This window comes from Elgaria multicarinata, chromosome 3 (assembly GCF_023053635.1).
Source record: "Elgaria multicarinata webbii isolate HBS135686 ecotype San Diego chromosome 3, rElgMul1.1.pri, whole genome shotgun sequence".
Taxonomy (NCBI): domain Eukaryota; kingdom Metazoa; phylum Chordata; class Lepidosauria; order Squamata; family Anguidae; genus Elgaria; species Elgaria multicarinata.
In genome coordinates, this window is record NC_086173.1 from 167,375,890 (window position 1) to 167,633,672 (window position 257,783).

The 257,783-nt window shown below is 45.5% G+C and overlaps 2 protein-coding genes across 2 annotated transcripts; one reads left to right on the forward strand and one right to left on the reverse strand.

Annotated features, from left to right (window-relative positions):
* Nucleotides 1-15,530: 15,530 nt before the first annotated feature.
* Nucleotides 15,531-238,591, reverse strand: LOC134395761 (zinc finger protein 721-like). Its single transcript, XM_063121925.1, has 4 exons — nt 238,585-238,591; nt 236,778-238,175; nt 67,627-68,544; nt 15,531-15,565 (listed from the first exon to the last, which is right to left on the reverse strand). The coding sequence occupies exons 1-4, from the start codon at nt 238,589-238,591 to the stop codon at nt 15,531-15,533; spliced, it is 2,358 nt and encodes a 785-aa protein (XP_062977995.1).
* LOC134396440 (H-2 class I histocompatibility antigen, Q9 alpha chain-like) lies at nt 108,134-127,537 on the forward strand. Its single transcript, XM_063122943.1, has 6 exons — nt 108,134-108,186; nt 113,954-114,238; nt 119,692-119,967; nt 124,699-124,986; nt 125,985-126,071; nt 127,497-127,537. Exons 1-6 carry the CDS (start codon nt 108,135-108,137, stop codon nt 127,535-127,537), a joined length of 1,029 nt encoding a protein of 342 aa, XP_062979013.1. The 5' UTR covers nt 108,134.
* Nucleotides 238,592-257,783: the final 19,192 nt, after the last annotated feature.

Below are 257,783 nucleotides of genomic sequence, written 5' to 3' on the forward strand. Positions count from 1 at the left end.
TTCCCACTGGTGATTGATATGAGTGAATAGAGAGGCAAGGACTGGGGACCACCAGCCAGGATTTAATATGAACAATTCTCCCGGGAGCATATCTTCTCCAGGAGCTTTTTTGGTGGATAGAGAATTAATCAAGGTGTTGATTTCATCAGCAGTTACTGGGTCCCATTCAGTGCAATAAGACAGCACAGAAATATCCATGCTATAATGGGAATTCAAGGTGATTCCTGAGCTAGAGTGGCCAAAAAGGGAAGAAAAGTGGATGTACCATTCCATGGATGTGATTTGATTGCCAATACGGCCTTTCTAGTCCCTTTTGCAATAAGGGACCAGAATCTAGTTGAATCCCTTTCCATGGTTGCCCGGCCTAACTCCATCCAAGTGAGGCGAATATACTCTGCCTTTTTCCCCCTAAGTAATTTTTTATACTCTCTTCGGAGTTGTATACAGCGCCTATAATTTTCTAGTGAATCTTTCCATTTCAACTTTCTTATGGCTCTTGCTAAGATGTGCTTCTGAGTGGAACATTGCACATCAAACCACCTGTAGGTGGATTGTTTAGCTGGATTCTTTGGTTTGGAATTTACCACAAAAGGTCTAATTTCTTAGACTAATTTGTCAAAAATTCCCAAAGGCTCTCTGTGAGTCAGAAGTTGGTCTCTTACCAAAAGAGTCTTAGGAGACATAAGGAAGGAATTTATAGTGGCTTGTACCTTCCCATTCCAAGGGACCCTTTTGTCTCCTTAGGATAACAAATTTTCAGGTAAAGCCATCACATTTTCTGAGGATGGTGTTAGGCTAAACTGAGAGAGGAGAGATAGTTGAATTGGCATATGGTCACTCTCAGGTCTGGCCAGAACTTTAAAATCAACAAACAATGGGGTAGCTGCCTGTGAGAGAATCAGATAGTCTATCACACTTTTCCCCTTTGGGCCTATGTATGTGTATAGGTCTGAGTTATACACTTTTCATAAGTGAAACTATTTCTAACAGCTAGCAATACATAATATTGTGACAACTAGGCCCTGTTTATGTAACTTACTGTACCAGATAAGCCCCCCATGCAAGGGTGGGCGAAGCTGACTTTGTTGACCAATGGTGTGTTTTTTCTTCCCCATGATAACAAGGAGCAGTGCACTGAAGTGTCTGGGAAAATGGCATCTTGGATACTGGCAGTTTAATTTTCAATTAATTTTCAAATAATGGTAACATAGAGTTTGCATCTTTTACAGAGGACGCACACTGGGTTGACATTTTCATCAAACTGTCCACCCTTACCAAGATCTCTTTCTTGATCGGTAACCACGAGCTCAGATCCCAGCAGGTTGAAGTTGGTTTTTTTTGCCCTTATGTGCCTCACCTTACACTTGCTGATATTGAACCGCATCTGCCATTTAGACGCCCACTCTCCCAGCTTGGAGAGATCCCTTTGGAGCTCCTCATACTCCTTTTTTATTTTTAAACACCTTAAATAGTATGATGCCATCAGCAATTTCTTGGCCTCTTCACTGCTCAGTCCTAATTCCAGCTCATAAGAACAAGTTGAAAAGAATTGGTCCCAATACCAATCCCCCACTATTTACTTCCCTCCATTGGGAGAATTTACCTTTAATTCCTACTCTCTAATTTCTGTTCTTTTATCAGTTATTTATCCCTTTTATTCCATAACAAGATTGCCCTGGAATCTTTGGTGAGGGACTTCGTCAAAATCTTTTTGGAAGTCCAAGTAAATAATGTCCATCAGATCACCACTGTCTAGTTGTCTATTGACATTCTCAAAGAACTCTAAAAGATTAGTGAGACAGGACTCACCTATGCGGAAGAAATGCTGATTCTTTGTCTTTCTATAATCTTACTTATATTGTCTTCGATAATGCTTTCAACCAATTTATCTGGAACAGATGTCAAGTTACAGTCCTGTAATTTCCAGGATCTCCCCTGGATCCCTTTTGAAAAATTGGTGTTATATTGGCCATCCTCCAGTCCTACGGTACATAAGCTGACCTTAGGGACATGTTGCATATTAGGTCAGAAGATCAGCAATTTCATATTTGAGTACTTTGGTGATTTATTTGCTTTTAATTTGTTAATAAGGTTGAGAACTTCAACTTTGGAAACTTTTATCTCAAACTGTCATTGAACCCAGCTATAAAGAAGACACCTGCCTTTCACCAAAGAAGAACAATGGTATGAAGGGAGACTGAAAGAACTGGACATGTTTAGCTTAGAGAAGTGAAGACTGAGGGGAGACATGATAGCACTCTTCAAATACTTACAATCATTGAATAGCAGAGTTGGAAGGGGCCTACAAGGCCATCGCGTCCAACCCTCTACTCAATGCAGGAATCCACCCTAAAGCATCCCTGACAGATGCTTGTCCAGCTGCCTCTTGAAGGCTTCTAGTGTGGGAGACCCCACAACCTCCCTAGGTAACTAGTTCCATTGTCGTACTGCTCTAACAGACAGGAAGTTTTTCTGATATCCAGCCGGAATCTGGCTTCCTGTCACTTGAGCCCATTATTCCGCATCCTGCACTCTGGGAGGATCGAGAAGAGATCCTGGCCCTCCTCTGTGTGACAACCTTTCAAGTATTTGAAGAGTGCTATCATGTCTACCCTCAATGTTCTCTTCTCCAGGCTAAAAATGCCCAGTTGTTTCAGTCTCTCTTCATAGGGCTTTGTTTCCAGACCCCTAATCATCCTGGTTGCCCTCCTCTGAACACGCTCCAGCTTGTCTGCGTCCTTCTTGAATTGTGGAGCTCAGAACTGGACGCAATACTCTAGATGAGGCCTAACCAGGGCCAAATAGAGAGGAACCAGTACCTCACCTGATTTGGAAGCTATACTTCTATTAATGCAGCCCAAAATAGCATTTGCCTTTCTTGCAGTCATATCGCACTGTTGGCTCATATTCAGCTTGTGATCTGCAACAATTCCAAGGCCCTTCTCATTTGTAGTATTGCTGAGCCAAGTATCCCCCATCATGTAACTCTGCATTTCGTTTCTATTTCCTTGATGTAGAACTTGGCATTTATCCCTATTAAATTTCATTCTGTTGTTTACTGCCCAGCACTCCAGCCTATCAAGACCACTTTGAAGTTTGTTTCTGTCTTCCAGGGTATTAGCTATCCCATCCAATTTTGTGTCATCTGCAAATTTGTTCAGCGTTCCCTGCACCTCCTCATCCAAATCATTAATAAAAATGTTGAAGCGCACTGGGCCCAGGATTGAAAGGTTGAAAGGATGTCCCAAAGAGGAGGGCTAGGATCTCTTCTCGATCCTCCCAGAGTGCAGGATACGGAACAATGGGCTCAAGTTACAGGAAGCCAGATTCCGGCTGGATATCAAAAAAAACTTCTTGACTGTTAGAGCAGTATAACAATGGAACCAGTTACCTAGGGAGGTTGTGGGCTCTCCCACCTTAGAGGCCTTCAAGAGGCAGCTGAACAGCCATCCGTCAGGGATGGTTTTAGGTGGATTCCTGCATTGAACAGGGGGTTAGACTCAATGACTTTATAGGCCCCTTCCAACTCTATGATTCTAGGATTTGGGATATTAAAAAAAAATTCACGCCCTTCAAAATATCAGGGAAAAATCATTGAAAATAATTCTCCAGTTCTTGTTTCAAGGAAACCTTCCTGACAATTTATCCTGCCTTTCCTCAATCCCTGAATGTTCAATTGCACAAGGAATTGGGTTGCATTTATTATAGAACAGCTGCAAGTCAAATACACGGAACTACATTTACTACGTTACCATAGGCATTCATGACGGGGATGGAGGGGGACGACGTGTGGTGGCATTCGGATTTAGACCACCCCAAAGAAAGAACCACCTTACTTCTGCCATGTATCTTAGCACTGGGTTTAAAGAAAATTTGCAAAGAAACTCTAATTATCCAACCTTATATGATTATACTGAACTAAGTATGACTAATTAATCAAAGCAGAGAAAGTCATTTACCAGCGATGACCAGGGGTGTAGAAAATATGGGTGGTCTACAGGGAATGGGAACAATTGCGATGCATGCTGGGTAGCATGAAATTATGATTACTTACCGATTAGTCAAGGGACGAGGGGACATGGAGAATTTTTCTGATGTTACGAAGTAATTCAGGTTTGAAGACGTGATTGCAGTAATGAGGAAGTCTCCTGGCCGGGAGTAATGTGATGCTCCCTGTCGATTTCTGGGGCATTCGTGCCTCTCCGTCTGACAGGCTACATGAAGCAGCAGCGACAGCAGCAACAGTGATACCATTCTAGATTTCATTGCTACATCTGCGTTGGAACTGCTCTGCCCAGCTCCTTATCTGGTTTTTCACAAGAAGCCAGAAAACAACTGCAAGGCAAGGACTGCAGTGTCTTTCAAATGCAAGGTGTTCTGAGCCAAAGGGAGTTGGTGGCTCTACTAAACTGTATCACCAGCATGGTCCTCTCAACCTGCACCAGATGTCAGCCCAAGCCTTTATTTGGACAGGAGCACTTTTAGGTAGCAAACATTTCCATCATAGAGCAAAAAATTGCATCATGTTGCCCTCAGTTCTGTTGTTTAGGTCAAGTGGTCTCAAAGAAAATCTATAGTAAAAAAATATCTCTTGTAGCTTTGACAAAAATCAGAATAAATCATAATGTTCTTGATAATTACTAGGGGAAGAATCACATCTGCAACTTCACGGACTCTCCGAGACACTCAAGGGGCAAGGGCAGAGCTGGAGAAAAACATGTTTGCAAGACGGCACAGATGAGGCTCCATCTTCTTGAGATGGTCAGAAAGTGTGTTTGGCCTGACCTGTCTTGCAGAAACACAAACTAAAGAGCCCAGAAAAAGAAAAGTTTTTGGAATGTGCCCCCAGGGGTGGTGGTGGCATATTGCTCTTTATATATTCCTGGCTTTGAAGTCCATTCAGCCTTGGTTAGACAGTAAAGCCATTGGTGAGTGCTGATGGCAGATATCTACACCAGTTTATTGGGAACACGGGTGGGAGAGTTGTTTTTCACCATGTATACAATATAAAACCATAAATACGCACAGCTAAAAACAAATTAAACCATTAATCAAGCTAAAACCAGTATAGAATTTAAAAACAATTAAACCAGTTAAGACTATGAGTGAGCTTGGTAATTTAACCGTTGAAGGCTTTGTGAAAAAGCCATGTTTTCACTTGGAATAAAATCAACGTTGGCGGCAGTCGGGCCTTCAAGGAGAGGGCATTCCACAGTCGGGGTGCCACCGCAGAGAAAGCTGTCTCCCTTGTCCCACAACAGCGTATGTGTTGCGTTGGTGGGATGCGGAGAAGGGCTCCTCCAACAGATCTCAAGTCTTGGGCAAGCATACATGAGGAGAAGCACTCACTCAAGTATTGAGGTCCCAAGCCTTTTAGGGCTTGAATTCCGAGCAGAAGCGTGTAGGCACCCAAGTGCAATTCCTTGAAGACCGGTGTTACTTGGTCTCTATAAAATGTACCCACCAGCAGTCTAGCTGCTGCATTTTGCACTAGCTGCAACTTCTGAGTTGTCTTCAAGGGAAGCCCCACATAGAGAGCATTGCAGTAGTCTAATCGGGGATTGATGGAGTTCCAGCATGGGACTTGAATTGGGGTGAGTCAAATGGTTAACACCCCGCCAAAAATCAGGGGATGATGGGATTTGCTTGAAACTTGCCATGAATGTGGATCTAGATGGCATTATTATTATTATTATTTATTTATATAGCACCATCAATGTACATGGTGCTGTACAGAGTAAAACAGTAAATAGCAAGACCCTGCCGCATAGGCTTACAATCTAATAAAATCATAGTAAAACAATAAGGAGGGGAAGAGAATGCAAACAGGTACAGGGTAGGATAAGCAGGCACAGGGTAGGGAAAAACTAACAGTAGAAAGTAACAGTAGAAGTCTGCACAACATCAAGTTTTAAAAGCTTTAGGAAAAAGAAAAGTTTTTAGTTGAGCTTTAAAAGCTGTGGTTGAACTTGTAGTTCTCAAATGTTCTGGAAGAGCGTTCCAGGCGTAAGGGGCAGCAGACGAAAATGGACGAAGCCGAGCAAGGGAAGTAGAGGCCCTTGGGCAGGCGAGAAACATGGCATCAGAGGAGCGAAGAGCACGAGCGGGGCAATAGTGTGAGATGAGAGAGGAGAGATAGGAAGGAGCTAGACCGTGAAAAGCTTTGAAGTTTAACAGGAGAAGTTTATATTGGATTCTGAAGTGAATTGGAAGCCAATGAAGAGATTTCAGAAGCGGAGTAACATGGTCGGAGCGGCGTGCTAAGAAGATGATCTTTGCGGCAGAGTGGTGAACAGAAACCAACGGGCTGATGTGAGAAGAAGGTGTGAAGGTGCCCACTTCAAAGTTTTTTATCTGTCAAAATGTTGGAGTGAATCCCATGTCTGAAAATGGGGTGTCCGATTTTCAAAAATTCCCTGAAAATCAGGGGATACTTGGATTTGCTTGAGGCTTGGCATGCATATGTATATCTGGATCAGGTGTCATGTAGTCTAATTTGACATTTCTAACATGAAAATTGACGGAGATATCAAAAGGGGTGTGAATTGGGGTTAGGGGTGATGCTTTAAAGGTTAAACCCCTGCCAAAAATCAGGGGATGATGGGATTGCTTGAAACTTGCCATAAATGTGGATCTAGATGGCACCTGTGAGGGTGCCCACTTCAAAGTTTTTATCTGTCAAAATGTCGGAGTAAATCGCGTGTCTGAAAATGGGGTGTCCAATATTCAAAAATTCCCCGAAAATCAGGGGATTCTTGGATTTGCTTGAGGCTTGGCATGCATGTATATACATGGATAAGCTATCACAGTGCCAAGAATGAGGTTTCTAATGTTAACAGAAAAAACGTTGTAGTCTTTTTTGGATTTCAATGCAAGCCTATGGGGGGGAAAGCAGAGCTCCGATCCGGATCCGGAGCTTCGTAGCAAAGCAGAGTGGACTATAGGCGGAGCGGAGCAGAGTGGACCCATTCCAGAAGTTGCAAATCTGGAAGAGAAGTGGATTGGGGGGTCCGTGCACACCCCTACCAAAAACCCGGACAAATCCGGTCATATGGTCACCCTAGTTTTAGATAACTATTGCCCTGTATTTAATTTACCATTCTTGGGCAAGGTGCTGGAACATGCTTTAAGGTAGATTCCTACAATGAGCAGAGGGTTGGACTCGATAGCCTTGTAAGCCCCTTCCAACTCTACTATTCTGTGATTCTATGTGGTGGCCTCCCAACTCCAAGCAATTGCAGATAAAACTGATTACCTAGATCCATTCCAATCAGGTTTCAGGCCTGGTTATGGGATGAAAACAGCCTTGGTTGATGACTTACGCTGGGGAATGGATGGAGGAAGTGCAACCCCGTTGGTTTTTCTGGACCTCTCAGCACTTTCAATACCGTTGACCATGGTATCCTTCTGGATTGTTTATCTGGACTTGGTTCCAGTCCTTTCCGGAGGAGCAGTCTTAGAAGTTGGTGCTGGGGGGACCGGTGGGCAAAGGCTGAGAGAGATTAACTCCCCTGCTTACCCTACCCTGTACCTGTTTGCATTCTCTTCCCCTCCTTATTGTTTTACTATGATTTTATTAGATTGTAAGCCTATGCGGCAGGGTCTTGCTATTTACTGTTTTACTCTGTACAGCACCATGTACATTGATGGTGCTATATAAATAAATAATAATAATAATAATAATAACCAGGTCTCTGTCATACAGGTCAGGTCGGTAATGCTCATCCAGGATCAAGTCGTGGATAGCCATTCACCGACCTGGCATTCCCCAGCAACAATTTCAACCCAGTAGGTCTGTTGCCAAGGCCATCCAGGTTATTTGAATTGGGGGGAAGTTTGGGGACACCCAACACCCTGTTAAAGATTCAATTGTAATAAATGAATAATTTGTTTATCAGTCCTGTCTTATCCTAAGCTGTGTTTTGGACTTAAAACATTGGTGACATCATATCTGAAACAAAGCCCTATGAAGAGAGACTGAAAGAACTGGGCATGTTTAGCCTGGAGAAGAGAAGATTGAGGGGAGACATGATAGCACTCTTCAAATACTTAAAAGGTTGTCACACAGAAGAGGGCCAGGATCTCTTTTCGATCCTTCCAGAGTGCAGGACACGGAATAATGGATTCAAGTTAAAGGAAGCCAGATTCCAGCTGGACATCAAGAAAAACTTCCTGACTGTTAGAGCAGTACGACAATGGAACCAGTGACCTAGGGAGGTTTTGGGCTCTCCCACACTAGAGGCCTTCAAGAGGCAGCTGGACAACCATCTGTCAGGGATGCTTCAGGGGGCATTCCTACATTGAGCAGGGGGTTGGACTCAATGGCCTTGTAGACCCCTTCCAACTCTGCTATTCTATGATTCTATGATTCTATCACATAGGAAGTTGCCTGTATTAGGCATGTGCTCCGCTCCGATTAGAAGCGTAGAAGCAGGAGCGAATTGGCCTGCTCTGCCTTGCCCAGAGGTGGAGTAGAAGTGGACCGTGGACCCCTAGAAGCAAGGCGAAGAGAAGCGCCCATTTTCGGTCCGGTCCAATCGCCATCTTGAAACATTTCACCCATAGGATTGCATTGTGGAAAAGAAAGAGGGATAACTGTGTTGTTTTTGAAGCTATCTTTCTGAAAATTCTTGTGCTTAGAGAGTCGTGGATGGGGGTCATTTTGAGCCTACTCTCAGCTCTCTGTGTGGTGCGGTTCGCGTGCTAGAATTTTTTAAAACGTAGGTTAAGGCAGGAAAAAGGTTACCTCTTTTGATTTCTGAGGGGCAGAGTCAACTCCCGGTCATGATCACATGATCCCAAAGTTGGAGGAGGGGATAGGCAAAATGGGTAACTTAGGATTCTGGGAACTTCTCTTTCTTAGTCTGAACGGTCTTTTCCCAGTGTTTTTTAAAACAGTAGCCCCACCAAATGCACAAACACAACCTGAAATCATATACTAAGCCAATAATAAGAGAGCACTGCTACCCACCCTAACTTTGGGGAACAACTGAAAAGATGTGGTGCAAGGGGATGAGCTCCCTAGGGAATCCCATGTGGACGTGCCCCCACTCTCTCCTGTACTTGGAGGGCTATCAGAGCCCTCCAAAGAGAGTTACCCGGTGAAGCAATGCCTATCATGAGTTGAAGTGAGAACTTTACTTCTTAGTAGAGCTCTCGTGGTGGAGCAATGGCTTTCATGAGTTGAACTGAAAGCGTTGCTTTTTAAAAGACTGGCCACTAGGACCAGTCAAATTGGCAGATCCTTCCCCCTCCCCTGGGCACGTCCCCCTATTACTGGTAAAAGACAGATATAGCCTTTTTTTTAAAGTTCTTCTTGTTGTTTATTCAGCAACACTGCTGCTTTTAATTCCACCCCTCCTTTGTTTATTTATTTATTTATTCCATTTTATATGCATTACTGGCTTATCCTTGGCTCACTTCCTTATGCCCCCAGAAATGTCTGCTGCCTGCCTGCCTTCCCTCCCTCCTCCCCTGCCCGCCTCGCAGGGATGGTTTGTGTCTGGCTTTGACTCAGGGGAGAAGTCCTTCCTGCGCTCAATTAGACTTTGGAAGTTCCAAATCCATTTTTCAAGTGTGGAAGAAGATTAATATTTAGGTTGATCTCTACTCCCCAATTCATGGCATCTTGGGATTTCCTTTGAAATGGCCCCATTGAGATGTCTGCAAGTTTAAGCCCCGCCAAAAATCAGGGGATGATGGGATTGCCTTGTACCTCGGCATGATTGTGGGTCTAGATGGCATCTGTGAGTGTGCTCACTTCCCTTTTTTTATCTGTCCAAATGTCAGAGAACAGTCCACGTCTGCAAATGGCGTGCCCGATTTTCATAAATTCCTCAAAAATCAGGGGATGATGGGACTGCCTTGAGTCTCGGCGTGCGTGTGTATCCCTGGATAAGCTATCATGGTGGTGAGTTTGAGGTTTTTAACATGCACATTGACATAGCTATCGAAAGGGGTGTGAATGGGGTGCCCGATTTTCATAAATTCCCCCCAAATCAGGGGATAATGGGACTGCCTTGAGTCTCGACATGCATGTGTATCCCTGGATAAGCTTTCATGGTGGTGAGTCTGAGGTTTTTAACGTGCACATTGACAGAGCTATCGAAAGGGGTGTGAATGGGGTGCCCAATTTTCATAAATTCCTCAAAAATCAGGGGATGATGGGATTGCCTTGAGTCTGGGCGTGCATGTGTATCCCTGGATAAGCTGTCATGGTGGTGAGTTTGAGGTTTCTAACATGCAAATTGACGGAGCTATTGAAAGAGGTGTGAATGGGGTGCCCGATTTTCATAAATTCCCCAAAAATCAGGGGATGATGGGATTGCCTTGAGTCTTGGCATGCGTGTGTATACCTCCATGAGGTGTCATGGTGCCAAACATGAGGTTTCTAACTTTAACAGAAAAAAAGTTGTATACTTTTTTAGCTTAATGCAAGCCTATGGGGGGGAAATGGAGCTCTGATCCGGATCCGGAGCTCCACAGCGGAGTGGAGCGGACATGGGCGGAGCGGGGGCAGAGCGAAGCGGCCCGATCCACAAATTGCGGATCTGGAAGAGAAGCGGAGCGGGAGGTCAGTGCACACCCCTAGCCTGTATATCCATCTTGGGATGACTTCTTCCTTGAAAGGCAAGCCATAAATATTTACTATAAATAAGATGAATCAAATATCGAGTCAACCCAACAATCCATCTCACTGGGTATTGTCTCCTTTGACTAGCAGCAGCTCTGGAAGGTCTCACAGAGGCAGCTTTTCCTTCCTGATGGAAGCTCTGGGGTGTAGCTCAGTGGTAGAACACAAGCTAGGCATGCAGAAGGTCCCAGTTCAATCCCCTCACCAGGTAACCACAGGAAAGAGTCCTGCCTGATACACTAGAGAACCACTTCCAGTCAGCATCAGCCATACTGGGCTAGATGGACCAATGGGCTGACTCAGTATCAGGCAGCTTCCGATGTTCCAATGACCCTATAGCTGAAGTCCTTCCCTTCATGACGAGGCTACAGATTAAACCTTGATAAGACTTTGCATTAAGAACACCTGGCTCCCAGGCCCGCTAGAGGCAGATTTGTCGTTCCCCACTCACCCTTCCTTGAGGGCAGCCCTCCACAATCCAAGCCCAACACGCTTCACCAGTCTAGTTAGTCATAAAGGTCCTCATAGGGGAAACAGAAATCCTCTCCCAACCCCCCAGCATTTCCACCTTGATTCCATATTGAGAGCATCACTTAGAGCTCCATCACACCAGCGATTCATTGCACACTCACCATTCCTGGCATGTGGTTTTGAAGCCTGGTACTCACATGTCGCCGTCCCTGTCCTGCACTCATCTTGCCCCTTCCCCCACTTCTTGCATTTTACTTCGGTGCGGGGAAAGTCTGAATTATTTTCCCCTCTTGTTTTTTCCTTTTGGGGGGCATGTGCCAATGGAGTCTTGTTAATAAAAGGGGAGGGTGGGGCAGTTCTCCTCCTCCAGCACGTCATTGTAGGGATTTGTTATGTCAGTTGAATGGGCTTTTTAGTGCTCCAACTGCCTCCCATTGCCTTCAGAAAGGGACCCCAGATGAATCCTTAAAAGTGTTGTGTTTCCCAGAAAACTCCTGCTTTCGATGGGAGGCAAATGAAGAGGCTTGCTAAGTAATCTACAAAGCTTTTATTAAGCTACAAATGTCTCTTCTACCTGAATAGAGTCTAACCTCTTGGAAACATCCCCCTAGGCAAAACTATGTAAACTAAGCAAGACAATTGTCTGCTCAAGAAGAATAGGAAGCCACTTCTCAAAATGCCTGTAACTTCAGAGAGCCTGGTGTGGAGACAGGTTCTGGTGTAATCGAACTGACTTTCTCACGCCTTCCTTCTGCCCTGTGCATTTGAGCTTCCGGCGGACCCTAGCATCAGCTAGCTTGTCGGGACGCTCACCTCCAGAAGAAACATCACTTCCCACTGAGTGTGTAGGATTTGGCCTTGAGGAGATAAGCTCTAGAGAGGGCTGACTCCCAGCTGGAGAATCGCCCCTGAGAGCTTCCTCCCCCACTGGTACAGGCTGGCTGGTGTCCGGCGCTGCCTCCTCTAGGTCTGAAACTGATTGATTACCTGAAACTCCTTCACCCAAAACAGGGGCAGCAGGGTTAGACATGACACCGTGTTTCCTGATGACTCCTCCTAACATCCAAGCCTTTCGGGCCTGTTCAACTGAGAGGCTTAGGAGTTATTTAATTCCTTGCAAGGGGTGAGCAAGTACACTGGCTGCTGACATGTTCAGTGGAGTGCCAGAGGCCTTCCTCACCAGTTGCTTCTCCCAAGCTGACCCAGGCCCCTTCTCCGGCATAGGGGGACAGAAGTGGTTTTGTGGCCCCAAAGGGATGTGAGCAGCACTGTCTGGACTACTAGCGAGCAAGGAAATATGTGAGGGCATAGCATGGCCTGGCTTGTTTGAGTGCGTCTGGATCTCCTAGGCTCTGAAAGCATCTTTCTGGAGTGCACCGGCTGGTTCCATGACTCAACCTCATCTAGAGGCCGTAAGCTGAAGGCCTTAAAAAAAACCTTATTATGCCTGCTCAATTTCATCCTAAAAATGCTGCCCAGCAGAACTATTCCGAGTGGTGAAGAGCCTGATGGGAAGAGGCTCAGGCTCAGAGAAACCACAATTGGAAACCTTGGTCATCTGCGGTAATAAATTTGCTAGGCGCTTCGAGGAGAAAGTTCCTCGTATTCGCTCAGAACTTGATGCCACAGTTATGGCAGAGATTGAGGAGGTGTCCGGAGCTCCATCTGGTCATGTTTCCTGGGACCAGTTCCAGTTGTTGCAGCCTGATCATGTGGACCAGACGCTTGAATCAGTCCGTCCCACCACATGTAAGCTTGACCCTTGCCCATCCTGGCAAATTCGATCCAGCAGAGGTGGATTGATTGGGTGGGTCCAGGGGGTGGTGAATGCCTTGCTCTGCCAGGGGGTGGTGCCTGCTGCCTTGAAAGAGGCTGTGGTGCACCTTCTCCTGAAGAGGCCCTCCCTGGACCCAGAGGTATGTGAGAACTACCGCCCCATCACCAATATCCCCTTTTGGGGCAATGTGCTTGAGCGGGTGGTAGCCGGGCAGCTTCAGACGTTCTTGGAAGAAATGGATTATCTGGACCCATTTCAGTCTTGTTTCAGGCCAGGGCACAGCACTGAAACAGCCTTGGTGGCTTATGACCTACTCCGGGTGAACGACTGGGGGAGGGCTACCCTGTTGATCTTCCTGGATCTCTCGGCGGCTTACCTATGATCATGGTATCTTCCTGGATGGGCTCTGTGAGATGGGAATAGGAGGCACTGTGTTACAGTGGTTCCGCTCCTACTTGCCGGGCTGATTCCAGAGAGTGGTATTGGGAGATTCCTGTTCTACCCCCTGGCTATTAAGCTGTGGGGTGCCACAGGGCTCTATTCTATCCCCCATACTGTTCAACATCTATAGGAAGCTGCTGGGTGAGGTCATTAGGGGTGTTGGGTTTGGGTGTCCTCAGTATGCTCAGCTCTGCTTCTCCTTGTTGTCGGAGTCAGCTGGGGCGGTGAAGGTGCTGGACCAGTGCCTGGAGGCTATAATGGGCTGGATGAGGGCCAATAAACTGAAGCTGAATCCTGATAAGATGGGAGCTCTGTGGATTGGTAGTTCCTGAGTCCGGGAATTGGGTAAGCGACCTGTTCTGGATGGGGTTGCACTCCCTCTGAAGGAGCAGGTGCATAGCTTTGGGGTACTCCTAGATCCATCCTTGTCACTGGAAGCCCAGGGGACTCCCGCAGCACTTGGGGCCTGCTTCGGCTGATCCGCCAGCTACGGCCTTTATTGGACAGGGACAACCTAGCCACAGTAGTGCAGGCACTGGTGACTTCCCGATTAGACTACTGCAATGCTCTCTATGTGGGGCTTCCCTTGAAGACAACTCAGAAGTTGCAGCTAGTGCAAAATGCAGCAGCTAAACTGCTGGTGGGTACATCTTATAGAGACCAAGTAACACCGGTCTTCAAGGAATTGCAGTTGGGTGCCTGCACGCTTCTGCTCGGAATTCAAGCCCTAAAAGGCTTGGGACCTCAATACTTGAGTGAGTGCTTCTCCTCATATATGCCTGGCCAAGACTTGAGATCTGTTGGAGGAGCCCTTCTCCGCATCCCACCAACGCAACACATACGCTGTTGTGGGACAAGGGAGAGGGCTTCCTCTGCGGTGGCACCCCGACTGTGGAATGCCCTCTCCTTGAAGCCGCCAACGTTGATTTTATTCCAAGTGAAAACATGGCTTTTTCACAAAGCCTTCAACAGTTAAATTCACCAAGCTCGCTCATTGTTTTAACTGTTTTAATTGTTTTTAAATGCTATACTGGTTTTAGCTTGATTAATGGTTTAATTTGTTTTTAGCTGTGCGTATTTATGGTTTTATATTGTATACTTTTATCTGTATGCCGCCCTGAGTTCCTAGTGATATAGGGCATGATACAAATGTTTTAAATAAAAAAATAGTGTACGGAAATATTGATTACATTAAAAGAATGAAAAACAAATAACAAGGAGGCCTAATGTGTTTTGACCATTTTGTCTTCCTCAGTCCTCCCTTTTTGTTTGAGCCTTGATTAAATGGAGGACGGGTACAGTGTTTTTTCCCTTTTCCCTTGGTTATTCTCTGTGAATGAAATACATTTAAGATATCCATGTTGGGAAATCACTCCCACAAAGAGTAGCAGATACTTCATCCAGGGTTCATCCAGCAATCTATTCACACAGTGGACAACCAGCTGTTGACCACCAGGACATGGTGAAAAACAACTCTCCCACCCGTGTTCCCAAGAAACTGGTGTAGATATCTGCCATCAGCACTCACCATTGGCTTTACTGTCTAACCAAGGCTGAATGGACTTCAAAGCCAGGAATATATAAAGAGCAATATGCCACCACTACCCCTGGGGGCACATTCCAAAAACTTTTCTTTTTCTGGGCTCTTTAGTTTGTGTTTCTGTAAGACAGGTCAGGCCAAACACACTTTCTGACCATCTCAAGAAGATGGAGCCTCATCTGTGCAGTCTTGCAAACATGTTTTTCTCCAGCTCTGCCCTTACCCCTTGAGTGTCTCGGAGAGTCCGTGAAGTTGCAGATGTGATTCTTCCCCTAGTAATTATCAAGAACATTATGATTTATTCTGATTTTTGTCAAAGCTACAAGAGATTTTTTTTTACTATAGATTTTCTTTGAGACCACTTGACCTAAACAACAGAACTGAGGGCAACATGATGCAATTTTTTGCTCTATGACGGAAATGTTTGCTACCTAAAAGTGCTCCTGTCCAAATAAAGGCTTGGGCTGACATCTGGTGCAGGTTGAGAGGACCATGCTGGTGATACAGTTTCGTAGAGCCACCAACTCCCTTTGGCTCAGAACACCTTGCATTTGAAAGACACTGCAGCCCTTGCCTTGAAAGTGTTTTCTGGCTTCTTCTGAAAAACCGGCTAAGGAGCTGGGCAGAGCAGTCCCAACGCAGATGTAGCAATGAAATCTAGAATTGTATCACTGTTGCTGCTGTTGCTGCTGCTTCATGTAGCCTGTCAGATGGAGAGGCACGAATGCCCCAGAAATCGACAGGGAGCATCACATTACTCCCGGCAAGGGGACTACCTCATTACTGCAATCACGTCTTCAAACCTGAATTACTTCGTAACATCAGAAAAATTCTCCAAGCCCCCTCGTCCCTTGACTAATCGGTAAGTAATCATGATTTCATGCTACCCAGCATGCATCGCAATTGTTCCCATTCCCTGTAGACCACCCATATTTTCTACACCCCTGGTCATCGCTGGTAAATGACTTTCTCTGCTTTGATCAATTAGTCATACTTAGTTCAGTATAATCATATAGGGTTGGGTAATTAGAGTTTCTTTGCAAAGTTTCAACAAAAAGAAGAAAAACCTTCTTTGCCTTTAAACCCAGTGCTAAGACACATGGTAGAAGTAAGGTGGTCCTTTCTTTGGGGTGGTCTAAATCCGAATGCCACCACACGTCGTCCCCCTCCATCCCCGTCATGAATGCCTATGGTAACGTAGTAAATGTAGTTCCGTGTATTTGACTTGCAGCTGTTCTATAATAAATGCAACCCAATTCCTTGTGCAATTGAACATTCAGGGATTGAGGAAAGGCAGGATAAATTGTCAGGAAGGTTTCCTTGAAACAAGAACTGGAGAATTATTTTCAATGATTTTTCCCTGATATTTTGAAGGGCGTGTAATTTTTAGTATCCCAAATCCTAGAATCATAGAGTTGGAAGGGGCCTATAAGGTCACTGAGTCTAACCCCCTGCTCAATGCAGGAATCCACCTTAAACCATCCCTGACAGATGGTTGTCCAGCTGCCTCTTGAAGGCCTCTAGGGTGGGAGAGCCCACAACCTCCCTAGGTAACTGGTTCCATTGTCGTACTGCTCTAACAGTCAGGAAGTTTTTTCTGATGTCCAGCCGGAATCTGGCTTCCTGTAACTTGAGCCCATTGTTCCGTGTCCTGCACTCTGGGAGGATCGAGAAGCGATTTCTGGGTGGTTTTATGTGCAATGTGCCACTCAGAAGCACATCTTAGCAAGAGCCATAAGAAAATTGAAATGGAAAGATTCACTAGAAAATTATAGGCGCTGTATACAACTCTGAAGAGAGTATAAAAAATTGCCTAGGGGGAAAAAGGCAGAGTATATTCGCCTCACTTGGATGGAGTTAGGCCGGGCAACCATGGAAAGGGATTCAACTAGATTCTGGGCCCTGGTGGCAAAAGGGACTAGAAAGGCACATGGCCCTATTGAAAATCAAATCACATCCACGCAATGGTACATCCACTTTTCTTCCCTTTTTGGCCACTCTAGCTCAGGAATCACCTTGAATTCCCATTATAGCATGGATATTTCTGTGCTGTCTTATTGCACTGAATGGGACCCAGTAACTGCTGATGAAATCAACACCTTGATTAATTCTCTATCCACCAAAAAAAGCTCCTGGAGAAGATATGCTCCCGGGAGAATTGCTCATATTAAATCCTGGCTGGTGGTCCCCAGTCCTTGCCTCTCTATTCACTCATATCAATCACCAGTGGGAAAATTCCACAAAGATGGGAGGGGGGGGAAGCATAGTTGTCCCTATTCATAAAAAAGGTTCCAAGGATGATCCAAAGAATTTTAGACAGATCAGCTTATTGAGTATCGTATCAAAACCATACTCAAAGTACTTGTTGGCCAAGTTGGAGTCTTGGGCAACTGAAAATGCAGTAATTGCCAATTAGGGTTTATGAAGGGTAAGTCCACAATAGATCAATGTTTTGTCCTCCACCATGTGATCCAAAAATATTCACAAAATGGCAGAAAAGAGCTATTCATGGCCTTGGTGGACCTCACCTCTGCCTTCGACCAAATAGACACGAGACGCCTTTGCCAAAAGTTAGTTTCCACTAATATTGACAGAAGGCTGCTCTTTTTAATTCAATTGTTGCACACCAATATTTATTTATTTTATTTATTTATTACATTTTTATACTGCCCAATGGCCAAAGCTCTGGGTTAGACTTGGGGCAAATGGGTTGTTATCAGATAATATCCCTACTGGTAGAGGAGTCCGACAGGAATGCCTCTTAGCACAATTTCTATTTAATTTTTATATAAATGCTATTGTTCAAGAACTGAGAGGCTTAGAATATTTCCCAGTTTTTATTCAAGATGTTAAACTCTCAGTTCTTTTGTGTGCTGATGATATTGTTCTGATTTCTGCTACCTTAATTGGGATGCGGAGACTTTTGAAGAAGTTGAATGTTTTTTGGTCAAAAGAGAAGCTTACAGTCAACCACTCTAAAACGAAAGTGGTGGTTTTTGGGAAGAAGGGTAAACCTCACAGCTGGAGATTGGATAACAAACCCATTGAACAACAACACTATTTTAAATAGGGATGTGCTCGGCTCCGATTAGAAGCAGGAGCGAATTGGCCTGCTCCTCCTTGCCCAGAGGCGAAGTAGAAGTGGACCACGGACCCCTAGAAGCAAGGCGAAGAGAAGCGCCCATTTTTGGAGCGATCCTCTTTCCGCGGATCGATCCGATCGCCATTTTGAAACATTTAGCCCATAGGATTGCATTGCAGAAAAGAAAAGGGGATAACTGTGTTGTTTTTGAAGCTATCTTTCTGAAACTTCTTGTGCTTAGAGAGTCATGGCTGGGGGTCATTTTGAGCCTACTCTCAGCTCTCTGTGTGGTGCGGTTCGCTTGCTAGAATTTTTTAAAAAACCGGCGGGAAAAATACCTTTTCCGAAGGGCTGAGGGGCAGAGTCAACTCCCGGTCATGATCACATGATCCCAAAGTTGGAGGAGGGGATAGGCAAAATGGGTAACTTGGAATTCTGGGAACTTCTCTTTCTTATTCTGAATGGACTTTTCCCAGTGTTTTTTAAAACAGTAGCCCCACCAAATGCACAAACACAACCTGAAATCATATACTAAGCCAATAATAAGAGAGCACTGCTACCCACCCTAACTTTGGGGAACAACTGAAAAGATGTGGTGCAAGGGGATGAGCTCCTCTAGGGCATGCCATGTGGACGTGCCCTCACTCTCTCCTCTATTTGGAGGGCCATCAGAGCCCTCCAAAGAGAGTAACCCGGTGGAGCAATGCCTATCATGAGTTGAAGTGAGAGCTTTGCTTCTTAAGACTGGGTCTCAGAGTCCTCGTGGTGGAGCAATGCCTTTCATGAGTTGAACTGAGAGCGTTGCTTCTTAAAAGACTGGTCACTACTAGGACCAGTCAAATTGGCAGCTGCTTCCCCCTCCCCTGGGCACATCCCCCTATTACTGGTAAAAGACAGATACAGCCTTTTAAAAAAAGTTCTTCTTGTTGTTTATTCAGCAACACTGCTGCTTTTAATTCCACCCCTCCTTTGTTTATTTATTTATTTATTTATTTATTCCATTTTATATGCATTACTGGCTTATCCTTGGCTCACTTCCTTATGACCCCAGAAATGTCTGCTGCCTGCCTGCCTTCCCTCCCTCCTCCCCTGCCCACCTCACAGGGATGGTTTGTGTCTGGCTTTGACTCAGGGGAGAAGTCTTTCCTGCGCTCACTTGGAGTTTTGGAAGTTCCAAATCCATTTTTCAAGTGTGGAAGAAGATTCATATTAGGTTGATGATCTCTACTCCCCAATTCATGGAATCTTGGGATTTCCTTTGAAATGGCCCCATTGAGCTGTCTGCAGGTTTAAGCCCCGCCAAAAATCAGGGGATGATGGGATTGCCTTGTACCTTGGCATGATTGTGGGTCTAGATGGCATCTGTGAGTGTGCCCACTTCCCTTTTTTTTATCTGTCCAAATGTCAGAGAACAGTCCACGTCTGCAAATGGGCTGCCCGATTATCAAAAATTCCCCAAAAATCAGGGGATGATGCGACTGCCTTGAGTCTTGGCGTGCATGTGTATCGCTGGATAAGCTGTCATGGTGGTGAGTTAATGTGCAAATTGATGGAGCTATCGAAAGGGGTGTGAATGGGGTGCCCGATTTTCATAAATTCCCCAAAAATCAGGGGATGATGGGACTGCCTTGAGTCTTGGTGTGCGTGTGTATCCCTGGATAAGCTTTCATGGTGGTGAGTTTGAGGTTTCTAACGTGCAAATTGACGGAGCTATTGAAAGGGGTGTGAATGGGGTGCCCGATTTTCATAAATTCCCCCAAAATCAGGGGATGATGGGACTGCCTTGAGTCTTGGCATGCATGTGTATCCCTGGATAAGCTGTCATGGTGGTGAGTTAACATGCAAATTGATGGAGCTATCGAAAGGGGTGTGAATGGGGTGCCCGATTTTCATAAATTCCCCAAAAATCAGGGGATGATGGGACTGCCTTGAGTCATGGTGTGCATGTGTATCCCTGGATAAGCTGTCATGGTGGTGAGTTTGAGGTTTCTAACGTGCGAATTGACGGAGCTATCGAAAGGGGTGTGAATGGGGTGTTGGATTTTCATAAATTCCCCAAAAATCAGGGGATGATGGGACTGCCTTGAGTCTTGGCGTGCGTGTGTATCCCTGGATAAACTGTCATGGTGGTGAGTTTGAGGTTTCTAACATGCAAATTGACAGAGCTATTGAAAGGGGTGTGAATGGGGTGTTAGATTTTCATAAATTCCCCAAAAATCAGGGGATGATGGGACTGCCTTGAGTCTTGGCATGTGTGTGTATCCCTGGATAAGTTGTCATGGTGGGATGATTTATGGGTGGTGCGTTAGAGGTTAAAGTCCTGCCAAAAATCAGGGGATGATGGGATTTGCTTGAAACTTGGCATGAATGTGGATCTAGATGGCATCTGTGAGAGAGCTTACTTCAAAAAAATTTATCTGTCAAAATGTCGGAGAACAGTCCATGTCTGAAAATGGGGTGTCCGATTTTCATAAATTCCCCCAAAATCAGGGGACGCTTGGATTGGCTTGAGTTTTGGCATGCGTGTGTTTACGTCCATGAGGTGTCATGGTGCCAAACTTGAGGTTTCTAACTTTAACAGAAAAAAAGTTGTATACTTTTTCAGCTTTCAATGCAAGCCTATGGGGAGGGAAACGGAGCTCCGATCCAGATCCGGAGCTCCGCATCAGAGCGGAGCGAACTATAGGCGGAGCGGGGGAGGAGTGAAGCGGCCCGATCAGCAAGTTGCAGATCTGGAAGAGAAGCGGATCGGGCGGGTCCGTGCACACCCCTACTATATATGCATCCCGTAGACAAAAATTTCTTTCTTACATTCTTCGTTATCTTTCTGACTGATCTTCCCTTGAGCAAATCTGCATATTGCTGGCTGGCAATAATGTATTTATTACTAGGGATGTGCTCCGCTCCGATTAGGAGCGTAGAAGCAGTAGCGGATTGGCCTGCTCCGCCTTACCCAGAGGCGGAGTAGGAGCGGACCGTGGACCCCTAGAAGCAAGGCGAAGAGAAGCGACCATTTTTCGGAGCTCCGAGTTCAGGCGGAGCGCTCCGGTCGCCATCTTGAAAACATTTCGCCATAGGATTGCATTGCGGCATAACTAGGTTGTTTTTGAAGCTATCTTTCTGGAAATTCTTGTGCTCAGAGAGTCGTGGATGGGGGTCATTTTGAGACCACTCTCACCTCTCTGCGTTGTTCGGGTCGCGTGCTATATTTTTTTGAAAATCGGGTCAACCGCGCGGCTCAAACGGCGTTTTCGGCTTTTCGCCCATAGGATTGCATTGCGGAAAAGAATCGGGGATAACTGGGGGGGGTTTAAGCTATCGTTCTGAAAATTCTTGTGCACAGAGAGTCGTGGATGGGGGTCATTTTGAGACTACTCTCAACTTTCTGCGTGCTGTGGTTCATGTGCAATATTTTGTTAAAAATCGGGGTTTGGGGTTTTTTTTATTTATTTTTTTATTTTTTTTGGAAGCGATGACAGGCACATTCAACTCCCAATCCTGATGAGAATTGATCTCCTCAGAAAGCATCCTCCTCCAATCCCAGCGTTGGAGGGGGGACTAAGGCAGACCCACCCTGAGGACTTTCTGTTTTGTGTCTCTTTGTGGGTTGGCGTTCGTGGAGGGAACACTTACTTAGTTAGTGCTCCTGCTTTGGACTTTGGAGATAGATTAGGATAGGTTTAGTTTGGCGTGTGTGTGTGTTTGTTTGCTTCTTTCTGACTTATAGCTTAGTTTGCCCTGTGTTTTCCCCTTACTTTGATTTAATATAAACTTTATTTTTGAATTTTGGAGTGTGTGTTTGGGTTGGTTTGTTGGTTGCCCCCCCCTTCCCTGTATTAAAGCCTGACTGTTCTGCTTTTGTGAAAGCTTTCTTTTGAAAGCATACACACACTTTTTGTCCCATTTCCCTACATTTATATTCTTAAACATATTTTATTATATTCTTTTACATAGTCTATTATTATATATTCTCATACATATTATATTAGTAGTATTCATATTTTGTTCTTCTTATAGTAGTGGTTGGTTCTTTTCCCCCCTCCCCTCTCTTAAATCCTGATTGTGTTTCCTTCTATCTTCTATATACCAAAATATACCAAAAAAATTTGATTCTCTTTTTCTTCTCTGTGTAACTTGGACGGAGTGGGCTGCTTTTGTCAAGTTCAACAGGCAGCCACAGATTGAGCGTTTTGGGGAAAGCATACGCACACCATTTCCCTATTCTTAAACATATTATTATTATATTCTTTTACATAGTCTTAGTAGTCTATTAGTATACATTCTCATACATATTATTAGTAGTATTCATATTTTGTTCTTCTTATAGTAGTGGTTGGTTCTTTTCCCCCCTCCCCTCTCTTAAATCCTGATTGTGTTTCCTTCTATCTTCTATATACCAAAATATACCAAAAAAAAATTATTCTCTTTTTCTTCTCTGTGTAACTTGGACGGAGTGGGCTGCTTTTGTGCAGCCACAGATTGAGCATTTTGGGGAAAGCATACACACACCATTTCCCTATTCTTAAACATATTATTATTATATTCTTTTACATAATCTTAGTAGTCTATTAGTATATATTCTCATACATATTATTAGTAGTATTCATATTTTGTTCTTCTTATAGTAGTGGTTGGTTCTTTTCCCCCCTCCCCTCTCTTAAATCCTGATTGTGTTTCCTTCTATCTTCTATATACCAAAATATACCAAAAAAAATTTATTCTCTTTTTCTTCTCTGTGTAACTTGGACGGAGTGGGCTGCTTTTGTCAAGTTCAACAGGCAGCCACAGATTGAGCATTTTGGGGAAAGCATACACACACCATTTCCCTATTCTTAAACATATTGTTATTATATTCTTTTACATAGTCTTAGTAGTCTATTAGTATATATTCTCATACATATTATTAGTAGTATTCATATTTTGTTCTTCTTATAGTAGTGGTTGTCCCATTTCTTGTCCCATTTCCCTACATTTATTAGTAATATTCTTAAACATATTATTATATTCTTTTAGATATTCTTAGTAGTATATATATATATATATATATATTAGTATATTCTCATACATATTAGTAGTAGTATATTTTATTCTTCTTGTCCCATTTCCCTACATTTAAACATATTATATTCTTCTTATACATATTCTTAGTAGTACCTTATACATAGTATTAGTAGTATTAATATTTTATTAGTCATCATGAAAAGAGGAAGCAGGCGTGCTGAAAGCAGCAAGGCTCAGTCTGCCAGCAGTAAGCAGGCTGCCTCTCCTCCTGTGAAACTCAAACGGGCAACTCCTTGGCTGACTGCTCCAAAACAGAAGCAGGACAAGCAGCAGGCAGAGCCACTCTCTTCTGCAACTTGTGCCCGGCGTTCTCTTTTTGAGGGTGGGAATGGGAAAAGTGCCCGTTTGCAAGAGGCACGTGGCAGCAGTGCCATTAGAGGAGGAGGAGTATCCCCAACTCCTTCATTCTCCTTTCAGCCCACGAGCCCGCTGATGGACCTAGACGAGGTCCTCAGCACAGTGGAGGGGGGGAGGAGGAGGAGGCGGTGGGCCTCCAGGATGTGGGGGCTGAGGAGGAGCAGCAGCAGGCCGAGGCTCTCTCCCCAGTCTCATCCCACACCCCTGTTTCTGTGGCAACACCAGAGAGCTCAGGCGGGCAATTGGTGGTGTCACCACGGAAACGAAAGACAAGCATCGTGTGGGACCACTTTGAGTTGGGAGAGGATCCCCGCTTTGCTGTCTGTCGCCACTGCAAACTCAGCCTAAGCAGGGGTTCATCGACAGGGCATTATGGAACCAGCAGCATGAAGATGCATCTTCATAGGCAGCACCAGGCGATCTTGCTGGGGAAAGAGGAGGGCAAGGCGACTGGTTCCAGGGGAAAGCCGAAGGCTGCTGCTGGCACTGCCACTCTAAGCTCTCCATCTCCCATCCCCACAAGGGTTAGGCAGGCAACCCTGCAGGACATGGGGTGGGGGAAGTATTGACCCACAAGATGGCGTTTTCCAATGCCCACCCAGGGTGCTACTGTGTTGGGGCATCTGCCGGGACTGACTCCTCCCCAATACTAGATCTATGACATGTCACTCTGCCTGCCCCTCTGCTAGCCTGTCCTCCTCGGTGACCGACTCGCTGGGATGGTTTGCGTTTGCAATGCGTGACTAACTGCAATGCTGGCTTAGAAACCAGCCATCACTTCCTTGTGCCCCCAGAAATGCCCGCAGCCTGCCTGCCTGCCTGCCCGCCTGCCCGCCTGCCCACCTCCCCCGGGGTGCTGCTGTGGTGGGGCATCTGCCAGGACTGACTCCTCGCCTACTCTGCCTGCCTCTCTGCCCGCCTGGTGCCTGGTTTGCTCCCAATCGTCCTCCTCTGTGCCCCTCAAGGCGTAACTGCTGGCTTAGAAAGAAACAACCAGCCATCTTTGCCTCACTTGCTCCTTGCGCCCGCTTACGGGTTGGTTTGCTATGCGTTAGTGCTCAAGCCATCCTTGCGGCACTACAATGCATGCTGCCTGCCTGCCTGCCTGCCTGCTTTCCCTCCCTTCTCCCCTTCCCGCCTTGCAGGGATGGTGGATGTGTCTTGCTTTGACTCAGGGGAGAAGTCCTTCCTGCGCTCACTTAGACTTTATCAAGTTCAATAATCCCTTTTTCAAATGTGCCAGAAGATTTAGGGTTATCTCGTGGCATGTTGGGATTGCCTTGGAACTGGCCCCATTGAGCTGTCTGCAATTGCAACTTTAAATCCCTGACATACTGGAGTGTCCGAATTTCAAAAGTTCCCCTAACATCAGGGGATGATGGGATTGCCTTGAAACTTGGTGTCCATGGGGACACATGGGTAAGCTGTCATGGGACCAAAGGATAGGTTTCTAACTTGCAAATTGACGTAGTTGTAGAATGGGACTTGATTTGGGGTGAGTTAAAAAGTTTAAGCCGCGCCAAAAATCAGGGGATGATGGGATTGCCTTGAGTCTGGGCGTCCATGTGGACACATGGATAAGCTATCATGGTGCCGAGTTTGAGGTTTCTAACATGCAAATTGACGGAGCTATCCCAAGGGGTGTGAATGGGGTGCCCGATTTTCATAAATTCCCCAAAAATCAGGGGATGATGGGATTGCCTTGAAACTTGGCGTCCATGTGGACACGTGGATAAGCTATCATGGTGCCGACTTTGAGGTTTCAAACATGCAAATTGACGTAGTTGTAGAATGGGACAATTTGGGGTGAGTTAAGCCATGCCAAAAATCAGGGGATGATGGGATTTGCTTGCAACTTGGCGTGCATGTGGACACATGGATAAGCTATCATGGTGGTGAGTTTGAGGTTTCTAACATGCAAATTGACGGAGCTATCCCAAGGGGTGTGAATGGGGTGCCCGATTTTCAAAAATTCGCCAAAAATCAGGGGATGATGGGATTGCCTTGAAACTTGGCGTGCATGTGGACACGTGGATAAGCTATCATGGTGCCGAGTTTGAGGTTTCTAATGTGCAAATTGACGGAGCTAACTAAAGGGGTGTGAATTAGGGTTATGGGTGGTGCGTTAGAGGGTAGAGCCGCGCCAAAAATCAGGGGATGATGGGACTGCCTTGAGTCTGGGCGTCCATGTGTACACATGGATAAGCTGCCCTGGTGCCGAGTTTGAGGTTTCTAACATGCAAATTGACGGAGCTATCCCAAGGGGTGTGAATGGGGTGCCCGATTTTCAAAAATTTGCCAAAAATCAGGGGATGATGGGATTGCCTTGAAACTTGGCGTGTGTGTGTATACGCCCATGAGGTGTCATGGTGCCAAACGTGAGGTTTCTAACTTCAACGGAAAAAAAGTTGTTTACTTTTTTAGCTTTCAATGCAACCCTATGGGGGGGAAAACGGAGCTCCGGATCCGGAGCTCCGAGCGGAGCGGAGCGGAAGTGGGCGGAGCGGGGGCGGAGCGGAGCGACCCGCTCCGGAAAATGGCGGATCTGCAAGTGAAGCGGAGCGGGGGGTCCGTGCACACCGCTATTTATTACAGATCTGGTTGCGAAATTCACCTTAGCTGCAAGTAATTTGAGAGGCAGGCACCAAGACTCCAAACAAGTTTCATAATGAAGAGCTGGAGATTTTGCTCTGATATACTGTATGTACTGATCTAGCTCCAAACTCACGAGTTCTTAATGTATGTTAATATGATTTTTATCATAGAATCATAGAATAGCAGAGTTGGAAGGGGCCTACAAGGCCATCGAGTCCAACCCCCTGCTCAATGCAGGAATCCACCCTAAAGCATCCCTGACAGATGGTTGTCCATCTGCCTCTTGAAGGCCTCTAGTGTGGGAGAGCCCACAACCTCACCAGGCAACTGATTCCATTGTTGTACTGCTCTATTATTATTATTATTATTATTATTATTATTATTATTATTATTATTATTATTATTATTTATATAGCGCCATCAATGTACATGGTGCTGTACAGTCAGGAAGTTTTTCCTGATGTCCAGCTGGAATCTGGCTTCCTTTAACTTGAGCCCGTTATTCCGTGTCCTGAACTCTGGGAGGATCGAGAAGAGATCCTGGCCCTCCTCTGTGTGACAACTCTTTAAGTATTTGAAGAGTGCTATCATGTCTCCCCTCAATCTTCTCTTCTCCAGGCTAAACATGCCCAGTTCTTTCAGTCTCTCTTCATAGGGCTTTGTTTTCAGACCCCTGATCATCCTGGTTGCCCTCCTCTGAACACGCTCCAGCTTGTCTGCGTCCTTCTTGAATTGTGGAGCCCAGAACTGGATGCAATACTCTAGATGAGGCCTAACCAGGGCTGAATAGAGAGGAACCAGTACCTCACGTGATTTGGAAGCTATACTTCTATTAATAAAGCCCAAAATAGCATTTGGTCTTTTTGCAGCAAAATCACACTGTTGGCTCCTATTCAGCTTGTGATCTACAACAATTCCAAGATCCTTCTTGTTTGTAGTATTGCTGAGCCAAGTAGCCCCCATCTTGTAACTGTGCCTTTGGTTTCTATTTCCTAAATGTAGAACTTGGCATTTATCCCTATTAAATTTCATTCGGTTGTTTTCAGCCCAGCACTCCAGCCTATCAAGATCACTTTGAAGTTTGTTTCTGTCTTCCAGGGTATTAGCTATCCCACCCAATTTTGTGTCATCTGCAAATTTGATAAGCGTTCCCAATCTTTATATTCCAATTGTGTTCATTATTTTAATCTTACTTAATATTATCCATTTTAACCTATTTAACTTATTTATTTTAGCTTACCATTTTACTTGTTTTTATTATGTCAAATTGTGATGGCTTATCGCTTTTAGCAATAAAGATTTCATTCATTCATAACTCTGCAATCAATAAGGGATGGGAGGAGGGAGGAGCCATGAGCTCATCAGGAGGGAAATGAAATGTCATAAAAGATCTTGGTTTTGGACGATGGGTAGAGAAGCTCGTCTTTGACCCATCGAGGGAGAGTTATTCCTCTTCTACACGTGTAGTTTAATAAAGAAGTAGTCACTGCATCTGGACTTGTCTGGTTTTCCTGTTCCCTCCCTCCTGGTTGGGGGTTTTACCCTAACATAGGGAAAGAGGAACCATTGAGTCCTGCAACAGTGATGCTGTGTGTCCACGCTAGGAGCTGGGGAAGAAATGAGTAGAAAAACAAGCCAGATTTTCTGATGTTTTTAAGCAACAGATGAATATTTATTTACCTTGCAATTAGGTATTTATTTATTTATTTATTTATTACATTTATTTATTAGATTTTTGTACCGCCCAATAGCCGAAGCTCTCTGGGCGGTTCACAAAAATTAAAACCATCATAAAACAACCAACAGGTTAAAAGCACAAATACAAAATACAGTATAAAAAGCACAACCAGGATAAAACCACGCAGCAAAATTGATATAAGATTAAAATACAAAGTTTAAAACAGTAAAATTTAAATTTAAGTTAAAATTAAGTGTTAAAATACTGAGAGAATAAAAAGGTCTTCAGCTGGCGACAAAAGCAGTACAGTGTAGGTGCCAGGCGGATCTCTCTGGGGAGCTCATTCCACAACCGGGGTGCCACAGCGGAGAAAGCCCTGCTCCTGGTAGCCACCTGCCTCACTTCCTTTGGCAGGGGTTCACGGAGAAGGGCCCCTGTGGATGATCTTAAGGTCTGGGCAGGTACATATGGGAGGAGGCGTTCCTTCAAATAACCTGGCCCCAAACCGTTTAGGGCTTTAAATGTCAATATCAGCACTTTGAATCAGGCCCGGACCTGGACTGGCAGCCAACAAACATACAAACATTATGGGAAGATCAGGTCTTCTGGCATTCATGTTGTATTGATTTATAAAACACAGAGAGATGGTTTGTTTTCCTTGAATGAAGGAAGACAGTGTGACAGGTCTATTTTCATTCATATTTATCCTTTTGCAGAAAAGTATCTTTCAGGTACATCCGCATCTTGGCCTTCCTGTTTGCCATTCAAGAGATCAATCAGAATCCCGGGCTCTTACCTAACGTCACTCTGGGCTACGACATCTATGAGGCCAGTTTTTCTGAAAGAATAACTTCTTATGCCCTGTTACAGCTGCTTGCTGGTGGGGAAAGCAACCTTCCAAATTACAACTGTGGTAAAGAGATAAAGAATAATTGCCTGGCCATTCTTGAAGGGCTTGAATCTGAACTTTCTGTCCTTATTTCAGGCATGTCAGGCATCTACAAAATCCCACAGGTAGGAATTGGGGAGGAAGCCCTGGCCCCTGTGTGTGTGTGTTCACATACCCTTTTATATTATACCCAACTGAAGACCTATGGCTAAAATGCCCTTGGTTATTTTGGGTACTAAATTATATTTTACAACTTGATTTTATTTTCTTTTGTCACTTAATGATGTTCTGTTTGTCACCCTGTGTGACAACCTTAGAAGCTCTGAGTGCACACAACTCTGTTCTTCAATGATTCTATTGGTTTAGAAGCAGCCAATCCCTGCTCTGGAAGAACAAATACACCACAGATGTTTGCAGTTTTCAGATAAATCCAGGGCGGAGCGTACACCCCTAGTTTATAGCACTGGCTGGCTGTTAGCTACCGAGCCACATACAATTTTATGTTGTTATCCTACAAAGCCCAAAACAACTTGGGGCCAGCATACCTAGCAAACCACCTTATTTATTTATTTATTTATTTATTTATTTATTTATTTATTTATTACATTTCTATACCTTTCCTTACATACACCCAGACAACATTTACAATCATCAGAGGAGGCCCTGCTTGTCATTCCAAGATGAACAGAATGTCACCATGAAGAATCGTGGTGATGGGCCTTCTCTAGCGGCACCCACCCTCTAGAAAGCCCTCCTTCATGAGGTTCAGGAGGCGGAAAACATAACATCTTTTAAACACCACAGGCATTTTGTTTAGGGTGACCATATGAAAAGGAGGACAGGGCTCCTGTATCTTTAACAGTAATGTAGAAAAGGGAATTTCAGCAGGTATGAATTGAAGAGAGTGAAATTTCCTTTTCATCACAACAGTTAAAGCTACACTAGCTATAGTAGAGTGGCCAGATACAAAAGAGGGCAGGGCTTCTGCCGCTTTAACTGTTGTGATGAAGAAGGAATTTCACCCTCTTCAATTGACACCTGCTGAAATTCCCTTTTCTACGTTACTGTTAAAGATACAGGAGCCCTGTCCTCCTTTTCATATGGTCACCCTAATTTTGTTAGACATTTATACTTTCAAGTTAATAGCCATCTGCCTTTATCCTGGAAAGAAAACAGTTAAAATCTCCATTCTTCTTCTTCCCACACTAGATCAGTTTTGACATTGTTTCTTATGGTCATAAAGATAAAACTCAGTTCCCGTTTATCTACCGGATGGCCCCAAAGGAGGAAACCCAGTACCTGGGGATTATCAAACTGCTCCTGCATTTTGGATGGACCTGGATTGGGCTCATTGCTCCAAGCAATGAAAGTGGAGAGAGATTCACGAGTGCCGTGACACCTTTAATGACCAACAGTGGAATTTGTGTAGCCTTCACCAAAAGAATAAGGAACCATCCTCTGAATGTACCATCTGGTGTGTGGGGAAAGGTCAATATAGCTGTACTCTATGTAAGTCATCACACTAGATTTGTTCCAGTAATCTCTTCACAAAGGGACCTTGAAAATAAAAAAATGAAGGGGAAACTCTGGATCACAATGATGTTTCCTGATATTGATTTCATTACGACTTATCAACCCAATGAATTCAAGTTCATCCATGGTTCTTGGACCTTCAAGGGGAAAACATACAAAAAGACTAAATATGACTACTACCATCCTTATTCCGCTGCTCTGCGTCGCTTTTGGGACCGAGCCTTTGATTGCTTCTGTTCGAAGCATGAGTTATCCAAGAGAATCTGGAAAAGATGCCTAGAGGAAGAGAGTCTGGCAACGCTGTCCCAGGAGGACCTTGAGAGGGCTCTTTCTCAAGACAGCTACAGGACTTACAACGGTGTCCAAGCAGTGGCCAATGCTTTAAGTGCTGCATATTCATCCAATTCAAAGCGGATGTTGATGGTGGGTGGAGGAAACAGGCTGGATCCTCAAAGGCTGCAACCATGGCAGGTATTTCGTTTTCCTTTTTTGCAACTCCACCAGAAATAGTGAAGGACGGTGTGAAGAACACTAAAAGAAATGTGTTATCAGCACACAATTGTTCCTACTACATGGCAGCATATTTGGATTTCTCCCTAGTATCTTCAAAGAGCCCCAATGCAGTGATTACTAGAAGCCAACATGGATTTGTCATGGATAATAAAATCTAGAAAGGATGGGAAGAGAAGTGAATGATTGGAAGGCTCCAGAGTTGTTGGGTATATTACAACCTTTTCTACAAGTTAGAGGAAAGTAGTAGTATTGCATTTAGTTGGTTAACCCATGGGCATAGCTAGGTTTAGGAATTCTGCAGCATAGAGTGTGGCTCCTCCTAGGGCTGTGCATGGACCCCCCGATCTGCTTCGGATCCCTATCCGCAACTTCTGGATCGGGTCCGCTCTGCGCCGATTAGCCAGCAGTTCACTTCGCTGTGGAACTCCGGATCCGAATCGAAGCTCTGCAGTGGCGGCAGCTAAGGCCCCCTCCCTCCTCCCCCCTTACCTGTGTCCATCCGCGGTCCAGTGGCAGCTTCAACTGAGCCCGAAGACTCAAACAGGAAGACCAGGCTGCAGCCTTACGGGTGAGTCGTCAGGCTCAGTTGAAGCCGCTGCCAGACCGCAGATGGACGCAGGTAAGACCCTTCCCCCATGCCCCCTTACCAAGCTCCACCGCCGTCACCGCATGGGTGGTGGCAGCGACGGCAGGGCCAGGTAAAAACCCCCCTCACACACACCACTTACCTGGTCCATCGCGGCCCAACACCGGCTTCACTAGAGCCCTTGGCTCAACCCGGAACTGTAGGTGAAGCCGGCAACGGGCCGCAACGGACCAGGTAAGACCCCCCTCCCCCTGCCCCCTTACCTGGCTCTGCCGCAGTCGGAGCACGGGTGGCGGCAGTGCCAGGTAAGGCCCCCTTACCTTTTTTTCGGAGCTCCGGATCATGGTGAAGGATCCGCTTTCATCTCGATCTGCTCCACGATGCTCCACTGCCCCCCGATCCCCTTTGCCTCCGCCTTAAGGGGAGACGTAGCACCCTGATCCACTTCTGCTTCTCCGACCCGAAGAGAAGTGGAGCACAGCCCTAGTTCCTCCTTCCTGCTTTTCCACTCCCCTATCTCTTCCTTTCTCTCTGCCTTCCTCCATTGCTGGGAGCACATGGTTTGCTTTCTCTTGGTCCTGCCGAGCTTGTAGAGCACAACGAAATGGATGGAACCAACCTTTTTTTGAAATCCTATGCTTTGCCTGCATGCACCACAATGCTTTTGAGTAGAGCTGTTTTATTTCTTCACTCAAGAAAGGTGTGGTCTCTTTTTTTAGCTTTTTGTGTGCATGTGGGACTGATAAATGTTCATTAACTTCTGCCTTTTGCTTTTGCCTTCTTAATGGGAGAGCGCAATAATGGGTAACCCCATCAACAGTGTCTTAAACTCATCCTTACATGAGGGGATAGTTCCTGCGACTCTTAAAGAAGCAGTAGTATGACCACCTTGGATCCTATTCTTTTGTGAAACTACCACTAAACTTCCAATAACCCCACCATTGGCTAACGTTTTCGAGAGGGTGGAGTCTGGGAGTTTGCAGGCAGGCTTAGAGGACACTGGTTATCTTCACCTGTTTCAACTGGGCTGTCTGTCTGATTGTTGAATTCAACCAGCTTTGGTCTCCCTGATGGACGGCACACACACACACACACACACACACACACACACACACAGAGGGAGAGAGAGAGAGAGAGAGAGAGAGAGAGAGAGAATGTACCTGTGTTGATTCTACTTAATCACTCTTTTGGTGGGTTGTTGTTGTTGTTTGTTTGTTTGTTTGTTTGTTTTGGCCCTGGTATTCTTCTAGATATTCTTGTCTTCTCAGCAGTTTGTATTCTCAGCAAACCTGACACAGTTCTTGTAGAATATCATGTTGAGTTGTCTGATGCTTCCAACTGCCCAGGCTTATAGATGCATTTCAGCAATGGTAGCGTGATGAGGTTGGACAAGGTGTTTGCCGGAAAGCACTGCAGCTAACGCAGAAATCAGGGGAAATGGAAAAGATTGGGTGGCTCCAGACTGCGATAATCATATTCTTACATTAGGGGGTGGTGCCTGCTGCTTTTATGGGAGCTGTAGTATGACCACTCCTGAAAAAACCTACTTTGGACCCTATGGTTTTGGATAACTACCACCTGGTTTCAAATACTCCCTTTTCTTGGCTAAGGTTTTCAAGATTGTGTTTGGCCCTTTGAAGACAAGCTTTTCTCCTAGGTTTTCTTCTAGGTTTCTCCTTCTAAATTGATCCTTGAACAGGGAGAGGCTCTGTAAGGTCACTTTCTCCACAATCTAGTGTCATAGAATCATAGAATAGCAGAGTTGGAAGGGGCCTACAAGGCCATCGAGTCCAGCCCCCTGCTCAATGCAGGAGTCCACCCTAAAGCATCCCTGACAGATGACTGTCCAGCTGCCTCTTGAAGGCCTCTAGTGTGGGAGAGCCCACAACCTCCCTAGGTCACTGGTTCCATTGTCGTACTGCTCTATTATTCATGATGTTTTGTGTCCCTTGCTTCATTGCATTTTTTTTAAGATACCAAAATTAAGTGTGTTGCAAAAATCTTGAGCCAAAAAGGGTGGTGCTAGGCTTGATCCAAGAAAGAGGGCTAAGGTATTCAATATGCTTTCATGTTTTCTAAATGCTGTTTCTTTTCTTTCTATTCTAGTTTCACACTTTCTTAAGGGAAGGACGGCTTTCTAATATTTCCTTCGACGGACTGTACTTGGATGAGAATGGGGAGCTGGAACCCGACTTGGATGTTGTGAACTGGGTGCTGTTTCCCAACCGTTCTTGTGGAAGAGTGACTATTGCGAGTGTGAGCAGACAGGGAAACGCAGACATAAAGCTCACGATGAACCCAGAAGCCATTGTGTGGCCCAAGCATTTCAATGGGGTAGGGGAAATTATTTGTATCACATCATTTGTTTGTGGAATTATTTAAGCTGTAATAATATCTGGAATAATAGACATGAGACTTGCACAGCGTCCCACCATATCACCCTGCTATGGATGTGGTGAAAAGGAAAAAGAAAGAGAGGTATCACAAAAGGAACCTTCTCACAGCCGCACATGCTGGGGGGTATTTGGATCCTCAAAGCCACCCTGAGTCAGGTAACCTTAGATCCCAGTTCACACAGTCTTTAAAATTATGACTAGCACAACTTGAAGTTCAAACAACTCATACATGCAAAGGACCAAATACAGAAGGAAGATGAATGGCATAGTAAATCAGGCTGATGTAAGAGAGATAATATGGGTGAGGTGCGAAGTCATTGTAACACAAAGGCCTTCCGGGCTGCAACTCAACAGGGCAGAGAACGAAGGCCAGGGAGGAAACTTTTTCATTTAGCAAGAACAGCTGGTCTGAGCAGGAATATTTTTTTTGTTCAGCAAAAGCCTGATCCCTTCCTGATTGATCTGTACAGGGTGGTTCTAAATGCAGAGGTAAGGGAAGATATATGAGAAGCATTGCATCCAGTTCTGGGCTCCACAGTTCAAGAAGGATGCAGACAAGCTGGAGCATGAGGTTCCAAATCGTGTGAGGTCCTGGTTCCTCTCTATTTGGCCCTGGTTAGGCCTCAACTAGGCCATAGCTAGACCTAAGGTTTATCCCTGGATCATCCAGGGGTCAAACCTGTTCATCCAGGTGACACACAGGGGATCCAGTGCTCAGGCAGAGGCGACCCCTGGATGATCCCAGGATAAACCTTTGGTCTAGCTGTGGCCTTTGTCTCTATAACTGTTCTGCTGCATCAATTGGACATTGTCTTACTTCATAGAATCATAGAATAGTAGAGTTGGAAGGGCCTACAAGGCTATTGAGTCCAACCCCCTGCTCAATGCAGGAATCCACCCTAAAGCATACCTGACAGATGCTTGTCCAGCTGCCTCTTGAAGGCCTCTCATGTGGGAGGAAACACAACCTCCCTAGGTAACTGGTTCCTTGGGGACACATTGAACCCGGGCCTTGTTTGGATGCTGATCATCTGGACACTTGTTGCAATGGTCTGCGTCTGAAAAGAAGGAGAGTGGCTTCATCATGACTCACATCAATTGTACATCAAGAACAGTCTGTGCTCTTTCATTCGGAAGAGGGATGGGCATGAGGGAGAATTCAGAAAACATCCATGTGTAGCAGGGCACAGAGGGGGACAAACATTTCCTAATGAGGACCTGCTTTTTGAATCAAAGAATCATAGAATAGTAGAGTTGGAAGGGGCCTACAAGGCCATCGAGTCCAGCCCCCTGCTCAGTGCAGGAATCCACCCTAAAGCATCCCTATTAGATGGCTGTCCAGCTGCCTCTTGAAGGCCTCTAGTGTGGGAGAGCCCACCACCTCCCTAGGTCACTGGTTCCATTGTCATACTGCTCTAATAGTCAGGAAGTTTTTCCTGATATCCAGCCTGAATCTGGCTTCCTTTAAGTTGAGCCCATGATTCTGTGTCCTGCACTCTGAGATGATCGAGAAGAGATCCTGGCCCTCCTCTGTGGGACAACTTTTCAAGTATTTGAAGAGTGCTAGCTATCGTGTCTCCCCTCAATCTTCTCTTCTCCAGGTTAAACATGCCCAGTTCTTTCAGTCTCTCTTCATAGGGCTTTGTTTCCAGACCCCTGATCATCCTGGTTGCCCTCCTCTGAACACGCTCCAGATTGTCTGTGTCCTTGTTGAATTGTGGAGGCCAGAATTGGATGCAATACTCAAGGGCCACAGCTAGACCTAAAGTTCTAGGTTTATGCCCTGCATGTCACCTAGATGAACTGGTTTGACCCCTGGATGATCCAGGGATAAACCATAGGTCTAGCTATGGCCAGAGTCTAGGTAAAATTTCCTATGGAGATCTCCATCCATTCTCTAGAGCAAGCTGAGCATCATGGAGGAATTTTGTTTCAGGGCAGCCTGTGGCGTTTTCTATGTTGACAGCCAGGAATCTTCCTACATTATTTATTTATTTATTTTATTACATTTATATACCGCCTCACAGCCGAAGCTCTCTGGGTGGTTTACAACATTAAGGGCGGTTTACAACATTACTACATGTGCAAGGGTTGGAGCACTGAACCCACCCAACCATCCGATGCAGTTGTAGGAAGAGAGGGATGAGTTTCCAATCCCGAACTGTTCATTTTAAAGCTATTGTGCAGGGGGCATGTTGTTGGAGTAACAGGAATCATTCTGCAGTCCCCCTGTGGATTGGAAATATCTTGGGATGGGGGGGGAGAAAGAATCAACTGTTCAGAGAATATAGATGAGAGCCGGCCATCTCCTCAGCTGAATCTTCCCTTATCCCAGAGGTACTTGGTGGCATGGCTATTTAGGTCTTCTTCCCCAGTGAAGTACTGAAAACTGTCTAGGTGAACTGGGGGCCTTGCTAGACAAGGCCTTAGCGCGCCTTGAGAGCCGGTTCCCCTGCTGTGCATCCACATGGCGCACAGGGGAATCCAGCCCCAGGCCGCACTGAAGCCTCCTTTAACGTGCCATAAGCGAAGTCGCTTATGGCGCGCCTTTTCTGCAGATCTGGCCTGAGGCCGGGCCTGCAGAACGTCTAGAGACTTCCATGGCTTTTTGCGGCTACTTGCTTACTCGCGAGTAGCTGCAAAAGACCGTGGACTGGGCACAGCACTCAGCGCTGTGCCCATTGGCCGGTGGGGGAGGACACACGGAGGGAGAAGGGAGCACAGACGACACAGGACACACGGAGGGAGAAGGCATGGGAAGGGATCACGACTGGATGGGGGGAGTTAAGTAAAAAAAAGCGGCTTACCTTCTCTGGAGTCTTCGGGCTGCAAGTGGCCCCTTTAAACTTAAAAAAAATGGCAGACGCTGCAGGGATTCCAACGTCCCTGCGCATCCCGCATCTGGAAGCCGGGGCGGCGCGCGCTAACGTCAGCGCGCTGTCGCCTCGCCTCCCTGCCGGCTTATCCCGGCAGGTCTAGCAACGCCCTGGGTGAAGTCAATCCAACATAGTTCTGCCCGTATGGAGCATTGGTGAAATCACAACTGAAGTTTGAGGGTAGCAAGGGAATCACTGTGGCCATTAAAAATGTTATCTTTCTCACCAGAAAAGCACCCCAAACCAGGGCAGTTGATAAGGTCCTATACTTCACATTGGGCAGGTAAGATAGTTTGGTGATATGGTTGATGGACCACCCACCGTGGTGCACAATGGTATCCCTGACTCAGCTGGCTGAGCACAGCACTAGCGAAACCAAAGAAAATGGTCCTAGGAGACTTCAACATGGACACGGAGGCAGAGCTCATGGGTTCCAGGGCAATCATGAAGCTATCTTGATTTGTAACAGGTCAGGGAATACCCTCGATTTAGTCTTTGCCTTTGGACATGATGAGTGTTGTCCCTTGCTGGGGAGACTGAAGTCATCCCTGGTCCCCCGGAGAGTGCTGTGGAACGAAACCGTCTTGCAGATGGCTAAAGACCCACACTTAACCCACTCATAAGAACATAAAAAGAGCTGTGATGGATCAGACCAAGGTCCGTTTAGTTCAGCATTCTGTTCCCACGGTGGCCATCACCATGGGGAACCAGAAGCAGATCATGAGCACAACAGCACCCTTGACCCACATTCTCCATCAACTGGTGTACATAGCCATACATCCTCTGATACTGGAGGTAGCATATAGCCAATGGCCTGGTTCAGACAACACGCTAAACCATGCTGCTTTACCACAAAATGGTTAATGGAATCCTACCTTAACCATTGTGTGGTTAAGCAGCTTGGTTTAGCATGTTGTCTGAACCAGGCCATTGGTAGTTTCAACCATTGATAGTTTTATCCCCTAGGAATTTGTCCCATGAAATTTTGAAGCCATCCAAATTGGTGAACATCACTACGCCATACCTATGTTCTGTGGGTTATGCATCACAAGAGCAACTGGCCATGGGTGAGAGGTCATAATCATGCCTCCTGCTCATTCACTCTTACTTTGACATTACATTGAATATATGGCAAATACCCATTATAAACAACACAGCTTGAAACGCCATTTGAAGACAGAACATAAAACAAGAGAAGTCAAGTTAAGTTACCTCCTGCAAAGTCAACTGCAATTGCATTCAGACTGACTACACAAATACGTTTTGAAGCTCTAGCAAAGAGATCTACTTTATAGGCCTGTTCACATGGTGGCACCATTTTTGGCCACTCTTGCCAAGCGGTTCTGTAGCCAGAATCTGTCATCCATGCTGGCGTGACAGATGACATGCTAACCCACTATATATAAAATAACCCAGACAGTGGACCATGAGTTCTCATGGTGGCTTATATGGGAGAAATAACCCACACTGGGTTGGAGACAAGCTCACAGATGACACGCTAACCCATCATGGATTAAACAAACCATCTTGGATAAAATAAATCCCCGTGGGCTAACATGTCATTCGAACCCAGTCTGTACGTAACAAAAGGATTACAGTTTGACAGTAATAACTGATATATTTGCTGATCTTTATAATTACTGTTCTTCTACCATTTAATTCAGTTTATTTCATTATTTCATATTGTATCGTTTAGTTTCGTTACATGGCCTTGAGTACATGTGTAGAAGAGATGGCATGTAAGCATTGAAACAATCCAACAGACCACAGAGGTTTCCTTGCCATGCTGAGGACCATAACTGGTGCTTCCCTGAAACAACAGTGTGGTGTCACTTGTGGTCACCAGGTCTAGAGATCTCATTCGGTCCTTTCCAAATTATATTATTCATTTCCATAAACACAAAGATGCCGAATCATTTTCCTTGATGCTCCTTCTCTTTATCGCTAGACCGTGCCTCGTTCTAGATGCGTCAATAGCTGCCGCCCTGGCTATGCCAAGGAGGTCCAGGAAGGAGAGCCACCTTGCTGCTACGCTTGCGCTCCATGTGCAGAAGGGACCATCTCCACTCAGGAAGGTGGGTGACTTCAGCCAACAGGATTTTCTCTTGGGAAACAGGAAACATTTGTGTCTTCCCAATTGTCTCACCAGCCCTATCTTGATCCTCTCTTCTCTTTTTTAAAACCATTTGGCAAAACCGTTCATGATTATGATTATGATTTATTGTATTTGTATAATAATAATAATAAATAATAATAATAATAATAATAATTTATTTATTTATTTATTTATTTATTACCCACCTCTCCCTTTGGATCGAGGCAGGGAACAACATTAGTGCAGGAACCAACACATTTTTAAAATTCTTGATTTTGCATTAATCTGGGTAGGCCTGCCGGAAAAGGCTAGTCTTCAAAGCTGCCTTAAAATCACAAAGGGAGTTAATATTACGAATCTCCTCCAGTAGGCTGTTCCATAATCCAGGGGTGACAGAAGAAAAGGTCCTTTGGGAAACTGATGTCAGCCTAGTCTTGGCTGACTGAATAAGTTCTACCCAGAGGACCTGAGTGTGCGGGACGGACTGTACAGGAAAAGGCGATCCCACAGGTAGCCTTGACCCAAACCATGTTGGGCTTTAAATGTAATAACCAACACTTTGTACTTTGCCCAGAAACTAATGTTGGGTTTAATATGCTCACCCCTAGATGTACCGGTGACCAACCTGGCTTCCATATTTTGAACTTTGTTTCCAGGGGTCTGGAAACAAAGCCCTATGAAGAGAGACTGAAAGAACTGGGCATGTTTAGCCTGGAGAAGAGAAGATTGAGGGGAGACATGATAGCACTCTTCAAATACTTCAAAGGTTGTCACACAGAGGAGGGCCAGGTTCCCTTCTCGATCCTCCCAGAGTGCAGGACACAGAATCATGGGCTCAACTTAAAGGAAGCCAGATTCAGGCTGGATATCAGGAAAAACTTCCTGACTATTAGAGCAGTATGACAATGGAACCAGTGACCTAGGGAGGTGGTGGGCTCTCCCACACTAGAGGCCTTCAAGAGGCAGCTGAACAGCCATCTAATAGGGATGCTTTAGGGTGGATTCCTGCACTGAGCAGGGGGCTGGACTCGATGGCCTTATAGGCCCCTTCCAACTCTACTATTCTATGATTCTTTGATTCAAAAAGCAGGTCCTCATTAGGAAATGTTTGTCCCCCTCTGTGCCCTGCTACACATGGATGTTTTCTGAATTCTCCTTCATGCCCATCCCTCTTCCGAATGGAAGAGCACAGACTGTTCTTGATGTACAATTGATGTGAGTCATGATGAAGTCTCTCTCCTTCTTTTCAGACGCAGACCATTGCAACAAGTGTCCAGATGATCAGCATCCAAACAAGGCCCGGGTTCAATGTGTCCCCAAGGATATAATTGTTCTTTCTTATGAGGAACTTTTAGGATTCAGCCTGGCGTCTTTTGCACTATTCTTCTCCTTAACCACGGGATTTGTGATAGGAATCTTCATTAAATTCCAAGAAACACCAATAGTCAAGGCCAATAACCAGGACCTCTCCTACATTCTCCTCATCTCCCTCCTGCTTTCCTTTTCATCGTCATTCCTGTTCATTGGCCCTCCGAGCAAAGCAACTTGCCTTCTGCAACAAACAGCCTTCAGCATCATCTTCTCAGTGGCCGTCTCTTCTGTGTTGGCCAAAACTATCACTGTGGTGCTGGCCTTCCTGGCCACCAAGCCAGGGAGCAAGGTCAAGAGGTGGCTGGGGAAGAGTTTGGCCAACTCTATTGTAATCTTTTCTTCCAGTGTCCAAGTTGTCATCTGCACCATCTGGCTGGGCGTCTCCCCACCCTTCCCTGACTCTGACCTGCACTCCCAGCCTGGAGTGATCCTACTGCAATGCAATGAAGGTTCTGCCACCATGTTTTATACTGCCCTTGGCTACATGGGCTTCCTGGCTGCTATCTGTCTGACAATTGCGTTCCAAGCCAGGAAGCTGCCTGGGTCCTTCAATGAAGCCAAGCTGATCACCTTCAGCATGCTGGTCTTCTGCAGCGTTTGGGTGTCCTTTGTGCCCACCTACCTGAGTACCAAGGGGAAATACATGGTAGCCGTGCAGATCTTCTCTATCTTGGCCTCCAGTGCTGGGTTATTGGGCTGCATCTTTATTCCCAAATGCTACATTATTGTACGGAGGCCTGATCTGAACACAAGGGATCACCTTATGATGAAAACCAAAGATGGCAGCTAAAATTGGAGCTAGAGATGGAGAATAATTCCACCCCCACCACAATCTGAGTAAGAATCCCAAGTTGTGATGGAGGCAAATAATTATGAAAGAGGTCCAGAGCCTGTTTCCTTCCCATAGACTACAGCTAGATCCAGAAATAAAGGGAGGACTTCAAAGAGAAGAGGGGTTAGCTATGGAGAGAAAGGAAAGAAAAAACCTTCTCCTCATGGCATCACACCACTGCAGGAATGGGTCTCTTACTTTTGAACCTACAAGAACAGATCGAGGCACTGTTGTGACTGGTTGGTACCATTAAAACAAATAAATAAAAGCCATGGATGAAGACGTGAGTGGGCCACTTGTGACTTTCCAGAGGGTTTGGCTTCCAACTCCCATCTTCCCTCACCAGTGGTGATGCTGCGCATGCTGGTGACTTTGGAGGCCAAAATATCTGAAGGGCCATCCATTGCTCACCTCTGCATTTTCAAGTTGTGGAAGGCACCCGGGGTGCAAATGGAACAGGTACCCAGGTGACACCATACAAGCACCTTCCTTCTTTTATTTATTTATTACATTTATGTACCGCCCCATAGACAAAGCTCTCTGGGCGGTTTACAAAAGTTTAAAACAGTGAACATTAAAAAGAAATATACAGAAAATTCAAAGCATCAACAGTATAAAAACAGCAATATCCACTTATAAATAACTATTCTGGTGTCAATAACAAAAAACTCAGCATATGTTGTTAACTGCCTGGGAGAAGAGAAAAAGTCTTAACCTGGCACCAAAAAGATAACAATTTTGGTGCCAAGCAAGCCTCATTGGGGAGATCATTCCCTAATTGGGGGCCACCACTGAAAAGGCCCTCTCCCTTGTTGCCATCCTCCGAGCTTCCCTCGGAGTAGGCACTCGGAGGAGGACCTCAGATGTTGAGCGCAGTGTATGGGTAGGTTCATGTCGGGAGAGGCGTTCCATCAGGTATTGTGGTCCCAAGCCATGGTAGGCTTTATAGGTTAAAACCAGCACCTTGAATTGGGCTCAGAAACGTATAGGCAGCGAATGCAAGTGGGCCCGTTATTACTCTGGCTACTGCAGTTTGCACAAGCTGCAGCTTCTGAACCATCTTCAAAGATGAATAAGAGAAATAGAGCTGTGTGTCATATTGTGTGTCATGTTGTTTCTGTTTTGAGGGCATGCATCTCTCTAAAAACTGGGAAACTAAGAGCATAAACCCACGGGGGACGGGTGGACTTTCAGAGAATATTAGTAACACTTAGGAACTAAGTCTGTAGCCCAGGGTGTGTGTTGTAGGCCTTAGCTAGACCTAAGGATTATCCCAGTCAAATGGAGGGGTCATCCCTGCCTGCTCCTGGGATCCCCTGTGTGTCATTTGGATGTACAGGGATGATCCAGGACAATCCTGGGATATAGGCCTGGTCTAGCCATGGCCAAAGACTCTGAGAATAGTTGTGAATGTTGCCTTTGTTTAATACTTATTAAGTGCTATTTTCCTTCCATTTCCCAAATAAATTCTTTTCTTTCTTTAAAAACTGGTTGTGTTTTTGACTCCTCATAACACCCAATCATTTCAGAGGATGGCAACAAGGATGATCAGGGGAGAGACTGAAAGGACTGGGCACGTTTAGCCTGGAGAATAGAAGATTGAGGGGAGACATGAGAGCACTCTTCAAATACTTGAAAAGTTGTCACACAGAGGAGAGCCAGGATCTCTTCTTGATTCTCCCAGAGTGCAGGACACGGAATAACGGGCTCAAGTTACAGGAAGCCAGATTCCAGACGGACATCAGAAAAAAAATTCTCACTGTTAGAGCAATAGGACATTGGAACCAATTACATAGGGAGGTTGTGGGTTCTTCCACACTAGAGGAATTCAACAGCCAACTGGACAACCATCTGTCAGGGATGCTTTGAGGTAGATTCCTGCATTAAGCATGCAGTTGGACTTGATGGCCTTATAGGCCTCTTCCAACTCATCTGGTCTATGATTCTATGATTCATTTAAAAGGATGTTTTGATTGGAGAAGGCCATGGCTAAATTAGAGATGGCAAAGACAGAAAGGTCTAAAGAAAGGCCCAGAGTAGGCATCAGCAGTAGGCCCAAACAGTGCACAGAATCCCAACTCTGAAGCGGATCAGGGTGATTCGGACCTCTCTAAAACTGATCCGAAGCTGATCGGGGGAGGTCCGAACTGATCCAAGGCAGATCAGATCGGTGCAAATTGATTCGGATTTATTGGGAAATTCAGACATTTTTTTCATGGACTACACATGGGAATTTACAAAAATGCATTCCTCTCCATCGTTTTTAAAGGTAAAGGCATGGAATTTGGCACCATAATAGTACTTAAGTAGGGCTTTAGGCTTGCCATGTTTGAAGCACATAGGTTCTACCAGTGAGTTTTAGGAATTAAAGTTTAAGGTTTTAAAATATTTTTTAAAAAATATGGCATCATTTTTAAAAGATGAAGACATGCAACTTGGCAGCATGATAACACCCATGTAGGGCTTTAGGCATGCCATGTTTGAAGGACATTGGTTCATCTCCTGATTTTTAGGGATTTTTAAAAGATTTTCTCCTAAACATTCCTCTTGCTATATTGCTCCCAGCCAGGTAATGTATGTGTATTGCAGGCAGCCTGTCCCTGCTTCTTATCTGAATGGGAAGGAATGGATGAGTTAACTTCAAAAGACTCAAGTAGGAGAGATTTGCACTTCAAAAGACACAGACATTAGGGAAGGCACAGTGAGTGCTGACTCTTGATTCGATAAGACACCTTCTGAAATTGCTCTTTGTAAGTGGCTGCTTGATTCCTCGAAAAATCACATTTAAAAAAATTCCTTGTGAGAAATCCGCTGAACATAAATACATAAAAATTTACACATATGAGTAGGTCGATGACATCTGTTACTTCAACAACTTCCATGTTTCCATCTTAAAAATTATAACACTTATAGGTGTTTATTCCTCCCAATGGAAGGCTATGGGCGAAATCACATTTTTTAAAAATTCCTTGTGAGTAATCCGCTGAACATAAATATATGAAAATTTACTCATATGAGTAGGTTGATGACATCTGTAAGGACACCAATTTTCATATTACTATCTTAAAAAATAAAAAAAATTATAGGTGTTTATTCCTCCCAATGGAAGACTATAGGGAAAAATCTCATTTTTAAAATTTCTTGCGAGAAATCTGCTTAACATAAATGTATGAAAACTTACCCATATGAGTAGGTCAATGACATCTGTAAGGACACCAAGTTTCATATTTGTATCTTGAAAAATAAAAAATTTATAGGCGTTTATTCCTCCCAATGGAAGGCTATGAGGGGAAATCACATTTTTTAAAAATTCCTTGCGAGAAATCCGCTGAACATAAATGTATAAAAATTTACATATATGAGTAGGTGGATGACATCTGTAAGGACACCAATGTTCATATTACTATCTTAAAAAATAAAAAAGTTATAGGTGTTTATTCCTCCCAATGGAAGACTATAGGGAAAAATCTCATTTTTAAAATTTCTTGCAAGAAATCTGCTGAACATAACTGTATGAAAACTTACCCATATGAGTAGGTCGATGACATCTGTAAGGACACCAAGTTTCATATTTGTATCTTGAAAAATAAAAAATTTATAGGCGTTTATTCCTTCCAGTGGAAGGCTATGGGGAAAATCACATTTAGAGCTGTGCACGAACCCCCCCCCCCCCCGATCCGCTTCTCATGCAGATCTGTGACTTCCAGATCAGGTCCACTCCTCTCCACAGTGATCTGCCTATGGTCCACTCTGCTTTGCAGCAGAGCTCCGAATCAGAGCTCCATTTCCCCCCCTAGACTTGCATTGAAATTCACATGCCTATAACTTTTTTCTGTTAAAGTTAGAAACCTCAAAATCTGCACCATGAGAGCTTATCCATGCATCCACATTCCTGCCCAGTTGGAAGCAAATCCAAGCATCCCCTAATTTTTTGGGAATTTTTGAAAACCCTACACCCCATTTTCAGAAATGGGATTTACTCTGACATCTGTAGAGATACAAACTTGAAAGTGGGCACCCTCACAGATGCCATCTAGATCCACATTCATGGCAAGCTTCAAGCAAATCCCATCATCCCCTGATTTTTGGCATTTTTTCCCTTTTAACTCACCCCAATTCAAGTCCCATTCTAGAGCTCCATCAGTTTTCATGTTAGAAACCTCAAAATTGGCACCATGAGAACTTATCCATGTATCCACATTCATTCCCAGTTGGAAGGAAATCCGAGCATCCCCTGATTTTGGGGGAATATATGAATAATCCCCCACAAAAAAAGGACAGTATACCCATAAGGAAACCATACCTGCCCATAGGGATCCATTGCAAAGTTCTTGCCCATAGCAATCAATAGCACAGATGATTTGGGGGAATCAAGATTTTTTCTAAATAAGGACCTTCATCTCAGGTGAGACACTTCCAAAAATGCACAAACACCCCAAGAAATCTTAAACAGGGTGAGCGCGCAATGCAGCTGTCTTTTATCACATGCAAGGATACCCTGAGTCAAAGCAAGACATGCACAAACCATCCCTGCGAGGCGGGCACAGAGGAGGACAGGCAGCATGCCCCTTTAGCACTGGGAGCAAGCATGCCAGAGGCTTGTGGGGTTGAACCACAAAACCCATCATCTAGTACACCTCTCAGGCACCAGGAGGGCAGAGAGGCAGGCAGAGATATGCCATAGATCTATGAGGAAGTAAGTCCCAGCAGATACCCCACCACAGCAGCACCCAGGCGGAGGTGGGAAGGCAGGCATGCAGCAGACATTTCTGGGGGCACAACAAAGTGAGCCAAGGATTGTTTCAAAGCCAGTAATGCAAACCGTCTCTGTGAGGTGAGAACAGCACAGAGAGATGACTTTTCTTTTGCATCCCATAACTAGGGGACTAGGAGAATAAGAGTAAAGCTTTGTGATCCTTCCTTCAGAGTTGATTGACTGCACTGTGATCACACAGCCATTAGTAAACAATAATAATAATGTTAATAGCAGTACTAGTAATATTAATATTATTATTAATAATAATAATAATCAACAACAATTAGAAGTTGAACCACAATGAAAGCCTGCCTGACTTCACTGAAGAGGGAAAGCCAGGAGAGCTTGGGCTATGGGGGTGGTATATAAATTTAATAAATAAATAAATAAACACAGCAGTGGTGGAATTAAAAGCACTGCAGCAGTGTTGCTGAATCACAACAACAAAAAGATTTTTTTTCTTTTAAAAAAAAGGCTATGTCTGTCTTTTACCAGTAAGAGGAAAGTGGATGTGCCCGGGGGAGGAGTAACTGTGCCAATTTGACTGCTCCTGTCTAGGTACCAGTCTTTTAGAAGCTACCACACACTTCAACTCATGACAGACATAGTAGCTTCACTGGCTAACCTTTGGAGGGTTCTGATGACCCTCCAAGGGCAGGAGTGTGCACTGGGCACATCCACATGCCCTAGGGGACCTCATCCCCTTGCACCACATCTATTCAGTTGTTCACCAAGGTTAGGGTGGGTAGCAGTGCTGTGTTTCCTATCTGTTATTTATTTGCTTTGTATATGATTTAAGGCTGTGTTTGTGCGTTTGGTGGGGCTACTGTTTCAAAAAACACCGGGAAAAGTCCGTTCAGAGACTAAGGGCGTTACTAGACGAGGCTCTAGCGCGCGTTACCTTCCACAGTCACGCCGAGGCTTCCAGATGACGTTCACGAGGATAAGCCGTTATCCTGCGGTGAAGCCTCTTTCTCCCGACTTTAAAAAAGTGAGTTCTAGTGCGCCTTTTCCTGCCGTCCCGCGGTAATTCGGAGTACGTGTGGGAGGATGTGAGGTCACTGCGGTCCGCACTGGGCAGGAAAAGGCGTGCTAAGGGGGAGTGGTCAGCGGCTTCAGTCAAGCCGCCTCCGCCATTTGCGTGCAGTCCGCCAGCTGGGGCAGCGCAGCGGAGCAGCTTTTTTTTTTTTACTCCCCCAGTGACAGTTTGCGCAGGAATGGAGGAACGGAAAAGTGGCTAGTGTGCTGCTGGGGTGTGTGGGGGATGGGTGGGGGATGTGCGCCTGTTCTAGTGGTTTTTATTTTTATTTCCCCAGTGACAGTTTGCGCAGGAACGGAGGAACGGAAAAGTGGCTGGTGACTCCTTGCAGTGGGCAGCTACCGTGGCCGCATAATGGCGGTGCTGTACGCTGCCTGTTAGTGTGGGGACCAGGCTGGCAGAGGGCAGAGCTGTTTGTGGGCTGCTGCCATGGCTACGGCCAGATGTGGGTTGGCTCCTTGGGATGGGGCACAGGGCACAGAGGCGATCATCACCGCCGACACCTCAGAGGCATGATGGGAGATGTAGGCACAGAGTGGCCATGCAGACGATTGACCTCGGGTCATATGACACCCGCCACGACCCCCATCAGGAAGTGAGCGCATCAATGTTGACCCTCAACAGCACCAGCAGCACTTCAGCTGGCACTGGCACTGCCGCCGCTGCTGCTGCCGCTGCCGCCGCCGGGGCCGGCGGCAGCATCGCTGACGGCTGCGCAAGTTTGCGGTCTTTCGGACATACGCAAACCGTGCAGCGAGCGAAAAAAAAGCTGTGGCAATCAGGCCGGTGTGGCTGCGCAACCGTGCTCGCGGCGGCAGCAGCACAACTGGCGCAAACTTCCGCCACAAATCGAAGGCAGGTGTGGAGCATGAGGCGTCACGGCTGAATGGGAAAATCCGCTTTCACCGCTCCTCAACAACGGAACACCTGGTAGGTCTAGCAAAGCCCTAAGAAAGAAAAGTTTCCCAGTATCCCAAGTTACTAAGTATCCTGTTTCGCTTATCCCCCCACTCCAACTTTGGGATTGGAGGATGCTTCATCAGGTGATCATGATTGTGAGTTGAATCTGCCTCTCATCAGTTCAAAGAAAGGTACCCCCCTCGCTTTTTTTACCCTACTTTTTAAAAAATTATAGCAAACAAACCACAGCACAAAAACTGCTGAAAATAGGCACAAATGACTCCCACCCAGGACTCTCTAAGCACATTCAGTTTCAAATATGTAGCTTGAAAAACAAAAAAGTTATATGCTAATCTTTTCCACAATGCAATCCTATGTGGAAAATATCCAAAATGGTGGGCGGAGCGCTCTGCGTAAAAGCGAATTATTCGCTTTTGGTTGCTTCTCTTCACCATGCTTTGCTAGCCACCCGATCCACTTCTCCTCCACCTGTAATGGAGGCAAATCAGGCCGCTCCGCTATCGCTTCTAAGAACCGAAAAGAAGCGGGGCACAGCCCTAATCACATTTTTAAAATTCCTTGCGAGAAATCTGTTGAACATAAATGTATGAAAATTTACACATATGAGTAGGTCCATGACATCTGTAAGGACACCAACTTTCATGTTTGTATCTTGAAAAATAAAAAGTTATCGGCATTTATTTTTTTGGGAAACTACCCTGAATTGAGTGTGCCAAGATGAGGAAGTTTTGGTGCTCCAGATGTTCTTAGACTGCATCTCATCAGAACATAAGATGAGCCCTGCTGGATCAGACCAAGGCTTCATCGAGTCCAGAAATCTGTTCACACGAAGATCGAGCCTCAACTGTGACTTCTTGCAAACGTGTTTTTCTCCAGCTCTGCTCTTGCCCCTTGAGTGTCCGGAGAGTCCATAAAGTTGCAGGTGTGATGCTTCCCCTTGTAATTATCAAGAACATTATGATTTATTCTGATTTTTATCAAAGCTCCAAAAGATTATTATTATTTTTTACTATAGATTTCCTTTGAAGCCAATGATCCTTTGAGGCCAATAACGGGCTCAAGTTAAAGGAAGCCAGATTCCGGCTGGACATCAGGAAAAACTTCCTGACTGTTAGAGCAGTGCGACAGTGGAATCAGCTACCTAGGGAGGTTGTGGGCTCTCCCACACTAGAGGCCTTCAAGAGGCAGCTGGACAACCATCTGTCAGGGATGCTTTAGGGTGGATTCCTGCATTGAGCAGGGGGTTGGACTCAATGGCCTTGTAGGCCCCTTCCAACTCTGCTATTCTATGATTCTATGATTCTATGATCTAAACAACAGAGTGGAGGAAAACCTGATGCAACTTCTTGCACTGTGCCTGAAACGTTGGCTACCTAAAGGAGCTCCTGTCCAAACAAAAGCTTGGGCTGAGAAATGGTGCAGGTTGAGATGGCCGTGCTTCTAGTGCCGTTCAGGAGCACCACGAACCTCCTTTGGCTCAGAACTCACTGCAGCCTCTGCCTTGCAAGAGTTTTCTGGCTTCTGCTGACAAACTGGCTATCGAACTGAGAGGAACACTCTCAATGCCCGTGTAGCAGTGAAACCCAGAATGGTTTTACTGCTGCTGCTGCTGCTGCTGCCTCATGCAGTATGTCAGATGGAGAGGCAGGAATGCCCCCAAAATCAAAAGAGACCATCACATTACTCCCGGCCAGGAGACTACCTCATTACTGCAATTGCATCTTCGGTGTTGAGTTATGTTGCAAGACCGCAAGACTTCTCCATATCCCCTCGTCCCATGACTAATCCGTAAGTAATTCTGACTTCAGGCTTCCCAACTTGCACTCCAATTGTCCCCATTCCCTGTAGACCACCCATATTTACTGGACCACTGGTCATCCCTGGTAGATAACTTTCCCTGCTTTGATCTTGTTACGTCTTTTGATAGAGAATTGGGAGCTTCATTATCATGAAGGCAAAATCTAGTTCAGTCGAATCACATATGGTTGGATAATTAGAGTTTCTTTGTAAAGGTTCAGCCAAAACAAGGAAGTCTGTCTGTGCTTTTAAAGCCAGTGACAAGACACAGGATGCTCATCTATTATTATTATTATTATTATTATTATTATTATTATTATTATTATTATTATTATTATTATTATTTATTTATTTATTTATATAGCACCATCAATGTACATGGTGCTGTACAGAGTAAAACAGTAAATAGCAAGACCCTGCCGCATAGGCTTACAATCTAATAAAATCATAGTAAAACAATAAGGAGGGGAGCAGATATTCCACTATGGAAGTGGTATGAAAGCGGTATATAAAATGCAGGAGCCACACTACTGCTTTATAGTGGTATTGAAGTGCACTGACAACTGTTGGTGGCCATTGACACACACCATATACCGCTTTCATACCACTTCCATAGTGTTATATCCTGTAGACGTGTCATGTATCCATGTAGACGTGTCATGCGCCCCAACAGTTGTCAGTGCACTTAATTGCCACTTTAAAGCAGTAGTGTAGATTTTGCAGTGCACTTCAATATCACTATAAAGCAGTAGTGTGGCTCCTGCCTTTTATATACTGCTTTCATAGTGGAATATCCTGCTTGGTGGAGATGAGCCCAGGGTGGAAGCAAGGTGGCTCCTTCTTTAGGGTGGTCTAAAGGCAAATGCCACCACATGGCTTCCCCCTCCATCCCCATCTTCTTTTGGAGAAGTATGGATCCACATTCATCGCCTTACATTCTGGGTGAATCCGTGAAATCACATCCCTTCGTTATAATGAGAAATTGGTGTGTGTGTCTTTGTAGGTTCTATAGTCTATCTTGAGAAAATAGATGATCAGACCGAAGTGAAACTTGGCAGGTGTTCACTTGCAAGGCAAGCTCCGATGTGGAGGTTGAAATTAACGAAAACATTGACAAGAGGAAGAGCGGAGGCCTTCAAGAGGCAGATATTGTTATGTTTGACTAAATAGCCTGCACACATTTTGCACACTTGTGCAGGATCCCCAACACACACACACACACACACACACACACACACACACACACACTGAAGGCTGAGAATGCATACATAAAGGCTAAGATCACATAATTGTAAGAACACAATTATGCTGTGTGTCCATGCTAGATGGTGGGAGAAATGAGGACAAAATCAAGCCACATCTTCTGTTGTTTCAATGCAAAAAAATGGATATTTATTTACCTTTATTTATCTTTGTGGTCTCCAACAAACATACGAACCAGCCTGTGAAGATCAGCTCTTCTGACATTCATGTTACCTGAAAATGACTATAGATTTATGAAATCAAGAGAGAGATTTTGTTTTCCTTAATATGTCTTTTTGACATTTATCCTTTTGCAGAAATGTACCTTTGAGGTACTTCCACATCTTGTCCTTCATGTTTGCCATTCAAGAGATCAATCAGAATCCCAGGCTGTTACCTAACATCACTCTGGGCTACAACATCTATGAGGCCCATTATCTTGCAAGACCAACTTCCTATGCCTTGTTACGGCTGCTTGCTGGTGGGGAAAGCAACCTTCCAAATTACCACTATGGTAGAGAAATAAAGAACAATGTCCTGGCCATTCTTGAAGGGCTTCAATCTGACCTCTCCATCCTTATTTCAGTCATGTCAGGCATCTACAAAATCCCACAGGTAGGAATTGGGGAGGTAGCGGAGTCCTCTCTCTCTCTCTCCCTCTCCCCTTTTATATACTAGACAACTGAGGAAGACCTATGGTTAAAATGCCTTTTTTAAGTTAATGGATTATAATGTACTACTTGATTTTACTCTCTTCTCCTGCTTAACAACTGTCCATTCGTCACTTGTCTAGATAGAGTAATATTACCAGACTTTCTGGATACTGACTATCTTCATTTCATCTATCCAACTTGGTTTATTGCATCAGGGATCAGGAAGTAATACCATCTAGTCGTGTCCTCAAGTGTACCGTTTTCCTCTATGGAGAATAAGAAAAAGGTTAGCATGAATGCCTGTGAGGGATGGTGTTGATCCAAACTGTCAAATTGTCACTTATCTAGATAAAGTAATATTATCAGACTTTCTGGACACTCATAGAATCATAGAATCATAGAATAGCAGAGTTGGAAGGGGCCTACAAGGCCATCGAGTCTTACCCCCTGCTCAATGCAGGAATCCACCCTAAAGCATCCCTGACAGATGCTTGTCCAGATGCCTCTTGAAGGCCTCTAGTGTGGGAGAGCCCACAACCTCTCCAGGCAACTGATTCCATTGTCATACTGCTCTCACAGTCAAGAAGTTTTTCCTGATGTCCAGCTGGAATCTGGCTTCCTTTAACTTGAGCCCGTTATTCCATGTCCTGCACTCTGGGAGGATCAAGAAGAGATCCTGGCCCTCCTCTGTGTGACAACCTTTCAAGTCTTTGAAGAGTGCTATCATGTCTCCCCTCCATCTTCTCTTCTCCAGGCTAAACAAGCCCAGTTCTTTCAGTTTCTCCTCATAGGGCTTTGTTTCCAGACCCCTGATCATCCTGGTTGCCCTCCTCTGAACATGCTCCAGCTTGTCTGAGTCCTTCTTGAATTGTGGAGCCCAGAACTGGACGCAATACTCTAGATGAGGCCTAACCAGGGCCGAATAGAGAGGAACCAGTTCCTCACGTGATTTGGAAGCTATACTTCTATTAATGCAGCCCAAACTAGCATTTGCCTTTCTTGCAGCCATATCACACTGTTGCCTCATATTCAGCTTGCGATCTATAACAATTGCAAGAAAAACTGTCTATCTTCAGTTTTTCTATCCAACTTGGTGTATTGTGTGAAGGATCAGGAATTAATAACAGTACTGTCCTCAAGAATACCACTTACCTGTATTTGGAATAAGTGAAAGTTTAGCAACGAGGCTTATGAGGGATGCTCTTGGTTTCACACTGGGTGGAGTGGTTTAGGTTCTCTGCCACCCCTGGCAAATATGCCATGGCAGATCTTTCAAGAAACCACAGAAGAATGGCTGCACCACAAAGAACCCTTGAGAAATTGTGGCTCTGTACCTCAACATATTTTCACACCTTTCCTAGTGACAGGCATTTTGTTATACATTTATTATTTCAAGTTAATTAACCATCTGCCTTTATCCTGAAAAGAAAACAGTTAAAAATTCCATTCTCTTTCTTTCCACTCTAGATCTCATGGCCATAATTATAAAACTCAGTTCCCTTTTGTCTACCGGATAGCCCCAAAGGAGGAAACCCAGTACCTGGGGATTATCAAACTTCTCCTGCGTTTTGGATGGACCTGGATTGGCCTCATTGCTCCTGGCAATGAAAGTGGAGAGAGATTCATTAGTGCCGTGACACCTTTGATGACCAGCAGTGGAATTTGTGTAGCCTTCACAAAAAGAATCAGGAACCATCCTCTGAATGTACCATCTGGTGTGTGGGGAAAGGTCAATGTAGCTATATTCTATGTAAGTCCACACTCCAGTTTTCATCCAATTATCTTTACCCAAAGGGACCTTGAAAATAAAAAAAATGGGGGGCAAACTCTGGATCACAATGACGTTTCCTGATATTGATTTCATCATGATTTATCAACCTAATGAATTCAAGTCCATCCATGGTTCTTGGACGTTCAAGGGGAAGACACACAAAAAGACCAAGTATGACTACTACCATCCTTATTCCGCTGTTCTGGATCAGTTTTGGGACAGAGCCTTTGATTGCTTCTGCTCGAAGCATGAGTTATCCAAGAGAATCTGGAAAAGATGCCTAGAGGAAGAGACTCTGGCAACGCTGTCCCAGGAGGACCTTGAGAGGGCTCTTTCTCAAGACAGCTACAGGACTTACAACGGTGTCCAAGTCATGGCCCATGCTTTAAATGCTGCATGTTCATCCAGTTCAAAGCAGGTGTTGACGGTGCGTGGAGGAAACAGTCTGGATCCTCAAAGGCTGCAACCATGGCAGGTATTTCGTTTTCCTTTTGCTGTTTCAATTCCTCCATTGTATCCTCAAGGAGCCTCCAACACAATTTATTTGAAGTAGTGCAATGATTATTGACACACTCTGCTGCAAGTAGGCCCCCCTCTACCACTTGACAACCCATTGTGATCCCCCCCCGCGAAAAAAGACCTTGAATATAACATTGTTTGGCTTCCACTGGTTGTGGAACCCAATCAGCTTTGGGGCCTTGCTAGACCTGCCAGATAAGCCGGCAGGGAGGAGGGGCGGCGGCACGCTAGAGTTAGCGTGCGCCGTTGCTGGCTTCTAGACGCACAACGCGACGGGGCAACAGGAAGCCCCGTAGCGTCAGCCATTTTTTTTTAAAAGGGACCATGTGCGCCGGGGAGCCGCCGGAGAAGGTAAGTGCTTTTTTAAAAAAACAATAAAGTCCCCCCCCGCTCTCCCTGCCCCTGATTCCCCAATGCCTGATGACCCCCTCCCCCCTCGCTCGCCCGTCCTCCCTCCATGCCCCGTGCCTTCCCTCGCCCGATGCCTTCTTCCCTCCCTCCATGCCCCGTGTCTTCTTCCCCCCCCCCTCTCCTGCCGGGTCCAGCCTTCCCCCGCGGCCCCTATCTCCCCCCCGATCCCCCCCGGCCTGATGGGCACAGCGCTCCTATGAGCGCTGTGCCCAGTCAGTGGCTTTTCTCAGCTACTTGCGAGTAAGCGAGCAGCCGCAAAAAGCCATGGACCCTGCTAGACGTTCCGCAGCCCCGGTCTTATGCCGGCTTGAGGCAGGTTTCAGCGTGGCCTGACCCCGAATTCCCCTGTGCGTCATCTGGATGTACAGGAGGGAAACCGGGCCTCACACCGCGCTAATGCCTGGTCTAGCAAGGCCCTTGGTCTCCCTGATCGATGACCTTCATTGAGAGAGAGAGGCAGAGTGCGTGTAACTCTGTTGATTCTACTTGATATCCCTTTTGTTTGCTTCACTTGCTTAATTCATTTCTTTTAAGATATCAAAATATTAAGATGCAAAAATATTGAGTCAAAGAGGATGCCGATAAAGAAAAATCGGTGTGTGTACAATATATACCGGTCCAGTAGGTATGATGATTTATTTATTTATTTATATAGCACCATCAGTGTACATGGTGCTGTACAGAGTAAAACAATAAAATAGCAAGACCCTGCCTCATAAGCTTACATTCTAATAGAATCAAAATAAAGCAATAAGAAGGGGAAGAGAATGCACCAAACAGGCACAGGGTAGAGTAAAACGAACAGTATAAAAGTCAGATCAAAATCAAGTTTTAAAAGCTTTAGAAAAAAGAAAAGGTTTTAGCTGAGCTTTAAAAACTGCGATTGAACTTACGATGTGGTCCAAAACAGCTGCAGGACACCAGCAAATTCAGATTATAAAGGTAACTACTGAAGCAAAATGGGGCAACTCTAGGGTGACCAACTGTCAGGATTTCCCCTGATTTGTCCTGGTTTTTGTTCTTTCCATGGTGTCAGGAGGGATTTTCTATAATTTTCTATAATGTCCTGGAATGACACACCTTCCCCTTTATGGCTGCCATTAGCATGGCAGGAGGGAATGACATGCTTTCTTGAGGCACATCATTCCCCCACCCCGAGCTCCAATTGAGGTCTTAAAGGGGAAAGTGGGTCATTCGTGGACATTATAGAAAAGGCCCCCATTGGAGTGGATGGTGGTGGTGCAGAATGAAATCCTTTCCCCTCCTCCACTCCAATCGGGTTCTTTAAGGTGGCGGGGGAATAACGTACTTTCTGCAGGACTCAGAAAGCTGCTTCCCCCCCACACACACTAGGTGTCCTCTTTTTTGGTTTCCCAAATATGGTCACCCTAGGCAACTCAAGAGGATATCCCAGGTATGACTGAAAAATCAATGGCTGACAGCCACTTGGAGTCAAGCTAGGGTGTCCCCAGTTCATAGAGGATTAGAGCTTTAATCCAAGATGGAGGGATAAGATACTCAATATGTTTTCATGATTTCTAAATGCTGTTTCTTTACTCTGCTGTCATTCTAGTTCCACCCTTTCTTAAGAGAAGGACGGCTTTCTAATATTTCCTTTGATGGACTGTACTTGGATGAGAATGGGGAGCTGGAACCTGACTTGGATGTTGTGAATTGGGTGCTGTTCCCCAACCGTTCTCGTGGTAGAGTGACTATTGCGAGTGTGACAAGACAGGGAAACGCAGACATAAAGCTCACGATTAACCCAGAAGCCATTGTGTGGCCCAAGCATTTTAATGGGGTAGGAGAAGTTATTTGCATCACATGAATTATTTGGATAAAGTGTAATGGCTCGGGTCCAGGTTATTTGAAAGAACGTATTCTCCCTTATGAGCCTGCCCGTGCTTTGAGATCTTCTGGGGAAGCCCTTCTTTCAGTCCCACCATCTTCACAGGCACGCTTGGTGGGAACATGGGAGAGGGCCTCCTCGGTGGCTGTGCCGGTGCTCTGGAACTCTCTTCCCGGGGAAGCTAGGCTGGCTCCCTCCTTGATGGGTTTTCGGAAGCAGGCTAAAACTTTTTTGTTCCAGCAGGCCTTTGGAGAATAATCTGGCCCTCCATCTATGTTAATGTCTTAAAATTTTGTTGTGTATTTTAAACGTTTATGGTTTTGTTTCCCTCCCCCATGTATGTTTTAAACGTTGTAATGGCGCCTTGAGGCCCAGCATTGGGCAAAAGGCGGGATACAAAGAAGAAGAAGAAGAAGAAGAAGAAGAAGAAGAAGAAGAAGAAGAAGAAGAAGAAGAAGAAGAAGAAGAAGAAGAAAAACAGACATGAGACTTTGGGAGTGTTCCTATATTAAGTGGTTATTGCATTGCCTTAATGGAATCTCTGTGCTTCTAGCTTCTTTTGAATGGGACAGTGCCCTCTCGTGGGTGCACTGAAGTGCAACGTCTGCTGCAAATCCTCTGATATTTCAGAAGAATCTGGAGAAGGAAGAGTAATGAGATTCAATTCGAGATAGAATAGTTGCTATGGATGTGGAGGAACAAAATGGAAAGAGAGGTTTTATAAAAGGAACCTTCTAACAGCAGCACAGGCTGGGGAATGTTTAGCTCCTCAAAGCCATCCTGGTTTGCGATTATTATTCTGGCTGCTGAATCCACTCAGCTAAACTGAGATGCCAGTTCATACTTTCACATAAATTAGTCTTTAACATTACGAACTTGAACTTCAAACAACTCATAAATTGAAACGACTGAATAAGGAGGAAGATGAATGAAATGGTGAATCAGACTAATGTTAAAGGGATGATATGGGGGGCGGAGCTTGGCAGCCTGAGCGATGGCGGGTTTCTTCTGAGGCTCTGAACGGCGCTTGCCGGAAAAGGCAATTATCTCTCTTTTAATGGGCATGAATCTTTGAGCAACTGACAGAAAATGATTATAAAACCAACAGGAGCCGGGAAAGTGGAGAGATTTGGAGAAGGGAGGTGAGATGAACTATGATTAATGCAATGTCTGTCTAAACGGCAACTCTATGAAAAGTGAAAGTAAACGCTGACTGACGCAGTTTAAAAAGAAGGAATTTATGTTTGCTGGACATTGATCTGTGATATAACCTCTCATCTTTATCTCACATGGGAACGATTGGAATGCTGGCTTTCTAAGGTTAAAGTGGTTGACTGGATTTATTGGCGTGGCGAGAAGGGGGGTGAAGGGGTGAAAAAAGCTGCATTTGGCATTCGGTGAGGGAGATGTGGGATGTGAGAGACTTTGAGTGATTAAATCTGATCCCCTCTAGTGAATGCTGTTGTGAACTGGATTTTTCCCCCCTCCTCGTGAAGAAGGAGCTGTGAGTGCTATATAATAGAGAAGCCAGCATAAGTTGCTAAGGAAGAGAGTTGGACTCTAAGATTTATGCCCTACCCAGAAGGGACCCATGCCCAACGTTAAAAAAAAAGATCAAAAGTTGGGAAAAGCTTAATAAACAAAAAAAGAAACCTTCAAATCATAATTTGGCTTACCTCTCCTTCCTGGGAAGTACAGCCCCTGGAGTTGAACAGGAAGAGGAAGATATAGACCCAGTCTCTTTGGATACAATACCAAATAAAGAAGGAAACATGGCAGAAGGGGGGAAAGAAAGTGGTAGTAACCCTCCCTCTTTAATGGAAATCAAGGCTATTATAGCAGAAAATAACATGATTATTTTTAAAAAAATGGATCAGCAAATGAGTGAATTCAGAAAACAAATGCGTACTATTATGGATAAAACGATGGAAAATTCGGATAAGATCAAAAAGATAGAGGCTAAAGTGGATCTGGACCAGAAGAAACAAGAGGCTTTCGAAAAATCAACTAATATACAATTTAAAGAATGGGAATTGCGTTTGATCGCCTTGGAAGATCAATCTCGTAGATCTTCGCTTCGAATAAAGCAGTTGAAGGAGACGCAAGGAGAAGATCTTAGAGAAATTATCGTGAACTGGTTCAAGGAGCTGACGCCTGACATTCCAATAGATGGATCGGATCTGGACCGAGTCCACCGTGTGGGGGGGGAAAACTACAAAGGGACTAGAGACATATTGGTGAAATTTGGCAACTATTACAAAAAAGAGCAAATTATGAAAGAATTGAGATCTAAGGTTCAGATACAGTGTAAAGGCAAACCAGTGCAAATTTACAATGATCTTTCTCAACGCACATTAAATTGGAGACGTAGTCTTAAACCAATAACGGAAACATTAATGAAGAATAAAATTCCTTATGCATGGGGTTACCCGGTTTTCTTAAGATTTACATATGGGAGGAGGGAATACAGAGTAACCTCATTGGATCAAGGTAAAGATTTGCTGAAGAGGCTGGGTCTGGATGGGGAAGCAGATGGGGCTGGAGTGGGTGGGGGAGGGAATGAGGCTGGGACATCTGGAGAGTAAGAGAATTGTTAATTATGTTGGAGATAATTGCAAATAAAAATGCTAATATAGAGACCTGCCGGCCAGGCACAGCACTGCCTCCCCCCTCCCCCTTTAAAGTAGATGGCTGGAGTATTAGACTCACGGGGATATGGGGGGGGGATTAGAGTGGGGGGGTGGGGAGGGGGGGAAGGTAGGGGAGGAGGGATCGGGGTAGGAGGGTGTGGGTTTTATGTATGGAGTTTGTGTTTTTATGTAAGCAAGTTTGAATTGCTGAGCACAAGGGATCGGAAGAGATTTCAAAAGGGTGATTATGGATAAAAAGATAAAGGTATCAACACTCAATGTTAAAGGTTTAGGGGCAGTCGTGAAAAGGAAGAGAATAGAACAAATGTTAAATAAAGAGGGATCAGATATTATAATGATCCAAGAGACACACCAAGGCTCCGAGAATTCGAATATGATAAAATTAAAGTGGTTAGCCTATTATGAAAAATCATTAGGGACATCAAAAAAAAATGGAGTGGCCACTTTGATTTCAAAAAAAAGTGGGTTTATATTAGAAGAGGTAAAAAAGGATGATAAGGGTAGATATCTTATGTTAAAAGGTAAAATTGAGGGAAAGGTTTATACTTTGATTAATGTTTATGCCCCAAATGAGAGGCATAGAGAATTTTTTATAAAGCTGTTCAAAGAAATAGAAGAATTTAAGGAGGGGTATGCATTATTAGCTGGGGATTTTAATATGGTTATGGATAATAAAAGGGACAGGTCAAATCCCACTAATGCTGAAAAGAGGAACAATATGACTATATTGAATAAATTAGTAAAAGAAAATGATTATTTAGATTCGTGGCGCTTACTTTACGGGAATAGGCCTGGATTTTCATACTTTTCCCCAGTTCATCATACATACTCCAGGATAGATTATATATTTGTTTCAAAAGACTTTGCAACGAGGATTTGTAAAATGGAAATGGGGGTAATAAAAGTAACCGATCATGCCTTGTTAAGTTTAGAATTTACAGTTAAGAAAGATTATAAAGAGGCATATAGATGGAAGTTGAACACAAAGATATTGAAATACAATAAAATAGTAGATAAAATTCGGAAGGAACTGTCGGAGGCATGGGAAATTAATGAAAAAGGAGGAACAGCTGGGTCAGTCATTTGGGACACCATGAAGGCTGTAGCAAGAGGAATCTGTATTAGAGAAACATGTAGTTTAAAAAGACAACAACGTGCAGAACAGGAAAAGTTAGAGATAGAAATTAAAAACTTGGAGGAAAGATATTGGCGAAGTAAAGATAAATATAAATTAGTGGAAATACAAGCTAAGAAGAAACAATTAGAAAACTTAAATATAGAAGAGATTCAAAAGAATTTAATGTATATGAAAAGGGAATATTTTGAAAACAGTGATAAGAACTCGAGGTTGCTTGCCAAGCTCACACAAAAAGAAAAAGGGAGGAATGGGATAGAAACGTTGAAAGATAGTCGAGGGAATTATTGTCATGCAATGAAAGCTAAAATAAAAATTTTTCAGGAATTTTATCAGGAATTGTACAAGGGTAAAGAAATTCAACAAGAAAAGGTGGAGGAGTATATTGGAAGGTTTATAAAGAAGGAAATAAAATCAGAATATAAGGAGTTAATGGAGTCAGTAATAACTCAAAGAGAAGTTGAAGAAGTTATTGATAAGTTAAAAGTGGGTAAATCACCAGGAGCAGATGGTTTGGGTCCAGAATATTATAAGGTCTTCAAAGATTGTTTAGTTCCAAAATTAATGGAACTTTATAATAGGATATTATCAGGAGAGAAGATACCTGAATCATGGGAACATTCAGTGATAATTCTGATCCCAAAACCAGATAAAGATTTGACTAATCCTGATTCTTATAGACCTATTTCTTTAATAAATCAGGATGCTAAAATTTTTACATCTATTATGGCCAAACGATTAAATAAATTTTTGGCAGAATATATAGGAGCAGATCAATGTGGGTTTGTGGTAGGAAGACATATGCATAATTTAGTGGGTAGAGTTTTAAATGTAATAAATGTAATAAAAAAAGCAAATATTAAGGCAGGTATTATGGCATTAGATATTTTTAAAGCTTTTGATTGTGTGAGCTGGCAGGCACTAAAGAGTATTATAGATAAATTGGGATTTGGAAATAAATTTAAAAATGTAATAGAACAGTTATATTCCCAAAATACGGCGGTAGTGGTGGTAAATGACGGACTTACTGAAAAGATACGACTAGCCAGAGGAACAAGACAAGGATGTCCGCTCTCGCCGGTCCTTTTTGTAATGGTTATGGAAGTTTTGGCGAAGGCACTAAGGGAGGATAAAGAATTAGAAGGAATTGGAGAGGTAAGGGAGATAAAGCTAAACATGTTTGCGGATGATACTTTATTGACCATTAAGAATCCATTAAGAAAATTAGAAAGAATTAAATATCAGTTGAGGGAATTTGAGGAAATTACAGGGTTAAAAATAAATTGGTCTAAATCAGAGATGATGTTGTTTAACTATACTAAGAAGGAAGAAAAGGATTGGGAATTTAAGGGGATGGAATTGAAAGTTAAGAATGAGATTAAATACTTGGGAATTAAAATTACAAAAAATCTAGAGAATTTAGAAAGGGAAAATTTAACGAGGTTAAAGAAGGAGGTATTAGAGAAATTGGAGAAATATAAAAGATTAAATTTATCTTGGTTTGGGAGAATAGCTTTGATAAAAATGAAGATACTAGCTAAAATTAATTTCGTATTTAGGATGCTACCTATAAAAATATCAGAAACCGAGATAAAAAGTTGGCAAAATATTATTAATAAATATTGTAATGGAGAAAAGAGAGCAAGAGTGAATAAAAATAATTGGTACCTAAGCCAAAAAAAGGGGGGAATGGGTCTCCCAAACATAAAATTATACTACGTAGCAAATAGATTAAGACATGTTGTAGAAGCAATTATGGGAGTAGGAGATTTATACTGGATGGAAGAAAAAATCATAAGTAAGGTAGAGATGAATCTGGAGAATGTTTTTTTTAAAGATGGAGGAAGAAAATGGGTTGGAAGTATAGATAATCCACTCCTGAGGACTCAATGGGAAATTTGGAGCAAATTTAAAGGGAAGCTGCTTCCGAGCAACTCTCCCTTAGCACCGATAATAATGTTAAAGAATTTCCCAGAGGATCTAAAGGGTAGATTATGTAAAATATTAAAAGAGAAAAATAAAATAAAATTAAAGGATTGGGTAAGAGATATTAAAACAAGAGAAGATATGGAAAATTTGTTAAAGGAGAAGAAGCTATCTTGGCTAGAATATGGTCAATTAGAACAATGGAATAAAAAGTGGATTAAAGATAATAGAATGTGCAGAAAGATGACGAGGTTTGAAGAATTAGTAGTAAGTAAGGAGAAAGGAAAAGGAGGTAGTATAGTTTCAAAAGGATTAATGAGTGAAATATATAAAATATTGTTAGAGAAGGAGTTTAGAGAGAATACAGAGAAAGTGATTTGGGAATCAGATTTGAAGATACAAATAGGGCGACAGAGCTGGGAGGGACTATGGAAACAAAGAGTGTTGAGAAGTTTATCAGTAAGAATAAAGGAGAATTATTTTAAAATTTTATGGAGGTGGTACCTAACCCCGGTTAGATTGAACAAGATAAGTGATCAACATTCAGCAAATTGTTGGAGAGGATGTGGGGAAAAAGGAACGTATTTACATATGTGGTGGCAATGCAAATATGTACAAAGATTATGGAAGATGGTGTTCTCAGAAATTGAAGAAATAGTGGGAATGAAAATAGAACAAACACCAAAAATAGCATTGCTGTCACTATTTGAAGATATAAAGTGTGGAAAAGGAACTATAGAGCTGATATCGAGTTTGTTGGTTGCAGCACGATTGATGATAGCTAGGAACTGGAAGATCCAAGGGGAATATTCTATTGAGGAGTGGTATAAAGTAGTATGGGATATAGCCATTAATGATAAACTGACATGTAATATTAAGTGGAGAAAAGGCGTAACTAAAATAAATGAGTTCGAAGGAATTTGGAAACAGTTCCTAGTGTTCGTGTTTACTAAGGGAAATGGGAAACCACCATCAGAAGAAACGATTAGATTTTGGACTCAAGAATGATCCCGAGGTGGGGGGTGCACTTTTATGTTAAGAATGAAAATGTTGTAGTGTGATAAGGCATATGTAATAGTTTTTGATATTTGTACTCAACAATTATTCAATATGTATGAAGCAGATATTTGATGTATTTCTTTTTCTTATTGTGTTTGTTTCAATTATATTTTGGAAATGTTCATTTATGTTTATATAGTGTTGAAAATGAATAAAAATTATTAAAAAAAAAAAAAAAAAAAAAAAAAGGGATGATATGGATGAGGTGCACAGTCAATGTAGCACAAAGGCCAGGGAAGAAACCTTTTTCATTTAGTAAGAAAAACTGGTCTGAGCAGGAATAAAATTTTGCTTACAAATGAACAGTCAGCAAGGCCTGATCAGTTCCGGATTGATAGGGACAGGGGAAATTAAAGTGGTTCTAAATACAGAAGAAAGGAAAGTAATATGAGAAGTAAAAAATGCCCAGTTGGTTGAGCAGAACAGATATAGGGACAGTCTAGGTAAGGTTTTGTACAGAAACTCCAATCCAGAGGGGATCTACACAGCATCGTGAAGGCGCTTGCGTGCGCCTACAGTGCGCCCCAAAACTCATTGTGTAGATCCTTGCCCTACCTGGCCAGAAGAGATGGAGGAGGAGGCAGCGGCGGCGGCCCCGCATCGCCCCTTGCGGGGACGGGGCAAAAAGTTTCCGGGCTCGGCGGCTTCGCTGGGGAATCCGGCCGTGTCCTTGCTGCCGCCGCCGCCGCCGCCCACCTCCCCGCCAGCCTCCTGCTGCCGGCGAAAGAGCCATCCGGGGCGGAGAGCTCGGCAGAAGAAGGCGGGGGCTTCTTCCGCCGAGCTCTCCGACCCGGGTGGCAATGTAAGCATTGAAACTATCCAACAGGCCAAAGAGGTTTCCTGGCCATGCTATGGTGCATAAATAGTGCTTACTTAAAACAATGGCCTGGTGTCACTTATGGTCACTAGGACTAGTGGTCTCATTGGGTCTTTTCCCAACTCTGTTATTCATTTCCATAAACACAAATATGCCAAATAATTTTCCTTGATACGCCTTATTAGCTTCAGCTATTGGGCAGTATAAAAAGGAAGTCATGGAACCCACAGGGATCAGGTTGCCTATACAAGTCACAGCTGTGGCTTCTTGTCTCATACAAAACTGGCTTGTTTTAGGATTATGGGAGACTTCAACAAGACATATTGCCTGGGTTCAGATAAGACCATGAGTGATGCATCTCTGTGGTGCTGCTGGAGAAGAGAAGATTGAGGGGAGACATGAGAGCACTCTTCAAATACTTAAAAGGTTGTCACACAGAGGAGGGCCAGGATCTCTTCCCGATCCTCCCAGAGTGCAGGACACGGAATAACGGGCTCAAGTTAAAGGAAGCCAGATTCCGGCTGGACATCAGGAAAAACTTCCTGTTAGAGCAGGACGACAATGCAACCAGTTACCTAGGGAGGTTGTGGGCTCTCCCACACTAGAGGCCTTCAAGAGGCAGCTGGACAACCATCTGTCAGGGATGCTTTAGGGTGGATTCCTGCATTGAGCAGGGGGTTGGACTCGATGGCCTTGTAGGTCTCTTCCAACTCTGCTATTCTATGATTCTATGAAAATGCAATAAATAAATAAATAAATTCCAGATGGTGCCTCGTTCAAGATGTGTCGAAAGCTGCCCTCCAGGATATACCAAGGAGGTCCAGGAAGGAGAGCCACCTTGCTGCTACACTTGCGCTCCATGTGCAGAAGGGACCATCTCCACTCAGGAAGGTGGGTGACCTCAGCGGAAAGGATTTTCTCTTGGGAAACAGGAAATATTTGTGTCTTCCCAGCCCTACCTTGATTCTCTCTTCTCCTCTTTAAAATACTTTAGCAAAAACTTTCATGAATACATAAGACAAGATGGCTTTATGGAGGATTTCTCTTCTGGATGTGAAACAATAGGAGTCCTTTGGAATTAGGAATTAGCCACTTGCTTCCACCTAGGTCATAGCTAGACCTAAGGTCTATCCCTGGATCAACCAGGGGTCAAACATGTTCATCTCAGTGACACACAGGGGATCCAGTGCTCAGGCAGAGGCGAACCCTGGATGATCCCAGGATAAACCTTCGGTCTAGCTGTGGCCTTAGTGAACGGACCTCACACAGTTTTGGGGGAGAAAAAGAGGATAACCACATAGTGACCTCATTTGCACAATCACCACAAAACACCATGGCTTATTTACACCACAGGAAGTCACGGCACCCACAGAGATCAGGTTGCCTATACAAGTCACAGCTGTGGCTTCTTGTCTCATACAAACCTGGCTTGTTGTAGGATTATGGGAGACTTCAAGAAGACATGTTGCCTGGGTTCAGATAAGACCATGAGTGATGCATCTCTGTGGTGATGCTTTCTCACCTCTCCCAGAAGTCTGGGAGGACATCTAGGAGAGGCAACATGGAGGACTTCTAGGAGAGGCAGACAAGCCACCGAGCGATGCATCTACCTGGCACTGCATCCAACTGATTCCTGAGCCTCTTCAGGGGCAGCGGGTTGGAGCTCCAGGCAGATGTCTCACTCAGGGTCTTCCAGGAGAGGTGGGGAGCTCAAAAAGGCTTCCCCATCTCTTCCGGAAGTCTCGTGAGATGGGAGACCCTAGGGAGAGGCAGGGAAGCAAGACAGTGAGAAACGCTTTCACCGCCTCTGCAGTAAGCCTCATGAGATGGAGCCTAACTTCCAGGAGAAGCAGGGAAGCCACCGAGAGACGTGTCTGCCTGATGCTGTGTCCCACTGACTCCTGAGCCAGAGGTGCCATGAGACTTCTGGGATGCAATGCCTTACATCTCACGAGATGTCAGACACCTCATCCCAGAACTCTTATTAAATGTACGATTTCTGGTGCAGGTGGTACATCGGGATTTGCCAGGCATTTTTTAAAAAAACGGATGTCCCAGGAGGGAGCAAAAACACAGACATTGTCCTTCTACATGCTGGTGTTTTCTGACTTTTCCTTCATGCCCATCTCTGTTCCAAATGGAATAGAACGCAGACTGGTCTTGAAATAGCATTGATGTCTGTCATGTTGGAGTCGCTCTCCTTCTTTTCAGACGCAGACCATTGCAACAAGTGTCCAGAAGATCAGCAACCAAACAAGGCCCGAGATCAATGCGTCCCCAAGGATAGAATTGTTCTGTCTTATGAGGAACCATTGGGATTCATCCTCGCATCTTTTGCACTATTCTTCTCCTTAACCACAAGCTTTGTGTTGGGAATCTTCATGAAATACATAGAAACACCAATAGTCAAGGCCAATAACCGGGACCTCTCCTACATTCTCCTCATCTCCCTCCTGCTTTCCTTTTCATCGTCTTTCCTGTTCATTGGCCCTCCGAGCAAAGCAACTTGCCTTCTCCAACAAACAGCCTTCAGCACCATCTTCTCAGTGGCCGTCTCTTCTGTGTTGGCCAAAACGATCACTGTGGTGCTGGCCTTCCTGGCCACCAAGCCAGGGAACAAGTTCAAGAGATGGCTGGGGAAGAGTTTGGCCAACTCTATTGTAATCTTTTCTTCCAGTGTCCAAGTTGTCATCTGCACCATCTGGCTGGGAGTCTCCCCACCCTTCCCTGACTCTGACCTGCACTCCCAGCCTGGAGTGATCCTACTGCAATGCAATGAAGGCTCTGTCACCATGTTTTATACTGCCCTTGGCTACATGGGCTTCCTGGCTGCTATCTGTCTGACAGTGGCTTTCCCAGCCAGGAAGTTGCCTGGGTCCTTCAGTGAAGCCAAGCTGATCACCTTCAGCATGCTGGTCTTCTGCAGCGTTTGGGTGTCCTTTGTGCCCACCTACCTGAGCATGAAGGGGAAATACATGGTAGCCGTGCAGGTCTTCTCCATCTTGGCCTCCAGTGCCGGGTTATTGGGCTGCATCTTCATTCCCAAATGCTACATTATTGTCCTGAGACCTGATCTGAACACAAAGGAACACCTCATGATAAAAGCCAAATATGGCAGCTAATCAGAGTTAGAGACTGAGAACAATTCCAGCCCCAACCACAGTCTGAATAAGAACCCCAAGTTCTGATGGAGGCAAATAATTATGAAACAGGTCTAGAGCCTGTCTCCTTCCCAAGGGTTACAGCTAAATCCACTAAGAAAGGGAGGCCTTCAACGCCAAGGAGGTGAACAATGGGACGGAAATTCTTTAAACCTTCTCCTCGTCATGTCACATCAGTATGGGAATAGGTCTCTTACCTTGTTTGACAAGAACTGATTGAGTCACTCTTGTGACTGGTTGGTGATACCTTTAAAGGAATTAAACGAAAGCCATGGATCGTGACATGGGTGGACCTGTTGTGACTTTCCAGATTGTCTTGCTTCCAACTTCCACCACCCCCTCACCAAGAGTGATGCTGCCCATGCTGATGACTTTGTCGGCCAAAATATCTAAAGGAGCATCCGTTGCTCCCTGGGTGGTCATGGAACAGGGACCCAGGTGACAGCGTACAAGCACCTTCCTGCTCCTGCCAGCCCAAAGCTATAAAAAGGGATGGGAACTGATCCCTCAGACTCACCTGTGTTTCACCACCACCACCACCAGTGCAGAGGACCAGAGAGCATCACTCTAGTCTCCAGCCATCCGGGTTCAGGAGGCAGAAGAAGGCATCAGAAGCATGGCTCAAATGTGAAACCCCAAATTAGATTACTGCAATGCACTCTACGTGAAGCAGCCTTTGAAGACGGTCCGGAAGCTGCAGCTTGTGCAAAATGCGGCGGCCAGATTGATAGCTGGAACAGAGAGATTTGAGCATATAACACCGATTCTGCCCTGCTTGCATTGGCTGCCTGTATGTTTCCGAGCCCAATTCAAGGTGCTGGTTTTAACCTATAAAGCCTTACACAGCTTGGGACCACAATACTGTCGTGGAATTGAATATTGCAGAGTGCGTAGCACACACGATAGCTGGCTCACTAAGCTGCTGGCTTCTGAGGCTTAGTGAGGAAAAACCAATACTCACAGACTTGTCAGTAAGAATAACTTTACTGAACAAACTTTCCTTTCACATATGGTCATCAATATATACAGCACACTTCACCAACAGCAGCAAACAGTACAGAGACGATAACAGTGACAACAAGACGCCTTTAAACAGGAACATATTAAATACTTTCCCCCCCTTTGGTTCAATTAACCAATTAACCAATTGTCTCTACTCCAGGTCTTGCATGTAGGCCGCTTAAGATGTATACCCTGAGCAAAGCTCTTCCTGCACTCAAAGCATTTATAGGGCTTCTCCCCAGTGTGAATTCTTTGATGTTGCTTAAGGTTTGTGTTCGGAGCAAAGCTCTTCCCACACTCAAAGCATTTATAGATTTTCTCCCCAGTGTGAATTTGTTGATGCCGATTAAGCTGTGTGCTCTGAGCAAAGGTCTTCCCACATTCGAAGCATTTATAGGGCTTCTCCCCAGTGTGAATTCCTTGATGCTGCTTAAGCTGTGTGTTCTGAGCAAAGTTCTTCCCACACTCAAAGCATTTATAGGTTTTCTCCCCAGTGTGAATTCTTTGATGCTGCTTTAGCTGTGTGTTCTGTGCAAAGTTCTTCCCACACTCAAAGCATTTATAGATTTTCTCCCCAGTGTGAATTTGTTGATGCTGCTTTAGCTGTGTGTTCTGTGCAAAGTTCTTCCCACACTCAAAGCATTTATAGATTTTCTCCCCAGTGTGAATTTGTTGATGCCGATTAAGCTGTGTGCTCTGAGCAAAGGTCTTCCCACATTCGAAGCATTTATAGGGCTTCTCCCCAGTGTGAATTCCTTGATGCTGCTTAAGCTGTGTGTTCTGAGCAAAGTTCTTCCCACACTCAAAGCATTTATAGGTTTTCTCCCCAGTGTGAATTTGTTGATGCCGATTAAGCTGTGTGCTCTGAGCAAAGCTCTTCCCACATTCGAAGCATTTATAGGGCTTCTCCCCAGTGTGAATTCTTTGATGCTGCTTAAGCTGTGTGTTCTGAGCAAAGCTCTTCCCACACTCAAAGCATTTATAGGGCTTCTCCCCAGTGTGAATTCTTTGATGCAGCTTAAGGTAGCTGCTCTGAGCAAAGCTCTTCCCGCACTCAAAGCATTTATAGGGCTTCTCCCCAGTGTGAATTCTTTGATGCAAGTTAAGTTGTGAGTTGAAAGTGAATTGTTTTTCACACACTAAGCATTGAAACCTTTGATATTTGTTAGAATGAATCTTCTGAGTTTCACTCTGTTTCTTCCTTTTACGAATGTTCTTTTTACTTGGTGCTTCTAGTATTGGAGTTTCACAGACCTCTGATCCTTCAAAAGAAATAGATTCCTTTTCCCTCTTCTCTTCAGTTTCCCTTCTCTGCTGTGGGCCATTTTTCTTGCTCTCCCTGTGATCACCTGCAAGTATAAACACAGAAATCATCTTGAAATCTTGGAACAAAACAAATGGTTGCTGATTTGATTCACATGATAAAAAAAAAATCGTTGGTGAGGCAGATCTTTCTAAACATATTAAATATCCCGATGATGAATAGACCTGAGAACTAAACTGCCATACAATGCTTTCCTTTATACAGAGTAACTCATATAAAGTAGTTGAGAGAATAAATGAACAACATAAAATTCTGTAAAAATAAAATACACTTAAAATCTGCCATTTTCTCCTAGCTGATCATTTAACTGGGAACTGGAAAGTGGGAATTCAACCCTAATGGTTATTTTCAATGTCCAGTTATATCTTAAAATGAAAAGCAAGCTGTCCAGAGCTGTCTTCTGAAAAGGCTGAACTCTCCTCCATGGAGACTATTAAGATAATATCTGTCTTCAATATTACGCAGATGCAATTATAGCAGCAAAGTAAGATGGGTTGGCAGCCATCTCTGCCACAGAGTAAGTCCATCAATGGGCTTTTCTCAATGTTTTGTCAGGTCTTCGGAGTCAATGACATTTGTATTCTACACTAGAACAAAGAAAGAAGAGCTGAAATTCCACCTTCCAGGATCTGGCAAGAAGGCAGAGAGCGAGCCTTACCCAGAGAAATCCCATTCCTTACCCAGAGAGGCCAGGATCCCACGATTCTCCTCCATGACTTCTTTGTGCAGAGTCCTCTGGCCTGGGTCCAGCAGAGCCCACTCCTCCTCCGAGAAATGCACGGCCACCTCCTCAAAGGTCACCAGACCCTGAAAGAAGAAGAAGAAATGATGTTCTCTTTAAGCATTATGTAGCAATCCATGAAGACAAGGATGGTGAGGTCCTCTTTCTGAATGCCAAAGCATTGTGAGTGACCTTCAAGGCCTTCCTAGCAGCCATCATGGAGAAGAGCAAAGGCTAAAGGGGCAGGTTCTTCCAGGACCAAAGAGATGTGCAGGAGGCGGAGGCCCCCAGGACTCCCCTACCTGCCCAGGCTGTGCAGAAACCGCTTCCACTCCACCACCAAGCGAACGAGGCCCAGAAGGACCCCCCGGGATCAGTTCACTTCCTCTGCAGGTTGTTTTGCTCCCTGTGAGGAAGGTAAAGAAGGTGGGGAGGTGAGAAGGTAAGTTCACATTCTTAACTATTCCCATTTTCATTGTTTATTTTCAGTGTTTATTTATTGCATTTGTTTACCGTAGCATACCCAAAGCACTTAAACAATATCCAAATATTTAAAACTGCGAAAACATACAATATACACATACATATAAAACTACTATAACAAGTTTTAAAACTATGACCCTAAAAAAACAGACCCAGGTTAATTAATTACATATTGCTTGACTTGGCACTGAAAAGATAACAATGTCGGTGCCATGTGAACCACATTGGGGAGATTGTTCCACAGCTGGGGGGCCACCACAGAGAAGGCCTCTCCCTTGTTGTCGTCCTCCGATCTTCCCTCTGATTAGGCGCCTGGAGGAGGACCTTAGTTGCTGAGTGTGTAAGACCGGGCCAGAGTGGGTCTGATACCCTCGAACCACATTACTAAACAACATTTCCTTTCTGAGTATCTCCCCCAGCAAAATCAGGCTCAAGTAGAACATTAAGACAGCTCATGCACCTCAGGCGTAATTGAGGGAGGGGAACCATGGGGAAATACGTCCACGAATCCTTACCCAGTGAGGAGGGTCCTCCGTCCCCCTCCTGCAAGATCCGCCCGTCCAGCGGCCTCTGTGTGGTTCCCGGTGGAGCCTTCTCTGCCTCAGGGAAATCTGTGGGTGCTCTGGCCAACATCCCCTGGACCTGGAGCAGGAGGGAGGATTCCAGGCAGAGAAGAGGGATTAGAGAAGGAAAGAAACGGCTCAGGTCAAGGCCAAGGGCAGCATTTCCCAATCGCTTTACCTTTCAGGTCTCATTCTAAAGTTGATCTACCATCCAAGCCACACAGCACAGGAACTTGTGTCTTTGTCAGGGGGCTAAGAGTTCAACCCTGACATCCAGCATTTTCCACTGTAAACACAGGAGCTTGGGTGTCTACAAATGCTATTCCTATTGTGTTGGGAGGACTCTGACACTTGTTGAAGAAGGATCCCCTCCTTCCCCAGAACTTCACAAACCCATTCATTTCTCCTGTGATCATAAGAACGTAAGAAGAGCACAAGCAGGACATGAGTGCAACAGCAACCTCCTGCCCACGTTCCCCAGAATATAATCATAGAGTTGGAAGGGGCCTACGAGGCCATAGAGTCCAACCTCCTGCTCAGTGCAGGAATCCACCCTAAAGAATACCTGACAGATGGTTGTCCAGCTGCCTCTTGAAGGCCTCTAGTGTGGGAGAGCCCACAACCTCCCTAGGTAACTGATTCCATTGTCGTACTGCTCTAACAGTCAGGAAGTTTTTCCTGTTGTCTAGCCAGAATCTGGCTTCCTTTAACTTGAGCCCTTTTTCTGTGTCCTGCACTCAGGGATGATTGAGAAGAGATCCTGGCCCTCCTCATGTGGCAACATTTTAAATATTTGAAGAGTTCTATCATGTCTCCCCTAAATCGTCCCTTCTCCAGGCTAAACATGCCCAATTCTTTCAATCTCTCCTCGTAGAGCTTTGTCTCCAGACCCCTGAACATCCTAATGGCCCTCCTTTGAACACACTCCAGCTTGTCTGCATCCTTCTTGAAGTGTGGTGCCCAGAACAGAACACAATACTCAAGATGTGGCGTAACCAGTGCTGAATAGAGGGGAACCAGTTCTTCACACAATTTGGAAGCTATACCTCTATTAATGCATCCCAGAATAGCATTTGGTCTTTTTGCAGCCACATCACACTGTTGGCTCATATTCAGCTTGTGATCTACAACAATTCCAAGATCCTTCTCGTTTGTAGTATTGCTGAGCCAAGTATCCCCCATCTTGCAACTGCATTTGGTTTCTATTTCCTAAATGGAGAACTTGGCATTTATCCCTATTAAATTTCATTCTGTTGTTCTCAGCCCAGCACTCCAGCCTATCAAAATCACTTTGAAGTTTGTTTCTGTCTTCCAGGGTATTAGCTATCCCACCCAATTTTGTGTCATCCGTAAATTTGATAAGCGTTCCCTGCACCTCCTCAACTAATTGAGGAGTAAGTAATCTCTGAAATTTGCTCCTGATTAGGCTGCTTTTCAAATCCTAAAACGTGTAGCAACCATACTCACGGACTGTATGCTCCCTTAAAGGGCACTGAGTAGACTGATATGATGCTTAAAACATAGTTAGTACAAACCTAATAATACTACATATAAGAATGAAAATATATATCAAAACAACGACAAGAAATTACAGAAAAGGAATACAATAGAGCTGTACTTTAAAATAGAAGAACAGGATTACAACCAAGGCCTCCACTTACACTCTTCCTTGAGTCCTTGTGGTTGTAATGTCCTTAAGGTGAAAATCCAGAATATTTCCCTCCGTCATAGTTGATGGTCTACTCTTGTCCCATATCCTCCAATCCTTTCAATAGTCCAGAATCTCAGGTCTTTGTCATCATGGCCCATATCAAGAAAATGCTTGACCAGAGGTGCCTGAAGTGTTTTGCAGCGAATGCAGCTTTTGCGATTCATGCCATCAAGAGTCCATGTAATTTATTGTACATTGGTATGAACACAAGAACCATCAGAACCCACATCTGTGAGCACAAAAGCTGCATTCGCTCCCAAAGTTTAACTTTCCTTAAACTTACTTTGTTTACAGGAGGGAGGATCCCAGACAGAGAAGGGGGAGGTGGGAAGGAAAGAACTGGGTCAGGTCAAGGCCGAGGGCAGCATTTCCCAATCACTTTACCTTTCAGGTCTCATTCTAAAGTTGATCTACTATCCAAGACACACAGCGACATGTCTTTGTCAGGGGGCTAAGATATCAACCCTGGCATAAGCAAAGTGCTTGAACACCCTCCAAAAACCAGCCAGGAGGAAAGACAGAACCTCCCAGACATTCCCTGATATCCAGCATCTTCCACTGCAAAAACAGCCGTTTGGTGTCTACAAATGCTCTTCCTGTCCTGTTCGGAGGACTCTGCCACTGGCTGACGAAGGATCCCCTCCTTCCCCAGAACTTCATAAACCCATTCAGTTCTCCTGTGATCATAAGAACAGCCATTCTGGATCAGAACAAGGGTCCATCTACTCCAGGATTCTCTCCCCACAGCGGTCCATCAGCTGTTGTCTATGAACTCACAAGCAGGACATGAGTGTCACAGCACCCTCCAGCCCATGTTCCCTAGCAACTGGTGTACATAGACATACTGGTTAGGATACTGGAGGTAGGATACAGCCATTCCTAGACTTCTTCTCCAGGAATTTGTCTAACCCCCTGTTTAAACAGCCCAAATTCATGGCCATCCCTGCATCCTCTGGTAGGGAATTGCATATTTTAAGGACGTACTGTTAATGTAACAAGGGCCTGCTCTACACATGACTATACTTGCAGGTGTCATTGGAAATTGGGGCATCCCTTCCTTAGAGGACATGTACAATAAAGTTGAGATAAGTATTAAGAACACAGTCCCTGTTAGTTATCAAGATGAAATGCTCCCACCTGCTCTTTGTCCTCTGCCTGGCTCAGGAGGAAGCCTTCTGCCAGGGCCACCGCCTGGGAACTGGTCTCCGCTCCACACTCTCTGACCCAACTCTCCATCTCCGGGGGCAGGACAACCAGAAACTGCTCCAGGACCACCAGGTCCAGCATCTCAGCTTTCGTGTTCCTTTCTGGCTTCAGCCACTGGTGGCAAAGGTGGTGGAGTCGGCTGCAAACCCCTCGGGGCCCCATGGCCTCCTGGTAGCAGAAGTCCCTGAAGTGCTGAAGCTCCGTGTCTGAGCAGGTGTTGCTCCCAGGTTGGTCCTGCTGCACTCTTCCTTCCCAGGGCGCTGCACGGCTCCCTTCCTGGATGTTTCCTGCCTCAGGGCCAGCAAAGCTTTGCTCTTCCATCTTCACTCTCTTCTGCTCCCACCAGGACTCGAAACAGTCTCCTTCCTTGGCTGCCAATTTCTCCTTTGAGGCAGGGACTGCGCTGTTGGAATTAAAACGGAGAGTGTGAAGGAGGCACACCAGGGTTCCCCGTGAGAAGGTTCCCAACTTCCCTCCTTGGCCAAACCTGGTAACGGAGCCGGATGGCTGCTTGACTGATCATTCTGCCAAAGGATGGCCGAACAACACCCCCCCCCCCCGGGCAACAAGGCCCATGTGCCTTCCCCAATAATTTGATTCTTGTAAACACCAGCCTGGCAAGGTAGGCCACAGGCCCAAGCTTCAGTGGTGATATTTCGAGGGGGTATCGAGGAACCCTGGAAAGGCACGTCTCCTCTAAGTGGGATCGCTGAGTGGTGGTCAAAGACTCTAAGACACGGTTCTCTCTTTTGAGAAAGTTTATTACAAGCAGCGCTTAGCACTGCAAGGCGGAAGCCCTCAGAGGACCCAAGGAACTGCCCGCTACTTTCAGGAAAGCCTTAACCTCCTTATAGGGTCACTCCCCTTCGAAACAAGGCAGAACCGCTCCATGGAACACGCCAATCATAAAACAGTAACAGGTAAGCCTCTCAGGCAGTTGTAAGCAAGGATTTTACGCATGTGCAGAGTGCAATCTTTTCAAGGACAGAAAAACAAGACGTCAATGATTACTGAGAAACTTGTGCCCATCTGTTCATTTCACGGTTAGCTGTTTCTAAAGCAAGCCACGACACCCTCTAACAGTCCTAGTAGGCACACAATCTTGTGAAAGTAGTGTTTCAATACCCTTCACAAGACTTGGTCTCATGGTTGCATCCTTAATACAGTTTCCAGTTACTGCAGAAGCGTAGATACTTTGATTTGTAGAGAACAGGCCCAAAGCAATTATATTCGCACAGGGTGGGCACAGGGGAAGCCCACTTGCCTATTTGCTTGAATTCCTCGACAGGGTGTAGCTGAGAAGAACAGACCCCCCCTCCTTGTTCGTAAGAGCCAGCACCTGCCTCCAAGGGGGCTCTGCGACCCCCGTCCCAAAGGAACCAGATTTGTGGTTGAAAATGAAGTTCTGACTCTGCCCCAACGGGAGAGAGAGAGAGAGAGTGTAACCAGAGCTGAATTAATGCCGTTAAAAGTTAATAATGTGTGAGCGTTTATTTTAAAAGTTAAGCAAGAAAACACTGAAAACTTTTTCAGCTTGTTAAACACATGAAATATGCCACTAAGGAAGCCTTAAGAGATGAATGATTTAGGGTGACCCTATGAAAACAAGGACAGGGCTCCTGTATCTTTAACAGTTGTATTCCAGTAGGACAATGGAACCAGTGACCTAGGGAGGTTGTGGGCTCTCCCACACTAGAGGCCTTCAAGAGACAGCTGGACAACCACCAGTCAGGGATGCTTTAGGGTGGATTCCTGCATTGAGCAGGGGGTTGGACTTGATGGCCTTATAGGCCCCTTCCAACTCTACTATCTTTAACAGTTGTATTGAAAAGGGAATTTCAGCAGCTATCATTTGCATACATGGATCACCTGGTGAAATTCCCTTTTCTATGCCCTCTCTGCTCCCAGCACTTGAAACCCAAAATTGCACCAGAGTAACAGCAATTTCTCCCCACTCTCAGGATGTGAACTTCGGGCTGACTTAATATCAAAGAGGGACGTACTAAAACCAACAGCAGGCTCCCTTCTTAATCAACAAAAGCGCCCCAGGTTGTATTTCGAAGGCCTCGTGGCCAAAGTGACTTGTTAATTTTGCTTATTCACCAGGTTTAAATCAGGGAGAGGAAACAAAACCAAAAATGCAATGCAAACAGGACACCAGGGCAGCCTTTTGCCCTCTGGGGGGACATTCCTTCTCCCCACCTGGGACCTTTCCTCTTGTGTCCCTCCCAGACCCCCCCCCCTTTCTCCAGCCTTTCCTTCCTGGATTCCCTAGTTATGGGGAGGGAAGGAGGTGCAAGCCGGGGGTCTCTTGGAAGGGCCCCAAGTGGGTCAGTCCCCTGGGGACGGCTCCCTCTCTCTTCCCAGCCACGCCCTGCCCCAAACCTGCACCCCCTGCCCTGAGGGGGGGCTTTCCGCCCCCCTCCCCCCTGGGACCCCCTTGCAGTCTGCACTCACCGGCTCCTTTGCTGGGGAAAAGAGGCTGCAGGTGGCGGACAGACAAGGCTCGTAGGCGCAGAGGGAGAATCCCAGGCTCCTTTGCAATGAAGAGGGGAGAAAGTGTGGGGCAGTCAGGAAGGGGCCTCATCCAGCCTGGGCTCTAGGACCCAGCCCCCTCTCCGCCTCTTTAACCCTCCGATGGAGGCAACACTAGAGAGCCACAGAGGCTCCTGGCAAAGACACGGACCTGGGAAGGGGGCATTTCCATTGGGTGTGTGTGTCTTTTATCCCCTCTGCAGCATCGCCGCCCCATCTGCTCCTGGGGTCTTCGGGGGATCCACAGCCGTTTCCCCTTTGAGTGCGTAAAGCAGCCTCCGGCATGGGAGCCCTCCGTCCTTCTGCCTGCCCTTGCTGCAGAACAGCGTTCCCCAACCTGGTGCCCTTCAGAACGAGAATAGATGCTCTAAAAAGAGAGAGGTTAAGTAGGTTAAGACCCTATGAAAAGGAGGACAGGGCTCCTGTATCTTTAACAGTTGCATAGAAAAGGGAATTTCAGCAAGTGTCATTTGTATACATGGAGAGCCTGGTGAAATTCCCTCTTCATCACAACAGTTAAAGCTGCCCTCTTTTAAATCTGGTCACTCTAGTATAGCTCCTTAAGAAACATTCGTATCTTAAGGTTTCCTGGGTGGTATGTTTCATTTGTTTAACAAGTTGAAAAAAAATGTTCACTGATTTCTTGCTTAGGTTTTAAAATAAACTTTCACACATTTCCATCTTTTAACAGCCTTAAGTCAGCTCTGGTTACAGCCTTTCTCTCTCCCACTGGGGCAGAGTCAGAACCTCATTTTCAATCAGGAACCTGATTCCTTTGGGGTTGTAGAGACCCATTGGAGACAGGTCCTGGGTATGAAGTTGGCCACAGCTATATCTAACTCATGCAGTGCCTCCATTTGAATTCCTACAGGACAGTCCTTGCCTCAAGAGAGAAACTGGCAGCCAGTTTGAGTCCTGGTGGGAGCAGAGATGGAGAAGAGACCAAAGATGGAAGAGCAAAACTTTGCTGGCCCTGAAGCAGGAAACATCCAGGAAGGGAGCAGCGCAGAGCCCTGGGAAAGAAGACTGCAGGAGCACCAACCTGGGAGCAACACTTGCTCAGACGTGGAGCTCCAGCGCTACAGGGGATTCTGCTACCAGGAGGCTGAAGGGCCCCGAGCAGTTTCCAGCCAACTCCACCACCTTTGCTGCCAGTGGCTGAAGCCAGAAAGGAGCGCAAAAACTGAGATGCTGAACCTGGTGGTTCTGGAGCAGTTCCTGGCTGTCCTGCCCCCGGAGATGGAGAGCTGGGTCAGAGAGTGTGGAGTGGAGACCAGTTCCCAGATGGTGGCCCTGGCAGAAGGCTTCCTCCTGAGCCAGGCAGAGGACCAAGAGCAGGCGAGAGCATTTCGTCCTGGTGACTAAAAGGGATTGTGTTAATACTCACCTCAACTTTTCCCCTCAAAGTCCTCTAAGGAAGGGATGCCCCAATTTCCAATGGTGGTGAACCTGGGCAGGAGGGTGCTGTTGCGCTCATGTCCTGCTTGTGAGTTCATGGTCAACAGCTGATGGGCCACTGTGGGGAGAGAATGCTGGACTAGATGGACCCTTGTTCTGATCCAGAACTGGTCTTCTTAGGGCTCTTCTTACGATCACAGGAGGAATGAATGGGCTTGTGAAGCTCTGGGGAAGGAGGGGATCCTTCTTCAACCAGTGGCAGTGTCTTCCCAAAAGGACAGGAATAGCATTTTTACACAAAACTGCTGTGTTTACAGCAGAGGATTCTGGATATCAGAGAATGTCTGGGAGGTTCTGTCTTTCCTCCTGGGTGGTTTTCGGAGTGCGCAAATGCCTTGCTTATGCCAGGGCTGATCTCTTAGCCCCCAGACAAAGACACAACATAGTGTGCTGTGTGGTTTGAAATGTAGATCAACTTTAGTAGTTGCCCTGAAATGCAAACATCTTTGAAATGCTGCCGTTGGCCTTCACCTGACCCATTTCCCATGGCATCTGTGAGGGTGCCCACTTCAAAAAAAAATTATCTGTCAAAATGTCGGAGAACAGTCCATGTCTGAAAATGGGGTGACCGATTTTCATAATTTCCCCAAAAAACAGGGGATAATGGGATTTGCTTGAGTCTTGGCATGCATGTGTATACATACATGAGGTGTCATGGTGCCGAGTTTGAGGTTTTTAACGTGAAAATTGACGGAGCTATCGAAAGGGGTCTGAATTGGGGTTATGGGTTAGAGGTTAGAGCCCCGCCAAAAATCAGGGGATGATGGGATTTGCTTGAAACTTGGCATGATTGTGGATCTAGATGGCATCTGTGAGGGTGCCCACTTAAATTTTTTTTATCTCTCAAAATGTCAGAGAACAGTCCATGTCTGAAAATGGGGTGTCCGATTTTCATTAATTCCCCCAAAATCAGGGGATGATGGGATTGGCTTGAGTCTTGGCATGCATGTGTATACGTCCATGAGGTGTCATGGTGCCAAACTTGAGGTTTCTAACTTTAACAGAAAAAAAGTTGTATACTTTTTTGGCTTTCAATGCAAGAATATGAGGGGAAACGCAGAGCTCCGATCCGGATCCGGAGCTCCGCAGCAGAGCGGACTATAGGCAGAGCGGGGGCGGAGTGAAGCAGCCCAATCCGCAAATTGCGGATCTGGAAGAGAAGTGGATTGGGGGGTCCGTGCACACCCCTACTGTCTAGGGACCATTCTTTAAGAAGCGACCTGCCACTTCAACTCATGACAGGCATTATCTCCAGTGGTTAACCTATGGAGGATTCTGATGATCCTCCAAGGGCAGAAGTGTGCACTGGGCACGTCCACATGCCCTAGGGGACCTCATCCCCTTGCACCACATCTATTCAGTTGTTTACCAAGGTTAGGGTGGGTAGCAGTGCTGTGTTTCCTATCCGTTATTTATTTGCTTAGTATATGATTTCAGGTTGTGTTTGTGCATTTGGTGAGGCTACTGTTTTAAAAAACACTGGGAAAAGTCCATTCAGAGTAGAAAGAGAAGTTTCCCAGTATCCCAAGTATCTCGTTTTGCCTATCCCCTCCTCCAACTTTGGGATCATGTGATCATGACTCTGCCTCTCAGCACTTCAAAAGGTACCTCTCCCAGTTTTTTTACCTGATTTTTAAAAAATATATAGAAAGAGAACCGCACCACGCAGAGAGCTGAGAGTAGGCTCAAAATGACCCCCAGCCACGACTCTCTAAGCACAAGAAGTTTCAGAAAGATAGTTTAAGAACCAACACAGTTATCCCCTATTCTTTTCCGCAATGCAATCCTATGGGCGAAATTTTCCAAAATGGCGATCAGATCGCGCCGCGAAAAGAGAAGCACTCCGCCTATGGGCGCTTCTCTTCGCCGTGCTTCTAAGGGTCCGCGGTCCACTTCTCCTCCGCCTCTGGGCAAGGCGGAGCAGGCCAATTCGCTTCTGATTCTCCCATTCTATTCGGAGCGGAGCACATGCCTAATACACATATACATATATACACAGTTCTTATCTATATTACATACAGCTGTGATTAGGCTAACCCAGCCTCAAGGAACTTTTGTATGTCTACATAATTATCAACATCTTACAGAATCCTGGCAAGGTTCCCAGTACAGCTTCTATTTCAAGGTAATTGCTCACAGATAATCTTTCTCTGTTTAGCCTTGAGATAGCCACACACAATTTTAATGACTACGCAAGAGTTTTTACTTTTCTTACTCTTAACAACTCTAACCTAAGAAAATTGAAACAGTTTCATGCAACTTCCTGAAATCTGCTTGTGTCATCAGGAAATGCTGGTTTTACATAACCTGACGATTTCAGGAAGACAGGTAAAGATTAAGGAAGGGCAGTTAAATTGGAAAAGAAAGCATTAAAAAAAAACCCTCCAACATTTGAAATAAAACAGAAAACGACGTTGGCAATAAGATTTGCCCATCATTTCTGAAAAAGTTATGGCTTGTTTACTTTTTATATTGATGTTGTTTTGGCCCTTTTTCATTGTCGTTGGTGGAATGGGAATTCTTTTCTTATTTAAAAAAAGTCTTCATTTTTGAAATATTTTTTATTCATATAATGAGAGTCTATAGGAATCTCACAATGAATATGAATACATTTTTTTGACACAGTAGCCAAACAGGATTTGGCATACTGCCATGAGGAACAAGTCCGACACATGATAAAACACTAATTAAAATCATTGTTTCCCCTTACATCTTCAAGTGTTTTATTAAGGGCTTCAATTCCAGTTTTAAATGACCTGGGCAGGATCTACACTACTGCTTTAAAGTGCTTTATAACAGTTTTGACAACTGCTGGGGCCTCAGTCTTCTCCCAAAAGCGGGTCTATGACCCCCCTGAAAAAAGAGAAGCAGAAGTTGAGGGGGCAGGATTGTTGTTTGAGATTGATAAACAAATGGTCAAGGAACACCTAATTTCCTTGAATGAGTTCAAATCTCCATGGGCCGATGAACTGCATCCTAGAGTAATGAAGGAGCTAGCGGAAGAACTCTCAGAACCACTGTCGATTATCTTTGCGAAATCATGGAAGACGGGTGAGGTGCCGGACGACTGGAGGAGGGCTAATGTTATCCCTATCTTCAAAAAGGGCAAAAAGGAGGAACCTGGGAACTACAGACCAGTCAGTCTGACATCCATCCCTGTGACAATTCTGGAGCAGATTATAAAGAAGTCAATCTGTAAAAACCTTGAAATCAATGCAGTGATCACTAGAAGCCAACATGAATTTGTCAGGAACAAATCCTGACAGACTAATTTGATCTCATTTTTTGATCGGGTAACCTCCCTTGTGGACTGTGGGAATGCTGTGGACGTCATATATCTTGACTTCAGCAAAGCTTTTGACAAAGTACCACATGACATTCTGATTAACAAACTAGCTAAAAGTGGGCTAGATGGAACAACTATTAGGTGGATTCACAGTTGGCTACAGAATCGGACTCAAAGAGTACTTATCAATGGAACCTTCTCAAACTGGGGAGAGGCAACGAGTGGGGTGCCGCAGGGCTCAGTCCTGGGCCCAGTGCTCTTCAACATTTTTATTAATGATTTGGACGAGGAGGTGCAGGGAACGCTGATCAAATTTGCAGATGACACAAAATTGGGTGGGATAGCTGATACCCTGGAAGACAGAAACAAACTTCAAAGTGATCTTTGATAGGTTGGAGTGCTGGGCTGAAAACAACAGAATGAAATTTAATAGGGTTAAATGACAAGTTCTACATCTACGAAATAGAAATAGAAAGGTACTGGTTCCTCTCTATTCGGCCCTGGTTAGGCCTCATCTAGAGTATTGCGTCCACTTCTGGGCTCCACAATTCTAGAAGGGCACAGACAAGCTGGAGCGTGTTCAGAGGAGGGCAACCAGGATGGTCAGGGCTCTGGAAGCAAAGCCCTGTGAGGAGAGACTGAAAGAACTGGACATGTTTAGCCTGGAGAAGAGAAGATTGAGGGGAGACATGATAGCACTCTTCAAAGACTTAAAATGTTGTCCCACAGAGGAGGGCCAGGATCTCTTCTCAATCCTCCCAGAGTGCAGGACACGGAATAACGGACTCAAGTGACAGGAAGGCAGATTCCGGCTTGACATCAGGACAACTTGATGTCCTGATGTCCTGCACTCTGGGAGGATCGAGAAGAGATCCTGGCCCTCCTCACACAGAGGAGGGCCAGGATCTCTTCTCGATCCTCCCAGAGTGCAGGACACGGAATAACGGGCTCAAGTTAAAGGAAGCCAGATTCCGGCTGGACATCAGGAAAAACTTCCTGACTGTTAGAGCAGTGTGACAATGGAATCAGCTACCTAGGGAGGTTGTGGGCTCTCCCACACTAGAGGCATTCAAGAGGCAGCCGGACAACCATCTGTCAGGGATGCTTTAGGGTGGATTCCTGCATTGAGCAGGGGGTTGGACTCGATGGCCTTGTAGGCCCCTTCCAACTTTGCTATTCTATGATTCTATGATTCTATGAACTTCCTGACTGTTAGAGCAGTACGACAATGGAATCAGTGACCTAGGGAGGTTGTGGGCTCTCCCACCCTAGAGGCCTTCAAGAGGCAGCCGGACAACCATCTGTCAGGGATGCTTTAGGGTGGATTCCTGCATTGAGCAGGGGGTTGGACTCGATGGCCTTGTAGGCCCCTTCCAACTCTGCTATTCTATGATTCTAAGGGCTTCAATTCCAGTCTTAAATGACCTGGGCAGGATCTATACTACTGCTTTAAAGTGCTTTGTAACAGTTTTGACAATTGTTGGGGCCCAGGACACACTCCATATACCGTGGTCAAAACTGTTATAAAGTGTTTTAAAGCTCTTTAAAGCAGGAACGTAGAACCGCCCCTGGTAAATTCCTCACTAAAAATGATTGCACACGCCTTTAAAACTTGTACCAAACATAAATGAGCTTTGTTGTAATAGACATCTTGGACCAGTGCCCAGACTCAGTCATGGGCTGCATGAGGGCCAATAAACTGAGACTGAATCCTGGCAAGATGGAAGCCCTGTGGGTGAGCGGTTCCCGAGTCTGAGGGAGAGGCTCATTGCCTGTTCTGGGTGGGGTTGCACTCCCTCTAGATCTGTCGCTGGATGCTCAAGTGGCCGCAGCGGCTCAAAGTGCCTTTTACCAGCTTTGCCTGGTTCGCCAGCTATGGCCTCTCCTCAACAGGGATAGTTTGGCCATGATGATGCAGGTATTAGTAACCTCACGACTGGATTACTGCAATGCCCTTGAAGCTGCTCTGGAAACTGGAGCTAGTGCAGAATGCTGCAGCTCAGCTGTTGTCAGGAGCGGCCCCTTTCCAGCACGTGACTCCTCTGCCGAGGGAACTCCACTGGCTGCCTATTCGCTACCGGGCCAGGTTGAAGGTTCTTCTACTTGTGTACAAAGTCCTAAAGAAGTTGGGACCAGGATACCTGAGAGAGCGCCTTCTCGCTGAATCACCCTGAATGTGGCTCCATAATTCTCCAAAATTCCCATTTTTCAGTTTCATAAAGAACTCTGTAGCTACATAAGAACATAAGAAGAGCCATGCTGGATGAGACCAAGGGTCCATCTAAGAAATGGTGAAACTCTCCCACCCATGTTCCCCAACAACTAGTGTATGCAAGCCTCTGATATTGGAAGTTGTATTTAGCCATCAGGACTAGTAGCCATTGATAGCCTTTACCTACAGGGATTCATCCAACCCCCTTTTCAAGCCGTCCAAACGGGCGGCCATCACTAAATCATGTGGTAGTGAGTTCCATAATTTCACTATGCCCTGTGTGAAGAAGTCCTTCCTTTTATTTGTCCTGCATCTCCCACCAATCGGCTTCATGGGATGACCCTGGGTTCTAGTATTTTGAGAGAGGGAGAAAAATGTCTCCCTGTCCACATTCTCCACAACCTGCATAATTTTGTACACCTCTATCATGTCTCCCCTCAGCCTCTTTTTTTTTCCAAGCTAAACAATCCCAGTTGTTGTAACCTTCCCTCATATGGGAGATACTCCAGTGCCTTGACCATTTTAGTTGCTCTTTTCTGCACCTTTTCCAGATCTACAATATTGCTTTTCTGTTGTGGCAACCCAAACCGTACACAGTATTCTAAATGTGATCACGCCATCGATTTCTATAAGGGCAGTGTGATACTGGCCGTTTTATTCTCAATTCCTTTTCTTATCATGTCTAACATGGAGTTTGCCTTCTTTGCATCATCTTCTGGCCATGTCAAGAAGATGGAGCCTCATCTGTGACTCCTTGCAAACATGTTTTTCTCCAGCTCCGCTCTTGCCCCCTTGAGTGTCTCGGAGAGTCTGTGAAGTTGCACATGTGATGCTTCCCCTTGTAATTATCAAGAACATTATGATTTATTCCGATTCTTGCCAAAGCTTAAGAGATTCTTTTTTGAACTATAGATTTCCTTTGAGACCAATGACCTAAATAACAGAATTTAGGGCAAGATAACGCAAGTTCATGCACCGTGCCTGAAATGTTTGCCACCTATAATAGCTCCTGCCCAAACAAAAGCGTGGGCTGATATCTGGTGCAGGTTGGGATGACCATGCTTCTAGTGCAGTTTAGGAGAACCATCAACCCCCTTTGGCTCAGAACTCCTTGCATTTGAAAGATACTGCAGCCCTTGCCTTGCCTGAGTTCTCTGTCTTCTTCTGACAAACTGGCTATGGAACTGAGAGGAGCAGTCCCAACACAGGCATAGAAGGCAACCCCAGAATGCTATCACTGTTTCTGTTCCTGCTGTTCTTGCTGCCTCATGCAGTCTGTCCACTGGAGAGGCACGAATGTCCCCAAAAGCGAAAGGGAGCATCAAATTACTACCGGCCAGGAGACTACCTCATTACTGCAATCACGTCTTCCGAGTTGAGTTACTTTGGAAAATCACACAACGTCTACGTGTCCCCTCCTCAACCCATGACTCATCCGTAAGGAATTCCGACTTCAGGCTTCCCAACTTGCAAACCAAGAGGCCCCATTCCCTGCAGGCCACCCATATTTTCTGGACCCCTGGTCATCCCTGTTAAATAGCTTTCCCTACTTTGCTCTTGTTATGTCTTCTGATGGAGAATTCAGAAGTTCAGTAACCTGAAGGCAACGTTTAGTTCAATATGATCATGTATAGTTGGATAATTAGAGTTTCCTTTCAAAGTTTCAACCAACACAAGGAAGACTTTCTGTGCTTTTAAAGTCAGTGATAAGACACAGGGTGGAGGCAAGGTGGCTCTTTCTTTAGGGTGGTCTACCACACGGCTTCCCCCTCCTTTCCCAACATAACTGCTTCTCAGAACCAAGCAAGTTCAATTGTGCATATTTGACTTGCAGCTATCCTGTAATAAACAGAATTCATTGTGCAGTTGAACATTTAGGGAGAGGGGAAAGGCAGGGAAAATGGTCAGAGTTCCTTCACATTAAAACTGGAGAGCTAGATGGGAGAGTTGCACCGTTTCCTAGACGGACCCTTGGTCTGATCCAGCATGGCTCTTCTTACACGCTTATGTCGGTACAAAGTTCTTTATGAAACTGCAAAATGGGATTTTTGGAGAATTATGGAGCCACATTCCTTGCTTTACGTTGAGGGTGATTCAGCGAAATCACATTCCTTAATTTAACCAGAAATGGGTGTGGGTGTGTCAGTGTAGGTTGGGAGAATAGATCAACAGAGTGAAATGAAACTTTGCAGGTGTTCACTAGCAAGGCCAACTCCAATGTGGAGCCTGAAATTGACAAGACACTGACAAGAGGATGAGGGGGGCTATGCTGTGTGTCCATTCTAGGAGTGGGTGGGAGAAATGAGTAGAAAACCAAGCCAGAACTTCTGTTGATTTTAAGCAACCAATGGATTTTTTTTTTTACCTTGTAATGAGGCATCTCCATGGTCATGTTACCCGAGAATGACTATAGATTTATAAAACCAAGAGAGACCTTTTGTTTTCCTTGACGTGACTTTTTTGCATTTATCCTTTTGCAGAAACGTACTTTTGAGGTACTTCCACATCTTGTCCTTCATGTTTGCCATTCAAGAGATCAATCAGAATCCCGGGCTCTTACCTAACGTCACTCTGGGCTACAACATCTATGAGGCCCATTATCTTGCAAGACCAACTTCCTATGCCTTGTTACGGCTGCTTGCTGGTGGGGAAAGCAACCTTCCAAATTACCACTGTGGTAGAGAAAGAAAGAATGATGTCCTGGCCATTCTTGAAGGGCTTGAAGCTGACTACTCCACCCTTATTTCAGTCATGTCAGGCATCTACAAAATCCCACAGGTAAAAATTCGGAAGGAAGTGGAATCTTCTCTCTCTCTCTCTCTCTCTCTCTCTCTCTCTCTCTCTCTCTGTACCTTTTCATATACTAGACAGCTGAGGAACACCAATGGTTAAAATGCTTTTCATTTTTTCATTTACTGGATTATACCGTACAACTGGATTTTACTCTCTTCTGCTGCTTGAAAACTGTCCATTCGTCACTTGTCTAGATAGAGTAATATTACCAGACTTTCTGGATACTGACTATCTTCATTTCATCTATCCAACTTGGTTTATTGCATCAGGGATCAGGAAGTAATACCATCTAGTCGTGTCCTCAAGTGTACCGCTTTCCTCTATGGAGAATAAGAAAAAGGTTAGCATGAATGCCTGTGAGGGATGGTGTTGATTTCACACTGGGTGGGATGGTTCAGGTGTCCTTCCCCCTCCTCGGACAATTACACCATTGCACATCTTTCAAGAAATCGCACAACAATGGCTGCACCACAAAGGACCCTTGAGTTATTATGGCTGTCTGCCTCAAACATAGGCTTCAGACTTATCATATAGCTAGGCGTTTTGTTAGACATTTATCATTTCACTGTCCTTTATTCTGAAAAGAATACAATTCAAAACACCAGTCTCTTCCTTTCCACACTAGATCACTTTTGCCATTCTTTCTCATGGTCATGAGTATAAAACTCAGTTCCCTTTTGTCTACCGGATGGCTGCAATGGAGGAAACCCAGTACGTGGGGATTATCAAGCTGCTCCTGTATTTTGGATGGACTTGGATTGGGCTCCTTATTCCAGACAATGAAAGTGGAGAGAGATTCTTGAGTGCCTTGAAACCTTTGATGACCAGGAGTAGAATTTGTGTAGCCTTCACAAAGAGAATCAGGAACCCTCCTCTGAGTGTACCATCTGATGCATGGGGAAAGGTCAATGTAGCTGTACTCTATTTATATGTTCACAATAGATTCCTTCCTCTTATCTATTCGGAAACAGCACTTGAAACAAGAAAAGCTGGGGGGAAACTCTGGATCACAACAACGATTCCTGATACGGATCTTACCTTGATTTATCCACCTAATCAATTCAAGTCCATTCATGGTTCTTGGACCTTCAAAGGGAAGACACACAAAAAGACCAAGTATGACTTCTACTATCCTTATTCCACTGCTCTGGGTCAGTTTTGGGACAGAGCCTTTGATTGCTTCTGTTTGAAGCATGAGTTCTCCAAGAGAATCTGGAAAAGATGCCTAGAGAAAGAGAATCTGGCAACGCTGTCCCAGGAGGAGCTCGAGAGGGCTCTGTCTCAAGACAGCTACGGTACTTACAACGGTGTCCAAGCCGTGGCCCATGCGTTAAATGCTGCGTATTCATCCAGTTCAAAGCGGATAACGACGGTGCGTGGAGGAAACAGGCTGGATCATCAAAGGCTGCAACCATGGCAGGTATTTCCTTTTCGTTTTGCAACAGCACCTGAATTGGTGAAAGACTTGGTGTGAAGAAGACTATAAAGTGTGTTATGAACCCACAATTGTTCCTTTTGCATTGGCCCTGTAGGCTGGAAACAGAGACTATTTGGATTCCTCCATAGTATCCTCAAGGAGCTCCAATGGGATTTATCCTGTGTGGTGCAGGGATTATTAACACCCTCTGCTGCAAATGGACACCTGAACCACTTGAGAACCCATTGTGATATTCTTTAAAGCACATTGAATATAACATTGTTTGACTTCTCAGCAACCTCCCTAGGTAACTGGTTCCATTGTCGTAGTGCTCGAACAGTCAGGAAGTTTTTCTTGATGTCCAGCTGGAATCTGGCTTCCTTTAACTTGAGCCCGTTATTCCGTGTCCTGCACTCTGGGAGGATCGAGAAGAGATCCTGGCCCTCCTCTGTGTGACAACCTTTTAAGTATTTGAAGAGTTTGCACTCAATCTTCTCTTCTCCAGGCTAAACATGCCGAGTTCTTTCAGTCTCTCTTCATAGGGCTTTGTTTCCAGACCCCTGATCATACAACTTATGGATACAACTTATCCACAGTCATTTCAGTCATGTTTCTGGTTTTGGGCCCAAATTAGCCTTGATTCCCCTGAGGGAAGACCTTCATCAAAAGTGAAAAAGGGGGACGTAACCCTGTGGATACTACAGGATGATCTGTCTTTTACTTTTGATGCCATTGGTACCCTGATATCCTTCTGAACATGCTCTGTTGGTTGGGTGTTCGAGGTGTATTATTCCAGTTGTTCAACCTTCTACCTACAAGTTTTCTTTAAGAAAGTAACTTTGGGTGATTCTTCTTCATAGAATCATAGAATAGCAGAGTTGGAAGGGGCCTACAAGGCCATTGAGTCCAACCCCCTGCTCAATGCAGGAACACACCCTAAAGCATCCCTGATAGATGGTTGTCCAGCTGCCTCTTGAAGGCCTCGAGTGTGGGAGAGCCCACAACCTCACCAGGCAACTGATTCCATTGCCGTACTGCTCTAACAGTCAGGACGTTTTTCCTGATGTCCAGCTGGAATCTGGCTTCCTTTAACTTGAGCCCGTTATTCCGTGTCCTGCACTCTGGGAGGATCGAGAAGAGATCCTGGCCCTCCTCTGTGCCTAAGGAACGCCCTTCCCACCACCATCTGTCAAGCACTCCCAACACTTAGGGCCTTGCTAGACCTACCACATAATCCGTCTGGGAGGAGGGGCGACGGCACGCTACAGCTAGCACGCGCTGTCACCCTTTTCCAGATGTAACACACGACGGGGCAAGGGAAAGCCCCGTCGCGTCTGGCATTTTTTCCCCCCGCTTAAAGGGCCATGTGAGCAGGAGCGCACCGCCAAAAAAGGTACGTTTTTTTAAAAAAAGTAAAGGGTCTCCCGCTCCCCCTGCCCCTGATTCCCCCCCCCCCCACAATGCCTGACGCCCCCCCTGCCCACTCGCTCCCCCATCCTCCCCCATCTTGTGTTCCATCCCTGATCCTCAATTCTAGCTCATGCATCCACCCAATAAAACTTGGGATACCAACATAGCTAGGGTGACCATATGAAAAGGAAGACAGGCCTCTTGTATCTTAAACAGTTGCATAGAAAAGGGAATTTCAGTAGGTGTCGTTTGTATATATGGAGAACCTGGTGAAATTCCCTCTTCATCACTACAGTTAAAGCTGCAGGAGTTATACTAGAGTGACCAGATTTAAAAGAGGGCAGGGCTCCTGCAGCTTTAACTGTGGTGATGAAGAGGAAATTTCTGCAGGTTCCCCATATATACAAATGACACCTGCTGAAATTCCCTTTTCAATACAACTGTTAAAGATACAGGAGCCCTGTCCTCCTTTTCATATGGTCACCCTAAACATAGCTGCACCCCTCCAACTCCACCCACCAGCATCCACACACATCTGAGTTAGCACCAAAAGAAGGAGGAGGAGGAGGAAGAGGAAAAGAAGGAGGAGGAGGAGGAGGAGGAGGAAGAAGAGGAGGAGGAGGAAGAGGAAGAGGAAGAAGAGGAGGAGGAGGAAGAGGAGGAAAAAGAAGAGGAGGAAAAAGAAGAGGAGAAAGAGGAGGAGGAGGAAGAGGAGGAGGAAGACGAGAAGCAACAGCAGAAACAACAAATGAGCAACAATAGAACAATACCCCCAACTTTATTTATTTATTTATTTACTACATTTTTATACCGCCCAATAGCCAAAACTTCAACAAAATATTCCCTCTTCCTTCATAGATTTAGATGTGCCTTGAAAATTCCAGGTCCTTTTGCCTTATTCAGACTGCATTGAAAGATTGAAAGAATTATTGTGCGTCCCTAGCTTGATTACATTTCTTTTAAGACGTCAAAATTAAGTGTGTTGAAAAAATATTCAGTCAAAGAGGGTGGCAATAAACCACAGTCTGGTTGTGCTGCAACATATACAGGTCCAGTAGGTCTGACGTAGCCCAAAACAGCTGGAGGACACCAGATGGAGGGTGCAAATTCAGCTTATGGAGGCAAATGCTGAAGCAAAATGAGGTGACTCCAGATCAGATCACACATATGACTGGAGATCAATGGTTGTCAGCCACTTGGAGTCCTAATGGGATGTGCATTGTCCCCAGTTCAGAGAGGATTAGAACACTAATCCAAGGAGGAGGGCTGAAATATTGAATAAGCTTTCCTGTTTTCTAAATGCTGCTTCCTTTCCTTGTCATTCTAGTTCCACACTTTCTTAAGAGAAGGACATCTTTCTAACATTTCCTTTGACGGACTGTATTTGGATGAGAATGGGGAGCTGGAACCTGACTTGGATGTTGTGAACTGGGTGCTGTTTCCCAACCGTTCTCGTGGTAGAGTGACTATTGCGAGTGTGACCAGAGAGGGAAACGCAGACATAAAGCTCACGATGAACCCAGAAGCCATTGTGTGGCCAAAGCATTTCAATGGGGTAGGGGAAATTATTTGTATGCCATGATTTATTTGTGACATCAGATAAGCTGGAATAATATCTGGAATAATAGACATGAGACTTCTGCACCGTCCCTACATTAAGGGGATAACACATTGCCTTACTAGGCCTTTGCGCTTCCTGCTTCTTTTCCATGATTGTTATGGGCTGCATTACATGAGCAGATAGGGACAACCATGTAATTGAAAACTTCCCCTGCTCTCCATGCTCATATGCTTGAATGGATAGAACCCTTTAGTGGGTGCTTTGTACCACAACTTTTTGCTATGTGCATTAGGAAACCCCATGATAATTCAGAACTTGCCAAGCAGTTCTGTCGCTCATGTCTGTAATCCATCCTGGTGTGACAGCAGACATGCTAACACACCATGTATGAAATAGCCCAAACAGTGGAACGGGTTCTCATGGCATCATATACGGAAGAAATAACCCACAATGAGTTGGAGGCCAGCTCAATGATGATCAGCTAACCCACCATTATTTATTATTTATTTACTTATTTATTACATTTTTATACCGCCCAATAGCCGAAGCTCTCTGGGCGGTTCACAAAAATTAAAATCATAATAAAACAACCAACAGGTTAAAAGCACAATTACAAAATACAGTATAAAAAGCACAACCAGGATAAAACCACGCAGCAAAATTGATATACGATTAAAATACAGAGTTAGAACAGTAAAATTTAAATTTAAGTTAAAGTTAAGTGTTAAAATACGGAGAGAATAAAAAGGTCTTCAGCTGGCAACGAAAGCAGTACAGTGTAGGCGCCAGGCGGACCTCTCTGGGGAGCTCATTCCACAGCCGGGGTGCCACAGCGGAGAAGGCCCTCCTCCTAGTAGCCACCTGCCTCACTTCCTTTGGCAGGGACTCACGGAGAAGGACCCCTGTGGATGATCTTAAGGTCCGGGCAGGTACATATGTGAGGAGGCGTTCCTTCAAATAACCTGGCCCCAAACCGTTTAGGGCTTTAAATGTCAATACCAGCACTTTGAATCGGGCCCAGACCTGGACTGGCAGCCAATGAAGTTGTAAAAGGACTGGCGTAATGTGAGCATGTTAAACACATGGGTGTACATGTGTTACACTGAGTGTAACATAAGGATTGCAGTCTGCCAATAACCAGTGATATATTTGCTGATTCATTGCTGTGTTTCAGAATTAGTGTTCAGTACATTGTCTTGAGAGTACTGGTGTAAAAAGACAGCAGATAAGCATTGAAACAATCCAGCAGACCAAAGAGGTTTCCTTGCCATGCCGCGGACCATAAGTGGTGCTTCCTTGAAACAACAGCCTGGTGTCACTTTTGGTCACTAGGACTAGCAATCTCATGGGGTCCTTTCCAAACTCTGTTATTCATTCCATGAACACAAATATGCCAAACAATTTTCTTTAATGTTCCTTCTCTTTATTGCTAGACTGTGCCTCTTTCCAGATGTGTCGAAAGCTGTCCCCCTGGCTATGCCAGGGAGGTCCAGGAAGGAGAGCCACCTTGCTGCTACACTTGTGCCCCATGTGCAGAAGGGACCATCTCCACTCAGGAAGGTGGGTGACCTCAGCGGAAAGGATTTTCTCTTGGGAAACAAGGAATAGTTGAGTCTTCCCCTTAATCTCCCTGGCCCTATCTTGATTCTCACTTCTCTTCTCTAAAACCTTTTAGCAAAATGCTTTATGAATACATAAGATAAGAAGACTTTATGAAGGATTCCTCTTCTGGATAAGAAACAATGGGACCATTCAGAAGACACCTTAAACCATGGCTTTAACCATGGTGGTTAAGCCAGAAACCTGGGCTGTGTTCAGAAGACACCTTAAACCACTGCTTTAACCACTGCGAATAAGGCTTTTTGCTTTGTTCGCCATGGTTAAAGACGCGGTTTAAGGTGTCTTCTGAAAGGGGCCATAAGGAGGTCCTAGCCGCTTGCTACCACCTAGTTAAGATACCTGACACAGTTTTTGAGAAGATAAAAACCAGATGACCACATAGAAACCTTGTTTGCACAATCACTGCAAAACCTCATGGCTTATTTATGCCACGAGGAGTCGTGGAACCTACAGGGACCGTGTTTATTCAAGCTCCAGGTGTGGCTTGTTGTCTCATATGAATCTGGGCAGTGTGGCTTGTGGGAGGATTATGGGAGACTTCAGCAAGACATGCTGTCTGGTTCAGACCAGATGGCCAACCATGGCAACTTCCTCTGGTGGCTGAATGTTCGTAATAGCCACCAACCCATACTATAGAGTGATGAGTATTCTACGCTGACGGACAGCAGTTCTATAATGTCTCAGAGATTCAGACCTGAGGTCATCCTTTGCTGACAAAGCCTTGGACTAAAACTTATGCTCAAAATGCAGGTCCTCTACTAGGGAATGCTTGTTCCTCTCTCTCCCTGAGTACACATAGACATTTCCTGAGATCTCATTCATGGCCATCTCTGTTTCAAATGGAGTACAACACAGCCTGTTCTTGAAATATCATTGATGTTTGTCATGATGAAGTCTCTCTCCTTCTTTCCAGATGCAGACCATTGCAACGAGTGTCCAGATGATCAGCATCCAAACAAGGCCAGGGTTCAATGTGTCCCCAAGGATATACTTGTTCTTTCTTATGAGGAACCTTTGGGGTTAATCCTGGCATCTTTTGCACTATTCTTCTCCTTAACCACAAGCTTTGTGTTGGGAATCTTCATTAAATTCCAAGAAACACCAATAGTCAAGGCCAATAACCGGGACCTCTCCTACATTCTCCTCATCTCCCTCCTGCTTTCCTTTTCATCGTCTTTCCTGTTCATTGGCCCTCCGAGCAAAGCAACTTGCCTTCTCCAGCAAACAGCCTTCAGCATCATCTTCTCAGTGGCCGTCTCTTCTGTGTTGGCCAAAACGATCACTGTGGTGCTGGCCTTCCTGGCCACCAAGCCAGGGAGCAAGGTCAAGAGATGGCTGGGGAAGAGTTTGGCCAACTCTATTGTAATCTCTTCTTCCAATGTCCAAGTTGTCATCTGCACCATCTGGCTGGGGATCTCTCCACCCTTCCCTGACTCTGACCTGCACTCCCAGCCTGGAGTGATCCTACTGCAATGCAATGAAGGCTCTGCCACCATGTTTTATACCGCCCTTGGCTACATGGGCTTCCTGGCTGCTATCTGTCTGACAATTGCGTTCCAAGCCAGGAAGCTGCCTGGGTCCTTCAATGAAGCCAAGCTGATCACCTTCAGCATGCTGGTCTTCTGCAGCATTTGGGTGTCCTTTGTGCCCACCTACCTGAGTACCAAGGGGAAATACATGGTAGCCGTGCAAGTCTTCTCTATTTTGGCCTCCGGTGCTGGGCTATTGGGCTGCATCTTCATTCCCAAATGCTACATGATTGTCCTGAGACCTGATCTGAACACAAAGGAACACCTCATGATGAAAACCAAAGATGGCAGCTAATCAGAGTTAGAGATTGAGAACAATTCCACCCCCACCACAATCTGAATAAGAACCCCAAATTGTGATGGATGCAAATAATTATGAAACAGGTCTAGAGCCTGTCTCCTTCCCAAGGGTTACAGAAAGTTCCAGAAAAAAAGGGAGGCCTTCAATTTGAAGATGGTAAGCCATGGGGACGGGGGATTAAACCCCATTCTCATGGCAAACTCATCACTTTTTTTGACAAGAACAGATTGAGGCATGATTGTGACTGGTTGGTACCTTAAAAAAATAAAATAAGAGCCATGGATCAGGGCATGGGTGGGCACTTGTGACTTTCCAAATATTTTGACTTACAACTCCCGTCATCCCTCACCAGTGGTGATGCTGCCCATGCTGGTGACTTTGCAAGTCAACATTTCTGAAGGGCCATCCGTTGCCCACCTCTGCATTTGCAAGTTGTGGAAGGCACCCAGGGTGCAAATGGAACAGGGACCCAGGTGACAGCATACAAGCACCTTCCTGCTTTTGCCAACCCACAGCTATAAAAGGGATGGGATCTGCTCCCTCAGACTCACCTGTGTTACACCACCACCACCACCACCACCACCAGTGCAGAGGACCAGAGAGCATCACTCTAGTCTCCAGCCATCCGGGTTCAGGAGGTAGAAGAAGGCATCAGAAGCATGGCTCAAATGTGAACCCACAATTTAGATTACTGCAATGCACTCTACGTGGGGCCGCCTTTGGAGATGGTTCGGAAGCTGCAGCTTGTGCAAAATGCAGCGGCCAGATTGATAACCGGGACCAGAAGGTTCAAGTGTGTAAGACCAACTCTGGCCCACTTGCACTGGCTGCCTGTATGTTTCCGAGCCCAATTCAAGGTGATGGTTTTAACCCATAAAGCCTTGTATGGCTTGGGACCACAATACCTAACAGAACACCTTTCCCGACATGAACCTACCCAAGCACTATGTTCAACATCTAAGGTCCTGCTCTGGCCAGCCCCAAGCTTTGTCATACGTCTTATGTCAGTTTTCAGGTTATTGAGTCCAACCCTCCACTCAGTGCTTTTCTGTGATTGTAATGGGCTGTATTACATGGGCGGATAGGGAGAACCATGTAATTGAAAACTTCCTCTGCTCTCCGTGCTCATAGTATGCTGAAATGGGATAGAACTTTTTAGTGGGTGCTTTGTACCACAACTTTCTGCTATGTGCATTAGGAAACGCCATGATAATTCAGAAGAATCTGGATATCTGGTTAGTGGGTGTTGTTTTTTGATCAGGATAAACAGGGAACGTCATGATAGAAACACAGGAGGAGGATGACATCATCTAAAGGATCCACAAACTTCCATGAGTAGCCAGTAACAAGTGTGCCATATATCACTAGTGAAGAGACACTACTAGTGGAATACTATGCACACTACTCATAGAATCATAGAAAAGCAGAGTTGGAAGAGGCCTATAAGGCCATCGAGTCCAACCCCCTGCTCAGTGCAGGAATCCACCCTAAAGCATCCCTGACAGAGGGTTGTCCAGCTTTTTTCTGTTTAAACACGTATGGGATTGCACCCTTAAAAACTGGACAAAAGAAAACAGAACAACAACACAATCAGAACAGCTATATAAGGACAGGAGTAAAACAAAGAAAAGCATGGGAACAATGAATGATCCATTAACCCAAATTAGGCATGTGCTCCGCTCCGATTAGAAGCATAGAAGCAGGAGCGAATTGGCCTGCTCCGCCTTGCCCAGAGGCGGAGTAGAAGCGGACCGCGGACCCCTAGAAGCAAGGAGAAGAGAAGCGGCCATTTTCGGAGCGCTCTGGTTTCCGCGGTCCGCTCCGATCGCCATCTTGGAACATTTCGCCCATAGGACTGCATTGCGGAAAAGAAAGGGGGATAACTGTGTTGTTTTTGATGCTATCTTTCTGAAAATTCTGGTGCTTAGAGAGTTGTGGATGGGGGTCATTTTGAGCCTACTCTCAGCTCTCTGTGTGGTGCAGTTCGCATGCTATATATTTTTTTAAATCGGGTAAACAAATAGGGACAGCGAGCAAAACGGCGTTTTTTTGGTTTTTTTGAAGCGATGACAGACACATTCTACTCCCAATCCTGATGAGAATTGATCACCTCATGAAGCATCCTCCAATCCCAGCGTTCGAGGGGAGGACTAAGGCAGAGGCACCCTCAGAGCTTTGAGCTCTTAGCGTCTTGTGGGTTTTGGCGTTCGTGGAGAGAGGAGCTACTTTAGTTAGGTGCTGCTGCTGTGTTTGGAGATAGATTAGGATTTAGCTTGGCGTGTGTGTGTGTGTTTGCTTCTTTCTGACTTTTTGCTTAGTTTGCTCTGTGTTTTTCCCTTACTTTGATTTAATATAAACTTTATTTTTAAATTTTGGAGTGTGTGTTTGTTTGGTTGGTTGGTTGTCCCCCCCCCCTCTCTTAAAGCCTGACTGTGTTTCATCTTCCTTCTTCTTTCTATATACAAAAAAATACCAAAAAAAATTATTCTCTATTTCTTCTCTCTGTTACTTGGACTGTGTGTGTGACTGTGTTATTGTGTGAGTGTGCTGTGTGCACTGTTTGTGAAGTGCAACAGCCACAGATTGAGCATTTCAAATCCTGTTTGGGCAAAGCATACACACACTTCTTGTCCCATTTCCCTACATATAGTAATATTCTTATACATATTATTATTATTATTATTATTATTATTATTATTATTATTATTATTTAAATATTTTTATGCTGCCATTCAGCCAAAAAAGGCTCTCACGGCGGCTTACAAAAGTATTTCTTGACAGTCCCTGCCCACAGGCTTACAATCTAGAAGACATGACACAAAAGGAAAGGGGATTGGGAGGGAGGAGGAGGAGGGGGGAAAGGAAAGCAAACTCAGGCACTACAATCTTAGTTGGAAAGTTCAGCAGTTACAGTTGGTAGCAGGAGGGAGGGGGCTCTCAGCTGGAGCTGGACCCAGGCATGGTGGAGATGTGCCTGGCTGCTGCTTCCTCCCTCTCTGGTGGCCTCTGCAGAGACAGTTGGTAGCAGGAGGGAGGGGGCTCTGAGCTGGAGCTGGACCCAGGCACGGTGGAGAGGTGCCTGGCTGCTGCTTCCTCCCTCACTGGTGGCCTCTGCAGAGACAGTAGGTAGCAGGAGGGAAGGGGCTCTCAGCTGGAGTTGGACCCAGGCACGGTGGAGAGGTGCCTGGCTGCTGCTTCCTCCCTCTCTGGTGGCCTCTGCAGAGACAGTTGGTAGCAGGAGGGAGGGGGCTCTCAGCTGGAGCTGGACCCAGGCACGGTGGAGAGATGCCTGGCTGCTGCTTCCTCCTTCTCTGGTGGCCTCTGCAGAGACAGTTGGTAGCAGGAGGGAAGGGGCTCTCAGCTGGAGTTGGACCCAGGCACGGTGGAGAGGTGCCTGGCTGCTGCTTCCTCCCTCTCTGGTGGCCTCTGCAGAGACAGTTGGTAGCAGGAGGGAGGGGGCTCTCAGCTGGAGTTGGACCCAGGTACGGTGGAGAGGTGCCTGGCTGCTGCTTCCTCCCTCTCTGGTGGCCTCTGCAGAGACAGTTGGTAGCAGGACGGAGGGGGCTCTCAGCTGGAGCTGGACCCAGGCACGGTGGAGAGATGCCTGGCTGCTGCTTCCTCCTTCTCTGGTGGCCTCTGCAGAGACAGTTGGTAGCAGGAGGGAAGGGGCTCTCAGCTGGAGTTGGACCCAGGCATGGTGGAGAGGTGCCTGGCACCTTTATATTCTTATACATATTATTAGTATTATTATATTCTTATACATATTATTAGTATTATTATATTCTTATACATATTATTAGTATTAATATTATATTCTTATACATATTTTAGTATTATTATTATATTCTTATACATATTATTAATAATAATATTATATTCTTATACATATTATTAGTAGTATTAGTATATTCTTATAGATATCATTAGTAGTATTAGTATAATACCATCATGAGAAGAGGGAGCAGGCGCATGTCTGTGGCGGGGCGTGCTGAAAGCAGTGGTCAAGGCAAGGCTCAGGCTGGCACCAGTAAGCAGGCTGCCTCTCCTGCTGTGAAAATCAAACGGGCAACTCCTTGGCTGGCTGCTCCGCAACAGAAGCAGGAGAAGCAGCAGGCAGAGCCACTCTCTTCTGCAACTTGTTCCCGGCGTTCTCTTTGAGGGTGGGAATGGGAAAAGTGCCCCTTTGCAAGAGGCAGGTGGCAGCAGTGCCATTAGAGGAGGAGGAGGAGTATCCCCAACTCCTTCATTATCGTTTGAGCCCACGAGCCCGCTGATGGACCTGTCTCCAGACCTCATAGACGAGGTCCTCAGCACAGTGGAGGGGCAGGAGGAGGAGGAGGCGGTGGTCCTCCAGGATGTGGGGGCTGAGGAGGAGCAGCAGCAGGCCGAGGCTCTCTCCCCAGTCTCATCCCACCCCTCTTCCGCTGCCACCCCTGTTTCTGTGGCAACACCAGAGAGCTCAGGCGGGCAATTGGTGTCACCACGGAAGCGAAAGACAAGTATAGTGTGGGACCACTTTGAGGTGGGAGCGGATCCCCGCTTTGCTGTCTGTCGCCACTGCAAACTCACCCTAAGCAGGGGTTCATCTACAGGGCATTATGGAACCAGCAGCATGAAGATGCATCTTCAGAGGCAGCACCAGTCGATCTTGCTGGGGAAAGAGGCCGGCAAGGCGACTGGTTCCAGGGGAAAGCCGAAGGCTGCTGCTGGCACTGCCACTCTAAGCTCTCCTTCTCCCATCCCCACGAGGGTTAGGCAGGCAACCCTTGAGGACATGGGGTGGGGGAAGTATGGACCCACAAGATGGTGTTTTCCAACACCCACCCAGGGTGCTACTGTGGTGGAGCATCTGCCGGGACTGACTCCTCCCCAATACTAGATCTATGACATGTCTCTCTGCCTGCCCCTCTGCTAGCCTGTCCTCCTCGGTGACCGACTCGCTGGGATGGTTTGCGTTTGCAATGCGTGACTAACTGCAGTGCTGGCTTAGAAACCAGCCATCCTTGCCTCACTTCCTTGTGCCCCCAGAAATGCCCGCAGCCTGCCTGCCTGCCTGTCTGCCCGCCTCCCCCGGGGTGCTGCTGTGGTGGGGCATCTGCCAGGACTGACTCCTCGCCTGCTCTGCCTGCCTCTCTGCCCACCTGGTGCCTGGGAGATGGGCTTTGCGGTTCGTGCCCAGCACCCTCCGGCACGCTTGCTCCCAGTCGTCCTCCTCTGTGCCCCTCAAGGCGTAACTGCTGGCTTAGAAAGAAACAACCAGCCATCTTTGCCTCACTTGCTCCTTGCGCCCGCTTACGGGTTGGTTTGCTATGCGTTAGTGCTGCCTGCCTGCCTGCCTGCCTGCCTGCCTGCCTGCCTTCCCTCCTTTCTCCCCTTCCCGCCTCGCAGGGATGGTGTCTTGCTTTGACTCAGGGGAGAAGTCCTTCCTGCGCTCACTTAGACTTTATCAAGTTCAAAAATCCATTTTTCAAGTGTGGAAGAAGATTTAGGGTTATCTCATGGCATGTTGGGATTTCCTTTCAACTGGCCCCATTGAGCTGTCTGCATTGCAACTTTAAATCCCTGACATACTAGAGTGTCCGATTTTCAAAACTTCCCCTAACATCAGGGGATGATGGGATTGGCTTGAAATTTGGCATCCATGTGGACACATGAGTAAGCTGTCATGGGACCAAAGGATAGGTTTCCGACGTGCAAATTGACGTAGTTCTAAAATGAGACTTGATTTGGGGTGAGTTAAAAGGTTTAAGCCGCGCCAAAAATCAGGGGATGATGGGATTGCCTTGAGTCTCGGCATCCATGTGGACACATGGATTAGCTTTCATGGTGCCGAGTTTGAGGTTTCTAACATGCAAATTGACGGAGCTATCGAAAGGGGTGTGAATGGGATGCCCGGTTTTCATAAATTCCCCAAAAATCAGGGGATGATGGGATTGCCTTGAAACTTGGCATGCGTGTGTATATGTCCATGAGGTGTCATGGTGCCAAACTTGAGGTTTCTAACTTTAACAGAAAAAAAGTTGTATACTTTTTCAGCTTTCAATGCAACCCTATGGGGGGGGGAAACGGAGCTCTGATCCGGATCCGGAGCTCCGCAGCAGAGCGGAGCGAACATAGGCGGAGCGGGGGCAGAGTGAAGCGGCCCGCTCCGCAAAATGTGGATCTGGAAGAGAAGCGGAGCGGGGGGTCCGTGCACACCCCTAACCCAAATGCAATGCATCCATGTTTTCTCTTGCTTCCAGAGAGGCAAGTGTAATTGTGTGTTGCAACAAAGGGCCTTGCTAGACCTACCAGATAATCCGGTGGGGAGTAGGGGCGAGGGCCACGCTTCAGCTAGCACGGGCCATCGCCCCTAGCTAGACGTAACACACAACGGGGTAAGGGAAAGCCCCGTTGCGTCAGCCATTTTTAAAAAAAATTAAAGGGCCATGTGCGCAGGAGTTCACCAACGAGAAGGTAAGATTTTTTTAAAAAAAAAATTAAAGGGTTCCCTGTTCCCCCCTGCCCCTGATTCCCCCCAATGTCTGATGGCCCCCCGCTCACCCCCCCGCTTGCCTGCTTGCTCACCTGTCCGCTCGCCCCCCGCCCCATCTCTCCCCCCCCCCCGTGATTCCCTCGCCCCCAGCCCGATGGAGCGCTGTTCCCAGTGTGCGGCTTCTCCTGGCTACTCGCGATTAAGCCGCGTAGCCAGGAAAAGCCGTGGAACCTGCTAGACTTTCTGCAGCCCCGGGCTCAGCCCGGGGCTGTGGAAAAACCAGGCCAAAAGTGGATCCGGTTATCCTGGGTCAAGGGAGGGTTTAGCCCATCCTGACCCTGGAATCCCCTGTCACGCACAGGGGTGAACCCGGGTTTCAGCCCGGGCTAAACCCTCATCTAGCAATGGCCAAAGACTCTTGTAGAACCTTAGAGATGAACAAATGGATTACAGGAAAAGAAGCTTTTGTGTACTTCATCAGAACCAATTGAACGCTTTCCGGAAAACTTATAATGCTATATCTGCTCTGCTTTATTCACTTCGTAACACCCTCCCCTAGTCTCACCAGCAGAATTTGCTGGATTCGTTTCAATAGCATCCGCACTGCCTTCCCACACCATGTCCTTCCAGGCCTGGTCCCCCTTCAGGTGACCAAGGACTGAGCCCTCTTTCTCCATCATTGGTTGCTCCTCTGCTTCAGTTGGGGACACACACACACACACACACACAGGGCTAACTGCCATCTTCACCCTGTGGGGAAGAAGATGCGAGGGAGACTGGAGCAGGCAGGCACCATCAGAGCCTGCTTCAGTTGGACCGACCCCCCCCCACAGGGCTCACATCTTCACCTTGTGGGGAAGAAGGAGGAGCTGTTGGTTTGCCCCTCCATTGGGAGTTGAGAGGACAGAGCAGGGCTTTCCCACCAGCGTAAACAGTCTCCTTACTTTCTTTTTATTTTCTCCCTCTTCCCTCCCCATCCACTTTTCCTTGTGTGTCATGTCTTTTTTTTAGAATGTAAGCCTGAGGGTAGGGGCTGTCTTCTTTACTGATACATTGTAAGAGTAAACACGAGAGCCTTTTGGCTGAAGTGCGGGATAAGAATACTCTAAACAAATAAATAATAAATAATAACAAAATGTAACCATGAGTAAGGAATCTGAAGTTACCTAATCATGGTGCACAAATATACAGTTGGATAAATATACAGTTAGCCTCTGTTGGGTCCCCATCATTGGAATCTCTGTTGGCTGCACAGCCCAGTGGCAAATGCAATTCCCACCAACAAGATCTCCCTTCAACCTTGACCCAAACCTTTCCTACTCAGCCCCTCCTCCAAAGGAGGTGACTGGCTAATCCCATACTAGTTAAAGAGAGGGAGGGTGGGAGCTGAGGAGCGAAAGAGGCCGAGCATTGGCAGGGCAGGCCTTTATAGGATCTGCCCCGCCCACACTTTAAGCCACCCACGTGCCATTGCATGTGCAGCGTCTTTCTTCCTCCTCCTCCCCATTCACAAAAGCCGTCCCCTCCACAAGCCGTTCCGGCTGGGCAGGAAGCGGGTTTGCTTGAGACATTGTTGCTTGAGACATCCCTTGCTAGGGTGACCATATTTTGGAAACCAAAAAGGAGGACAACATTGAGGCCAGCCAAGAAAAGTCCTGGATGTGCGACAGAGGTGACAGGTGGGGCTGGAGGCTAGTCCCGGTTGCCCCAGAGATCCCCATTTTTCCGGAGGTGTCCAGGGTTTTCCGGGTCATCTGGTCACCCTACCCCTTGCACACGCCTATGGTGCCAGCACTGCTGGTTGGAGAGATACACATAATTCCAGGACCTTTTTCTGACTAAATATGCATAGGATTGGACCCTAAATTGATATTAAACCACCTAGTGGACCTTGAAGGATGGAGCAGTGTTACAATTGAAGCTACGTAAACAAATGCACACGTGTTCCCATTTCTTTTTCACAAGCACATTTGTACTTATTATATTACAAGAAAAGAATGTCTCGTTTTAGAGTTTTAAATTTGGTATACTTGTTTTTATCTCAATTTTAGAATTTCTGTAAACCGCCCAGAGAGCCCTGGCTATGGGAGCGGTATATAAGTGTAATAAATAAATAAATAAATAAAATTTCTTTTTCACAAGCATATTTGTACTTATTATATTACAAGGAAAGAATGTCTTAAACAAACAATGTTGTGTTCAGTGAGAAAAATAGTATTCCCCTCCCCCCCACCAAATGAAAGGATGGCTTGAGTACAGTTTCCGCATTTAGTCAGCTCACAATTCATACTTCTAAAAATAAATATTTGTCATGAAACGCAGGACATTGTGCAAGCGTAAAGAGAAAAGGGGAAACGAAAGAGAGAGAGAGAGAAAACTAGAAATGTTTATTAACCAGTACGAAAGAAAGAAAGAGTAATCTTTCAGTTCATGCATTTTCTCTTTAAACTGTGGGTTTCAAGAAATGTAGAATTAAAAGTATTCTATGATTTAATATGTTACTGCTGGCTAACCAGTGTATCAATAAGACCATCATTACTGAAAAAATGAATCATGGAGTTGGAGGACTGCTTGAAAGTCATAGCAGGGGGTTATAATAGAGCTCCGGCTATTGGGCGGTACAGAAATGTAATACATAAATAAAATAAATAAATAAATAAATGTAACAAATGAATAGTAAAATACATTCCTAGAGCATTTCTACACGAGGCTTTTATTACATGCTTGCAATGGAACAGAATGCTGGATTAGATGGACCTCTGATCCAGCAAGGCTTTTCTTATTTATTTATTTATTTATTTATTTATTTATTTATTTATTTTATTACATTTATATACCGCCCCACAGCCGAAGCTCTCTGGGCAGTTTACAACAATTAAAAATGGTAAACATTAAAAATATACAAAATTTAAAAACCATCAAAAACACAAAAAAACAGTATAAAAACAACAGTATCCATTTAAAAACAACAATTCTGGGGTCCATTAAAAACAAACTTAACGTTGTTAAATGCTGTTAAAATGCCTGGGAGAAGAGAAAAGTCTTGACCTGGCGCCAAAAAGATAACAATGTTGGCATCAGGCGAGCCTCATCGTTGAGATCATTCCATAATTGGGGGGCCACCACTGAAAAGGCCCTCTCCCTTGTCTGCCATCCTCCGAGCTTCCCTCAGAGTAGGCACTCAGAGGAGGACCTTAGATGTTGAGCGCAGTGTATGGGTAGGTTCATGTCGGGAGAGGCATTCCATTAGGTATTGCGGTCCCAAATCATGTATGTTTATGTTCTTAAAGCTGCGAAAACTGTTGGGTATGCAACAATTGTTGTGATTAAAAGTTCCTGGAAACAGCCTCTTTCTTCTCACTTGGAAACCCAGTTCCCTGTTCCCAGAACTGGGCGTGGGAGTTCTGCTTTTCATCTCTGATGGTGGGGAGTGTTCAGACACCCACTTTGCTCCACGAGATCCACTTCTTTAGAACTAAATGTTGGCTTTCAGATCCACTCCGTGTGGCTGATTCCCCCTCAAATAACTGGCTTTTACCCTGATGTAACAAGAATCCTTCCTTGCTACAGATTGCTTGCTTCTGTTCGGAGCCTTCCGGCCCGTCATTTTGCAATTGCTACTTCTATAAATGTGTGACAGTCTATTAGCTTCATCACACCCGCGTTATACTGTGCAATCACTGCGAATTGCGTGCAAAGGACTTCGAAGTTTTCCAGCTTATAATCTGCTTTGGCTGTGAAGTACTCCCACGCATCCTGCTTTAATTGTGCTTCTTAGGCAAAAGACCCGACCTATTTTACTACCTCTTCAGGAGCGAATCTTTTGTTGATCTCCAAGCGGCCACTGGGGGCGCAGGAGGAGGATTTGATATGCTTAAAGAACAAATTAAACAAATGCTTACATCTGTGCAAGTTTTAAAGATAAAGACATCAAAATTGATACAGTAATAGAAATTAAGGAGGGCTTTAAGCATACCAAATTTGAATCAGATTGGGTCATCTGTTGATTTTTAATGATTTTTTACATTTCTCCCCCTTAAACCCTTTCCTGGTATGCAAAAGATCTTAGGAGGGCTGCCGCCTGGGGTGTGATTTAGCTAACAACAACAGCTTTACGCTATGGGGATAATTCGAGGGCGATGAAGCCCTAAATTGCTATGTTGTTGTTGTTATTGTTGTTACCAACAACAGTAATAAAGAGCATTCAAAGTTCTTCACATGCTGTGATCCTTACAACAACCTTGTAAGGAAAGTTTGTATTGTTGAGCCCCATATTGCAGAGTGGAGATTGAGGCTGGGAGAGAGCAGCTTGTCTAAGGTCATTGGGCAAAAGGGAGATTCGAACTGGGGACTTCTTGATTAGTTGCTCAGCCTGAAATCACCCACACAACCACCATCCAGTTAAGGAGCACATCTTTCACCATGGACTGAACTAGAAAAACAGGTTTTAAAATCTCTTTACTGGCTGCCAATTAGTTTCCGGGCAAAGTATAAAGTGTTGTTTATTACCTTTAAAGCCCTACATGGTTTGGGTTCAGGCTACCTGCGGGATCGCCTTCTCCTGTACAATCCGCCCCACACACTCAGGTCCTCTGGGAAGAATTTACTTCAGTAAACTAGGCTGGCAAACATGACCCAGAGGACCTTCTCTTCTGCTGCTCCCAGACTGTGGAATGGCCTGCCAGGAGAGATTTGTCAACTTAATAGTCTTCCAGAATTTAAGAAAGCCATAAAGCCATTGCATCCAGTTCTGGGCTCCACAATTCAAGAAGGACGCAGACAAGCTGGAGCGGGTTCAGAGGAGGGCAACCAGGATTATCAGGGGGGTGCTTGGCTCATCAATACTACAAACGAGAAAGATCTTGGAATTGTTGTAGATCACAAGCTGAATAGGAGCCAACAGTACGATATGGCTGCAAAAAAGGAAAATATGGCTGCAAAAAAGGATTTTGGGCTGCATTAATAGAAGTATAGCTTCCAAATCATGTGAGGTACTGGTTTCTCTCTATTCGGCCCTGGTTAGGCCTCATCTAGAGTATTGTGTCCAGTTCTGGGCTCCACAATTCAAGAAGGACGCAGACAAGCTGGAGCGTGTTCAGAGGAGGGCAACCAGGATGATCAGGGGTCTGGAAACAAAGCCCTATGAAGAGAGACTGAAAGAACGGGGCATGTTTAGCCTGGAGAAGAGAAGATTGAGGGGAGACATGAGAGCACTCTTCAAATACTTGAAAGGTTTTCTCACAGAGGAGGGCCAGGATCTCTTCTTGATCCTGGCCCTCCTCTGTGAGGAGGGCCAGGACATGGAATAAAGGGCTCAAGTTAAAGGAAGCCAGATTCCAGCTGGACATCAGGAAAAGCTTCCTGACTGTTAGAGCAGTATGATAATGGAATCAGTTACCTAGGGAGGTTGTGGGCTCTCCCACCCTAGAGGCATTCAAGAGGCAGCTGGACAACCATCTGTCAGAGATGCTTTAGGGTGGATTCCTGCATTGAGCAGGGGGTCGGACTCGATGGCCTTGTAGGCCCCTTCCAACTCTGCTATTCTATGATTCTAAGACTGATCTCTTCCGGCAGGCCTGTCCAGTGGAATTTTAAGATGCCTTTTTAATAATGTGCTGCTTTTAATAATGTATTAGTTTTAAATGTTTTAATTAATTATATGGTGTTGTACCCTGCCTCGATCCGGAGGCAGGGTACAATTATTATTATTATTAATCTGGGATCTGCCACTTGTGGGCACGGCCACAGTGCAAAAACATGAGTCGGAAGCAGGGATTCTCATGCTTTTTACATGAAAAATACCCTCCAAAAAACCCCATGAAATCAAAAAGGCCAGTTGCCTCCACAGACTGAACCACAAAAATCATGGATCTGGTACTCTTTGGTGCCCAAACAGTGCAAAAATATGGATTCAAAGCAGGGATCCTCAGAGATCCTCATTATTTTATAGGGAAACCCCCTCCCCAAACCACAATCCAAGCACAGAGCACATCTGCCCCACTCACTGTACTAGAAAAATCAGGAATCCGCTACTCCTGGGTGCCTCCACAGTGTAAAAACATGGATTTGAGGCAGGGATCTTCATGATTTTTTAAAGAAAAATACCCCCCACACACCAGCATATCATATATCATATCTGCCTCCACATGGATCTGAGCTATAGAGGCCAGTAACTGCTTCACAGATCCAGCATTTTCAATTTGTCATGGAACATACCAGGTGCCAATGCAAAGGATAGGAGCAATTTGCTCCTGAAAACTGGCTCCTAACATTATTATTATTATTATTATTATTATTATTATTATTATTATATTTATATTTATTTGGATTCTGCCATTTGCCCAATACTGGGCCTCAAGGCATCCTTACAAAACTGAAAACATATACATTGTAAACCTAGGAAAAGAAATGTACAAAAATTAAAAATCAAATTTTTTAAAAAAATTACAATATTAAAACATTAAATGTTTAAATCACATGACAATTTTACAAGTCCTTGACATAGACAGAGGACCAGATTATTCTCCAAAGGCCTGTCAGAACAAACAAGTTTTCACCTGCTTCCGAAAGCGCATCAAGGAGGGAGCCAATCTAGCTTCCCCGGGAAGAGTGTTCCAAAGCACTGGAGCAGCCACCGAGAAGGCCCTGTCCCGCGTTCCCACCAAGCGTGCCTCTGAAGATGGTGGGACTGAAAGAAGGGCCTCTCCAGAAGATCTCAAAGCACAGGCAGGCTCATAAGGGAGAAGACGGTCTTTCAGATTACCTGTGAGCTGTCCCGCAATATTACTGGATGGCTGCTAGTTCAACCACAGAGAGCTCCTTCAGACCAGCGTTTTAGTGCACACTGGTTACTGGGCACTCATGGATTTTCGCGGGTCCCATAATAACAAACTCATTGCTAGGTCGATTTGGCATTGCTATAGTGGAAAAAATTAAGACATTCTGCTGGATGTTGTTGTTTTCTGCTGACCAAGTAAAGACAGGGCAGATTTGCCCAGGTGGCGTAAAGAAGGTTGAGTTTAGCGACTGCTTAACTTTTACTTTGACGCCACCCCTGGAGCAGCAGGAGTCCCTCTGCCAGGGCTGAGCCGTCTTCCACAGATCTCTCTCAGGGCCAGGGCCGGTGCCAGACTATTTTGCGCCGTAGGCAAGGCGAGCTACTGGCACACACACACACCCAATTGGCAACTTTGATTTTTAACAACAAGTGTTTTGTAGAAAAAATAAAAAGCACAAAATTTGAAACATAAGAACATAAGAAGAGCCCTGATGCTGGATCAGACCAAGGGTCCATCTAGTCCGGCACTCTGTTCACACAGGGGCCAACCAGCCATCGGCCAGGGATGAACAAGCAGGACACGGTGCAACAGCACCCTCCCTCCCATGTTCCCCAGCAACTGGAGCACACAGGCTTATTACCTTGAATACTAGCGGTAGCCCACAACCATCAGGGCTAGTAGCCATGGATATATCCTTTACCTCCAGGAATTTATCCAACCCGCTTTTGAAGCCATCCAGATTGGTGGCCATCGGTACATCCTGTGGCAGTGAGTTCCGTAATTTAACTCTGCGCTGTGTGAAGAAGGACTTCCTTTTATTAGTCCTGGATCTCCCACCCATCAGCTTCATGGGATGACCCCTTTGAGTTCTAGTATTTTGAGAGAGGGAGAAAAATGTCTCCCTGTCCACATTCTCCATACCATGGATCATTTTGTACACCTCTACCCTGTCTCTCTCAGGGCTTTCACCCGCCTGCTTGTTGCCCCCTCCGGGCCTTTGCCATCTCCCCTTCCCCCTCCCTCTCCCTCTCCCCCTCCCCGGAGTCTCTCCCAAGGGGAATCCCGAGAAGGAGCCGAGCCGGGAAACCTTCCCCTTGCCAGCCATCCCCCTCTTGCAACGCGCCGTCCGCCCAGCAACCACCACCAAACCCTGAGCTCGAATTTTTTGAGTGGTCGAATACTCCCCCCCTCGGCCAATCCCGAGGTTTCCTCGGCGGAGAGGGCGGAGCGTTCTCCCCCCCCCCCCACGGCGACCAGTCAAAGGGGGCTTGTGAGCGACTGGAGCGAAGGATGCTACTCGCGCGTCGGGATGGCCATGGAACGGGGCTTGTTCGTGTTGCTCCTGGGGGTGATGGGGGCCTGCGCCGGTGAGTCCCTGCGGGGGGGGGGGAGGGAATGGAGGTAAACTGTTCTGGGGAGGGGTGGGGGGAGCGCCGAATTTACCCCCAGCCCTCTTTGCAGTGCGTTCATTTGAGACCCCAAAAAGGGGAAGCAGATCCATTCCCCCACCCCCACCCCAGTCCCCTTTCCAGTCTGTCTCTCTCTCGCCCACCCACTCACGTAATTATATATTTAAGGTAGACAGGAAAAGAGAGCAGCCAACTTTTTGCAACATGGACGTTTCGTGCCTAACGTAGGAAGATAGGAAGTGCTCCTGGGAAGGACAGTGGTGCAACATTGTAGTGCAGCACCCTGCCGCCCATGTTCCCCAGCAACTGTTGCGCACACCGGAATACTGGAGAGAGCACACTCTTGTGTCTTGAACCGGGGAAGCCCCCAGAAGGGCAGTGGCTTCCCAGGGTTCTTTCCTCGCCCTCCCTGGAGAAGCCGGGAATCGAACCGGAGACCTTCGGCATGCAAACTACCGTATTCCTTCGATTGTAAGACGCCGTTGATTGTAAGACACACTCTAATTTCAGTACCACCAACAGAAAAACAAACAAACCTAAGACACACCCACGATTCTAAGACACACCCCAGTTTTAGAGATATTTATATGGGGGGAGAAGTGCATCTTAGAATCGAAGAAATAGGGTAAATGCTCTGCCCCTAAGCTGTGGCCCTCCATGAAGGCGTCATCCCACCAGTGATCGCCTCTGGCAAGTTTCATTTTTCAGTGTTGCCTTTTTTTGTGGGACAACCTCGCCCCCCTCACTCTCCCTCCCACCAAGTCAAGATGCATAATACCAAAAGCCCGTCAACTTATTTTGGCCTTTACGGACTTCTAGTCCACGAAAGTTTATTATGCCGTAATCAATTTGTGAGTCTTCAAGATGCCCCGAGACACTTTGCGGCATAATAATAATAATAATAATAATAATAATAATAATAATAATAATAATAATTTTATTTCTTACCCACCTCTCCATTTTGATCAAGGCTGGGAACAACAATAAACGATAAATATAAACATAATACTCAATTAAAACATAACATACATTGTTAAAAACATCCTTTAAAACATCCTAAAAACATCTTAAAATTTCGCTGGATACGCCTGCCGGAAGAGATCAGTCTTGATAGCTTTCTTGAATGCTAGTAGACTGTTAAGTCGACGAATCTCCTCCGGAAAGCCATTCCACAGTCTGGGAGCAGCAGAAGAGAAGGTCCTCTGGGTAACAGTTGTTAATCTAGTTTTTGCTAGCTGAAGTAGATTCTTCCCAGAGGACCTGAGTGTGTGGGGCGGATTGTACGGGAGAAGGCGATCCCGCAGATAGCCTGGACCCAAACCATGTAGGGCTTTAAAGGTGATAACCAACACTTTATACTTCGCCCGGAAACTAATTGGCAGCCAGTGAAGAGATTTTAAAACTAGTGTGATGTGGTCACCCCTAGGTGTACCAGTGACCAGCCTGGCTACCCTATTTGGAACTAGTTGGAAGTTTCCAGACTAGGCACAAAGGTAGCGCTATGTAGAGCGCATTGCAGAAGTCGAGCCTCAAAGTTTTAAATTGATCTTCTCTGTTTTTAGCTGTTTGCTTATCTATCTCTTTCAAATGCCAATTTGTTATGCCTGCTTTTAAAGTAATACTTCGTAATGGGCTTTATTATCGATTTTCCTCGTTTTAGTTGTGTTGTTTTTTGCATTTACTGGTATGTCACCCTGAGAGCTTCGGCAACGGGGCGATTTGTGAATGGAATAAATCATCATCATCCCTGGCCGCTGGTGTGCTGGCTGCCCCCAGAAGGAAGGGGGGAATCCAAGAATCCGATCCAAGAACCTCCTGAGAGGGGATCATATTGCACGGTGTCCTTTCCTGGAAGGGGCTGCCCCACCTCCTAGCTGCAGCAGTAGCTGCTGCAGGAAGAAGGAGGCGGTAGCTTATTCCCCACTCCCCACACTTAGCTCTGCCACTAAGCTGCGGCCCTCCATGAAGCCGTGATCGCCTCTGGCAAGTTTCATTTTTCAGTGTTGCCTTTTTTTTGTGGGACAACCTCACCCCCTCACCCCCCCTCCCACCAAGTCAAGATGCATAATACCAAAAGCCCGTCAACTTATTTTGGCCTTTACGGACTTCTAGTCCACGAAAGTTTATTATGCCGTAATCAATTTGTGAGTCTTCAAGGTGCCCCGAGACACTTTGTGGCTTTTGAACGCAACAGGGCAAGAGGTGCCTCTCATTCTTCACACCTGTTCAGCTTTCTCTAGCCAGTGCAACAGGATCATGCTGTCAAGAAAAGCGGAGCTCTAAGGAGGGGGGTGTCTAAGGAGGGGGGTGTCGTGATCTCAGAAAGCCGCAGACCTTCCAGGTGTGTGCAGTTCAAAGCAGAATCGACGGTGGTTTTAAGATTCTCCGCACTCAAACCATGCAACCGTTTTTTGGTTTGGTGTTTTGGAGAAGAGCCTCATTGTCGTGTCTCAAAGTCACTGAAGGCGGCCCTTCCCCTTGCATCTGTCGCTTGGAGGCGCCCACCTCCCTTCCCCAAACTTTGTTTCCAGGTGTTTGAGCTGCCGTTGGGTTGTGATAATAGGCTTAAGCTACTTGGGGTTTGGATGGAGGGGAAATAGGTGGCAGAAGCAATGGCCTGTTGTGTTGTTGTCCATGGTGCCTAGCAGCTTTTCCCAACGTGGTGCACTGCAGATAGCTGGCTGGGGGATGCTGGGAGTTGTAGTCCACTACGTTGGGGAGGGCTTGGTGTATCTAATATCATCCGACAGCCGTTGAAGGGTTTTTGGAAGCCCTACAAAGACCTGGAATAGTGGGGGTGAAAGAGATGAGTGTGTGGGGCTACAGGGCAGCAGTGGATCAATTATTTATTTATTTATTTATTTATCATACTTATACCCCGCTCCTCAGCCAAAAAAGGCTCTCAGAGCGGCTTACACTTAGGAAAAAAGACAGTCCCTGCCCTCAGGCTTACAATCTAATAAAGACATGACACACAAGGAAAAGGAGTCAAGGAGGGAGGGAGGGAGGAGAGAGAAAGAAAGAGAGAGAGAGAGAGAGAGAGAGTCCAGCAGGAGCAGGCCCCGATGTTACTTCTGCCTGCTCCTGTCCCCTCGGTCCTTCTTCTTCCCCACAGGGCCAAGATGGCAGTTTGCCCTGTGGGGGGGGGGAAGAGTCCAGCAGGAGCAGGCCCTGATGTTACTTCTGCCTGCTCCTGTCCCCTCGGTCCTTCTTCTTCCCCACAGGGCCAAGATGGCAGTTTGCCCTGTGGGGGGGGGGGAAGAGTCCAGCAGGAGCAGGCCATGATGTTTCTTCTGCCTGCTCCTGTTCCCTCGGTCCTTCTTCTTCCCCACAGGGCCAAGATGGCAGTTTGCCCTGGGGGGGGGGGGGAAGAGTCCAGCAGGAGCAGGCCCCAATGTTACTTCTGCCTGCTCCTGTCCCCTCGGTCCTTCTTCTTCCCCACAGGGCCAAGATGGCAGATCTCTGAAAGATAATTCTGTGTCTTTGGCCTTCATTGCTCTTGGACATAATAGGGAACATGCGTGGTAGTTATGGCTAAAATAAATAGGCCAGGAAATAAGGATATTCTCCAGCCCAGATTGACCTGCTTTGGATGTCACAACAACCTGGGATTTTTTAAACCCTGGGTTGTTGTAAGACAAGTGGCAGCAAGCGCGTGGGTTCCCTCCATGGAGAGCTCTGCCAATGTCCAAAGAATATTTACAACTCCTCCGGAGGGTGAGGAAAGATAAAGAGGTGGGGGGCATGAAGGGGTCCTATGAAGGGGCTCTCAGAGGAACTGGAACTATGAATCTAAAGCCTTAGCTAGACCTAAGGTTTATCCCGGGATTGTCCCGGGGTCATCCCTGCCTGCTCCCACGATCCCCTGTGTGTCATTCAGATGCATAGGGATGACCCCAGGAGGATCCCGGGATAAACCTTAAGTCTAGCTAAGGCCTAAGAGTTACACCTTGTATCTTTGCAGTTTCAGGTCCATCTGTCAGGGATGCTTTAGAGTGGATTCCTGCCTTGAGCAGGGGGTTGGACTCGATGGCCTTGTAGGCCCCTTCCAACTCTACTATTCTATGATTGTATGATTCTGTCACCAAAGAGCTGTACTTCCAAGGGTTTAGAGCTGTCATCCCCTGTTTTGGTGCAGTGGGGGGGGGGGGGGGAAGGTTGGTTAAGATACAGGAGCCCTGTCCTCCTTTTCATAGGGTCACCCTATCTAAGACAACCAGCATCCGCATAGATTACGAGACCGTTCCGTTCTCTGCTTTTATGAGCTCCCAAAAGAAATGGAAGAAGCACAGGAGGACAACAATTCCATGATCCCCTGTAAAAAAAACGAGGCAACCAAACGTCGCAGTTCCACAGTAAATGCCTAATGTGGAAACGCCTGAAAATACACCAGGGTTCCCATCTTTGTTTGGCCAGCAGAGATCTCTAGAAGACCCACCAGCTGCATTGATGAGGATGAAGGTTTACAAATATATCTTAATTGGCTTGATGGGTTTGGCAGTCTGCCCTGTGTGGGTTAATTAAGGTCTTTTCTTCATTTAGCTCTTTGGTGATAGAATCATACAATCATAGAATAGTAGAGTTGGAAGGGGCCTATAAGGCCATCGAGTCCAACCCCCTGCTCAAGGCAGGAATCCACTCTAAAGCATACCTGACAGATGGACCTGAAACTGCAAAGATACAAGGTGTAGCTCTTAGGCCTTAGCTAGACCTAAGGTTTATCCCGGGATCGTCCTGGGGTCATCCCTATGCATCTGAATGACACACAGGGGATCGTGGGAGCAGGCAGGGATGACCCCGGGACAATCCCGGGATAAACCTTAGGTCTAGCTAAGGCTTTAGATTCATAGTTCCAGTTCTTCTGAGAGCCCCTTCATAGCACCCCTTCATGCCCCCCACCTCTTTATCTTTCCTCTCCCTCCTGAGGAGTTGTAAATATTCTTCCCCTTTCTCTCTTTTACTTTCCACATACCTTCTTTATTTCCCTTCCTTTCCCCTTTCATCTGCTGGTCCTTCCCACTTTTTCCTCACTTCCATCCCGTCCCTCCTTCTCTCAAATCTCCTGCCTGGGGTATCCTCCTTGCTTCGATGGATCCTCTCCCCACAACACAAGTGCCACCTGCTGTAGAACGGCAGAGCCCGTGAAGGCATGTGGTCTGACAGGTCTTCCTATGCATGGTGTCATGTCTAACCCTACTGCCCCTGTTTCGGGAGAAGGGGTTTTAGGTAATCAATCAGAATCAGATTTGGAACTAGAAGACGCAGCGTCAGGCTGTACCAGTGGGGGAGCAAGCTCTCACAGGAGATTCCTCAGCTGGCAATCAGCCCACTCCAGCGCTTATCTCTTCAAGGCCAAATCCTACACCCTCAGAGGGAAACGAGGGAGCTTCCAGGGGTGAGCATTCTGAAACACTAACTGATGCTAGAATCCGCCGGAAGCTCAAACGCACAGCGCGTAAAGAGGCCTTGAGAAAGTCAGAGAGATTGGGCATTTGAGAAGTAACTTCTCGCTCTCTTTCTCTCTTCTTGAATGGAGAATTGTCTTGCTTAGTTTGCATAGTAATTGCTTAGGGCGTTGTTACAAAGAGGTAGACTCTATTCAGGTTAAAGAGACATTTGTTGCTTAATAAAAACTTTGTGGATTACTTAGCAAGCCTCATCATTTGCTTGGGAGGGACACGACACAGGGCCCCTAACTCCGCCCCTTCTCTGTGTCTCCTCCCAGGCTCCTCCTCCTCCTCCACGCACTCCCAGTGCAATTTCTACATGGGGGTGTCAGAGCCCAGAGAGGGTATCCCATGGTTTACTGCTTTGAGCTACGTGGACGACCAGCTCTTTGTCCAGTACGACAGCGACACCAAGAAGGTCCAGCCCCGCGTCCCCTGGATAAAGAAGGCGGAGAAGGACGACGCCCGATACTGGGAGACATTCACCCAGGCCTTGCATGGCTGGGACCAGATGTTCAGAGTGAATGTGGAGGACGTACGGAACTATTACAACCAGAGCAAGGGTAAGTAGAGGACCGGGGTGGGGGTGCTGCATGGATTCTCCTCCCCCACCCCACCCCGGATTCCTCCCTTACAGGGCCAGGAGAGCTGAGTGCTGTGATGGAGAGAAAGGAAAGGAAAGAGGAGGTCACTCCTAGGAGAAAAACTGGTGTCCCTCCCCCCTACTTTAGACATGGATTTTTAACAAAGCTTTTAATGGTTGAATTCACTAGGCACATTGTTTTAACTGTTTTAATAGTTTTACTGCTTTTAAATTATATATCGTTTTTAACTTGGTTCATGGTTTAATTTGTTTTTAGCTGTGTATATTTGCTGTTTTTATACTGTATGCTTTTATCTGTACACTGCCCTGAGATTTTATTGATATAGGGCGGGATATAAATGTTTTAAATAAATAAATAAATAAATAAATATTCACAGCCTCCCCAGATCCACTTGACTACAACCGGAGGAGGTGGGGAGAGAGCAAAGCAGAGCAGAGCCCCCCTTCTCCTAACCCCCCTAACCCCCCCCCCTCATCTAAGCAGGTGCACCAGAGGGGAAGGGGTTTTTAGACAGAGCGAAACCCCTCTTATTGGAGTGATGAAGGAGGGTGACCCTATGAAAAGGAGGACCGGGCTCCTGTATCTTTAACAGTTGCATAGAAAAGGGGGATTTCAGCAGGTGTCATTTGTAGGCATGTCGCACCTGGTGAAATGTCCTCTTCATTGCAACAGTTAAAGCTGCAGGAGCCCTGCCCTCTTTTGTAACTGGTCAAGAGGGCAGAGCCCTTGCAGCTTTAACTGTGGTGACGAAGAGGGAATTTCACCAGGTTCCCCATATTATACAAATGACACCTGCTGAAATTCCCATGTATTGCTAGTAAAACTTCTGCTCACTTGGAGTTAATTTTAGGATACTTTTACAATGCTTTTAGGATGCTTTTAAGATGTTTTTCAACAGCATATACTACGTTTTTAATCAGTATTTTATGTATTTTATGCTTGCTGTTGTTCCCCGCCTCGATCCAATCGGTGAGGCGGGTAAGAAATATATTATTATTATTATTATTATTTTATTTATTTATTGTTTTTTTATACCGCCCAACAGCCAAAGCTCCCTGGGCGGTTCACAAAAACTAAAACCAAAGTATAAAACAAACAGTATAAAAACATGATATAAAATACATGTTAAAAAGTGATTAAAAACATACCACATATGATTAAAACATCCTTAAAACATTATTATTATTATTATTATTATTATTATTATTATTATTATTGCTCTTTGAGACCGGTGAAATCCACCTGCTCCCACCCTCCCATATTTGGACCAATAAGTGGAAAGACACAGAGATGATGGACATGCACTTAACGCTGCTTTCATTTCAAATAGCCTTAATTAATTCAATATTTTAATACTGCTTTTCCCCAGTGTTTAAAGCCAGTTACATAAAACAATAAAAGCATTTTTTAAAAAAATCCAAATAATATGAAAATGCTGACCACCGGTATGTGATTGCTGTAAAAAGGCAAATTTGTATGAACGCATTTCAAGGTGAGCGGTTTTATCCTGGGTCCCTCCGGCATCCCGGGCCCCAATCCCTACTTGCTGCACAGCAACAGCAGTGCCCTCCACCTGGTGGCCACAGCTGGAATAGCAACTCTTCCACCCAGCCAGGACGGTGAGGCTAGGGTGACCCTATGAAAAGGAGGACAGGGCTCCTGTATCTTTAACATTTGTATTGAAAAGGAAATTTAAGCAGCTGTCATTTGTATATATGGGGAACCTGGTGAAATTCCCTCTTCATCACAGCAGTTAAAGCTGCTCTCTTTTAAATCTGGTCCCTCTAGTATAGCTCCTGCAGCTTTAACTGTGGTGATAAAGAGGGAATTTCACCAGGTTCTCCATATATGCAAATGACACCTGCTGAAATTCCTTTTTCTATGCAACTGTTAAAGACACAGGAGCCCTGTCCTCCTTTTCATAGGGTCACACTACGTGAAGCCTCAGGAATCGATACCATGCAGGCTGGCTCCTTTTAACTCCTGCTCCAAGCTGCATTTCTCAGTCTGCACAACTTGTATTTATAAATATCCACCACAGAACACCTAAGGCCTGGCCGGGTGCCTTCTCTCTGCCCTTTAGTTTATTACTTTCTTATTAAAAACCATGTATACCCCACCGTTTGTCCCAGAAGCTTAAGGTAACTAAGGCCATAGCTAGACCTAAGGTTTATCCCTGGATCGTCCAGGGGTCAAACCTGTTCATCTAGGTGACACACAGGGGATCCAGTGCTCAAGCAGGGGCGAACCCTGGATGATCCCAGGATAAACCTTAGGTCTAGCTGAGGCCACAGAGTTACAATTAAATATAACAATTAAAAACATCCTCACAATTTAAAACAAAACTAACTACTAAATAGGAAAACCACAGCAGAAAGTAAAAACGCAACACCGGTCAAAATATTTAAAATATTCCAAAAAGCAGAGTCAGATTAAAACAGCGAGATAAAAATGGCTTATTAAATTCCTTCTGAAAATGGAAGCTCTTTACCAGCTCCCAGAAAGTCTTTCATCAGGGAGTGAGGTGCAGACTCAGAGGAGAGCTTCAGAGCCCAGGTGCAGGTGTGGAAAAGGCCCTGTCCCTCCATCCCAGTGAAGTGTGTCTCTGGGGTTGTTGGGCCGTACAAGAGGGCGCCTGGGGATGATCTGGAAGACAGAAACAAACTTCAAAGTGATCTTGATAGGCTGGAGTGCTGGGCTGAAAACAACAGAATGACATTTAATAGGGATAAAATAAATGGGCTCAGGGAGGGGAATGTGTTCCTTCAGATATCCTGATCCTAAACCCGTGAGGGCTTTGAAAGTCATCACCGATACGTTAAATTGTGCCTGGAAATCAATTGGATGCCAGTGCAGCTGTTCCAACATCCTCCCTATTGACAGTCCAGGAGCAGGATACTTATGTTTGCCATATTCTGAATCCACAAAACAAGGACAATTTTTTTTGGGGGGGGGGAGGGGGGGCGTTAGTTTTTTTAAAACAACAACAACAAAGCAATATGTAAAGATCTAGGGAAAGAAAGCTATATAAGCTTTAGTTATCTAACACTGTACTGCAGGGCTCAGTCCTGGGCCCAGTGCTCTTCAACATTTTTATAAATGATTTGGACGAGGAGGTGCAGGGAACGCTGATCAAATTTGCAGATGACACAAAATTGGGTGGGATAGCTAACACCCTGGAAGACAGAAACAAACTTCAAAGTGATCTTGATAGGCTGGACTGCTGGGCTGAAAACAGGATGAAATTTAATAGGGATAAATGCCAAGTTCTACATCTAGGAAATAGAAACCAAAGGCACAGTTACAAGATGGGGGATACTTGGCTCAGCAATACTACACTCCACTTCTGAAATCTCTTCATTGGCTCCCAATTCACTCCAGAATCCAATATAAACTTCTCCTGTTGACCTTCAAAGCTTTTCACGGTCTAGCTCCTGCCTATCTCTCCTCTCTCATCTCACACTATCACCCCGCTCGTGCTCTCCGCTCCTCTGATGCCATGCTTCTCGCCTGCCCAAGGACCTCCACTTCCCTTACTCGGCTCCATCCTTTTTCTTCTGCTGCCCCTTACGCCTGGAACGCTCTTCCAGAACACTTGAGAACTACCAACTCAATCACAGCTTTTAAAACTCAGCTAAAAACTTTTCTTTTCCCTATAGCTTTTAAATATTGAGTTTGTTCTGACTCTATACTGTTAGCTTCACCCTACCCGGTGCCTGTTTACACTTCCCTGTGCCTGTTTGCATTCTCTTTCCCTACTTATTGTTTACTACAACTTTATTAGATTGTAAGCCTATGCAGCAGGGTCTTGCTATTTACTGTGTATAATCTGTACAGCACCATGTACATTGATGGTGCTATATAAATAAATAATAATAATCATAATACAAAGGAGAAGGATCTTGGAATTGTTGTAGATCGCAAGCTGAATAGGAGCCAACAGTGCGATATGACTGCAAGAAAGGCAAATGCTATTTTGGGCTGCATTAATAGAAGTATAGCTTCCAAATCACGTGAGGTACTGGTTCTTCTCTATTCGGCCCTGGTTAGGCCTCATCTAGAGTATCGCGTCCAGTTCTGGGCTCCACAATTCAAGAAGGATGCAGACAAGCTGGAGCGTGTTCAGAGGAGGGCAACCAGGATGATCAGGGGTCTGGAAACAAAGCCCTATGGAGAGAGACTGAAAGAACTGGGCATGTTTAGCCTGGAGAAGAGAAGATTGAGGGGAGACATGATAGCACTCTTCAAAGACTTCAAAGTTTGTCACACAGAGGAGGGCCAGGATCTCTTCTCAATCCTCCCAGAGTGCAGGACACGGAATAATGGGCACAAGTTACAGGAAGCCGAATTCTGGCTGGACATCAGGAAAAACTTCCTGACTATTAGAGCAGTACAACAATGGAACCAATTCCCTAGGGAGGTTGTGGGCTCTCCCACACTAGAGGCATTCAAGAGGCAGTTGGACAGCCATCTGTCAGGGATGCTTTGAGGTAGACACGGAATAATGGGCTCAAGTTAAAGGAAGCCAGATTCTGGCTGGACAACATGAAAAACTTCCTGACTGTTAGAGCAGTACAATAATAGAATCAGTTACCTAGGGAGGTTGTGGGCTCTCCCACACTAGAGGCCTTCAAGAGGCAGCTGGACAACCATCTGTCAGGGATGCTTTAGGGTGGATTCCTGCATTGAGCAGGGGGTTGGACTCGACGGCCTTGTAGGCCCCTTCCAACTCTGCTATTCTATGATTCTATGTCAGTCAGGTCAAGATGGGTGAGAAAGAAAAGGACAGGGAAAGAGAAAGTGGAGGGATTGAGTCTCTTTGGATTTAAGGCAAGGTGACCAAATGTTAGGGCTCAGCAGCTAATAAGATAATTCACTCGTTCTCGGGCAGCCTCTTCTTCCTAGGAGCCGCAGAGAGAAAAATGTTGAACTGAGCTTCTTTTGGGGGGGCTTGATGCCTGAGGGTGGGGGCGGGGTAGGTGGGGTTGGGTGAAATGGCTGGCCTTCCCTGGGTTTCCCCTCCCATCTCTTATTTATTTATTTATTTTATTTATTTAAGGATTTTTATGCCGCCGTTCAGCCAAAAAAGGCTCTCACGGCAGCTTACAAAAGTATTTCTTGACAGTCCCTGCCCACAGGCTTACAATCTAAAAGACATGACACAAAAGGAAAGGGGATTGGGAGGGAGGAGGAGGAGGGAGGAAAGGAAAGCAAATTCAGGCACTACAATCTTAGTTGCAAAGTTCAGCAGTTACAGTTGACAGCAGGAGGGAGGGGGCTCTCAGCTGGAGCTGGACCCAGGCACGGTGGAGAGGTGCCTGGCTGCTGCTTCCTCCCTCACTGGTGGCCTCTCCAGGTAGGATATCTATCTATCTCTTCACCTCCTTCCCTCCTCTGTGCATCTCTTTCAGGGTTTCATACCTGGCAGCTGATGTACGGCTGTGAGCTGAGGGATGACGGGAGCAAAGGAGGATATATACAGTATGGCTACGACGGGAGCGACTACATCGCCCTGGACAAGGAGACCCTCACCTGGACGGCCGCCGATGTCCCGGCGCAAAACACCAAGAGGACGTGGGAGGCTGAACCTGCCCTTGCTCAGCGTGACAAGGCCTACCTGGAGGTGACCTGCATTGAGTGGCTGCGGAAATACCTGGACTACGGCAAGGAGACTCTGCTGAGGAAAGGTGTGTGTATTGGGGGGAGGAAGGGGTCTGTGAGGAAGAGGGAGGGACTGGCGTGTGTGTGGGGGGGCTTCCATCCCTTCTTCATCCCAGCCAGAGACCCAATCCACACACCTTAAAGGAGGCACATCTGGGGCTGCCCCCCTTCAGACCCCTGCGGGGGGAGGGGTTTTCACTACCCTCCAGATTTTTAAAATGAAAATCCCTGGTAGTAGAAAACTAGCACAATGTATACAAAAAGGGGGGGGGCTAGATTTTCTTCCCTTTCCCCTCTAAGTGAGGTACTGGTTCCTCTCTATTCAGCCCTGTTCAGGCCTTGTCTAGAGCATTGCATCCAGTTCTGGGCACCACAATTCAAGAAGGACGCAGACAAGCTGGAGCGTGTTCAGGGGAGGGCAACCAGGATGATCAGGGGTCTGGAAACAAAGCCCTATGAAGAGAGACTGAAAGAACTGGGCATGTTTAGCCTGGAGAAGAGAAGATGGAGGGGAGACATGATAACACTCTTCAAATACTTGAAAGGTTGTCACACAGAGGAGGGCCAGGATCTCTTCTCGATTTTCCCAGAGTGCAGGACACGGAATAACGGGCGCAAGTTACAGGAAGCCGAATTCCGGCTGGACATCAGGAAAAACTTCCTGACTGTTAGAGCAGTCCGACAATGGAACCAATTCCCTAGGGAGGTTGTGGGCTCTCCCACACTAGAGGCATTCAAGAGGCAGTTGGACAGCCATCTGTCAGGGATGCTTTGAGGTAGATTCCTGCATTGAGCAGGGGGTTGGACTTGATGGCGTTGTAAGCCCCTTTCAGCTATACTATTCTGTGATTCCTCCCCCCCCTCCTTCAAGTGGCAGGCTGAGGTCTCCCCTCCTCTCCCCACCCTCAAATCACTCTCTTGGGAACAGGATCCTTTACTGCTCTCCAGAGGAGTCCCTTGTCCACCTGTGGCCCATCCCAGCACTTGTTCATCTACAGGGAACAGAGAGAATGATTGCAAAATGGTACCCACCCACCCACCCCGCTATGGAACTTCCTGCCTCTGACAATTCGTCGTCTGACAATTTGTCGTCGTTCCAAGAAGCCTTCCCTTGATGACCAGGCCACGGTTCACTTTTTTAAAAACCCGTTTTAAGGTGTTTTATTCTGCATTTTATTTTATCTTATCTTGTACCTTATCTTGTACAAGATACCTTATCTTGTATCTTGAAACTTTGAATAGGGAGCGGTATAGAAATAGTGTAAATAAATAAATAAATAAAATAAAATGGAGGAGGGGGGAGCATCCAGGTTTCCGTCAAACACACAATTCTCTGTTTATTTACTTATTTATTTATTACACTAGCTGTACCCTGCCACGCGTTGCTGTGGCTCAGTCTGGTTAAATTGAAAAGAAAGAAAAGACAAAGCGGATGTTTCTACTATGTTTAATTTCACAATGCTTGTGGATATACAATATTTTTAGTTGTTCCATTGTCTGTGTAGATATAGAGATTGTCTGGTTTGCCGACTCTAGAACACGCAACATATAATTGTCCATGTGAGAAGCAATCTGTGTCTAGATCTAAACCGCACAATTCTAAAGATTGGCCCTGAGCTTTGTTGATGGTGATTGCAAACGCCAATCGAATTGGGAATGGCAATCTCTTAAATTGAAATGGCATATCTGTTGGAATCATAGGAATGCGAGGAATGAGGACATCTTCACCTTTGAAAGGTACTGTCAAGATTGATCTCCGACTATAACAATTGCCACTTCGTCTATAGTTGGAGCATTGAATCTTCGCACATGTTCTCCAGCAGGCGTTTTGTCAGCATGAATAACAATCTTGTGTGTATCAGATGGCATCATGTCAATTGCTGTTTTGAACAAATGTACTAAATTGTTTTTTTCGTGAAGTAGCTGTTGCAGTTTTGAAACGATGGACCTTTTTATGCCGGTATAAATTCCGCAGCGTGCATTCAATTCATCATTGCCATCACCAATGAAATACATTTGTAGGAATTTATGTTGACTATCTTGAAACGGAAGGAAGGAGCCGGCTTTATGATAAATTTGTCCTTTGACTTTGAAAGTTGGCATAAATGGAGCTGTGATGATTTCTGCACCGAACAACGTCATTTGGAAGCATGAGTTGTATTTCCTGATGTTAGATAGGAAATGCTTTGATTCTGCGGTATATCCGGCAAGCAAAGTTTGTAATGGCTCTGGTGGTTCTCCAAGTTGAGGCAGTTTAATTTTTCCAGCAGCGCAACACATTCCTTTTGTTTCTCCATTAAATTTAAGAGCCTTGCAATAAGGACACACTTCAGTCATAGTGCCGATGAGAACATGCCGCCTCAAACTATAATCATCAGCTGGGTTGTACCGGAATGCAAGGCGATTGTAATCGTGTGATTGTTTACCACGGAGTCGTGTTTGACGCTGATGTGCTGTTTCTCGTTGACGTCTTTCAGCCACTCTCAGCCTGCCGCGTTCATTCTGTTGAGAACAAAGCAGATCTGAAGCTGTAGAACGCGATTGCCGTGCTCGCAATCGTGCATCCTCAAGTCTGGCTGAACGTTGCTTGCCTGGTTCCTTGGCACGTATTTGAGGCATTCTTTTTCTTTTTTTCTCGTTTGCTGATGCCCGTTCTTCCTCAGTCTGATTTGCAATTTCTCGTCGCAGTGCTTCCGCTCTGCGAGTACGACGACCTAAATGTGATCTTCTGTGAGGCATTATTTGGATGAAGTAAAGCAAATTGTTTGGTTTTTAAAAAAGGATGTTTTTACGGTGAGGAGGTTAGCGGAAACTCCTGGCAGTTACCTTTCTTCAGAACGTGTAACTGTCACAGGTGTGACATCTATATTCACTCAGCCAATTGTGAGAGAACATGCAAATAGGAGAGGAGGCAGAGGCAGCGGATTGGCCTACTGGTTGGCGATGTCACAATGATCAGCAGGACTGGTTTTGAGGAGGCCTATTTCTTCGATTTTAAGACAAACTTTTGTCCCCATATAGAACATAGTTACATAACAACGCTCGCACATTCGAATGCAACGTTGTGTCAAAATTTCAAAGCAATCGGTGAAGAACTTTCGGAGATATAACGTCTGTTTCGAACGAACATTTACATTTTTATTTATATAGATTTTAATACTGCCAATAGCCGAAGCTCTCTGGGCGGTTCACAAAATTCTCTGCAAGGTTTTTACCCTTGTGGATGCCCAAAGTTGCCATGTTTTCTTTTCCAGGATTCAGGCCTTTTGGGCTGAATGTGTCTGAGCACGTGCAGAGTGTTTTTATTTTCTGATAGAACATTGTCATTGTAAGAATACGGTGCCCCTGAGCATGTGTGGACTGCCCCATCTGAGAATACCACCTTTTTGTAAATTGATTCAGTGGAAAAATGCACAAACAGTGACCTCGTAGCTTCTCTTGTGGGCTTTACGTCCCCTTGAAGTCCTGGTTGGGCCTGTTGGCTGCCCTGATCTCATCCTTCCCTCCTGGCAGATCTGCAGCGTCGAGGAAAGTGATGGCCTTTCTTCCCTTAAGGGAACAGTTCAGAGCAACTTGGAGGACCGCAAGGGATTTGCTTGGGAGGTTGTGGGCTCTCCCACACTAGAGACCTTCAAGAGGCAGCTGGACAAACATCTGTCAGGGATGCTTTAGGGTGGATTCCTGCATTGAGCAGGAGGTTGGACTCGATGGCCTTGTAGGCCCCTTCCAACTCTGCTATTCTATGATTCTATGGTTCCCAGAAATGAAGAGGAAACTGCGTAAAATATGAAATGTGATTGTGATGTTTCAGGTTTCTACAACTAGGATGAGGAGGGGCAGTTTGCAGTCCCTCCAGAGACAAACAAAATCGATATTTAAGAGAATTTACTTCACTTAAGAAGGTTTAGTGAATAACGGGGGGGGGGAAATGAACACAAATATGAATCAAGTATTATCAACTCCCCCTTTCAACCCACAGTTCTCTGTGAAGAGCAGTGTTGGTTTTGCGGTTAGTCCAACAGCAGTGATTTCTCCCTATTCTTTGGTCCCCAGGATTGCTGGTCTCCCTGGGTGTGTGGAGGGGGCCCCTTCCTTCTCCGTCACGCTGCGGGTTTCTCCGCCCTTCCTTCCCTTCTCTCCTCCTTTCCTCCCTTTCTGCTTCTGCTTCTTCCTCCTCTTCTCTCGTCCAACTCTTCTCCCTTTTTTCAACAGGAGTTTCCCCCCTCCCACATTATTATTATTATTTATTTATTTATTTATTTATTTATATAGCACCATCAATGTACATGGTGCTGTACAGAGTAAAACAATAAATAGCACTTGACTCAGCCACCATTGCAGGGCCTTTAGAAAGAGGCATGACGTGGTTAATGGAGGAACGAAGCGACCACGTGGCCAGGAGAGGTGAGGAACAGCGAGGGCAGCATCCCTCCCTTGAAGGGAAGAATCAAGGACAGACCGAATTTTGTTCACTTTATCACCTTCCTTTCAAATGCCTCCCTAGAGATAAATGTGCACGGCTAAGAATCAGATGTTCTAGTTGGGTATTTCAAAAGCATCTCCAGGTGGCAACGAAGCCTGAAGAATCCCCTTGCGTTGAGGTCTTTCAAAATCTCTTGGGGGTCCTGCAGGGTGTTCGTCTTTGCTGTAGGACAAGATGCCCACAAGGGCTATTTTCCTGATCTAAAGAGTAACGCATCCATCCTGCCAGGTGCTGGAGAGGCTCTGGGTTAACTCCGAAGCTGCCTGTCTTGCAGAGCGCCCCGTGGTGAAGGTGACGAGCCAGGCGGACCACAACGACATGGAGACCCTCGTCTGCCAGGCCCACGGCTTCTACCCCAAGGCCATCGAGACCACTTGGACGAGGGACGGGGAGGTCATGGAGCATAAGACCTTCCGCAGGGACGTCGCCCCCAATTCAGATGGGACCTACCACGCCTGGCTCAGCATCAAGATCGACCCGAAGGATCGGGGCCACTACCGGTGCCGTGTGGGTCATGACGGCCTGTCAAAGCCTCTGGTCGTGGCCTGGGAGGAGCCTGGTGGTGAGAGACGGGTAGTGTGTGTCTTCATTATTGTGGTGGTGGTTATTAGTCAGAGGGGAGAACTCTGGGAGGTGCGTTTTCCCCATTGGAGAAGGAGACATAACACCATCCCCAGCAGAATCACAGACTACGTCACAACACCCCCCTCCCGTGTGTGATCTTGGATACAAACGATGTTATTAGGATTTTGTCGATTTCGACACCCTTGTCGTCCTTTCTGGCTGGTACCTGCTGCCTTGGAAGCCGTAAACTGACATTGTGTCCTAGGCAAGAGCTCCCGGTCTCTGTCTCTCTCTGCAAGGCTGAGTGGCTCTGAAATCATGAGATTTCTGACAGAATTTATATTATTGAAGGCAAACATGTCAGCAAAATGGGAGGAGTCGAGCCTTGTTACGGCTTCTTCCTTTGGGAAGGGACCCTCCCCCACCTCCCACCCCAGCCCTAGAAGGACTTTCGCAGACTTTCGCAGGGGATGATGGGTTGGGGGTGGGCTGTTCATAGAATCATAGAATAGCACAGTTGGAAGGAGCCTACAAGGCCATCGAGTCCAACCCCCTGCTCAATGCAGGAATCCACCCTAAAGCATCCCTGACAGATGGTTGTCCAGCTGCCTCTTGAAGGCCTCTAGTGTGGGAGAGCCCACAACCTCCCTAGGTCACTGATTCCATTCTCGTACTGCTCTAACAGTCAGGAAGTTTTTCCTGATGTCCATCCAGAATCTGGCTTCGTTTAACTTGAGCCCGTTATTCCGTGTCCTGCACTCTGGGAGGATCGAGAAGAGATCCTGGCCCTCCTCTGTGTGACAACCTTTTGAGTATTTGAAGAGTGCTACCATGTTCCTTGGACATCTGCCCTTCTGGCAACTTCAGTGTCTTCTCTCTCTGTTGACGCACCATCCCCAGTACTCATGGGCCATCCGGGGCCTCCCCCATCACAGCAGAAGAGTGTTTTGGGGTTTCCCTTCAATTGCTTTGCTCTTTTTCTCCATTCAACTTTAGCTTCCAACTTGGGGCTCATTATCAGGTGTGCTGTGGGGACCGTCTCTGTCCTGCTGGTAGCTGGGATCGTTGGGATCTATTTCTACAGTAAGTATAAATGTTCCTGCTGAGTTTAACTCTTTTTTTGTGGGGGGAGGGAGGAGGTCCAATATAGTCCATGTCTTCGAGGCAGGGCTGGGCTTCTGGGTCCTGCCTCCCTCCGCCCCCACCTTCCATTCAGCCCTCATCATGTGCATCTGAAGAGTCGCCCTTGAGATCCAATTGTGCCTCAACTCCATCTGAGGTTTGGAGGGTTCTGCCTCCACACCAGGCCTGGCCCGAGGCAGGTTGCAGCCTGAAGCAGGACCCCTCCCACTGCTGCCACCTCTCCCCCCCACCCAAGAAGCAGCCTCTTGCTCACCCCCCCCCTTGCCTTCCCTCCCCGCCACCCCTCGCCACCCCGGCTTCCTTCCCCTCGCAGGGGCCCACGCACTGCCTGTAAGGTCTTTCTGCCTTCGGGAGCCGTGCGGCGTCTGCCTGTCTGGCAAAGTATCGCCACTGATCCCAGGACTTCTTGTGATCCTAACTTCCAGGCCATGTGTGGGCCTGTGCTAGGGCAAGTCAGGCAGCTGGCCAGCAGGGCAGGGGAGGCCAGGGGTGGAACGCTCTTCCAGAACATTTGAGAACTACAAGTTCAATCGCAGGTTTTAAAGCTCAGCTAAAAACTTTTCTTTTTTCTAAAGCTTTTAAAACTTGATTTTGATCTGACTTTTATACTGTTAGTTTTACTCTCCCCTGTGCCTGTTTGGTGCATCCTCTTCCCCTCCTTATTGTTTTATTACAATTTTATTAGATTGTAAGCCTATGCGGCAGGGTCTTGCTATTTACTGTTTTACTCTGTACAGCACCATGTACATTGATGGTGCTAAATAAATAAATAAATAAATAAATAAATAAATAATAATAGGGGTGCAGTTGGGTTGGGGCAAGGGAGCAACGGCTGCTTCTGGATCCGGCCGACTGCCTGCCTGGTCAGCCAAGAAGGTGGCCAGCTGGACCAAGCAGCGGCTGAGTCTTTGGAGTGGGGGGCAGGGTGCCGCCCTTCCCCTCCTCTGCCACCTGTTGCCCCCGCTTCCTCCCGCTTCACGGTTTGGCCGGCCCTTCTCCACCGCACAGGTGGTGAGAGGTCTCCTAGTCCTCTCCCTCTCAAAGTGGGTTGAAAAGCAGTACAGAAATCTTAAAATAAGAGTTAAAACACCCCACTTCTCCAGGTGCTGCCCTGAGCTCTCTTCCAGGGTGGTTCCAGAGGGAAGGACCAGAGTCATCAGGAGTGACTTTGGAGCACATCCAGTGTCTGGTAGATGCATGGAAAGCTTTTGTACTAATGGCCATTTCTTGGAGACCCCCGAACTTGGAGGCTGTGAGGAAGGGGTGGGAGAAACCTCTGCCAGGGGCCCTTCATCAGTACAGAGGGTGAGACTGGATGATCTCTGGGGCTCACGTTGAGTTCTGACTCTGATTCTTTCTTTGCAGAGAAACGTCAAGATAGCTACAGAGCAGCATCAAGTGAGTGATCCCTTGACTTCAGCAAAGCTTTTGAGAAAGAACCACATGACATTCTGATCAGCAAACTAGCTAAAAGTGGGCTAGATGGAACAACTATTAGGTGGATTCACAGTTGGCTATAGAATCGGACACAAAGAGTACTTATCAATGGAACCTTCTCCAACTGGGGAGAGGCAACGAGTGGGGTACCGCAGGGCTCAGTCCTGGGCCCAGTGCTCTTCAACATTTTTATTAATGATTTGGACGAGGAGGTGCAGGGAACGCTTATCAAATTTGCAGATGACACCAAATTGGGTGGGATAGCTAATACCCTGAAAAACAGAAACAAACTTCAAAGTGATCTTGATAGGCTGAAGTGCTGGGCTGAAAACAACAGAATGAAATTGAATAGGGATAAATGCCAAGTTCTACATTTAGGAAATAGAAACCAAATGCAGTTACAAGATGGGGGATACTTGGCTCAGCAATACTACAAACGAGAAGGATCTTGGAATTGTTGTAGACTGCAAGCTGAATATGAGCCAACAGTGCGATATGGCTGCAAGAAAGGTCAATGCTATTTTGGGCTGCATTAATAGAAGTATAGCTTCCAAATTGTGCAAGGTACCGGTTCCCCCCTATTTGGCCCTGGTTAGGCTTCATGTTGAGTATTGTGTCCAGTTCTGGGCACCACACTTCAACTCCAACAATATATAAAGAGCAATGTTTTCCCCACTCCCTCGGGAAAGCTTTTCTTCATCCGGGGTCTTTATTTAATTTTTCTGTAAGACAGGCCAGGCCAAGCACACCTTCTGACCATCAAGAGGCAGCTGGACAACCATCTGTCAGGGATGCTTTAGGGTGGATTCCTGCATTGAGCAGGAGGTTGGACTCGATGGCCTTGTAGGCCCCTTCCAACTCTGCTATTCTATGATTCTATGCTTTCAAGAAGATGGAGCCTCAACTGCGACTTCTTGCAAACATGTTTTTCTCCAGCTCTGCTCTTGCCCCCTTGTGTGTCTCGGAGAGTCCATGAAGTTGCAGACGTGACGCTTCCCCTTGTAATTATCAAGAACATTATGATTTATTCTGATTCTTGTCAAAGCTCCAAGATATATATAACTATAGATTTCCTTTGAGACTAATGACCTAAACATCAGAGTGGAAGAAAACATGATGCAACTTCTTGCACCGTGCCTGAAATGTTTGCTGCCTAAAATAGCTTGGGCAGAGATCTGGCGCAGTTTGGGATGGTCATGCTTGTGATGACCGCCAACCTCCTTTGGATCAGAAGACCTTGCATTTGGAAGATACTGCAGACTCTGCCCCAACCAAAATCTGAATTAGGAAACAGATCCAGGGGTTATTTCTTTCCTGTGGGTTATATAGGGTGACCTTATTTTGGAAACCAAAAAAGAGGACAAAATGGCCACCCTCAGGAGGCGTGGCCACCCCAACATGCCCACCCCCAAGGCGGAGCCAACTCAATATGTCCGGCCTCCAAGGGTTTGTGGCCTCGGTCACATTTATTTATTTATTTATTACATTTTTATATGCATTATTATTATCATCACCATCCATTACCAGCATCACCAAGAGAAGGAGCATTAATATTACCATCACCATCCATTATCATCATCAACAGCAAGAGAAGGAGCATTATTAATATTAGGATCACCATCCATTATCATTATCAACAGCAACTGGAGGAGCATTATTAACATTACCATCACCATCCATTATCATCAAGGTTATTTTTTTTCAGGGACGTCTTGAAAACTTGCAAATAGCCAGTTTTAAAGTGGCTGAAGAAATGAAGCCCCTCCCCTCTCAGGCTCTAGCCTCCCCCCTAGCCCTACGTCCAAGCCTCTCCCGCCTCCTCCTCACCACCCCCATGCCAAGTTAAGGAGGATGGTGGCCTTGCCTCGGCCTACCTTTTCCCACATTGCAGCTGCCTCCTCTGTGCGCACCTCGTGTCCTGCTGCTGCCTGGTCCGTGGCCGTTCGATGTCCTCCTCCTTCCTTCCGCTTCCACTAGCCTGGTCCCTGTGCTGCTGCCGGCCCTCTGTTCCGGCCTTGCCCCGCCACGTTGTCCCTTGCCGCCTCTGTCTTGCCTGCCTTGGTCCGCCACTGCCAGGCCCACCAAAAAGGAGGAAAATATGGCCGCCCTCAAGGAGGCTTGGCCACCGCAACATGCCCTGCCCCCAAGGCGTGCCCATCTTGACATGACCATCCCCAAGGTGGGCACAGCCTTGGTCACATGTCTAATTCTACACTTCACAATTAAGACAAACCTGTTCTATATACTGTAACATGTTAATGTTAAATCACTGAAATAAAGAACAAGTGAGATAGTCAATGTATCAAAAAGTAACATTTATTTTTAGTTTTTTTAAAAAAAATTTTTAACAACAACACATAATAAAACATATACATACATAACACAACATTCCTCTTATTTCTTAGCTATACATTCTACTTCTTAATTCTTAACTCACATTAACTCAATTCTTAACTCACATTAACTCAATTCTTAATTCTTAACCCCCACCCTCGGGATCTTATTCTAATTTCCAAAATTGCTTTTTCTGCTTTTTCTGTATACATGTTGCTGTATACATTTTAAGACTCTTCCTCCCGATGTACCCAGGGATATTTTTCAGTAGATCTTATTTTTCTTAAAATGGGTCGGGTGTTAACCAAGAATCTGTGGAAGTCCTTACATGACATTTGCTTATAATTATATTTCATCTGTAAAACCCCTTTCAGTGTCTCCACAGACATCTGGTTCCTTTCTTTAGTCCACTGGGCTTGCATCAATGAGAAAATGCGCTCCACATTGGCATTATGGGAAGGAATGGAAAAAAACACCTGTGCAATTGGCAGCAGTTCGGTATAGCAGCCATTGTTTTTAGAACTCTCAAAGAATTTGCTCCATTTCTGGTGCGCAATCAATTTTTTGAATTCGTCATCATCATACATGCTTTCTACAAATCTTCTCAGTTTTGCACACTGATCGAAGCACTTGGCATCATCGATGGGCACTTCCTTCTCTCTTAAGTACTTAATAGTAGGCTCCACATCAGGCCATTTTGGTGCCTCAGTCAGGGCCATCCACCTGAATATCGAGAACTCTCCAAGGGGTCTCTTCCACATCTCCAGATATTCAATGCAGGTGGTGTATTGACATTGTACTTGCTCACAGAAGGAGTCACATCGTGCAGCAAGACCGTCCTTCCGATTTTTCCCCAGGAGTTCTTTAACTTTAAGGGATGTGAAGTTGCTGGCCTCCCGGTCATGCAGGATCTTGATTACAGAGTCCAGGACTTTTATGACTTCCACCACGGAATTGTTTGCACGTTCAATCACTTCAATGTGTTCTTGGAACATGCTCATTAGTGAATGCATATGCCACAGATAGATCTCACTAAAGTCATCCTCAAAGAACTTCTTGAGCCCAGCAGGTGGTTTGCTTTGAGAGAGAAAGAAGGACTTCAAAGCCGGAAACATTTGCAGCAGCCTTGTGATTCCGGGGAATAACGACAGCCACCGTGTCTTGCTGTGCGAAAGCAGCTTTCTGTATTCAACATCCACAAACTCACAGTACTCCTTCAGGCTCTCAGTTCTTACAGTGTAAATACTAAAGTACTGATATATTTTAAAAATAGTAGACTCCACATCCACATCAAGTGTGTCTGCCCCGTGATGTACACAATTGTTCAAAATGCGTGCTGGGCAACCCACACCAATCAGAGTAGTCTTCTTCAACAGCCTTTTCAAGTTTGCGAAGACATTACTCCCTTCCTCATCACGCCGTAGTCCACCAAACATAGTATTGCAGTTGTCCCCTGTGAAGGCAATGCACTTCTCCAACAAGCCATTCTTCTCCAGAGTGTCCTTCACATATTGGGCAATTGTATCCGCTGTCTCGTTAGGTGTGTTCCTCACTTCGATGAGCTTAGACTGCAGACCACCATTCTTCCAGTCAAAATATTGTATCACAACTGGAAAGATTTTCACTGCACCATGGTTGCTTCCATCAGTCGAGACTCCACAGTATGGTATGTTGTCTTCTTTTATTTTTTGCAGAACTCTTTCCACTGACTGCGGTGCAAGTACAGAGTTCACAATTGCTTCGGTCTTTGTGCGAGCACTTGAGAACTTCCGGGCTACCTCTGAGTCAGGGAATAGTGTCTTGAACAAGCCAGAGGTACAATCCATTATTCTAAAGGAACTGTGATGCATCACAGTGTGGAAGGCCATTGTACCCTCCACCGCAGAGACCGCATCCTCAGTTTTGCTTCCAGGTCTCAGAAAGAAATCAGTCACTCTGGCGGATGAGCTCTCACCTTGAACAGCCTTCCTGTGCTTTTCTGACTCAACATGGTTCTGTAAATCCAAAGCACCTTTATGTGCAAAAGACACAAATGTTCCAGGCTTGCATATAGTGCACTCAGCCTCACTCTCATTTCGACCATTCTTGAAGCCGGGAAATTTGGCCTTTAACTCAGGTGTGAATTTACAATTTCTTTTGGGCATTCTGAAGGTATTTCCTCAAGGTTTTTACTAAATTATAGAACAGAACAGAATCTGAAAGACAACAAAGTAAGTTATTATTTAGCATCTCTGAATCCCACAACTAAACCAAACTTATTGCTGTGAAATGCAGTCAGAGTTTGGAAAAACTGGGAAAAGAAGGGGCAGGACTACGACATCACCACTGTCTGTGTTTATTTTCCAAACACACCTCTTAAAAACAAAAGTAAGTTACATCACTATCAAAGAAATCAAATACTGAGATTTCAGCAGGCCATTATGACACACTTCCAATAACATCTTTGCAGCCATAAAAGCTAAAATCCTTTTTTAAAAGAAAAGCTCAGATTCTCAGTTGGCTATTCTGGCTATTACAGAAACAGGTCAGATCACCAGTCCCATTGCTAATCCCCAGCACAGCAGACACATGGAAGCAAATGCACAGGCAAATTGCTTTTAAGTGCAATTTCAAACACTTTGCTTATTTCAGATTTATTGTGATTTTCATCACCTAGTTCTTTACCATTAATCTAAGAGAAGATCAATTATATTGAAGAGGCTAACAAGACTGCCAGAACACAGAGCTGCATTAGTGTAGGAATTTTAATCATGATTGTTTCAGAAGCAGATTAGATTCAACACTCAAGAACATTTTGTATGACAACTGCATCACATCAAAGGAAACTGACCCATAATTATTCTCTTGTCTGAAAAGCCCAGTAGCTTAAAGTAGTGTGATCCTATGAAAAGGAGGACAGGGCTCCTGTATCTTTAACAGTTGTATAGAAAAGGGAATTTCTGCAGGTGTCATTTGTAGGCATACAGCACCAGTGAAATTCCCTCCTCATCACAACAGTTAAAGCTACACTAGCTATAGTAGAGTGGCCAGATACAAAAGAGGGCAGGGCTTCTGCAGCTTTAACTGTGTTGATGAAGAGAGAATTTCACCCTCTTCAATTGACACCTGCTGCAATTCCCTTTTCTACATTACAGTTAAAGATACAGGAGCCCTGTCCTCCTTTTCTTATGGTTACCCTAACTTACAGATTGGTTGTGCTTCTTTAATACATGTAAGAGGAAGCTCTTGGCATTTGGTTTCAATGTAAATTAGATCTACTTTCATTTGGTGTTCACTCTGTTCCTGTGCTGGGCTTCTTAAAACCAGTGATAACCGCCCACAGATTATCAGGAACTGCATGAAGCAGGGACAAATACAGGTCATGCTCTGTAGATTCCAGAGTTACAGGCCTAGGAAAAGTGGCACCCTGCTTGCATAGTTCATGAAAAGCTAGGTTGATCATATGGAAAGGAGGCCAGGGCTCCTGTATCTTTAACAGTTGTTTAAAGGGAATTTCAACAGGTGTAATTTGTATGTATGCAGCACCTGGTGAAATTCCCTCTTCATGACAACAGTTAAAGCTGCAGGAGTCCTTCCCTCTTGAACAGATACAAAAGTGGGGATCGGGGCTGCTTTGGGGGCTCTGGATTAGGCTCTGAGGCAGATTAGGGTGGGGTCAGGGGGTGGCAGGGGGTGGGGGTCCGTGCACAGCCCTAGTTCTTGTATTAAGGGTTTTTTCCCCTTTATATCCCGCCTTTTTTCCTCCAAGGAACCCAAAGCAGCATGCATAATCTTCCTCCTCTCCATTTTATCCTCACAACAACAACCCTGGGGGGTAGGTTGGGCTGAGAGGCTGTGACTGGCCCAAGGTCACCCAGTGGGTTTCCATGGCTGAGTGGGGACTAGAACCCGGGTCTCCTGACTCCCAGTCTGACACTTTATTATTATTATTATTATTTATTTATATAGCACCATCAATGTACATGGTGCTGTACAGAGTAAAACAGTAAATAGCAAGACCCTGCCGCATAGGCTTACAATCTAATTGTAGATTGTAGCCACTACACAACACTGGTTATCACATTGCCTTACTGGTGTTTTTTGTGCTCCCTGCTTCTTTTGTGCGATAGTAATGGGCTGCATGACATGGGCAGAGTGGGTTGACCATGTAGTTGAAAACTTCCCTTTGAACACAAAGGAACAACTCATGATGAACACCAAAGATGGCAGCTAATCAGAGGTCGAGATTGAGAAGAATTCCACCCCAACCAAAATCTGAATAAGAGGCAAAGGAATTAGGAAACAGGTCCAGGGGTTATTTCTTTCCTGTGGGTTATAGATAGGTCTAGAAATAGAGGGAGGCCTTCAAAGAGGGTGAGCCCTAGGCGAAAAACAAACAAAACCCTTCTCGTGGCATCACATCACTATAGGAATAGGAGTCTTAACTTTGTTAGACAAGAACTAATAGTGGCGCTATTGTAAGTGATGGGTACCTTTTAAAAAAATGAAATAAAATCATGGAAGAGGACATCAGTGAGCCACTTGTGACTTTCCAGATGTAGTGGATAATAACTCCCACCATTGCTCACCATCAGTGATGCTGATCATGCTGGTGGCTTTGTAGGCCAATACATCTGAAGGGCCATAAGTTGACAACCTCTGGATTTGAAGTATGTGCAAGCCTTGACCGCGTGTGGTCAAGAAACAGAGATCCTGAAACTACAAGCACCTTCTTCTCTTTGCCAGAGACATGCAGCGCTCTGCATATGGTCCTGGTATAACTGAAAAAAAGATATATATTTTTTAGTTAAAGATATGAATGGTTTTAATTTTCGTTATCTTAGGATTTTATCCTTATTCCCCCTTTAAAAAAAACTTTTCTCCCCTTTATTTATTTATTTATTACATTTTTATACCGCCCAATAGCCGAAGCTCTCTGGGCGGTTCCCTTTGCCTGTTATCTCTTCACTCTCAATAAAGATTGTTTCTAGGGTCATCCTCAGGGGGTCCTTCTCCGCGAGCCCCTGCCAAAGGAAGTGAGGCAGGTGGCCACCAGGAGGAGCAGGGCCTTCTCTGCTGTGGCACCCCGGCTGTGGAATGAGCTCCCTAAGGAGGTTCGCTTGGCACCTACTTTATATGCTTTTAGACGCCAGGTGAAGACCTTTTTATTCTCCCAGCATTTTAACAGTCTAAATAAATTTTAACTTGTTGTTTTAATTTTGCATTGCTGCTGTTTTTATCTGGTTGAGCTTTTATATTGTATTTTATAGTATGGTTTTATACTGTTATTTTATCCTTTGAATGTTTTTAATTTTTGTGACCCGCCCAGAGAGCTCAGGCTATTGGGCGATATAGAAAAGTAATAAATAAATAAATAAAATGACCTTCTGAATTCAATCTCACACCCACACTTTCCTTTTGCGATAGACAGACAGGAATAGCAGTCATCATGGTGATCTTTAAGGATGTTTTAAAGATGTTTTAATTAGGGATGTGCTCCGCTCCGATTAGGAGCGTAGAAGCAGTAGCGGATTGGCCTGCTCCGCCTTACCCAGAGGCGGAGTAGGAGCGGACCGCGGACCCCCTAGAAGCAAGGCGAAGAGAAGCGACCATTTTTCGGAGCTCCGAGTTCAGTCGGAGCGCTCCGGTCGCCATCTTGAAAACATTTCGCCATAGGATTGCATTGCGGCAAATAATCGCGCATAACTACGTTGTTTTTGAAGCTATCGTTCTGGAAATTCTTGTGCACAGAGAGTCGTGGATGGGGGTCATTTTGAGACCACTCTCACCTCTCTGCGTGCTGTGGTTCACGTGCAATATTTTTTTAAAAATCGGGTCAACCGCGGGGCTCAAACTGCGTTTCGGCTTTTCGCCCATAGGATTGCATTGAGGGAAAGAATCGGGGATAACTGGGGGGGGGTTTAAGCTATCGTTCTGAAAATTCTTGTGCACAGAGAGTCGTGGATGGGGGTCATTTTGAGACCACTCTCAACTTTCTGCATCGTACGGGTCGCGGGCTAGAAGTTTTTTAAAAATAGGGTCAACCGCGGGGCTCCGTTTCGGCTTTTCGCCCATAGGATTGCATTGAGGGAAAGAATCGGGGATAACTGGGGGGGGGTTTAAGCTATCGTTCTGAAAATTCTTGTGCACAGAGAGTCGTGGATGGGGGTCATTTTGAGACCACTCTCAACTTTCTGCATCGTACGGGTCGCGGGCTAGAAGTTTTTTAAAAATAGGGTCAACCGCGGGGCTCCGTTTCGGCTTTTCGCCCATAGGATTGCATTGAGGGAAAGAATCGGGGATAACTGGGGGGGGGTTTAAGCTATCGTTCTGAAAATTCTTGTGCACAGAGAGTCGTGGATGGGGGTCATTTTGAGACCACTCTCAACTTTCTGCATCGTACGGGTCGCGGGCTAGAAGTTTTTTAAAAATCGGCGGGAAAAATACCTTTTTCAAAGGGCTGAGGGGCAGAGTCAGCTCCCGGTCATGATGATCCCAAAGTTGGAGGAGGGCATAGGCAAAACAGGTAACTTGGGATTCTGGGAAACTTCTCTTTCTTCATCTGAACGGGCTTTTCCCCGTGTTTTTTAACACAGTAGCCCCACCAAATGCACAAACACAACCTGAAATCATATACTAAGCCAAGAATAAGAGATAGAAAACACAGCACTGCTCCCCACCCTAACCTTGGTGAACAACTGAATCGATGTGGTGCAAGGGGATGAGCTCCCCTAGGGCATCTCATCGTGGACGTGCCCCCACTCTCTCCTGCACTGGAAGGCCATAGAGCCTTCCAAAGAGAGTAAAACGGTGGAGCAATGCCTATCATGAGTTGAAGTGAATGGTCACTTTTCAGTGGTGGAGCAATGCCTGTTATGAGTTGAAGTGAGCGTTTTACTTCTTCTCAGAGCTGTTGGTGGCTGTCTTGAACTGGCAGCTACTTCCCCCTCCCCCGGGCACGTCCCCCTATTGCTGGTAAAAGACAGATATAGCCTTTTTTAAAAAATTCTTCTTGCTGTTTATTGAGCAACACTGCTGCTTTTAATTCCACCCCTCCTTTGTTTATTGATTGATTTATTCCATTTTCTATGCATTACTGGCTTATCCTTGGCTCCCTTCCTTATGCCCCCAGAAATGCCAGCTGCATGCCTGCCTGCCTTCCCTCCCTCCTCCCCTGCCCACCTCGCAGGGATGTTGTGTGTGGGGTGCCCGATTTTCAAAAATTCGCCAAAAATCAGGGGATGATGGGATTGCCTTGAAACTTGGCGTGTGTGTGTATACGCCCATGAGGTGTCATGGTGCCAAACGTGAGGTTTCTAACTTCAACGGAAAAAAAGTTGTTTACTTTTTTAGCTTTCAATGCAACCCTATGGGGGGGCAAAAACGGAGCTCCGGATCCGGATCCGGAGCTCCGAGCGGAGCGGAGCGGAAGTGGGCGGAGCGGGGGCGGGGCGGAGCGACCCGCTCCGAAAAATGGCGGATCTGCAAGTGAAGCGGAGCGGGGGGTCCGTGCACACCCCTAGTTTTAATCATGTGTGGTATGTTTTTAATCCGTTTTTAATGTGTATTTTATATCATGTTTTTATACTGTTTGTTTTATACTTTGAATGGTTTTAGTTTTTGTGAACCGCCCGGGGAGCTTCGGCTGTTGGGCGGTATAAAAATGCAATAAATAAATAAATAAATAAATATAAATAAAAATAATAAACCTCCATTGGAATGTAACTGCAGTTCTGTGACTGCGACTCTGGACGTGACATGGGTTGTCAATTTTCTGAGTGTACCAGTGTTTTCAAAATGTTTGTCAGTGGATAATATCCAAAGGGTGGGTTGGGGGGTGGGGGAGAAAAGTCAAGACAACAATTTAATGTTAAATGCCTTGGCTCTGGTTAAAGGGAGGTATGAATGGAATATGAATGGCTTTGATATTTTTGGAGGGAAGGTATAGAGGGAAGGTATAGAAGGTATAGTCCAACATTCTGTTCCCATAGTGGCCAACCAGCCATCAACCAGGGACCAACAAGCAGGACATGGTGCAACAGCACCCTCCCACCCATGTTCCCCAGCAACTGGTGCACACAGGCTTATTGCCTCGAATACTGGAGATAGCACACAACTATCAGGGCTGGTAGCCACTGGTAGCCTTTGCCTCCAGAAATTTATCCAACCCCCCTTTTGAAGCCATCCAAATTGGTGGCCATCACTACATCTTGTGGCAGTGAGTTCCATAATTTAACTCTGTGCTGTGTGAAGAAGTCCTTCCTTTTATTTGTCCTGAATCTCCCACCAATCAGCTTCCCGGATTCTAGTATTTTGAGAGAGGGAGGAAAATGTCTCCCTATCCACATTCTCCATACCATGCATAATTTTGTCCACCTCTATCACGTCTCCCCTCAGCCTCCTCTTCTCCAAGCGAAACAATCCCAGATTATTATTATTATTATTACTATTATTATTATTATTACTATGTATTTATATAGCACCATCAATGTACATGGGTACAGAGTAAAACAAACCGTCCGGAGATGCTTAATCATTTTAGTTGCCCTTTTCTGCACTTTTTCCAGCTCTATAATATCCTTTTTTAGGTGTGGTGACCTACACAGTATTCTAAGTCTGGTCGCACCATCGATTTGTATAAGGGCAGCATGATACTGGACGTTTTATTCTCAGTTCCTTTTCTTATAATGCCTAACATGGAGTTTGCCTTCTTTACAGCGGCCGCACACTGGGTGGACATTTTCATCAAGCTCTCCACCACAACCACAAGATCTCTTTCTTGTTCGGTCACCACCAGCTCAGATCCCATTAAGTTATACTTAAAGTTGGGGGTTTCCCCCCAACATGCATCACCTTACACTTGCTTACATTGAACCGCATCTGACATTTCGACGCCCACTCTCCCAGCTTGGAGAGATCCCTTTGGAGCTCCTAATAACCCCTTAAATAATCTGGTGTCGTCAGCAAACTTGGCCACAGATCATAAATAGCAGAGTTGGAAGAGTTCAACCCCCTGCTCAATGCAGGAATCCACCCTAAAGCATCCCTGACAGATGCTTGTCCAGCTGCCTCTTGAAGGCCTCTAGTGTGGGAGAAGAGCCCACAACCTCCCTAGGTAACTGATTCCATTGTCGTACTGCTGTAACAGTCAGGAAGTTTTTCCTGATGTCCAGCTGGAATCTGCCTTCCTTTAACTTGAGCCCGTTATTCCGAGTCCTGCACTCTGGGAGGATATTCAGATGTTTGAATATCAAAGAACAAGATACTTTATCATCATGGAAACAACACCTCGCAGAGTGTTGATGAGTCAGGAAGATGTTGTCAATCTTTCAATAAACACATCACTCATGCTGGAACTGGACATGATGTATTATCAAGAAAGCGCTCCCCAAACACCTCCTTTCGTGCTATAGGCTGTAACGAGGCACAAGCATGTGCCTCTTCATCTTCCAGCATTCAGGAGGAGTGTTTGGATGGTTATATGTGTCAGGTTTCTGGGTGAGTGAGCCAAAAAGTGACTAGAGGTTTTTCTGCCATTATGACACATAAGGAGAAATCCAGATTAGCTGGTGGTATTTTCATGGCCAAAGTGATTATTGCACCTACAGTCAGGTGACTAATTAAGAGCAGCTGGAATGGTTTGCTGACTCACAAAGAGTGTGGTAAAGCTGATGTAATAATACCACATGGTAAGAAAGCCACTAACTGATTGGCTCAAAGGACTATAAAGAAGAATATGGACTATGGATAGTGTGGAGAAGAAGGGGTAGGTTTAGAGTAAAAGTCATTGTGTATATTGATGTAAATATCTACTGCTGCACTGCCATGCTGTAATGATACTGCACAGTAAAGGACTTAGTTGAGCACCACTGATCTTTGTCTGTGTGGTCTTTCATCTTGAGATCAGCTTCTTTGTTTTTGACACTGGACTTCCTGAAAAACTCTGCTTGTGTGAGTTGCATTCTGCACTAGCTTTAAAAAGTGCATTACTATACTTACCACGTCAGTGTTGGGTTATGGGCCCAGACCGCTTCCAGTGCGAAGACTGAGAGTTGGTGATATCTCAAAGAAGATGTGGCATCTTGAAACTGCGGTCTGGTGAGTGTCGTTTGCTGTGCCGAGGAGGGGTTGAGGAGCAAGGCATCTCAAGAGCAGTTTGTGAGAAAGTTGCAGCTATGGCTTTTACAGGCATGCCGTTGAATCGTCTAAATGAGACTAATTATCTGGCTTGGAGCTGCAAAATAGAGCACTATCTCCGGAGGGAGAATCTGTGGAATGCTGTAAGCAATCCCCCAGCCCAGCCAGATGAAGAGGAGGAAAGGAACAATGAGAAGGCGTTAGCAAATATTATTCTGTGCTTGGAAGACAGCCAGCTGATCCATGTGAGAGGGCTAACTTCAGCACAAGCATGTTGGAACGCCTTGAGAGCAATCTATGTGCAAGATACTGCTGCAAGTAAAGTCTTGCTAACTCGCAAGTTGTATAGAGCACGTCTGCAGTCAGGGTCAAGTGTGTCTGACCACATCAACCTGATGCGGAAGCTGTTTATGGACTTGGAGGAGCGAGGCATGAACTTTGCAGAGTCACATAAAGTATATGTAGTACTCAGTTCCTTAGATGATTCGTGGGACAATTTTGTCCTAGCCTTGGAGGCTATGCCAGAGGCTCAGCTCACACTCCATTACTTAACTGGGCGCTTGATAGAAGAGCAAAGTCAGAGAGATGATAAGCGGCTTGAGTCCAGTAACGGGAGCGTGAGGCAGTCTGCCAAACCGAAGTATTCTTCCACCGAATTGGCAGCGACCCAGGATGAAAATAAGGCGTTTGCTGTTAAGTGTTGTTTTCGTTGTGGATCAAGAAAGCACCTGCAGAGAGACTGTCCAGTACCAGCGGAGAAAAAGCCTGCACCACAAAAGAAGAAAGTGAGGCCCAAGATCTCCGTGGTTAAGATTGCTGTAGAAGAGCCCAATGACGTTTGGCTAATGGACAGTGGCTCCAGCCAGCACATTGCAAACAGAAAGGAGCTGTTTGCAAGTTTGCATTCTCCACACCAGAAATCAGTGACACTGGCAGATGGAAAACCTTCCAATGTCCTTGGTGAAGGTTCTTTATTTATCCCTTGTCTTGGTAAAAATGTAAATAATGTGCTTTGTGTACCGTCTTTAGAGTACAACTTGATTAGTGTATCTTGTTTGGATAAAGAAGGGTATACTGTTTTGTTTTCTGACAAGCAATGCAAAGTACTAGAAGGGAATAATCTGCTAGCTAAAGGAGAATTAAGAAACAATTTGTATGAAATGGTTCAAAAAGGTTCTAATGTTTCTGGAGATGTAAAATCTGTTTTTGAAAATAAGCCTATGCATGATAACTGTGTACACCTGTTACATAGACGCTTGGGGCATGCTAGCTTTAAAGTGTTAAGCAAGATGCCAGATGCGTGTCTTGGTTTGAAGGTAAAAGCATGTGACCAATTTCTTGACTGCACCACCTGTAAATTGGCGAAATCCAAAGTTGCCCCTATTGGAAAGAAGAGTGATAGAGTCACAAAACAAATTTTTGAATTAGTTCACGCAGATTTAATTGGGCCATTGGATAAGACACTAGGAGGGGCAAGGTATGTCCTGGTGTTGGTAGATGATTATAGCAGATATGGGTTTTGTTATTTGCTACACAATAAGAGTGAAACCTTTAAGGTGTTCCAAAATTGGCTGAGTTGGGTGGAGAGAAAATTCTCAACCAAAGTTAAGCAATTGCAGTCAGACAGAGGAGGTGAGTTCATGGCTGATGTTTTCCAGAAGTGGTTAAAAAGAAAAGGGATCTCAGCCAGGCGAACTGCACCTCATTCCCCATGGCAAAATGGAGTGGCTGAGCGTAGAAATGGAGTTCTTCAAACCATGAAAGATTCAATGATGGCAGACTCGGGGCTTCAGGCCCACTTCTGGGGTGAAGCAATGCTAACTGCCAATTATGTGGTTAATAGGTTGTGGAGTTCTTCAATTAACAACACCCCCTATTACCTCATGTTTGGAAAAAAGCCATCTCTAGCACACCTGAGAGTTTTTGGCAGCTATGCATGGGTTAACATCCCAAAAGCTGCAAGGAGAAAGGGGCTGGCAAAAGCCAGAAGGTTGAGGTTTCTGGGCTATGCACCTGGCTCCAAAGCATACAGATTCTCAGCAGGAGGCAGCAATGTTGTTATCTCCAGATCTGCAAGCTTTGAAGAGCACAGCAGCTGGGGGAGGCTTCATGGAACTGAGGTTTTGTTGCCAACTGAAGAAAAGAACTTAGAAACTCCAAAACGAGAAGAGGAACAAAGAGATGTTTCCAGCAGGAGTAGCAGTAGTAACTCTACTGCAAGCTCCAAGAAAGAGGAGGAGGAAGCTGGCACATCATTAGGACCCAGACGCTCAGAAAGGAGCAATAAGGGTGTTCCACCAGATAGATTTACTGCTGGCCAAATCAGAATTTGTCAAGTCTCTTATGAACCTGAGAATTTTGAAGAAGTTAAGAAACTGCCTGAAGCAGAAAGGGAAAAATGGGTTCAGGCCATGAGAGTAGAAATGGACTGTATGTCAAAATATGATGTTTTTACACCAACTATGTTACCAAAGGGAGAAAAAGCCATTGGTTGTAGGTGGGTGTATAAGAAAAAGGTGTTAGGGTCTGGAGAGACAAAATATAAAGCCAGACTCGTGGCACAGGGATTTACACAAAGGAAGAACATTCATTATGATGAAACGTTTAGTCCTACAACCAGGCCTGAATCGATGAGGCTAGCTTTAACGGTTGCAGCAATTAAAAAATGTGAAGTATATCACTTTGACATAGAAACAGCTTATCTAAATGCTGATTTGAAAGAAGACATTTATATGGCGCAGGTCCCTGGTTATGAAAGCCCAACACCAGGTTTAGTATACAAACTCAACAAGGCAATTTATGGACTGAAGCAATCTGCCAGAAATTGGAACAAATGCTTACATGAGGTTCAAAAATAGCAGGGCAGATTCATGCTTGTATACTAGAAATGAAAATGAGGAACAAATATGGTTGTTAATATTTGTTGATGATATTTGTTTAGTGGCCAAAACAAAAGATCAAATGGAAAGATTTGAGAAACAATTGGGCAAGCACTTCAAGTTAAAGAATTTGGGAAAAATGAAAGAGTATCTTGGGGTGGAAGTTTCAAAGAAAGAAGGGGCTTATGTGATAAGCCAAAAGCAAAAGATAAAAAACCTGTTAGCCAAATACAACATGGAAAAAAGTAAACCTGTAAAGACACCAATGATATCAGGTTTTGTTTGCAACAGTAATGATGCAGAATTTGAGGAAACAGATTTGTATCAATCTGCAATTGGAAGTTTGTTATATTTGGCACAGTGGTCTAGACCAGATATTGCGAATGCAGTGGGTATTTTAAGTAGGTTCTCATCAAAACCTACTTACAGTGCCTGGCAAGGTGTAAAAAGAATCTTAAGATATTTAAAAGGAACTATTGACACAGCTCTGATGATCAAGCCCACAGAGCAACTGTTTTTTCAATGTTTTTCAGACAGCGACTGGGCGGGAGATTTTCAGGATAGAAAATCAACCTCAGGTTTTGTTATTAAATATGCAAATGTATTAATTAGTTGGAAAACTAGAAAACAAAATGTGGTAGCATTATCAACTTCTGAAGCTGAATTTGCTGCAGTCTCAGAATTGTGCACTGAAATGATTTGGTTTGTGCAATTGCTAAAAGATTTTGGATTGGATGTAGAATATCCAGTGACAGTTTTTGAAGACAATCAAACATGTATTCAGATGGCACACTCTGAAAGAGTTAACACTAGAAGTAAACATACAGATATTAGATACTGCAATGTTAGACAGGCTGTACAAGAGGGGTTAATTGATTTAACTTATTGTGCAAGCGAGGATAACACTGCAGACATCATGACAAAACCCCTAACAGTATTGAAGCACAGAAAATTTGTCAAACAGCTTGGCATGGCTGAGCAGGTTGCATAAGTGTGCAAATGTACAGAAAAAAGGAGGGGTGTCAGGTTTCTGGGTGAGTGAGCCAAAAAGTGACTAGAGGTTTTTCTGCCATTATGACACATAAGGAGAAATCCAGATTAGCTGGTGGTATTTTCATGGCCAAAGTGATTATTGCACCTACAGTCAGGTGACTAATTAAGAGCAGCTGGAATGGTTTGCTGACTCACAAAGAGTGTGGTAAAGCTGATGTAATAATACCACATGGTAAGAAAGCCACTAACTGATTGGCTCAAAGGACTATAAAGAAGAATATGGACTATGGATAGTGTGGAGAAGAAGGGGTAGGTTTAGAGTAAAAGTCATTGTGTATATTGATGTAAATATCTACTGCTGCACTGCCATGCTGTAATGATACTGCACAGTAAAGGACTTAGTTGAGCACCACTGATCTTTGTCTGTGTGGTCTTTCATCTTGAGATCAGCTTCTTTGTTTTTGACACTGGACTTCCTGAAAAACTCTGCTTGTGTGAGTTGCATTCTGCACTAGCTTTAAAAAGTGCATTACTATACTTACCACGTCAATATGTGCCAGTGTAGTGTAGAGGCCAGAGTGTTGGACTTGGGCCTCAGCTACACCTAGCAGTCTAGCACTACGGAGAGGTGAAGATCCTGTGATATTTTTATTGTGAGATCTCCCCCTCTGTACACACACAGCGTGTGACAACGTCAGAAGGAGAGGCATTGCACCCACCATTTTTTTAAAAGAAGATGCACACAACTGCTCATGCAAGAAGGCAACCCCGATGGGTGCAGTGCTTCTGAGGAGCTCTGCACCCCGTGCATGGGTCCCGGGTCCTCACGAGGAACCGGGACAAACCGCAACACCGTCACACAAATTCTGCAGTCTCGGGCTCAGTCCGAGACCACAGTAAAGGCAGGCCTAAAGTGTAGGGTGAGATCCCGGGGCAAGAGGGATCATCCCTCCCTGATCACAGGATCACCTGCACATTATGTGGACGCACAGGGACGATCCCGGGGATCGCCCTGGAATTTCACCCCACCTAGCTAAGGCCTGGGGTATGGGAGATCTGGGTTCTAATGCACAGATCTTACAAGATGGGGGGGGTACTTGGCTCATCAATACTACAAACGAGAAGGATCTTGGAATTGTTGTAGATTACAAGCTGAATAGGAGCCAACAGCACGATATGGCTGCAAAAAAGGAAAATGCTATTTTGGGCTGCATTAATAGAAGTATAGCTTCCAAATCACGTGAGGTACTGGTTTCTCTCTATTCAGCCCTGGTTAGGCCTCATCTAGAGTATTGCGTCCAGTTCTGGGCTGCCCAATTCAAGAAGTACGCAGACAAGCTGGAGGGGGTTCAGAGGAGGGCAACCAGGATGATCAGGGGTCTGGAAACAAAGCCCTATGAAGAGAGACTGAAAGAACTGGGCCTGTTTAGCCGGGAGAAGAGGAGATTGAGGGAAGACATGAGAGCACTCTTCTAATACTTCAAAGGTTGTCATGCAGAGGAGGGCCAGGATCTCTTCTCGATCCTCCCAGAGTGCAGGACACGGAATAACGGGCTCAAGTTAAAGGAAGCCAGATTCCGGCTGGACATCAGGAAAAACTTCCTGACTGTTAGAGCAGTACAACAATGGAACCAGTTCCCTAGGGAGGTTGTGGGCTCTCCCACACTAGAGGCCTTCAAGAGGCAGCTGGACAAGCATCTGTCAGGGATGCTTTAGGGTGGATTCCTGCATTGAGCAGGGGGTTGGACTCCATGACCTTATAGGCCCCTTCCAACTCTACTATTCTATGATTCTATGATGTAAATAAACACACACTCTACATCGGAGAGGAGGGGAGTAGAAGATCACTGCTTTTCATTTCCCTTAGCCTGGCCCTCACATCCTCAACACCAGTGAAGGAGAGGGAGGAATTGACCAGCACTATGTGTTTCCCCACCAGAAATGTGGCTTACCCCACCTAACAAGGAAGGCTGGCTACAGGGCTGTATGTCTCCCCTCCCATGGTATACACCTTAACAGCTTTTCTTGATCCAGTTTTTTTAGTCCGTGTTCCTTTAAGCAAGGTCACACCAAGCTCCCCGTCACAACACAGGAGGGGAAATGGAGTCTCCTTGTTGACTTCTTGCAGACGTATTTTCCTCCAGTTCCACATCTGCGCCTCAACCATACCAAGAGCCCGTTGTGCTGCAGAGATAATGCCTCCCTTTACCATTATCAAAAAAAACATAGTGATTTATACAGATTCTTGCCAAAGCTCAAGAGATTTTATTTTTTAACTGCCGCTGTCCTTTGGGACCAATGACCTAAACAACAGAATTGAGGGCAACATCAGGCGACTTCTTCTCCCATGTTTGATGATGTTATGTTTGCTACATAAAATAGCCCCCATCCAAACAAAAGCTTCAGCTGAGATCTAAGGCAGGCTGGGACGATTCTGCATCTGGTGCAGTTTTGCAGTACCATCAAGCCCTTGAGGGGTCAGAACTCACTGCACTCATAAAGGCATTGCAGCTTTCTTCTCGCATGTTTTTACTGGCTTCATCTGACTACCTGGCTACGGAGGGGAGAGGAGCAGACAGAGAAGACATGTAGCAGCAAACCCAGAATGATATCGCTGCTGCTGCTGTTGCTGCTGCTTCCACCTCATGCAGCCTGTCAGGTGCAGAACCACGAATGCCCGCCAATTCAAAAGGGAGCCTCGAATTACTACCGGCCAGGAAACTACCTCATTGGTGGAATCACATCATCCGAATTTATTGAATCTCAAGAACCTCAAAACTTTTGCGAGTCCCCATTAGCCAAGCTTGATCAGTAAGTAATTCTGACTTCATTAGGGTGACCATATGAAAAGGAGGACAGGGCTCCTGTATCTTTAACAGTTGTATTGAAAAGGGAATTTCAGCAGGTGCCATTTTGTATATATGGGGAAACCTGGTGAAATTCCCTCTTCATCACAACACTTAAAGCTGCAGGTGCCCTGCCCTCTTTTAAATCTGGTCACTGTAGTATAGCTCCTGCACTTTAACTGTTGTGATGAAGAGGAAATTTCACCAGGTTCCCCATATATACAAACGGAACCTGCTGAAATTCCCTTCTCAATACAACTGTTAAAGATACAGGAGCCCTGTCCTCCTTTTCATATGGTCACCCTAGACTTCATGCATCTCAACCTGAACTCAATTTTTCCCCATTGACCCATATTTTCTGGGACCCGTGGCCATCCCTGGCCATTGACTCTCCTTACATTGCTCTTGCTGTGTCTTTTCATAGAGAATTCAGTGCTTGGCTGACATTTCCTTGAATGAGTTCAAATCTCCCGAGCTTGAGTAATGAAGGTAGGGTGACCATATGAAAAGGAGGACAGGGCTCCTGTATCTTTAACAGTTTGTATTGAAAAGGAAATTTCAGCAGGTGTCATTTGTATATATGGGGAAACCTGGGGAAATTTCCTCTTCATCACAAGATTTAAAGCTGCAAGTTAGGGTGACCATATGAAAAGGAGGACAGGGCTCCTGTATCTTTAACAGATGCATAGAAAAGGGAATTTCAGCAGGTGTCATTTGTATATATGGAGAACCTGGTGAAATTCCCTCTTCATCACAACCGTTAAAGCTGCAGGAGCTATACTAGAGTGACCAGATTTTAAAAAGGGCAGGACACTTGCAGCTTTAACTGTGGTGATGAAGAGGAAATTTCCCCAGGTTCTTCAGATATACAAATGACACCTGCTGAAATTCCCTTTTCAATACAACTGTTAAAGATACAGGAGCCCTGTCCTCCTTTTCATGTGGTCACCCTAATGAAGGAGCTAGCGGAAGAACTCTCAGAATCTTTGTCTATTATCTTTGCAAAATCATGGAAGACGGGTGAGGTGCCGGACGACTGGAGGAGGGCTAAAGTTGTCCCTATCTTCAAAAAGGGCAAAAAGGAGGAACCTGGGAGCTACAGACCAGCCAGTCTGACATCCATCCCTGGGAAAATTCTGGAGCAGATTATAAAGAAGTCAATCTGTAAACACCTCGAAATCAATGCAGTGATTACCAGAAGCCAACATGGATTTGTCAGGAACAAATCCTGTCAGATTAATTTGATCTCATTTTTTGATAGGATAACCTCCCTTGTGGACTGTGGGAATGCTGTGGACGTCATATATCTTGACTTCAGCAAAGTTGGACAACCATCTGTCAGGGATGCTTTAGGGTGGATTCCTACATTGAGCAGGGGGTTGGACTCGATGGCCTTGTAGGCCCCTTCCAACTCTGCTATTCTATGATTCTATGATTCTATGAGGGGAAGACTTAGGCCATGGCTGGACCAGGCCTATATCCCGGGATCATCCCAGGGGCATCCCTGTGCATCTAAATGACACACAAGGGATCCCGGGAGCAGGCAGGGACGACCTCCTCCATTTGCCTGGGATAAACCTTAGGTCTTGCTAAGGCCTTAGTCTAGTGCGATATGTAAATATATATGATTTTGTTCTATGAAGGCTATGAATATAGATTTTTAAAAGAAAGAAAGTGACGTTTCATTTTCTGTCAACAGAGGATGACAGTGTGAAATATCTATTTCAATTTTTATTATTATTGTTTTGCAGTTATGTATTTCTGAGGCGCTGGCACATCTTGTCCTTCCTGTTTGCCATTCAGGAGATCAATGAGAATCCCGGGCTCTTACCCAACGTCACCCTGGGCTACGATGTCTACGATGCCCATTTTTATGGAAGAACCGCTTCCTACGCCGTGCTACAGCTGCTTGCTGGTGGGGAAAGCAAATTTCCTAATTACAACTGTGGGAGAAAGAATAACCTGCTGGCCATTCTGGAAGGGGTTGAAGCTGACCTCTCCGTCCTTATTTCATCCATCTCAGGACTCTACAAAATCCCACAGGTATGAATTGGGAGGAGATAGGGGGCCAGCTGCATAAAAATGGGAGCGCAGCACTGGCTTCTGTTATATTCCATTTCAGAGTAGCTCTGTCTACTGGGGACAAACAAGGAATGGATCCTGTAGGAAAACACTAGGACTATGCTATCCAATTTGTGCTAACAGGACTGTATCAGATATTTTCTAGTGTGGAATTTGCTAGAGGGGGACCATATGAAAAGGAAGACAGGGCTCCTGTATCTTTAACAGTTGCATAGAAAAGGGAATTTCAGCAGGTGCCATTTGTATATATGGAGAACCTGGTGAAATTTCCTCTGCATCACACCAGTTAAAGCTGCAGGAGCCCTGCCCTCTTTTAAATCTGGTCACTCTATATAGCTGCAATATAGCTCCTGCAGCTTTAACTGTTGTGATGAAGAGGGAATTTCACCAGGTTCTCCATATATACAAATGACACCTGCTGAAATTCCCTTTTCAATACAACTGTTAAAGAAAGATGCAGGAGCCCTGTCCTCCTTTTCATACGGTCACCCTAATCAAATCACCTTGCCTCCAGCAACACTCAGGCAACCATTTTCTGCAGCAGTTGAAGGTTCTGAACTGTCTTAACCATTTTGTGGTAAAGCAGCATGGTTTAGTGTGTTGTCTAGGGTGACCATATGAAAAGGAGGACCGGGCTCCTGTATCTTTAACAGTTGCATAGAAAAGGGAATTTCGGCAGTTGTCATTTGTATATATTTGTATATATATATATATTGTATTTATTTATTTATTTATTTATTTATTTTATTACATTTATATACTGCCCCACAGCTGAAGCTCTCTGGGCGGTTTACAACAATTAAAAATGGTAAACATTAAAAGTATACAAAATTTAAAAACCATCAAAAACGTAAAAAACAGTATAAAAACAACAGTATCCATTTAAAAACAACAATTCTGGGGTCCTTTAAAAACTAATTTAACATTGTTAAATGCTGTTAAAATGCCTGGGAGAAGAGAAAAGTCTTGACCTGGCGCCGAAAAGATAACAATGTTAGAGTGATATATGGGGAACCTGTTGAAATTCCCTCTTCATCACCACAGTTAATGCTGCAGGAGCTATAGTAGAGTGACCAGATTTAAAAGAGGGCAGGGCTCCTGCAGCTTTAACTGTGGTGATGAAGAGGGAATTTCATGAGGTTCCCCATATATCCAAATGGCACCTGCTGAAATTCCCTTTTCTATGCAACTGTTAAAGATACAGGAGCCCTGTCCTCCTTTTCATAGGGTCACCCTAGCCATGTGGCCATTTCTGCTAGGAGCACTGGGTTACAGCCACTGAAGGGTTCAGAAAGGGCAATAGACCACCCCCTGGACACACTAAGGCCATAGCTAGACCTAAGGTTTATCCCTGGATTGTCCAGGGGTCAAACCTGTTCATCTAGGTGACACAGGGGATCCAGTGATCAGGCAGGGGCGAACTCTGGATGATCCCAGGATAAACCTTAGGTCTAGCTATGGCCTGAATCTTCTATCAGCCCTCACCACTGACTATGGCCATAGTTTCCCATTCCTGAGCTAAATACAGGTGCTTGCACTTTTCTGTTCACATTTTCTCTTCTTTGCTGTAATTCCTAAACAAGTTTCTATTGTACCCCCAAAACAGTACCTGGAGCGGAGTTAGGGTTAACCTTCCCCTTTTGGTGGGCTCACTCAAGGCAGAGAGCAGATCCAACCTCCATTTACAGGTATCTTCAAGTATACTGCTGTACTGCATAGGGTGACCATATTTGGGAAACCAAAAAAGAGGACACCTAGTGTGTGTGTGGGGAAGCAGCTTTCTGAGTCCTGCAGAAAGTATGTTATTCCCCTGCCACCTTAAAGAACCCGATTGGAGTGGAGGAGGGAAAAGGATTTCATTCTGCACCACCACCATCCACTCCAATTGGGGCCTTTTCTATAACGTCCACGAATGACCCACTTTCCCCTTTAAGACCTCAATTGGAGCTCGGGGTGGGGGAATGATGTGCCTCAAGAAAGCATGTCACTCCCTCCTGCCATGCTAATGGCAGCCTGAAAGGGGAAGGTGTGTCATTCCAGGACATTATTGAAAATTATAGAAAATCCCCCCTGACACCATGGAAAGAACAAAAACCAGGACAAATCCGGGGAAATCCTGACAGTTGGTCACCCTAGTACTGCAGTTTGAATAAATGATTAGCAATGTGAGGGGAAGAAAAGCATTGCTTTCGGGGTCCTGTTGTTTTCTCCCTGGGTGGGGTGGCTTGGGTTCCCTGGCCCTCCCCTGACAAAGAAACAAATATATGTCTTTCAACAAATCAAGCAAAAAATGGTGCATCTCAAAGGATCCTTGCAATATTTTGACACTCTACCTCCATACACATCTCACACCTATCATTGTGGCAGCTATTTTGTTAGATATTAATAATGTCAGTTTAATAGATTAATAATAATAATAATCCTTACCCACCTCTCCATTTTGATCGAGGCGAGGAACAACAATAAACGATAAAATACGTAATAAAACTGAATTAAAACATAGTATATATGGTTAAAAACATCCTTAAAAACATTCTAAAAACATCCAAAAACATCTTAAAATTCCACTGGATAGGCCTGCCGGAAGAGATCAGTCTTTATAGCTTTCTTAAATTTCGGAAGACTGTTAAGTTGACGAGTCTCGTACAGCAGGCCATTCCACAGTCTGGGAGCAGCAGAAGAGAAGGTCCTCTGGGTAACAGTTGTTAATCTAGTTTTTGCTGACTGAAGTAAATTCTTCCCAGAGGACTTGAGAGTGTGGGGCGGATTGTACAGGAGAAGGCAATCCCACAGGTAGCCTGGACCCAAACCATGTAGGGCTTTAAAGGTGATAACCAACACTTTCTACTCTGCTCGGAAACTAATTGGCAGCCAGTGAAGAGATTTTAAAACTGGTGTAATGTGGTCCCCCCTAGGTGTACTGGTGACCAGCCTGGCAGCCATATTTTGAACTAGTTGAAGTTTTCTGAGTAGGCACAAAGGTAGCCCTATGTAGAGCGCATTGCAGAAGTTGAGCCTCGAAGCTACCAGCGTGTGCACGACCGTCTTTAAGTCTTCTGACTCTAGGAAGGGGTGCAGCTGGCGTATCAGCCGAAGCTGATAGTAGACACTCCTACTATCTGGTCTTTATCCTGGAAACAGAACGATGCAAAACACCAGTCTCTTCCTTTCCTTACTAGATCAGTTATGGCTTTGTTGCCCATGTTCTTAATGATAAAACTCACTTCCCTTTGGTCTACCGGATGACGCCAAAGGAAGAAACCCAGTACCCGGGGATTGTCCAATTGCTCCTGTTTTTCAAATGGACGTGGATCGGTCTCCTTGCTTCGGACAATGACAATGGAGAGAGATTCATGAGTTCCATGACACCTCTATTGACTAGGAGTGCAATCTGTGTTGCCTTCTCAGAAAAACTACACTTAAGAAGAAAAATGAGGCAGATGCATGTGTATGTACAATCTGTTGTATGGAGACAAGTCAATGTAATTTTACTCTACGCAGACCCTAGCTATGGATGTTTGCCAATTGCCGAGAGGCAATCAATACTGGAAAAGCAAGGAACTGGAGCAAAAGTCTGGATCACAACAACTTCTCCAGACATTGATATCATCTTAACACATAAACCTAGTATGTTCATGTTCATCCATGGTTCTTGGTCCTTCAAAATGAAGACTCTGAAAAGGACAACCTATGACTACTATAATCCATTTTCTTCTGCTTTGGATCTGTTTTGGGATGGAGCTTTTCATTGCATCTGTTCAAAGCATGTGTTGTCCAAGAGGCACTGGAAAAGATGTACAGAGAAAGAGAAATTGGAGAAGGTCCCCCAGCAAGAACGTGAGAGGGTCCTGTCTCAAGACAGTTACAGTACTTATAACAGTGTCCAAGCCATGGCTCATACCTTAAATACTGTGTATTCATCCAGACCCAAATGGAGCTTAAGGGTAGGTCAAGGAGACAGCCTGGAACATCAAGGGCTCCAGCCGTGGCAGGTATTCCCTTTTCTTTTTGCGTCACCCCTGCACCTGGTGAAATTGTCATCATGAAGATTACTGAACATGTGTTAGTGCACATAACTAAAAGTAATAGATTTGCTAGTCACGTCCAGGATCAAATCTCTGGCAACCAGCAGGTGAAACAGGTGAGGTATGAAAGTCCATCCTTGTCCAGTTTTCTTGGATGATTTTCAGTCGGTACAGCTCAAGAACCATAGAATCTTAGAATAGTAGAGTTGGAAGGGGCCTACAAGGCCATCGAGTCCAACCGCCTGCTCACATGGCTCAGCAATACGACAAACGAGAAGGATCATGGAATAGTTGTAGATCACAAGCTGAATATGAGCCAACAGTGCGATATGGCTGCAAGAAAGGCAAATGCTATTTTGGGCTGCATTAACAGAAGTATAGCTTCCAAATCATGTGAGGTACTGGTTCCTCTCTATTCAGTCCTGCTTAGGCCTCATCTTGAGCACTGTGTCCAGTTCTGGGCACCACACTTCAAGAAGGATGCAGACAATGGAACGTGTTCAGAGGAAGGCAACCAGGATGATCAGGGTTCTGGAAACAAAGCCCTATGAAGAGAGACTGAAAGAACTGGGCATGTTTAGCCTGGAGAAGAGAAGATTGAGGGGAGACATGAGAGCACTCTTCAAATACTTAAAAGGTTGTCACACAGAGGAGGGCCAGGATCTCTTCTTGATCACCCCAGAGTGCAGGACACAGAATAATTGTGAACCGCCCAGAGAGCTCCGGCTATTGGGCAGTATAGAAATGTAATAAATAAATAAATAAATAAATAAATAAATAATGGGCTCAAGTGACAGGAAGCCAGATTCTGGCTGGACATCAGAAAAAACTTCCTGACTGTTAGAGCAGTACGACAGTGGAACCAGTTACCTAGGGAGGTGGTGGGCTCTCCCACACTAGAGGCATTCAAGAGGCATCTGGACAACCATCTGTCAGGTATGCTTTAGAGTGGATCCCTGCATTGAGCAGGGGGTTGGACTCGATGGCCTTGTAGGCCCCTTCCAACTGTACTAGTCTATGCTTCTACTCCATGGCAGTATGGGCAGGAAACTGAGGGCATCGCTAGATGAGTTGGGTGAATGGGGATGACAGTGACTCTGCCTCTCCTCAAAATGCTGGAGGAGAAAAAGTGGACTCAGGAAGCTATCTCAGTGGCCTTAGCTAGACCAACCTGTTATTGTGTGACGGAGGAGTGAAGACCTTGCGATGGTTTTATTGCAAGATCCCCCCTCTGTTTACACATCGGCGTCCGACAGCCTCAGAAGGAAAGGACGTCGCGCCCGCCGTTTTGGTTTTTTTAAAAAGAAACAGAAGATGCGCCGTGCTGGGCCTGACTCCTCGCAAGGAACCGCAAGGAACCGAGACAAACCGCGATGCCCGCACACACACATTCCGCGGTCTCCCAAGATCGTGGAAAAAGCACATCTAAAGTGTAAGGCAATCCTGGGATCCTGGGATCCCCTGTGCGTCATGTGGATGTACAGGGATGATCTCGGGGATCGCCCCAGGATTTCGCCCCATCTGGGGGTGGATCCGCACGTCAGCCCCAGAGCGCATTTATGCGACTCTAGGGCACCCCAGAAATGATAGTCTGTACTTGCCTGTAAAAAGAAACTAGGAAGAGACGGAGACGCCAACGCCGACGCCGCCACCCAGCTCTCCCCGGCCGGCTCGGAGAGTTCTTTTTGAAGAAGGCGGGGGTAGAGAGCTTCTTCCGCTGTCCACCCAACCTTCTTCCGCCGAGCTCTCCGTCCCGGTCGAGGAGCCGGCCGGGGAGAGCTGGGTGGCGGCGGCGGCGGCGGCGGCAGCTCCGTCTCTTCCTAGTTTCTTTTTACAGGCAAGTACAGACTATCGTTTCTGGGGTGCCCTAGAGTCGCATAAATGCGCTCTGGGGCCGACGTGCGGATCCGCCCTAGCTAAGGCCTATGAAAAGCCAAAGACAGTCAGCTACTCTGTGTCCATATGGGATGTGCATTGACTTCCCCCAAGTCATAGAAGATTTGAGCTGAAAGTAAGGAGGGCTAAAATACTAAATATTTCAAAACGTTTTCTAAATGCTTCGTGTTTTCTCTATCACTCTAGTTTCACACTTTCTTAAAAGACGTCCAACTTTCTAACATTTCCACTGATGGACTGTATTTGAATGAGAACGGGGAGCTGGGACCTGAATTTGACATTGTGAATTGGGTGCTCTTTCCCAACGGTTCTCATGGTAGAGTGAATATCGGGATCATAAACAGAGAGGAATCCGAAAACGTAAAGCTCATCATTTACCCAGAAGCCATTGTGTGGCCTAGGCATTTGAATGGGGTAGGGGAAATTATTGGTTTCATATTATTGGTTTTTGACCTCTGTTAAGGTTTAATAATATGTAGATATTTATATTTATATCTATGTTTATCGATCGATCGATAGATGGCATATAGTGCAATTCTACACACACTTATCTGAAAGTATGGGCATGTCTAGACCAGTGGGGGGGAGGGGGAGGAGCTTGCGATATGGTGATCATGAGATCCTCCCCCTCATCTGTATGGGGGGAATAATAATAATAATAATAATAATAATAATAATAATAATAATAATAATAATAATAATAATAATTTATTTGTTACCCGCCTCTCCCTCTGGATCGAGGCAGGGTACAACAGAAATAAAAACACCGTAAAGTACATAAAACTAATTCAAATGTTTAAAACCAGTGCATCGTTAAAAGCAGCACACCATTAAAACAGGCATCTTAAAATTCAGCTGGGTGGGCTTGCCGGAAGAGATCAGTCTTTATGGCTTTCTTAAATTCTGGAAGACCATTAAGTTGACGAATCTCTCCCGGAGGAGGAAAATGACATCACACCCTCCATTTTGGGATTTTTTTTAATATCGGAAATGAGCACAGGAGCCCTCAATCACTAAGGCCAGTTTTTTAAAATAAATAAATAATCCTGCTCCCCCCTCCCTCCCACTCCCCCACTCCCACCCCCATGTTTACTCACAAACTGGGACAGCCACCCACATGTCCCACGGTCTCAGGACGATCCTGGGACCACATGAAAAGCTGGGATTAAAGCCGTACCGGACACGGAGGGATGATCCCGGGTGAACCCACAATTCAAGAAGGATGCAGACAAGCTGGAACGTGTTCAGAAGAGGGCAACCAGGATGATCAGGGGTATAGAAACAAAGCCCTATGAAGAGAGACTGAAAGAACTGGGCATGTTTAGCCTGGAGAAGAGAAGATTGAGGGGAGACATGATAGCACTCTTCAAAGACTTAAAAGGTTGTCCCACAGAGGAGGGCCAGGATCTCTTCTCGATCCTCCCAGAGTGCAGGACATGGAATAACGGGCTCAAGTTACAGGAAGCCAGATTCCGGCTGGACATCTGGAAAAACTTCCTGACTGTTAGAGCAGTACGACAATGGAATCAGTTGCCTGGTGAGGTTGTGGGCTCTCCCACACTAGAGGCCTTCAAGAGGCAGCTGGACAACCATCTGTCAGGGATGCTTTAGGGTGGATTCCTACATTAGAATCATAGAATAGCAGAGTTGGAAGGGGCCTACAAGGCCATCGAGTCCACCCCCCTGCTCAATGCAGGAATCCACCTTAAAGCATCCCCGACAGATGCTTGTCCAGCTGCCTCTTGAAGGCCTCTAGTGTGGGAGAGCCCACAACCTCCCTAGGTAACTGATTCCACTGAGCAGGTGGTTGGACTAGATGGCCTTGTAGACCCCTTCCAACTCTGCTATTCTATGATTCTATGATTCTATGATATCGCCTGATCTAGCCGTACCTGATGTTTCAAGGAGTGTCGTGCATCATGCTGTTAAGCAACACATACAGGATTGCATTGTAGAAGGAATATTCCCGTAGCAGCACAGGGTGAATGAGTGGGTGAAATCAACAGAGGCACTAAGCCTATCAACACCAGTTGATGGGGAACTTGGGCAGGAGGGTGCTGTTGCACTCAGGTCCTGCTGGAGGGTTTCCAATGGACAGCTGGTCGGCCACTATTTGAATAGAATACTGGACTGGATGGACCCAGCTGGACAACCAACTGTCAGGGATGTTTTAGGGTGGGTTCCTGCACTGAGCAGGGGGTTGGACTCGATGGCCTTGTAGACCCCTTCCAACTCTGCTATTCCATGATTCTATGACCCTTGGGCTGATCTACCATGGCTCTTCTTATGTTCTTATGGCTATTGTTTGATTGGTGCTGTTTATTATTTCCGTTATTCTAGATTTTATTTTAATTTATTTTTCTCATTGCACCTTTGTAAATAAATATTTTAACTTTGCTGTTTAAAATTTGAATTTGAATTGTGTATTTCTGCACTGCTGCTGACTTTATTATTTATTTATTTATTTAGAGTATTTTTATCCCGCACTTCAGCCAAAAGGCTCTCGGAGTGGCTTACAAGGTATCAATAAAGGAGACAGTCCCTACCCTCAGGCTTACATTCTTAAAAAAAGACATAGAATCATAGAATCATAGAATAGTAGAGTTGGAAGGGGCCTACAAGGCCATCGAGTCCAACCCCCTGCTCAATGCAGGAATCCACCCTAAAGCATCCCTGACAGATGGTTGTTCAGCTGCCTCTTGAAGGCCTCTAGTGTGGGAAAGCCCACAACCTCCCTAGGTAACTGGTTCCATTTGTCGTACTGCTCTAACAGTCAGGAAGTGTTTCCTGATGTCCAGCCAGAATCTGGCTTCCTGTAACTTGAGCCCGTTATTCCGTGTCCTGCACTCTGGGAGGATTGAGAAGAGATCCTGGCCCTGGTTGTGCTTTTAGATTGCATTTTATGTCGTGTTTTCATACTGTTTGTTTTATGCTTTGCATGGTTTTGATTTTTGTGAACCGCCCAGAGAGCTTTGGCTATTGGGAGGTATAAAAATGTAATAAATAAACAAATAAATTGTATCTATCAGTTTTGTATGCTGCCTTGAATCTACTTATATCCATAAAGTGTGTGTGTGTGTGTGTGTGTGTGTGTGTGTGTGTGTGTGTGTACACACACACACACACACACACACAGGAAATACATCTAAGAGGTTTCATTGTCATGTTCATGGACATCAAAAAAACCTTCCCTCAAAAATGCCACAGGGGTAAGTAGGACTACCGATCCCATTGGGTCCTTTCAAAACTCTCTGAATAATTTCCATAGACTCAAACATGCCTAACGTAAGGACTGATCTCTTCCGGCAGGCCTACCCAGTTGAATTTTAAGATGCCTTTTAATGATGTGCTGCTTTTAGTGATGTATTAGTTTTAAATGTTTTAATTAGTTGTATGGTGTTTGCATTTGTGTTGTACCCTTCCTAGATCCAGAGGGAGAGACAGGTAACAAATATTATTATTATTATTATTATTATTATTATTATTATTATTATTATTATTATTAACACCTTTTCCTTGATGTTTCTTGTGTTTATCTCTAGAGTGTGCCTCGGTCAAGGTGCGTTGAGAGCTGTAGCCCTGGCTATGCCAAGGAGGTCCAGGAAGGAGAGCCACCTTGTTGCTACGCTTGCGCTCCGTGTGCAGAAGGGACAATCTCTGCTCAGGAAGGTGGGTGAACTTGGAAGAAAAGGAGCAACTAGTATGACAACAGAGAGGGCCCACGTCTATACAGGGAGACATGATAGCACTCTTCAAAGACTTAAAAGGTTGTCACACAGAGGAGGGCCAGGATCTCTTCTCGATCCTCCCAGAGTGCAGGACACAGAATAACGGGCTCAAGTTAAAGGAAGCCAGATTCCAGATGGACATCAGGAAAAACTTCCTGACTGTTAGAGCAGTATGACAATGGAACCAGTTACCTAAGGAGGTTGTGGGCTCTCCCACACTGTAGGCCTTCAAGAGGCAGCTGGACAACCATCTGTCAGGGATGCTTTAGGGTGGATTCTTGCATTGAGCAGGGGGTTGGACTCGATGGCTTTATAGGCCCCTTCCAACTCTACTATTCTATGATTCTATATGACAACGGGATTGCTCCTCATTAAATATAAACTCGAATTTTCATTGATTCGAATGTAGGTAAAGAGCATCACACTGCAGGAGCAACACCAATTTTTTTTATAGTGAGTTATAAATGTGCACCTGCGCATTATCGCATTATCGCTTAGACAAAGCTGCGGAGGAGAGAGGATCGAAGCTATAAATTGTATATACGGAGCTCCGCAGATTCATAGAACAGTCAAACTAGGAGCGGGGAGGGAGGGAGAGGAACGAGGCAGCAGAACACGTCTCCTTTCTCTGGCTGCCCATTTCCCCCTCTTTGCTTTTGTGAACCGCCCAGAGAGCTTCTGCTATTGGGCGGTATAGAAATGCAATACATTAAAAAAAAACATTGTTTTAAGTAGCTTTCTCTGTGGGGCTCCACAGAATCAGAGAATTCAAACTAAAACCAGCACGAAGGAATGAGGCAGCCGATTGATTGTGCTAACTCCAGTGTTCGAGGCAATAGGCCTGTGCGCACCAGTTGATGGGGAACATGGGTGGGAGGGTGCTGTTGCACCGTGTCTGGCCTTGTTGGTCCCTGGCCGATGGCTGGTTGGCCACTGTGTGAACAGAGTGCTGGACTAGATGGACCCTTGGTCTGATCCAGCATCAGGGCACTTCTGCTGTTCTTATGTTCTAAGGAGTTGGAGTGCAGCTTCAGGTGGAAGGAGAGCTGGTCAGGGACTATTTAAGCATCTTAAATGAGTTTGTGCCCTGGTCCAGATGAAGTGCATCCTAGAGTGTTGAAGGAACTAGTGGATGGACTCTCAGAACCTCTATCAATTTTCTTTGAGAAATCATAGAGAACGGTGTTACGATCGGAGGAGAGCAAATGTTGTTTTGATCTTCAGAAATGGCAAAACTACCAGACTAATCTTATTTCAGTTTTCAGTCAAGTAACATCCTTAATCGATCATGGAAATCCTTTGATCCTGACATGACTTTAGCAAAGCTTTTGACCTGGGCCATTGCTAGACGAAGCCTTAGCGCGGTGTGAGGCCCGGTCTCCCTCCTGTGCATCTAGATGACACACAGGGGATTCCGGAGTCAGGCCGGGCTAAGACCTCACTTGAACCAGCATAAGCGGATTTGCTTATGGCCCTGTTTTTCCGCAGCCCCGGCCTGAGGCTGGGGCTGCGGAAAGTCTAGCGACTTACATGGCTTTTCCCGGCTGCTCGCTTACTTGCGAGTAGCCGGGAGAAGCCACGGACTGGGCACAGCGCTCCATAGGACCGCTGTGCCCATAGGGCCGGGGGGGGAATCATGGGGGGAGATGGGGGCTGGGGGAAAGAAACCCGGCAGGAGAGAGGGGGGAGAAGAGTTGGCACGGGCACATGCATCGGAGACAGGGGGCGGGGGGAGAAGAGCGGGCATGGGCATGGGCCTGGCAAGCGGGGGGAGGACAGGTGAGCAAGCAGGAGGGGGGGCATCAGGCATTGTGGGGGGGAATCAGGGGCAGGGGGAGTGGGGGCCCTTTATTTGTTTAAAAAGCACTTTCCTTCCCGGCGGTGCGCTCCTGCGCACATGGCCCTTTAAGGGGGGAATGACGGACGTGACGGGGCTTCCCCTTGCCCCATCATGTGTTGACGTGTGGAAAAGGGCGACGGCGTGCGCTAGTTGCAGCGGGCTATCGCCCCTACTCCCGGCCGGATTTATCAGGTAGGTCTAGCAAGGCCCCAAGTGTCCTGTGATATCATGACTGGCAAGCTTGTTATGTATGTGCTACTATTAGGTGGATCCACAGTTGGAGAACAGCACTCAAAGGTTGCTCATCAATGGCTCCTCATCAAACTGGAGGGAGTTCTTAGTTGAGAGAAATCATTTCCCTTCCTTTCAGATGCAGACCATTGCACCAAGTGCCCAGAAGATCAGCATCCGAACAAGGCCCAAGATCAATGTCTTCCCAAGATCATAGCTTTTCTCTCTTATGAAGAACCTTTAGGAATTGTCATCACTTCCTTAGCCCTCTACCTGTCCTTAACCACGGGCTTTGTGTTAGGAATCTTCATTAAATACTTAGAAACTCCAATAGTGAAAGCCAACAACCGGGATCTCTCCTACATCCTCCTTGTCTCCCTCATGCTTTCCTTCTTGTCCTCCTTCCTGTTCATTGGCCTTCCAAGGAAAGTGACCTGCCTTCTCCAGCAAACCGTCTTCAGTATCATCTTCTCAGTTGCCATTTCTTCTGTGTTGGCCAAAACGATCACTGTGGTGCTGGCCTTCCTGGCCACAAAGCCAGGGAGCAAGGTCAAGAGATGGCTGGGGAAGACCTTGGCCAATGCAATTGTATTTTCCTGTTCCATCCTTCAGGTTGTCATCTGCTCCATCTGGCTAGGTACCTTTCCACCCTTTCCTGACTCAGACATGTACTCCCAACCTCAGGAGATTATCTTACAGTGCAATGAAGGATCTGTCCACATGTTCTATAGTGCCCTAGGCTACATGGGCTTCCTGGCTGCCATCTGTTTCATGGTGGCATTCCTAGCCAGGAAGTTGCCTGGGTCCTTCAATGAAGCCAAGCTGATCACCTTCAGCATGCTGGTCTTCTGCAGTGTTTGGGTGTCCTTTGTGCCCACCTACCTGAGCACCAAGGGGAAATACATGGTAGCCGTGCAGCTCTTCTCTATCTTGGCCTCCAGTGCTGGTTTATTGGGCTGCATCTTTCTTCCCAAATGCTACATTATTGTATTGAGGCCTCAACTGAATACAAAAGAGCATCTAATAATCAAAACCAAACTTGGCCTCTGATCAATAGCAGTGGAATTCCATCCCTGCTAAAATATGGGTTACAAACACAGGGAAACAAATAATAATTATGGAACAAATCAAGGGACTGCTGCTTTTCAGTGGGGTGCAGGTAGATCAATATATACGAGGAAGCAATGGAAGAAGGGGAGCCCTAAAATCACACTGTTCTACCAGGGCAAACAGGGATGTTTCCTGTAAACATGTAATTACCTGAGAAGTCACTTACCTTTGTTTAACCTCAACAGTATGATGCAGCATTTTTATGTAAGTGTATTTATTTAAAATAATTCTTGGCCACTTTTCTGGGCAGAAGCCCTTCCAAGGTGATGCACAATAATAAAACACTTAATAACAACAATGACACAGTTTTAAAGGCAATAAAACTTTGTAAAACAGCAATATAAACAGCAACAACAGTCAATGTATCAGGGTGAAAAAAAGGAAAGGAACCTCTCGTGCAAGCACTGAGTCATTACTGACTCTTGGAGGGACACCAGCTTTCGCTGACATTTTCTTCGCAGGCCTTTTTGCGGGCTGGTTTGCCGTTGCCTTCCCCGGCCATTATTACCTTTCCCCCAGCTAACTGGTTACTCATTTTACCGACTTCGGGAGGATGGATGGCTGAGTCAACCTGAGCCGGCTGCCTGAAACCAGCTTCCCCTGGGATCGAACTCAGGCCATGGGGAGAGTTTCAGCTGCAGAAACTGCTGCTTTACCGCTCTGCGCCACACGAGGCTCAGTGCTTGCACAAGAGGTATCAGGGTAGGCCACTGTAAAATAGTATGTTTTCTGGACTTTCTAAAAATTCTGTAACAATGGGGAGAAATGGACTCCCGATAGCCATTTATTCCAGAAATGTGGGGCCATTGTGGAAAAGACCTTTTCTCGTGTGGTCACCCACCTAACTGCTCTTTCAGGTGGGCAAATGAAAAGGGCCTCTCTTTTGGGGGTTAAAGTCTGGGCAGGCTAATATACGTGATTGCAGTCCTCCAAGTAAGAACATAAGAAGTGTCCTACTGGATCAGACCAAGGGTCCATCTAGTCCAGCACTCTGTCCACACAGTGGCCAACCAGCCATCGACCAGGGACCAACAAAGCAGGACATGGTGCAACAGCACCCTCCAGCCCATGTTCCCCAGCAACTGTTGCACACAGGCTTACTGCCTTGGATACTGGAGGCATCACACAACCATCAGGGCTTGTAGCCACCAAGCGCCTTTGCCTCTAGGACTCTATCCAACCCCCTTTGAAAGCCATCCAAATTGGTGGCCATCACTAAATCTTGTGGTAGTGAGTTCCATAATTTAACTATGACAATTTAACAATGACATCCTTTCATATTTCTTGAATCTCCCATCAATCAGCTTCATGGGATGACCCCGGTTTCTAGTGTTTTGAGAGAGGGAGAAAAATGTCTCCCTGTCCACATTCTCCATACTTGATACCAAAGTAACTTGATCCCAAATAATTTGAGCTTTTAAAGGTTAAAACCAGCACTTTAAATTGGGCTCAGAAACACAGCCAGGAACCAGTGCAGTGCATGATCAAATCACCTTGCCTCCAGCAACACTCAAGCAACCATTTTCTTCAGCAGTTGAAGGTTCTGAACTGTCTTAAAAGGCAAACTCACATACTTCACATTACAATAGTCCTGTCTGGATGTCACTAGTGCATAGAATCATAGAATCATGGAATAGTAGAGTTGGAAGGAACCTACAAGGCCATCAAGTGCAACCCCCTGCTCAGTGCAGGAATCCACCCTAAAGCATCCCTGACAGAGGGTTGTCCAGCTGCCTCTTGAAGGCCTCGAGTGTGGGTCGTGTGCCCACGACCTCCCTAGGTAACTGGTTCCATTGACATACTGCTCTAACAATCAGAAAGTTTTTCCTGATGTCCAGCCAGAATCTGGCTTCCTGTAACTTGAGCCCTTTATTCCGTGTCCTGCCTTCTGGGAGGATCGAGAAGAGATCCTGGCCCTCCTCTGTGTGACAACCTTTCAAGTCTTTGAAGAGTGCTCTCATGTCTCCCCTCAATCTTCCCTTAGGACTACAGCTGGCATACCAGCTTAAAGTGGTTAAACACACATGACTGCCACCTTGTCTTTTAGCGACGATGCAAGTACTCAAATAAGAAACTGGGAACTAGTAATCTAGGGTGACCCTATGAAAAGGAGGACTGGGCTCCTGTATCTTTAACAGTTGTGTTGAAAAGGGAATTTCAGCAGGTGTCATTTGTATATATGGAGAACCTGGTGAAATTTCTTCTTCATCGCAACAGTTAAAGCTGCAGGAGCTATACCAGAGTGACCAGATTTAAAAGAGGGCAGGGCTCCTGCAGCTTTAACTGTTGTGATGAAGAGGGAATTTCACCAGTTTCCCCATATATACAAATGACACCTGCTGAAATTCCCTTTTCTATGCAACCGTTAAAGATACAGGAGCTCTGTCCTCCTTTCCATATGGTCACCCTATACAGTAATCATTTCTAAACATGAGATTTGGGGGATCTGTTTCCTCTCCTATCAGATAATTTTCGTTTGGGGCTGCTGCTCCGTCTGACTCAGTAGAAAAAAGCTTCTTATGTTCATAATGTACAGAACACATCTGCACCATAAAGGGATATACTGTATGGACTTGTCTCTTACGATGGGGTTTCTATGGCAAAGGCTTGGCCTAGCTCAATTGCCCATTTCCTGACCCCTAAACAGAATATGGAGTGGATTCAATGAGTTTGCAGAATGGTATTTTCCTCCATCCGTGCATCGGCGCTTTGAGCTACACAAAGTTCAAGACATCGCAGAGTTGATGCTTCTTCCCCTTAGAACTATCGAGATCATCGTGGTTTATTCTCATTCTCACCAAAGCACAAGTAGATTTCCCCAAAGATTGCCTTTAAGAACAACAGCATAAACTTCGGCCGTAGCTAAACCTAAGGTTTATCCCAGGATCATCCAGGGTTCGCCCCTGCCTGAGCACTGGATCCCCTGTGTGTCACCAAGATGAACAGGTTTGACCCCTGGACGATCCAGGGATAGACCTTAGGTCTAGCTATGGCCCTAGATGAACAGTTTTGACCCCTGGACGATCCAGGGATAGACCTTAGGTCTAGCTATGGCCCTAGATGAACAGGTTTGACCCCTGGACGATCCAGGGATAGACCTTAGGTCTAGCTTTGACCCTAGATGAACAGGTTTTCCCCCTGGACGATCCAGGGATAGACCTTAGGTCTAGCTATGGCCCTAGATGAACAGGTTTGACCCCTGGACGATCCAGGGATAGACCTTAGGTCTAGCTATGGCCCTAGATGAACAGGTTTGACCCCCTGGACGATCCAGGGATAGACCTTAGGTCTAGCTATGGCCCTAGATGAACAGGTTTGACCCCTGGACGATCTAGGGATAGACCTTAGGTCTAGCTATGGCCCTAGATGAACAGGTTTGACCCCCTGGACGATCCAGGGATAGACCTTAGGTCTAGCTATGGCCTTCCACATCAAGAGCAGCAACAGATCAAGACCGCCACTGGGAAATCCAGTCCTTTTTTGACTTGACACAGTTCCGCAGCGTGCATGCCTTGATTGTGTTTGCGAGCTGAGCTGTGGGCTATTCCTTGAATACTTCTTTTGTGCATTTTTGTTTATTTATTTATTTTGTTTATTTTTGCATTTATATCCCACCTTTTTCCCTCCAAGGAACCCAAGGTGGTATACATAATCCTCCTCCTCTCCATTTTATCCTCACAACAACAACCCTGTGAGGTAGGCTGGGCTAAGAGTCTGTGACTGGCCCAAAGTCACCCAGTGACCTTCCATGGCTGAGTGGGGACTAGAACCCGGATCTCCCAGGTTCCAGCCCAACACAACAGGCGCTTCACCATACTGGCTGTTTCCCACAGGTTCTGCTATTTGTGCAAATTATGGACAAAATGTGTGCAAATTGCTCAGAAATTTGTGCAAATTGCAGAACCTGCAGGACAAAAGTTGCACAAAATAACCTGAAAATTGGCACACTGGCCCAACTCACTCCAGAACAAGTCGAGGGCCACAGAGGCAACTGAAATAAAGTCTTGGGGGTGGGGGTATGGGGTGAGCCTAGGAAAACCCATTGAACTTCACCCACCCAAACAGATTTGGGTGCATTAATAGAAGTACAGCTTCCAAATCACGTGAGGTCCTGGTTCCTCTCTATTCGGCCCTGGTTAGGTCTCATCTAGAGTATTGCGTCCAGTTCTGGGTTCCACAATTCAAGAAGGACGCAGACAAGCTGGAGCGTGTTCAGAGGAGGGCAACCAGGATGATCAGGGGTCTGGAAACAAAGCCCTATGAAGAGAGACTGAAAGAACTGGGCATGTTTAGCCTGGAGAAGAGAAGATTGAGGGGAGACATGATAGCACTCTTCAAATACTTAAAAGGTTGTCACACAGAGGAGGGCCAGGATCTCTTCTTGATCCTCCCAGAGTGCAGGACACGGAATAACAGGCTCAAGTTAAAGGAAGCCAGATTCCGGCTGGACATCAGGAAAAACTTCCTAACTGTTAGAGCAGTGCGACGGTGGAACCAGTGACCTAGGGAGGTTGTGGGCTCTCCCACTCTAGAGGCCTTCAAGAGGCAGCTGGACAACCATCTTTCAGGGATGCTTTAGGGTGGATTCCTACATTGAGCAGGGGGTTGGACTCGATGGCCTTGTAGGCCCCTTCCAACTCTGCTATTCTATGATTCTATGATTTCTCTGTTTGGGTGGGTGAGCAGCATGAGATAATACTACCTTGGATGGGGCCTGAAGAAGTTTGTGCAAAGTTGGTGCATAAAAGACAACTTTGCCACTGAGCCTCTGGGCTGAGAGTTAGGGAACCTGATTGGGGCAGTGAGGGGAGAGAGAACTCAGCCAGGGTGAGATTTTCTATCATTCCCTAGGGCTAATGGATCCAATGATATCTGCAGGACCACATGTTCCTCCATACATGGAATACTTCTTCAACACTTTTCTTGATCTGGGCCCTTTAGTTTGAAGAAAGGTCAGGCCAAGCACACCTTTTCCCTGGCCCATGTCAATTATTATTATTATTATTATTTATTTATTTATTTATTTATTTATTTATATAGCACCACCAATGTACATGGTGCTGTACAGAGTAAAACAGTAAATAGCAAGACTCTGCCGCATAGGCTTACAATCTAATAAAATCATAGTAAAACAATAAGGAGGGGAAGAGAATGCCAACAGGCACAGGGTAGGGTAAAACTAACAGTAGAAAGTCCGCGCAACATCAAGTTTTAAAAGCTTTAGGAAAAAGAAAAGTTTTTAGTTGAGCTTTAAAAGCTGCGATTGAACTTGTAGTTCTCAAATGTTCTGGAAGAGCGTTCCAGGTGTAAGGGGCAGCGGAAGAAAATGGATGAAGCCGAGCAAGGGAAGTAGAGGCCCTTGGGCAGGCGAGAAACAAGACAATGCTGCCTCATCTGTGAATTCTTGCAAACATGTTTTTCTCCAGCTCAGCAACTGCCCCTTGAGCCACATGGAGAGTCTGTGAAGTTGCATCTGTGATGCTTCCCCTTATAATTATCCAAAAACAAAATGATTTTTTTCTGATTCTTTTTGCCAAAGCTCAAGAGATGTTGATTATTTCACTGTAGATTGCCTATGAGACCAATGCTCTAAACAGCTGACCTGAAGGCTAGAGGAGGCCACTTCTTAAACACTGCATGGTGCATTATACAGCTACTGATCGAACAACATCTTTGGCTCAGATCTAGGGCAGGCTTTGATGACCTCCTTTGGCTAAGGAGTCACGGCATTCATAAAGGCACTGCAGCCACAGCCTTGCAAGACTTTTCTGGCTTTCTTTAATGAACCGGCTATGGAGGTGAGACGAGCAGTCACAGAAGAGATAAGAACATCAGAAGTGCCCTGATGCTGGATCAGACCACGGGTCCATCTAGTCCAGCACTCTGTTCACACAGGGGCCAACCAGCCATCATCCAGGGATGAAGAAGCAGGACATGGTGCAACAGCACCCTCCCACCCATGTTCCCCAGCAACTGGTGCACACAGGCTTACTGCCTGGAATACTGGAGGTAGCACACAACCATCAGGGCTAGTAGCCATGGATAGCCTTCGCCTCCAGGAATTGATCCAAACCCCTTTTAAATTGGTGGCCATCACTACATGAGATGTCACAGCCAAACCCAGAATGATATCTCCACTGCTGTTGCTGCTGCTGTTGCTGCTGCCTCATGCAGCCTGTCCGATGGAGAGGCACAAATGCCCAAGAAATCAGAAGGGAGCATCCAGTTATTACCGGCCAGGAGACTACCTCATTACTGCAATTACATCGTCAGAATTTATTAAATTTCGAAATACCCAAAAGTTTTCCAAGTCCCCGTTTCCTATGACTTTTTCGTAAGTAGTGATGATTTCATGCTTCCCAACTTATGCTGTACAGGGTGACCCAATGAAAAGGAGGACAGGGCTCCTGTACCTTTAACAGTTGCATAGAAAAGGGAATTTCAGTATGCATGCAGCCCCATGCCTGGTTCCCAGTTCCTCGCGGTTACTCTCAAGGAGCCAATACGAAAACAGGATGCCCTTCTGCCCTACGTGTTTGAGCTTCCGGCAGATCCTAGCATCAGCTAGCTTGTCGAGATGCTCACCTCCGGAAGAAGGCTCATTTCCCACCGAGTGTGTAGGATTTGGCCTTGAGGAGATCAGCTCTGGAGGGGGCTGACTCCCAGCTGGGGAATCCCCCACTGGTCCAGGCTGGCTGGTGTCTGGCGCTGCGTCTTCTAGTTCTGAATCTGATTCTGATTGATTACCTGAAACATCTTCTCCCAAAACAGGGGCAGTAGCGTTAGACATGAAAGTCGCATGCCATGTGTAACCAGAGGGGGAGATCACATGATAAAAATATCGCGAGATCTTCACCCCTCACCCCTGACACACCTCCAAACCCAGGTTGTGGGTTTTCTCTAGTCCCTGCAGAATCCAGTGGTCTTTGCACCTAGCAAGACCAAACCAACATCAGTAGTCCAGTCTTTGACTTAAACGAACCATCACGATGCCACAGGGATTGATTACCTACATCTCACTTTCCCTGCATCTCACTTAGATGTGGGGCTATGCTGTCAGCCAGAAAAAATTCCCCCAGAGCCAAAGACGGACCACAGAATGCACTTCAGCCCTATGAAGAGAGACTGAAACCACTGGGCATGTTTAGTCTGGAGAAGAGAAGATTGAGGGGAGACATGATAGCACTCTTCAAATACTTAAAAGGTTGTCACGCAGAGGAGGGCCAGGATCTCTTCTCGATCCTCCCAGAGTGCAGGACACGGAATAACAGGCTCAAGTTAAAGGAAGCCAGATTCCAGCTGGACATCAGGAAAAACATCCTGACTGTTAGAGCAGTACGACAAGGGAATCAGTTGCCTGGTGAAGTTGTGGGCTCTCCCACACTAGAGGCCTTCAAGAGGCAGCTGGACAACCATCTGTCAGGGAGGCTTTAAGGTGGATTCCTGCATTGAGCAGGGAGTTGGACTAGATGGCCTTGTAGGCCCCTTCCAACTCTGCTATTCTATGATTCTATGATTCTAAGATCAGCATTTTGGAGATATAAATTGCCTGCAATGGCAATAGATTTTAAAAAAGGGAAGAGAGGCATTTTGTTTTCCTTGAAGGGTGACAGTGTGACACATCTATTTTCATTTATTGATTTGCAGAAAGATACCTACAGGGTACTTTCACATCTTGTCCTTCATGTTTGCCATTCAGGAGATCAATGAGGATCCCGGGCTCTTACCCAACGTCACCCTGGGCTACAACATCTATAAGTCCTATTTTGATGGAAGATTGACTTCCTATGCCATGCTGCAGCTGCTTGCTGGTGGAGAAAGCAACCTCCCTAATTACACATGTGGTAGAAAGATAAAGAATAATTTCCTGGCCATTCTTGAAGGGCTTGAATCTGATCTCTCCATCCACATTTCAGCCATGTCAGGCATCTACAAAATCCCACAGGTAGGAATTGGGGAGGGAGAGGAGACCCCTGTTTTCATATACATTTTTCACTCAAGAAGAACTATGCTCAAAAACATTCTTATTTATTCCTGGTATTGAATGATATTGTATAATTTGATTGTACTCGCTCCTGTTGCTTAATAACTGTATGTTTGTTGCCTGTATAGATAAAGCAACATTATCAGAATTTCTGGATATTATCTACCTTCTCCAGGCATGTTTAGCCTGGAGAAGAGAAGATTGAGGGGAGACATGATAGCACTCTTCAAAGACTTAAAAGTTTGTCACACAGAGGAGGGCCAGGATCTCTTCTCGATCCTCCCAGAGTGCAGGACACAGAATAATGGGCTCAAGTTAAAGGAAGCCAGATTCCAGCTGGACATCAGGAAAAACTTCCTGACTGTTAGAGCAGTATGGCAATGGAACCAGTTACCTAGGGAGGTTGTGGGCTCTCCCACACTAGAGGCCTTCAAAAGGCAACTGGACAGTCATCTGTTGGGTATTCTTTGGGGTGGATTCCTGCATTAAGCATGGGGTGGACTTGATGGCCAGTTTGATGTCACCTTCCCTCATAGGCGAGATGCTCCAGTCCCTTGATCATTTCAGTTGCCCTTTTCTGCACTTTTTCCAGCTCTATAATATCCCTTTTTAGGTGTGGTGTCCAGAACTGTACACAGTATAATAATTTCAAGTTAATAGGTATCTGACCTTTATGCTGAAAAGGAAACAGTGGAAAACACCATTCTCTTCCATTCTGCACTAGATCAGTTATGCTGCTGTTTCTCACGGTCATAGTGATAAAACTCAGTTCCCTTTTGTCTACCGGATGGCCGCAAGGGAAGAAACACAGTACCTAGGGATTATCAAACTGCTCCTGTTTTTTGGATGGACGTGGATTGCTCTCTTTGCTCCAGACACTGAAAGTGGAGAGAGATTCATAAGCACCTTGACACCTCTGATGACTAGCAGTGGAATTTGTATTGCCTTCACAAAAAGAACACAGAAACATAGTTTGAGCGTACGTTCTGATGTGTGGGGACAAGTCAATGTCGTTGTATTCTGTGTAAATGTTATCTATGGATTTCTTCCAGTTATCTATACACAAGGATCATCTGAAAAGAAAAAAACTGGGGGGAAACTGTGGATCACAACAACTTTTCCTGATATTGATGTCACCTTGACTTTTCCTTCTGAGAACTTCAAGTCCTTCCATGGTTCTTGGACCTTCAGAGTGAAGGCACACAGAAAGACAAAATACGAGTCCTACTATCCACATACCTCTGCTCTGGTTCAGCTTTGGAATGGAGCTTTTCATTGTTCCTGTTCGAAGCACGCGTTGTCCAAGATAAACTGGAGAAGATGCAGAGAGAAAGAGAAAACGGAGAAGGTCCCCCAGCAAGAACGTGAGAGAGTCCTGTCTCAAGACAGCTACGGTACTTACAACAGTGTCCAAGCCATGGCTCATGCCTTAAATGCTTTGTATTCATCTAGATCCAAGCAGGTGTTGGTGGTGGGCAGAGGAGAGAATTTGGAACATCAACAACTGCAGCCATGGCAGGTATTTCCACTTCCTTTTACAGTCCCACTGGAAGTGGTGGCACCCGGTATGACGATAACCAAAAATGTGTTAGAGCATACAATTGTTCCTACCTGTAAAGACTTGGCACTCTTCTTGAAATAGATCAAGTTCAGTTGTCTGACGCCTCCTCCTGCCTCATCTTTTGGGATCAGTTTCAGATATTATGGCCTGATGAGGCGGACAACATATTTGTAGCAATGTGCCCAACCATGTGCCTTCTAAACTAGGGTGACCCTATGAAAAGGAGGACCGGGCTCCTGTATCTTTAAAAGATGCATAGAAAAGGGAATTTCAGCAGGTGTCATTTGTATATATGGGGAACCTGGGGAAATTCCCTCTTCATCACAACCGTTAAAGCTGCAGGAGCTATACTAGAGTGGCCAGATTTTAAAAAGGGCAGGGCACGTGCAGCTTTAACTGTGGTGATGAAGAGGAAATTTCCCCAGGTTCTCCATATATACAAATGACACCTGCTGAAATTCCCTTTTCAATACAACTGTTAAAGATACAGGAGCCCTGTCCTCCTTTTCATATGGTCAGCCTATCTAAACCCTTTCCATTTGTGGCTATTAAAAGTTAGTGAGGATGAGGAGAGAAGTCCATGATTTGGCAGGTCAAGAATGTGGTAAATACATGAGGGGGTAGTGCCTACTACTCTTAAGGAAGCAGTAGTAGGACCACTCCTTAAGAAACCAGTTGTTTTTAGTAGCTACCACCTGGTTTCTAATATCACACTCTTAGCTAAGGTTTTTGACCGGGTAGTTTCTGGAAACAGAGCCCTATGAGGAGAGACTGAAAGAACTGGGCGTGTTTAGCCTGGAGAAGAGAAGACTTAGGGGAGACATGATAGCACTCTTCAAATACTTAAAAGGTTGTCACACAGGGGAGGGCCAGGATCTCTTCTCAATCCTCTCAGAGTGCAGGACACGGAATAACGGGCTGAAGTTATAGGAAGCCAGATTCCAGCTGGACATCAGGAAAAACTTAGTGACTGTTAGAGCAGTAGGTCAATGGAACCAATTGCCTAGGGAGGTCATGGGCTCTCCCACACTAGACACCTTCAAGAGGCAGCTGCACAACCAACTGTCAGGGATGCCTTAAGGTGAGAGGTAATTTTGGGGGCAGGGGGTAGGACTTTACTGGAACAGAATATGTTGAAAGTTTTGGGATAAGTGTTAAGAAGGAGGACACCAATTTGAAAAATGCTTTTAAGCCTATGCATGATGGGACTCCGACTCGCTGAGGTCCTGTATTGGGAGAAGAATTTGTTTGTGGGCAAAAGAATACCTCCTTTGCTGATAAAGTACAGGTGCGAGTGGTAACCATATAGCTGCTAGATTTGTAAGTACGTTTTACTATTGCTTGGCTGAGTGGAGGTTAAATTTTCCTTATACTTTATAAAAATGCAATGAGCCTAGGCTGTTGCTCCCATTTTAATTGGCTTGATATGGCTAAAGAACGTGATGGAATGGTACACCGCTACTTCTATGCAGTTATTTAGAGCAGTGGTTCTCAACCTTTTTTGCTCCATTCCCCCCTTTCATCATTGTTCAGAATATAATTCCCCCCCTTCCCAAGATAGTCTAACTCTAGGGTGACCAACTGTCAGGATTTCCCCGGATTTGTCCTGGTTTTTGTTCTTTCCATGGTGTCAGGGGGGATTTTCTATAATTTTCAATAATGTCCTGGAATGACACACCTTCCCCTTTAAGGCTTCCATTAGCATGGCAGAAGGGAATGACATGCTTTCTTGAGGCACATCATTCCCCCACCCCAAGCTCCAATTGAGGTCTTAAAGGGGAAAGTGGGTCATTCGTGGACATTATAGAAAAGGCCCCAATTGGAGTGGATGGTGGTGGTGCAGAATGAAATCCTTTCCCCTCCACCACTCCAATCGGGTTCTTTAAGGTGGCGGGGGAATAACGTACTTTCTGCAGGACTCAGAAAGCTGCTTCCCCACACACACACTAGGTGTCCTCTTTTTTGGTTTCCCAAATATGGTCACCCTATCTAACTCTTGTGGTCTGCAAAAGCCAGGCCTTTGCTCTCTTTTCCCTCCCCCCTCCCAATCCTAGAAGTTTCAATCTTCCCATTTAAAGAGGCAAAACGCAAAGTGTAGCCCCTTTTACATTCTCAGCTCCCATGCTTTGCGTTGCCCCTTTAAATGGGAAGCTTGAAACTTCTAGGATTGCAAGGGAGGGAGGGAAAAGAGAGGGAAAAGAGAGCAAAGGCCTGGCTTTTGCAGACGACATGACACTTTTCCGGGACATTTTTAATAACATGTGTAGGAAGACATAATCTACAGGAAATCATACTTTGCTGAATAGTGGTCCCAATTCCCCCCCTGGAACCGTAAAATTCCCCCCTTGTTGAGAACCCATGATTTAGAGCAACAGCATCAAAAACAAAAAATAGCTGTAATGATAGCTATAACGGCTGGGGAAGGCAACGGCAAACCACCCCGCTATAAGGCCTGCCAAGAAAATGTCAGCGAAAGCTGGCGTCCCTCCAAGAGTCAGTAATGACTCAGTGCTTGCACGAGAGGTTCCTTTCCTTCTATGATAGCTAACCCCTGATAGGAGAAGGTACCCTAAGAAGAATCTGTGTCAGGTTCCTGGAAGTAGCTCACCTATTCTGTCTCAGGTTCCTGGAAGTAGCTCACCTACAATATTTAGGCCAAACCATGGCAATTTGAGAAGTGTGTGCCTGATTATCTCATAGCAGGGACCCTGGAATTTTAGACTCGGATTTTCCCTTAGGCAGTTCCTACAGGATTAGGGTTGTAATCTAAAGAGGAGGGCTAAGATACTGAATATGTTTTCATACTTTTCTAAATCCTGGTTCTTTTCTCTGTCATTCTAGTTTCACACTTTCTTAAGAGAAGGACGACTTTCTAATATTTCCTATGATGGACTGTATTTGGATGAGAATGGGGAGTTGGAACCCGACTTGGATATTGTGAATTGGGTGCTGTTTCCCAATGGTTCTCATGGGAGAGTGACAATTGGGAGTGTGAGGAGAAAGGGAAAGGCAGGCATAAAGCTCACGATTAACCCGGAAGCAATTGTGTGGCCCACACATTTTAACGGGGTAAGGAAAAGATGTAATAACAAGTGGAATAATAGACATAAGACTTGTAGAAAGTTCTTATATTAAGGGGTTAATATTTTCTGTTCACTCAGAGGCTAAGCAGCAGCTGCCCAGGGGAAACCAACAAGCCATATATGAGAGCAATAGCACCTTCCCACTCATGTGCTTCCTTCTTCTCACATCAGTTCATTGGTTTCTGTTCACCACTCTGCTGCTACGATCATCTTCTTGGCTCGCCGCTCTGACCACGTTACTCCACTGCTGAAATCTCTTCATTGGCTTCCAATTCACTTCAGAATCCAATATAAACTTCTCCTGTTGACCTACAAAGCTTTTCACAGTCTAGCTCCTTCCTATCTCTCCTCTCTCATCTCACACTATTGCCCCGCTCGTGCTCTCCGCTCCTCTGATGCCATGTTTCTCGCCTGCCCAAGGGCCTCTACTTCCCTTGCTCGGCTTCGTCCATTTTCTTCTGCTGCCCCTTACGCCTGGAACGCTCTTCCAGAACATTTGAGAACTACAAGTTCAACCGCAGCTTTTAAAGCTCAGCTAAAAACTTTTCTTTTTCCTAAAGCTTTTAAAACTTGATTTTGTTCTGACTTTTGTACTGTTAGTTTTACCCTACCCTGTGCCTGTTTGGTGCATTCTCTTCCCCTCCTTATTGTTTTACTATGATTTTATTAGATTGTAAGCCTATGTGGCAGGGTCTTGCTATTTTATTGTTTTACTCTGTACAGCACCATGTACATTGATGGCGCTATATAAATAATAATAATGATGATAATAATAATAATAATAATAATAATAATAATAATAATAATGATGATGTACCACAGCAAACAGTGTACATAGGCATACAGCCTCCAATACTAGAGTTAGCATACAGCCATCAGGACTAGGAGCCAATGATAGCCTTCTCCTCAGGGAATTTGTCCAATCTCCCTTTAAAGCCACCCAAGCTGGTGGCCATCACTAAACTTTGTGGAAATAAATTCCATAGCTGAACTGTGTGGTACACATTGTATCACCGACCGGATGTTGGGGGTTGAACTCGATGGCCTTATAGGCCCCCTCCAACTCTACTATTCTATGTGTCTCAGACATTTTATTGTATATAACAAACATCATAGCTTAAAACACTAAGTAATAAGAGAACATAAAACAAGAGTTAAGTTAAGAAAACTCTTGCACTGTCAACTGCAATAGCATTCTGAGGCAGGATCTACACTACTGCTTTAAAACAGTTTAGGTCCAGGTCCGGGCCCGATTCAAAGTGCTGGTATTAACATTTAAAGCCCTAAACGGCTTGGGGCCAGGTTATTTGAAGGAACGCCTCCTCCCGTATGTACCTGCCCGGACCCTAAGGTCATCCTCAGGGGTCCTTCTCCGCGAGCCCCTGACAAAGGAAGTGAGGCAGGTGGCTACCAGGAGGAGGGTCTTCTCTGCTGTGGCACCCCGGCTGTGGAATGAGCTCCCTAAGGAGGTTCGCTTGGCACCTACATTATATGCTTTTAGACGCCAAGTGAAGACCTTTTTATTCTCCCAGCATTTTAACAGTCTATAAATAATTTTTAACTTGGTGTTTCAAATTTGTAATTTTGCATTGCTGCTGTTTTTATCTGGTTGACCTTTTATATTGTATTTTATATTATGGTTTTATACTGTTTGTTTTATACTTTGAATGTTTTTAATTTTTGTGAACCGCCCAGAGAGCTCCGGCTATTGTAATAAATGTAATAAATAAATAAATAACAGTTTTGATAACTGCTGGGGCCCAGGATACACTCCACATACAGTTTTCAAAGTGTTTTATTCTGCTTGGTGTAGATCTGGCCAGAGTGACTACACAAATATGATTTGAAGCTGTAGCAAAGAAATCTTCTTTAAATTTATTTATTTATTTATTACATTTATATACCGCCCCATAGCTGAAGCTCTCTGGGCGGTTTACAAAATGTAAATATAAAATAAGGATTGTCATCTACCAGTAACCAGTTTTATGGTTGCTGTATAATAGCTGGTCTTCATTATTTCTGTTATTCTGTTTTAGTTTTTTGCATTATTTTAACTTGCATCTTTTAACTTTGTACATTGCCTTGAGTACATGTATGGAAAAGATGGCATATACGTGTTGAAATAAACCTATGGACCTAAGAGTTTTCCATGCTGTGGTCCATCCTTGCAACTTGGGGCCTTCCTAGACAAGGCCTTAGCCTGCTTTGAGACCCGGTTTCCCTGCTGTGCGTCCAGATGACGCACAGGGGAATCCGGGCCCAGGCCGCACTGAGGCCTCCTCTAATGCGCCATAAGCGAAGTCGCTTATGGTGCGCCTTTTTCGCAGCCCCGGCCTCAGGCCGGGGCTGAGAAACGTCTAAGAAGGTCTGTGGCTTTTTGTGGCTACTCGCTTAGCCGCGAAAAGCCACGGACCTGGCACAGTGCTCATACGAGCGCTGTGCCCATCGGCCTGGGGGGGGGGGGAAGAGAGGGGCAGGGGGAAGGCCGGACCCGGCAGGACGGGGGGGGGAGAGCAGGCATCGGGGATGGCAAGGGGGGGAGGGCGGGGGAGAGATCGAGTGCCGGGCGCCGCCGCCCAATCAAGCAGGCGAGCGGCACTGCCAGGGCAAGGCCGGGGACAGGGAGGGGGGGCTTCGTTTTTTTAAAAAAAACCGGACTTACCTTCTCCGCAGTCTTTGGGCCGCACGTGGCCCCTTTAAACTTAAAAAAAAGGGTGGACGCTGCAGGGATCCCGATGTCCCTGCGTGACCCACGTCTGGAAGCCCGGGCAGCGCGCGCAAACATCAGCGCGCCATCGCCCCGCCTCCCTGCCGGCTTATTCCGGCAGGTCTAGCAAAGCCCTTGGGGTCCTTTCCAAAATGGTCTAAACAGAGTGAGGGACTAGATGGACCCTTTGTCTGATTCAGCAGGGCTCTTCTTCCATGAGGGTCACTAGCACTAGAGGGCCTGTTGGGTCCTCCCTAACTGTATGACTCATTTCCAGAGACACGAATATACCTAATGCCTTATCCTTGATGCTCCTTCCCTTTGTTTCTAGATGGCGCCTCTTTCCAGATGTGTCGAAAGCTGTCGCCCTGGCTATGCCAAGGAGGTCCAGGAAGGAGAGCCACCTTGCTGCTACGCTTGCGCTCCATGTGCAGAAGGAACAATCTCCACTCAGGGAGGTGGGTGACCTCAGAAGAAAGGATGTTCCCGTGGGTAATTAGGCAAATATTTGAGTCTGCCCAATAGTCTCCCCTGCCCTGTTTTGATTCTCTTTTCAATTCTTTAAAACCCTTTAGCAAAACTCTTGGTGAATGCATGAGATAAGAAGACTTCCTCCTATGAATATGAAACAATGGAAGTCCCTTGGAATTAGTGAATGTTCAAAATGGCAAATGGCATGCATTGCAAACCATAATGGCTCAAATAAGCTACCCTGATCTTTGGTGATTGCCCAAAGACTCCCCCGAACAATTTTTTAGCTTAAGACACTTGTTACCAGGCCCGGTGCTGCCATAGAGGCAACTCAGGCGGCCGCCTAGAGCACCAAGCAAACGAGGGCACCGAACAGAGTACCCAGAAGCTGCTCTCCTAGAGCGGCTTCCGGGTGTGCTGTTCCAAAGCCGCCGCCCCAGCCTCCGCCCAACCCCAGCGTCCTGGCTCCTTCGAAGCCAAGGTGCTGGGGTTGGAGGTGGAGGCTTCAGTACGGCGCACCAGGAAGCCACTTCCAGGCACGCCGCTACAAAGCCTCTGCCCCGCCCCCCAACCCCAGCGTCCTGGCTTCAAAGCTGGGAGCAGGAGGGAGTGGGCGGTGAGTGGGCGAGCAAGGGGGAGCCATAGCGGTGAGCGAGCGAGCAGGCGGGGGGCGGCGGGGCGAGCGATGGGGGGAGCCGGAGCATGTGAGTGAGGGGGGAGCCGGAGCGGCAGGCGGGCAGGCGGGCGGAGCAGTGAGTGAGCGAGTGAGCGGGTGGGCAGGCGAGTGAGGGGGCGGTGAGTGAGCAAGTGGGGGGGCTTCAGAATGCGCCTGCCTAGGGCGCAATATAGTCTGGCGCCAGCCCTGCTTGTTGCTCCATATTTGAACAAAGTTGGAAGCTGCCTTTATGCGAAGTCAATCCACCCACCCATCATTGACTATTCTATTCTCACTGGCAGCAATTCCATAATGACCCTGTTCAGACAACACGCTAAACCACAATGGTTAAGTATTTTGAGCTAAACTTCATGGCTTAGTGTGTTGTGTGAACCATTTCTAACTGTGGTGGCTACATAACCACAATTTAAACACATTCACTAACCGTTTGCTGCAAAATGATTAGTGGCCTAACCATGGCTTAGTGTGTCATCGGAACAGGCCCAATATCTCAGAGAGTGATGTCCTGGTAACACTTTTGCTGGTGACACCATGGCTTGAACCTTCTGGTTACAAATCAGGTGCCTCATCAGGAAATGTTTCTCTCTCCCTCTCTCTTTCTCTCTCTCAGACCTACCATAGATGGTTGTTTCATGACCACTCTCACATCCCTTAGCTCCAAATGTAAAAGACAACTATGAGTTAGTAAAATTCAATTCACTCTTCTTTTCAGATGCTGAACATTGCAGCAAGTGTCCAGATGATCTGCAGCCAAACAAGGTCCGAGATCAATGTGTCCCAAAGAATATAATTGTTCTTTCCTATGAAGACCCGTTGGGGATCATCTTGGCTTCTTTTGCATTAGTCTTGTCCCTAATTACAGGCTTTGTGTTAGGAATCTTCATTAAATTCCTAGAAACTCCCATAGTCAAAGCCAACAACCGGGACCTGTCTTACATTCTCCTCATCTCCCTCCTGCTTTCCTTCTTGTCCCCATTCCTGTTCATCGGCCATCCAAGGAAAGTGACCTGCCTCCTCCGACAAACAGCCTTCAGCATCATCTTCTCAGTGGCCATCTCTTCTGTGTTGGCCAAGACAATCACTGTGGTGCTGGCCTTCTTGGCCACAAAGCCAGGGAACAAGATAAAGAGATGGCTGGGAAAGAGTTTGGCCAACTCCATTGTAATTTCTTCTTCTATTGTCCAAGTTGTCATCTGCACCATCTGGCTGGGAGTCTCCCCACCCTTCCCTGACTCTGACCTGCACTCCCAGCCTGGAGTGATCCTACTGCAATGCAATGAAGGTTCTGTCACCATGTTTTATACTGCCCTTGGCTACATGGGCTTCCTGGCTGCTATCTGTCTGACAGTGGCTTTCCCAGCCAGGAAGTTGCCTGGGTCCTTCAATGAAGCCAAGGTGATCACCTTCAGCATGCTGGTCTTTTGCAGTGTTTGGGTCACCTTTGTGCCCTCCTACCTGAGCACCAAGGGGAAACACATGGTAGCCGTGCAGGTCTTCTCTATCTTGGCCTCCAGTGCTGGTTTGCTGGGCTGCCTCTTCATTCCCAAGTGCTACATTATTGTCCTGAGGCCTGAACTGAACACAAAGGTGCATCTAATGATGAAAACTAAAGATGGCAACTTCTCTGTGCAAAAGGTGAAGAAGAATTCCAAGGCACCCACAATCTGGAGAAAAACAACATCTGATTGAGGCAAAACGATTATGGATCCAATCCAGTGACTATTTCTTTCCTGAGGGTTACACATAGATCCAAAAATAGAAGGACACCTTCAATGTAGGGAGGGGGAGCCCTGGGGAAAAATATTTTTAACTTCCTGATGATGTTACATCACAATAGGAATGGGTCTCTTAGCTTTGTTAGATGAGAACAGATAAACGCATTATTGTGACTTGTGGGTATCTGTTAATTCTTTATAGTTTTGTTTAGGAAATGGGTGGGTACATTGTGACCTTCTTGGTTTTTTGTTTTGTTTTGTTTTCAATACTATTTTTATTGATTTTCAAGTAAGGACGAATACAATAAACACAGAGAGTAAAAGAAAACACGCAACAACAATATAAATGTTCTCACAGCACCACTATAAAAAAGCATGGCTGTTCATTCCTTCAATAAGCACTTGGTACAGAAAAAGATGCAGGTTAAGTTAGAACCTCTGACCAAAGATTCCTGAGTCATTGGGGGTCTAGATTTACTACTCCCATCACCCCTTATCACTAGAGATCTTGGCCAGTACTGTAGACCAAAACATCTGGAGGTCCCATAATTTCCCTATCCCTGAATTAGGAAGTTCAGCAAGGCACCACAGGTAGTCTTGAAATAAGTACCCAGGGGGCAGTGTCTGAGCACCTTCCTCCTTTTTCCAACCTGTAGCTTTGCCAGGGAATAGAGCTATTGTCCTGGTCTCATCTGCATTGCAACACACCACCGCCACTGCGGAGAGGGTCTCTCTCCTGGCTCTTCTCTGGCTCTTGTAGCTGAGCAATTTGTACAGACTGATCTTTCATCAAATCATAGAATAGCATAGTTGGAAGGGGCCTACAAGGCCATCGAGTCCAACCCCCTGCTCAATGCAGGAATCCACGTTAAAGCATCCCTGACAGGTGCTTGTCCAGCTGCCTCTTGAAGGCCTCTAGTGTGGGAGAGCCCACAACCTCCCTAGGTAACTGGTTCCATTGTCGTAGTGCTCTAACAGTCAGGAAGTTTTTCCTGATGTCCAGCTGGAATCTGGCTTCCTTTAACTTGAGCCCGTTATTCCATGTCCTGCACTCTGGGAGGATCGAGAAGAGATCCTGGCCCTCCTCTGTGTGACAACCTTTCAAGTATTTGAAGAGTGCTATCATGTCTCCCCTCAGTCTTCTCTTCTCCATTGTTGGGCCATATCAGGACTTTATGGCTTCCATTGCAATCATAGTGGCTCAGCACCATTATTTCTTTGGATATAGTTGGCATAGTTTGCCACACTTCAGAGTGTCCTGGATGGAGAAAAAACCTTGGGCTGGACATAACTCAATACCATCTCGTACAAGACGCTCTCCTGGATCTGTGGGTGTATCATATGAGGGGACTCAAAGCTAAGTGTGAGGTATATGCCACCATTGCATTATTTGTCATCGGAACATGTTAATCTGTGTTGAACAAACATGATTGTCTTGACTGGGAGGGATTGCTAGTCATTTGGAAGAGGACCGTCTCCTGATCATGGAGATGATATGGGATAGTCCAAACCTAGGTTTGGGGCACAGGGCCATGTGAGGTTCAGGCCCGTCTGTGGTCTACTGATTCAGCGTGCTTTCCAAGTTTTGCATAAATGAGGAACTGGGAAATAGTAACCAAGTTGTTACTGGGAAATAGTAACCAACACACAGACAAGCTGGAGCATGTTCAGAGGAGGGAAACCAGGATGATCAGGGGTCTGGAAACAAAGCCCTATGAAGAGAGACTGAAAGAACTGGGCATGTTTAGCCTGGAGAAGAGACGGTTGAGGGGAGACATGATCACACTCTTCAAAGACTTAAAAGATTGTCACACAGAGGAGGGCCAGGATCTCTTCTCGATCCTCCCAAAGTGCAGGACACGGAATAACGGGCTCAAGTTAAAGGAAGCCAGATTCCAGCTGGACATCAGGAAAAACTTCCTGACTGTTAGAGCAGTACGACAATGGAACCAGTTACCTAGGGAGGTTGTGGGCTCTCCCACACTAGAGGCCTTCAAGAGGCAGCTGGACAACCATCTGTCAGGGATGCTTTAGAGTGGATTCCTGCATTGAGCAGGGGGTTGGACTCGATGGCCTTAGAGGCCCCTTCCAACTCTGCTATTCTATGAGTCTATGATTCTAAGTCCAGAATCATATCTGAGCCTGAGATTCTGGGGAAATGCTGCCTGTTGTAACCAACACTATTGACTTATAATTTTGTTGTGTATTTTAAACTTGTTTTGTCCCTTTTCAATGTATGTTTTAAACTTTGTAAGGCCACCTTGAGGCCCAGTACTGCAAAAGGCGGGATACAAATAATAATAATAATAATAATAATAATAATAATAATAATAATAATAATAATAATGTAGTGCTTGGATCACATGACATATTCCGTAATCCATTTTCTCACTCTGGCCTCATCTACACCAAGCAGGATATAGCAGTATGAAAATGGTATATGGTCTGTGTCAATGGGTTATCTGAAAGACCTATTTTCCCTTATGAGCCTGCCCATGCTTTGAGATCTTCTGGAGAAGCCTTTCTTTCAGTCCCACCATCTTCACAGGCGCGCTTGGTGGGAATGCGGGACAGGGCCTTCTCGGTGGCTGCTCCGGTGCTCTGGAACTCTCTTCTCAGCAAAGCTAGCCTGGCTCCCTCCTTGATGGGCTTTCGGAAGCAGGCTAAAACTTTTTTGTTCCAGCAGGCGTTTGGAGAATAATCTGGCCCTCCATCTATGTTAATGTCTTATAATTTTGGTGTGTATTTTAAACATTTATGGTTTTGTTTCCCTCCCCATGTATGTTTTAAATTTTGTAAGGCCGCCTTGAGGCCCAGCACTGGGCAAAAGGCGGGATACAAATAAATATAATAATAATAATAATAATAATAATAATAATAATAATAATGGGCCCCAACAGTTGTCAGCGCACTTCTATACTGCTACAAAGCAGTCATGTGGCTCCTGCCTTTTATACATGCGGCTTTCATAGTGCTATACCTTGCTTGGTGTAGATGAGGCCTCGATCTCAGCTGTTTTATCCCAGAATTTCCAGGTCTTGCAGTTCCCTTGTGCATTATATGCTGTTGTGCCTGCTCTTTTGTTCTGTATCCTATGAGAGCAGCTTAACTTTCAGAAACACAGGCCATAGCTAGACTGGGCGAAATCCCGGGACGATCACCAGAATCGTCCTTGTATGTCCACATGATGCACAGGGGATCCCGGGATCAGGGAAGGATGATCCTACCCTTGTCCCGAGATCTCACCCTCCCCTTTAGGCCCAGTTTTTCAGCAGTTTCGGGCTGAGCCAGAGACCACAGAACATGTAGCTGGATACCCTGGGTTGACCCAGCTCCACACAATTCCTCACCAGGAGCCAGGAGCCATCAGGGGTAGATTGGGGGGAGTGAGAAAAAATAATTAAAATTTACCTTTTTTCACACGAGTTTTCGTGCGCTGCTGGCCCTTTAATTTTAAAAAATGGCGGGTGCAACGCCTCTCCTTCTGAGGTTGTCGCACGTCACGTGTAAATAGAGGAGGGATCTCGCATTAAACACAACGTGAGATCTTCCCTCCTCTGTCGTGGGCTAACAGGTAGGTCTAGCTAAGGCCACAGTGATAGATGGTCATTTGGTGGTGGCTTTTGGTACTAGGGTGTGGCTCTGAGGTGGTGGTGGGGAGAAGTGGGTCTCTGCCATTTGTAGCAATCCTGGTGGCTGTTTCCTCCATGGTGGCAGTCCACCCTTGTTTTGTTTTTCAAATTGTTTTTCCTCCGCGGTAGCAAGGAAGAGCAAATAACACATTTTGCCACCTTCTGGCATCATACTATTCCTGATGAGAGATGTGATTCTCTTGACATGGGTTTATTCACAACCTCCCTTTCCTCGATGTTCTTCATAAACGGTGGCTTGCTCCCTTTCTCTTTTCTGCCTGCCTGCCATTACTTGAGATGCATGCGGTGGAAGGCAACCACATCCTTTGACACAACATGTAGTGTGAAGATGCCTCCATGATAAACACTGGCAATATAGAGAAAATTTTCAAGGAATGAAGCCATACACAACTCAAATGACACACCTACACCTGTTATCTATCTGACTTTCTATTATCGAGAAGAGAAACTTCCTAAGGCTAAATTAACAAGTTTAGGGATGGGCGAACTGACCTCTGTCTGACCTCGTGCAACCCCTGCCGGACCCCCCACCATGTTAAAAATCTGTTGCAAAGTTTGATTGGAAATGGTCAACTTCTATTGAACCGGTGAATCTCTTTTACAAAAATTGATTGGCCACCATTATTTTTCAAGGGGGCCTACAAAAGTTTCAGTATGTCTAAAAAACATCCAAGATGTACAAATCCCTGAAGTTTCATAGCTATTAATCAGATGGCACAGAGGGAGGGAATGTCCAAACATTTGTATTGCTGCCATTTTGTTTCAAGATGCCAGACGAAATGTTTACTATGCTGAAAATCATCCCAGATAGAAAGACAACAAATTCAAAAAGTTTCATTAGGTCAGATGTAAGGTTTTGGGGCCATTATATAGCTTATATAGATATAAGATAGGAAAGGGTAAGATTTGGAAGTATAGCTTCCAAATCACGTGAGGTACTGGTTCCTCTCTATTCGGCCCTGGTTAGGCCTCATCTAGAGTATTGCGTCCAGTTCTGGGCTCCACAATTCAAGAAGGACGCAGACAAGCTGGAGCGTGTTCAGAAGAGGGCAACCAGGATGATCAGAGGTCTAGAAACAAAGCCCTATGAAGAGAGACTGAAAGAACTGGGCATGTTTAGCCTGGAGAAGAGAAGATGGAGGGGAGACATGAGAGCACTCTTCAAAGACTTAAAAGGTTGTCACACAGAGGAGGGCCAGGATCTCTTCTCGATCCTCCCAGAGTGCAGGACACGGAATAACGGGCTCAAGTTAAAGGAAGCCAGATTCCGGCTGGACATCAGGAAAAACTTCCTGACTTTTAGAGCAGTGCGATGGTGGAATCAGCTACCTAGGGAGGTTGTGGGCTCTCCCACACTAGAGGCATTCAAGAGGCAGCTAGACAACCATCTGTCAGGGATGCTTTAGGGTGGATTCCTGCATTGAGCAGGGGGTTGGACTCGATGGCCTTGTAGGCCCCTTCCAACTCTGCTATTCTATGATTCTATGATTCTATGATTCTAAGATACGATTAGGAAAGGAAAGCAACCTCTCGTGCAAGCACTGAGTCATTACTGACTCTTGGAGGGATGCCAGCTTTCGCTGACGTTTTCTTGGCAGGCCTTATAGCGGGGTGGTTTGCCATTGCCTTCCCTAGCCGTTATTACCTTTCCCCCAGCTAACTGGGTACTCATTTTACCGACCTCGGGAGGATGGAGGGCTGAGTCGACCCGAGCTGGCTGCCTGAAACCAGCTTCCGCTGGGATCGAACTCATGAGAGGTTTACCCGCCTGATCCAGAAATGCCCGGTGTGACAAACCACCACAAGCTCCAACACCTTGCTGAAGAATGGAAAAATGGAGACAACTGGCAGGAAATTATCCAATCCAGTCAGGTTTAGAGATGCTATGAGGGGGACCTTTTGAGAAATTAGAAGATGGCGAGATCCAGCTGCTTAGCATTACTTGGAATCCTTGATGAGAACAAAAATATTAGGGCTGTGCTCCGCTTCGCTTCAGATTGGAGAAGCGATTGCAAGGCAGCCTGATTTGCCTCCAACAAAGGTGGAGACGGATCGGGTTGGGGGAGCTGCGGATCGAGACCAAGCGGATCAAGACCAAGCGGATCCTTCGCCTCAATCTGGAGCTCCAAAAAACAAGGTAAGTGGGGGCTTACTTGGTGCTGCCACAGTCCATGTGGTGATGGCAGCGGAACCAGTTAAGGGGCATGGGGGAGGGCAGCTTACCTGGCGTTCAAGAGGCACCTGGACAGCGATCTGTCAAGTATGCTTTAAGGTAAGTTCTTGCATTGGGCAAGGGGTTGGACTCTGGCCTTATAGGCCCCTTCCAACTCTAGTCTTCTATGATTCCATGACATCCTAGAGGTTTTTCTTGATCCAGGCTGATTTGCTGGTCATTCTCCAACAAAGGTCAGGCCAAGGTCACTCTTTCCCTTTGCCAACCTATTTCAGAAGCTATAGCCTCATTAACGACTTCTCGAAAACATGTTTTCCTCCAGCTCTGCACCTGCGGCTCAAGCCACTCAGAGAGTCCGTGAAGTTACAGAGGTGATGCTGCCTCTCGCAATTATCAAAAACATACCGATTTATTCTGATTTATCGCCAAAGCCCAAGCGATTTCCGTCTTCTGGAGATTGCCTTGGAGACCAATGACCTCAACAGCAGAATCGAAAGCAACATGATGTAACTTCTCACACTATGCACGAAAAGCACGGTATTTTAAATGTGCTACCAGAAGCTTAGGTTGAGACCTAGGGGAGGCTGGGATGGCAGTGCCCATGGTGCAGTTTGGTGGAACCCTCCTTCAGCTCAGAGCTCATTGTATTTAGATAGATACTGCTGCTGCATCACACTTGTAAGACTTTCCTGGCTTCTCCTGAATAGCTTCGGAGCTGAGAGGAGCAGTCAGTAGGGAAATGTAGCAAGATGGCAGGTCCATAATGTTACCACTGCTGCTGCTGCTTTTGCTGCTGCTGCTGCCTCGTGCAGCCTGCAAGATGGAAATGGCAAAGTGCCCCTTGGAGCTGATGAGAAAGCAAGATGTAGCCCCAAATTACTACCGGCCAGGAGACTACCTCATTAGTGGAGTCTTATCCTCCCAATATTTTAAGGATCTCCAGCCGTACATATTCTCAGAGTCCCCTTTAACTAGGGTCGATTGGTAAGTAAGGATGATGAATTGCTTCCCATAATGCATTCCCATTGTCTCCATAGATTGGAAATCGCCTATATTTTCCCCATACCCCTACTAATTCACTCTCTTTCCTTTGCCCCTTTTGTGGCGTTTGAAGGTAAATTTGGAGCTTCATTAACATTAAGTCAGGGCTTTGCTAGACCTACCTGTAAATCCGGTGGTGAGGAGGAGCCAGCCCGTGCTAGAAATAGCACGGGCTGTCATTCCTTTCCACATGTCAGACACGACGGGGTAAAGGAAAGCCCCGTTGCGTTGGCTATTTTATCTTCATCTTAAAGGGGATGGATGCGCATGAGCGCTGGTGCACTTAGGCAAGTGTTTTATTGTTAAAAAAATCATTCTCCCCACTCCTCCCCCGCCCCGATCTTCCCCCTGGCTCCGATTCCCCCATCTCCCCATGGCTCTGTTTTCCCCATCACCCATGGCTCCATTTCCCCCCCATCACCCATGGCTCCATTTTCCCCCATGGCTCCGTTTCCCCCCATCCCCCATGGCTCCATTTTCCCCCTCATCCCCATGGCTCTGTTTCCCCCCATCCCCCATGGCTCCGTTTCCCCCATCTCCCATGGCTCCATTTCCCCCCCCCATCACCCATGGCTCCATTTCCCCCCATCCTCCATGGCTCCGTTTCTCCCCATCCCCCATGGCTCCATTTTCCCCCTCATCCCCATGGCTCCATTTCCCCCCATCCCCCATGGCTCCATTTTCCCTCTCATCCCCATGGCTCCGTTTCCCCCATCCCCCATGGCTCCATTTCCCCCCTCATCCCCATGGCTCCATTTCCCCCCCATCCCCCATGGCTCTGTTTCCCCACTCATCTCCCCACCCTGCCCTGATGGCCACAGCACTCCTGCGGAGCACTGTGCCATGTCCACCACTTTCCCTGGCTACTCGCGAGTAATTGCAGTAGCCGGGAAAAGCAGCAGACCAGTCTACACACTCGTGGTCTTGGGCTCAGCCCAAGGCCATGGGAAATATCAGGCCAAAAGTGGTGCTGGTTATCCCGGGCCAAGGGAGGGTTACCCCTGCCTATGCCCGGGATCCCCTGTGTGTCATCTGGACGCACAGGGGCGAGCCCAGAGCTCGCACTGGGCTAACCCATGGTCTAGTAAAGGCCTTAGTTTCTGATTCAGTATGATTGCATATGGTTGGATAATTGGGGTATTCCTCACATAGGTTCAAACAAAAGAAATAACACCCTCTTTAGTTTTAAACCCTATGAGAAGACACGGGCTGGAGCTCAGAGTGTCTCTTTATTGGTTGAGGTCTAAACACAAATGCCATCACGTGGCTTCTCCCTCCATCCCCATCATAAATGCTAGGGCCCTCCTTAAGAGCTATCACCTTGCCAAGGTTCATCTCTTTAGCTTTAAAAATTATGCAAATATTAGCATTTTTGCTAATTTCCATTTAATTTTTTTCTAAAAATCAAAACATGAACGAATCTGACTCAAACTTGGCATGGCTAAAGCTCTCACTAAGCTCTATCTCCATGCCAAGTTTCATCTCTTTAGCTTTAAAAATGAGGGAGCTGTAAGCAGTTACAAGTACTCCCCCAATATTTGGGAGGGCACGTGGTTTTCCTTTCCCCCAGTCCCTATCTGAAATAGCCGACTGAAAAGTACCAGCAGACTGTATGTCTCATGTCTGACAATGCCATTGCAATGAGCCTGAGGAAATGCGTTTCCCCTAGGGAGGAAAATAATAATGACATTATTATTTCACATTCTGCAGTGAAACACAAGTATTTCCTTTATAGCTGGATGCAATAATAGTTTCAGATAACAGTTTCCAACTGAAACTGTGCTTGTGTATGTGTTGTTGTTTTCATTTAGAAAGTAGTTTATCCAACTAAAAAAATGCATCATCACCCAATTGAACATTTGGAGGCAGGGTTAATCATAGAATCATAGACTAGCAGAGTTGGAAGGGGCCTACAAGGCCATCGAGTCCAACCCCCTGCTCAATGCAGGAATCCACCCTAAAGCATCCCTGACAGATGGTTGTCCAGCTGCCTCTTGAAGGTCTCTAGTGTGCGAGAGCCCATGACCTCCCTAGGCAATTGGTTCCATTGTCCTACTGCTCTAACAGTCACTAAGTTTTTCCTGATGTCCAGCCAGAATCTGACTTCCTTTAACTTCAGTCCATTATTCCGTGTCCTGCACTCTGGGAGGATCGAGAAGAGATCCTGGCCCTCCTCTGTGGGACAACCTTTTAAGTATTTGAAGAATGCTCTCATGTCTCCCCTCAATCTTCTCTTCTCCAGGCTAAACATGCCCAGTTCTTTCAGTCTCTCTTCATAGGGCTTTGTTTCCAGACCCCTGATCATCCTGGTTGCCCTCCTCTGAATACGCTCCAGCTTGTCGGCGTCCTTTTTGAAATGTGGTGCCCAGAAATGGACGCAATACTCAAGATGAGGCCTAAACAGCGTCGAATAGAGGGGAACCAGTACCTCACATGAATTGGAAGCTGTATTTATTTATTTATTTATTTATTTATTTATTTATTACATTTTTATACCTCCCAATAGCCGAAGCTCTCTGGGTGGTTCACAAAAATTAAAAATCGTAATAAAACAACCAGTATACCAGAGGTGGGGAATATATGGCCTTTCATTTGTGTGTGTGTGTGTGTGTGTGTGTGTGTGTGTGTGTGTGTGTGTGTTTTGAAATATATATATTTATTTACCTTGCAACAAGATTATGTTTGCTGCCTTCTACAAACATGCAAATCATTGTATCAAAATCAGCTCTTCTGAGATTTATATAAAAGCCTGCACAGGGCTTTAGATATATAAAAGTAAGGAAGTGACACTGGGGGGCTTGCTAGATGGCAGGTTAGCCCAGTGCGAGGCCGGGACTCATCCCTGTACATCCAAATGATACACAGAGGATCCTGGGCTCAGGCACGGCTCAAACCGCCCTGGCCCCGGGCTAACCGGCACCACTTTTGGCCAAGTTTTTCCCACGGCCTTGGGCTCAGCCCAAGACCACAGGCGTGTAGACGGGTCCGCCACTTTTCCCGACTACCACATTTATGTGAGAGTAGCCACGAAAAGCGGCGAACAGGCCGCAGCACTCCTGCCGCTGCCGATGTCCCCGGCCTCCGATGCCTACCGCCACGTCTCCAGCCTCCGATGCCTGCCACCACTGAGTCCTTGGCCTCTGATGCCCAGCGCTGCCATGACCCCAACCTGTGATGCCTGGCCGGGGGATATGGCGGCACTGGGCATCACAGGCCGGGGACATGGCAGTGCCGGGCAATGGAGGCTGGGGATGCAGCGGCGGCAGGAAACAGCGGCTGGGGACATCAGCGGCTGCAGGAAATGGCGGCTGGGGACATTGGGGTGGGGGTAACCAGTGACCTAGGGAGGTTGTGGGGTAGAGGTCTTCAAGAGGCAGCTGGACAACCATCTGTCAGGGATGCTTTAGGGTGGATTCCTGCATTGAGCAGGGGGTTGGACTCGATGGCCTTGTAGGCCCCTTCCAACTCTACAATTCTCTGATTCCATGTCCATTCTCTTTTTATTTATTGTTTTGCAGTTTGCTAAGTCCAAGGTACTGGCACATCTTGTCCTTCATGTTTGCCATCCAGGAGATCAACGAGGACCCCAGGCTCTTACCCAACATCACCCTGGGCTACAACATCTATAAGTCCTATTTCGAAGGAAGAACGACTTCCTACTCCATGCTAGACCTGCTTGCTGGTGGGGGAAGCCAACTTCCAAATTACAACTGCGGGAGAAGGAATAACGTGCTGGCTGTCCTTGAGAGGGCTGAATCTGACCTCTCCATCCTTATTTCAAGCCTGTCGGGCATCTACAAAATCCCACAGGTACGAATTGAGAGCGGACAGGATGCCATTTCAAGGCACCTCTCCCCACTGGGGAAGCTGGTCCTCTGGTTTGCATGTCGGAGATGAAGAGGAGTGATGGTAGGTCCTTGGAATGGGAGGCAGCGCACCAAAAAGTGAGCTCAGAGGAAGAACAGAATCAGTTCCGTCCTTAGGGACTGGAATGCTCAGGCAGTCGCCAACGGACCATGGGCTCAGAAAGGCCAACCTTTCCAGTCTCATTGTCTCAACTTTTGGGAGCATCTAACGGATGCAGAGCCAAACCAGAGTTTGGCTCCATATATGTACTTTCCACCTACCATATTAAATTACCCTCCCATGGGTGGGGCAATTCTGTTGCACTTGTGCCCTGCTTTGTAGGTTCCTGGTGGACAGGTGGTTGGCCACTGTGTGAACAGAGTGCTGGGCTAGATGGACCCTTGGTCTGATCCAGCAGGGCTCTTCTGATGTCCTTGTGTTAAAAGACGCCCAGGGCACATCCTGACTTTCCAGGGTTCTTAATTGCTTGTCGAAAATGTTTCCATCTCCTCACTGACACAGGGAAGTAGGCATGACCCACATGACAGCAGGGAAGAAGCTAACGTGGGGTAGGTAATATGCCTGTGGGGCCCCTGGAAGTTTTTGCATCACCTGTCTGGTCATCACTATGATTCTGCCAGCCTGTTTACGCTGAGAAATGTGGTGCAACTCTTCCCATACACCTTTCCCCCCCAGCAAAATCACTCGGATTTCACCTGTGTGACTGGTTCTGGTGCCAGCAGTGTATTTCAGCCCAGCAGGGTTTCACTGGGGACAATGCACACACACCCCAGATGCAGGATACCTCCTGTATCAGGGATTGAAAGCCTATGTACACCAGTTGCTGAGGAACATGGGTGGAAGGATGCTGTTACACTCCTGTCCTGCTTGTCCTGCTTGTGGGCTTCTAGTGGACGCTGGTTGGCCGCTGTGTGAACAGAATGCTGGACTAGAATCATAGAATTGGAAGGGGCCTATAAGGACATTGAGCTCAATGCAGGAATCCACCTTAAAGCATACCTGGCAAATGGTTGTCCAGCTGTCTATTGAAGGCCTCTAGTGTGGGAGAAGAGCCCACAACCTCCCTAGGTAACTGGTTCCATTGTCGTACTGCTCTAACAATCAGGAAGTTTTTTCCTGATGTCCAGCTGGAATCTGGCGTCCTTTAACTGGATCCCATTATTCCATGTCCTGCACTCTGGGAGGATCGAGAAGAGATCCTGGCCCTCCTCTGTGTGACAACCTTTTAAGGATTTGAAGAGTGCTATCTTGTCTCCCCTCAATCTTCTCTTCTCCAGGCTAAACATGCCCAGTTCTTTCAGTCTCTCTTCATAGGGCTTTGTTTCCAGACTCCTGATCATCTGAATTTATTCATTGTTTGCTAGTGTGGGAGAGCCCACAACCTCCCTAGGTCCAATCTAGCATGGCTCTTCTTATGTTCCCTGGTGCTGGGAAATTCACAACATAGGTGCCAAATGGACTTCTCTCGGAAGCTCATTCTACAGCTGGGATACTGTGGAATTGTTTATTTTTATTTATTATTACAATTATATCCCGCCTTTTTTTCCTGCAAGGAACCCAAGGCGAATGTGGGTCGGGAGATCCGGGTTCTAGTCCCCACTCAGCCATGTAAACCCACTGGGTGACTTTGGGCCAGTCACAGACTCTCAGCCCAACCGACTTCACAGGGTTGTTGTTGTGAGGATAAAATGGAGAGGAGGAGGATTATATACGCTGCCTTGGCTTCCTTGGAAGAAAAAAGGAGGGATATAAATGCAATAATAAATAAAATAAAAATTAAAAATTCCACAGCATCCCAGCTGTAGAACGAGCTCCCTAGAGAAGTCCGCCTGGCACCAATGTTGTGAATTTCCCAGCACCAGGTGAAGACCTTTTTATTTTCCTAGCATTTAAGCATTCAAGTCTTTTAGCTTTCCTGTTTGAAACCTGTGCCTGTATTTTAAATCTCTGCGTTGCTGCTACGTTTTATTCTGGTTGTATTTTTATACCATAATTTTAAGGTTTTATAGTTCATATTGCTTTTGTGTTGTAGTTCGTTGTTTTAATTTCGGTGAACTGCCCAGAGCACTTCAGCTATTGGATGGTATAGAAATGTAATAAATAAATAAATAAATAAATCCCACACCTAGCATGACAGCAGTCATTTCATTAGATATTTATAATTTCTGATAAACAATGATCTGATCTTTATTTTTGTGTATTTACTAGCTGATATGCCTGGCGTTGCTCAGGTCCATGAATAATGTTTATAACATTTATTTGATAAAAAATAAATTTCTCTGCAATTTATTCATCTTTAGGTTGTTTGTTTGTTTCTTAGTTTGGTTGAATTAGTAAATTGTTAGAATAAATGGGAAATTGTGTTAATAAGAACTGTATCTTAAAAGAGAGCTTTGTGATAAACCACATTTTTTGTTTTACCTGAAAAGCCTACACCTCCCATAATGCCTTGACTGGAGCAGCCATCTAAGCTTCAAAAACAATCAGAACACAGAACACCCTTTCTACCAGCTAAAAAAGATGCAAATCTAAAAATACGTTTTCAAAATATACCCAGCATTGCCCAGATATCTGAATAACATATACTAGGATGCATAATGTACACAATACATTAAAAGTAAGACATAAATATTAAAGCAAAATAAGAGCTGTGCTTAAAACCAAATTAAACTAGCATCAGAATAAAACAAAATGATAGAATCAGAATCATAGAAGAGCAGAGTTGGAAGGGGCCTACAAGGCCATCGAGTCCAACCCCCGGCTCAATGCAGGAATCCACCTTAAAGCATCCCTGACAGATGGTTGTCCAGCTGCCTCTTGAAGGCCTCTAGTGTGGGAGAGCCCACAAGCTCCCTAGGTAACTGATTCCATTGTCGTACTGCTCTAACAGTCAGGAAGTTTTTCCTGATGTCCAGCTGGAATCTGGCTTCCTTGTCCTGCACTCTGGGAGTATCGAAAAGAGATCCTGGCCCCCTTGTGGGGAAACCAGTGCTAACTTTTGTTCCCTTTCCTCGCTAGATGAGTTATGGCATTGTCGCTCCGGTTCTTAATGATAAAACTCAGTTCCCTTTTGTCTACCGGATTGCCCCCAAGGAAGAAACCCAGTACCCAGGGATTGTCCAACTGCTGCTGTTTTTTGGATGGACGTGGATTGGACTCTGTGCTCCAGACACCGACAATGGAGAGAGGTTCGTCAAGGCCTTGACGCCCCTGATGATCAACAATGGGATTTGTGTTGCCTTCACTGAAATACTACCACGAAATACCTGGTACCAAATGTCCCAGAATGAACTATCTGTCATTTGGAGACAAGCCAATGTAGTTGTTTACAATGCAGACTCTCACTATGGGCTTTATCTAATTGCCTTTCTACAAAAAATACTCGGAAATAAACCAAGTGGGGAAAAACTCTGGATCACAACATCTTTTCAGGACATCAACATGATCTTGTCTGATAAACCTCATTTCTTTCCATTCATCTGTGGTTCTTTGTCCTTCATAGTGAACACCCCCAAAAGGACAAAATATGAGTATTACAAACTGTTTTCCTTGGCTACTAAATGGTTTTGGCGGAATGCCTTTCATTGTTGGTCTTCGAAGCATGTGTTGGCCATGAAACATTGGACAAGGTGCACAGAGAAGGAGAAACTGGAGAAGCTGCCCCAGGAGGAGATAGAGGGAGCCCTGACGCAAGATAGCTTCAGTACGTACCACAGTGTCCAAGCTGTGGCCTGTGCCTTAGATGTGACACATTCATCCCGATTGAAATGGATGTTGACGGTGGGTGGAGGAGACGGGCTGGAGCATAAAAGGATACAGCCATGGCAGGTATTCCCTTTTCCTTTTGTAACATTGCCACCGCTGGTGGCTGGTGGCTCCTATTTCAGTGAGGTTGTGAATCCACTCTGGATTTCTGTCAGAACTCTAAAGGAGCTATCCAGAGTGCTGACCTCCAAATGTGTTAAGCACCTTGGATAATTCTTTTAGAGTTGTGTTAATAGGGCCTTTAAGGCCCTCATTATTATTTTTATTATTATTATTATTTATTTATATAGCACCATCAAAGTACATGGTTCTGTACAGAGTAAAACAGTAAATAGCAAGACCCTGCCGCATAGGCTTACATTCTAATAAAATCATAATAAAACAATAAGGAGGGGAAGAGAATGCAAACAGGCACAGGGTAGGGTAAACAGGCACTGGGTAGGGTAAAACTAACAGTATAAAGTCAGAACAAAATCAAGTTTTAAAAGCGTTAGGAAAAAGAAAAGTTTTTAGCTGAGCTTTAAAAGCTGCGGTTGAACTTGTAGTTCTCAAATGTTCTGGAAGAGCGTTCCAGGCATAAGGGGCAGATCAGCATGGGGCAGGGAGAGGCCCATGCATGTAGAACAGAATTCTGGTGTGTGTGTGTGTGTGTGTGTGTGTGTTTGTGTGTGTGTGTGTGTGTGTGTTTAAAAAAAACTGGTTTAAGGAGTGGATTTCATAGAATCATAGAATCATAGAATAGCAGAGTTGGAAGGGGCCTACAAGGCCATTGAGTCCAACCCCCTGCTCAATGCAGGAATCCACCCTAAAGCATCCCTGACAGATGGTTGTCCAGCTGCCTCTTGAAGGCCTCTAGTGTGGGAGAGCCCACAACCTCCCTAGGTAACTGATCCCATTGTCATACTGCTCTAACAGTCAGGAAGTTTTTCCTGATGTCCAGCTGGGATCTGGCTTCCTTTAACCTGAGCCTGTTATTCTGTGTCCTGCACTCTGGGAGGATCGAGAAGAGATCCTAGCCCTCCTCTGTGTGACAACCTTTCAAGGACTTGAGGAGTGCTCTCATGTCTCCCCTCAGTCTTCTCTTCTCCAGGCTAAACATGCCCAGTTCTTTCAGTCTCTCTTCATAGGGCTTTGTTTCCATACCCCTGATCATCCTGGATGCCCTCCTCTGAACACGTTCCAGCTTGTCTGCGTCCTTCTTGAATTGTGGAGCCCAGAACTGGACGCAGTACTCTAGATGAGGACACAATACTCTAGATTTCATTCTACATGCATTGAATGCCTCCTCTGAAAGAGGCTTGGAAGGTGGCAACAAGGGAGAGATCTCAGGTATTGCTTGTAGGGTCCAGATAAATTCACATCAGGTGAGGCTTGACAAACATGGATGGAACAGAGTTAACAAAACCCATCCATCCCTAGCTAAGATATTGAGTATGAATTCGTGTTGGTGGAATGCAAAGCCCTCCTTCGTATCCCACCAAGGCAACACATACACTATGGTGGGACATGGGAGAGGGCCTTCTCTGTGGTGGGACCTGAATGTGGAATGCCCTCCTCTTGGAGGCCCAACTGGCACCAACGCTGACTTTATTCTGGCACCAAGTAAAAACATGTTTTTTTAACAAAGCCTTTGATGGCTAAATACACCAAGCTCACACAGTGTTTTAACTGCCTTAATTGTGTATTTTTATTGGTTGTATTGTATGAATTGATCTGTACACTTCTCTGAGATCCTAGTGATATAGGGTGGGATGCAAATGTTATAAATAAATAAATAAATAAATAAATAAATAAATAAATAAATAAATGTTGTCGTTTAAAATGCTGGCAGTTAGATTGTAAGCCTATGCGGCAGGGTCTTGCTATTTACTGTTTTACTCTGTACAGCACCATGTACATTGATGGTGCTATATAAATTAATAATAATAATAATAATAATAATAATAATAATAATAATAAGTTTCTACCCCTGTCATTCTAGCTTCACAGTTTTTTAAGAGATGTTCCGTTTTCTAATGCTTCTGTGAGCGGACTGTACATGAATGTGAAAGGGGAGCTGGAAGCTGACTTTGACATCGTGAACTGGGTGCTGTTTCCAAATTCGACTCTTGGTAGAGTGAAGATTGGGAGTATAACAAGAGAGGGAAGCCCTGATGTAAAGCTCACCATTGATCTGAAAGCCATCGTGTGGCCCAGGCGTTTTAATGGGGTAGGGGAACCGATTTGTGTCATTTTATAGACTTGTGACTTCTGTTAAGCTTGAATAATATTTGTAATCATACCGTGCGATGTCGCTGCAAAAAAAGCAAATACTATTTTGGGCTGCTTTAATAGAATTATAGCTTCCAAATTGCATGAGGTCCTCTCTATTCGGCCCTGGTTAGGCCTCATCTAGAGTATTGCGTCCAGTTCTGGGCTCCACAATTGAAGAAGGACGCAGACAAGCTGGAGCGTGTTCAGAGAAGGGCAACCAGGATGATCAGGGGTCTGGAAACAAAGCCCTATGAAGAGAGACTGAAAGAACTGGGCATGTTTAGCCTGGAGAAGAGAAGATTGAGGGGTGACATGAGAGCACTCTTCAAATACTTCAAAGGTTGTCACACAGAGGACGGCCAGGATCTCTTCTCGATCCTCCCAGAGTGCAGGACACAGAATAACGGGCTCAAGTGACAGGAAGCCAGATTATGGCTGGACATCAAGAAAAAAATCCTGACTGTTAGAGCAGTACAACAATGGAACCAGCTACCTAGAGAGGTTGTGGGCCCTCCCACACTAGAGGCCTTCAAGAGGCAGCTGAACAACCATCTGTCAGGGATACTTTAGGATGGATTTCTGCATTGAGCAGGGGGTTGGACTCGATGGCCTTATAGGCCCCTTCCAACTCTACTATTCTATGATTCTATGATTGTACGAATGAGATAATTCTGTACACACTTACCTGGATGTTCGTCTCATTAAACATCATGAGATGTGCAGTTGAGTGAACATGTACAGGACTGCATTGTGAAAGGAACCTTTTCATAGTACTGCAGGCTAGGAATAGTTCCAGCAAGCCATCCTGGTTCTTCACAGCACTGCAGATGTAATAGTCAAATTGTGGACCTATTTCATTTCTTTTGGTCCTGTCCTAAAACTCAGACATTCTGGCAAGAAATAATAGGAGAACTTTATTTGATTGTGAGTTATAGACTACTACAACAGCCATTAGTAGCACTGTTGGGATATGTTAAAGTAGGGTGACCATATTTGGGAAACCAAAAAAGAGGACCCCTAGTGTGTGTGTGGGGAAGCAGCTTTCTGAGTCCTGCAGAAAGTACGTTATTCCCCTGCCACCTTAAAGAACCCGATTGGAGTGGAGGAAGGGAAAGGATTTCATTCTGCACCACCACCATCCACTCCAATTGGGGCCTTTTCTATAATGTCCAGGAATGACCCACTTTCCCCTTTAAGACCTCAATTGGAGCTCGGGGTGGGGGAATGATGTGCCTCAAGAAAGCATGTCATTCCCTCCTGCCATGCTAATGGCAGCCTTAAAGGGGAAGGTGTGTCATTCCAGGACATTATTGAAAATTATAGAAAATCCCCCCTGACACCATGGAAAGAACAAAAACCAGGACAAATCCAGGGAAATCCTGACAGTTGGTCACCCTAGTTAAAGACCTGATCTTAGCTGATGATGTGGAAATGGTTCAGTACTTGCTGTCAGCACCTCAGTTAACAATATCCTATAACTGGGGGGAAAGCATGAGCCCCAACCTTGGCTGGACATCAGGAAAAACTTCCTGATTGTTAGAGCAGTACGACAATGGAACCAGTTCCCTAGGGAGGTTGTGGGCTCTCCCACACTAGAGGCCTTCAAGAGGCAGCTGGACAACCATTTGTAAGGTATGCTTTAGGGTGGATTCCTGCACTGAGCAGGGGTTTGGACTTAATGGCTTTATAGGCCCGTTCCAACTCTACTATTCTATGATTCTATGATTCCATGAACAGTTGATTTAAGCATGGGATGTAGCGTCTATGGTACAAATTACAAACTTGACCATAGTAAGGGGAATAGACAGTTATATGATCCTTTTGTTGAAAAACAGACCTTTTTATTATGTACTGATCCAATGAAGTGCAAGAGAGTGCTAATCCACATTCCCTATTAGGGATATTATGAAGCAGTATAGACGACATTTCATATCTGCCGTTTTTTTCTTGGTATAATGGAACATGAATGATTTATTATTTCATAATTATTTGCATGGTTGAATATTTGTAAAATAAATAAATTATAAATTAAAAGAACCATTCAAAAGCAAAATAAATAAATAAAGCTCACTATTAATCCGGAAGCCATTGTGTGGCCCAGGCAATTTGATTGGGTAAGGGAAATCTCTCTTTCCTGGTCAATTTCATGGTTGCTGTTTTATCGGGCTGTGCAAGGACCACCACCCTGATCCACTTCGGAGCTCAATTCAGACTTCCAAATTGGACCCAATCCACCTCAGACCAATCCAGACCCCCCTGACTCACCTCAGACCCGGATCCGAAGCAAGATTTGGACCTCCGAATCATTCAGATGATTTTCCCCATAGCCTTCCATTCAGAGGAATAAACGCCTATAACATTTTTATTTTTCAAGATAGAAACATGAAACTTAGTGTCCTTACAGATGTTATCAACCTACTCATATGTGTAAAGTTTCATACGTTTATGTTAAGTGTATTGCTTGCAAAAAAAATCTAAAATGTGTTTTTTTCCCTGCCATAGGTTTCCATTGGGACAAATATAAATGCCTATAACTTTTGTATTTTTTTAAGATAGAAACATGTAAAGTTTCATACATTTATGTTCAGCAGATTGCTCACAAAAAAAAGTGATTTTTCAAGGAAACAAAACACCCGCTCAGAAAGAGCAATTTCAGAAGGTGTCTTATCTAATCAAGAGTCAACATGCACTGTTCCTATTAACACATCCAGTCCTTCCCATTCAGATAAAAAACAGGGAAATGCTGCATGCAATACACATTACCTGTCTGGGAGCAATATGAGGAGAAGAATTATTGAGGGGGAAATCTTTTTAAAAGTTGTATAAATCAGGGGATGAACCAATGTGGTTCAAACTTGGCATGCCTAAAGCCCTATGTAGCTCCTATCATGTTGCCAAATTACATGTCTTTACCTTTAAAATGACAGTGTATTTTTTTAAAAAATTAAAACCTCAAACTTTAAAGAAATTCCTAAAAATCAGGGGTAGAAGCAATGTGCTTCAAACTTGGCATGCCTAAAGCCCAATTGAGAAGCTATCACGGTTCTATGTTTCCTCTATTTATCTTTTAAAATGACAGAGATGAATGCATTTTTGTAAGTTGGGAGAGGAGTGGTTAGGGGGGGAAATTTAAAAAATCCTAAAAATCAGGGGATGAACTGATGTGGTTCAAACTTGGCATGCCTAAAGCCCTATGTAGGTGCTATCATGTTGCCAAGTTACATGTCTTTATCTTTAAAAATGACAGTGTATTTTGAAAAAAATAATATAAAACCTCGAACTTTAAAACAAATTCCTAAAAATCAAGAGTAGAATCAATGTGCTTCAAACTTGGCAAGCGTAAAGCCCTACTTAAGTGCTATTATGGTACCAAATTTCATATCTTTACTTTTAAAAATGACAGAGATGAATGCATTTTTGTAAATTCCCATGTGTAGTCCTTGAAAAAATGTCTGAATTTCTGAATCGATCCAAATCTATTTGGTCTGATCCAATCCACCTTGGATTGATTTGGACCTCCCCTGTTCTGCCTCGGATCTGTTTTAGAGAGGACCGAATCACCCCAAACCGCTTCGTATTCGGGATTCCGATCCGAAATGATGCACAGCCCTAGTTAAAAACCACATGTAGAAAAGCCCTAAGATTAGAAATCTCATTGGGGCTTTCCCAAAATTTATTATTCATTTCAATAGACACAAATACTTCTAACACTTTTTCCTTTTTGTTTCTTCGCTTTGTTGCTAGAGTGTGCCTCATTCCAGGTGCGTCGAGAGCTGCCGCCCTGGATATGCTAAGAAGATGAAAGAAGGAGAGCCACCTTGCTGCTATGGTTGTGCTCCATGTGCAGAAGGGACAGTCTCCATTCAGGAAGGTAGGTAACCTCAGAAGGAAGGGTGTTCCTTTGGGAACCAGGGCAAATATTAGAGTCTGCCTGAACTCTAGGTTTGTAAATGGAGGCTCTCTTCTGGATTTCCCCACCATCTGAAATTAGGTGGCTGGTAACCTGACAGCGGGTCTTTTTGGTTGTGGCCCCCTGCTAATGGAATGCCCTCCCCAGTAAGGCTCATCAACTGTGATATCATTCTGGTGCCAAGTAAAGATGTCTTTAGTTGCTCCACCATTTCAGCACATAGAGTGAACAGCTTCATCTGTTCTACTACATTTTGAAGCTGCTATTCTTTGTTCTTTTATCAATTATGATTGATTGATCTCCTTATACTCTCTTTAATTTTTCTGGTTTGTAAATCATCCTCATAGGGTTTTTTTTTCTGAAGGGCAGGCTCACAATAATTTAAATGAATGAATTAAACATTCAGACGTTTTCGGTGAAGATTTTAAACACATTTTGGGGGGCTTGGATCTCTTCCCAGTATCAGTATTTTATTTTATTTTATCTCCACCATTAATTCCGTGAAGTAAGATGAAAGAACTGACCATGGGAACAAAATTGAGAACAGGGAAGGGATTACGCCACAATTTTCCTGGTTTAAATCACCCCCTCCCCTGCTCTGTTTTATATGTGATTAAGACAGCTCCATCTTAAAGACACAGGCCTGTGCGCACTACATCAAAGCCTTCTGCAAAATGCACGGTCACCATCTTGCTCCTGGTTTATATCACACCGAACAAGGTCTGCATTTTTACATGACTGGGGCATTCTCTCCATTATATATATAGCGAAAGAATTTCCTGCAGTGGGCTGAGATTCTGTGGTAGACAAGCAGGTGTCCCTTGGCAGAAAGGAGGACGTTCATAACACAACATTTGGAAATTTCTGCCCCACAACAACCCCGTACTTTCTGCTGATCAGACTACTCCCCTGCCCAAAGTTGAATCACTCTTCTCTTCCTTTAAATAGGGCTGTGCACTGCCTCAGATCCGAACCTCGAATCCGAAGCAAATTTGGGGTGGTTTCGACCCTTCTGAACCAGATCCAAGGGGGTTCGGGCAAAGGCTGAGGCAGCCCAAAGCCAAGACCAATTGGCTTTGAAGCTTCGGGCTGCCTCGGTGCTTTGGAGCTGCCCCCACCCCCCTACCCTCCAGCTCCCCACCAGTCTCCTTACCTGCTGCCTCCGCCACACCATCTTTCTTCTGGCGGCTTCCGGTGCCGCCGCTGGAAATGAAAGTGAGTAGGCTGCGCAATTTTAAGTTATCGTGCAGCCTACTCCCTTTCATTTCCGCTGGTGGCACCAAAAGCCACCAGAAGAAAGATGGCAGAGGCAATGGAGGCAGCAGGTATGTCCCCTCCCCCCTTCCCCACTTACCTGCGTCTGCCACCATCAGACGCAAGCTGGCAGTGGCAGACCCGGGTAAGCCCCCCTTCCTCACTTACCTGGGTCCATCATTGCTGCTGCCAGCTTGTGTCTTGCGGCTTCCACTCTGACGACGCTGAGTACTTCCTACTCAGGAAGGCCTACTTCCGGGCTTCAGCGTCATCGGAGTTGAAGCCGCCGGATGCAAACCGGCAGTGGTGCGGAGGGGGGACGCAGGTAATTGGGGAAGGGGGAGGGGGCTTACTTGGTGCATCTGCTACCCACGGCGGTGGATGGCGGAGGCACCAGGTAAGTGGGGAGAGTTTTCTGGGTGCCGGCTGTGCAGGTGGCACCCAGAAAACCCCGACTTGCCTCTCAGGGCCTGAATTTCGCTTCGGCACCGAGACGAGTCGGGAATCTGTTTCTAAACAGAATTCTGTTTAGAATTTCTAAAGAATTCTGTTTCTAAACAGAAGCGCGACGACCCAGAAGGGAAGAGGGACATCACGCCCATTGCGCCCGCCTTTAAAAACAAACAAAAAACAGGAGCCAGAGCACAATTGCGCTCCAGCAAAGAGTAAGAAAACCCCCGATCCTGGTATCCCCCATCCCAATGTCCCTGGACAACCCCCAGCCTGAATCCTTCCCAATTTTTTGTCTCTACCCTTAACATACATTGCTGTTTCCTGACCTTTCCCACATCCCCACCTTATGCAACAGAACACAGACAGTTCGTCATGTCGAAGTGACTCTCCTCCTTTTCAGATGTCGACCATTGCAGGAACTGTCCAGAAGATCAGCATCCAAACAAGGACCAAGTTCAATGTGTCCCCAAGGATATAGCTTATCTGTCCTATAATGACACGCTGGGAGTCGTTCTAGCTTCCTTTGTCCTGTTCTTAACCCTAACAACAGGTTTAGTTTTAGTAATCTTTATTAAATTCCTAGAAACTCCAGTAGTCAAATCTAATAACCAGGATCTGTCCTACGTCCTCCTTATCTCCCTCCTGCTTTCCTTCTCATCCTCCTTCCTCTTCATTGGCCGGCCAAGGAGAACGACCTGCCTTCTCAGACAAGCAGCCTTCAGCATCATCTTCTCGGTGGCCGTTTCTTCTGTGTTGGCCAAAACGATCACTGTGGTGCTGGCCTTCCTGGCCACAAAGCCTGGGAACAAGGTCAAGAGATGGCTGGGGAAGGGCATGGCCAATGCCATTGTCATTTCTTGTTCCAGTGTCCAATTTGTCATCTGCTCCATCTGGCTAGGATTCTCCCCACCATTCCCTGACCTTGACATGCACTCCCAGCCTGGAGAGATCATCCTGCATTGCAATGAAGGGTCTGTAATTATGTTTTATACTGCACTTGGCTACATGGGCTTCCTGGCTGCCATCTGCTTCACGGTGGCTTTCCTAGCCAGGAAGCTGCCTGGGTCCTTCAATGAAGCCAAGCTGATCACCTTCAGCATGCTGGTCTTCTGCAGTGTCTGGGTGTCCTTTGTGCCCACCTACATGAGCACCAAAGGGAAATTCATGGTAGCCGTGCAGGTCTTCTCTATCTTGGCCTCCAGTGCTGGGTTATTGGGCTGCATCTTTCTTCCCAAGTGCTACATTATTTTACTGAGACCTGATCTGAATAGAAAGGAACATCTAATGATGAAAACCAGGCATAGCACCCGATCATTAGTACTAGAGATGGGTTAGAATTCTTCTCCTACCAAGATCAGATGAGAACCATAGCTTTGGCAGGAGGCCAATATGTTACGTGATGTGCTCTCATTAGACCCGTGTACAAACTTGCACATGTTCTAATGAGACTTACACCCGCTTATAAGGAATCTTTTGACATTGGCAATAGAGCGTCTGTGGCTAAGTAAGGCGACTCTTACTCAAGAAACTTACAGCACTGAAGGGGATAACGCCACAATGGCACATTTATTGAGGTTGAAAGAAATACAAAGGCACAAGCTAGTTTTGGGGAAATTAGCTGAGCAAGTAGAAGCTTAGAAGCAGTTTCAAGACTGAAAAATAGACTTTTTGAGACTTAAGAGCATACACACAGAGACAGCAGGGGAAAGAGTAGAGGCAATCTTTAAAGGCAATATACCTTTCCTTGGGCTGCAGCCCTTTCCTGTAGAGCAGAACTGGAGGGCATTGCAACTCTTGGTCTTAGGTGAAGAGGAAAAGAAGACAGTGAGGCAAAGCACTCACCCATGGCAGCTTGCTCTCGCAAGCTGGAATGTGTAGTCTATTCTGTGCTTCTGGTTCAAAAGGGAGAGAGAGCTAGCCTGCCTCTTCCTCCTAACTTGAGGGTTTTTGTATGATCTTATCTAAAGATCTACTTGCTATGGGAACAAAAGAGGGTGATTTGGGATGATGGCTGTACTTGATGCAGCCTGGAGTTCAGCAACAGGGCTACATTAGCATATGTATGACCAGGTAAAACTCTTGCCATCCAGCATTCATATTCTGCTTAATTTTACCCCTACTTTTGTCTCTGGGGAATGCATTTGAAGAAGTCTATCAGGAAATGGTTACTTGACCCAGGCCTTCTGTGAATGCTCTCAGTCTGTAGGTGGGGTTTTTGATCTCTTCAAAATGGAGTCAGTACTGCTCACAGAAGCTACCTTGTAACAACTATGAAATGTATCCAGGGCCTATTGCTTCCCAGTGGGGTCTAAGTAGACAGAGAAATAAAAGGCAGCCTTCACTGTAAGGAGAGGAAGCCCTTGGGGGGAAATGTACCCTTTTCATTATGGTGTCACATCATTTTGGCAAAGAAGAAGGAGAATGGTTCCTCATCTTTGTTAGGTGGAGACATTAAGGGCCTTGCTAGACGACAGGGTAGCCCGGTACGAGCCCCAGGCCAGCCCCTGTGCATCCAGATGACACACAGGGGATCCGGGGCTCAGGCAGGGCTGAAACCTCCTTCGGCCTGGGCTAACTGGAACCTCTCTTGGCCTGGTATTACCTGCGGCCTCGGGCTGAGCCCAAGATTGCAGGTGTCTAGCTTGTTCTGCCACTTTTCCTGGCTACCGTGCTTACTCCCGAGTAGCTGGGACAAACGGCGGAGCCCAGAGGAGGGGGGGAGATCGGAGCCTGGGAAGGTGGGGGGGGGAATCAGAGGCAGGGGGGAAGGGGGCTGGCGGGTGGGAGACAGAGCTGGCAGGGATGGGGCGGAAACACAGCTGGCGGGAGAGTGAGGGACTCATGGCCAGGGAGGGGGGAGCAGGGAGAAGAGGTTTTTTTTGTTGTTTGTTTTTTTAAAAAAGGGGGATCGCAGGAGCGTTCCTGCATCCGGCCCCTTTAAAAAATAAAAAAAATGGCGGACGCGACGGGGCTTTGCTTTCCCCCATCGCGTCCACGTCTAGCAAGGCGCAACAGCCTATGCTACTAGTAGCAGGGGCTCGCTGTTCCTCCCGCCCGGATTAGGCGGTAGGTCTAGCAAAGCCCTAAGAGACGCTATTACAGGTCATGATTTGCTTTTGAAAGAAAGCTATGGATTAGGAGGTTCTGGAAGGCTCCAGGTTTAGTATTGAAACAGGAAGCCAAGTGGCAGGGCCCAAGTACCATTCTCTTTTTGCACGATCTGAGCCTTCCAACGGGGGGACGGGACTGCTCTCCTGGTCTCATCTGACAAAAGGAGCCAATAAGGTCTCTCTGTTGACTCAGTGGCCTTTTAGGCCCCTTCCAACTCTACTATTCTATGATTCTATGACTCTGTCCTCTCTCCCGACACTGAGTCATTAGTGCAGACGAGTTGCACATCCTTCTGCTTGAACGCCTGAGGGCCCAGCCGTTTTCGGTGGGGACACCAGTCCTACTCCAAATATACTTCATTCCGGTTGGCATGGCCATCACATGCATTACTCAAATGTATTTCTTCATTTGGAGACAGAGAGGAAAGTGGGCGAAGATCCCCTCAGGACCCTGCTTCATCTGGGCCATCCTTCCCTTCCCCTACAGGGCCTACTACCATCTGCTCCTCTGTGAAATGGAGCCTTACGGATTGTTATTCTTAATATTCTTTTATAGTGCTTTTATTAACGTATTGTTACCTTACTTTGTAAGCTGCCTTGGCAGGAGTTCAGCCTCAAAGGAGAGATATAAATAATTGGAAGGAAGGGGGAAAGAAAGAAAGAAATGATTTAATTCTGTTCCTGCTAAAACAGATTTTTTATTTATTTATTTATTGCATTTTTATACCGCCCAATAGCCGAAGCTGTCAATGCATCTCTCAGGGAGGGGAGTTTTCCATCATGCTTAAAAGAGGCGGTGGTATTTATTTATTTATTTATTATTTATTTATTACATTTCTATACTGCCCAATAGCCGGAGCTCTCTGGGCGGTTCACAAAATTTTTAAAGAAGCGGTACGGCCGCTTCTTTAAAAAGCCCTCCTTGGATCCCCTGGATCTTAATAACTATAGACCAATATCAAATCTACCGTTTTTGCAGAAGGTGATTGAGAAGGTAGTTGCAAACCAACCCCAAGCAGTTTTGGATAACACAGATTTTCTAGACCCATTTCAAACTGGCTTTAGAGCAGGATACGGAGTTGAGACCACTATGGTCACCTTAGTAGATGATCTACGCCTGAGTATTGACAGGGAGAGCGTGTCCCTGCTGGTATTTTTGGACCTCTCAGCAGCTTTCGATACCATCGACCATGGTATCCTTCTGGATTGCCTGAGAGGATTGGGAATCGGGGGCGCTGTGCTTTGGAGGTTCCAGTCCTACCTCTCGGGCAAGTTCCAGATGGTGATGCTTGGGGATAGCTGCTGCTCAAAGAAGGAGCTGCCATGTAGTGTACCACAAGGTGCCATCCTTTCCCCAAGGCTATTTAATATTTACATGAAACTGTTGGGAGTTAAATTCTCTTTCCAGAGACAAGCAGAGTTAGAAGCATCTCTCAGCGTAGAACACAGCAAAGACACAAATGAGGTTCAGGATTCTTTGCTTAGTTAAACAAAGCCTTTACTGGCATAGGAGTTCAGTTACAGCATCACAAGTTATACTCACAAATCATATCATATTATACAGCAGCAGCATTACAGATGAGGTAAAGATGGAGATGGAGATACATACAAAACACAGGCACTTATGTAGGGCAAAACTGTACAGTCATTGCAATCACTAATTGACTAATTGAAAAACATCTCAAGTCAATAATTCAATAATCGTCCAGCTGAGGCCTTGACATTTAGAAAATACATTTCTTCATATTTCTTCATGCCACCAGGCACTTCTAAATCAGTGGAGTAAAGTAAAACCAGATCCATTCCAGGATCCAACAGAAACTGCTGGGAGAGATCATCTGGAGGAATGGGGCGGGGTGCTATCAGTATGCTGATGACACCCAAATATATTTCTCTATGCCTTCGACAACAGCATCAGCTAAGGACAGTGTGTCTCTTCTGAATGAATGCTTAGAGGTGATAATGGGCAGGATGAGGAAAAACAAACTGAAGCTGAATCCAGACAAGCGGAGGTGCTCGCTGTCAAAGGCCACAACCTGGATTTGGAGGTGTGTCAACTGGTTCTGGATGGGGTTAGACTCCCCCTGAAAGACTGTGTTCGCAGCTTGGGGGTGCTTCTGGATCCGTCGCTCCAAATGATGTATTATGGAGAAAACACAAATCATAATGCTTTACATATGCAGTGCAAGTTTTTTTCAATCAGATAAGTGGGGTCAGTAAAAATAATGGCTCCATTGGACTCTGCACACATTCATCATGCAGGATGTGGCCTTCTGAGCTATACAAGGTGAAAGTCAAGGTTATTGATTAGTACTTGCTGTTTGAAATATCAGTTAATGTAACATCTCTGCTTTTATTGGAAACAGAATTAAAACAAAGGTTTTGTGCTTCAGGCTTGCTTGCTTGCTTGCTTTCAAATACTTATATCCCGTAGCTTACAAGTAACGTAATAACGCATTTTAAAAAACAACAACCTATAAACCAATCTTTAAAATAATTTGTTTATTTTTATTTATTTATTAATTACATTTCTATACCGCCCAATAGCCGGAGGTCTCTGGGTGGTTAACAAAAAAAAAAAAACACCCCATAAGGATTCATCCTATTGAGCCATTGATGGTAAATGGCCCTATTTGTTTGTTTGTTTATTTATTTATTTACTTATTTATTACATTTTTATACCGCCCAATAGCTGAAGCTCTCTGGGAGGTTCACAAAAATTAAAACCATATTAAAACACCCAACAGTTTAAAAGCACAATTACAAAATACAGTATAAAAAGTCTAAAAACACGCAGCAGAAATTGATATAAGGTTAAAATACAGAGTTAGAACAGTAAAATTTAAATTTAAGTTAAAATTAAGTGATAAAATACAGAGAGAATAAAAAGGTCTTCAGCTGGCGATGAAAGGAGTACAGTGTAGGCGCCAGGCGGACCTCTCTGGGGAGCTCATTCCACAGCCGGGGTGCCACAGCGGAGAAGGCCCTCCTCCTAGTAGCCACCTGCCTCACTTCCTTTGGCAGGGGCTCACGGAGAAGGACCCCTGTGGATGATCTGAAGGTCCGGGCAGGTACATATGGGAGGAGGCGTTCCTTCAAATAACTTGGCCCCAAGCCATTTAGGGCTTTGAATGTTAATACCAGCACTTTGAATCGGGCCCGGACCTGGACTGGCAGCCAATGAAGTTGTAAAAGGACTGGCGTAATGCGGTCTCGCCAGACAGTCCCTGTTAGTAAATGGGCTGCCCTGTGAGTAGGGTGACCATATGAAAAGGAGGACAGGGCTCCTGTATCTTTAACAGTTGTATTGAAAAGGGAATTTCTTTTTTCTTTTTTTTTTCTTTTCTTTTTTATAAATTTTTTATTGCTTTTCCACATAATTAAACATACACCATTACAATAAAGAAACAGCAACAACAACAACAACAACATACTACATACATGTTGAGTAAATGTTGAATATATATATTGATTAGATATTAACTATAACATAACATATCATAACATAATCATAATCATTCTTAACATATAAGTGCACCCCCCACCCCGGGATCTATTCCTGCTTCCAAAATCTCATACTTTCTTCTGCTGGTGGTTTCCCACTTCCCTTAGAAAACACAAATATTAGGAACTGTTTCCAAATTCCTTCAAACTCGTTTATTTTAGTTATATCTTTCCTCCACTTAATATTACAAGTCAATTTATCATTTATAGCTATGTCCCATACTTCTTTGTACCATTCTTCAATAGAATATTCCCCTTGAATCTTCCAGTTCCTAGCTACCATCAATCGTGCTGCAGTCAGCAAACTCGATATTAATTCTTCAATTTCTTTTCCACATTTTAAATCTTCATATAGTGACAGTAATGCAATTTTTGGTGTTTGTTCTATTTTCATTCCCATTATTTCTTCAATTTCCAAAAACACCATCTTCCATAATCTTTGTACATATTTGCATTCCCACCACATATGTAAATACGTTCCTTTTTCTCCACATCCTCTCCAACAATTTGCTGAATGCTGATTATTTATCTTATTCAATCTAATCGGGGTTAGGTACCACCTCCATATAATTTTAAAGTAATTCTCTTTTTATTCTCACTGACATACTTCTCAACACTCTTTGTTTCCAAAGTCCCTCCCAGCTCTGTCGTCCTATTTGTACCTTCAAGTCTGTCTCCCATACCATTTTTCCTGCACTATCCGTTAGCCCTTCCTCTAGCAATATTTTATATATTTCACTCATTAACCCTTTTAATGCTAAACTTCCTCCCTTACATTTTTCCCTTTTAACTATTAATTCCTCAAACTTCGTCATTTCTCTACAAACTCTATTTTCTCTAATCCACTTTTTATTCCACTGTTCTAATTGCCTAAACTCTAACCAAGTTAAGTTTTTTTCCTTTAAAAGCTCTTCCATATCTTCTCTTGTATTTATTTCTCTTAACCATTTCTATATACGGAGAACCTGGTGAAATTCCCTCTCCATCACAACAGTTAAAGCTGCCCTCTTTTAAATCTGGTCACTCTAGTATAGCTCCTGCAGCTTTAACTGTCATGATGAGGAGGGAATTTCACTAGGTTCTCCATATATCCAAATGACACCTGCTGAAATTCCCTTTTCTATGCAACTGTTAAAGATACAGGATCCCTGTCCTCCTTTTCATAGGGTCACTCTACCTGTGAGTGAAGGGAGGGACAGTCCAGCTGGACTAGAGTACTAAGGGGATTTTTGCCTCCCTCCCTCTCTTCAAATGAAGAAATGCATTTGAGAAATGCACCTGAGATTCCCCCAACAGTAAGGGAAGTATTCTGAGAGAGGGTCCGGTGGCCCTGAAGAAAGTGGCGGGTCCCTCTGGCACTCGGGCAGAAGGATCAGCGACTCAGTCTGTATGAATTGCTCAGGCCCCAAAGCCACTCAGGAGTCAGCAGAGATAGAATCATAGAATAGTAGAGTTGGAAGGGGCCTAAAAGGCCATCGAGTCCAACCCCCTGCTCAATGCAGGAATCCACCCTAAAGCATCCCTGACAGATGCTTGTCCAGCTGCCTCTTGAAGGCCTCTAGTGTGGGCTCCTTGTCCCATCTGATCCCTGCTGGGCTAGAGGCTGGTGTGTAGGGTGACCATATTTGGGAAACCAAAAAAAAAGAGACCCAGTGGTGGTGGTGGTGGGAGAGTGCTTTCCAGGGCCTCCAGAAAGTGTGTCATTCCTCCCCACCACCATGCTATTGGAAGCTGCCAACGGTGTGGCGGTTGTGAATGACATGCTTTCTAGAGGCCCCAGAAAGCATGCTTTCTCCTCCTCCGTTCCAATTGGGGCCTTAAGATCTCCAATTGGAGAGGAGTGTTGGAAGTTAAACTCTCTTCCGAGATAAGCAGAGTTAGAAGCATCTCTCAGCGTAGAATACAGCAAAGACACAAATGACGTTCAGGATTCTTTGTTTAGGTTAAAACAAAGCCTTTACTGGCATAGGATTTCAGTTGAATAACTCAGTTGCAGCATCACACGAATACTCACAAACGATCATATTAGTTACACAGCAGCAGCAATACATATGAGGTAAAGATGGAGGGGGGGTAATCAAAAATGCACAAAACACAGTCATATATATATAGGGCAAAACTGTATTTATTTATTATTTATTTATTTATTGCATTTATATCCCACCTTTTTTTCTCCCAAGGAACTAGGCATGTGCTCCGCTCCAATTAGAAGTGGAGAAGCAGGAGCGAATTGGCCTGCTCTGCCTTGCCCAGAGGCGGAGTAGAAGCGGACCGTGGACCCCTAGAAGCAAGGCGAAGAGAAGCGCCCATTTTCAGAGCGCTCCGGTTTCCGCGGTCCGATCCGATCGCCATCTTGAAACATTTCGCCCATAGGATTGCATTGCGGAAAAGAAAGGGGGGTAACTGTGTTGTTTTTGAAGCTATCTTTCTGAAAATTCTTGTGCTTGGAGAGTCGTGGATGGGGGTCATTTTGAGCCTACTCTCAGCTCTCTGCGTGCTGCAGTTCATGTGCTAGAATTTTTTTAAAAAATGGCTAGAAAAATACCTTTTCCGAAGGGCTGAGGGGCAGAGTCAACTCCCGGTCATGATCACATGATCCCAAAGTTGGAGGAGGGGATAGGCAAAATGGGTAACTTGGGATTCTGGGAAACTTCTCTTTCTACTCTGAACGGAGTTTTCCCAGTGTTTTTTTAAAACAGTAGCTCCACCAAATGCACTAACACAACCTGAAATCATACTAACAGATAGGAAACACACAGCAGTGCTACCCACCCTAACTTTGGGGAACAACTGAAAAGATGTGGTTCAAGGGGATGAGCTCCCCTAGGGCATCCCATGTGGTTGTGCCCCCACTCTCTCCTGTACTTGGAGGGCCATCAGAGCCCTCCAAAGAGAGTAACCCGGTGGAGCAATGCCTATCATGAGTTGAAGTGAGAGTTCTACTCCTCAGAGCACTCGTGGTGGAGCAATGGCTTTCATGAGTTGAACTGACAGCGTTGCTTACTTCTTAAAAGACTGGTCACTAGGACCAGTCAAATTGGCAGCTGCTTCCCCCTCCCCTGAGCACGTCCCCCTATTGCTGGTAAAAGACAGATATAGCCTTTTTTTTAAAGTTCTTCTTGTTGTTTATTCAGCAACACTGCTGCTTTTAATTCCACCCCTCCTTTGTTTATTTATTTATTTATTCCATTTTATATGCATTACTGGCTTATCCTTGGCTCACTTCCTTATGCCCCCAGAAATGTCTGCTGCCTGCCTGCCTTCCCTCCCTCCTCCCCTGCCCGCCTCACAGGGATGTTGTGTGTGTCTGGCTTTGACTCAGGGGAGAAGTCCTTCCTGCGCTCACTTGGAGTTTTGGAAGTTCCAAATCCATTTTTCAAGTGTGGAAGAAGATTCATAGGTTTATTTCTACTCCCCAATTCATGGCATGTTGGGATTTCCTTTGAAATGGCCCCATTGAGATGTCTGCAGGTTTAAGCCCCGCCAAAAAACAGGGGATGATGGGACTGCCTTGAGTCTGGGTGTGCGTGTGTATCCCTGGATAAGCTATCATGGTGGTGAGTTTGAGGTTTTACTTTCTAACGTGCAAATTGACGGAGCTATCGAAAGGGGTGTGAATGGGGTGTTGGATTTTCATAAATTCCCCAAAATTCAGGGGATGATGGGACTGCCTTGAGTCTTGGCGTGCGTGTGTATCCCTGGATAAGCTATCATGGTGGTGAGTTTGAGGTTTTTAACATGCAAATTGACGGAGCTATCGAAAGGGGTGTGAATGGGGTGTTGGATTTTCATAAATTCCCCAAAATTCAGGGGATGATGGGATTGCCTTGAGTTTTGGCGTGTGTGTGTATACCTCCATGAGGTGTCATGGTGCCAAACATGAGGTTTCTAACTTTCACAGAAAAAAAGTTGTATACTTTTTTAGCTTAATGCAAGCCTATGGGGGGGGAAACGGAGCTCCGCTCCGGATCCGTAGCTCTGCAGCAGAGCGGAGCGGACATGGGCAGAGCGGGGGTGGAGCGAAGTGGCCCGATCCGCAAATCACAGATCTGGAAGAGAAGCGGAGCGGGGGGGTCCGTGCACACCCCTACAAGGAACCAAGGCGGTGTACATAATCCTCCTCCTCTTCTCCATTTTATCCTCACAACAGCAACCCTGTGAGGTAGGCTGGGCTGAGAGTCTGTGACTGGCCCAAAGTCACCCGGTGGGTTTCTATGGCCATGTGGGGACTAGAACCCGGATCTCCCGACTCCCAGTCCAACACCTTAGCCACTACACCACACTGGCTCTCTTAAAACTGTACAGTCATCCCAGCCACTAATTGACTAATTGAAAAATCATCTCTGCCAATAATTCAATAATTGTCCAGCTGTAGCCTTGACATTTAGAAAACACACTTCTTGTTATTTCTTCATGCCACTAGGCACTTCTAAAACAATGGAATAAAGTAAAACCAGATCCATTCCAGGATCCAACAAGGAGGAGGGGGAAATGTGTCATTCCTGCCCCCCACTATTCCAACAGGGGGCTCCAGAAAGTGCCTCATCCCCAGATTGTAGTGGGAGTGGAATTCTTCTTCACCTCTAGCTCTGATAAGATTCCACATTTAGTTTTCATCATGAGATGCTCCTTTTTATTCAGATCAGGCCGCAATATAATAATGTAGCACTTGGGAAGAAAGATGCAGCTCAGTAGACCAGCACTGGAGGCCAAGATAGAGAAGACCTGCACGGCTACCATGTATTTCCCCTTGGTGCTCAGGTAGGTGGGCACGAAGGACACCCAAACAATGCAAAAGAGCAACATGCTGAAGGTGATCAGCTTGGCTTCATTGAAGGACCCCGGAAGCTTCCTGGCTACGAAAGCCACCATGAAGCAGATGGCAGCCAGGAAGCCCATGTAGCCAAGGGTGATATAAAACATGGCAACAGACCCTTCGCTGCATTTCAGGAGGATCTCTCTAGCCTGGGAGTGCAGGTCAGAGTCAGGGAAAGGTGGGGAGATGCCCAACCAGATGGAGCAGATGACAACTTGGACACTGGAAAAAGAGATGACAATAGAGTTGGCCAACCTCTTCCCCAGCCATCTCTTGACCTTGCTCCCTGGCTTGGTGGCCAGGAAGGCCAGCACCACAGTGATCGTTTTGGCCAACACAGAAGAGACGGCCACTGAGAAGATGATGCTGAAGGCTGTTTGTCGAAGAGGGCAAGTCGCTTTGCTTGGAGGGCCAATAAACAGGAAGGAGGACAAGAAGGAAAGCAGGAGGGAGACGAGGAGAATGTAGGAGAGGTCCCGGTTGTTGACCTTGACTATTGGTGTTTCTAGGAATTTAATGAAGATTCCTAACACAACGCCTGTGGTGAAGGACAAGAATAGGGCAAAGGAAGCCAGCATGATCCCCAAAGCTTCTTCATATGAAAGAAAGATTATATCCTTTGGGACACATTTATCTTGATCCTTGTCTGGCTGCTGGTCTTCTGGACACTTGGTGCAATGGTCTGCATCTAAGGAGACGAGGAGGAATGACTTCAGTTTCACGAACATCAATCGTATTTCCAGAACAGTCTGTGTTATGTTAGCTTTGAAACTAAGATGGGGATTTGGGAGAGGACAGGAAACAACAATATGCATTAGGGCAGGGAGAGAGGTTCAACCCAGGGCCTCAGCACCAATGGAGGATCTCAGTAGCTGGGCCAGGAAAGTTGCCTCTCGGAGACAGTATGGAGTTCCAGCAACTCACAGTACAACAGTCAACAATGTAAAGATAGCTTCCTGTGTTATTTAAATATGGACTAGCAAGATTGTTAAGCCAAGGAGAACCTTTGTGTGGGTTTCCTATTTTGTATCTTCACAACAATAGTGTGAGGTATGTTAACTAAGGCCGTGCCTAGACCAGGCGATATCCCAGTGATCGCCCCGGGATCATCCCCGTGCGTCTACATGGCATGCTGGGAGCAGGGAGGGATGACCCCTCCCTTGGCCTGGGATATTGCCCTACCCCTTTTTCCTGCTTTTTCCATGGTCTTGGGCTGATCCCGAGCCCACAGAATGTGTGGTCAGGCGTCATGGGTTGTCCTGGCTCCTTGTGAGTAATCGCAAGGAGCTGGAGACTGAGACCGGGGCACAGAGCTCCTCAGGAGTTCTGTGCCCATCAGGGGTGGGGTGGAGGAGGGGGAGTTTTTAATTTTCATTCAAGTGCTCGTGTGCTCCTTTTCCTTTAAAAAATATATCCAAAATGGCTGCCGCGATGTCGCGTGCCGCGTGTAGACGAGGGTGACACTCTCGTGATCATAAAATTGTGAGATTATCGCCTTCCAACCCCCTCGTCTAGCCATGGCCTATGTCAAAGCAAGTGGCTAATTCCAAGAGACTATCCATGAATTTCATAACCAGAGGAAAATTCCTCTTCATCCAGCCTTCTCATCTGATATATAAATAGAGGGGTTTGCTAAATCTTTTCGAAGGGATAAGAGAGAATCAAAAGAGGGTAGGAGAGACCATTTGGTGGACTCAAATGTTTGTCCTATTTTCCAAGGCAACCCCCTTCTCTGAGGTCACCCACCTTCCTGAGTGGAGATGGTCCCTTCTGCACATGGAGCGCAAGCGTAGCAGCAAGGTGGCTTTCCTTCCTGGACCTCCTTGGCATGTCCAGGGGGACAGCTTTTGACACATCTAGAACGAGGCACAGTCTAGCAAGAAAGAGAAGGGGCATCAAGGAAAAAGTTGTGACATGCATTTCTGTGTATTAAAAATGAATCATAGAGTTTAGAAAGAACTCAATGAGATCTCTAGTCTTAGTGACCCCAAGTCATACCAGGCCTTTGTTCAGGGACACCATGGCAGGGAAGTCTCTTTGGTCTGATTGTTTGTTTCAAGCATGCGAGAAGTTCCCTATGAGGCTGTCACAAAGGCAGTTGAAAGGGAATTGACTGAATAGAAAGGAACCCACCAGGGATATGTGGAGAAGGGTTCCTGCCAAAAATTCCTCAGCTATAGAAGTTTCCCAACGAGTCTCTGTGCAGGCACAGATCCGCATATTTGTGATGCACAGATAATAACTAAAAGATACCGAGCTTCTCTAAATGAGTGATTTATTACATGCTCGATTGGCCATTCAAAGAAGTTTGTGGATCCATTACAGGATGTCATCAACAACCAGGACATCTCCTGCACTATCACCTGGAAATCTCATATTTAAAAACAACAACACAGAGATAATGCGGCATTACCTTGGAAATCGTAAGATCTCCCTGTATGAAAACCCTGGGCTGTCAAATAATTACACCAGTAGATGGTGCTGTCTCATTAAATTAAATGGAAGTGAATGGAGCACACAGAGACAAAGTATTCAGTTTGAAATCATGTGGCTGCCCTTGGCCGCCCATGTAACAGCACCAATGATAATCCCAGAAAGAAAGCTGAAGCAGAAAGCCCCAGTAAGGCAGTGGGATTTCAAAAAAAAAAAAAAAAAGTAGAGAAGCTCACAATGTAAAATAATGAATTAAACTCAAATACAATCCTGGAATAACTGAAATTATAAACAACAGTGATAAAACAGCGACCAAAAAAACTGGTTACTGTCAGATTGCAAGCCTTATGTTACATATAAGAACGTAAGAAGTGCCCAGATTCTGGATCACATCAAGGGTCCATCCAGTCCAGCACTCTGTTAGTACAGGGGCCAACCAGCCATTGACCAGGAATGAACAAGCAGGACATGGTGCAACAGCACCCTCCCGCCCATGTTCCCCAGCAACTGGTGCACACAGGCTTATTGCCTTGAATACTGGAGGTAGCACACAACCATCAGGGCTAGTAGCCCTTGATAGCCTTTGACTCCAGGACTCTATCCAACCCCCTTTTAAAGCTATCAAAATTGGTGGCCATCACTACATCTTGTGGCAGTGAGTTCCATAATTTAACTACGTGCTGTGTGAAGAAGTCCTTCCTTTTATTTGTCCTGGATCTCACACCCATCATCTTCATGGGATGACCCCTTTGAGTTCTAGTATTTTGAGAGAGGGAGGAAAATGTCTCCCTATCCATATTCTCCACGCCATGCATAATTTTGTACAGCTCTATCATGTCTCCCCTTAGCCTTGTTTTTTCCAAGCTAAACAATCACAGGAGATTTATTTTCTACGGCTTCAAAACAAAAGGCAGAGAAAAAAACCTGGGGGGGGGCAAAAACACATGTAAAGGAGCTGATTTCAATCCTGCAAAGAATCCGGAAGTAAAAGCCTCGTGTAGAATGCCCAATGGAACAGAGTGGGTGCATGGAGGGTAAGCTGGAAGCAAACAACAGATCATGACTTGTGGTCTGTTTGTTCCTAGGTAAAACTTCAGTCTTTGCTCTGCCCAATTTCCTCATAAGAAGAAAAGGCTTCTTCTCCGGCCGAATTCTGAGCTATTTTGAGTTGCAACCTTATTATTATTATTATTATTATTATTATTTATTTATATAGCACCATCAATGTACATGGTGCTGTACAGAGTAAAACAGTAAATAGCAAGACCCTGCCGCATAGGCTTACAATCTAATAAAATCATAGTAAAACAATAAGGAGGGGAAGAGAATTCAAACAGGTACAGGGTAGGGTAAGCAGGCACAGGGTAGGGAAAAACTAACAGTAGAAAGTAACAGTAGAGGAAGACCTGACCTTCCACTGTCTTTTCACTTCATCTATACCATCTCTTTGATCTCAGTTTGATTCAAGCTTGCATTATTTCTCCTTCTGCAGCTATGTATTCATTCCTCTGCATCCATGAGTTGCTGGCTGCCCAAGTTGTATTGTTCAAAAAGTCAAAGACTGACTTCCACGAAACTGTAGATTTGGATGTGACTTTAGCTGAATAGTCATGGAGACTAATGTGTATTCTGAAACCAGGACTGCTACAGGAAGATTCCTTTTACAATTCAATCCTGTACATTTATTTATTTATTTATTGCATTTCTATACTGCCCAATAGCCAGAGCTCTCTGGGCGGTTTACAAAATTAAGACAATTCAAAGTATAAAACAACAGTATAAAACCATAATATAAAATACAGTATAAAAGCACAACCAAGATAAAAACAGCAGCAACGCAAAAATACAAATTTCAAACAGCAAAGTTAAAATTAATTTATGGACTGTTAAAATAATGGGAGAATAAAAAGGTCTTCACCTGGCATCTAAAAGAATGTAATGTAGGTGCCAAGCGAACCTCCTTAGGGAGCTCATTCCACAGCTGGGGTGCCACAGCAGAGAAGGCCCTCCTCCTGGTAGCCACCTGCCTCACTTCCTTTGGCAGGGGCTCACGGAGAAGGGCCCCTGTAGGTGACCTTAGGGTCCAGGCAGGTACATATCAGAGGAGACATTCCTTCAGATAGCCTGGCCCCAAGCCATTTAGGGCTATAAATGTTAATACCAGCACATATTTACTCAATGTTACACAATGCTCAGTGAGACTTATTTCCAGATAACTTTGCATAGTAATATACTTAAAACCTCATATCTATTACTCCACATATTATCATTAATATTTATTTATTTATTTATTTATTTATTTATTACCTTATTACATTTTATTTGTATGGGAGAAGGTGATCCCTCAGGTAGCCTGGCCCCAAACCATGTAGGGCTTTAAAAGTGATAACCAACACTTTATACTTCACCCGGAAACTAATTGGCAGCCAGTGAAGAGTTTTTAAAACTGATGTAGTGTGGTCCCCCCCAGGTGTACCTGGTTGCCAGGTGTACCTGGTTGCCATATTTTGCAATAGTTGAAGTTTCCGGACTAGGCACAAAGGTAGCCCTATGTAGAGCGCATTGCAGAAGTCGAGCCTCGAAGTTAGAGCTTAACTGATATCTAAAGCCAAATATGTGACTCAAATAATTTCCCCTACCCCATTAAAATGCCTGGACCACACAATGGCTTCTGGGTTAATGGTGAGCTTTACGTCCAGGGATGTCTCCCTCGTCACACTCCCAACAGTCATTCTACCCTTAGTCCTGTTGCGAAATAGCACCCAATTCACAATATCAAAGTCAGCTTCCAGGTTCCCATTCTCATCCAAATACAGTCCATTCATGGAAATATTAGAAAGGTGGACTTCTCTTAAGGAAGCATGAAGCTAGAATGCGAAAGAAGGGAAGCAGCATTTAGCAAACATGAAAGCAGATTCAATATCCGAGCCCTCCCCAATCTCCTCTGACATGGCTGCAAAGTGTGTGTGGCTGTCAGTCATTGGTTTTTCACAATCACAATTGTGTTAAGTTCTTTTTCTGTTTCAGGTGTTACATATATCATCATCATCATCATCATCATCATTTATTTCTTACCTGCCTCTCTGATTGGATTGAGGTGCAGAACAACAGCAAGCATAAAATACATAAAATACTGATTAAAAACATAGTATGGAAAGGTAAGGAACCTCTCGTGCAAGCACTGAGTCAGTACTGGCGCTTGGAGGGACGCCAGCTTTCGCTGACGTTTTCTTGGCAGGCCTTATAGCGGGGTGGTTTGCCATTGCCTTCCCCAGCCGTTATTCCCTTTCCCCCAGCTAACTGGGTACTCATTTTACCGACCTCAGGAGAGTGGAAGGCTGAGTCGACCCGAGCCGGCTGCTTAAAACCAGCTTCCGCTGGGATCGAACTCAGGCCGTGGGGAGAGTTTCAGCTGCAGAAGCTGGAATCTGGCTTCCTGTAACTTGAGCCCGTTATTCCATGTCCTGCACTCTGGGAGGATCGAGAAGAGATCCTGGCCCTCCTCTGTGTGACAACCTTTCAAGTATTTGAAGAGTGCTATCATGTCTCCCCTCAGTCTTTTCTTCTCCAGGCTAAACATGCCCAGCTATTTCAGTCTCTCTTCATAGGGCTTTGTTTCCAGACGCCTGATCATTTGCGTTGCCCTCCTCTGAACATGCTCCAGTAATCATCCTACTGTGGCAGTGTGGGCAGGAAATGGCCTATGTTGGTCCCTCAATACAATCCTCGATGGCCATAGAGGCCCCTTCCAGCTATACTATTCTATGATTCTATGTGCTCTAACAGGTGTTCAGTCATCTTCACCCAAGTCTTTCACCCATTGCAATGGTGTTGCAAAAGGAACAGGGAATACCATCCATGGGTGCAGCCTTTGATGTCCAACGCTGTCTCTTCCACCCACCATCAATATCTGCTTGGTTTGAGATGAATATACAGCACTTAAGGCATGAGCCACAGCTTGCACACTGTTGAAAGTACTGAAGCAGTCTTGAGTCAGGACTCTCTCTATCTCCTCCTGGGGCAGCGCCATCAGTTTCTGCTTCTGAGTGTATCCTGTCCAGCTTTTCATGGATAAGACGTGGTTTGAATAGAAACAGTGAAAGGAATTCCTCCAAAACCGTTCATTAGCAAAGGAGTATGGTTGGTAGTAGTCATTTTCCATCCTTTTTTTGCTCTTCACCACAAAGGACAAAGAACCATGAAGCAACAGGAATTCATTATCTTCAAAAGACAAGCTGAGGTTGATGTCCTGAAAAGTTGTTGTGATCCAGACTTTGGCTGCAGTTTGTTGCTGTTCAAGCATTCTTTGTATCAAGACAATTGGGCCACAGCCATAGTGCGAGTCTGCATAGTAAACAACTACATTGGCTTGTTTCCACACGATGGACAGGTCACTCTGGGACATTTCATATATGTTTTTCCGTGGTAGTCTTTTTGAGAAGGCAACACAAATCCCACCACTGGCCATCAGAGGTGCCAAGGCCCTCCTGAACCCCTCACCATTGTCAGTGTCTGGAGCAAAGAGAGCAATCCAGGTCCATCCAAAGAACAACAGCAGTTCAACAATCCCCAGGTATTGGGTTTCTTCCTTTGGGGCCATCAGGTAGACAAAAGGGAACTGAGTTCTATCATTAAGAACATGAGCAGCAAAGCCGTAGCTGATCTAGCGAGGAAAGAAAGAGAAAGATGTTTTTCATTGTTTTGTTTTCAGAATAAAGGTAAGATATTGAAATTATTAGTATCATTCAAAATGTCTGCCATCAATGCCCATGGTGGGCTTCATGAGCTCCATCTGACCAGTGTTCTTTACCGGGCACTCCCGGATTTTCACAGGTCTCTCTCACGATGTCGTCTGCCTCCCACACACCTCCCGCCCCTTCTATCCTCCTTTGTTCAACAAAAAAGTCCAACTTAAGATAAAGATGGAAGTTGTCTCTATTTCCAGTGGGATAAAGGAAAGGAACCTCTCGTGCAAGCACTGAGTCATTACTGGCTCTTTGAGGGACGCCAACTTTCACTGACGTTTTCTTGGCAGGCGTTATAGCGGGGTGGTTTGCCGTTGCCTTCCCTGGCCGTTATTACCTTTCCCCCAGCTAGCTGGGTACTCATTTTTCCAACCTCGGGAGGATGGAAGGCTGACTCGACCTAAGCCGGCTGCCTGAAACCAGCTTCCGCTGGGATCGAACTCAGGCTGTGGGGAGAGTTTCAGCTGCAGAAACTGCTGCTTTACTGCTCTGCACCACACAAGGCTCTCCAGTGGAATAGCTACTCATGAAATAAAACCCCAATTTCTCACTGGATCAAATGTAGGTAAAAAGCGTCACACTGCAGCAGCAATAATCCTGAATTATTATTTTTTATAGTGAGTTATTAATGTGCACATGCATATTGTCGCATTATCCCATATACACTGATAAAGAGTAGAAGCCAACGAAGCTATAAATCTTACCTGTGGAGCTCTGTAGACTAATATACACACAAACTGAGTGAGAGTGGGGGCGGGGATGAGGCTACAGAGGGAAAGGAAGGAGGCTGGCTGCCTGTTTCCTGCTTTGTTCCCATTGCTCCTCATAAGGAAATTCAAAGAAACAGCCTCCACGAACCAGGAGCAGGGGTGGAGGGGTGGCTACAGAGGGAAAGGAATATATATATAAATAGAGTAGAGTTTCCCAATTGGTGGTCCGCGGACCAGAGGGGGTCTGCGTAACCCACCCAGGGGGGCCGTGGCAACATTCACATATTCACCATTCATTTCTGGAGTCCACTGACGACGAAGTCCTACCAGAAGTAAAATATAACATCACTGAGCACCTGCGGGATTTAGCGACCAGCTTCAGAGATTATTTCCCTGCACCTAATCCTGAAAACTCATGGAGAAGGAATCCTTTTGAATGTGGTGATGTACGACTAACAACTCTATCTGCGGAAGAGCAAGATGCACTTGTTGACGTGACTTGTGATGGTTCATTGAAATCATTTTTCAAAGAATATAGACTGGACCGATTCTGAGTGAAGGTGTTCCTGATTATAAGAAGTTAGGTGAAAAAGCTTTGAAACATCTAGTTCCCTTTTGTTCCACATATCTTTGTGAACAAACATTTTTAACATTTTGTTATATGAAGAACAAGCATAGAAATCGGCTCAATGTTGATCCAGATTTGAGATTAAAAGTAGGAAATATTGAATGGGATGTGGAAGGGATTGTTTGGGACAAAAAGAGGCATGATTTCTCCCATCACATTTAGGTTTAGTAGCTGCTAGACAGGTCATAATTTGTTCAATTGTAAACCAGGCGTTAGTAAAATTAAATTCGTCTTTATATACCTAACTAAATCGTTGTCATTTTTGCGTGGTAACATCACAAATATCACAAATCTTATGGTCTGTTTTTAGTATCCCTAAAATACTTTGCTTATTAGGGCCTACCCCTTATTTCCCCCAAAAAAAATGCTTTGCACAGGTAACTACCATAGAGATAACAAAAAATTTCAAAAGTAGGGTGTTCAATGGCTTGGCATTTGAAAAACAAGGGGTCCACAGTACTTAGCTAATTGGGAACCACTGAAGTAGAGGAATGAATTTGTATTAAGAAGCTTCAAACTAAAATCGGTGCGAATGAAGGAGGCAGCAGATTGGTGCAAAATCGGGAAATGGGCCAATCACATTATCCTACCCTCAAAGCTCCGCCCACATGTCAAGATCTGACATAACTCCCTTAAAGACACACAGCCATAACGCGCTGCAAACTTGGACCCGATCGAAAAGTCGCAGTAAATTGTGAATGCGTAGATGCGCATTATTGCAGTTAAAACCCAGCGTTGAGCCGAATGGACGGCTGCGTCATGTAAACGTGAATATGCACATTTAGGTGGGGGTAAAGAAGCCATATAGACAAGCCCCAGGAGAAGCAGCGGGGTCAAAACGGCCCACAGAATGGGCCACATGCACCTTGTTTACTTCCTCTTTCAAACGAGGAAGTAACGAGGGACAAACGTGCAGGTGGAGGGCCAGGATCTCTTCTTGATCCTCCCAGAGTGCAGGACACGGAATAACGGGCTCAAGTTAAAGGAAGCCAGATTCCAGCTGGACATCAGGAAAAACTTCCTGACTGTTAGAGCAGTACGACAACGGAATCAGTTACCTAGGGAGGTTGTGGGCTCTCCCACACTAGAGGCATTCAAGAGGCAGCTGGACAGCCATCTGTCAGGGATGCTTTAGGGTGGATTCCTGCATTGAGCAGGGGGTTGGACTCAATGGCCTTGTAGGCCCCTTGCAACTCTGCTGTTCTATAATTCTATGAATTCATACCTGTGGGATTTTGTAGATGCTCAACATGGATGAAATAAGGATGGAGAGGTCAGGTTCAGCGCCTTCAAGGATAGCCAGCAGGCTGTTCTTTCTCCCACAGCTGTAATTTGGAAAGTGGTTTTCCCTGCCAGCAAGCAGCTGTAACATGGCATAGGAAGTTGTTCTTCCATCAAAATGGCTCTCGTAGATGTCGTAGCCCAGGGTGATGTTTGGTAAGAGCCTGGGGTTCCGGTTGATCTCCTGAATAGCAAACAAGAAGGACAACATGTGCCAGTACCTTGAACCTAGCAAACTGCAAAGCAATAAATAAAAACACATCAGTCACACTATCATCCCCATTTAATAAAAACAGAATGCCCCTTCCTTTAAAACTACAACAACATAAAACAAAACACTTTTTTTCCTCCTCCTTCCCAATCCCCTTTTCTTTAATGTCATGTTTTTTAGATTGTAAGCCTGTGGGCAGGGGCTGTCTTAAGAAGTATATTTGTAAGCCACCTTGAGAGCCTTTTGGGCTAAATGGCGGAATAAAAGTACTATAATATTTTTTTAAAAAAAAAATAAAGCATTTTCTGGCAATATAGGCATTTATTTATTGTTTATTTATTGCATTTTTATACCGCCCAACAGATGAAGCTCCTTGGGCGGTTCATCAGACCAGGTCCTCACATAACGGTTTGTATGTATGTAGACAAGGAGTGGATATACTATTGCACCATGCTGAATTCCTTGAGAGTACACAACCTTTTTTAAAAACAAAAACAAAACCCTTAGGTCTTGCCCTAAGACGAGTGTTTTTTTGGAAACAAGTGTTGCAGGAGATTAGTTCGATAACCAGACAATGCGTCCATCCATCTTCTCATTTAGCTCTGTTAAATTTATTTAAGGGACTTGATATCAAGCTCTTAAATAAGGAATTAATAAGCCACCTATTACAGCAGCTAGATTGGAAGGATGGCAAAGGGCTTCATACTGATAATTCATAGAATCATAGAATAGTAGATTTGGAAGGGGGCTACAAGGCCATCGAGTCCAACCCCCTGCTCAATGCAGGAATCCACCCTAAAGCATCCCTGACAGATGGTTGTCCAGCTGCCTCTTGAAGGCCTCGAGTGTGGGAGAGCCCACAACCTCACCAGGCAACTGATTCCATTGTCGTACTGCTCTAACAGTCAGGAAGTCTTTCCTGATGTCCAGCTGGAATCTGGCTTCCTTTAACTTGAGCCCGTTATTCCGTGTCCTGCACTCTGGGAGGATCGAGAAGAGATCCTGGCCCTCCTCTGTGTGACAACCTTTGATGTATTTGAAGAGTGCTCTCATGTCTCCCCTCAATCTTCTCTTCTCCAGGCTAAACACGCCCAGTTCTTTCAGTCTCTCTTCATAGGGCTTTGTTTCCAGACCCCTGATCATCCTGGTTGCCCTTTGGTATCAAAGGGCTTGGCAGATTGCCCTTCTAGAAAAGCTGGCACAAAAACGGATGAAAGTCCGAGGACAACGAAGTGAAGATAAATTTGAGAGGGTATGGAGGAAATTCATTAACACTGGCCTTAGCTAGACCTACCTGAAAGTCCAGGGGAGATGAGGGGAGACCTCGCGTTGCCATTAATGCAAGATCTTGCCCTCGTTTACACGTAAGGTGCGATGACCTCAGGAAGAGTGGCGTCGCGCCTGTCATTTTAAAAATATTTTTAAAGGGTACAGAGTGCACAAATGCTCGTGTGCAAAGGTAATTTTTTTTAAAAAAAATTAACTACTTTCCCTGCTCCCCCCACCCTACCCCCGATGGGCTCTGAGTAGCGCTGCACCCTGTGCGTGGCTCCCAGCTCCATGCGAGTAATCGTGCAAAGCCGGGTAAACCCACGGAAACAGGCCACATGCTCTGTGGTCTCTGGCTCAGCTTGAGACAGCGGAAAAACCGGGCCCAAAGGGTAGGGCTGTATCCCGGGGCAAGGGAGGGATGATCCCTCCCCAATCCTGGGATCTCCTGTTCGTCATCTGGACACACGAGGACGATCCTGGGGTTCACACCAGGATATAGCCTGGTCTAGCTAAGTCCTGAGTGAATAAAGAAGAAGATGGGATCGCACCCCCATCGGCATATATAGAACTATGCAAAACATAGGTGAATGGGTATTGAGATTTTGTTCCAGGGGGGGCCTAAATTAAATTAAATAAGAATCATAGAATCATATAATAGTAGAGTTGGAAGGGGCCTACAAGGCCATCGAGTCCAACCCCCTGCTCAATGCAGGAATCCACCCTAAAGCATCTCTGACAGATGGTTGTCCAGCTGCCTCTTGAAGGCCTCTAGTGTGGGAGAGCCCACAACCTCCCAAGGTAACTGATTCCATTGTTGCACTGCTCTAACAGTCAGGAAGTTTTTCCTGATGTCCAGCTGGAATCTGGCTTCCTTTAACTTGAACCCGTTATTCCGTGTCCTGCATTCTGGGAGGATCGAGAAGAGATCCTGGCCCTCCTCTGTGTGACAACCTTTGATGTATTTGAAGAGTGCTATGATGTCTCCCCTCAATCTTCTCTTTTCCAGACTAAACATGCCCAGTTCTTTCAGTCTCTCTTCATAGGGCTTTGTTTCCAGACCCCTGATCATCCTGGTTGCCCTCCTCTGAACCCGCTCCAGCTTGTCTGCGTCCTTCTTGAATTGTTGAATTGAATTGAATTGAATTGAATTTAAATGGAATTAAATTAAATCAATCAATGTTCCACACCCTACATCCAAGCTTGTATGAACTCTGAATGTACATAGGTGATGTATTATTTGGCTCTTATAACCAGAACTATGAAACAATAAATAATTATAAAAGAAAAAAAGAAATGCCTTCAGAGAGGAAGGAGAAAAGGTGCGTAGACATCACTGACTGTAACAAATTATTAGGATACTACAAGGACCTTTCTTTGCATCTCACTTGTGCAAGTAAAATCATCTGATGTGCACAGCAGTGAGGAAGTTGCAGTAGGGTTAAAATAAAGAGGTCACCAGTATAGCTGACAAGTGGTGCTAAGGAATGTATTAGATAAAAAAGGCTTCTTTCAGAAAAAAACAGAAGGCAGGTTCTATGCTAAAGGGCAGGATGTACACTATTCATTACACCGTTGTTTAAGTGCATTGTTGCGTCCTCCCTTGCTACGTTACAAAATGCAACTTGAGCCCAGTCAATCGAAATACCTTTTCTTCTATCGTTTTACCCCGGCACACTCTTCTTTAGAACGTTCTTCATTATGCTCATACCGGCTCTGAAGTAAACCTCCTTCTTCCGGTGACTCTGAGCTAGACCTGCCGGGATAAGCCGGCAGGGAGGCGGGGCGACGCGTAGGGACGAGGGAAGCCCTGCAGCGTCTTAAAGGGGCCACGTGCGCCCCGAAAGATAAGCGGTTTTTTTAAAAAATTAAGCCTCTGTCCCTTCTTTCACCGCCCTCCCTCCCCCTCCCCCTCCCCCTCCCCCTCTTCGCGTTGTGCCAGCTCTCCCTCCCCTAGAAAAGCCCTCACTTGTCCTAATCAGGAAGCAAAGACCATGGTCACGAGACATGACTTTGAAAGACGGCATTGAATACAACGAAAGGTTGGGGCACATTGTTAGTTTTAAAACGATTTTAACAGAAAGTGGAACGGTTTTAAAAGTCAGAAGAAACGTAACAACAACACCATCACGTGACTGCTGACGTCATCTCTGCCAAGTTGTTACGTTTCATCTAGACAAGTGTAGACGGGCTCCTGCTTTAGAGTGGTTTGTAACAGTAGTGACAACTGTTGGGGCCCATATACAGTTTTCAACCTGTTTTCAAGGTGTCATATCTTGCTTGGTGTAGATCTGACCAAACAAGGAGAACATAAAGTAATACAAACTTGTGAAAAGGAAATGCAAGCAGACAATAAGGGATGGAAGGAGGAGGAGGAGGAGGAGGAGGAGGAGGAGGAGGAGGAGGAGGAGAAGAAGAAGAAGAAGAAGAAGAAGAAGAAGAAAAAGAGGAGGACAAAAAGAAGAAGAAGATGATGACAGAGGAGGAGGAGGAGGAGGAGAAGGAGGAGGAGGAGGAGGAGGAGGAGGAGGAGGAGGAGGAGGAGGAGGAGAAGAAGAAGAAGACTACAGAGGAGGAGGAGGAGGAGAGGAGGAGAAAAAGAAGAAGATGCCGACAGAGGAGGAGGAGGAGGAGGAGGCAAGACAAAATAGTAACATTAACGCTAACAATAAATAATTGTTAAGAAACATCAGAAGCAGGAGAGCAATTGGATCATTGGATGATGATGGAGCTAAAGGAATACTTAAAGAGGATAAGGAGACAACAGAGAAATTCTTTTCAATTGTCTCCACTGCAGAGTAGGGAAGATGGATCTTCCTGAATTCAGATTTTCAGGAAGGGAGTCTGCGGAACTGATAGTTCCTCAGATAATGGTGGCAAGAGATGAAGTTCTAGGTCTAACTGACAAATTGAAAGCTAACAAATCGTTATCTCAAACTATAATTGCACTCGGCAGTAAAGGAGAGACCGGCATTCAACGCAGAACAACAGTTGCTTTATCATTCATTTTTCTCCCTGGGAGAAGATTGCAACGGACTTGTCAGACATGGGATATTAGTTCCTCTGATACAGTGAAAAATGTTATGTCATATGACGACTAGGGAAGGGGAAAAAATCACTTGCCTTCCAAACTATCACAGGAAAATACCTGAAACTAACACACTGATTCTCACACCAAGGAACACCAACTAAGCATTCATCCTCTCCCTAAATGGCCAATTGCACAATGATGGATTTCCTTCTCCTTACTATAGAATAGCTGCAACTCAGATACACCCAGTTACATCTGTTACCTTATAATAAATGGGAGCGGAGGGGCAAACTTTGTGATGGTGTTTGAGTCTAAATCACCTACAAGAAAGAACCACCCTAGTTACATTCTGTGACTTGTCATAGTTTTTAAAATCATAGGAGTGTGGGAGTTCATCTCATGGTTGAAACGACGCAAGGGAGCCCAAATTATCCTGCCCTATGTGATTTCACTGAACTCAATACACTATTTATTATTATTATTATTATTATTATTATTATTATTTATTGCATTTATATACCGTCCCATAGCCAAAGCTCTCTGGGCAGTTCACATAAGACAAAACATTTAAAAAATACATACAAAAATTAAAAACCACAAAAACATGCAAAATCCACATACATTTAAAACCACTACATCAACTTTAGAAATGATGAGCCAAAATAACAGACCCAGGCTCATTACATATTTCTAAATGCTTGGGAGAAGTGAAAAGTCTTGACCTGGTGCTGAAAAGATGACAATGTTGGTGCCAGGTGTCAGGGAGATTATTCCACAGTAGGGGGGAGACCACAGAGAAGGCCCTCTCTCTTGTTGCCATCCTCCAAGCTTCCTTCGGAGTAGGCACCTTACAGTAGATGTTGAATGTAATGTTCAGGTAGGTTCATGTTGGGAGAGGCGTTCCATCAGGTATTGTGGTCCCAAGCCGTGTAAAGTTTTATAGGTCAAAACCAGCACCTTAAATCAGGCTCGGAAACATACAGGCAGCCAATGCAATGCAATACAGTCTTACTGCTATTTTGGGCTGCATTAATAGAAGTATAGCTTCCAAATCACGGGAGGTCCTGGTTCCTCTCTATTCGGCCCTGGTTAGGCCTCACCTAGAGTATTGCGTCCAGTTCTGGGCTCCACAATTCAAGAAGGACGCAGACAAGCTGGAGCGTGTTCAGAAGAGGGCAACCAGGACGATAAGGGGTCTGGGGTAAAAGCCCTATGAAGAGAGACTGAAAGAACTGGGCATGTTTAGCCTGGAGAAGAGAAGATTGAGGGGAGACATGAGAGCACTCTTCAAAGACTTAAAAGGTTGTCACACAGAGGAGGGCCAGGATCTCTTCTCGATCCTCCCAGAGTGCAGGACACGGAATAATGGGCTCAAGTTAAAGGAAGCCAGATTCCAGCTGGACATCAGGAAAAACTGCCTGACTGTTAGAGCAGTACGACAATGGAATCAGTTGCCTGGTGAGGTTGTGGGCTCTCTCACACTAGAGGCCTTCAAGAGGCAGCTGGACAACCAGCTGTTGCTTCCTGATAAGCAACCTGTTCATACCAGAAAAACTTCAAAAATAGAGCCTCCAACGGCAAGAAGAGTCTACCTCAAACCTGAATTAAATTTAAAAATTAACCTAGTTTTCTCTCTAATCTATTAAGTGAGGCATTTTCCTGGACATCAGGAAAAACTGCCTGACTGTTAGAGCAGTACAAGAATGGAATCAGTTACCTGGGGAGGTTGTGGGCTCTCCCACACTAGAGGCCTTCAAGAGGCAGATGGACAACCACCAGTCAGGGATGCTTTAGGGTGGATTCCTGCATTGAGCAGGGGGTTGGACTCGATGGCCTTGTAGGCCGCTTCCAACTCTGCTATTCTATGATTCTATGTTAATGATGCTCCAAATTATCCATCAAAAGGCACAACCGGGAAGGGGGAAATGGGGAGAGTGATTTACCTCAGATGATCAAGGGTTGCAGGAAATATGGGTAAACTCTAGGGGACAATGAGGGTTACATGCAGGGAGAAGTATTAAATCATCATTACGTACAGATCACGCCTGGTTAGAGGGGACTCAGAGAAGATGTACGGTTGTTGAGACTGAAAATATTGTGAAGATATGACTCCACTGATGAGGTAGTCTCCTGGCCGGTAATAATTGGAAGCTCCATTTCTAATCATATTCCAAGGACATTTTGTCTTCTGAATCTTGGCAACCGCATGAGGCAGCAGAAGAAGAAGCAGCAGCGGTAGCAGTGATATCATTCTTGGTCTGTTTGCTTGCCAACTCCTCCGTTGTGAAGGCTCCTTTCACCTCCATAGAGAGCTAAGGAGCCAGAAAAGTCTTGCAAGACTGACACGGTGATATCTTTGTAGATATGATGGGTTCTGAGCCATGGGAGAGTTGGATGTATAAAAGCGCAACACAGGCATGGTCATCCCAGCCTGCCCTGGATCTCAGCCTAAAGCTCTTAGTTGCCCAGGAGCTGTTTTATCCACCAAACGTTTCTTGTTCGGTGCAAGAAGTTGCCTGACGTTGCCCATGATGTTGATGATGGTCTCAAAGGCAATCTCCAGGAAGCTCTCTTGAGCATTGGCAAGAGTAAAAAATAAATCACTATGTCTTTGATTATCGTTAGGGACAGCATCAGCCCCTCCCCAACTAGACTCTTCATGTGGCTCAATATGCAGCTGCAGAAAAACATGTTTGTGAGAACTCACAGATGAGGCACCTTCTTCTGACATGGGTGCGCAACAGGTGAAAGGTGAGCTTGGTGGGACCTGTGTTAGAGAAACACCAACACAAGACCCAAGATCAAGGAAGACTTTCAGAATGTACACCCAGGCACATGGGACCATGTAGCCCTGCTGATATCATAGAATCATAGAATAGTAGAGTTAGAAGGAGCCTATAAGGCCATCAAGCCCAACCCCCTGCTCAATGCAGGAATCCACCCTAAAGCATCCCTGACAGGTGGTTTTCCAGCTGCCTCTTGAAGGCCTCTAGTGTGGGAGAGCCCACCACCTTCCTAGGTATCTGGTTCACCGTGGTTAAAGCCATGGATCAAGGTGTCTTCTGAACACAGCCGGGCTTTCTGGCTTAGCCACCATGGTTAAAGCCATGGATCAAGGTGTCTTCTGAACACAGCTGGGCTTTCTGGCTTAGCCACCATGGTTAAAGCCATGGATCAAGGTGTCTTCTGAACAGGCCCAATGTGGAAAGAGTTTCTATCAAGAGTGTGACTCCTAAAGCACATCAAACATCCACACAGGCGAGATGCTCTAGAGTGCGGAAGGAGATTTGCTCGCAGTACGCATCTTAAATCACATGAAAGAATTCACAGAGGGGAGAAGCCCTATAAGGGCTCAGAGGGTGGAAAGCGATGCCCGGCTTCACATTTTCTTCAGCAAGGAAGGCACTGCTCAAAAAGCCTAAGGGCGTGGAAGAAGCCACAGTTCGGCATTATGGATTCTTTAGTGGCCATTCGTTTAGCAGCGCATGAAGGAAAGGCAGCAGGAGACAGTTGCACCAACGCCAGCTATGCCACCGAAGAGGCAAATCAGGCAGGACTCATCGGAGCAAGATTGCTATGGGGCAGCGCTGCCCTGCCCTGCCCCATGCCAGGCTATGACCCTTCCCTTGCACAAGAACAGCATGAAATCATCAATGAGAAAGCAGCTGGAGAAACACTGGGGGAAGTTTGGTAGAGTCTCTTGCCACTGTGTTCACCCACTCTGTGGGAACTCCTGCGTGAGCCTAAAGCACCTGCCCCCCGCCCAGTGAGAAAGCCACAGTAATCCTCCCCCTAGCAGCAACAATGCACTCTGAAATGTTTAAGTGTTAGTCCTGTGTCTTGAGGTTAATAAAGGTTACCTGTCCAAAGATGCTCTCCACATTTGTTAATTTCAGAAAGGGACATGCCCCAAAGGGGTGGGGGCACTTACCTGGGCCAGCCGACACGTTTCCATCTGCCCACCAGTAAACTACAGGGGGTGGCAGGGCTCAAGCCCCCAGGGGGATTCCGCAACATCAGTAAGCTCACAGCCAGGCTGGCAGATTCCTCAGGTCCGTCTCCAGGTGTCTGTGTTTGGGGGTCAGTCTCCATGACCTCCAAGCAAACCCTGCACCCTCCTCAGCTGTCCAGAGGATCTCTCTGCAAGACAAAAGCTGCTCTCCTTTGGTGTGTCAGGTTCAGCCTTTCCCAGATTCATTTCTTCCTACCCCGTCAGGCCTTGTAGGACAAAAGGTTGCCCATTCAGGATTTACAGTGTGTGTGAGAGGAGGCTGCCTTTCATATACGGAGATCACTGTGTCTTAATTATTAAGAATCTCCCTAAGTTTATTTATTTATTATATTTATAACCCACCTTTTCTCCTCCTTAAGAAACCTAAAGCGGCGTACATAATCCTGTCCATTTTATCCTCACAACAACAACCCTGTGAGGTAGGTCGGGCTGAGAGTCTGACTGGCCCAAAGTCACCCAGTGGGTTTCCATGGCAGAGTGGGGACTAGAACCCGGATCTCCCGACTCCCAGTCCAGCACCTTAGCCGCTACACCACACTGGTGTTGACGAATGAGTTGTAAAGCATATTACAGGTCAGGCATTTTCAGAGGAAGCACAGGAAGAGGGTCTGGAGGGCTTGTGATGTCATGGCACTGGGTCATGGGAAAACCAGCTCGGAGAACACAGGTATATTGCATAGGGTGATGGATGGTGGGGTAGTGTGTAAACTATCCCAATATTATAATTGAAAAGTCATATTTTTTGTTGAGCGCTTGTTTTAATATGGCTTTGAACACTGTAGGATGATTTCCAGAAATCAAAAGAAATACACACAGGTAAACAAATAAGCCTAGACCCCGTTTTCCCAAGTTTAGATGACATTCCCCTCTTCCCCAAATTGAGTAGTCAATGCTCCTGTACTACAGTCCAACTACAGTTCCAATCTACTCTCAAAAATACATTAAGGTGGATTCCTGCATTGAGCAGGGGGTTGGACTTGATGGCATTAGAGGCCCCTTCCAACTCTGCTATTCTATGATATTCTATGTATCTCTCTTCCCAATCTAGTTCAGGCATCCAGAACTGGAAACAAAGCTCTATGAGGAGAGACTGAAAGCACTGGGCATGTTTAGCCTGGAGAAGAGAAGATTGAGGGGAGACATGATAGCACTCTTCAAATACTTAAAAGGTTGTCACAGAGAGGAGGGCCAGGATCTCTTCTCGATCAGCCCAGAGTGCAGGACACGGAATAACAGGCTCAAGTTAAAGGAAGCCAGATTCCCGCTGGACATCAGGAAAAACTTCCTGGCTGTTAGAGCAGTACAACAATGGAACCAGTGACCTAGGGAGGTTGTGGGCTCTCCCACACTAGAGGCCTAAAAGAGGCAGCTGGGCAAACATCTGTCAGGGATGCATTAGGGTAGGTTCCTGCATTGAGTTGGGGGTTGGACTTGATGGCCTTGTAGGCCCCTTCCAACTCTACTATTCTATGCTTCGATGATCTTCAAAGTCCCACTCCTTGGCTCCACCCACAAACCAAATAAACACAGATTTTTTGGGTAAACAAGTTGCATTGCATTTCAAATAATTACAAGTTTTGTAAATCTGTAACATTAGGAATAAATATTTGATTTTTTAAAACAAAGCCAATAATAATAATAATAAAAGCACAAACACTAAACAACTAAGCTTCTGGGTGTGGGTGGCCCTTCCCTCCCTCCAACCTCTGGTCCATAGCAAACACGGTTGTGGGGAAGGCTGGGAAGAGAAAGCTGCGGTCAGCTCAGTTTGCCTTTGTGAACGAAACTCCTGTTCATGGCATACAGTTCAGGGGTGCATTTCTTTTTATTTTATTTGTAATATTTTTATACCACTCCTCAATCAAAATTTTGGAGTGGTTGTAAAAGATAAAACAAAATAAAAACAATAAAAATGCTTTAAAATAGTTTTTTTTAATAAAAAGAAAAGCAAAATGCAAAGTGGACCATGGCTGGTCATCAAGGGAAGGCGTCCTGGAATGACTGAAGGAATACAAAGTTGGTGCCTGCCTGACCTCCAGATGCAGGGGATTCCCTAGGAGGGGGGCCACCACGCTGAAGGCTCTGCCCTTGGTGGGCTCCAGTCGGAAGATGGGTCCATGTGGAACCACCAGGAGCATGGACGGCTCGACAAAAATGTGCACCCAGTGTGCGGCCGCTGTAAAGAATGCAAATTCCATGTTAGGCATGATAAGAAAAGGAATTGAGAATAAAACGGCCAGTATCATACTGCCTTTATGCAAATCTATGGTGTGACCACACTTAGAGTACTGTGTACAGCTCTGGTCATCACACCTAAAAGAGGATATTATAGAGCTGGAAAAAGTGCAGAAAAGGGCAACTAAAATGATCAAGGGGCTGGAGCATCTCCCCTATGAGGGAAGGTGACATTAAGTGGGATTGTTCATCTTAGAGAAGAGGAGGCTAAGGGGAGACATGATAGAGCTGTACAAAAGGATGCCAGGTGTGGAGAATGTGAATAGGGAGACATTTTTCTCCCTCTCTGAAAATACTAGAACCCGGAGTCATCCCATGAAGCTGATTGGTGGGAGATCCAGGACAAATAAAAGTAAGAACTTCTTCACACAGCGCAGTTAAATTATGGAACTCACTGCCGCAAGATGTAGCGATGGCCACCATTTTAAATGGCTTTGGAAGGGGGTTGTATAAATTCCTGGAGGAGAAGGCTGTCCATGGCTACTAGCCCTGATCGTTGTGAGCTGTCTCCAGTATTCGAGGCAGTAAGCCTGTGTGCACCAGTTGCTGGGGAACATGGCTGGGAGGGTGCTCTTGCACCATGTCCTACCTTGTTCATCCCTGGCCAATGACTGGTTGGCCACTGAGCAAACAGAGTGCTCGACTAGATGGACCTGGGTCTGATCCAGCATGGCACTTATGTTCTTACGCCCTAGGATGACCTCAGATGACTGGGCAGGTTGGTAGGGGAGAAGACGCTCTCTCTCAGTTATCCTGGTTCCAAGTTGTTCAGGGTTTGTACACAAGTACAAGAACCTTCAACCTGGCCCGGTAGCGAATAGGCAGCCAGTGCAGTTCCCTCAGCAGAGGAGTTACATGCTGGAAAGAGGCAGCTCCAGAAAACATCCGAGCTGCAGCATTCTGCACTAGCTGCAGGTTCTGGAGCAGCTTCAAGGGCAGTCCCACATACAGTGTGTTACAGTAATCCATTCTTGAGGTCACCAATGCCTGTACCACCGTGGGTTGTGGGTGCATTAGGGAGTGGGAGGAGGTGGCACTGACAGCTAATGGACACTGATATCGTGGTTGGTGACGTACAGCTCAACTTTGCCCTTTCCAAAAGTGGAGAAGCCATGTAAACCGCCCAGAGACCGTCGATCCAGGACGATACTATGGTTGATGTTAACAAAATATGATGAGAGATGGAGCAGAATAAGCATGGCTGCACTCCCCCTTGTCCCTCTCTCGACAAAGGTCATCCATCAGGGCGACCAAAGCTGATTCAGTCCCGTGACTGGACCGTTTTCAAAGGCTGCCCAACGTATAATGCATTGCAGTAATCCAACCGAGAGGTTGTCAGAGCATGGATCACTGTAGCTGGGCTGTCCCTGTCCAAATAAGGGCGCAGTTGGCAATTGGGCAGCGGGGGCCATCAGACACTTCGACTGGAGCTGCACTAACAACAGCGTCAAGCCTGCTGCGGAGACAAGCGATTCTGCATTCAAAGTGCGATCCAAAAAGGTCACAGCGGGTCTTTGACAGGCAATGAGCCCCATTGGCTGGGGAGGGTGTTAACACTCAACGGACCACCTAGAAGAGTTCCCCTGGATGGCTACCGAAGGACACAACGGAGACAGCAAAATAAGCCCATTTTGCTGACCACAATGCCACAGAATAGGGACGATTACATGCTTCGCTTCGGGTCTTACACCATTTGCACGCTAGCTCCTGCACAGCCTATTACATTGCCCGCAGCTCCCCAGAATACCAAGGAGCAGCCCGGGATCTACAGGGCTGGAGAGGGCACTCAGGGGCAATCACATTGATGGTCCTCTGCATCTCACTGTTCCCCAGTGACATAAGGGCCTAATTCGAATCACCAGCTCTCTCCACTGGAAAATCCCCAAGAGCATTCAGAAATCTGTTGGATTCCATCAGTCCAGTGGGGAAGTAACGCCAAGGGTTCAAATCTCACCAGAAAATGATTTGACCATGACAATGGGGTTACTCGGACCCCACCAATCCTCAGGCTGCCCCTCTCACCACTTGGAGCAAAAACAAAATCAAGAGTAGGTCCTGGAGTTGACACTCAAGAGCACTGAAAGATCTTTTCTCCTGTGTGAATCCTTTGAAGCGATAAAAAGCGCTTTCCACATACAATGGATTCATATCGCTTCTCATCTGAATGGATCATTTCACAAGAGAGAGTGTGCAATCTGTGATTGAATTTTATTTATTTATTAAATTTATATACCGCCCCATAGCCAAAGCACTCAGGGCGGTTTGCAAAAGTTAAAAAAAGTAAATATTAAAAAGTATACAAAATTTTAAAACCATAAGAAATATAAAAACATCAGTATCCATTGCTTTCCAACCTCTGAGCACTTCTATGGCTTCTGCTTTGTGTGAATTCTTTGATGTTTCTTAAGCTCTGTGATGTAAGCAAATGTCTTTGCGCACTCCAGGCATTCATAGGGCTTCTCCCCTGTGTGAATTCTGTTATGTTGATTAAGGTGGCTGCTCTGACTAAAGCTCTTCTTGCACTTCAGGCATTTGTAGGGCTTCTCCCCTGTGTGAGTCCTTTGATGTTTCTTACAATCTGTGCTTTGAGCAAAGATCTTTCCGCAGTCTAGGCATTTATAGGGCTTCTCCCCTGTATGAATTCTTTGATGCAGCTTAAGGTGTGTGCTGCAAGCAAAGCTCTTTCTGCACTCTAGGCATTTGTAGGTCTTCTCCCCTGTGTGAGTTCTTTGATGCAGCTTAAGGCTTGTGCTGTGAGCAAAGCTCTCTCCGCACTCTACGCAATTATAGGGCTTCTCCCCTGTATGAGTTCTTTGATGCAGCTTAAGGTGCGTGCTGCGAGCAAAGCTCTTTCCGCACTCTAGGCATTTGTAGGGCTTCTCCCCTGTATGAATTCTTTGATGCTGCTTAAGGTTTGTTCTGCTAGGAAAGTTTTTCCCGCACTCTAGGCATTTGTAGGGCTTTTCTCCTGAGTGAGTTCTTTGATGCAGTTTAAGGCTTTTGTTGTGAGCAAAGCTCTTTCTGCACTCTAGGCATTTGTAGGGCTTCTCCCCTGTATGAATTCTTTGATGCTGCTTATGGCTTGTGCTGCAAGCAAAGCTCTTTCTGCACTCTAGGCATTTGTAGGGCTTCTCCCCTGTATGAATTTTTTGATGCAGCTTAAGGTGTGTGCTGCAAGCAAACCTCTTTCCGCACTCCAGACATTCATAGGGCTTCTCCCCTGTGTGAATTCTTTGATGTTTATTAAGGTTGCCACTCTGACTGAAGCTCTTTCCGCATTCTAGGCATCGATAGGGCTTCTCCCCTGTGTGAATTCTTTGATGTTTATTAAGGTTGCCACTCTGACTGAAGCTCTTTCCGCATTCTAGGCATCGATAGGGCTTCTCCCCTGTGTGAGTTCTTTGATGCAGCTTAAGGTGTGTGCTGCAAGCAAACCTCTTTCCGCACTCCAGACATTCATAGGGCTTCTCCCCTGTGTGAATTCTTTGATGTTTATTAAGGTTGCCACTCTGACTGAAGCTCTTTCCGCATTCTAGGCATTGATAGGGCTTCTCCACTGTGTGTGTTCTTTGATGCAGCCTAAGGTTTGCCCTGTGATCAAAGCTCTTTCCGCACTCTAGACATTCATAGGGCTTCTCCCCTGTGTGTGTTCTCTGATGCAGCTTAAGGTGTGTGCTGCAAGCCAAGCCCTTTCCACACTCTAGGCATTTGTAGGGCTTTTCACCTGAGTGAATCCTTCGATGTTGGTTAAGTTCTGAGTTGGAACTGAATTGCTTTTCCCCCTCCAAGCATTTTAATCTTTTGTCTTCTGTGTAAAACTGTTGACGTTTGGTGAGGCGAATCTTCTGAGTCTTTATATACTGAGAGCTTTTCCTCTGGGTCTTCCCAGTGTGGGCATTCCTATTACTTCGTTCAAAAAGACCTTCACTTTTCTTTTTCTTGTTCCTGCCAGTTTTGTTGCTGATCGTGCAATGACCTGAAAGAATAAAAACAGAAATCCTCTACGAAACAGGGAACAAACGAAACAGTTTGCTGATTTGATTAACAGGATAAAAAATGCAGAGGCAGATCCTTCCAGATATATTAAAAACCCTCTGATGATTTATTTATTTATTGCATCTCTATACCCCCCAATAGCCGAAGTTCTCTCGGCAGTTCAATCGATTCTCAATCGAACTAACAACTAGAGTATCATACAGTGCTTTCCTTTGTATATAATAACTCTTTCAAAGTAGCTCAAACAATAAATGAACAACATAAAATACTATAAAAACAAATGGAACTTAAAATCTGCCATTTTGTCCTAGCCGATTATTTAACTCAGGACTGGACAGTGGCAATTCAACCCTAATGGTTCTTCTGAATGTCTCAGGGGCTATGGAAACCCTCCATCATGGCATCCTCCTAGATCATCTCACTGGGTTGTAGTATTGTGTTTTACAGAGCTAAATTTCAATATGAAGTTTGTCCTGCTGTCTTGTTGTATAACAAAATGGAAAACAAACTGTCCAGAGCAGGGTTCACACAATCATAGAATAGCGGAGTTAGAAGGGGCCTGCAAGGCCATCGAGACCAACCCCTCTGCTCAGTGCTGGAATCCAACTTAAAGCATACCTGACAGATGGTTGTTCAGCAGCCTCTTGAAGGCCTCTAGTATGGGAGAGCCTACCAGCTCCCTAAGCAACTGGTTCCATTATCATACTGCTCTAACAGTTAGGAAGTTTTTCCTGATATAAAGCCGGAATCTGGCTTCCTGTAACTCAGCCCATTATTCCGTGTCCTGCACTCTGGGATGATCGAGAAGAAATCCTGGCCCTCCTCTGTAGGGCAACCTTTTACGTATTTGAAGAGTTCTTTCATGGTTCCCCTCAATCTTCTCTTCTCCAGGCTAAACTAAACATCTGCTTTTAAACATGCTACAGTCTCTCCCATTCTCAAGAAACCTACTCTTGATAGGCTATCTCTGTCTAACTACCGACCTGTTTCTTTGTTGCCTTTTGTTTCAAAGATCCTGGAACGTGTGGTCTACTCTCGCTGTCTTGACTTTCTTACTAGTAACTCTGCTCTGGATCCTTTTCAATCCGGATTCTGTCCTTTGCATTCCACTGAAACAGCCCTTACTAAGATCACCAATGATCTTCTTACTGCCAAGTCTAAAGGCCTTTATTCCATTCTTATTTTCCTTGATCTAACTGCAGCCTTTGACACGGTTGATCATGATCTTCTCTTAGATTCCCTTCATGACCTTGGACTTCGTGGCTCTGTCTATAACTGGTTTGCCTCCTATCTAGTGGGTCGCTCTTTCAGTGTGTTGGCTAATGGCAGCTCGTCTTCCTCTTTTCCCCTTTCAGTAGGGGTTCTGCTTGGCCCATTGTTGTTTTCTTTATACATGTTGCCCTTGGGTAAGCTTATTCAATCTCATGGCCTCCAATATCATCTGTATGCCGATGATACACAATTATATCTTTCATCTCCGGAACTTTCTCCTGATGTTCACGATCGTATCTCGGCATGTCTCTCAGATATCTCAGCTTGGTTGCTTCGTCGTCGTCTGAAACTTAATATGGTTTCAGAGAGCTTCGGCTATTGGGCGGTATAAAAATGTAATAAATAAATAAATAAATAAATAAATATGGCAAAGACTGAATTGCTTGTTTTTCCGCCTAAACCTTCTCCTCATCTTTCATTCTCTCTCACTGTCAATGATGTTACGCTTACTCCGGTCAAGGAAGCTCGTAGTCTTGGCTTCATATTTGACTCCTCGCTCTCCTTTATTCCTCATATTGAGGCAGTAGCTAAATCCTGTCGTTTTTTCCTGTATAATATTGTATAATATTGCCAGGATTCGATCATTTTTGTCTGTCTCTTCTGCCAAGACTCTTGTTCATGCATTGGTTATTTCTCAGTTGGACTACTGCAACCTTCTTCTCTCTGGCCTTCCTTCGTCTCACATCAGTCCATTGGTTTCTGTCCACCACTCTGCCACTAAGATCATCTTCCTGGCTCGCCGCTCTGACCATGTTACTCCACTTCTGAAATCTCTTCATTGGCTTCCAATTCACTTCAGAATCCAATATAAACTTCTCCTGTTGACCTTCAAAGCTTTTCAGGGTCTAGCTCCTTCCTATCTCTCCTCTCTCATCTCACACTATTGCCCCACTCGTCCTCTTCACTCCTCTGATGCCATGTTTCTCGCCTGCCCAAGGGTCTCTACTTCCCTTGCTCGGCTTCGTCTATTTTCCTCTGCTGCCCCTTACGCCTGGAACGCTCTTCCAGAACATCTGAGATCCACAAATTCAATCGCAGCTTTTAAAGCTCAGCTAAAAACTTTTCTTTTTCCTAAAGCTTTTAAAACTTGATGTTGTTTGGACTTTACACTGTTAGTTTTACCCTACCCTGTGCCTGTTTACATTCTCTTCCCCTCCTTATTGCTTTACTATGATTTTATTAGATTGTAAGCCTATGCGGCAGGGTCTTGCGATTTACTGTTTTACTCTGTACAGCACCATGTACATTGATGGAGCTAAATAAATAAATAAATAAATAAATCATCATCATCATCATCATGCCCAGTTCTTTCAGTCTCTCTTCATAGGGCTTTGTTTCCAGACCCCTGATCATCCTGGTTGCCCTCCTCTGAACACGCTCCAGCTCATCTGCATCCTTCTTGAACCGTGGTGCCCAGAACTGGTTGGAATACTCAAGATGAGGCCTAAACAGGGCCAAATACAGGGGAACTAGTACCTTGCGCAATTTGTAAGCTATACTTCTATTAATGCAGCCCAAAATTGCATTTGCTTTTTTTGCAGCAATATCACACTGTTGGCTCACATTCAGCTTGTGATCTAAAAGAATTCCAAGATCCTTCTCGTTTGTAGTATTGCTGAGCCAAGTATCCCCCATTTTGTAACTTTGCATTTGGTTTCTATTTCCTAGAACTTGGCATTTATCCCTATTAAATTTCATCCTGTTGTTTTCAGCCCAGCACTCCAGCCTATCAAGATCACTTTGAAGTTTGTTTCTGTCTTCCAGGGTATTAGCTGTCCCACACAATTTTCTTGCATTTTTAGACTTGTCTTGCTGACAACTTCATCTCTCTTTATGGAAGAAGCATAAAGGGGAGCAGCTGTCCTGGACTTAATCATTACCAATAAGGACAAATGGATAGATGGAAGTGAAAGTGACAGGAACTTTGGGAGAAAGTGACCGTGTCACTAAGATTTGAAAACAAATCTTAGTTGGCATGGACATTTGACTTTAGGGCAGGCAACTTCAAAAAGCTAAGAAAAAGCTTGCGTCAGATCCCATAGCTGGAAATTAGGAAGGAGAACAGAATTCAAGAGAGATGGGAGATACTGAAAACAACCACAAGCTATTTCAATGAGAAGGAAAAATACAGGGGACATTGAAAGAATCCAGCTTGGCTGCCCTGGGAGCTCTCTGAGAAGCTGAGACTCAAAGCAGACATGGAGAAGAGATTGAAAGAGGGACGTACAACCGAGGAGGAGGAGACAAATACTGAGGGCACACCCACAAGTGTCCAGCACCAGATGTGTCTTCATATAAAAGACAATTGTCAGTGCCTGCCAGAGGAGGTCAAAGGGTAGGTCCATAACAAAAATTTGTCTGACAGGATTTGTTCTAATAGCACCTAATAATAGTCTTCACAATAATGTAGGAAGGAAGCCATTTTAGAAGGACGCAAACAAGGTGGAGGAGGTTTAGAGGAGGGAAAGATGGGTGATCAGGGGGCTGGAAAACATGCCCTATGAGAAGAGACTGAAAGAACTGGGCATGTTTAGCCAGGAGAAGAAAAGAGTGAAGGGAGACATGATAGAACTCCTACTGAAAGTGGAGGAAGGGGGATCAGCAATCCTTGACTTGATATTGACCAATAGGGATGAAAGTGACCACATCTTACTTTAATTCTTGATTATAAAGGAGGCAAAAGCTGAGTGTAGCCATACACGTTCCCTGGATTGTAGGAAAGCTGATTTTAATAAACTCAGAACTATAATAAGTAAGGTCCCATGGCAAGTGAGCCTAATGAGAAAAGGAGTGCAGGATGGGTGGGAGTATTTAAAAAAGGAAATTTTAAGGGCACAATTACAAACAATTCCAACAAGGAGAACAGATAGAAGACAACAGAGGAAACCACTGTGGCTCCACAAAAAGCTTAGAGATGACCTGAAAACAAAAAAGGATACATACAGGAAGTGGAAAGAAGGCCAGGCTACAAAAGAAGAGTACAGACAGGTGGCACAGAAGTGCCGAAATGGCGTCAGAAAGGCTAAAGCTGAGAATGAGCTGAGATTAGCGAGGGATGCTAAAAGCAATAAAAAGGCTATCTTCAGATATGTGAGTAGTAAAAGACAGAGGAGAGAAATGGTGGTTCAACTGTTTAATGAGAATGGCAAATTGATAACAGACGACAAAGAAAAGGCTGAAGTGCTCAATTCCTACTTTGCCTCAGTCTTCTCCCAAAAGTGGGTCAATGACCCACCTGGAAAAAGTGAAGCAGAAGTTGAGGGGGCAGGATTGCAGTTTGGAATTGATAAACAAATGGTCAAGGAACACCTAACTTCGTTGAATGAGTTCAAATCTCCAGGACCTGATGAACTGCATCCTAGAGTAATGAAGGAGCTAGCAGAAGAACTCTCAGAACCGCTGTTGATTATCTTTGCGAAATCATGGAAGATGGGTGAGGTGCCGGACGACTGGAGGAGGGCTAACGTTGTCCCTATCTTCCAAAAGGGCAAAAAGGAGGAAACCTGGAAACTACAGACCAGTCAGTCTGACATCCATCCCTGGGAAAATTCTGGAGCAGATTATAAAGAAGTCATTCTGGAAGCACCTTGAAATCCATGCACTGATTACTAGAAGCCAAGATTGATTTGTCAGGAAGAAATCCTGTCAGACTAATTTGATCTCATTTTTTGATCGGGTAACTTCCCTTGTGGACTGTGGGAATGCTGTGGATGTCATATATCTTGACTTCAGCAATACTTTTGACAAAGTACCACATGACATTCTGATTAACAAACTAGTGAAAAGTGGGCTAGATGGAACAACTATTAGGTGGATTCACAGTTGGCTATAGAATCGGACTCAAAGAGTACTTATCAATGGAACCTTCTCAAACTGGGGAAAGGCAACGAGTGGGGTACTGCAGGGCCCAGTGCTCTTCAACATTTTTATTAATGATTTGGACGAGGAGGTGCAGGGAACGCTGATCAAATTTGCAGATGACACAAAATTGGGTGGGATAGCTAATACTCTGGAGACAGAAACAAACTTCAAAGTAATCCCGACAAGCTGGAGTCCTGGGCTGAAAAAAACAGAATGAAATTTAATAGGGATGAATGCCAAGTTCAACATCTAGGAAAATAAACCAAATGAACAGTTACAAGATGGGGGATACTTGGCTCAGCAATACTACAAACGAGAAGGACCTTGCAATTGTTGTAGATCACAAGCTGAATATGAGCCAACAGTGCGATATGGCTGCAAGAAAGTCAAGTGCTATTTTGGGCTGCATTAATAGAAGTATAGCTTCCAAATCACATGAGATACTGGTTCCTCTCTATTCGGCCCTGGTTAGGCCTCATCTAGAGCATTGCATCCAGTTCTGTGCTCCACAATTCAAGGACGACACAGACAAGCTGGAGCGTATTCAGAGGAGGGCAAACAGGATGATCAGAGGTCTAGAAACAAAGCCCTATGAAGAGAGACTGAAAGAACTGGGCATGTTTAGCCTGGGGAAGAGAAGATTGAAGGGAGACATGATAGCACTCTTCAAAGACTTGAAAGGTTGTCCCACAGAGGAGGACCAGGATCTCTTCTCGATCCTCCCAGAGTGAAGGACACGGAATAATGGGCTCAAGTTACAGGAAGCCAGATTCCGGTTGGACATCAGGAAAAACTTCCTGACTGTTAGAGCAGTACGATAAATGGAACCAGTTACCTATGGAAGTTGTGGGCTCTCCCTCATTAGGGGCCTTCAAGGGGCAGCTGGACAACCATCTGTCAGGAATGCTTTAGGGTGGATTCCTGCATTGAGCAGGGGGTTGGATTCTATGGCTTTATAAGCCCCTTCCAACTCTACTATTCTATGATTCTATGAGGACACAGAGGAAGGTCAAGATCTCTTTTCGATTATCCCAGAGTTGACATAGTGGGGTCTCCCATGCTAGAGGCCTTCAAGATGCAGCTGGACAACCATCTGTCCAGCATGCTTTAAGGAGAATTCCTGCATTGAGCAAGAAGTTGGACTTGATGGCCTTATAAGTCCCTTCCAAGTCAAATATGCCACGATTCTGTGACCACACCATGGGCACTACCATGCTAAACAATCACAAAACAGACCTCAAAAGTATGTGGCACCACCTCAACAGATGATCTCAAGAACTGAATAGGTCTATAGAGGAGAAGGCAGATTCTCAGTTTTGCAGTTCCCAAGTTCTTTAGGGCTTTAGATACTAGCAACAACCTTGAATTTGACACAGTAGCGAACAGGCAATCAGTGCAGTACCTTCAACACAAGGCTTCATGTACATCACCTGGTGAGCTTTCTCTGCACTCGAGTATCCCAGGAACAAGGCCCAGGCACTTTTGTCCTAAAAGACATCTTTACTATGCACTGACACAAACAAAGAAGAGCTGCAATTCCACCTTCTAGGTTCTGTCGAAGAGTCAAAGAGGGAGCCTTACTCAAAGGAATCCAATTCCTTACCCAGAGAAGCCAGGATCCCACGATTCTCCTCCATAACTTCCTTGTGCAGAGTTCTTTGGCCTGCGTCCAGCAGAGCCCACTCCTCCTCCGAGAAATGCACGGCCACCTCCTCAAAGGTCACCAGACCCTGAAAGAAGAAGAAATTAGGGGTGTGCACGGACCGCCCTATCCGCTTCTCTTCCAGATCTGCAACTTCCGGATCGGGTCCGCTCCGCTCCACCTATAGTCCGCTCCGGTTCGCTGCAAAGCTCCGGATCCGGATTGGAGCTCCGCTTTCCCCCCCCCCCATAGGCTTGCATTGAAATCCAAAAAAGCCTACAACTTGTTTTCTGTTAAAGTTAGAAACCTCAAATTTGGCACCATGACACCTCATTTATGTATACACATTCATGCCAAGACTCAAGCCAATCGACACCCCATTTTCAGACATTGACTGTTCTCCGACATTTTGACAGATAAAAACTTGGAAGCAGGCACATCCACATTCATGGCAAGTTTCAAGCAGATTCCATCATCCCCTGATTTGGGAGGGGCTTTAACCTCCAACTAAGCACCCCTAACCCCAATTCAAACACCCCTTTCTATATCTCCGTCAATTTTCACGTTATAAACCTCAAGTTAGGCACCATGACACCTCATGCACGTATACACATGCATGCCAAGACTCAAGCCAATCCAAGCCTCCCCTGATTTTGGGGGAATTTTTGAAAATCGGACACCCCAGTATCTTAGGGATTTAAAGCTGCAGACAGCTCAATGGGGCCATTTCAAAGGAAATCCCAACATGCCATGAATTGGGGAGTAGATAACCCTAAATATGAATCTTCTTCCACACTTGAAAAATTTATTTGGAACTTCAAAATGTCTAAGTGAGCGCAGGAAGGACTTATCCCCTGAATCAAAGCAAGACACACACAAACCATCCCTGTGAGGCGGGCAGGGGAGGAGGGAGGGAAGGCAGGCAGCCAGCAGACATTTCTGGGGGCACAAGGAAGTGCAGCAAGGATGGCTTGTTTCTTTCTAAGCCAGCAGTAACGCATTGCAAACCAACCCTGAGAGGCGGGTGCAAGGAGTGAGCAAAGGATGGTTTGTTTCTTTCTAAGCCAGCAGTAACGCATTGCAAACCAACCCTGAGAGGCGGTCACAGAGGAGGAGGACAGGCGGGCAGAGAGCCAGGCAGAGATATGCCATAGATCTAGTATGGGGGAGTCAGTCCCGGCAGATGCCCCACCACAGCAGCACCCAGGGGGAAAGGCAGGCAGGCAGCAGACATTTCTGGGGGCAAAAGGAAGTGAGCCAAGGATAGTTTCAAAGCCAGTAATGCAAACCATCCCTGTGAGGCGGGAGCAGCACAGAGAGATGCCTTTTCTTTTGCATCCCATAACTAGGAGGCTAGGAGGATAAAAGTAAAGCTTTGTGATCCTTGCTTCAGAGTTGATTGACTGCACTGTGATCACAGCCATTATTAAACTACAAGAACAATAGTAACGTTAATAATAGCAGTACTAATTAATATTAATAGCAATAACAACAACAACAAGGAGTTGAACCACAATGAAAGCCTGCCTGCCTTCACTGAAGAGGAAAAGCCAGGAAAGCTTGGGCTATGGGGTGTAAATATGAAATGGAATAAATAAATAAATAAATAAATAAATAAATAAATAAATAAAGGAGGGGTGGAATTAAAAGCAGCAGTGTTGCTGAAAAATCAACAAGAAGAATTTTTAAAAAAAGGCTATGTCTGTCTTTTATCAGTAAGAGGAAAGTGGACGTGCCCAGGGGGAGGGGGATATGCCAATTTTTGACTGGCTCTAAGTAAGTACCAGTCTTAAGAAGCTACCTGTCACTTCAACTCATGACAGGCATTAGTTTCAGTCTCTCCAATGGGTTACTCTTTGGAGGGCTCTGATTACCCTCCAAGGGCAGGACACAGTGTGTGTGCACTGGGCACGTCCACATGCCCTAGGGGACCTCATCCCTTTGCACCACATCTATTCAGTTCACCAAGGTTAGGGTGGGTAGCAGTGCTGTGTTTCCTATCTGTTATTTATTTGCTTAGTATATGATTTCTGGTTGTGTTTGTGCATTTGGTGGGGCTACTGTTTTAAAAAAACACTGGGAAAAGTCCATTCAGACTAAGAAAGAGAAGTTTCCCAGTATCCCAAATTACTAAGTATCCCGTTTTGCATATCCCCTCCTCCAACTTTGGGATTGGAGGATGCTTCATCAGGTGATCATGACTGGGAGTTGAATCTGCCTCTCAGCACTTCGAAAAGGTACCTCTCCCGCTTTTTTTACCCGATTTTTAAAAAAAATTATAGCAAGCGAACCGCACCACGCAGAGTGCTGAGAGTAGGCTCAAAATGACCCCCAGCCACAACTCTCTAAGCACAAGAAATTTCAGAAAGATAGCTTTAAAAACAACACAGTTATGCCCTAATCTTTTCCGCAATGCAATCCTAGGGGCGAAATTATCCAAAATGGCGGGCAGATCGCTCCGTGAAAAGAGAAGCGCTTCTCCTATGGCCGCTTCTCTTCGCCATGCTTCTAAGGGTCCCCGGTTCGCTTCTACTCCGCCTCTGGGCAAGGCGGAGGAGGCCAATTCGCTTCTGATTCTCCGATTTTAAGTGGAGCGGAGCACATCCCAAGAAGAAATTATGTTCTTCTTTCACATAATGTTGCAATCCATGAAGACAATTAAGATGAAGTGACTGGAGATTTTTCCTGCAGGATCCAGAGCTCCATGAGTGATTTTCAAAGCCTTCCCAGCCGCCATCTTGGAAAGGAGCAAAGGGACAGGAGCAGGTTCTTCCGGGATGTGCAGGGAACAGAGGCCCCCAGGATTCCCCTACCTGCCCAGGCTGTGCAGAAACCGCTTCCACTCCACCACAAAGCGAAGGAGGCCTAGAAGGATCCCCCAGGATTAGTTCACTCTCTCTGTGGGTCTTTCCACTACCTTTGAAGAAAGCAAAGAATGAGGGGAGATAAGTCAACATTCTCAAGCATTTCCATTTTCATTGTTTAAGTGGAATAAGTGTTGGTCCACATTACTCAAGAACAAATCTTTTTTGATTATCTAGAGAAAAAGAGTTTCTCTCCACCTGCAAAATCAAGCTCAAGAAGACCATGAAAGCAGCTCAGGCATAATTATGGGAGGGAGACCATGGGGAAATACGTCCCACTAATGCTTACCCAGTGAGGAGGGTCCTCCATCACCCTCCTGCAAGATCCACCCATACAGCGGTCTCCGTGTGGTGCCTGACGGAGCCTTCTCTGCCTCAAGGAAGTCTGTGGGTGCTTTGGTGAACTTCTCCTGCACCTGGAACAGAGGGAGGACCCAGACAGAGAAGAGGGATTAGTGAAGGAAAGAAATGGGTCAGGTGAAGGCCAAGGGCTGCGTTTCCCAATCTCTTTGCGTTTCAGGGCACCTTCTAAAGTTATCTACAATCCAAGCCACACAACAAACTGAGTTGTGTCTTAGTCAGGGGAGCCCATAAGGATGTGTGATTTGGGGCTAAGAGATTAACCCTGGCATAACCAAAGCACTTGAACACCTTCCAAAAACCAGCCAGGAGGAAAGACAGAACCTCCCAGACAAGGGTGACCAGACTAGGTTGAAAAGGAGGGTAGGGCTCCTGTATCTTTAACAGTAGCATAGACAAGGCAATTTCAGCAGGTGTCATTTGTATATATGGAGAACCTGGTGAAATTTCCTCGTTATCACAACTGTTAAAGCTGCAGGTGCCCTGCCCTCTTTTAAATCTGGTCCCTCTAGTATAGCTCCTGCACCTTTAACTGTTGTGATGAAGAGGGCATTTCACCAGGTTCTCTATATATACAAAGGACACCTGCTGAAATCCCCTTGTCTAAGCAACTGTTGAAGATACAGGAGCCCTGTCCTCCTTTTCACATGGTCACCCTATCCCAGACATTCCTTGATATCTAGCATCTTCCACTGTAAACACCCTAGTTTGTTGTCTACAAATACTATTCGTGTCCTGTGGGAAGGACTTTGCCACCAGTTGAAGAAGGATCCCAACCTTCCACAGAACTTCCAAAACCCATTCTTTTCTCCTGTGATCATAAGAACCTAAGAAGAGCCGTTCTGGATCAGAACAAGGGTCCATCTAGTCCAGCATTCTCTCTCCACAGTGGCCCATCAGCTGTTGACCATGAACTCACAAGCAGGACATGAGTGCAACAGCACCCTCCTGCCCATATTCCCCAGCAACTGGTGCTCAATGACATGCTGCTTAGGATACTGGAAGTAAGATATAGCCATCACGATTAGTAGCCATTGATAGCCTTCTCCTCCAGGAATTTGTCTAACCTCCATTATAAACTATCCAAATGGGTGGCCATCATGACATCTTGTGGTAGGGAATTGCACATTTTAACAAAGCACTGTTAGTTTAACTCTCCTCCAAGGAGGGCCTGCTCTACAAATTCAGAACTAATCTTGTGGGGTGGGACCTTGGAAATTGGGGCATCCCTTCCTTTGAGGTTCTGCAAAACAAGTTGAGGTAAGTATAAAGGACACTGTCCCTTGGAGTTATGAGGATGAAATGCTCTCACCTGCTTCTTGTCCTCTGCCTGGCTCAGGAGGAAGCCTTCTGCCAGGGCCACCGCCTGGGAACTGGTCTCTGCTCCACATTCTCTGACCCAGCTCTCCATCTCCGGGGGCAGGACAGCAAGGAACTTCCCTAGCACCACCAGGTCCAGCATCTGAGCTTTCGTCTTCCTTTCTGGCTTCAGCCACTGGCGGCAAAGGTGGTGGAGTCGGCTGCAAACCTCTCGGGGGCCCTCGGCCTCCTGGTAGCAGAAGTCCCTGAAGCGCTGGCACTCAGGGTGTGTGCCGGTGTTGCTTCCGGGCTGGTTCTCCTGATCTCTTCTTTCCCAGTGCTCTGCACTGCTCCCTTCCTGGACGATACAGGAGATGTTTCCTGTTTCAGGGCCAGCAAACTTTTGCTCTTCCATCTTTCCTCTTGTCTCCATTTCTGCTCCAACCAGGCATCAAAAAAGACTCCTTTCTTTGCTCCCAATTTCTCTTTTCAGGCAAGGACTTTCCTTGAGGAATTAAAACAGAGAGCTGCATGAATTAGATCCAGCTGTGGCCCGCTTAATACCCAGGACCTTTCTCAGATTGGTCTCCACAACCCCGGTCACACAGGAATCAGGCTTCTGGTTGAAAAAGAGGTTCTGACTCTGCCCCAATGGGAGAGAGAGAGAGAGACAGTATAACCACAGCTGAATTCATGTGATTAAAAGTACAATTTCTATGAAAGTTTATTTTAAAACCTAAGCAAGAAAACAGTGAGTACTCCTTCAACTTGTTAAATAATTCAACATGCCATAAAGTGAGCCTTAAGATATGCATGGTTCATAAAGGAAGTAAATGCAAAAGAACATCTCATACGGAAGCAAAATGTGAAACATGTAATGATTACAACGAAATATATGTGTACGCTGTGCAAAATACTCTACAGTTTAACTTTTGCTAGGGCTGTAAGAAAATAATATGAAAACACTACTTGGCCCAACTTGCGGCAGTTGAAGTGTTATTTAGCTCTACTTCAACTTCCACCAGTCCAAACTAGTTGGATGCAATGCTAAAAGTGTTCAATTACGTAACATTATAGTTTAAACTTTTGCAGAAAAGGAAGGAAAGAGAGCAGGGATGGCGTGAGGTTAAAAGGAAGGTGTAGCTCTCTATCCCTAGGCAGAGATCTGAAGAAAAGGATGTTGCAGACCCAGAGCAAAGGTGGAAGAGACTCCTCTTGTGAACTCAGTTTAACAGGGTGTTGAAGAACCACATTTCTCAGACAAAAGGTGTTCTGGTGTCATGTTCGCATTGCGTTTCGTTTCCTCTCCCTGTTTTAAACTGAGTTAACAAGTACCCGTTGGCGTGCAGGCTGAACCCCCCCCCCCCTAATCCGCTCCCGTCGCAAAATGGCTGCAAAAGCCGTTTCAGGAAGCCCAGAAATGGAACGGGCCTTTCTAGGCACTTCCAGGGCTTGTCTGCACTTCTTCTGTGTCGTCGCTATGGCGATGACCCAGGAGGAGCATGGATCACTGAGCAGCAGTGCCTAGAGGGGCCTCTCCAGGCTCTCCTTGGGCAGCAAAATGGCGCCGGCCGTGCAAAGGCCTGGATCAGCACGTGAGATGGGCTGGGTGGAAGGTCTTGTTTCTGGAGCCCTACCTCAAAATGAATTCCTGAATCAGAGGGGATTCAGAGGAAAAAATCCCCTCCTTCTCCCTTTGCCTTGGAACAGGTAATATTTGTATTTCCGCCCTCTTTTCCTTCTCTCCACAAATGCCAATAACTTGACCAGGAGAAGCGAGGGATAAACCATCTGCCTTTATTTTATTTTACTATCCTGTAGCAAACATGTAATATTAATAATGATTTTTTTAAAAAATTAATAATCCTCTGAAACCTGTTCATGATTTAGCTTCTCTCAATTTGTTAATGAATTCCAATACACTTTCCATATTTATAGCTTGGTATTTTGTGTTGCATCATTTAGAAGAAATAAAGAATTGTCAGTGAAGGGCAGGGATGTGTCTCTGTACAGATAAGGGCCCAGTTGGCAATTGGGCAGCTGGGGGCATCTGACACCTCAACTGGAGCTGCGCTAACAACAGCATCAAGCCTGCTGCGGAGACAAGGGATTCCAAAAAGGTCACAGCGGGTCTTTGACAGGCAATGAGCCCCGTTGGCTGGGGAGGGTATTAACAGGCCACGGACCACCCAGAAGAGTTCCCCTGGACGGCAACCCAAGGTCACAACGGAGACAGCAAAAAAAAGCCTTCTTTCGTGCCCACACTGCGACGGAATAGGAATAGGAATGATGGAGCTAAGCAGAAGCAGGGAAGAGCAGCTGGCCCAGCTCAAGTAGGAGCTATAAAAGTAAGCCAGATTCCCAGGGAGCGAGCTAACAGGAAGAGCAAACAGGAGTTTGACAGGGGGAGTTCGGCAGGGGAGGTCAAGGGGGAGGCCTCTTTAAAAATAAATAAAAAAATAAAAAAATAAAATAAAAAAATAAAAAATAATAAAAAATAAAAATAAAAAAGAGGTGGGGGGAAAAAAAGAAAAACATAAAGAGAAAAAAAACCCACAAAACCACCACCAAACAAAAGCAAAAAAAACCCCAAAAGATTACTTTCCCTTAAGACATCCTCATATAGTTGTGTACCTTCAGAGAGGACACAACAAAGCAAAGGCAATTCTACTATAATCAAAAAGGAAAAAAACCAAAGCAGAAATTGACAATATGGATGGAAAGGAGTCCCTAGAGGTGGTGACCTGCAAAGGGTGTGCAATGTTCGTGTTTCTGCCTGAGCTCAACATGGCCTATACCTGCAACAAGTGCAAGCTGGTGGCACTTTTGGAAGAAAAAGTGAGGGGACTTGAGCAGCGAGTATCCACCCTCCAAGGAATAAGAGAAGTCGAGGAGTTCTTAGACCGAACGGTGGAACTGCAACAGCAACAAGAAGCACATGAGATTGAAGAACAACAGCCAGCTGAAGCCGAAGTGGAGTATGCTGAGGGGAGGAAAGCCAATGAAGAGGAAACTCCTTGGAAAAGAGTGTCAGTTAAGAGAGGAGGAATTAGAGGGCGTTCTGCACCGGTGGGGCCATTGGAGTTAAGCAACCGCTTTCAGCTTCTGGAGAATGAGACTGAAGGACAGTTTGCAGAGGAGGAAGTACAGGAGACACCATGCAACAGTGACCAAGGGACAGAAGGTAGGTCAACCAAGAAGAAGAGAAGAATAGTCGTTGTGGGAGACTCCCTGCTGCGTGGGATTGAAACCCAAGTATGTCGTGAAGACCCATGGACTCGCCAGGTGTGCTGTCTCCCTGGAGCACAGATTAGAGATGTGACTGAAAGGTTACCGAAGCTCATAAAGACAACGGACACATACCCCTTTCTTCTCATCCATGTGGAAACAAATGATGTCGCCAAGCAGAGCTATGAAGAAATCATTTCAGACTTTGAAGTTCTGGGAAGGAAACTGAAGAACTTTGGGGCCCAGGTAGTTTTCTCATCCATCCTCCCGGTTCTTGGAAGAGGATTAGAAAGGGAAAGAAAAATACTCCGGATGAACGACTGGCTTCGAAGGTGGTGCCGTCGTGAGAGCTTTGGATTCTGGGACCATGGGCTACGCTACTTGGAACATGGACTGCTGGCAAGGGATGGGTTGCACCTCACAAGGGCTGGAAAGAATGAGTTCGGCCACAGCATGAAGAACTTCATCAGGAGGGCTTTAAACTGAATCTTACGGGGGTGGGAGACGTAAATTTTGAGGCAACAATGGATGAAGGCCAATGCACCACAGTACAGAGAACAGCTCCAACAGTGTCCCAAAATAGTGTCTGCAACAAGGTAGGAACAAAGCCAGACTATAAAACACATGGTCTTCGATGTCTATATACTAATGCCCAGAGCATGGGAAACAAACAGAATGAACTTGAACTCTTATTACATGAAGGCAAATACGACTTGATAGGTATAACTGAAACTTGGTGGGATGACTCCCATGACTGGAATATAGCAATTGAAGGATATAACTTGTTCAAAAAGAACAGAAGAAATAGAAAGGGAGGTGGAGTTGCACTATATGTTAAAAATACCTATCCCTGCACAGAAATACAGGCGGATGAGATTGGGAGCCCCGTCGAGAGCGTCTGGATTAAAATAAATGGGGCTAGGAATAAAAAGAATATGATAATCGGAGTCTACTACCGACCACCCAATCAAGGAGAAGACGAGGACGAAACTTTTGAGAAACAAATTACCAGTGTTTCAAGGAAGTGTGATGTAGTAGTGATGGGGGACTTCAATTACCCTGATATCCGTTGGGAGACCATTACTGCCAAAAGCGGCCCTTCCAAGAAATTCCTGACATGTATGGGTGATAACTTTCTCCTACAGAAAGTGGTGGAAGGAACTAGAGGATCGGCAATCCTTGACTTGTTATTGACCAATAGGGATGACTTAGTGGATAAAGTGGCAGTTACGGGAACTCTGGGGGAAAGTGACCATGTCATACTTGAATTCTTGATTATGAAGGAGACAAAAGTGGAGCGTAGCCATACACGTACTCTGGATTTTAGGAAAGCTGATTTTAATAAACTCAGAACTATAATAAGTAAGGTCCCATGGCAAGGGAGCCTAAAGAGAAAAGGAGTGCAGGATGGGTGGGAGTATCTAAAAAATGAAATTTTAAAGGCACAGTTACAAACAATTCCAACAAGGAGAAAAGATAGAAGACAACAGAGGAAACCAATGTGGCTCCACAAAAAGCTTATTGATGAACTGAAAACAAAAAGGGATACATATAGGAAGTGGAAGGAAGGCCAGGCTACAAAAGAAGAGTACAGACAAGTGGCGCAGAAGTGCCGAAATGGCGTCAGGAAGGCTAAAGCTGTGAATGAGCTGAGATTAGCGAGGGATGCTAAAAGCAATAAAAAGGCTTTCTTCAGATACGTGAGTAGTAAAAGACAGAGGAAAGAAATGGTGGTTCAGCTGCTTAATGAGGATGGCAAATTGATAACAGATGACAAAGAAAAGGCTGAAGTGCTCAATTCCTACTTTGCCTCGGTCTTCTCCCAAAAGCGGGTCTATGACCCCCCTGGAAAAAGTGAAGCAGAAGTTGAGGGGGCAGGATTGCAGTTTGAGATTGATAAACAAATGGTCGAAGAACACCTAATTTCCTTGAATGAGTTCAAATCTCCAGGGCCCGATGAACAGCATCCAAGAGTAATGAAGGAGCTAGCGGAAGAACTCTCAGAACCTTTGTCTATTATCTTTGCAAAATCATGGAAGACGGGTGAGGTGCCGGATGACTGGAGGAGGGCTAACGTTGTCCCTATCTTCAAAAAGGGCAAAAAGGAGGAACCTGGGAACTACAGACCAGTCAGTCTGACATCCATCCCTGAGAAAATTCTGGAGCAGATTATAAAGAAGTCAATCTGTAAGCACCTTGAAACCAATGCAGTGATTACTAGAAGCCAACATGGATTTGTCAGGAACAAATCCTGTCAGACTAATTTGATCTCATTTTTTGATAGGATAACCTCCCTTGTGGACTGTGGGAATGCTGTGGACGTCATATCTCTTGACTTCAGCAAAGCTTTTGACAAAGTACCACATGACATTCTGATTAACAAACTAGCTAAAAGTGGGCTAGATGGAACAACTATTAGGTGGATCCACAGTTGGCTACAGAATCGGACTCAAAGAGTACTTATCAATGGAACCTTCTCAAACTGGGGAGAGGCAACGAGTGGGGTGCCGCAGGGCTCAGTCCTGGGCCCAGTGCTCTTCAACATTTTTATTAATGATTTGGACGAGGAGGTGCAGGGAACGCTGATCAAATTTGCAGATGACACAAAATAGGGTGGGATAGCTTATACCCTGGAAGACAGAAACAAACTTCAAAGTGATCTTGATAGGCTGGAGTGCTGGGCTGAAAACAACAGAATGAAATTTTATAGGGATAAATGCCAAGTTCTACATTTAGGGAATAGAAACCAATTGCACAGTTACAAGATGGGGGACACTTGGCTCAGCAATACTACAAACGAGAAAGATCTTGGAATTGTTGTAGATCACAAGCTGAATATGAGCCAACAGTGCGATATGGCTGCAAGAAAGGCAAATGCTATTTTGGGCTGCATTAATAGAAGTATAGCTTCCAACACGGTTGATCATGATCTTCTCTTAGATTCCCTTCATGACCTTGGATTTTGTGGCTCTGTCTATAACTGGTTTGCCTCCTATCTAGCGGGTCGCTCTTTCAGCGTGTTGACTAATGGCAGCTCGTCTTCCTCCTTTCCCCTTTCAGTAGGGGTTCCGCAAGGCTCGGTGCTTGGCCCGTTGTTGTTTTCCTTATACATGTTGCCCTTGGGCAAGCTTATTCAATCTCATGGTCTCCAATATCATCTGTACGCCGATGATACACAACTATATCTGTCATCTCCGGAACTTTCTCCTGATGTTCACGATCGTATCTCGGCATGTCTTTCAGATATCTCAGCTTGGCTGCTTCATCGTCGCTTGAAGCTTAACATGGCAAAGACTGAATTGCTTGTTTTTCCTCCTAAACCTTCTCCTCATCTCTCATTCTCTCTTACTGTCAATGATGTTACGCTTACTCCGGTCAAGGAAGCTCGTAGCCTTGGCTTTATCTTCGACTCCTCGCTCTCCTTTATTCCTCATATTGAGGCAGTAGCTAAATCTTGTCGATTTTTCCTGTATAATATTGCCAGGATTCGATCATTTTTGTCTGTCTCTTCTGCCAAGACGCTTGTTCATGCACTGGTTATTTCACGGTTGGACTACTGCAACCTTCTTCTCTCTGGCCTTCCTTCTTCTCACATCAGCCCGTTGGTTTCTGTTCACCACTCTGCCGCAAAGAACATCTACTTAGCACGCCGCTCCGACCATGTTACTCCGCTTCTGAAATCTCTTCATTGGCTTCCAATTCACTTCAGAATCCAATATAAACTTCTCCTGTTAACCTTCAAAGCTTTTCACGGTCTAGCTCCTTCCTATCTCTCCTCTCTCATCTCACACTATTGCCCCGCTCGTGCTCTTCGCTCCTCTGATGCCATGTTTCTCGCCTGCCCAAGGGCCTCTACTTCCCTTGCTCGGCTTCGTCCATTTTCGTCTGCTGCCCCTTACGCCTGGAACGCTCTTCCAGAACATTTGAGAACTACAAGTTCAACCACAGCTTTTAAAGCTCAACTAAAAACTTTTTTTTCCTAAAGCTTTTAAAACTTGATGTTGTGCAGACTTCTACTGTTACTTTCTACTGTTAGTTTTTCCCTACCCTGTGCCTGCTTACTCTTCCCTGTACCTGTTGGCATTCTCTTCCCCTCCTTATTGTTTTACTATGATTTTATTAGATTGTAAGCCTATGCGGCAGAGTCTTGCTATTTACTGTTTTACTCTGTACAGCACCATGTACATTGATGGTGCTATATAAATAAATAATAATAATAATAATAATAACAAATCACGTGAGGTACTGGTTCCTCTCTATTCGGCCCTGGTTAGGCCTCATCTAGAGTATTGCGTCCAGTTCTGGGCTCCACAATTCAAGAAGGACGCAGACAAGCTGGAGCGTGTTCAGAAGAGGGCAACCAGGATGATCAGAGGTCTAGAAACAAAGCCCTATGAAGAGAGACTGAAAGAACTGGGCATGTTTAGCCTGGAGAAGAGAAGATTGAGGGGAGACATGATAGCACTCTTCAAATACTTAAAAGGTTGTCACACAGAGGAGGGCCAGGATCTCTTCTTGATCCTCCCAGAGTGCAGGACACGGAATAACGGGCTCAAGTTAAAGGAAGCCAGATTCCGGCTGGACATCAGGAAAAACTTCCTGACTGTTAGAGCAGTGCGACAATGGAATCAGCTACCTAGGGAGGTTGTGGGCTCTCCCACACTAGAGGCCTTCAAGAGGCAGCTGGACAACCATCTGTCAGGGATGCTTTAGGGTGGATTCCTGCATTGAGCAGGGGGTTGGACTCGATGGCCTTGTAGGCCCCTTCCAACTCTGCTATTCTATGATTCTATGATTCTATGATTACATGCTCTAGGGCGTGTTCAGTCGCCTTCACTTCGGGTCTTACACCATTTGCACGCTAGCTCCTGCACAGCCTATTTCATCGCCCTCAGCTCCCCCGAATACCAATTAACAGGGCGGGATCTACAGGGCTGGAGAGGGCACTCAGGGGCAATCACATCGATGGTCCTCTGCGTCTCACTGTTCCCCAGCGACATGAGGGCCTCAGTTGGATCACCAGCTCTCTCCACTGGAGAATCCCCAAGAGAATTCAGAAATC

Excerpts from the sequence above, each read along its gene's own strand:
- LOC134396440 (XM_063122943.1), top strand. The coding sequence starts at position 108,135 with ATGGAACGGGGCTTGTTCGTGTTGCTCCTGGGGGTGATGGGGGCCTGC. Across the intron at positions 119,968-124,698 it reads GGAGACTCTGCTGAGGAAAG|AGCGCCCCGTGGTGAAGGTG; the intron begins GTGTGTGTATTG and ends CCTGTCTTGCAG. Across the intron at positions 126,072-127,496 it reads CGTTGGGATCTATTTCTACA|AGAAACGTCAAGATAGCTAC; the intron begins GTAAGTATAAAT and ends CTTTCTTTGCAG.
- LOC134395761 (XM_063121925.1), bottom strand. Across the intron at positions 68,545-236,777 it reads GATCTTTGCTCAAAGCACAG|AACTTAACTTGCATCAAAGA; the intron begins ATTGTAAGAAAC and ends CTTTCAACTCAC. Across the intron at positions 15,566-67,626 it reads CAGGAAGAGCTTTGCTCAGG|GCTACATGAAGCAGCAGCAA; the intron begins GTATACATCTTA and ends TCCATCTGACAG.